Source organism: Phocoena phocoena, chromosome 10 (assembly GCF_963924675.1).
Source record: "Phocoena phocoena chromosome 10, mPhoPho1.1, whole genome shotgun sequence".
NCBI lineage: Eukaryota > Metazoa > Chordata > Mammalia > Artiodactyla > Phocoenidae > Phocoena > Phocoena phocoena.
The window spans coordinates 580,231-864,959 of record NC_089228.1 but is presented as its reverse complement, the minus strand read 5'-3'; the positions used below and the strand labels follow the sequence as shown (position 1 = coordinate 864,959).

The window sequence follows — 284,729 nt, the reverse complement described above, 5'->3', positions numbered from 1 at the left end:
CACAACAGTGAGAGGCCCGCGTACCGCAAACAAAAAAAAAAAGACCTTCCTATAGAATACATAAAGAACTTTTTATAAACACACACACTCCCAGAACACAGCCCCAACCCAAGGAAAAAGTGGTGATAGGTCGGGAACTCTCACTTCCCCGAACAGGACAGGCAAATCACCGTATGATTGGGACTTCCCTGGCAGTCCAGGGGCTAAGACTGCGCTCCCAATGCAGGGGGCCTGGTTTTGTCCCTGGTCAGGGAACGAGATCCCGCACGCATGACGCCACTAAAAGAAAGATCCCGTATGCTGCAACTAAGACCAGGCACAGCCTAAATAAATAAATAAATAAAGTTTGTTTGTTTTTTTTAATTCACCATACGATCTATCCTAACCAACCCCCCCCCCCCAAAAAAAAGCCAGGTATAAAATATACTGTTAGGGCAGCTGGGAACATTTGCGTATGTTCTGAACACTCGATACTGTCAGGTATGATGATGACAGCGGTAACGCAGGAAAATGCCTTATTTTATGGAGACACACGAGCAAGTGTCAGGCATCTGTAATTTATTTTGAAATCGCTTAACAGATTGATAGGGAGATGGTAGACTGATAGGTGGACAGATTAACAGAGATACGGGTTACATCACTTGTAAGAATATTTGCTGACTAGGGAGAGACATGAAACAAAAACTGCAAAATAGGAACGATCCATCTAGTTGGAGGGTATATGGGTATCCATTCTTCCTGTTACTCCTACCATTGAAATTCTTCAAATGCAAATAGGGGGCAGGATGGCCCTCAGCCTCCCTGCCAAGCAGCCCTACCGAGGGTCCTGTCCCAGCTGGGAGGTGACATTTGCCGTTCTTGTGCACTGTCGTGCCTGGGGTGGAATCTGGCGACACGGCGGGGCTCCCCAACCTGGTCTGAGCTGCTCCCTGGGACACTGTGGGAGGCCTGGCCTAGCAGCCCAGCCGCCGGAGGCCATGCCCACCCTCCGTCATGACCTCTAGGGGCCAGTCACGTGGGCACCTGTCCCCAGCAGTCTCAGATTTGTCCAGACTCTTGCAATCAGTGCAAAAAGAGAAAGGCATCTTCACTGTCCAAGAGAAGTCTCAGCTGAGAGGCACGTGCGCCCTCTCTGAAGAAGCGTCACCCAGAGCACGGGGCCTGGAGGGAAGATGTAAGGAACGGACGGGGCTGGTCTCCACTCTTTAGGACGAAACCACTTCCAGGTCGAGGACTGAAACCCATCACCCTCAGATGCCGGGCGCGGACGTGGGTTCCTCAAGGTTAACTCAACCTTCTAACGATCGATCATTTCAAATTCCAAAACTATACCAAGAAACCGAGCATTTTCTTTTTACTCCCTTCAAAATGTATTTTTAATGACTTCTCTCAGAATCAGTATAAGAAAATACTTCTGCTTCAGCGAGTCTGTGCAAAGCGCTGCTTGAGAAACTGTAGTTCAGGGTAGCGCACACACTATCAGTACTTGAATATTCTAAGTGAATAACGTCTGTTTTAACGTTCAAGCTGTACGATATAAATATTTTCATTTCAATTAGTACTCTATTATAACCCCGAGAGTGAACAGAACAGTAACTGGATGATTATAGAGAGATCTACAGAGACTCTTAAAACCACAAAGACGACTCTGGTTTGTCTGCAACAATAAGAAGACATTGGAAATTCACTTGATTTCCTCCTTAATAAGAACTGCTTAAAAAGACACAGAAATAAAAACAGCATGTGTTGTTTTACTATTACTGTGGAATACCTCTCAAATGGTATATTCAGAGGAAATTTTATAGCATTAAAAATTATATTAGAAAAGAATAAATGCTAAAAATGAACGGACTGAGGGCCATCTGTAAGATGTTACAAAACGCACGATAAGCTCACAATACACAGACAAGAGGAGAGTCTTCAGAAGACACGAGAGGATCAAGGAGTGAACAGTGCGTTCAGTAAACCCAAGAGACCCATGGTAAGATTTCTCCTTCTTTTAACACGTGCAATATTAGGAAAGAGAAGTGGGATACCGAAGATAATAAAAGTAGTAGGAAAGAACAGCACGAAAACCTTTTTGCTAACAAATCTGAAGATGTGAAGGAACTGTATACGTATACAAGTGAGGCTGGGCCTTAAAATAACACTAGTGAATGAAACATAGATACAATTGACAGAACAGCACCATTTATTCAAATGTAAAACACACACTCACTACCACATATCTCATAAAATGCACTGTGCACTGGTGTGTCATGGATGCCAGCAAGGACCAGGGCGAGGCGGACCCGGCCAAGGTGCCAGACGGGGACCAGCTGCCCACCCTCCCAGGGCCTGGGCAATGCCCCCAATCCTACCCGTGGGCAGGACCAGCTGCTGGAGGGGAGGCCTGAGGACATGCAGACCCCTGAGAGAGGGGAAGAGACTAGCCCCAAAGGTTGAGGGGGACCCCTTTTCCATGACTGCACAAGGGCAGGCTCTAGATGCAAAGTAAGCTCACTTCCAGAAAAACACCCAAGTGTGTACACAGGAACCTCGCAGGCTCAGCGTCCTCTACAGAATTAACATCCAAAAATGTCTACCGTTTCTCAAAAGCTGACGTGGCATGATGGGGGAGGCCATCTGTGTTTCATACCAAGACCAGAAACACAGACAAATAACATTGGCTATTTAGAAAGTAAATATCTGGTTAAAAAAATAAAAATACAATATTAGCATGTTTGAGATCCAAGGACAAAACTACAAAACTGGGCAGGGGGGGCTATTTCCAATATGGTGACAAGAGCTAAATACACGTCCCTACTGGTCAACAGTGGGAAAGTAAAAGAAACTGGCCGACAGAAACGGGAAGGAGGCACCTACAGGCCGGTCAGAACAAGTGAACGCCGGCCACTTATGCTCGAGCGTCCTGCTTCACCCGGATGTCTGAAAAATCAAAATGTATAAAGAATGGCACTCTGACTTTTATAATTAACTCGGTAAAGAATAAAGCCTATACTGGTATTTTTAAAGGGTATGCAGAGAAACACGTGCTGTTTTGTGGCTGGAGGACCGTCGCAGGTTATTCTTGGGAGGTTCAAGTTGGAAACTACGGAAATGTAGAGCGCGCGTCTCTGACCCACGAACTCCCGTCTATGACCCAGACAGAGGTGTGCTTTTCGGGCAGGCCTGGGGCTAAATCTTTCAGATTGGTGTCTTCAGGGCAGAATCTGCAGGGAAACACCTTAGTCTACCCCCTTCTCCGAGGCCCAGACCCAAGACCCCAGCTCCAGGTGGAGGCTGCGGGGGGCGGTGCAAGGAGGAATCACCCCACCGGGCACGGGGCACGGGGGTCCTCTGCTCCCAGGGCTCGGCTCCAGAGGCCGGCGGGTGCAAGTGGGGCGTGGGGAGTAGACCTCGGGGCCTGCTTAGCGGCTGAGTAAAGAGGGGATGGGGATGGGGGAGAGGGTAGGTGACAGAAGTGACCCGCCATCCACACCCCATCCCACCTGAGTCTCCTGGACTATCCCCTTCTAGCCAAGTCCCTGGAACGCTCCACGCTTAGCAGTAGTAGCTGAAATGGCCCGAAGAGGTCCTGGTTCCGAGGCTCTGCAGCCCCAGCTGGAGGCCCTGCGCCCGTGGATGCTCTGAATCTGAGGGCAGGTGGCCTCTCTTTAATAGGAATGCGTCTGGGGTGTGTGCGGGGGAGAGATCCGGCCAGTGGGCAGCCTCCCCGGGAAGTGATCACAGGAGGGTAGACAAAAGGCTCAAGGAGGGGTTGATGGGATCATCTGCTTATCCCCCCATGAAGGTGTAACTAGATTGGCTTACTGGCTAGTCTGAGCGGGGGCGGGGTGTTACCAGGGTGTGAAAAAGGCCTCCCTCTAGGATGGAGGGGTCAGGGAGGATCCCCAGAGGACGTGGCTTTTCGTTGAATCTGACGGGCCTCAGCTGTGTTGCGGGGGGAACAGAAGACGCAGAGGCCCAGAGCCCCGCAGGAAGGCGGGAGCAGAGCCCACATTTGGGGAGGTTGGAGCCAGAGGCACGAGACTTCACCTCCCAGGGCCTTGTGGGGGCTGGAGATGCGGGTCTCCATCGGGGAGCTGGCGCTGGTCCAGCCTGGACCGTCCTGAAGCTCATGTAGCCGGGACAGGAATTCAGACGCTCTGGGTGCCCGAGCTCTGTTGGGTCCAATCATGTAGGCCTACGTGTGATCATCCCCGACACGTCTAACATTTATTTAGTGAGAGCTGATTCTGTGCGCGCCTCTGTATCAACCCTTTTGACCCTCACGTTATCCTGTGAGACCCACCAGAGCGCAACCATCGACCAGCAGGAGGCAGAAAATCTAACTGCTTAAAATGTGGGGCTGCATTTTTGGGTGTGTGAGGTTAATATAGATTCCAGAAGGTCACGAGAAGCCCCAAAGTAAACAGGAAAATGTACGCAGGACGCAACTGAGGGTCCCCCGTGATGAGGAGAGGTCACTTCTTATACCCCCCTCCCCCCACGAGGACCCCATTACTCTCCCTGTTTCACAGGTGAGGCAACATCAGTAGTCGTGAGTGTAGGATTTGCACCAAGGTGATCTGCTCCAGTTTCCATGCTTCTAGGCACAGCCCCCTGTGGCTTGTGTACATACAGACGGTTTCATAAAGGCAAGCTTTTTATAAGACTTATTCAAATCCTTTACATCCTGGACAAAAAGCTGCCGCTCTTGTCAGGCGGCCTCTCTCAGAGCCGTGGCTCTGTGGGCACTGATGTCACCGCCCCTTCCTGCCCCTTCAGGCCCAGAAATGGCAAGGCCCCCGCCACTGTCCTTGCTTGGCCATCCTTTCTTGGTTTCCTCACCTCCTCCCAGGCCTCTCTGAAAATACTTCATCGTTAAACGTTAAACGTTCTCCAATGAACCGCCTGAAGGCTTCACACAGGAATCTTGACCACTACACTTCCCTTGACTCTTCAGAAACGGTTTTTGCCTTGAATTATATTTTTTTCTGATGCCACCATTATCATACATGCTTTTGTTGAGTCGTCAGTATTTATCTTTCAATAAATAATGTTATCCATTCATGTTTGTTTCCATTAAATTAGGAAATCAATAGCCATATTCTCCCTCGAAGGCGACACATTTCTTAGCACCATTTTTGTATTATCTTCCTGTAGCTCCCTAACACCCTATATTGATGTTTGGAACCTTGGCTTGGTCTTTTGAGTAATTTTTTAACTCAACATTTATTTACATTTAACAATAACTTTCACTAATGGCTCTGTTCACTGCTGCTTTATGACCTACACAATTTCTTTCTGGATGTATTCCCTTCTACATTTTTATTCTATAATTTCTATAATGTAATATATAATTCAAATAATCCTATAACTCTGTCCTATTATTCATTCTCTAAGGACCTGTACATGGTAAAGTTTGGAAAGTTTTTGTATGTGAAAACTTATCTCATTCTCACTTTTGATGGTTCGGCTGGGTATAGGATCCTAGGTCCAGAGTCACTTGGTCTTAGCACTTTGGAAACAGTGTTTAATGAACCTCTTGCTCCCACGTTTGCTGCTGGGAACTCTGATTCTTATCAGCATCTCTTTCCTCATAAGAGGTGCTCTTCTCCTGGTAACCAAGAGCACTCTTCCTTCATCCTTTCATAGTTGACGTGTCACTGGAGTATAACTATGATTTGTTTGTTCCACGGTGGCCTGCGCTGATACACACTTGGTGTGATCTTTATGTCTGAAGATTAATTTCTCCAGTTTTAAAAACCTTTAACATTTATTATGTTGATTAATGAACCCCCAGTATCACCAAAGAAAATCTATTTCTGACACTTATAGTGGGATTCAGCCAGAAATAGCCAAGATAACTTTCACAAGAATACAGATGGAGAACCTAACACTATCAGATTTTAAGAGCTACTATAAAGCTATAGCATAAAAAAGTCAGCATGGTTTTATGCAGGAGTAGACAACTAGGTCCATAAACGGAGCCATTCATGATTTGCAGCTACGTTGACAATGATTCACTATATAAGTGAAATACTTTTCAATAAATGGTGCTGGAGCACATGGATATCCATATTAAAAATAAAGATATAACCCACATGTCACACCATACACAAAATTAGTTTGAAATGGGTCACAGACCTAATTTCAAAGACAAAATAATAAAGCTTCTAAAAGAAAAAAAAAAAGAATGTTTATTTTTACTTCTGATAAAGGTATTGTGGTTCTGTAAAATATTGAATCAGAGGAAGCTAGATGAAGTGTATACGTGAGTTCTCTGCACTTAATCTTTGCAACTTTTCTGTAAATCTAAAACCAGTTTAAATTAAAAAGTTAAAATAAATAGGGCATAACTTTATAACTTTGGGATAGGCAAAAATTACTTAAGTAATAAACAAAAGTTACTAACCGAAAAAGAAAAGACTGATAAGTTTGACGCCATTAAAACTAAGAACTGTTCATCAGAAGACACCGTAAAGAGAATGAAGACGTCCTCTTGTTTGTAATACATGTATACAGCCAAGGATATGTATGCAGAATACACAAAGAACTCCTACAAATCAATACGAGAAAGACATACAGCCTAATTTAGAAACAGGTTTGACTTCACCAAGAGAATATGCCACCGGTCAGCAGGCATACAAAAATGTGTTCCACATCATTAGTCATCAGGGAAATGCAATTTAAGCCAAAATAAGATACCATTCCACGCCTCCTGGAATGGCTCACATCAAAAATACTGATTATCCAGTACTGCCAAGCATGTGGAGGAATGGGAATCCTCTAAAGTTGGTGGTGGGACTTTAATTGGAGTAGTGCTCTAGAAAACTGTTTGCCAATACTCTGTAATCCAGAAACTACACTCATAGGTTTATAGCTGAAAGATATGACTGTATGAGTCCACAAAAAATATGTATAAGAATGTTTTTAGCAACTTTATTCACAGAAGGTAAAATCAGAAACTGAAATATCAACCAACAATAAAATGTATAAATGAATTGTGACATGTTCATACAATAGAAGGATATGCAACAATAAAAATACACGTACTATTGCTACACGTACCAGAAGGACGAATCTCAGGGACATCACACTGAGCTAAGAAGTCAGACATAAAGGAGTTCATTCCACGTGGTCTCAGTTATGTGATATTCAAGACAAGGAAAAAGTTACCATACTGATAGGAGTGAGAGTAGACGTTGCCCTCAAAGTGGGGCAGAGTGGACTGGTGGAAAGGAGCACATGGGACCTTCTGGGGGCTGTGGATACTTTATATCTTAATCTGAGCTGTGGTTCCACGTGTGCCTACGTATGCAAAAAGTCATTGCCATAATGAGATCCCAGAGAGAGGGGAGAGCAAAAAAGAGCAGAAAGAATATTTGAAGAAACAACGGCTGAAAACTTCACAAATTTGATGGAAAACAATCTCCATGTCCATGAAACTTAATAAATTCCAAATAGGATAAATTCAAAGAGATCCACACCTGGACAGATTATAATCAAACTATGGAAAACCAAAGACAAAATCTTGAAAGAGGCACAAGAGATGCAACTCATCACGCATGTACAAGGGATCCTCAGTGAGATTAACATAAATCTTGGAGACAGCAGGATGAGGGATTCAAAGTTCTGGAGGGAGAAAGGACTGTCAAACAAGAATTCTGTATCCAGCAAAACTATCCTTCAAAAATAAAGAATAAATTAACACATGCCCAGATAAACAAAAACCAAGAGCTCATTGCCAGACCTGCTCTACAAGAAATACTAAGGCGGTGGGGGGTGTCCTTCAGGCTGAAATGAAAGGACATGAGACAGTCACTTGAATGCACATGGAGAAATAAAGAGCACCGTATACATAGCAAGTATATGAAAGACCGTATGAATGTGGGTTTTTTTTGTGTTGGGGGGGGCTGTGTTGGGTCTTCGTTGCTGCGCGTGGGCTTTCTCTAGTTGCGGCGAGCAGGGGCTGCTCTTCGTTGCGGTGCACGGGCTTCTCATTGCGGTGGCTCCTCTTGTTGCGGAGCACGGGCTCTAGGCACGCGGGCTTCAGTAGTTGTGGCATGCGGGCTCTAGAGCGCAGGCTCAGTAGCTGTGGCACACGGGCTTAGTTGCTCCGCAGCATGTGGGATCTTCCCAGACCAGGGCTCGAACCCGTGTCCCCTGTACTGGCAGGCGGATTCTTAACCACTGCGCCACCGGGGGAGCCCCTGAATGTAGTTTTTGTTTGTAGCTCTTTTTCTCTCCTATCCAATTTCAAAGACAACTTCAGGGCAGGGGAGCTGGGCAGGTAGCCAAGAGGGCAAGGAAGGAGGGGGCACCCGTGTGAGGGACATGTGGGGAGGGAACACCTATGGCGGCTTAACCGCTGAGCAAAGGGGAGATGGAGGGAAGGACCAGCAGCCCTCTGTCCAGGGCAGACTGACCCCCTTCTCCTGAGGCAACAGGATCCCCCACCCAACCCATCAGACAGAATCTGCTCGTCACCCATCAGAGACACCCGCAGTCCTGGGATGTCCCTCTCTGGCTCTGTGCCTAGAAAGATTGGCCTTAAATGTTGCAGGGCAGCACAGCGGGTGCTGGGGCTCCAAGTAGCAAGGGCATCCCCACAGCACTGTTGCTCTCACCTAGGGAGGGAGGGGCACAGACTCCCCAGGCGGGGGAGGTGGAGGAGTGGGGATGGGGAGGGTGGGGCTCGGACCAGGTGGGACTCTGAAGGAGAGTGTAGCATTCCCGTCAAATGACCCACCTCCCCATGACTCCGTCGTAGGAGAGAAGCTGGTTGGATTGATCCACTTATCTGTTTAACAGCCCAGAAACCAAGTTACTGACGGAGCTGTGTTGAGTGCTAGCAAGGAGAGGGGCCGGGTGTGCAGTTGACCTGGTTATCAGAGGAGGGAAAGATGATGGAGGGGCTTGGAGCAGGTCTGGAGGGGGAGAGAGACTCAGAGCCGCCGGGAGAAGGGGTCGGGGAGGGGGGGACTTGTAGGCAGAGAAAGCCCAGCTCCAGGGCTCCAGGGGGAGCAGACCCCTCCAGGCGCCCACAGGGCGCCTGTCCTGTGTGCAAGGGGGACCGTGCTTTCTCTCTTAAATGGTAGAACACTCTCGGTGCCCTCACGGATTTAGCACGGGCAGGGGTGAGCTGAGCCTTCCCCGGTCTTTGTCCTGAACGAGGACTATGTCCCCTGCTCTTAAGTTCCTTTATGAAAGTCATTTAAAGTTTTACTGTTTGATATTTTAAGCTTTCTGTTGTTATTGTGAATGGGACATCTTCCCATAGCATCCCTGTCACGTGTCGGGTTCTCCAGGAAGCCAGCTCCTGGGACCGATGCCCTGGTGGGTGGGAGAGAGGGGCAGGCGGCAGTGCTGGGCAGAGGGAGCGAGCAGCGGGGCTGGCCCTGTGGCTGTGACCCCCGTCCCCCTCGGTCATTGGATGTGTGCTGCCTTGAGAAAATGTGTCCCTGGCGGGGAAGGCTCTCGGCCCCGGTGCCATCCCCGGGGAGCTCTCTGCTGACCATGCTTCCCGCAGACGGAGCATCAGTCTTCTGTGAAGGGGGCTCGGGGGCACATAACTAGCTACTTACACTGACAGGGAAGCTGCTCACTTGGGTAGCTCAAAGAAGCCCCTTAAACGGCGGTGAACTTACCGTTGGTTCCGGCGGATGTACTCGTGCACGTTAGTGATGATTCTGTCTGCTTGTTTACAACCGTTTGCCTCTTAATTCAGTTTCGTGAGAACAGTCATACGTAGGTGGGGGTGGGGGGGCGGTGATGTTGGGGAAACGGGTGAAGGTGGCCAAAAGGTACAGACTTCCAGTTAAAAACTAAATGTGTGCTGGGGATGCGATGTACAGCCTGGGGACTGTAGTTAGTAATGCTGTGTTGCCTATTTGGCAGGGCTCTGCCTCTGTAAGGTGATGGGCGCTGACGAGACTTACCGGGCGATCACTTTGCAATGCATACAAGTGTTGAGTCATTATGCTGTACACCTGAAAACAATACAATGCTTTACGGCAATTACGCTTCAGTAAAATAGTAAATAAGTGAGACTTAAAGTAAACGGTTATACCTGAGAGCCCCATTTGACTCTTGAACGCCCAGAGAAGCTTCAGTGCTATTAGTTGTTGCCTTGAAACGCCTCTCCTCTTCGTACTAGAGCAACCCCTTGTAAGCCACACAGGGTACAGTGAACAGACGGACAGCTGGTACCCGGTGAGCAGACTGGCCTGCTCCCCTCGCATGTACCTCATGGGCGCCGTGCACTGTGGCAGACGAACCCGCTGAAATCTTCCCAGTGACCCCGTGAGCGCCTGCCGACCGGCTGCTTGTCCTCTGGCCTCAAGCTGTGCACGTCGTGCTCCATGTAGAATTGTTCCTGGGCTGACTTCCTGCAGCCCCTCCAGTCTGCCCTTGGGAAGGCGGGAAGCACGTTGCCCGTCCCGACCCTGGTGGCCCCTCTGTGTCCTCACTGGTGGGAAGGCAGGGAGAACATGGGACCTGGGAGAGGTCGTTCCAAGCCCACGATCCAGGATCAGAGGTCCTGGGATCTCTCCTGCTCTCTCCCCATCTCAGGCTCTACATCCGGGACCCAGGTAGGCCCCTCCTCCCCGGCCGAGGGTAATTCCCCCCCAGAGAGGGATGTCGGAGCCGGAGCAAACCCGGCACCCGCTGGCAGGCAGAGCCTGGCCTCCGAGCTGTGTGTCCCCCGGCTCCCGACTCCGACTCTCCCTGGGACCCTCTCCCGTTTCAGAAGGACCTGCTTCTCCATCTCCCCCGGGACTCAGATCGTGTCTCCCCAGTAACACTCGCTGACTGTTTCTTCCTGCTCAGAGCCGGCCGTGGCCTCGCGTCTGCAGACCCGGCACTGAATCAAACATCACGTCATGAGGACGTCAGGTCCCTTTGAAGTCTCTTCCAATCCTACTTGTTGCATCCCTCAGAAAGGCTCGGCTTCCCTCGAGGCTGTCTCTACCACCTAGCAAGCACGCGTTACTCTCCCTTCTGTTAGAGAGAGCGCAGGCATCCGGCCCAGGGCCTTGGCAGGAGCTGGTTGCTATTGTAGGTGTTCCTGGTGTTTGGTTTACGCTTACCTTCCAGTGACAGCAAGCGGTACTAGCTTTCCAGTGTGTTGTGCGGATCCACACACACATATGTTGAAGTTTTTTTAAAGTGCATGAGATTGGAGAGAACGTATGAAGTAAATAAAAGCACAGGTGGTCTGACGCCATGACCGAGTACACGGTGACGAATGTTTGGGCGCCTCCCAGAGCCCCAGGACACCCTGCTGACGTTTCACCGGTGGGTCGGGTCTCATGGCCACCCCCAGCTGCAAGGGGGCCTGGAAAAGGGGTGCTTTCCCAGCTGTGTGGAGAAACACACAGGCACCCCGCCCAAAATAAGGAAGAAGAGAGGAACGCACAGGGACCAGACGGCTGAGGGCATCTGTGTGGCACCCACTCTGCCGATGAAGCACTGAGGCCCCAAGACGGAGAGGACATCGTGGGGGAACCGGCATTCTAAGTGGAGCTGCCAGAACAATGCACGGCTGGCAACTCCCCGGCCCATCGGCCTCGTTCTCACTCTCCGAGGCCCGGAAACATCCAAGGAAGAAGAATTTACATCCGTTCATTCATGCATCCAGGACCCCTGCTGGCCCTGAGCTGCAGAAGGGCTTGTGCTGGGCACTGAGACCCGCCCCTAACAGCCCCGTCCAGGGGGTGAGGTGACCTGGCGCCTGGTTGTGGCCTGGAGGCCACTCGAGGCCCTGGCCCTGCCCACAGGCTGGGGTCCGGCTGGACCGGCTGCCAAGGAGCAGCAGACAGCAGTGGGAGCGGGGAGGACACTCCAGCTCTGAGTGCGGAGGTGTCTCCCCGTGAGCATTACCTCACTCAATCATCAAAGTAGCCCTGCCCTTCCACCCGCAGATGGAGAAACCGAGGCGCAGAGAGCCTAGGGATTGGCTGAGGTTACACAGCCTAGAAGTCTTGGCCCCAGGCAGCAGCCCCAAGGCCACGCCCCATCACCTGCCCAGCCTGCCTGGGTCTGCCGAAGGGTGGAGGTAGTGAGGCGCCTGTCACTGGCGGTGTGCAAAGCGGGCAGCCCCCAGCAGGGGCCGGTCCTGGGCAGGAAAACAGGCAGTGTGACTGCGGCGGCCTGGAGGGCGCGTGATCCTGGGGAGGGGGGCTGCAGCAGCAGGCCAATGGTTTATGTCTTAATTACACAGAGAGGAGTTTAGTTGATGAGTAGCTGCTGGCCCTGCCGGCCTCCTGGCTCCCTAAGCCGAGTCGCGCACACAGCCCCGGTGCCCGGGGCTACTAACAGGTCTGCAGCACTGATCGCCCTCCACACCACTTGGCGGGGCTCCGGGAAGTCTCTTGCCTCCCGGGGACTGGGCTGAATCGCTTTTCCCTCCGAGCGCCGTCCCATAAACCCCCCACAGGGGCCCGACCCGCTCGGAGGCGCCACACTCAGTCCCTTCCCACGGTTCCCCGTGGTGGGGGCAGCTGCCGCGTGGGAGGGGCCCCTCGAGCGGGGGCGGCATCGGGCCACGTAGGCGTCTCGCGGGCACTGCCTCAGCCACCCTCGCTGCCCGGGGGCTGGTCCTTCCCCTGCCGCAGAGACGGGCATCTGGGGCCCAGAGGGGCAGCTGGGCTGCGAGGGCCGCTGGGCCACGAAGCCGGGAAGCGGAGAGTCCACGCCCGCTCCCCGCGGGGCCCCAGGACCCGACTCCCGCGGAGGGATTCACACACCACGACTCAGCCGCCAGCGGTATCTGCGGAGCCCCGGCTGCGCGCCAGGCACGATTTAGGGGCTGGGGCTGCGGTCGTGAAGGAGAGGGACACAGTCCCCCCGCAGCTGACGAGGAAGCCAAGGAAGTACCAGGGTGACTACAGGTGTGGCCACTGTCGTCATAGGCAGGAGGCGGCTACGGGAGCCCCTGGGGCGGCTCTCTCGGAGGGGTGGCCAGAGGGGCCTCAGCAAGGACGGGACACTTGGACCAAACCTGCAGGAGGCGCAGGGCGCTCACGGGACACGTTGTATGTGTGCCGGGAACGGCAAGGGCAAAGGTTCTACGTCCCGGTAAAGAGGCCGCGAGGCTGGAACAGAGTGGACCAGGGCCGGCCGACAGAGGTGGGTCCCCAGAGAAGGGAACTTTGCCCTCATTCCAAGCGCCAGCCGACAGCAGACGCACCGCAAACACCCGCAAATGAGCTCCGTGAGCTCCGTGAGCTCGGCCGCCATCCTGGGCACCTTCTCACTTCCTGGCCGCCAGAGCCCCGTCCCCCTCTGCCCTCTGCCTCTTCCCGTCCGCAGCCGAGCTTGGCCCAAGCCCCAGGAAACTTCCCTTCCCAGAGCCTCCCACGAAAGCCCCTCCGAGTGGGCAGAGGGCACTCTTCCTGCCTGCTCGCTGCAGGGATCCTGTCACCCCACCGCAGACACCGAGCCAGCAAGCGGGCAGCCTCTTCCCCCAGGGCCTCCCCACGCAGCCCAGGGCCCGACACCCGGCCAGTGCCTAGGAGCCACCAGTGTGGGCACACCGTCTCACAGAACAGGACTGGGCCTGGCCGTGGCACCAGAAGTGGGGGCGGCCCTCTCCGGGCTTCACCTGATGCTGCTTCTCTGCCTGGATGGGAAGACCCTCACGTCCGCACCCACAGGGAAGGAGGGCCTCCTGAAGGCCACGTGGTGAGCGAGGCACTGCTCGCCGGGGCAGAGGCCTGCTGGGAGGGAGGTGTGTGGCCGACAGCCCGCAGCTCCAGAGCCGTCAGGATCCAGGGCAGCTTCACCTGGGGGCTGAACACTGAGCCCAGCAGGTGCTAGAGCCGCTCCTGCCCGACCCAGGGCTCCCCCGCGGGCAGTCTGGGCCCTGGGCTCTGCACCGGGCTGCCCCCAGGCTGCGCTGTCTCAGATGCCGCCCTGCAGCGGCTAAGGCTCTCCTCCTGCTTCCCTGTCTCCCTGTGAGCCTCTCACATGCCTCCTTCCATCTCCACGTCTGCTCCCTGGAGGCCAGAGCTGACGGGCTCCCGGTCCCTGGCTGCACAAGCTCGGTTCTCGGGCTCAGCTCAGTGACACCCCCTCCTGTGCCCTGTGCCCGCCCCTGCTGTCCAGGAGAGACTCACAGCGCGGCCCACCCCCACCGCGTGGCCGCCCACACTGACAGCCGGGAGGGTGTCCCTGGCAGAGCGCCTGGCTGCCCCCAGCCTGTGAACAGGAAGGTGATCTCATCCTGATGTGGTAACCATGGAAACAGGGCCAGAGCAGCTATGGCTCGCACAGTATGAGGTGCCTCAGTTCCTGCACCTAAGCAGGAACCGACCCCCAGCTCTGCAGTTTGGCAGGGATGCCCCCATGGGGGTATCCCCAGCATTGCCCAGAGAGATGGAGGAGACGCTGTCAGGTCCTCCCAAACCCCGCCCAAGTTGCAGGTCCGGTACCCCCAGGGATGGGTTTAAAATCCCCAAGTGGGGCTTCCCTGGTGACACAGTGGTTAAGAAGCCGCCTGCCAGTGCAGGGGAGCCAGGTTCGAGCCCTGGTCCGGGAAGATCCCACATGCCACGGAGCGGCTGGGCCCGTGCGCCACAACTACTGAGTCTGCGCTCTAGAGCCCTCGAGCCACAACTACTGAGCCCGTGTGCCACAGCTACTGAAGCCCGCGTGCCTAGAGCCTGTGCTCCGCAACAAAAGAAGCCACCGCAATGAGAAGCCCATGCACTGCAACGAAGAGCAGCCCCCGCTCGCCGCAAGTAGAGAAAGCCCACGCGCAGCAACGAAGACCCAACACAGCCGAAAATAATAAATAAATAAAACAAATAAATTTTAAAATAAAGTAAAATAAAATCCCCAAGTGCAAGCATGCACTCAGCACCTAGTAAGTGTAGGCATTTCACCTGGGTGACAGGTCACATACTGTCTCTTCTTACACATGAGGCTCAGAGAGGCTAAGGGACTTGTCCAAAGACACACAGCTGGAATTCAGACCACATCCTCTGACTTCAGGTCCAGGGCGCTGGGGACCACGGGGAGCTGAAAGAGTCACGTTGGTGTCTCATGGGCCTGGGTGTGGAGAGATCCCAGCGTTGCCAGAGATCAGCACACACTCCAACAGTGACTGCAAGAGTGGGGCGCTGGCTCCAAATGGAGACGTGGCTAGAGAAAGAATTCAGAGCCTTGAAACAGACCCCCTCTGAGGGGGTACAGGAGGGCTCTCCTTCACAGAACTGTCAAGACTGAACAATGCACAGGAAAAGTAATTTACAAAATGATGCTGAGATACCTGGAGGTCAATTCTGGAAAGACAAGAATCTATGCTTTACGCCACAGACTCAACGCAGGTAAACTAAAGATCTGACTGTGCACAAGCCAATCACAGTGCAGCCCTGGCAGGTATTTGGAGGCATTAACACCTGACTTGGAATCAAAGAAATTGAAGAAGAAATAACAGAATTAATAGTGTGAACGTTACCGCTTTCTGGACATCAGAAGTTTTAAAAAGATTAGAAGACATTTGCATGAGAGGGGTACAGGGTCGATATCATCTGTGGGTTACAAGTATTTGTCCAAACCTCAGATCCCATGGCTAAATGTGCACAGGGCCAGGGTCCAGGAGAACATGCAATGAGAGGCTGATGGGGGAGCTGGAAATGAAACGATGATACTTTACACCTATTGAATTAGCACAAGTTGAAAACAGAAATAAGTGCTGGCATGGCCACCAGCCAGGGTGCGCCCCACCCCCCCTGCAACCCACCGCCACGCCCGCGCTCACAGCCCGTAAACTGCATGTCCCCCTGAAGCATGGTTTGACGGCGCGTGTCCAGAGCCCGGAGAAGTGTCAAGCCCTGGGTCCGTAATCCCAGCCCTGCGGATGCACCCGCAGGAAACAAGGCAAGAGCAGAGGAAAAGCCATGAACGAGAATATATTGGCTGAAGCACTTCTCAGCATTTTCTTATGGAAAATGTCAAACCCACACAAAAGGAAAGAGGATAATGAGCCCATGTGTCATCCCCCAGCTTCAACACTTATCAGCTCACAGACAACACTGTTTCATGTCCCCACCACGCACACACACACGCTGGCGCACACACATGCTGGCGCGCACACACGTACACATGCACTTTTTTTTTTGTATTGTAGAGTGAATCCCAGACACCGTTTCACTTTGCCCATAAATACTTCAATTTGCATCCCTAGCAAATAAGGATTTTTTAAAAATCTAATCATAATATCATCATATCCAATAATAATTGTTTAGTATCTTTTTATTCATTGCCCGTGTTCAAATTTTTCCATATGTTTTCAATAACTTTAGAATCAGTTTGTCGGAAGCAGGATGCAAACAAGGGAAAGGCATTGCGTTTGGTCGCTGTGCTTTTGTCTCTTTTATTCTGTAGTGGCTCCCCGCTTCCTTCTTCACTGAGGCATTTAAGATAACGCCCCCCAAATGGGAAGCCATCAACAGGCCCAGGGCCAGGGCCACTTAGGCAGGGTGTGGTGCATCTGCCTGGGCGCCCCGGGCCCCTGCCGTCCGGCCAGCAGTGGCTGAATATAACCGGGAGCAGCTGGCCACCGGCTCCTGCCCAGCCTGGCGGCTGGCTCGCCCGGCTCTGCCACCCGCGGTGACCTGGCTGCTGGACTTGGCCGTGCTCTTAGCCACCCGCCCTCGGACCCGGCAGTGCAGCCTGGCCCTTCACTCGTGGCATGTTTGGACCTGGTCATAGTTCCGGACGTCCCTCCTCGGCTGTGGCTGACCTGCCGGACCCAGCAGCTGTAGGTAAGAAGCACCACGCGGCTGCCCTCCGTGACAGCACTCAGCCCTCTGGGAGAGGTCTGCACGGGCGCTCGTCGAAGGTCACCACCCTACCCTGCCATGGCCACACCAGGCCCACGCCCACACCCACGCCCACGCATGCTGTGGTTACAGTGGAGGAAAATGGAAATGCCCACTGAATGAATACGTAAAAGCGTGCGTTCTGATGTGGACGCGACTGCAGCCGTGTACTCTCCTTTTGATTCAGAGGAACAACGCACAACCCCCCCCCCCATCCTTCGATTCTCAGCCAAGTCCACCTGTTAGAGAACGGGATTGGCCTTGATTGCTTGGTTGCCATGGGAACGCTCTCCCACCAGGGAATCGGACAGGTATGGTGTGTGGGCGGAGGGTGGGCTCAACCCCAAGAGCCTCTCTTCCAGCCTGGAAAGCCAAGGAAGGCAGCCCGTTGGTGAAGGGGCAGGCTGCCCGGGGTGTCCTGATCTCAGTGGCTGTTTTAAATGTAGGTTTTGTTATTATTCAGGGGCCAACGGATCATAATGACTGCCATTGAAAAGATAACTTGTTACACTCACAGACCCCAAGAGGAGGGGGCACATCATGCCACGGGGGCCACACGGAGGAGCACCAGGGTTGGTCGGGGGCTGGGGTGCAGGGAGCGTGGGCACAGCCTCTACTGAGGTTTTCCCGGGAAGGAGCAGGTGAGGCAGGTGAGCAGGCTTGGGACTGGCTGGTTTGAATCATCTCAGGCCTCTGGGCCCAGGGCTGTCCCGCATTGTCTGGCACCTGGCCGTGGTGAGGGGTCATCAGGGCAGGCGGATAGTGGCCCTGTGGGTGAGAGCCCCGTGGAGGAGGTGGGATGTGTGAGCTCTGGATGAGATGATTTTTATGGAAAAAGCACGTTCAGGGATGAGTCATCTGTCCCTAGGAACTGGCTTCCCTGGGAGGGGCGGTCCCTGCAGAGCTGGCACAGCCCCAAGATGCCAGAACATTAGAAAGTAAGAGGCACAGTTAACACAGGGACTTGCGCCCAAACCTGGAGCCTTCCTTCACCCCTGTCCCTCCCCCTCCGCCTTCACCCGTCTGCTCTCATCTCTGACGCATCCACTCCTCTCCCCACGGCCCCCAGCCCGTGCCCAGCGTCCTCAGCTCTCCCCCGACAACAGCCCCCGTGTCCCCCACCCCCACCCACCATCACTCACAGCCCGGGGGCCTCGCTGTCCCCCCCAAGGCTCCTCTGCAGTTGGCTTGGCCACCCCGCCCCCATGACCCGTGGACCCCTTCTCCAACCCCTTGAAGCCAGGCGGGCTCCAGGACCGCTCTGGCCCACGGGACGTGGCAGAAGTGATGCTGGACGTGGCCCCTGGAACCCCTGTGCACTGCTGGTGGGTACGTAAAATGCTACAGCTTCGGAAAACGGTACGAAGGGTCTTCAAACCCAGCAGTTCCACTTCCAGATATTTACCCAAAGGAACTGAAAGCAGGGACTCAGATATACTTGTATGACCACACTCATTGCAGCATTATTCCCAAAAAGATGGAAGCAACCCAAGTGTCCATCAACAGGTAAATGAACAAGCAAAACATGGTCTATACAGACGATGGAAAGGGAAGAAAATTCTGACATAGGCTAAAACATGGATGAACCCTGAGGACATTACGCTCAGTGAAATAAGCCGGTCATGGAAGGACAAATACTGTGTGAACAACTTACATGAGGTCCCCAGAGGAGTCAAATATCACAGATGGGCCTCCAACCACAAAAATCAAAAATGCCAGAGAGGATATAACAGAAACAAACCCTAAAGTTCACCTGGACGTCCACAAAAGCGAACCAGACCTTTTTCTCTGGCAAACATGTAGACTTATTAGGAAACTAGAGTAATTAAAGACAGTTTGTTATCAGAGTAGTAGTTTTTCAAAAAACAATGAAATAGAACAGACAGTGCAAAAACGGCCCTGAACCTCTAAGGGAAAACTCTTACACCACGGAGGAGCCATAATAAATTGCTGGTGAAACAACAGACTAGGACATAAATGGTGCTGGGAAATGGGTTATTCACATGGGAATTATCAATGAATTCCCTGTGTCAGGCCATGTGCGAGAATACATCCCAAACGACTAAATGCCTAAATCTGAAAAGAAGCATCCCTAACATAGGGAAGAAATAAGAAAATATCTTCAATCGTTTGGGGAAGGGAAGAGCTGCTCGAACAAGGCATGAAGATTAATGAATTTTACTGAAATAAATGAAGGTTTTAGATGATAAAAGACACCATCAACAAAGCAAAGAGAAGGGAGAAGGTTTGTGCAAAGCACATAACTACTGGAGAATTCATATCTGGCTTTAAAAAGAACTCTCACAAACCAGTGGGAAAAGGACAAAAATCTGAATAGAACATGGGCAACGAATATGAACAGGCAACTCAGAGGAGAATAAACCTAAATAAATAAACATGAAAACATAATACAACAGGGCTTCCCTGGTGGCGCAGTGGTTGAGAGTCTGCCTGCCGATGCAGGGGACACGGGTTCGTGCCCCGGTCCGGGAAGATCCCACATGCCGTGGAGCGGCTGGGCCCGTGAGCCGTGGCCGCTGAGCCTGTGCGTCCGGAGCCTGTGCTCCGCAACGGGAGAGGCCACAACAGTGAGAGGCCCGTGTACCGCAAAAAACAAAAAACCAACCAAACAAAAAAACATAATACAGCTCATGAAAACTCAGGAAATGCACATGAAAACACTTACAAGATGCCCTTCCACAGGCATCACCCTAGTGGCAAATATGAAGTGTGACAATAAATCAGTGTTGGTGGCAGTGTGGAGTAACGGGGACTCCCATGCACCGTGGGGGGAGCGTAAGCTGGCACAGAGGCACTGAGAACAGCTTGGTGTTGCCTCGCAGGGTCAAGGGTGTGCACAGCTAAATGCTCATCAACAGGAAAGTGAATACACGTGTCACAAGCTGTGCACTTTCACGCAGCAGGGACAACGGATGGTGTATCACCATCCACATACCGTGAAGAACAGCGGGTGAGAAAACAAGACTTGCAGCCTGAAAATATAAAGTTTCAAAGATGCAGAACAGTTCTATACATTGTTTACAAGACACATACGCATCTGGTAAAAGTATAAAACTGAATGACTCACAGAATGAGAGAAAACATTTGCAAATCACTTTCTGATTAGAGTAATACCCAGGATGTATAGAGAACTCCTAAAACTCAACAACGAAAAAGCCTGATTCAAAACTAGGCAAAGGACTTGAATAGCCGTTTCTCCAAAGAAATACACAGATGGTTAAAAAGCACATGAAAAGATGCTCAGCATTAGGGAAATGCACATCAAAACCACAATGAGGTATCACCTCACACCCATTCGCATGGATACTATCGTAACAACTGAAAATAACAGGTGTCGGCGAGGACGTGAAGAAACTGGTACCCCAGTGCACTGCTGGTGGGAATGCGAAATGACGCAGCCACTGTGGAAAACGGTATGGAGTTTCCTCGAAAATGAAACAGAAATACCCTATGACTCAGAAATGCCACTTCTGGGTATATAACCCCAAAGAACTGAAAGCAACGTCTTGAGATATGTGTACAACCCACGTTCATAGCAGCATCGTTTTTTAAAAATTAATTAATTAATTTATTTATTTTGGGCTGCGTTGGGTCTTTGTTGCTGCATGTGGGCTTTCTCTAGTTGCAGCGAGCGGGGGCTTCTCTTTGTTGCGGAGCACGGGCTCTAGGCGCACAGGCTTCAGTGGTTGTGGCACGTGGGCTTCAGCAGTTGTGGCACATGGGCTCAGTAGTTGTGGCACACGGGCTCTAGAGTACAGGCTCAGTAGTTTTGGCGCACGGGCTTAGTTGCTCCATGGCATGTGGGATCTTCCCAGACCAGGGGTCGAACCCGTGTCCCCTGCACTGGCAGGTGGATTCTTAACCACTGCACCACCAGGGAAGTCGACAGATGCATTATTTAGATAGATAAAACATGGACTAGATAAAAACACAACGACGTGAGTGCGCTCACTACCACCGAACTGCGTACTTGAAAAATGGTTACGGTGGTAAGTTTTACGTTGTGTGCATCACATCACGGTACAAAGTGGCAAAGATAACACCACCTGCTCAGCGAGCTGTCCCACGCCACTGCCTACACGCCGTCCTTTTTTCCAGACCTCTGTAACCGTTTACTGGGCACACGCTCTGCACCAGGCACTGTGTCAAACGAGGCGGGTAAAATGCACGAGGCCCCTGCTCTGGGCCGACATCCGGAGGAGGGAGACGGGCACCAGGCTCTGCAGACGCCCCGAGGCCACTGGGAGCCAGCCTGCCTGGGTGTGTCCTCCCTGCACCTTTCACAAGCTGTGCGCCCCACCTCCCTCACCTGAACACGGAGCTGACAACACCTTCTCAGCCTAGTCCCACCTTCTCTGCTGTGCTAGTCATCCCGACAGATGCGCTGCGTCTGACGCGCTGGCTGAACACCCCGTGCAGCGGCCTCGTCCTCTCCCTCCTACAGGGTTAAGCCCGTCACCTCTCCTGCCCGGCTGCCTCACTGCAGGGATGCGGCCGGGCTGGAGCGTCCCACAGGTGAGTGCTGGCGGGCTCTCTGGGTAGACAGGAAGGAACCAGGGCTCCGCCCCAGCAGCTTTGGGGCTTTGGGGGCAGAACTGAGGCTCAGAGAACAAGACCCCTCCTGTCCCCAGCTTGTGCTTCTGCAATGGGAAGCAAAGCCGGCTCCGGAAGCGGGGCAGGAGAGGGACCAGCCCTCAGGGGGTGCGGGAGGTGGGCGCAGGGGAGAGCAGACCCCTCCTCAGGGCACGGGACCTGCCTAGATGCAGTGGGCTAAGTCAGCTTAGGACGTTCCCACAGCTCGGGGTCAAGAGGGTTCTTCCAGGGAGGGAGAGGGTGGGTCAGGGTGGGGGCTAGCTGCTCATAATTCCTCCAACAATTTGAAGTTTTCACTGTCTTACTTTGATAAAAATGTCAAATGTTTTAAAAGATTTTAGCAAATCACAATCAAGGAAGGTTGAAGGATTTAGTTTGGAGTTTTACATCTACGGAGCCCTGTCTCCCACCTGGACCCTCACCTCCTTTCTCACTCACCCCTCAGGAGTCCCAGCTGAGGGAGCAGGCGGAGGCTAGGAAGGAACCGGCTGGGACTGGCCCCAGGCAGGAAGGGAGGCCGTGCTTACCCTGGAAGGGGCCCGGCAGTTCCCGTGACGCCAGCCCCAAGGGACAGGGCCTCATGTCTCGTGCTCATGGTCCCCGGCCCTCAGAGCAGTGCATGGGTGTGTAACAGAACAAGCGGAGTGGAGGCTCGCCCATCTGAACCCTGCTGTGTTCAGGGCCCGTCCAGTCCTCCGCAGAGACGAACGTACTGACCCCGCCAGCCTGCCACGAGCTCCCTCCTCCCCACCTTCCCCCAAGCCTGCCATCAGGGCCCCACAATTTACTGCTGCAATGACAGGCTGTCTTCCCAAGTTTCCCCTGTAAAAGCCGTGCCCTCCCCAGGGAGAGCAGCATGTCTTTAGGACACAATGCTCCTCTTGTGCCTGGCACAAAGCACGAGGCCAGGACTCGGAATGGACTCGTCGACAGTGCGAGGGCATCCTCGAGGGCCCCAGGGCCGCTCGACAGGTCAGCGGCTCGACTGCTGGGTTAGCACCTGTCAGTGAGGTCTCTGCCCAGCTGCAGGACAGGGAATTTTCAGCACCGTGGAATGGACAGCTCCATGGCTGCTGCCCCCAATGCCCACCCCCTGCGTCCCACCCCCAGTCCAGGCCTGGGCAGGGGTCAGCTCGTCAGAGAGACGGACCAGGCCCCTAGCAAAGGAAACCAGGATAAAGAAAACCCAGGCTTGGGCTTCTCTGGAGGCACAGTGGTTAAGAATCCGCCTGCCAATGCAGGGGACACAGGTTCGAGCCCTGGTCTGGGAAGATCCCACATGCCGCAGAGCAACTAAGCCTGTGAGCCACAACTGCTGAGCCTGCAAGCCACAACTACTGAAGCCCGCGCACCTAGAGCCCGTGCTCTGCAACGAGAAGCCCATGCATTGCAATGGAGAGTAGCCCCCACTCGTCGCAACTGGGGAGAAAGCCTGCGTGCAGCAACAAAGACCCAACGCAGCCAAAAATAACTAAATAAATTAACTAAATAAGTAAATTTATAAAAATAAAAAAAAAAAGAAAACCCAGGTCGGGCTTCCCTGGTGGCGCAGTGGTTGAGAGTCCGCCTGCCGATGCAGGGGACGCGGGTTCGTGCCCCGGTCGGGGAAGATCCCACATGCCGCGGAGCGGCTGGGCCCGTGAGCCGTGGCCGCTGAGCCTGCGCGTCCGGAGCCTGTGCTCCGCAACGGGAGAGGCCCCAACAGTGGGAGGCCCGCGTACCGCAAAAAAAAACAACAAAAGAAAACCCAGGCCATGTTAGACTCCACTCTCAAACAGCTGTGCCCAACAGAAATAGAACTTACTAGCAGCCACATTAAAAAATGGAACATGGAACAGGTGAAATTAGTTTTAATAATATACATATATTGAAAATATTATCCTATTAACACATAGTTAGCACAAGAATTACTAATGAGCTATATACGACTTTCTTTTTATTTTTTTATTTTTTTTTTGTACTATGTCTTCAAAATCTGGTGCGTCTCTTACACTGACAGCACATCCCCGTTCAGACAAGACATGTATCAAGACATGTATCAGTGGCGGGGGCAGTGGGTGGAGCGGGCAGGAGATGGAGGTCAGCGGGCCGGGTCAGCAGGGTCTCAGGGGCCAGGGAGGGACTCCTGCCCCCACCTTGAATGAGACGGGAAACCATGACGGGTCCTGAGCACAGGGCACTGCGGCTGCTGAGTGGCCAGCACCGGGCACCGTGGCCTGGGAGGTCTGCGGCGTGATTCCCAGGACAATGGGATCTAGTCTGTGCTTTCTAAGTAAATGGTGGCCTCTTCATAGCCGCCAGACGTGCAAGGTAAAAATTCCCGTTGCAGTGATTATGACCTCAGCAAATATTTACTGAGGAACCGCTAAGTGGTTCGCCAACGTTGTTTCATGCAGCCCCGGGAGCAGCCCTGCTCTTATTCCCACGCTATGGATGAGGGGAGGGTGGGGAAGAACCTCGCCCAGGCTGCCTCAGCTGGGGCGTGCTGAGCCCCGGTGGACGGCACACCCGCACCCTCCTCTGGGCGGTCCCACGAGAAGGGAGACTGGCGTTCACACCAGTCCGCCCCCAACCTTGTGAGTGAGAAAACCGGGGTTCAGACAGAAAGGCTGCCCACTCAGGGCGCAGAGTGGGGTCTGGGGACCGGGCCCTGGCAGCCCCCACTTCTGCAGCAGTGCGCTGAGTGACCAGCCTCCCTCCGGCTCCCACCACAGCCAGCTGCAGCCTCCCGGCCCCGCCCCCTCCCCTGCCTCCAGTTCATTTTTTCCTTTTAGGGCATTGAGCACAGAAGTATTAAAAGGGATTGTTCAGGCCGGTTAATTAGCTCAGAAGAGGCCTCCTCGGCAGCCCAGGTCACAGCCGTCCCCCTCTCTTTATTAGCCGAATTGATGCAGACAGCAGGGCCCCGATGGGAATCAATTGAATCCGACGGCAAAGAGGCTCTTGTGCGAGCTATTAACAGGAGAGAGCAGGCCTCACGCTTTACTCGCCAGCTTTTTATAACCCCTTCTGCTGCTGCCGCTTGCTTCCAGACGCCCACTCTTGGAGCCCCCGTCGGGGGGAGCAGCTGGTCCCAGGAGAGCCGCACCTGTGCCCTAAAGTCCAGCCTCGGGTTGCAGGGCAGCCCCAATCTCTGAGGGACATGCTATCCGGGAGGGGGGAGGCCCCACCACAAGGCCAGAGTTCCTGGCTGCTCCCCTCACCGCCCCGCCCCAACTAAGGCTGCAGAGACCCAGAGCCCAGGGGCCCGAGTTCCCTGCCCTTGGGGGAGGGGCCCAGCTTTGGCACCTGCCCCTCACCTTGTCCTGCCAGCACCGTGCTCAGGACGCATCTCGGTCCCCACCTCCGTGATGGGCGGTAGAACTAGGGCTCTCAGGGCAAGAGGCTTGTCCAGGTGGCACAGCCGGGAAGGGCGGAGCAGGGAACCAAACGCAGCCGCCGACCTGTGCTTTCGGCCTGCCTCTTCCCTAACAGCCCGGGTCGGGGGAGCCGTCACCCCACGCTGCGGAGGGGAAAGCGCAGAGCGGGCCTTTCAGCACCTTGGACAGGGCTGGGCCTGGCCCCGCAGCGGAGACTCCACCAAGCCCAGCAGAAGCAGGCCGTCAGGAGGACAGCGGCCCACCCCACTCATATACACACTGCTCCGGCCACGTCCACCTCCTTGCTCTTCTGCAACGTGCCGGCTCCTGCCTCGGGGCCTCTGTTCTGCTGCTCCCTCTTCCCCAGGGCTTTGCCCCGCTGGCTCCTCCTTGTCACTCGGGTCTCAGCCCTCTGTCACCTCCTATGAGAAGCCCTCCCTGACTGCCTGAGAGTAGACACACAGCCCACGCTGGCTGCTGACACACTCTCCTGCTGACTTTCCCGAGTTCTCTCTGGAGCGGTCTCACCCCAGAAGGAGGGCCCCCGTCTGCCCGTTCTCGGCCATGTGCCCGGGCCCGGCAGTAGCCAGGTGGTAGTGGCCACAGTGGGAATATCGAGCACGTGGGTCTACTTCCACGTGCAAACCCTGAAGAGATTTAACCACTGAATGAACACAGGGCCTCGGGACACAGGTCCCGCTGCCGCTCTGTGGACCGGGGAGCGAGGGCTCCGCAGGGCCATGTCCCCATGCCAGCTGTCAGCCCAGAACCTGTGCCCTGGCCCCTGCTCTGTCCTCCCCCAGCTCAGACCTTCACAGGCCTGATGGCCAAAGGGGACTTCAGGCAGATGGCCTAAGAAAACATTCCCGAGATCCCAGAAAAGTTCAAGAGGGCAAACCAAGGAGTTTTATGCCCCCTGGGAAAACGGATGGTTCTCTGATTCACAGCAGGGAATCCGACTCCGGCCCCCCCAGTCCCTCCTCTCGCCTCTTCATGCTAATCCCCCAGCCCTGTGCTGTTCCTGGAAGGCATCTTGCCCTCCACGTGCTGTTCCCTCCTCCCTTTTTCTATACCGGTGAACTCCTACTCAACCTTCAAGGCCCAACTCCACCTACCCGCAGTCATCCCACCCCTTCTCCCCTGAACGCAGACTCTGCCTTCCACCATGGGGCTGGAACAAGCTGGATATTCATTTCCCAGTCTCTGTGGCAGCTGAGGCAGACACAGGCTAGTCCTGGGGGAGGAGACCCCTGGCAAGTGTGCCCTCCCCATAAAAGAGCCTCAAGGGAAGGCACGCCCCTGCACCCTGCCTATGGTTCTCGGCCGGGCACAGATGCATCTGAGTGCTGGGCTGACAGTGCCTGTGACTGTCCCACACACCTCAGCGTGAGCCGCCTGCCCCCCCCCCACTCATCCCCACAGACGCCGACGTGGGGGACTGCCCAGTGGTGGGCACTGCAAGGGGAGCTGTGCAACCTCAGAAGCCGCCAGGCATCAACGCTGTGCTGTGCACCGGGCCGGGGGCTAACTGCCCACACACTCAGCTTGCATGGGTCTCGCTCGTCCCCGAGAAGCATCTCCTCGGAGCGTTTACCAACCACCCGGAAACCAGTGACAAAGAACCCGCTCCCCACGTTTTCCAAGCAGCTTCCCACAGAAGTCAGAGCCACGGACCCAGGGCAGGCAGAGGAGAAGCTGACGCGGGGCTGGGAGGCTTTCTGCTTCCCCAAGAGGGGCGGCCGCTGCCCGGAGGACAAGAGCACCTTGATTGCCTCCATGGGGGCTGCACTGTGGATGACGGTTTGGCTGAGACAGAAAAAAGGAGCTTGCCCGGTTCAGCTGCGGAGGAGGGGCAGAGCCATAGCAGCAGGCACACGGGGGCCACTGAGCCGGGCCCGGGACACCTGCGCCCACCGGATCCCGTCACAGCCACGCTTTACAGGACGTGGCCCATGCTCAGCGCCAGGCTGCTCTGATCAAACTCAGCATCACTTGAGCACACATCTGACCCCCGCGTGTATCAGGAGGGGGGGCCGCGAGGGGGGTGGGGGAGGGGAAGCCAGGAGAGCACGGAACTGCGGGGGGTGCTTCGTCCCTCTGGCGCAGGGAACACTGGGGAACCACTTCGAACCCTGCACTCTTCTCATCCCCGTGACCCTGAAACTCATTCCCACACCCCAGAAAGTTATGTGCCCCAGAAAACGTGTGTGAGGACGCTCCCAGCAGCATTGTTCTTGAACAGAAAAAAATTCCTGGAAGCGATCCATATGTCTACTCACAACAGAGCCGACAAGGAAACAGGGCACCTTCAAACAATGGGATTCCAGACAACACTGAAAATGACGGATCTTTGGGTACACACGTCACTGTGAATGACTCTCAGAAACAATGTCACCCAAGAGAACCAGGTCACAGAAGAGTACACAGGCCCACTTCCATTTACATGAAGTTAAAAAAAAAGCAGCCAGAAAGCCTAAACAACACACTGCCTGGGTGCTCACACGGGGGTAGGCTGCATGGCGCGTGGAGGGGGTTAATGCAAACTTGACGACGGTCGTCACGGTTTGGGGGTGGGAGGCGTGATGGGGAGGGCACACGGAGGCCCCCACACACTGGAATTGTTCTGTTCATTACAGGCTCGTTTACTGATCGACAACACACACATACATTTTACACACTTTTGAACGTGTGACGTGCTCCACAATAAAATTGTTTTAAGACAAAAATGTAAAATTGGGGGGCGGTTTAAGGAAGAGAAGAGGAGACGAGACCCGCCAGGCAGACACACACACACAGACACAGCTGGCAGCCGGAGCGGCTGAGCCAGGCCCGGCCCTCTTCTCCCGCCCCGCTGCCCAAGCCCCACAGTCACCATCCCCTCCCCTGCTGCTGCCGCGGCCTGCTCCCTGACAGGGCCCTGTGTGAACTCCCGCTGTGCCCTGCACCTTCTCCGGCATGATACCCTTGAGCTGTGGATGCCCGCCCTGGCCGGGCCCGCGCCGCACTCACACCTGGCCAGCATCCCGGCGACGGTACACTCAGCAGCGTGGAAGGGACGCCTTCTGCCCTCCTCACGGCACCTTGCCGACGGCTGGTGTCACCAGAAGATGAGACAACTCTCCCGGGAGCCCCAGCAAGTCACTGGTGGTGCTTCTGAAGCCACAAGACCCACAGACGACGCACCTGGACGGGGGACTGGAGCCTCCCACGGTGCCCTCTTCAGAGTCAACCCCAGCAAGGAGGGGAGTCTTCAGAAGACCAGGCTGAAGGCGAGAGGCCCAGAGCCGCCCCCCAAGCTCAGCCAGCCACCCCGGGGCCCCCAGAACCGGGGTCACTCTCACTACTGCCCTCCCCTCTGCCCGTGCCTGCCCACGGCCCTCAGGCTGCAGGCAGAGGAGCCAGGCTGGCGAGGTCTGGGTCACTGTCACGTGCTGACATGTGGCGTGAGTGTGGCCCAGCCAGCCTCAGGCTGCCTCTGCTCTGCACCAGACCAGCATGCAGCCCAGACTGGGAGCCAGGGAACAGGCAGGAGGAGAACACTGGCTGGTGCACACCCTCAGGGAGCGGGCAGCTGCCAGCCCAAGGCATCCCGACTCCACGCGGCCGCCGGCCGCCCCCACGCAGCCCGAAGCTCCTGTGAAGGGGGCCCTGCAGGCTGGTCAGCCCGCATCCCAGGATGCCGGTCAAGGGGCCACTGGGGATTGGCCACTGGGAGGATGGCCCCTTCCAGCGCTCAGGGCCTGTGCTGCTAGGCTGGACTCGACCGTGTGGGGCAGAGCCCGTGCCCTCGCAGGGGCCGGGGGCGGCGGCTTCAGGGCAGAATCTGGGGCCTTCTGCCTCTTGCCTGCTTCCGTGAGGACCTGCCCAGCACCCAGTGACCCCGACACTTGAAAAACTACCAAACTACAACAGGCTTAAGTCCACAGACCTGAAGGCATTGCTCGAAGAGAAACGTTACGTGTGTGTCAGCCTTGTCACTGCTGCCCGGACCAACACTTCTGTGCCGTTTGCTCCAGGCATCACTCCCGCCGCTGTCTTACCTGCCTCGCGGCGCCATGTGGACGGAGTCACCCCACGTGCTCCTCCGCAGTTGTGCTCCTCTGTGTCATCTTCTGTCTGAGATGCCTCTGGGCCACGTGGAACAGCAGCTCACTCTGTCATTGCTGTGTAGACACCATCGCATTATCAGATCACAATGATCTTCCCCTTTTGCTGTTTTTGAACATCTGGGTTGCTTCCACTGGGGGGCTATTATGAGTAATGCTGCTAAGAATAATACTGTCCGTGTTATTTTGGTGAAAAAAAACCCACCCATGGGCACAGTCCTATGGGTAGATACCCCTATACGCAATTTTACAAGAAACGGTCAGTTTTCCAAAGTGGCCGCACGGTTTCACACTGTCACCAGCCATGAAAGAGCTCCGGTCACTCCTCATTCTCACCAGTACCTGTCATTCCTCGTTTTCAGGGACTGAGATGGAATTCACATACCATACAATTCACCCTTAGGAAGTACACAGTTCCCTGGTTTTCAGAATATTCACAACGTTGCACAATCACCAACATCACCATCACCGCGGCAAACATTTCCATCCCCTTCCAGAAGGAACCCCGCCCACCCCCCAGCAGTGACACCAGTTGCCTCCTTGCCCAGCCTGGTCAGCCACTCATTCCTCTGTCTCGATCCTGGATTTTTTTTTTTTTTTTCAGTACGCGGGCCTCTCACTGTTGTGGCCTCTCCCGTTGCGGAGCACAGGCTCCGGACGCGCAGGCTCAGCGGCCATGGCTCACGGGCCCAGCCGCTCCGCGGCATGTGGGATCTTCCCGGACCGGGGCACGAACCCGTGTCCCCTGCAGCGGCATGTGGGATCTTCCCGGACCGGGGCACGAACCCGCGTCCCCTGCATCGGCAGGCGGACTCTACAAGGGAAGCCCTTGATTACTGTAGCTTTGTAGTAAGTTTTGAAACTGGGAAGTGTGAGCCTTCCAACATTTTCTTTTTCAAGATTGTTTTGCCTATTACGGGTCTCTTGCATTTCCATAAGAGCTTGTGGTGGTTAATTTTATGCATCAACTTGACTAAGCTATGGTAGCCATGGTACCCAGGTTTTGGCCAAACACCAGACTAGATGTTGCTGTGAAGGTGTTTCTTAGACGTGGTTAACATTCAAATCAGTAGGTTTTGAGCGAAGCGGATGACTCTCCATAATGTGGGTGGGTCTCACCCCAGGGGTTTAAGGCCTCAAGGAAAAAAGATGGAGGGAGGTCCCCTGAGGAAGAAGGAAGTCTGTTTCCAGACGCCTCTGGACTCCACGTGCAACATCAGCTCTTCTCTGGGTCTCCAGCCTGAAGGCCTGCCCTGCGGGAGGCAGACATGCTAGCCCGCATGATTGCGTGAGCCAATTCACTAACGTAAATCTCTAGATAGACAAACAGATAGACAGGTAGCTAGCTATCCACCCTACTGTTTCTACTGCTATGGAGAACCCAGACTAATACAGAAATTTAGGACCAGCTTGTAAACTTCTTCAAAAAAGGCAGCTAGGATTTTCACAGGGACGGTGTTCAATCTGCAGAACCATTTAGGGGGGACTGACACCTGAACAATATGAAGTCTCCCAATCCATGAACATGGGATGTCTTTCCATTTCTTTTGGTCTTTTTAAATTTCTTTCAACAGCGTTTTGTAGTTCTCAGCGTACAGGACTCGCACTTCTTTAAATTTATTCCTAAGCATTTTATTCTTTTTGATGCTACTGTAAACAACGTGTTTTCCTAATTTCACTTTGCATCGCTCGCTGCTCGTGAAGCAAGATACATTCGATCTTGTATCCTGTAAGCCTGCTGAACTTCTTTTTAGCTCTAATAGTCATGTGGGGCATTCCCTGGGGTTTTCTACATGCAAGATCATGTTGTCTATGAATAGGAATGGTTTTGCTTTTTTCTTTACAAACCAGATGCCTTTTATTGTGTTCCTTGCCTAATTTCCCTGGCTAGAACCTCCAACACAAAGCTGAATAGAAGTGGTGAGAGCAGACAGATACATCCTTTTAGTTCTAACCATCCTCCTGGGGTGTGGCAGTATCTCACTAGTTTTAATTTACATTTCCTTGATGTCTATGACATTTTGTTTCACTTCCCCATCAGATAAAAACGTGGAGCGTGCACCTCAGTATATGCAACACCAGTATGTGTTCTAAGGTCTATGTAATATCTAATTTAGGTTGCTTTTTCTGAGGCAATTCCAGTGTTATCTTCCTGCACCCTCATGGCTTGTCGGGGTGCTCCCAGGGTGGATGCACCCCTCTCTGGGGCCTCTGACTGGTACTGTGCCAATGGCATGGCCCACTGGGACCCTTCCTGAGGGAGGCGGAGCTCCGGGCAGCGGAGAGGGACTGTGGAACCATCCCAACCCTGTCACGTGGGCTGCCCTCGTGAGGTGGGTGGCCGCATGGACTTGGGTTGCTCAAGCCAGGGTCCAGCCACAGCCACTCACCAGGCTCCTTAACTGGAAGGCAGGACTAAGAATGCTGCCCACCCCTGAAATGGTTCCTGCCACGCAGCTCAGCTCGGTGGGGAGGACAAAACGGGTGAGCCTGTATCAAGTGCTCAGAGTGGCACCAGGCACAGAGCAAACGCTCAGTGACAGGTGGCTTGTGATGGCCGGTGACGGAGCGGGTGACGGAAGCAGCGGCGACTTCATGCCGATTATAAGATGCGTGGCAGTTCCCTGAAATCTTTGCTTGGTCCAAGCACGAACGATGGGGTGGGCATGCAGCTCACCGTGGAAAAGGGAGGTGGGGGGGAGGGGTCTGTCAGGCCGGCCTGGGCCCCATCCTCCTGGCTGCCACCTGGCCTTCCTGCTGGGAAGGGGACGTGGACCCCAGCTCAGAGGCAACCTGCTGCCCCCCCGGCCGGCCTGGAGCATCTACAGACCGTGTCCACTCCTGCCGTCCTGTCTCTGACCCTGGCTTTGCAGGATGTGTTCAAATCTGCTGGAGCGAAGTGAGCCTCTTTGCTCTGCTTCTTCACAAGGAACGTCACTACCCGAACTACCGTAGTCTTACACGCAGATTTTAGAACAAGTTTATTAAGTTCTTTGAAATCCTGCGGCAGAAACTCCCCTGGCAATCCAGTGGTTAAGACTCCACACTCGCAACACAGGGGGCACAAGTTCGATCCCTGGTCGGGGAACTAAGACCTTGCACGTTGCATGGCGCAGCCAAAAAAAAAAAAAAAAAGTACAGCTATTATCAAAAGGACAAGAAATAAAGTTGGCGAGGATGTGAAGAAAAGGGAACGCTCACGCATGCACCGTTGGTGGGAATGTAAACTGGCACAGCCGCTGTGGAAAACAGCTTCCTCGAAAAATTAAAAATAGAACTACCATATGATCCAGCAATCCCACTTCTGAGTATTTATTCAAAGGAAACAAAACACTAATTCATAAAGATATATGCAGCCCTATGTTTACTGTAGCATTATTTACAATTGCCAAGATACGGAAACAACCCAAGTGTCCATCAATGGATGAATGGATAAGAAAGATGTGATATATATATATATAAAATCCTGAGGCAGTTCTGTAATTTTTGTTTGTTTGTTTTGGAAATTGGACCTCAGCGTGGAGGGCTGCATTAACCACCCTCCTCACTCTGTAGCTGATTAGCATGGTCGGGCCCCAGAAGGTTCCTCCCTTTCCGGCTATTAGTAATTGTCCCCTCCCCCTGCCACTCAAGGTGACCGGCCTGTGCTCGACGGGTGTGCTCTGTACGTGTGCTTTTAAAGTGAGCGCTGCTCTTCCGTGGGTATTTTAATTTATGGAAACAGTATTACGTTTGAGCCTCACGCTGTGTGTTTTTCCCCACCGACAGCTGGTTTTAGGATTGTTCCATGTTGTCAGGGGACCGGCTTGTCTGTGCGACTCTCTCCTGACCACCCCCATCCCCGCAGGACCCTGCAGGCACTTGGCTGCCCGCAGGGCGTGAGGTCTCAGGGATGGACGTGGACCAACCGGGAGTGGCTGGCTGGCTCAGGCCACGGGCGAGCGCTCGCCCCGACCAGGTGCTGTGAGAGCCCCCTCCTGGTGCTGGGCCCACCTGCTTCGCACCTGAGGTCCCTGCAGCCCCCCAGCGCACGTCACACATCCGCTGGCTCCCGTTTTTATCGGTTTAGCAGGGGAAACTGACAGGTTCTCCTGTCATCTGAACCCGTGTTCCTCTGAGTGGTGGTGAGTCTGCTTTCCTGTGGTTCCCGACTCGGCCTTTGCCTATTTTCCTCTGCTGCTCTAGTTCATTTGCAGGACTTGCCCGGCAGACACTATGCGGTCAACGCACACAGCGACCGGCACAGATCCAAGTCCCATCAGGGTAGACGTCGCAAAGATCCTCCCCAACCAGCCGCCTGTCTGCGAACCTTCTTCAGTGACCTTCAAAGCAGAGAAGCCCTTATACTGATGCCAACACACTCACACCTTTTGTTATCTTACAGCCTGTTCGTCTGCAATTATGTTCCAGAAGACACATCCAGCCCCCACTCACACAGACACTTACCCAGAAGGGTTTGAACACACAGTTTTGAGGACAACTGATACTCTTCAATGTTAGGTGACCACATCCACGCTAAAAGTCCAGATAAACGACAACCACGTTTAGCTGAAGTTACTGAAGGAATGAATGATCCTGCAGCCACCCCGTCAGAGGCCACAGGTCCTGGCCATCCGCTGCCCTGGACAGCCCCGCTGAGGCCAGGAGACCTGCACACACCCTGAGGCAGGTCCTCACACCTTTGCTCAAACAGGAGTGACGGTGTATCTTGGAGGATGTCCCCAAGGCGATGGGGACATCGTGGGGACAAGGAGCTAGCTGGGCCGTGGACGGGAGACAGTGTTTAGAAACAACACAAGGGTCATTGTAAGCTGTGCTCTGCAGGCAGACCCCGGCGTGTTCAGGAGTCTACCTGTGTGAGCAGCCTCCGACCTGCACACGTGGACGTGTGCACTTGCTACCTGTGTGTAACACCTCAATTAAATGTTTCCGAGCTCCCGCCACGAAGGGTCAGGACAGGGGACAAACCAGAGCCTTCCAGGAGACGGTGGAACAGAGACTCCTGCACGCAGAGCCAGAGACGGCCTGGGATTGCCAGCGGTTAGGGCACCCTAACCAGAGGCAGCTGACACTGGGGGTGGGGGCGTCAGGCCGCCCCGGACCCCAGACTCAGCGCTGCCACTCACGAGTGTGATCCTGGGGAAGCCGTGTAAGCCCTGGGGCCTCAGCGTCTCCATCCACAAAATGGGTGGTGCCGGCAGGCCACGCCCCTCACCGTTCCCTGGACCCGTGTCGCAGGCATCCTGGGTGACCACAGGGGACCAGCTCACAGACATGCCAAGGGCGTGAAGAAACCAAGTGTCGGCCTCACGGGGAGCACTCAATGAACGTCCGCTCTTTCTTCTTCCAGAAAAGGCCTCAGGTACACGTGCTTTACAGCAGAGTCTCACTCGCTTACCCAGGCCAGGCGTGACAGGGGAGAGCTGGCAGGTGCAGCCCCCCTCGCTGCAGCGAGGTATGGCCCCAGGTGACAGAAAGCAGCCCCCAGAACAAGAGAACCATCTTCTTTCACATATAGCTAGAATCTGGAACTTTACATGAAATCTCCATATTTTTCAATTTTGACAAGCCATTGAAATTGGTTAAAACACTGTGTGAGCCACACGAAACTCATGCCTGGGCTACCAGTCTGCCATGTCAAAACATGTCTCCACCACCCTCATGTAACAAGGGGCATACAGAGAGGCTGGTCAACTTGGCCAGGGTTACACAGTGAGCAAATTAGGCAGTGGATGTGTGGGACCTCAAAGCCATCCATCATCCAGCCATCCAGCCATCATCCTTTATCCATCATCATCCATCCATCTATCTATCCATCCATCCATCCATCCATCCATCCATCCATCCATCAATCCATCATCCCTTATCCATCATCATCCATCCATCCATCCATTATCCATCCATCCACCCACCCATTATCCATCCATCCATCCATCCATCATTCATCCATTATCCATCCATCATCCATCCAACCATCATCCATTACCCATCCATCCATCCATCATCCATCCACCCATCCATCATCCAGCCAGTATCCACCCACCCATCCATCCATCACCCATCCATCCATCCAGCAACCATTATCTATCCCATACATCATCCATACATCATCCATCCAGCCATCCATTCATCCATCCATACATCCACCCATTATCCATCCATCATCCATACATACATTATCCATCCATCCAACCATCCACCCATCCGTCCATCCATTCATTCATTCAGCAGATGTTTGTTGAGTGTCCACTGCATGCACCAAGGACGGTGCAGTGGTTAAGGGCTGGGGCTCTGCAACCAGCTGACTGTGCTCAGATCCCAGCTCTGTGCACAACGGCATGACTTGGGCACGTAACTCAACCCCAGTGCCTTGGTTGCCTTGTTTGTAAAATGGGGAAACTCGTCCCTTCGTGCTGAGTTGTCTGTAAGGATTAAAGAAGTGGATATTCAGAACAGGGCCTGGCACACAGCAAGCCAGGGCTAACTGCTGGTGTTTAATAAATACCCACGTGAATGGTGAAGGACCCTGTCGCTCCACAGAAGGCACGTGACAGTCTCGACTCGTCCTTGCCCACTTCTGAATCATGCTGGTGGGTCCTGGACCAGGTCTCCTGTCCCTTCTCCTGGGGTCCCCAGCCCAGCTCCCTCTTTGCCCCCCGCTGTGGCTGGGGCCCCCACTTCTGCTCCCTCTGCCTGTCAGCTCCCCTCTGACATCCCGTCCTCCCCTCCCATTCTCACCTCCTCCCAGGAAATGTCACTGCAACAACATTGATAAATATTCATAAAAGCAGCAAACAAGCCAATGAAAATAAGCACGTTTTAAAACGCTCTGCTTGACAGTTGGCCTCCCCCAGTCGAGGCTGCGGTTCACACATAGGCACACGCTGTACGCGCTCACATCCACTCCCAGAAGGCCAGCTCCTTGCCCAGGATGGCCCAGCAGGACAGTGGCAGGTGGGGAGCAGGCAGCGTGCCGCCCCGTGAGTGGAGGCCCCGCTTGGCCTGCGGCTGTGAGCAGAGGACAGCTGTGCGCAGGCGCACCGAAGGGCCCCGTCTGCTCTGCTCCCGCCTGAGGTCTGTCCCCCAGCCCGCGTGCTGGCGGCCTCAGCACACCTGCGGTGCCTGCGGCATCCTGGTGGGGTTTCTCAAGGAAGGACAGTTCCCATCTGGGTTCAAGGCTGGACTGTCCTTCTCCCAGGAGCTGGCAGCAGGCGCCTGTGTTTGGGGTGGGGGCCTGGGCCCTTGGAGAAGGCCTCCCACCTGGGCCTCAGCTTCCTAAGGGACCCTAAGCTAGCACTCTACCCCACAGGAAGGGGAAGCCCAGGCCCAGGCTACCCGTAACGCTCATAAGACCCCATTCTACAGAAACCCACACTGTGGCCTCCCCAGATCACCCCCAGCGGCTCACGGAGAGGCGGGGCGGGGAAAGCCTCCCGTGCGTTCGCTCCTTATTTCTTCTCTGCAACAACAGCATTGGGCTGGCTAGCAGTTTTCCTGGGAGCTGACCTCACGGGGTCTTGTGTTGGCCATTTGCTGGGGTGGGGGGGCCTCTAGAGGAGGGGAGTGAGGGAAGGGAGGGGCCAGAGAAAGACACAGAGGGACGGGTTCCAGCTCACCTGCCTCTGCCGATCCGGTAGGGGTGACGGAGCCTGAATCGCCCCACGACCGTCCCACCCTGAGGCCAGGGGACTGCAGTTTTGAACCCCGAACCCCATGTCAGTCAACCATTGGCTGCAGGCCACCCATCCCACAGGGAAGGGGGAGTCACACCCCCCAGAGGCCTCTCAGCAAGGGGGCCATCAGCCCAGAGCCATGGGAGAAGGCCCACCACTGACAGCACCACCTGCGTTCTCTGCAGCGCCCTTCCTGTGCCCGCTGCTGCCGTCCTCAGGCCCGGGCTTCCTATCAGCCCAATTAACTCGGTCCAAACCGCCGGAAGACCCCAGGCCCCAGTGGACAAAGCCTCCCAGGGACTGAGGCTGCGGAGAAGGCCTGGCCCTCCTGTCCGGGAGGCGGAGCTCCCCTCTGCGGAGCTGGGAGCCAGCCCAGGGTCGTGGAGGAAATGCCCATCAGCTGCCCCCCCATGTGCCTGGGCCTGGGCTTGGGCTGCCCCCAGGAAGCGAGGAGCCTCCCACTCCCATGACACCTCTGGCGAGAAGACGCAAAGGACACCTGGGGAGAAGACTGCGGAGTTCGACCCTCAACCCTCGCTGACAACGTGGCCCGGGGCCGGCCCAGCAGCTCATGGCCAAGCGAGTCTGACCCCTTGGGGCACCTCTCTCTCCTTCTGGACGAGGGCCATCTCCTGCCCGCCCCAGACAGGACCCAGCTTGCCTGTCCCCACACCAGGCCAGGGATGCTCCAAAGAGCCAGAGTGTGGCTGGGCCAGCACCATCAGCCAGGCATCCAGGTGCTCCCCGACCCCTCCGGCCCCAGGACCTGCCCCTGCACTGACCCCTCGGCCTCCCCCCGACAGCATCCTCCTCAACACAGCGGGAAGAGAAAAGGGGCCTCACAGAGCCCCACTAAGCCCTGCAAGGGGCCCCATCGCCTCCCGTCTCCCAAAGCCCAGCTCCCCCCATGACTCCCTTCACTGGGCCTCAGCACGTGCCGTCCCTGCTCTGGGCCCTCCCAGAAGCCTCCTGGCCCCTACGGCGCCGGGTTCCCTTGGGGGCATCCCCACGGGTGGGATTTTGTGTCTGTCTGTGTTATCTGTTTCGCGTCTGCCTTCTGCCTCTCGATGTCCCGCCGGAACACAAGCTCCAGGAGGGCAGCACCGGGGCGGGGGTGTCCCTGCGGCTCCACCAGCGCCCAGCATGCCACCTGATGTGGAGCAACTGCTCCGAAGTGAGCAAGTGGGAGGGGCGGGGGCGCCCTCCGTGGACAGAGCACCCTCCCACATCCCCTCCTGGCCACTGTGTGCAGAGGGGGAAACGGGCTCCCCAGGGGGCAAGGTGTGACCAGAGCCGCCCAGCTGGGTCAGCGTGGCCCCAGGATGGCCCCTGCGGGGTGCAGCGGGGGTCTGCGTGGGCAATCGGAACAGGTGGCTGTCCCCGATTTCTTGGGACAGTGCTGGTTGGTGCCTGTTGCCCTGTGTGGCCATCAGCGGTGCCTTCTTTCATTCACAAAAGTGGCCGAGTCCCATGGCAGGACGACCCTGTAAGAGCAGGTCCTGCAGGCCCACACGGGCACGAGGACCAGGGGCTGCCTGAAGCCCCCAGCGAAGGGTCTGCTAGGGACCCTGCCATCCAGTCTGACGGTGTCTGCAGAAACCGCGAGCACGCCCAGGGTGGAGGTGTGGGTTCGGGCTGCCAGGGACCCATGGAGGTGAGCCAGGATGAGGCCGGAGCCCAGAGAAGGGGCAGGGCAATCAGGAGGCCACGGGTGGAGCGGGCCAAGGGAGCTGGAGAGGTGCAGGCTGTCGCTGGGCTGCGGCTCCAAGGGACAGTCCCCCATCCCCATGCGGAAACGGGGCCTCTGCACTGGGGGGCGGGGGGTAAGCAAACACACACACTTCAATCACTGCTCACTAGGTATGCCTCACTCACACACACACGGTTCCAGATACACACACACGCAGATACACACACCTACAAGGCAGCAACAACACCCACGCGAGTAAGTATACACACTGGAACAGGCAGACACGTCACAGAAGCAAGTCCTGAGAGACACACAAATTCAGACACAGACACACTGACACACACAGGCACGTGCCTGCATTCACACAGAGATGCAAGAGCACACACACACGTGCAAACGCCCATGTAGAGCTCAGTCACGAGGCCAGGTGGACCCGACACACAGACCCACACCACGCGCACAGGTGTACAATCTCCCTGCATTGCTGTCTGTCTCACCACCGTCAGGAGTCTGGGCCCAGAATACAGCGCACCCCTCTCTGGCCCCTGCTCCGCTTCCCCAGTTGGCCCAGGAAGCAGGGGCTGCGGGAACAGCCAGTTCAGCCCGGGCCGGGGGGCGCCTGCAGCTGAGAAGCACCTGTCACTCCGAGGACCCTCTCAGCTGGCTGACGTCTCCGCCCCTGGCGCGGCCCAGCCACGATCGATCGCCGGAGCAGCCCCGGGGACATGGCCCTTCCCCGCTCCTCCCCACACCAGAAGCACTTGGAAGTGCATTTGTCCACCTGGCAACTATCTCCTGGGCACCTCCAACGCTGCCCTGCCGGCACTCACCAGGCCCAGGGGCGGCACCGCGGGGAGCGGACAGCCCAGCACTCGTGGAGCTGATGGTCCAGTGCGAGACACGCGCTTGGCAAACCAGCACGAAAATAATCCCCGAGCGCCACCCTGGGAGGGACACGGCCCTGTGGGAGCCCCAGGAGGGCCTCTGACCAGCTCTGGGAGCTCGGGGACCTTTCCGGGCCTGAAGCATCTTGATCTGAGTGAGGCGGGGGGAGGAGGATTCAGCAAGGGGCTAAGGCAGGTCGAAAGCCCCAGCTGGTCTGCAGGGCGTGAGACAATCCCTCCCAGACCTGCAGGTGGGGCAGGCTCTATCTGTCCCCACCAGCTCTCGGGGACCCTCGTGCTCAGGCTCACAGCTCTGGTGCTTTGAGGCCCAGGAGGCTGCATGCCAGCTCCGCAAACCGGGACGGAGATTTTGAACCGGGAGACCCACTGCAGGGATGTGGAAACTGAGGCCCAGAGACCAGCACTCAGGCACGCAGCGGCACTGCGGGAAGAAAGCGCCCAAGGAGTAGAGCCAGCTGGTCAGAGCCCCCTCAGCGAGCCCCGTGCGGAGCTGGGACAGAGACCCCGGCTGCATGGGAGGAACCGCACAGCCCCACTGTGAAGCGGCGTGCATGCAGGGCAGGGCGGGGTTTGTGGCCAGTTTTGCAATCAATCCATCCATCAATGGGCCACACTGGAGGAAACAGATGTGGAAATGAGACGGCCCCTCCAGACCTATGGCTGACGTGTGGCTGACAAGAGCCGTCTTCAGGGGATGACAAGGACAAAATGAAGCCCAGTGTTGGGGGTGGGGGGCATCTGGGAGCACAGATGTCCCAGGGGTGGGGCTGGAGGGCACCGTCTGGCCGGCTCACGTGTGCGGCGGCTGCGGTGACCTCGGCCTGGCGGTGGACGGGATGACGAGTACCGTGCCCAGTCCAGCCGCCTCCACCTCCTCCAGGGCCGTGGGGGGACCAGGGGCAGGAGGGACCCACAGGTGCAGGTGTCACTTCTCTGGAAAGCTGGCCTTGGCCAGATGCAGGCTGGTCGCGACATCAGGCCCAGCGGCCCCGGGGCCGGGACCGCAGGACGGCACTCTTGGGCCTGGCAGGAGCCAGAGGCCCAGACTCTGTGCTTCCCAGAGTGAGCGAAGTCCAGGCACCAGAGGGACACGAGTGTAGTGGACATGGCCCGAGCGGGTCCCCTTGTAGCTGCTGACCCCCTGGGGGCTAGGAGCATCGTTCGGACAGCGTGGGGCACAGGCACGGGAAGAGGCGGGGGCTGGAGGTCTGCGGGACAGAGCCCGTGCCAGCAGCCACCTGAGACCCTGGGGGCAGACGGTCCAAGGGTCCGGGGGTCAGAAGGTCAGGGAAAGGCTGAATTAAACACCAGAAATGCCCCCAAACCACTGGCAAGCTGCTCCCTGGGGTCTTGTCCACCAGGACCTCCTGGGGGCCCACATCAGGGTGTGGCCTGAGCTCTCTCCAGGTCAGTTTCCAGCTGGCTGACCTGCATGCGGAATCACCCCCTGAGGTGAGGCCGTGCACACGGGGCCTCTACCAGTTTTCTGGGTCCAAGGCGCTGAGCGGGCGCCATCCCTCAGGGCCACCACGGGTACTCCAGTGCTCCCCAGGGCCCAGCCCCTGCCAGGACAATGCCGGCCCCTGTTTCCTGCCCACACTGCTGGGCACACAGGGTCCTGGGGAAGGAAGAGGCTCAGAGGCCAACGTGAGGGTGGGGAGCTAGGGGCTGCAGCAGGCGCTGGGGAGATGAGCTTGCCGACCTCAGACCCCAGCAGGAAGAGAAAGCCTCTGGCCAGGCCATCCCTGGGGGCCGGTAAGGGTCCAAGTTCCCCCGGGAGGAGCTGCCCAGAGAACAAAGAGCTTTTGTTGGTGGCTGTACTTGTCAGGATGCCCAGGTCAGCCCTGGGTCCACCTGGACAAGCGCAGGAGGGACGTCTGTCCCGGTGCACCTCAGCTCAGCCTGTCAGGCTCAGGCGGGGACACAGCACCCAGGCACACAGCCAAGAAGTGGCTCGTGGCCCCCTGGTCCCCCCAGACCCGCCCAGAGGGGAGCAGCCCTGCCTGAGGCCACCTCCCCACGTGATGCGGTGGGAGTTTGGGAGAAAATGACAGAGTGGAAATTAGGTCAGCTTCTTAGGAACAGGAAAGAAACGAGAAACTGTGTGACGGCAGAGACACTGGTAATGGGGAAACTTTCTTCAATTACGTGAAGGCAGTGGGAGGACAGCGGATGAGCCAATGACAGACGGCGGGAGACGGGGCGCTTCATGGGTCCCCTGCCGTCAGTTACTCACGCTCGTGGCGCGGCTGACAGCGAGGGCCCCGTGCCGGCTGCTCTGCACGCCCGCCTGTGACAGCGACAGGCCCGGGCCCCGCCCAGGCCACAACTGGATCCCCGGACGGCCAACCAGAGCACTGCCCGGGCTACACGCACGCTCATACACGCACGCTCCGGCGCACAGGACCCTGGACACCCAGACCCAAAGACACGCTCACACGCTCACTCCCAGGCACTCACTAAGCACCCAGACACCAGCACACACACGCTCACAGAACACACCCAGACACGCTCGTGCACAGACACACACGCCCACGAGATGCACCCGCAGACACACATGAACACACGGGACATGTCACACACACACACACGTGCTCACAGACACACACCACTCATAAACACATGAGGACACACACACACACACAAGTCACACCGGGACACACTCCTAACAGGTCCTGCACACGTGGACATGGTGACCAGACCCCTCCCACTCGGGGCACGTCCACACAGCCACACACTATGCCCCCTGAACACAGCCCTCTTCACGGGGCCCACGATGGCCCTGCAGGGCCCCCCCGGCCCCCAGTATCCCAGCCGTGCAATGCCGCCCCTCCCTGCCCTGTCTGGGATAGACCCCATCTCACCCTGGCGGACAGGAGGACCATCCTCATGGTGGGGTGCCCTCACGCCCACCATCCTGTTCACCGAAGCTCTGCGGCCCCAGGCAGCCTCACCCGGACCCCGGGCCCCCGGCCCTGGGCCCGCCCACGTCCACTCCCCGGTCACCCGCTCAGCAACGTGTCCTGAACGTTCCAGGGCCGAGCTCCACCCAGGGTCACTCGTAAGCAGCGAGGCCAACGCCCCCTCAGGAGCCGCAGTGAGTGGAGCACACGCGTGTGGCACGTGAGAGGGGATAAAGGCCACAGAAGAGCAGAGCGGAGTGGGTGGGGGGTCAATGGTGGTCCTGAAAGGCCTCAGGGAGGAGGCGGTGGGGGCTCCGGGCAGAGAGAGTGGGGGCGGGGCAGGGGGGCAGGAAGTAAGACCCCAAAGGGGCAGACGGCCCTCAGCGCGTGGCCACTGAGGACCTGCCGGCCGAGCCCCGCAGGAGGCCGTGGCATTAACCCAGGGCAGCTGGGAGGTGGCCGGGTCCCGGTGTACCTCGGGGGGCCGTGAGATGCTGCCGATGGGCTGGTGGGAGAAGCGGAGGGGAGGGAGGGGCAGGGCTGACCTCACCACCATCCGAGATGAGGGAGACTGAAGAGTGGGCTGGTGGGACACGAGAGCTCCAGGAGGCGATTCTGCAGTATAGGGGTGGCCCATGGGGTCACGTCCTCACATGGGGGCAGCGGCTCAGACTCACAGAAGGAAACAGAGGGATCGAAGCTGCCGTGAAGAGGCGGTGGGGCTACGAGCCCAGGGAGCTGGCAAAGGCCAGGAGACAGATCCTATGGGGCCTCCGGGCACCTCGATGCTGGGAGCCTGAGCCCCAGAACTGTGAGAGCGTTCTACTGCTTGACCCACCAGGTCCGTGGGCAGCTTACCACGTGGCTAATGCAGACCCACCTGTGCAGCGGGGCTGCTGAGGGGCTGCTGTGTGCACAGGGCGGGTCCCAGGAGGAGCAGGGGACACAGACTGGGGAGCTGCGGGGCTCTGGGAGGCGTTGGAAGCCCCCGAAGGAGCCTGTGTAACAGATACAGGAAGAGGCCGCAGCCTGACCCGGGGCCCCACGTGAAGAGTCAGAGAGAGAAAGAAACCAGACAAGGCTGAGGGGGGCCTTCCTCCTGAGACCAAGTGGAGAAGGTGCTTCAAGGGGGAACGCGTGGGTCGGCGGGCCGTGGTGCGTCCACGCGGCGGAAACCGCTCAGCACACTGCGGTACGTCTCAGAACCACCTTAGCGAGAGCAGCTTACACGCGAGAACACGCTCCGACCCCACTTACCAACCCCAGGGGACGCAGAGCATCGCTGGGGACAGAGAGCAACCGCGGGGCCCGGGGACAGTCCTTTCATTCAGACCACACAGCTCGCTGCCCGGGAGACCGCCAAACACACGTGCTGGGAGCGGTCCTAACAGAACCCCCCCGTTAGTGCCTCAGCCAGACCTCCAAACAGATAATTACAAAGTAAATGTGCACGGGGCCCAAGGTGCCCGGGACCTGGCCTCGGCCGAAGCTGCCACACCCCTGGGAGCCAACGGCCCCGCTGGAAACGAAAGCAATTTCACCTGGATTTCTGTCTCTTGCAAGCGAGAAAGTCCCTAATAGTTGTCTTAAGTAGGGAAACCCCCAAAGATGCTGCGCTTGACTGTTGTCTCTGACATGTAGAAAAATAAGGGCTAAAGCATGTGTCTGAAAAGCTGAAATGAGTTCAGCTAACAACAGAACATGTGAACTTCCCCAAACCTTGACATACATAAAAAGCAAATAAAATAGCAAAAGACTCTTAAGTGGCTAAAAAGCAGAGACCAGAAAATAAGATGACAGAAGTTAGCCTGAAATTATTCATTACCACACGTGCTGAGCCCAGTGTTTCACAACAGGCATAAAGCAAACCCAGCTTCAGAGTCCACCTTCTCACACTGAGTGAAACAGAATCGAACTAGAGCCTGTTCACGGCAGACGTGTGCAAAGCGAAGTTACAACAGGTCAAAATACACCAGGATATAAAAGCAGAAGGAAAGCACGGGTCAAATACCAACTTCAGATACAGCCACATATAAGGCAAAAAGTGCTCCACAGACAAGAGTGCCAAACCGTCATGAGATGCAACGCGACAAATGACAGCACAGTCAAGTGTAGGAAGTAAAGACTCCCAGAAACTGAGAAGCCTTGGCACAAATACTCCGCTGATTGAGAGACCACACAGGCCAAAGAAAGCAACAAAGATTCTGAATAATATTAGTAATAACACTGCGTGGGGGGGGCTGTGTGAATATGGAGGGTCATCAGGGGTGGGGCAGAGGGGCGGGTGTAGAAAACTTTGAACCTTGCAAACAGAAAACTCGCCTTCCTTTGCAACACCCCTGGAATAGACTGTTCGGACCATCAAAATGCCTCAATCAATCCTGCCAAAAAAAAAAAAAAACAGAAATGGAGAAGCTGTCCAATTCTCTGTCCTCAAGGCCATACAACTGAAGAGTTCATTCTTTACTACAAAAACTCTCAGAAAGAGCCTTCAGAAAGCTCAAGGAAGAGTTGAGTACTTATCGAGACGTGCCCTCTTCCTTGCTTGGAAGGTTTAATCTTAATGTGGCATTTGTATAAATTTAACCCAAACTGACCTCTGAAGACGACACAATTCAACTCGAGATCCAGTTGGGATTTTTATCTTTCTGACTTGGAAAACATCATGGAAAAGTGGCCCGGGAAGATTCAGTTCACGGATGGACAGGGAACTGCTGAAAAGACGGCCACTGAGGAGACGCTGGGCGTCTCCGGTGTCACAGCTCCTTACGAGGCCCCGAGGACACGCGTGCTGGGGACGCTGAGCTGCAGACCCCGCTGGGGGGAACGCGGGAGGCCACGGCCCTCCACCACCTCCTGGCTGAGGAGCGCCGGTCAGGGGGGCAAGATAACGTGGTTCTGTTCCATAACGTCATCTAATCACAAGGAAATAGGCTCCAGGAAAAAAACGAAAAATGAACTTAAAAATAAGCCATAAAATACAGCTGAGTGTACGAGATGGGGAAAGCTTCCCTGAGCACAACACGAAAAGCAAAAAATCACAAAAGAGCACCAGGTATGACTACGTCAGCATCTTAAACTTCTATCAAATGGATGAAACAAACAAAATGGAAAATAAAACGAAATGAAAAAGAGAAAGATTATTGGAGGAAATAATCGTAATATATGTGTCCAGGGAAAGGGTTAATATCCTTAACATGTAAATAATCAAGGAAATATTAACAAACAAATAGAAAAATGAGCAAAGAGTATGAACAATTTCCAATAGAAGAAATACAAACACCAAAAGGCAACTGAAAACCTGTTCAGCCTAATTAGCATTCAAGCACATGCAAATTAAAACCAGCTAACGTCTTCACCTATAAAATCGGCACTTTATTATTACTATTATTGTATTCAGTGTTAGCAAGAGTGTGGGAACATGGGCGTTTATTCCTCCTTGGTGGAAGCAAAGTGGTCCAGCTTTTTAGATTGTGATTTCACCTCCCATATCCATACCCACTTTGTGTCCCTTTTGACCCACCCATGCTTCTCGTAGAAATTCGTCCTAAACGAATAATTCGCTACAAGTCTCTTTATTGAGGTCCTCTTTTGAATGGCACATAAGAAGCCTAAATCTCAACGAAGAGGCAATCGCTGGTTATATAAAATCACATTTTCACACAACGGCATTCCAAGCAGCCATTGATAATGATGTCGTATGAGCAGGTACATCAGTGTAGTATTGTTGCGTGAAAAGAACGAGAGAGAAACTAGCACGTACCCCCCACATCCATTTTTGTAAGAAAAGTAAGAAAGGCTGTATGCGATGAACATGGATTATCCACCACCGGTGAGGCTGTGGGTGATCTGTATCCTGGCTACGTGGTGGTCATTTCCATTTACAAGTGTTCCTACGATAAATATACATTATCTGTGTAATAAAAATAAATGCTTCCAGGAGGAATGGTGAATGACTAAATCACAGTCACACAGTCACACAGTCACAGCCACAGCCAGGAAAGTCTGGCCTGTAGGATTACAGTCATTGACATGAAAAGATGGTCAACAGCCATCGTTAAACGGAAACAGTCTGTTACACAACGGCGTGTGCACTATAGTCTCCTTTTGTTTAAAAATAGAAAATATGTCTATTTATACGCACACACAATGACAGGAGATTATAAAATGAAATATTGGGAATGATTATCTCTGGAGGGTGTGATGGGCTGTCTTTTTGTTTTCTTTGTGCATTTCTGCATTTTCCAAGTTTTCTGCAGCTATAGTGTATTAATTTTATAATTAGAAATTATACTTACTTCTAAGAAAATAGTTACATCCTTGCATCCCATAATTCTAGGATTTTTGTGCCGAGGAAATGACCCCTCCCCATACTAGCTTCCTTAAACCAGCCATCGTCACTCAGGAGGACGGTGTCCCCGGGAGCTGGCAATGCCTGGGAGCTTCTGGTTGTCACCCTGGGGATGGGAGTGCTCCGGCACTGACTGGCTAGATGCTGCTGAATGTCCCACGATACGCAGGATGGTCCCCACAGCAGACGATGATCTGGCGCCAACGTCAGTGCTGAGGTTGAGGCCTGCCTTCAACCATCATTTCTTCTTTTACTACTTAAAGAACAAAACATTCCCCCATGCAGCCCTGCGTCTCGCAGACGGTCACACTCAGAAAAGCCCAGAAGCTAAAGGCACTTGAAAGGGGTGTGCAAACTGGTCCTCCGTCCACGAAGAAGCCTCGACGGCTGGCTTGTAACCCGGGGACACTTCTCAGACGCACCATCCAGCAGCCTGCACGGCCAGCCCCTCCCCCGGGGCTCTCCACTCATCCCCGCAGCTCTCTGCCTAAGGGTCCCCCTTTCTCCAGCCTCTGACTCTACCCGCTTCTGCTCAGCCTCTGGACCCTGTTCCACGCAGACACACAGAGGCAGGTCAGGGAGGCAGAGACAATAGTTTTTCTGCCTGGGTGCAGGAGGGCCAAATAAAGTACCTGGAGACATATAACCTAATGAATAAGGAAGAAACTAAGCTTCGCTAATATGTATTGTATGGACTGACTTTAGAATGTACACATAACTCACACATAAATGTACCAGTTTCAGGGCTGCGGTGCTCAGAAAACAGCTTCTGGCGAGCTGTGCACACCGGTGGCTTGGAGGCGGCTGGTGTGGAGGGGCAGAGGAAGGAGGTCTCTGCTCTTTGGGGGCTGACTGGGAGAAACGGTGAGAAGACAGACGGTAATGACTCTTGACCCGTCACAACCTGGCTCTGAGCGTATGCTGCAACGCCCAGCACCTGGCATCCGCCGGCTGGACGCTGGGCTTGCTTCCTGGCGCACACGGGGCTCCGCGGGCAGCAGGGGTGCAGGGGTACTTCTTTTTTGTTTTTTGTGGTACGCGGGCCTCTCTCTGCCGTGGCCTCTCCCGTTGCGGAGCACAGGCTCCGGACACGCAGGCTCAGCGGCCATGGCTCACGGGCCCAGCCGCTCCACGGCATGTGGGATCTTCCCGGACCGGGGCACGAACCCGCGTCCCCTGCATCGGCAGGCGGACTCTCAACCACTGCGCCACCAGGGAAGTCCCAAGGGGTACTTCTTGGGGAGAACTGGCACCCCACTGCAAAGACACTGGCTCACGGGAGGTCATTCCAGGGTCTTTGAGAAAGAAAAGGCTGGTCTCTTCAGATGGGGAGAAGAGGCTGTTTTCAGACAAGGGGCCCTGTTCTCCTCCTCAGGGCTCCCCTCCTTTCCAACCAGCGCCTGGCATTTACGTAGCAGGTCTGTTGTGGCTGGTAATTCGATTTAGGCTGTAATTCTGCGACCCCACGATCAAAGCTAGAGTCTCGTTTCGGCTCTATCATCCCTGTCACTTCAAAGGAGAAGGGACTGCTTTCGAAACATGGTGGCAGCTCTCTAACTCCTTGACGTGCCTTCAGCTGAGATTTTAAAGCCCTGAGCTGTTCCACTTTTTCCTGTAAACCCCCCTGAACCATCAGAAGCAGCCAGCCGATTGGAGAGTTCCTGCCATCACTCCCCATACAGCCCGTCACTACAGCTATCTCGCCTCCCAAAGCTGGGGCATTATCCCAGGAACCGCATCCGTCTTTGGAAGGTGACACGATGGCCCACGAGTTGATGTGGGGACAGAGTGTAAGTTCCACGAGAACAGAGACCCTGCCTTCACTTCTGCCCGAAACCTGTACCAGGTACACAGTAGGCACTAAATAAGTGCAGAAACCCAACCTGAGCTGGCCCATCTGGGCTCACATAACTGGGAGGGCAGCCTGATCCAGAGACCAAGAAGCACAGGGAGCTCCCTGTGACCACCTCGCTGGCCTCTGCTACTGACACGGCGGCAGCTTGCGGGGGCCCTGGGGTCCTCCCGACAGGTGGTGAACTCGCTTCTGTATGGAAATTTCCAGAGGGACCCTGATGGGCCCGGCTTGAGCCCAAGACCCTCCGGGAGCCCACAACTTAAGTGGCACACGGGGTCGAGTCACAGGCCCACCACCTTGGAGGCCAGGGCTGGGGTCCCACAGAACCTGACGGGCTGTGACGGTGAGCAGGTCCCGAGGAGGGCCACCTGCTAAATGAGAAGGGAAGAGGAGGTACTGGGCACACACAGGCATGTGCACACACTCACCACATGTGTGCACAAGGGCACACATACACACACAGAAAGGAAGAGCTGGAAACAATGTATTCATTGATTAAGGAACGGTTAAAAACTATAGTATATTCTTAAAAAGAATGTGATAAAGGTACACAGATTTAGAGAGATCTCAGAAGCACACTGTCAACTGAAAAAATCAAATTATAGAATAATAATATAATGTGATCCCGTTTATTTTTTAAACTACAATTATATATGCATATGTATGCGCATTTTTAAAAAGGTCAGGACAAAAACAGATCCTTTAAAAGTGATCACCGCAGGGAGGGCGGTACAAAACGGCAGAGGGAGGGTTGCGAGGGTTTCCGGGCTCGCCCTAACCCTTCTCCACTGCTTGACCTGGCGCGGGGAGCAGCGTTCAGCTCTGTGTTTAAAGATGACGTGGGCTTCCAGGTGCGGGGCCCCCGCCTTCACGCCTCGGCCTCCCCCGCGGGCCTCCCGTCTCCCCATAACCCACTTCTGTCAGCCAGGATTGGCCATGCCAAGGGAGTAGGGCACGTTTCTTCTGGCACCACAGTGCTCTGGGTTTGCTATTCTTCCTGCTGAAAGCAAACCAGTGGGCCTCTTCCTGCTCTTAAGACGGACCACAACAGAAGACAGGACTGCGGCTTCTGCCGGGCGTGGCCATGGGGGCACACGCCTGGCACCTAGGACGCGCCCCTCTTATGTGCCTGCTCCGTGCAGGCGTGGCCGGGCAAGGGACGCGGCGTGGAGACGTGCAGGCTGGAGCGCAAACCTGACCCACCCCGTGGAGCGCTAGTAAGCAAGGAGGCCCAGGGCGGGGCCCAGGGCAGGTCACGGGGGTCTGACCGTCACCTGGAGGTGCAGGCGGCAGTGGGCTGCCCCCAGGGCTTTAAGCAGGAGGTGAGCTGTGTGCTTTTCCGAGATCCCTCCGGTGGGGGTGGGGGGTGTCTGAGGGGGCTTGCGGTCTGGTTCCCCCACTCCCGGGTAGCCCTGGTCCCACCCAGGAGGCCTCTCCAGCGCCCCTGGCGTGCCGTCTTCTCTTGACTTGTGTCCTTAGCTACACACTGCGCCCTGGCCCTCCTCGCTTCCCACCTGACACAGGACTAACCCAGGAGGACTTGGAAGCGTCCAGGGTCCCGAGGAGCAGACACCTGTCATCTTCACTTGCCCGGCACCCTTCCCCCTTCCTGTGGCACCAGCCCCCACTTTCCTTCAAAACCCGCTTTCCCTCCGTCAGCCGGTGGCTCAGGCGCAGCTGGCCCTCAGCGCCTCCGGCCCTCCGCTGTGCGGGAGACGCTCTCTCCCTGCTCCGTTGGAGCCTGCAGCGGCCGACGGCCAACTCAGCCAACCTGGGAGAGGATGGGCGGAGCCGAGCTGGGGGAGGGGCGTGAGACCAGCACCTTCTGAGCAGCAGAGCCTCCTCGCAGCCTGAAGCCTGACGGCATCCACCCTTGGCCTTTAAGCAACTCAGACCAACATAAAACCACTCTGTGCTCAGGCGGTTTCGTGGTGGGTTTCTGCCGCCTGCTGCCACGCGTCTCTGACAGATCGAGCTCCCGAGCAACTGCTCTGGACCGGGCTCCCGAAACCTGAAACGTCAGAGCATCCGCTCAGTCCCTGCGGTCCTGAGGATGCGCGGTCCGCCCAGATCACTTACAAGAAGAGGAGAGGGGCCTGGGCCCCCAACAGTGGGGGTTTCTATGCGGCCCAGGGACTCCACGTGGGGACTGGCTGTGGGCCAGCTGGGAGCAAGCTTCAGGGACCAGGTCACAGCAGAGGAGGAAGGAAGGCAGCGGAAAGAAGGGAAGGAGGAGTCTGCCCTTCACCAGACGAGAAGCCCAGAACGCAGGACACCCAGCTCAGCTGGGCCCCCAGCCACTGGGCTTTCTGGGCCTCTTCGGGGAGCGGAGACCAGCATCTCACCCCAGGCCCCCTGCAGTCAGATGAGAAACGTTGGGCTCAAAGGAGAGACAGGGCTTCCCAAGTCACACGGCAAGTTAGCGTCAGACCCGTGGCTGGAAGCTGGGTCCCAACCCTATACCTTTCTGTCCCCACTCCTGGCCCAAGCCCTGCCCCCCGCTCCTCCGAGGCAAGCTGAGGGCCTTCCTCCCTCTCTCTGCAAGGACTCCCGCTCCCATTCCCCACCCCTCGTCCCCTTTTCACACTGCAGACCCCATGTCCAGGGCAGCAGCTCTGGGCCCCCAGGAACACTGGGCACAGGGGCTTCACCTGGCTGCTCCCTTCTGCTCATCCAGGCTGGGTACCCAGCACCAGGTCTGGGACACAAGCGGCCACGACTGCAGACCCAGGCACAGGGGCAGGCAGGGACCCTGGGCCAGCTGGCTTTCGCGGCAGAATAAGCCACCCAAACCGAGAGGCTTGTACACGCGTAGACGGCCACTTACTGAGCTTGTGATGTGGGCTCGCCCCCTGCAGCGCCCGGCGGCCGAGGGCAGCCTGAGCAGGAAGCCCTCCCGACACAGCCTTGCTCTCCACGTGTGTCCCGTCCTCCGCAGGCCAGCCTGGCCGGTGCACGCGGCAGTGGGCGGTGCAGGAGCCGCGGTGGCAAGTACAGGCCTCCTGAGACCTGAGCTGGGAACCAGAACACCACCACATCCGCTGACCAACGCGGGTCCAGCGGCCCAGAGGCGGGGGAGGGCGGCCCTATGGGAGGGGCTGCACCACAGGGCAGGGGAGCAAGGGTGCAGGAGGGACTGGGATCTTTTTGTGAGCAGTCGACCACAAATTCCAAATACCTGGCGAGCATCAAGGGTGTGCTTTCTGCAGAGCACCTACATCAGGGCTCTAGCGAACCGTTTTCGGTTCCATTTTGCACAAAAACATGACTGAGGGCCAGATCCTGCTCAGGGCTGCCAGCTCGAGCCCTCTGCAAGACACAGCTAATGAGCGTTTTTTAGCAAAAAAAAAAAGAATGAATGAAAATGCTTCCCACTTTAAAAGATGCTTCGAGACTTCTGGTACCAGCAACTTGGCAGACTGCAAAGCCTGACAATCCCCTTCTGCAAACACACAGAAAGAGTAGATAAAATCCAACAAATATTCCTCTAAAGGCAAGAGGAACTGGTAGAAAACGGGGGATGGGGAGAGTGCCAGGATGTAGACCCAGGAGAAAAGCGAAGCAGCCACAACCACGGGGCGAGCGGCAGCCGCACGAGACCCGTCGGTGGGGAGGCGCGGCTGTGCGAGGGGCGACCTGCTCTCGCAAGAGCAGGGCTCAGATGCCAAGGCTCCTGCAGGAGAAGCCTTGGCCTTGGGCAGATGTGGGTGGAAACTGAGACCCCTCACAGGGCAGAGACTGAATATACAAACAGACCACGGCCGGACCACTTACAGAGACAGAACTCGGACCCACAGTCCGCAGCAACCAGCCCAGGGGAACGGACCACCACCTACAGACACGGGCCCAGGTGGCCAGCCAGCCACCTGCAAGTCAGACCACAATCTCCAGCAGCCAGTCCAGGAAGCCAAACAAGAGCCTGTCATAACCGGCCCCAAACAGCCAGGACTGGATCAGTCACGCACAGCTTCCCTGATCCTGTCCCTGTTTCCAACCGAGCAGCAGCCGGAGGACTTGCCTGACCCCGAGGGTGCCATCTCCAGCTTCCCGGGCCAGCAGCACGCCTGGAGCCTTCCCTTCTCCTGGGTGAAGCTCTCCCACCCCTCCGCCTGCCTCTGAGTCTCGGCCAAACTCAAGGAGGGACGGTGGCCGACTCCCCTGCTACAGAAACCTCTGTGTTAACAGCCTTTGCTTCTTCTCATTCAGACGGCCTTCATTTATTTCCACGGAAGAAAAAAACTGCCCCACAGGCTGGACCACTTCCATACAATCGTCTCCAGATATGTGACCCAAATAACTCTCTTCCAGCAATGTAAGGGTGTTCACAAGAAAAACAACTATTACCACATTTATTCTCAATAGACTAAAGGAAAAACCATAAGATCATCTTCATATATGTAGAATAAGCACTTCAATATGATTTAATGTCCGTTCACAACAAAAACTCTTAAGAAACGAGGAATAAAATAGAACTCCTAAGAGTGATACAAAGTATATACGAAAAACCCACTACAGAGTCACGATTAACGATGAAGCACTAGCAGCATGAAGCAGTAAGAGTCAGGAATGTGACAAGGACACCCACTATCACCACAGCTACTCAACAGTGCATGAAAAGTCTCAGCTTGTGCAGTAAGACAAGAAAAAGAAATTAAATGCGCAAGGATTGGAAAGGAAGCAACGAAAGCTTTCATCATGCGCAAATTACAAGATCATCTCCACTGGAAGTCCCAGGGAACCTGCAACAACCCGGTGCCGCTGATGAAGGCCACAAGGCCGAAGCACAGACACAAACCGTATCTCCAGACCGCAGCGGCCGACGGTCAGGACGTTTAACTGAAAAAGGCACCGAGAGCAGTGACACTACATTTATACGATTAGAAAGAACTCTAACAAAAGATGTGTATGATCTCCGTAAAGAAAATTGTAAGACTTTATCGAAAAACATAAAAGACCAAAGTAAATCAGGCAGATAGGCCACGTGCACGGATGACAGGACTCAGCATCGTAAAAATGACAACTCTCCCATGTTGATCTATAAATTTAATTTAATCTCAATTCTTTTATTTATTTATTTTTGGCTGTGCCGGGTCTTCATTGCTGCGTGCTGGCTTTCTCTAGCTGCGGCGAGCGGGGGCTACTCTTCGTTGCGGTGAGTGGGCTTCTCATTGCGGTGCCTTCTCTTGCTGTGGAGCACGGGCTCTAGGAGCGCGGGCTTCAGTAGTTGTGGCACACAGGCTCAGTAGTTGTGGCTCGTGGGCTCTAGAGCGCAGGCTCAGTAGTTGTGGCGCATGGGCTTAGCTGCTCTGCGGCATGTGGGATCTTCCCAGACCGGGGCACGAACCCGCGTCCCCTGCATCGGCAGGCGGACTCTCGACCACTGCGCCACCAGGGAAGCCCCTGAATATTTTTTTTCTTAACATTTTCTTAACATTACCTCGATACTTCCTAAGCCCTGAAATTCTGACTTCGGCTGTTGGGCATCCTTTGCGTAACTCTATGCAGGTAAAGGCACAGCTACTGAAAACAGATGCTCTTCAGCAACCACCCGAAGCTTCCCAGTTCCCAAGAAGCACACTCTGCAGTGATACTCCAAACCGCCGTGTGTCAGGGCAGAGCCGGGAGGAGGGCTCTGGGTGCTGCTGGACGTGGAGCCCTGCCCACTGCTCTCAGACGGCCAGCTTACCAGCCCCTCCTGGCTCCGGCCTCGCCCTCCACCCAGCCCCTTCCAGTCCCAGCTCCCCTCAGATTCGGAACTCCTCACTTGGCTCCTGTCTGCTATCTATTCCTCCAGCCCGGACCCACCCCAGGGTTTCCTAGAAGCAGAGGCTGAGCAGGGCCTCGGAGGCAGTGAGGGCCAGGAAGACACGGGCCAGAACACCGTCCCAGCAGGAGCCGCAACCCAGTGTGCTCAGGAGCGAGTGGAACCGCAGCGCACGGAGCAGTCCCCAGGCAGAGGGCTGGCCCTCTGCCCCCCGACATCCATCATCACTGGCAGTGGGGCTCCGGAGCAGGGGAGGGGGAGGAGACCCCCAACAAGCAGCTGCCATGAGGCTGAAGGCCATCTTCCCAAGGCAGGGGGCTGCCCAGAGTCATCAGGCCCTCCCAGCAGCTGACCCCCAGGCGCCTCATTACCCGCCCCACCTGGTCCCCTGCACAGCTGAGCCCACCCTCACAGAGTGCAAACAGGACCTTGGCCCAGACATCCCCCGGACACGTCCTGGACTCCAGGCCTAACATGTGGGCCGTTGAACACTAGCTTCTGTTTGCTACTGAGGACAGGCAGGCGGGGGACAAGGCCCAGACAGACAGGAGGACTCAGGACAGGCCTGGGACAGCCCAGCCTGGGCAGCAGACACTGTGGCAGCTGAGCAACTAAGTGGTTAAGGACCTGACCCTGGAAACTGGGTTTCGTCAAGTGGGGAAACCGTCATGTCAGCAGAAAGCCAGGTGGTGAAAAGCAGGAGGGCTGCAGAGATCTAGCACAGAGTTATGTGGCTTTGAGGATGGCTAAGGGCCCAGAGGAAACACTGACACCGTCCTGAGAACAGTCCAGCACCGTCCAGACCTAGCACCTGGACCCACAAGTTACCCCAACACAGGACGAGGCCGAGTGGCAAAGACCGCAGGCCCTGCCGTGCACCCCGACCGAGAGCCCTCATCCGGCCGACGTCCGTGGGGAAAGCAAAGCAAAGCATGGAACCGCAGGACCACGTACAAGACCTGAGAGTCCTGACAACGCAACTGCTAGAAAATGCGAGAAAAGTCAGCATCTCATCAGGCAGTGACTGAACCGGCTGAGTTTCGTGGAAAAAAAGGTACTTACTTTATGTGCAGGTGTTTCTGTTTCTTTCAATATTCTTCTATATTACAGTTTAGATTAAGTTGCTAAAAATTAGTCTTAATGACTGAGTTAGTCAGTGTCATTCTGGGTGCAAGTGACAAAATCCCCACTTGAACTTGCTTGGACAAAAGGATGGTTATTAGATGGAGGACATTATGCTCAGTGAAATGAGCCAGACACAAAAGACAAATACCGTGTGATCCACTAATATGAGGCTCCAAAAGCACTCAGATTCACAGAGACAGAAAGTAGATGGTGGGGGCCGGGGCCGGGGGAGGGGAGAGGAGGGGAGGGAGGGGAGAGGAGGGGAGGGGAGGGGAGGGGAGGGGAGGGGAGGGGAGGGGAGGGGAGGGGAGGGGAGGGGAGGGGAGGGAGGGGGAGGGGAGGGGAGGGGAGGGAGGGGAGGGGAGGGGAGGGAGGGGAGGGGAGGGGAGGGAGGGGGAGGGGAGGGGAGGGCAGGGCAGGGAGGGGAGGGCTGGTGTCTGATGGGGACAGCTTCAGGCTGGGAAGATGGGAAAGTTCTGGACCTGACGGCACTGAGGGCCACACAACAACGTGAACGTGCTTAAGGCCGCTGAACTGGGCACTTTAAAAACGGTAAATTTTACCACAATTTTTTTTAGCTAAAAAATAAACGTTTTTTAAAAAATAGACAAAAAAAGGATAGTTCTTAGAAAGATCCAGGTATCTCATGCACAGGGGGGTGGGAAACATCAGGAAGAGGGGGTCACCAGCCATGGGACCTGTGCCTGCCCCCACCCCGGGGATGGTCCCCTCTCCCCGGCGACCAGCTTCCTCCATGTGGACATGTGGCTGCTGAAGGACTGCCACTCCTGCTGAGTTCCAGTCCTGACACGTCCCATGGAAGCCCTCGGGTGGGCCAGGCTCAGGCTGAGGACCCACCCCTGTACCAACCACGCCCAGCATGGTGGGCGTTACAGAAAAACATGCTGCCCCCTTTACCACCATAGAGAAAGGGAAGGGACAGGCGGAGAGAGCTCAGGATGGCAGTGACAAGCCCACCAGGTCTCACGTGAACAGGCCCCCAGCCAGGACCAGCAGCTTAAGTCTTCAGAATGGAGGACACAGGAGCGTGTGTCGGATGGAGCTCGGGCTGCAGGGCTTGCCGGTCCTGACCCAGGTGAGCTCCAGCGTCTGTGGAAATCGCGTCCGTGGGCCCGGAGGGTGTGTGCATGGAGGCCGGTGCCGCAGGGGGGCGGACGACACGGCACCACTCACACCCTCCCGTCCAGTTCTCTCACCTCTTGGTCAGCAAGAAGCCCACCAGCAGGTGTCACCTCAGCTCCCCAGTAGGGATAGTGGGGCGCCACGGGCGTTAGTGAGATCGGGGCGTGACATCACCCTGCGTGGGGCCCGGTTCCTTGAAGGGCTGTGCCCGCACCGTGTGTGACCTCCCTACTAGAATATAGGCCCTGGATTTGTCCGACTCACGTCTGTGTCCAGGGCCTCCATGAGCTTGACGGATAACTGACAGATACGAACAGGCTTATTCTCGCCCCCCTCCCCCTCCACTCGGCGGCCTAATCACCATCACAGGTGAAGGGAGCCCACAAGCCTATTTTCGTATGACGCACTTAGTGTCTTATAAAAATCTGGGTAAGTTGCCAACATTTAAAAATGGGAAGTCTTTGTTTAAAAATCAGAATTACCAATTTCTTTTGAAATATCTAAAGATTTACCCCCCTGGGTAGCACTCCTGTGTGGGAACAGGTACCTGGACATGAGCATGGTCCCCATCTAGTGGGGGTGCTTCCCAGGCTGCCCCAGGCCCCACCGTTCCCTGTAGCCTCATCTCTGCCCACCTCCCCATCAGTGTTATCTACTGGCCTCTGTAGGCATCAGACAGTGTAAGTCCTGGACTCAGGTGTCATCCACGATTAGCCCAGTGTGTGCGTGCATGTATCTGTGTGCATGTGTGTGTATGTACGTGTCCCCAGAGTGACCTCCAATACTCATCTCAGGGGTCCCCTCTCCAGGAAGCCTTCCCAAGTTACCTGTTAGTTAACTGTCATCCCAGCACAGTGGACCCCCTCAAGGTGGCTGGTGTCTCTGTGACCCCGGAGTCCAGCATGAACCCTCTTAGACGGCCGCACAGCTCACCCTCGAGATCTTGCCCGGGCAACCCCACGTCGCCCACTGCTGGCCACCTCTGAGTTCGCAGAATCCTGCCAGCAGCTGAGGAGCTGTGCTGGGAGACTCAGGGTTAAGGTGGCCCTGACAGGAGGGTGGGGGTCAGGAGCGGGGAACCAGGACGAGGTGAAGACTGCATGGCAAGGCGGGGCCCCCAGGAAAGCAGCCACAGGGAGGGCCGCCCCGGGGTGATGCCAGGAGTGCAGGGCTGCTCTGTGTGCCCTCCAGGCCCTGTCCCCTTCTGTTCTTTCAGGAACCCCTGCCCCCCAACTCTCAGTGCTCATGGCCCAGGTGGAACTGACCCAGCCCAGTTCCTGCCCCACACCTACTCAGCCCATGGCCACAGTGACCAGTTGAGGGTTTCAGCACATAGCCCACTGTGAACCATCTTCAGGACTTTACAGCAACTACTGGGAATGAGACACTTTCTTTCTCAAGGAAGGCTACTGGCCTGAAGTTACCACTGGTCCCCTTGGCTACCACACAGGGAAAGCCTGCCTGAGAATGAATATGACCCAGAGGAAACCAGAACTGAGAGGCAGAGAGATGTCATTAGAGCACCTGGATCCAGCCATGCCTGAAGCCAATCATCCTGGACTTCTAGTTACATGTGCCAGTACGTTTCCATTTTTGTTAGAGCCGGTTTGAGTATTTTGTCACTTACAACCCAAAGAGCCCTGAAAGAACACAGGTTCTATTATGGGTGATTTACACGGTCCTGAAGGACTCCAGAGGGATGAAATGCTTTCAAAATTCAAAGGAATCTTAATGATGGTGTTTTAGGCATAAGGACAGGTGGTCGTTGGTATAGATCAGGGGTTGGCGAACTTTTCAGCAAAGGATCAGACAGTAAGTATTTTTGCCTTCGCAGGGAGGCCACACAGCCTCTGTCACAATTACTCAGCTCTGCCATTTACGGTCTCGTGGAAGCGGTGTGAAGGGGTGTGGCTGTGTTCCAACAACACTTCATTCACCAAAAGAGGCAGTGGCCCCTGCTCTGCAGTCTCCAACTCTGGTGGAGAGGCCTGCCCCGCCTGCTGGTTCTGGATGAGAGGTCAGTGAATGGGCATCCCCTCCTTCCCTCAGCCCCCGGGCTGCGTGGGGTGGGGGGGGCGCGAGGGCACGACCTGCTCGTGGCTTCTCCCCGTGCCACCCGTCCTTTGGAGGCTCACTGTCGCCTGGGCTTCTGTCTCTGTCGCGCTCCCAAGCTCCCAGCACAGCGCAGAGTGCGCAGGTGGACAGACCTGAATTTGAACCTCTGTCCCTCCTCTCAGGAGCTGTGTGACCTTGGCAGGTGACTTCCCCTCTCTGTGTCTCGCCCGGCAGGAAAGAATCACAGCCTCCTCCTTACTGACCCCTCAGGGTCACTGGACGAGGAACAGCGCTGCCAAGGGCAGTGGACACCTACCACTCATGGCTGCCCCCAACCTTCTGAGCTCTCTCTTATGTTCACTATCCATTCATCCATTCACCCACCATCAGCTCCCTGGAGTACATATCCAGTTTTCCAAATGGGGATTTTAAATACCCGCTTCCCAGCCTCCCTGGCTGCAGTGGTGTCAGCCGGGGTGAAGGCTCTGACACTGGCCCCACTGGTTGCTTCAGGCCACAGGCACGGCCTGGCTCCAACACCAAGAAGGGAAGGCGTTATGGAAGGCTGCGATGCGCCCAAGCCCAGCATGGGGCCAGGCTCTGAGCAACCTCCGTCCTGCTTCCAGGTCCAGGGTAAGGCGGGCACGGAACCCAGATGTGATCCCAGGCCAGCCTCCTGCAGCTGTAATCTCAGGCCGAGCGCTCACCCTTGGGAGCCCCTCCCCTTTTGTCAGACAAGGGTTCTGAGAAGCACCCCTCGGGGTTACCCTGGCGACTGAAGGATGTAAAGAGTAAAGCAGCTCATTTGAGGCTTCAGAGAAACAAGCTCTCGTAGAAAGACTGACAATACAGCAAACATTTGCTGAGCATTTACTAAGTGCCGGTGTCTGCGTGGTTTCCCAAAGCAGACCTGAGACAAGGACTTGGGTGCAGGCAGGTTCTTGGAAAATGACCCAGAAAATACAAGAGCGAGAGGCGGTGAGAGCAAGAGGGGGAACTGGCACAGGGTGTGACCGCAGGCAGGGGCCCTCCGAGAGCCCGTGGAGGGCATGCCTCAGAGTGCCCGCCATGGGGGTAACCACTCGTGTACATGGCCAGCTGGGCTTTGACGAGGGGCCAAGGCCATGCGTGGGGAAGGACTGTCTTCTCCACAACTGGTGCTGGGAAGACTGGCTGTCCACAAGGGAAAGGATGAAGCTGGGCCCATACCTCACATCATGTACAAATATTAACTCAAAATGGATCTAAGACCTAAACGGAAGAGCTGAAACTGTAAATCTCCTAGAAGAAAACACCAGGGAAAGCTTCACGACATTGGATTTGGTGACAGACTCCTAGATGTGACACCAAAAGCACAGTCAACAAAAGTAAAAATAAATAATGTGGACTGCTTCAAAATTAGAAACTTCGGCCCATCAAAGGACACAACCAGTGGCACAGTGGTTGAGAATCTGCCTACCAATGCAGGGGACACGGGTTCGAGCCCTGGTCTGGGAAGATCCCACGTGCCGCAGAGCAACTGGGCCCATGAGCCACAATTACTGAGCCTGTGCGTCTGGAGCCCGTGCTCCGCAACGAGAGGCCGCGGCAGTAAGAGGCCCGCACACCACGATGAAGAGTGGCCCCCGCTTGCCACAACTAGAGAAAGCCCTCGCACAGAAACGAAGACCCAACACAGCCATAAATAAATAACTTTTTTTAAAAAAAGTTAAAAAAAAAAGGACACAACCGAGTGAAAAGGTAAGGTAACCTACGGGACAGGAGAGAATGTTTGCATATCATATTATCTGATAAAGGGTTAATATCCCAAAGTACGTAAAGAGTGTCTACAGCTCAGCAACAAGAATAACCAACAACCTGAGTAAAAAATGGGAAAAGGACTTGAATAGATGTTTCTCCAAAGAAGACACACAAATGGCCAATGAGCAAATGAGAGATGCTCCACATCCCTCGTTATTAGAGAAATGCAAATTACGACCATAAAGAGATGTCACCTCAGAACCATTAAGGGGCCACTATCAACAAGAAAGGAAGGAAGGAGAAGAAGGAAGGGAGGGAGGGATAAAATAAACGTTGGAAAGGATTTGGAGAAATTGGAAGCTTTGCGCACTACTGATGTGGATGTAAAATGGTGCAGCCACTGTGGAAAACAGTATGAAGGGTCCTCGAAAAGTTAAACACAGAGTTACCATATGACCCAGCACTTCTGAGTGTAAACCCAGAAGACTTGATAACTGGGTTTCAGGTATCTCTACACCCAAGTTTACAGCAGCATCATTCACAAAAGCCAAGCGACCGTGGAGGGATGAATGGATCAGCAAAGGGTCCGTTCACACAACGGAGTATTATTCAGCCTTAAAAAGGAAGGACATTCTGACACACGTGACAACACGGATGAACCCTGAGTACACTGTGCTCTGTGAAACGATCCTGCCACAAAAAGGACAAATCCTGTCTGATTGCATTTACAGGAGGTCCCTAGAGGAGTCACATCCACAGAGACAGGAAGTAGACGGCGGGGCCAGGGGCTGGGGGAGGGGATGGGGAGTGACTGTTTAATGGGGACAGAGTTTCAGTTTTGCAAGATGAAGAGTTCTGGAGATCGGTTACACGATAATGTGAATGTACTTAACATTACTGAGCTGTACACTTAAAATTGGCTAGGTTTGGTAAATTTTACATTACGTGTATTTAACTACGATTAAAACTTCTAACAAGCAAATAGTAATCAGACAGTATATCCTTAATGAAATAAACCTACGAACTACATGAGGAAATAAGGAAGAACTATAGAAAAAAAATAAAAATAATAGATTTAAAAAAAGAACTGTCACAGTGGACGGCAGGGCGGGGAGCTGGGCGCTCATCTCCCACCTCCCGTCCTGCCTTGACTGAGGGCTAACCTTCCAGGCCACCGTCCCCAGGCTGTTAAGCCCCTGTGACACAGGAGCGCAGGAGCAGAGGGACGCGGGCACGTGGGCGGGTGGGACGCAGAGGGACGTAGAGGGACGCAGTCCTGGTACAGCCCAGCCCTGGGGCCGCAGAGGTGGGGCGAGGGCGCCCCCGGGGTTACCATACTGCCCATCAGTAGTCCTCGAGAGAGGCTGCCGTGCTCCTCCCACTGTTCGATGAGGACCCCTGATCAGGGAGGTTGGGTGACTTGCCCAAGGCCACACGGCCAGGAGCTCGTGGGCTCAGCCTCCGCTCTGTGGTGCCCGGTGGATAAGACTCTGGCGTTTGGGAGAAGGACCCCACTGGTGTGGCTCACAGGTGCGCCAAGGATGAAACAAAGGTGGGCCATCCACAAGGAGGTGTGTTTCCAGGAAAGGGCAGCTCCAGGGCTCATGTTTTGCTCTGTTTGCAGTCAACAGATCAGAAAATAACAACCCAGCAACTTGGCCCAAACCAGCCCCCGTGTGCCAACTGCTACCCTCTGTCCCTCAGTGTGAAGGCACAGACCCCACTACCGCCCCTGGACAGTCAGCTGGCCATCCCGTGGTGGCCGTGCCAGCCCAGCTCTGCCCACCAGTGGAAGGCAGACAGGCTGAGTGGGGCTCCTGGGAGCAGTTCTTTGTTCTTAATTAAAGCGTGCCACGGCTAGGGTGTAGCCAGGGCGGGCCAGTGCCATGGGGGCTCCTGAGCGGGCTGTAATTAAACCTCTCTCCTGCCATTTCTGGAAGCTCCTGACGAGGAGGGACCCACACAGCAGTGCTAGGAGGTGGCCTTCCTTCCACGGAGGGGGGCAGTGGCATGAGGGACAGGTAGGGTGCGGCCCAGTGTCACCCACTCCCACCCATGGTGGGGCTGAGCTGTTGGGCCCCAATACCCAGGGGAGTGGTGGTGGTTTCTGGGGTGGGAGGTGGGCATGCAAAGGGTCTGGGGGTCTGGTGGGAGGCTGAAGCCCGTGTCCCTGTCCTTTGAAATGAAAGGCTTTCACTTCAGTCTCCCAGGCCTCCTCTGGGCCTCAAAACAGCTGGCTCGAGAGTTAGTGATTAAGGAAATGTAAAGATGCAGAAACAAAGCAGAGCTGTTGGACCGGGCAACTGGGAACAATTTAGACTCGGGACCAGCCACGCAGTAGAGTCCCCAAACTCCCAGTTCCCTGAAACGTACAGACAAAGGCCCGAGACACCTTCCTAAGCTGTCATTACAGAAAGCCGACCCCCAGATGAAAGCTGCTGACCGCCAGCACGTAGACCCCAGACCCCTTCAAACCAGAAGGCTGGTGATGCTCGAAACTTCACCTGACGCCAGCCAGTCTGGGAACTGTCCACGAGCTGCTCACACACCCTGCAGCCCCCCTCACACAGCCTTTAAAAACTCTCCCCTGAAAACCACCAGGAAGTTCGGGTCTTCTGAGCAGGAGCTGCCCGATCTCCTGGTCTGTCCGTACGATAAATGCTGTACTTTCCCTTCACCACAACCTGGGGTCGGCAGATATGGTTTGGCAACAAGGGTAGACCTCAGCCTTCAGAAGCGGGGGTCTCCCCACTCCTGGCCTTAACCCAGCCAGGGACTTCCCAGAGGGAGGGCTGGGGCCTGCTATGTTGGCAGGGGGGCCGGGGGGACACACACCCCTTGGCCTTGGCCTGGGGTGTCCAGGATGGTGGTCACTGCAGTGCAGGTCAGGCTCCTGAAGTCAGAGGCCAAGTGGGCGACAGGGAGTGAGTTTAGAGATCACCATTCCCCAGTGCAGGTAGGAAGAAAGGAACCGTGCGTTTCCAGAGCCCACCTGGCTGGGTACTCGGTGCGGGGGCAGGAGGCTTTCCCAGAGGCTGGGGGTCAGGAAAAATGATAGCCACGCCAGGTGCCCGTGCCTCGTCCTCCTCAGCTCCAGGCCTCCCACCCTGGGCCCTGGACCTCCCCGTCCCGGGCCCTGGGCTTCCCCATCCTGGGCTCTGGGCCTTCCTCTCCTGGGCCCCGGGCCTCCCCGTCCTGGGCCTCCCCCAGCTCACAGAAGTATTAAGAGGCCTCTGTCCACTCAGGGTGAAGCGCTGCCGGTCTCATGCCCACAGGGCCAGCCCGCTCAACCCTGGCCAGTGTCCCAAGTGCCAAGCCAGCTGAGTGGCTCCCATGGTTCAAGGGAAGCCAGAAATCAGGATTTTTATGCAAACTACACAGTAGTCTGTTAGCCCCAAATTAACACAAACAAATCTTGGGAGGAAAGACGTGGCGTCTAGCCACCAGTTCCCAGCCCCAAGCTCAGGAAGGATAACCGTCCAGGATGGGGAGGGCTCAGAGGGTGAACCAGGGACAGCAGCCCACTGCGGGGAGGGGACCCGTGGCTCAGGGAGTCTGTCGTAAGCGGGGGGAACAGGCCCAGGCGGCTGAGCTGCAGCCCCAGCACACAGCTCTGGTGACGATCAGCACAGGCAGGTGGGGGCTGGCCCGAGTCTGAGCTGGGTGCTGGGTCGGCTCCCCACGGCGGGGAGTGCCGTCAAGGCCCATTTCACAGACTGCCCCACCTCAGTCTGCTGCTTCCTCTACAGCAGGGGAAGGGAGCCCTCGCTCCCCGAGGTGGCTGATGCTGGGGCCTATGGTGACTGGCCAGTGCCCAGGTCACCAGGTGTCACACACTGGGGCCATCTCCCTGCTCTGGCCCACAGCAGATGGTCAACTCAGGTCGGCATCCCACACACACACCCAGCCTGTGAACCCAGACTCCCTCTGCGGGTCCACCCACAGTCCTGGGCTCCCCAGGCACTGCGTCAGCATTGCCCACTTGACAAGAGGATGGCTTGGGACCCTGCAGCCCTCAGCCGGGCACAGGAGGTGCTGGCAGGGCCTTTGAGCTGGGTTTCGGATCAGAAAGCAAGCTGACGGAGGGCAGCTGCCTGTGGGCTGGTTGGTAAGGAAACCATCAGAGGAGACCTGCCAGGCCTATTGATCAGCGGAGAGGAATGGACCTGGGGGAGCTTCCTGGGTAGAACTGGGGAGGGGCGCAAGGAGAGGCTGCGCCAGAGGTGGTGGCGTTCGGGCAGCAGCAGCGTAGCTCAGGGGTGGCGTCCGTGGGGATACCGACCACACCTACCCCCGGCTGCGGTGAGGACGGCCCGAGCCAGCGATGGGAACACGCTAAGAGCGGAGCCCAAACTTGGGCGTTGGTCAAGGGCCTCACTAAGCCAGGCTGACTGCGCCCGGGGCTCCCAGGTGAGGGAGGTGCCGAATCAGCGAACAGCACTGGACCATACGCACGCGTGCGCGCAGGCAGCATCCCTGCGCAGGGTTTTCACCCCGCTTTGCAAGAGGGAGCGGGCGGGAGGCCTGGGGAGAGAATGGGCGGACCCTGCGGAGGAGGCGGGGCATCTGCACGGCTGAGCACAGAACAGGCCTCCTCTGGGCACAGGGAGCTGGGACCCGGGGCCCGATCACACCTGGACTCCTCTGCTGTCGGCCCACAGGTTTGGGGGCCCCAGGGGGGTACAAGCTTCAGGCGTGGCTCAGCAGCAACCTCGGCACCCACCTCAACCTCCCACCTCCCGGGCCAGCCTGTCCCTCCTGCCGGCTTCTCCTCGTGGCGGACGGGGCCCCTACCTGCCCCAGGCCCAGAGTCTCCAACGTCACGTGTGGAAAGAGTCCTTCGCACATCTGCCTGCCCCCCTCTGAGCCGGTCACTGCAGCCAGGAGCCACGTGTTCCGACCCGGTGCCTGGCAGACAGGGAGAACCCCAGGGCAGCCACCCCTCCCCAGGGGCATCCTGACTGCAGGCTGCAGGAGGACCTCAAGGCTTGCAGGGTCGTCAGGGCCTCAGGCTCTCGTACCTGCCGCCTGCCCCAGGGCCCGCACCTTTGCCCCTCCCCCTCCTCAAGTGCATCCCTTCTTCCTGCCGTGCACTCTCACTCAGCTTCCGTGGTCTTTGCCTGCCTGATGTGCACAGTTACTGCCCCGGCGTTCGTGGGGTCCCCCCAGCTCCCAGGCCACATGGTTTCCTGGTGCGGCCTTCATCCCCAGCTCCCAGGTGTGACCTGCCCTGGCCGGTGGGGGCGCCGCGCTTCCTTGAGTTGGCATTTGGTCACGGGCACGTGACCCTGTCAGAGCCAATCAGGCACAATCCTGGGACGTAAAGGGAAAGCTTCCCACTTTCTCTTTTTTTGCTGGAGGGGGCGAAGAGACCACAGTCAAGCCCTGGCCTGACCTGGGGGGAGCTGCCCCAGAGAAGAGCCGAACGATGGAGAGAGGCCTGGGACCCCTACAGAAGCAGTTGCTCCAGCCACCTCCAAAGGCACCCCCTTTTCTGCCCTGGGACCCCATATATGCTTTTCTTGGGCCACTCGGAGTTAGGTTACTGTCCCTACTGTCCCTGGAACCAAGAGTTCCACCCAGAGTCGTCTCCGATGCTCTGGGTCTCAGTTTTCCCACATATAAAATGGGAGGGACGGAGATCCTCTGAAGTCCTCCCCAGCTCCAATGCATGGAAGGCAGAAGACCTGAGATCCGGGTTGACTTATCAGGACCCTTTTGGTTTCAACTGGCATAAGGAGAAAAAGGAGGAACAGATTGGCTCATGAAACTGAAAAGTCCAAGGAAAAGCTTCAGGTACGGCTTGATCCAGGTGCTCACCCAGTGTCATTAGAAACTCATGTCTCTTGTCTGCATCCTCCTCAGGGTTGGCTCACATTTCAGGCAGTGCACGCCTGGCTCGGCAGCTCCAGGCTACTGTTTAACCCTGGGCTACACCAGACCCCTTGCATGCTCTGACTGGCTCTGCATGGCTCACAGAAACCAACCAACTAACACCCACCCACCCCCACCCACCCCCAGAGACGAGGATGCTCTTGGCAGCCAGCTTGGTCACATGGCCGGGTTAACAAGAAGATGGAGGCTTGAAACCCCACCAGCTGGGGTGGGGGACACTTTTGAGAAGCAAAGGTGCCCACAGACGTCCTCCACACAGGCGCCCCTCCTCCTAGGTGACCGTGAGGTCAGGATGGTGTGCAGGCCACCTGACCCGAAGTGCCACCCAGGGTGGAGTCCCTGGAGCCTCCCACCCCCACCCACGGGCTCCCAGGTTTGCAGGGCAGGATCAGAGACGCCCAGCACCGTGCTTCCTGCTTCGCAGGAGCTGCCCAGAGCTCTGTCTCCTGGGACCCCGCTAAAGAGATTACTGGCCTGTCTTTCAGTGAAACTCCGGGCCTCTGGGCTGGCTCCGCTAATCCCACAAAGGATAACAGGCCCCTAATTAATTCTCCGAATCTGATGGCAGCGCCAACGCCAGCCAGCCCACCCGCCTTAATGAGTTTAATCGACTGGACTTGATGATTTTATTTGAAACCCAGGGCCGCAAATTAAGCTCTTAAAAATGCACTTGAACTTGACTGGCAGCAGTAATCCTAACGAAGTCTGTTTAATCCTTGGGCTGCCTGGTCAGGAGCAGCCAGTACGGGACCGGGGGCTCCAGAGCGCCTGCCACGTGCACACAGGCTCCCCCTTCCTCAGCTCTAGGCTGGGTGTCCTCTGCCTTCTGACTCCAGGCTCAGGAGGGGGACCCAGGAGTCAGGAGGCCCCTGCCCCACCCTACTGTCGTCACAGGTGAACTCCTACACATGCTTCAATCCCCTGCCCAGACCTCTCCCCAGGGGTCCTCCCCACATCTTCCATCAGATCCATGTGCTCTCCCCGTTCCCAGGAGCCACGGCCGCATCGTGCCCGTCACCGTGTGCTGGGTCCTGTGCGCTGAGTGCTGGTGGTCAGCCCTGCACAGAGGGCTCGAGCACGCCTGTCCTGCTGCAAGAGATGGATCCCAGTGTGGCCGCACGGCTCCCCCGCCCTGTGTCCACAGCCTGGGCCATGTAACGGCACAGAGTGTCCATCAAGGAGTGGAGTCCACGTCTCCACCTGAGAGTCCGGCCTGTGACTCACTCTGGCCACCAGACGGGGCGGGGGGGGGGGGGGGGGGAGTGGAGATGACACCGTGCCAGTGCTAAGCCCACAGCCTCTGTCCCAGGGCCAGCCTCTGCCCGAGGACAAGCCCAGCCAGCCTGCCGTAGAGTGGGAGGTTCCGTGGAAGACAGCCAGCTGCCCCAGCAGAGCTAACCTAGACCAGCCAGCCCCAGCAGGCCTGCAACTGATCACTGGTGCTCAAGCAAGCTCAGCCCAGCCCAAGACCAGCCTAGACCAGTCCACACCGGCCCACACCAGCCTAGCTCAGCCCATCCCCCTCCACTTGGAGAAACGGTAAATGCTCCGGCTGAAAGCCCGATGTCCGGAGGTGGCCTGATAACCCGCCCCAGCAGCACACCGCCACGCCTTCCCGGCAAGCGGGTGCTGCCCCTGGCTCCAGGGAGCACCCCGCCTCAGCACACTCTCCGCCTGCCAGGGCCAAGCCAACCCCACGGCACAGCCTTAGCTGCGCCCACCTCCCCGCCCAGCCCTCACTGGGGCTGGCCCCTCGTCACGCAGACGCGCCAGCCAGGTCCCCCTAACTTATCTCGGGGAGCGGGGCTGAGGGCACGCGTTCCCTCCCCACAGAAGGCAACAGGCTCTGCGTTCACGTTAAGCCTCCTTCTGCTCCGTGACTGGCCCTGCAGATTCAGAGGTGGGCATGTTTGAGTAAGACACGCACACACGAGTGCAAGCACATACACCAACAAGGTTAAACAAGCTTGTCATCCTCCGGTCACAGGACAGCTCATCCTGCCACTGTCTGCTAAGAGAGTGGCTTGAAGAGGACAGGGAAAACCAGTTTCTTTATAGTTTTCCAAATGTGTCCCCATCAGATTGGCAAATCTCCAGGTGTTTGCAAAGCACTCTGTTGGCGAGAACACGGGAAACACACACTGCCTACACTGCTGCTGGGGGCGCCCCACGGAGCACCCTGTGTGAGGGAAGCCGGGGGATGCCATCAAACGGACCCCACGACCCCAACTCCAGATCTGCCCTGCGGACACACCTGCCCACCTGCTATGGCACCTGGGCGAAGGCGTCCCCGCAGCGTTCGTGGCAGCAAAGGAACAGGAACGGTCCAGCATGTCCACCCTTGTTTTTAAACTGTGTAAATGCATTATCTGTTTTTAAATAACAAAGAAAAAAGCTGCAGAGGACAAGAGAGTGGATGCGTGCTGTCCAGTGCCAGGGGACACCGCTGCCCACTCACTGACCCCTATTCCTGCCGACCCCGCACCTCAGCCCCGCCACTGCACATGTCTGCACACCAGGGGCTCCCCTAGCCCCCCCAGCCCGTCTGCTCCTCACGTGAGTCCTGTGAGAACCCAGAGCAGCGTCCAGTGCTAGCCAGGCAGCATGACGGCCCTAGGCCCCCCGGGGCTCCCAGCCCCGCCCTCCTGCCTGTGAGCCCAGGAAGCAAGCAGCTTTGATGAAATTTTCAAACTCCACGCATCTTTCAGGAAGAGGACCAGGATGGGGGGAGTTGGGTGTGGAGTGGGAAGCTTCGGGGACACTCCCTGCAAAGTCAGGGCATCGGCGGGGGCAGGGGGCCGGGGTAAGAGGCGCACCAGCCGAGGCAGACCAGCCCCCGACCTTCAGGCCTCCACCTGTAGTGGTCAAGGGCGCTGGCCCATGACACGGGCGGTGGGCAGGCAGAGGGCCAGCTCCCGGGTGCCTGTGTCCCGAGAGGTGCTCCCTATGTGGCCCCAGCAACAGCGACCTGCTCGCCTGCAGGCCTCAGTGCGGAACCTTCCCACCTCCTGGGGCCGGGCGCCACACACCTGCAGGCAGTTCTGCCACAGGCTCGCAGCGGGGAGCCTCTCTCACCCGGTCCTCTGTCCGTCCATCCGTCTATCCGTGACATAACCAGGACGACCCAGTGGCTGTAGTTTGGGGAGTTCCGCAGGGTCCACACTCAGAGGGAGGGGGACGGGTTGCAGGGGCGACAAGATGGCCAGGGTGGCAGCAGGGCAGGTAGAGCACTGGGCCAGAGTGGCGGGCTTTGAATGCTTCTGGAAATCCCCCCCTTTGGGGCTGTGGGCTTTTGGAGGAAGAAAATAGGATTTTACAACTTTTAATCTGTATGTCACTTTATTGATATCTGTGGTATGAACTGACCTTACTTGCATTCTTACTTAATCTGCCCTCTTCCAACTTCCTTCCTGGTTTTATTTGAGGACGGCTGGGTTGCTTTTGTGTTACGATGGTGGGTTGGGGGGGATCGTTTAAAGTATTGTTCTTTTATTGTATTTTTATGTTCATTTTCAGTCATAACAACTCAGCCCTTAATTCTCATGTTCAATCTACAGTTTCATCTACTTAGAACATCATGTCGTGGGTGGTAACTCCAACCTCATTCATCTTTGCTCCAGCACCTCGCTGGTTTCTTCCTTCATCTCTTTACCTTGAATCTCATTTTCATATCTTTTTATTTTGTGAATTTTTACGTTCTAAAGGTCTCATCTTTCCTTAAATCCCTTGTTTCAAAATCTTATGTTACACGTTATAACAAGATCCATTCTTTTACTGTTATGCTTAATTCTTTATTTTACCCTCACCAGCCTCCCTCCGAGTCACCTAATCTGCACCCCCTCTTCCCACCCTGTGCCTCTTGTGCCTCAGGGGCCTCTTCACAACCGCAGGTCCACCTGGGACCAGGACGGGACTGGCAGGGGAGCAGGGCGGTGGGCGGAGCCAGCACGGCAGGTGGGCGGGGCTGTGGGCTGCGCCAGCGCTGAGGGGCCACGGCTCCTTCCCCTCTACCGGCAGCACCTGCGGCCTGGGCCCCTCTCTCTGGGAAGAGGCCCCCATGGTTTTCTAGGACTGAGGGGCCTCCACCACCACGCCCAGAGGACACACCTGGGTGCACATCCTCAAGCCCAGGCTCGCCCGCCCATCCATCGTTCAGATGTGGCTGTGGGGCAGGGAGGCGGATGTGCCGAGTTCTTGACAGACAGCCGGTGGAAAGGAGCCTGGGCCCACGGGGGACCCGGCCCAGCCTGCCCATGCCCTGACCTCTGAGTGGATCTTCTTTCAAAGGCTCAGAGCAAGATTTTCTCAAAATGCAACATCGCCAGGCTTCATTTTTAAAGTATTTGGGTCAGTGAGACAGAAAAGGGGGGGGACACCTAAATTCCATCACTGAGCACATGCGTCCAGAGGAGGACGATGCAGCCTTGCGAAGAGCGAGGTCGGCCCACCTGAGGTAACGTGGGAAAGGTCTGCGCGTCAGTGCACAGTCGTCTTGGGTCCTTCCTTCCTCTCCTCATGGTCCTGGCGGCCAACTGCAGCACCAAGGCCAATCCTAAAAGCTGATCCCCACCCCGTGCCCCAGGCGTGCGTGTTGGTTTCCTGTTGCACACATCCAGTACGATCCCTCAGCTTCTGTGGGCCAGGTACCGGCCTGGGTTAGCTTGTCCTCTGCCCGAGGGCTTCCCAGGCAGGATCAAGGCGCTGGCCGGGTCCTCCTCCAGGTTCACTTGTTGCTGGCAAGATTCATTCCTTGCAGGTGTGGGACCGAGGTCCCGGCTCCTTGCTGGCCGTCAGTGGGGACCGCCGCAGCACAGCCCCACTTCCTCACAGCCCAGGAGAACGCTCTCCAGCTGCTAGGACGGAGCCTACCGGACTCCGCATGACCGGGGCAGTGGCCATCCTACACGCCCCTCTGCTATGCAATGTAACCCAGTCCAGGGAGCAGCTATCCCACTGAGTCACAGGCTCTGCCCATTTTCAAGGGAAGGAGATCACACAGGGTGTGTGCCCGTGGGGACAGGCATCTCGGGCCATCTCAGAATTCTGCCCGCCGCAGCCTGCAGGTGTCTCGGCATTCCTGAGGGCTTACGATCAACAGCCCTGAACTCTTCATTAATTATGAATTTTTGCCTAGCAACCATTGCCAAGCAACAACGCTTCAGAAAGAACTGCTGGAAGAATCTGGTGGTTGCTTCATGGTCGGGATGAGGAAATGAGTGTCAGCGGGTGCTGGGCCGGCCTGCATGCGGGCAGCTCTCTGGCCAGGCTGGGCTGCCCTGAGAAATGCCCATTACCGGCTCTGGAGGTCAGGTTCTCATCTGTCAAACTGGGATCACGTCTAAACTGTCTTACTTGAAAGGACGCGGGGAAGCCAAGACGGGATAAAGGCAGAGCCACGGCTGCACGTGGGAGGGGCCCCGAGGGTCCCCAAGTGCGTCAGGAGAATGACTGGTCCCAGCATGAATGTTCTTTCTTCGACACTCGCTGAGCACCCGCTCTGTGCTGGGCCCTGGGCCCCAGTGATCCCTCATTCTCTCACCTGTTCATTCAGTGACACGTGACTAAGCACCTACCCTGTGTCCGGCATTAGGGCACAGTCTCTTTTAGGGGAGGGGAAACAATGGACAAAATAAGTAATTATATAGTGTCAGTCGGTAGAGGTTCAGCGAAGATAATTAAAGCTGGAAGCGGGGAGAGGGACTTATCAGGGGGACACGGGGCTGTAATTTTCAAAAGAGTGGTCAGGGAAGGTCTCCCTCGAAGAGGGAGCTTTGAGTAAAGACCAGACAGAGAGGTGAGGGAGCAAACATGCAGTGCAGGCACCTGGAGAAACACTGTCCAGGCAGAGGGACCAGCTGGTGCAAAGGCCCTGAGGCACATGTGCCCTGCCTGATGGGCCAGAGGCAAGCAGGAGGCAGACCTGCCCGGAACACGCTGTGCTAGGGCATCCGTAGACAGAGCCCAGGAAACCCCGCAGGGAGTGAGGAGCAGTTGGCATCCTGGCCCAGGTGCACCTCCGCTTGTGAGGCAGCCTCCCCTCCCGCCGAGACAACCCCGAGTAGGATTCTGCCAAAAGGACGGCAGGTGTAGGAGGAAAGTTGTTCACTGGAAACAGAGGAGCGCCCAGAAACAGACCCACATGTCCGTGGAACCTCGTTTTATAACCCAGGTGATGCTGCAGGTCAGCAGGAAAAGACCAACTGGTCAAAACACAGGATGTGATCATGGGTGACCCACACGAAACTCAGAATAAATCAGAGCCTGCCTCACACCCTAAGCAGGAATCAGCTCCAGGTGATGAGAGGCATAAATGCAGAACTTCCAGGAGGCTGGCCAGAAGAGTGTATCATGACTTCAGGTTAGAGCCGCTCCTCCAAGGCACGGAAAACAGGAAAGACAAAGTCAACTGCATCAAAATGACAAGCTTCTGTTCACAAAACCCCATAGAAAGTGAAATCACTAGCCACAAACTAAGAGAAGATATTTGTAACATGGGCAACTGCAAAGGGTTAATATCCAAAATATATAAAAGAGGCCAGAGATCAAGAAAGAAACAGTGTAGTAGAAAAATGGGCCTTTCACACAAAGGAAATCTCTATGTCTAACCAGCCTTATTAGTAACCTTGGAAATTCACATGAAAACTAGGAGATCCATTTCACACCCATCAAACGGGTGAAAAATAGAAACTGGACAAAAACCAAGTGCTGCTGGAAGTGGAACACCGGAGGTGCTGGTGGGAGAGCAGCTGCCTCAGCCCCTGGAAGGCAGTGGTGCGCAGCGGCCACCATGCTGCGCGGAGCCCCCGTGTCGGCAGCCTGTGAGCCGAGGTGTGTGCCGGGCGTCCGCAGCAGGGAGGCGAGCGAGGCCTCTCTAGGATATGTTGTTTTGCGATGAAACTATCGATAAAAGTTGTAAACTTTCGGCACAAGTTATAGAACGGGGAGTTGCTTTGGGGGCTGGGGGCTCACAGGGCCTCTGCAGGACCGTCTCCGCCCCTGTGTTAGCCCGAGAGTGAGGCACAGGTATTTGTTCTGTTACAAATGTAGATACACATATGCGCTATACACACACTTTGATGTAACGTCACATAATTTCATAAAACGATTCAGAACAAAGATGACTGTGATGTGCGTTTGCTACTATGCAGTTTGAGAACACACAGGAGAAAAGTTTTATGATGCACTATGTCAGCCACTCACTGGTGACACCTATCAGGGCCCCTCTGCTCCTCTTCCAGAGAAAACCCGCAGCCGCTGCTGGCTGCTGAGTGGCCAGCTGGCTGCGACAGCTCCGGGCTGGCATCCTCGCTCTTGCATCGCCAGGAGGGCCGGCACGTGGCCTCGGCCCCCTGACCCGTCCTCATCTCCGGTCCTCCTATGGCACCATGAGCGGGGAGGGAGTCTGGACATCGGAGCATCGCAGAGCAGATGCAGGGAGTGTGGGCATCCCTCCCACCTCTAGCCCCTTGCTTCTTGTCGTGTGATTTTTATTTATTGAACAAGCCGTGCGCTTCGGGCATCTGTTATGGTCCATGAACCTCTGCTGGTAACCTCTGGGTATGCACGCCCACCCTACAGACAGTGTAGTCCCATCGCATCCGGTAACTTTACACACAACACCCACTAAACTAAAAGTAGGGGGGGAGGGCCGGTGCTGGACTGCTAAAGAAAACACTGTCCAGTGTCCACTCCTGGCTATGTTGGGGAGGAAAGGGAGAGTCCATGAAAGGGTCCCCAGGGACAAACCCCTGCTGGAAGGGGCGGGATGAGAAAGGGGAGCCCCCCTCCAGACACTGAGAAGAATCAGGGCTATGGGGGGGGGAGGGCGGGGCTCAGGGTCATAGGAGGCAGGGAAGGAGAGACCAGATGACCAATTTAACCGTGGGTGACCAGCATGGAAAAGGGAAAATATTTTTAAGAATCAAAATGTAAGAAATACCTGTCAAAATCCTGCAGCGACATTTGAGGAGAATAAAATTCATATTTTTAAAATTCTCTGATTTGTGTAGAAATTCAAACAGAGCTAAGAGAGCAGCGTCTTCCCCGGGGCCTCTTGGGGCGGGTTTAATGAGTGGGCAGGAGTGGCATGTAATTACCTTGTCGTTGGTTTGTGTGTAAACAGCTCTCCAGAGCCAGGCCAGCGCAGCGAGCGACAGCCCCCGTGTGCCTCCGTCCCCGGGCCGCTCCCCTCCTCCCCTCCCTCTGAGCACGAGGGCTGCTCTACGGGAGAGGGGTCCTGGGGTCTACTGTGCAGGTATCCTGAGTGAGAGGTGCTCAGAGAACACCAACACACGCACACACTGTTCGGGCTCTGGTCTGTTGTGTCGAAACATACAGATTTTAAATATCACAAGATTTTGAGTAAAAAGGAGAGAGCTCTAAAGGTTCATCCAAAAGAGAAGGGTGAAATGATTACACTATTTCTGTGCTACAAAGTACTACATGGATGTTAAAAAGGATGGGGCGGTGGGACTTCCCTGGCGGTCCAGTGGTTAAGACTCCACACGTCCACGGCAGGGGACCTGGGTTCCACCCCTGGCCAGGGAACTGAGATCCCACGGGCCTGGGAGCACAGCCCAAAATTTTAAAAAGAAAAGAAAAAGAAATAGGCAGGGACAGACCCACGTGCACTGACATGGAAATACGTCAGGGTGGGGAAAAGAGCAGGTCTGCTGGACCCCACAGGCGGCAGCTGCCAGCAGGGTGGTGCCGAGGCCTGGCGGGAGGGCCACCCGGGGACGGAAGGGCGACGCAGGGCTGGGCGGGGGCCCCCACCTCCACGCAGCCCCACAGTCCGGCCGCCCGGCGGGAGCTCCGGAGCCGAGATGGGCAGGGCCGGTAACTCCTGCTGCTGCCCCCGGCCCAGGCTCCCCAAGAAGGCACCATCTTGCCTTAGAACCAGGGAGCCCCTTCTAGAACGGGCGTCGGCGCACGTGCTGTGGTCACAGTCTGTGGGGATGTGCCCGCACAGGCGTGTTCTCTCAGTCTGTCATCACCCACGTACAACGACAAACACCGGACATGGCACATTCCTAACAGTTGACAGTGTGACATCTGGGACGTGGAAAAGCGGCAGAAGGTAGAGAGAAAATGTCACCTTTTTTCTTTTACTTTACATGCTGCTGGAATGTTTGAAGTATTTCTCTATCTACTAATTTATATTTATAAAATAATTGAGGGACTGGGGTTAAAGGTGATGAGTTTCTTTCTGCTTTCACCCAAGACCATACTAAAAGAATTTAAGAGGTTTAAAAATTTAAACCCATAAAGACATAAGAAACATCAGAGGGAACATCAGTGGCTAGAGATTTTCTCGCCCTTTGGAAGGTGTGGAAAAGGACACCTGACTTAACAGGTCAGGGAAGTCCCGACCCCAAGGGACAGTGAAGAGACCTGCTGAGACTGAGCCCGTGTCCCCACAGAGGCGCGAGAGCCCCAGCAGGAAAGGGAAGGGGCGCCAGGAAGAAAACCAAGGCTGGACTGGAGTCTCTACGCATTACAGCAAGTCCCTTGCGAGGCCCACGCCCGACACCTGGCAGACGCCGACCCCCCCCACCCCCCACCCCACACCGGGCAGGACTGCAGACTCCCTCTGTGGGTGTGCTGAACGGGGAGGTGAGTGCGTGAGGCCACAAGGATGAGGCCCAGGGCTGATGCAGAGTGGACATCCCCACCAGACTGCCCCTCCACCCCACATACAACACCAGCAGGAAGGAGGCTGCCCACCTCCTCCACCCAGCAGAAGATCAGACATCTGGCCTCCCCCCAATAAAACAGCTGCTCCTGACCACTCACCAACCAAAAAGCCCAGCCCGAGAGCGCAGAGCATCCAATTAGCTCTTGACTGTGAATGGAAAGCCAAGGATGACCAGACATATGCAGAAAGCCCCAAGATGAAGGACAGAGAACAAAATGACCATAGAAAAGAGAACTGAAGCCAACGAAGTAAGGTAGGAAACAGAAGGACACCCGCAAAGAAAGGCTAATTAGTATTGCAATGGAGACAAAAGAAATGCGGCATCCGGTCCATAAAACGACAACACTATGCTCGTTCTTTTTGTGTTTTATTTGCAGTCCGCGGGCCTCTCACTGTTGTGCCTCTTCCATTGCGGAGCACAGGCTCCGGACACGCAGGCTCAGCGGCCATGGCTCACGGGCCCAGCCGCTCCGCGGCACGTGGATCCTCCCGGACCGGGGCAGGAACCCGTGTCCCCTGCATCGGCAGGCGTACTCTCAACCACTGCGCCACCAGGGAAGCCCTATGCTCGTTTTAAAAACCACCACCACCAAAAGCTGGTGACGGTGTGGAGCACCAGGAGCGCTCACTCGCTGCTGGTGGGAGCGCACACTGCAGAGCTCTTCTGGAAGACTGGAGGTTTCTTACAAAGCTAGACATAGTCCTCCCATAGAAGCCAGCAACCACGGTTCTAGGTATCTACCCAAAGGAGTTGAAAACTCACGTCCAGACAAAACCTACTGCTATGTTTATAGCAGCTTTATTTATAATTGCCCAAAACTGGAAGCATTCAAAGTATTTGTCAACAGTTGCGTGGCTAAACAAATGTGATACATGCATACAAGAAATATTATTCAGTGGTAAAAAAGAAAGGAGTGGGCTTCCCTGGTGGCGCAGTGGTTGGGAGTCCGCCTGCCGATGCAGGGGACGCGGGTTCATGCCCCGGTCTGGGAAGATCCCACGTGCCGCGGAGCGGCTGGGCCCGTGAGCCGTGGCCGCTGAGCCTGCGCGTCCGGAGGCCGTGCTCCGCAACGGGAGAGGCCACAGCGGTGAGAGGGCCGTGTACCGCAAAAAAAAAAAAAAAAAAAAAGAAAGGAGCTATCAAGCCACAAACACAAAAGTATATATATGGAGGAACCTTAAATGCCTATTGCTAACTGAAAGATGCCAGTATGAACAGGCTACATACCACACGGATCCCAAATCTATGACATTTTGGAAAAGGCAAAACTACGGAGACAGTACAAAGGTCAGTGATTACTAAGCACGGGCATTTTTAGGGCAGTGAAACTACTCTGCATGGGACTGTAATGCTGGACACACAACTATATGCACTGTGAAAACCCACAGAATGTGCAACAGTAAGTGTGAACTATGGACTTCAGTTAACAATAATGCACTCATGTTGGTTCACTAATTGGAACACGGGCACCACGTTAATGTAAGACGCTTACAGTAAGAGAAACTAAGTGTGACAGAGGCAGATTATAAGGGAACTCTCCAAACAATTGACTCCATGTTTCTGTAAATCTAAAAGTGCTCAAAAAAAAAACCTAATAATCAACTTTTTCAGATGATAGCTGCAAAAAAAAAAAATGAACTTCAACCTCACCTGTTATATAAAAATTAACTCAAAATGGATCATGGGATTTATGTAAAAGGTAAAACCATAAAACTTTTCAGAAAATAAAACAGAAGAAAATCTTCATGCTCTAGAGCCAGTGCTTTTACCTGTCACCAAAAGCATGATCCATAAAAGGAAAAACTGATAAACTGGAATTCATCAAAATCAAACATTTCTGCTTGCAAAGGACCATATTAACACAATGAAAAGAAAGGCTACAGACTGGGCGAAATATTTGCAAACCACAAGTCCAGCAAAGGACTAGTCTCTAGAATATATAAAGAACTCTCAAAACTTAGCAGTAAAAAAACAAACAATCCAGTTAGAAAATGGGCAAAAGACATGAACAGACATTTCGCTGAGGAAGACAGACAGATGGCAAATAAGGACACAGAAAGATGTGCAACATCATCGCCATTAGGGAAATGCAAGTTAAAATTGCAACGAGATACACCTACCGCAATGGCTAAAATTTAAATAGTGAGAACACCAAACGCTGGTGACGATGCAGAGAAACTGCATTGCTTTTACATTTCTGTGAATGGGTGCAGCCTCTCAGGAAAACAGTGGCTGTTTCTCACAAAACTAAACTATCGTCAGTTGCACTCTTGGGCATTTGTCACAGAGAAATGAAAACTTACGTTCCTGCAACAGTCTGAGTATGAATATCCACGGCTTTATTTATAACAGTCAAAAACGGAACCAACTCAGATGTCCTTCAACAGGTAAATGGTTAAATAGACTGTGGTCCACCCGCACCGTGGAACCCCGCTCAGCAATAAGGGAACAGACCACGGACACACGGGACAACCAGGGTGACTCTCCAGGGGATTACGCTGAGTGGAAAAAAGCCCATCACAGAAGGCTCCACACTGTGTGATTCCATTCGCATACACTCCTGAAATGACAAAATGATAGAACCGGAGAACAGCCAAGTGACTGCCTGGGACCAGGGATGGAGGGAGAGGTGGGTGTGGCTGTAAAAGGGGAGTACAGGGATCCTGGTGGTGGAAGGTTCTGCATTGTGACCGCATTAATGTCAGTATCTTGGTTTTGATGCTTTCCTGTGTCACCGCTGGGGGAAACTGGGTAGAGAGTACATGAGATCCCTCTGTATTTCTTATAATTGCATGGGACTATCTCGAGATAAACAGTTTAATTAAAAATGTAAAGCTATGATAGCTGTTTTTTAAACATCTACGTGAGGACTGGAACATAAAGTTGAAGAAGTCTAATAGGAGGTAGAACAAAAGGAAAGGGAGATGAAAATATGAGAGAAAAAAGAAGTCTCAGAGAATCAGTCCAGATGGCCCCGCACTCACTAATCGGAGGCCCAGAAAAACAACAGAGAAGATACAGGGAGACGAACACTGTTTGGATGCCAGGACTGGGGAAGCCACGCAGAACCCACCTCACAATCAAGAGTCCCAGAAGGCTGCAAATTGGAGATGCCGGGTTCCTTGGAGACGGGTCTGGCGGCTGGATGGCACGGCTCCCCACCGACCTGTGCAGCCAGGGGACCCCCTTCCCCACCCCAAAGAAGACAGCAGCTGTACTCTCTGAAGAAGGTGAACCAGAGGCTCTCTGGGGCAGACGGGCGCCTCCTTACTGAGAAAGTGGGGAGCAGGAGAAAGTCTGCACATGGGGTCACGAGACCCCAGACCCCTGCCTGGCGCACTCACAGCACGTGCCCCAGGGGGAGGGCGTGGGGTCGCCACCAGGAGGGGCACCCATCCACAAGCCCCTCCCCAAACACACAGTTTCATTCATACGCTTTTAACAGTGTTTAAGTATAATCCATGCACGGTGATGTGCACCCATCACGTGTGTCCGGCTGGACGGATTTTCGCTAACCCAGCACACCTGTCACCAGCATCCCAGAAGCCCCTCATCCCCTGCCAGCCCCACTCTGTTTCAAAGACAACCACTGTGCTGACGTCTGGTGACACAGATTCCTTTTGCTGTTTTTATGGTTCTGTATGTTGAATCATGTGTGTGCACGGCTTCTGTTGAACATCACATTTGTGAGAATTGCCTGTATGGATGTGTGTACAGATCACTCACTCTCACTGCAACACAGTATCCGTTGTGGAATCCACGGCTTCATCCACCCTACTGTTGATGGGCACTGGGGTAACTTCCAGTTTCAGCTCTAATACTCATTATGTGTTTCATCAGCTTTTAGTGCCTCCCTTCTAAATATGAATAGACGGGCAAGGATCACCGGGAGAAAGCTTCAAACATGGAAAACAGAGAGCAAAACAGAGGGTCTCAGAGGGCCTCTGATGCAGGCACCAGAGCACAACTGCAAAGTAAAACTAAAATGAATGACTGCAGAGCAATAAGAGAAGCTCCATGAAGGAAACAGCAAAGGAAATTCAGGGAACAACCTCTGAGGAGCTCTCAGAAGTTAAATTTGTGGGAGCACAAACTTTAAAATTAAATAGGATGACTGGAAGCCAAACTTGAGGACATCTTCCAGGGAGTAAGATCAAAGGACAAAAGGGAAGAAAACATAAGAAAATCAGATAGTCGATCCAAGACGTCCAACGTCTGAATAACAGGAATTGAGGGAGACTAGAGAAAACTAAGGACAGAAAATTATCCAGAAAACAACAAAAGAGAACATTCCAGAACTGAATAACGTTAGTCTCCACATTGAGAGGCCTCGAGAAGGGCCAACGAATGAAAAAGGACCCCAACTAAGACACATCAATGCCACAGACACGTGCGTCCAGCCAGCTCAGGGCCCACAAGCTCAGGAGGCCAGGGGCGTCCACCTTCTCCGCAGCAACACGGAAGCTGGTTGATGCCCAAATACTGAGGGAAAACATACGCCCACCTGGAGTTCAGGATAAGTGGAAAATATGCATTTTAAAGAGTATGTAAAATACAGTATTTCTGGCCACCAAGGTCTCAAAAATTCTGCCTTCCCATATACACACTTATGAAGGAGCCCCCTGAGAATGCACTTGGCTACACGAGGGCACAAGCTGGGGAGGGAGAGGCATGGGGACCCCAGACCCGGGATGCACCCAGGACAGAGGCGACCACCAGGTAAGCACCCGGGGCTCTGGGGCTGTCATCCATTTAAGTTGGCGGATTACCTGACGTGTTTGAATAATAATACAACAAAAGCAAGGAGGGCCATTCCAGGGGAAAAGTGCCGAAGAAAACAATGGGGTCAGGGAGACTGTGAACACATCCACACCCAGAGCAGTAGAACCTCCGGACGTTGACTTAACCCGAAACTGTGATGTTTCAGGTTAAATGCAGGACACGAAGGGGGCGTGTGCATGAGGCAGTAGGGTATAAAAAGCAGCAACCTGATCCTATAAAGATGACCTCAGCAGACTATGCCTAACACCAAAGCTCCCAGAATCAGCAGTTCTGTCCTCGAGGCCGAGAAGGACACACATCTGAAAGGACTGCGAAGAGTTGCCGCAGGGGAGGGTCTGGGGAGGACAGGGCACAGGATTTTTTGTTCTAAGCTTGATTTTTGTTCTAAGTCTGAATTTTTAAGCTGTCCCCATTTTATTAGGTTTAAAAATAAGTACAGGAGAAGTCTCTATTCACAGTTCAATACAATCACGTAAAACCAATACAAAGGCCCTTTACCTGCAAATGTGAAAGCTCTCTCTTCAGCAACATTCGGATTAAAGAAGAAATCAAAACCCACATTTGGAATATCCAGATATACTACAAACAGTACATCGGAGCTAATGTTCCTCAGAGGAAAATTCATAGCCTTAAATATTTATGTTAATAAACAAGAAGCAATGAAAATAATTGAATTAAATATCCCTACAATTCTGATACCAATTCCAATGTATGTGTTTTGTAACACAACACCAAACAATTCTCCAACACCAGCTGGGGATCCTGCAATTCAACTCAGTTCCGACACTCTCTACCTGGAGGGAACGTCAGGTTAAGGGCTCAGCCCCATGAGATGCCCCGGGCCCCCGACCCCAAACGCAAGTCCAGGTTGTCACCTGTGCTTCTGTCCCGCCGGCTGTAGACTGGAGGTTCCCACGACCCCCTCCCCGGCTTCGGTTAATTTGCTGGCATGGCTCACAGAACTCAGAGAAACCTGTTACCCATGAGATTACGGATTTACTGCAGAAGGAGGTGACTCCGGAACAGCAGACGGAAGGGACGCACAGGGCAAGGCAAAGACAACAGGTCACCAAACTTAGACGTAACTCTAGTCTCGGCTCGCCCAGCAATGGGGTCTCAAACCAGACCACCAGCACCTGCCTGGGAGGCCCTGCCTCCCCTAAGGGGCAGCGACCTCGCCATAACCAACCTGCTTTCTGCCTGTGTAATTCCTTCTGCCTATAAAAGTCCTTCTGCCTGCTCAGCCCCTCAGCTCCTTTCCATCTGCTAATTGCACGCTGCCCGCCTCACAAAGCCACAATACAGCCAATCGACGCTTTCAAATGGACTCAGCTGAGTTCTGTTTTTTAACAGGGAGAGGGCACGGGCTTCACGACTCTCCCCAAACCCACACCTCTCCGTGAATCACCACACGCCCACCCACCAGGAAGCTCTCCGAACCCTCTCGTTGGGGGTTTAATGGAGGTCTCATGACACAGGTATGGCTCATTAAGCCATTGGCCACTGGTGAGTGGACTCCATCTCCAGCCCTCTGCCCTCCCCTCCACGGTGCGGGGCGGCGTGGGGGGGTGGGACTGAAAAAATTCCACCTCTCTCATCATCAGCCCCCACTCTTATGGGACCATGAGACTTTCCAAAAGTCACCTCGGGGGCAGAAAGACATCCTCACCCCTCTTCACTCAGGAAACTCCAAGGGTTCTAGGCCAGGCATGGGAACAAAGAGCAAACACAAACTTCTTACGATAAATCACAGTGTCACCAGCCCACTTAAGAGGTGAGGAAAGGACAAAATGACCCTGGCGGGTTTTTTTTGTCGTCCTGCCCGTGAGCAGAGCCCCCCGAACAGCGGGGCTTACCTTCCAGCCCCCGGGCGTCACGGTGCGAGCTCTCGGGGAGCTGGTGCCTCTCCACCTGGACCGAGAGCGGCCGGCAGCCCCGCGTCGGCCCCGGGATCCTGTCCGTCGGTGTCACGGCCCCGGTCATCCTTCCCGGTCGGAGCGGCCGAACTGGGTGACGACACAGGTGACTCTGGAGGCACCGGGACTTCGTCCTGGCTCTCTGGACCATCCGCTGAGTTGTAACGACACTCGAGAGGTCCCATGGGGCGGACCGGCGCTGCAGTCAGGAGCTGCCCCACCTCCGGCCACACCAGCAGTGACGCTCCGAAACGGCGCGACTCAAGAGATGTTTCCGTCTTTAGCACCCGTGGCTTGGAGTGACTGGTCGTGGCGCAGCAGATGACTGGGAAACCAGGGCCAAGGCGCACTCGCTACCGGGCCGCTGCCCCAGGCCTAGGAGTCAGCAGGGCGGGAGGCGCTGCCCCGGGCGCCCGCGGTCCACCGACAACAGGCGGCTACGCCGCAAGGCCGCAGCCCACAACACGGAGGGTCGGAGCAGCCCCCTGCGAGGACGGGCGGCGACGGCCCAGCAGCCGCGTGTCCAGCCACCAGCACCGGGCCAGCGGGGCAGGGCTGCGTGGCGCACTCGAGAAGGTTCTGTGAGCCCAGAGCCTCCCGGGGAGCTCTGGTTGCCTTTTACTCAGAGTTTGCTCCGCGGACTCTGGAAGGTTCTGGGAGCCCTGGTTCCGTTCTGTCAGGCCTTGCTCCGCGGACTCCGGAAGGTTCTGGGAGCCCTAACCCTAACCGCGAGGACAAGAGGTGTGGCCGGCGGGCAGGCGCCACACCCAGAGCCGGGGTAGGCGGCCAGGGCGGCCCATCGAGCGTCGGCCCGACTCCGGACAGGGTGACTGTACGTCCCAGCCGCGGGGACGGGGACGGGGTCGCGGGGGGGGGGGGGGGGGGGGGCGCGCGCGCTGTGCCGCGGGGGCGGGGCCGCGCGGAGGCAGCAGGAGGTCGCACGCAGCCCGGTGCGCGGCCTCCGCCTCCGGCAGCTGGGATTTCACACCGCTGCAGCTGCTTTCAGGGTCCAGCTGTCCCCACGGCATCTGGCAACCCAGCTGGGGGGGTCCTGAGGAACACGCTCATCCACTCCCCCATGGGGGGGGGCCCCAGCCTGAGCCCTCAGCACAGACGTAGATTCGGTTTAGCAGAACCTTCCAAGCGTGAGCAGAAATCGGCCTCTTCAATTTACTGGCACAGAACTGGCCACTTAGCAGTTTGCTCTTCAAGGCTGAGAACTAACGGTGCAGCCGCCCGGGCTCGCAGACCCAGCCTCGACTGCGAGGGGGTGATCCTTGGGGTGGAGCAGGGGACGCAGAGGGGAGATGCGGCGGACCATGCCCGCCCCTGAGAAGGCAGCCCCACAGCTCAGTCAGCTACTGCCTCTGCGTCAGCTGGGTGGTCGTTACAAATACCACACAAGGGGCGGCTTAAGCAGCAGACGTTTATTTCTCTCAGTCCTGGAGGCTGGATGTCTGAGATCCAGGTGTCAGCAGGGCTCGTTCCTCCTGAGCCCTCTCTCCTTGGTGTGTAGATGGTCTTCTCCCTGTGTCCTCACACGGGCCACCCTGTGTGCGTGTCTGTGTCCCGATCTCCTCTCATAAGGACACCAACCAGACTGGATTAGGGTCCACACTGATTAACTTATTTTAAGTTAATCATCTCTTCAAAGCCCAGTCTCCAAATACACTCCCATTCTAAAGTACAGGGGATTAGGGCTTTAACGTATGAATTTCGGGGGGAGACACAGTTCAGTCCATAACACTGCTGTTTAACTAGGGGTGCCAGATTTAGCAAATAAGAACACCACGACACCCAGTTAAATGTGAATTTCAGATAAGCAACCCATGTCTAGTTTACCTGGGATTCAAATTTAACTAAGTGTCCTGTGTTTTACCTGGCAACCTATGCCTAACAAACCACTCCAAACTCTGTGGCTTAAAAATCACAAGCACTAATTATTGTTCACAGGCCGGCAGGCCAACTGCCTGGGGTCAGCTGGCTGTAGGCTGGTCCTGGCTGGCCTCTGCCTGGGCAGCCAGCCTCTCCTCCACATGGTCTGTCATCCGCTAGCAGGCTGGCCCACGTTTGTTCCCGTGAACCAGGAGACAGTGACCGCTGAAGGCCCTTGAGGCCTGCCTTCAGAACTGGCACACCAACACTCAGCCACATTTTCTGGGTCAGAACAAGTCACGGGGCCAGCCCAGACTCCAGGGGTGGGGGGATGGACCCTGCATCCTCGAGGGAGGGGCAGCCTAGCATGTAACAGGGAGGACTAAGGATGGGGGACCCTTTTTTCTTTTTTCCATTTTATTGAAGTAGAGTTGATTTAGAACGTTGTGTTCATTCCTGTGGCACGGCAAAGTGACTCAGTTATACATACATACATACATATACATACATACATACACTCTCCTTTATGTTCTTTTCCACTGTGGTTTATCCCTGTGCTATACAGTAAGACCTTGTTGTTTATCCATCTAAATATAACAGCTTGCATCTGCTAACCCCAAACTCCCAATCCATCCCTCCCCCACCCCCTGCTTGGCAAGGCAACCACAAGTCTGTTCTCTGTGTCTGAGTCTGTTTCACAGATATGTTCATCCGTGTCATATTTCATGTTCCAAATATAAGCAATATATGATATTTTTGTCTGACTTACTTCACTTAGTATGATGGTCTCTAGGTCCCTCCATGTTGCTGCAAATGGCATTATTTCATTCTTTTTTATGGCTGAGTAATATTCCACCGTGTACATATAACACATCTTCTCTGTCCATCCGTCGATGGACATTCAGGTTGCTTCCATGTCTCGGCTACTGTAAATAATGCTGCTATAAATGCATGTATCTTTTTCAATTAGAGTTTTCTATGGATATATGCCCAGGAGTGGGATTGCTGGATTATATGGTGGCTCTATTTCTAGCTTTCTGAGGAACCTCCATACTGTTTTCCATAGTGGCTGCACCAATTTACATTCCCACTAACAGTGTAGGAGGGTTCCCTTTTCTCCACATCCTCTCCAGCATGTTATTTGTAGATTTTTTTGTGTGTGTGTGTGTGTTTTTTTTTTTTTGTGTGTGTAGATTTTTAATGATGGCCATTCTGACCGGTATGAGGTGCTACCTCATTGTAGTTTTGATTTGCATTTCTCTAATAATTAGTGATGTTGAGCATCTTTTCATGTGCCTATTGGCCACCTGTATGTCTCTTTGGAGAAATGTCTATCTAGGTCTTCTGCCCATTTTTTGATTGGGTTGTTTGTTATTAAGTTGTGTGAGCTGTTTGTATATTTTGGCAATTAAGCCCTTGTCAGCCACTTTGTTTGCAAGTATTTTCTCCCAGTCTGTAGGTTGTCTTTTCGTTTTGTTTATGGTTTCCTTTGCTGTGCAAAAGCTTGTAAGCCTGATTAGGTCCCATTTGTTTATTTTTTGCTTTTATTTCTATTGCCTTGGAGGACTGACCTAAGAAAATCTGGGTATGATTTATGTCAGAGAATGTTTTGCCGTGATTGCTTCTGGGGGCTTTATGATGTCCTATCTTTAAGTCTTTAAGCCATTCTGAATTTATTTTTGTGTATAGTGTAAGGGAGTGCTCTAACTTCATTGATTTACATGTGGTTGTCCAACTTTCCCAACACCACCTGCTGAAGGGACTCCTTTCCCCATTGCATATTTTTGCCTCTTTTGTTGAAGATTAATTGACAGTAGGTGTGCGGGTTTATTTCTGGGCTCTCTGTCCTGCTCTGTTGATCCATATGTCCGTTTTGTGTCAATACCACACTGTTTTGATTACCATGCTTTGTAGTATTGTCTGAAGTCTGGGAGGGTTGTGCCTCCTGCTTTGTTCTTTTTCCTCAGGATTGCTTTGGCAATTCTGGGTCCTTTGTGGTTCCATGTAAATTTTAGGATTATTTGTTCTAGTTCTGTGAAAAATGTCATGGGTAATTTGGTAGGGATCACATTCGATCTCTACACTGCTTTGGGCAGTATGGCCATTTTAACAATATTAATTCTTCCAATCCAAGGGCATGGGATATCTTTCCATTTCTTTGAATTATCTTCAGTTTCCTTTATTAATATTTTGCAGTTCTCAGCGTGTATGTCTTTCACCTCCGTGGTGAGGTTTATTCCTAAGCACTTTTCTGATGTAATTTTAAAAGGGATTGTTTGCTTACATTCCCCTTCTGATATTTCATTGTTAATGTAAAGAAATGCAACCCATTTTTGTATTTTAATTGTGCATCCTGCTACCTTGCTGAGTTCATTTATCAGTTCTAGTAATTTTTGTGTGGAGTCTTCAGGGTTTTCTATATATAGTATCATGTCATCTGCGTATAACGACAATTTTACCTCTTCCCTACCAATTTGAATACCTTTCTTCTTTTTCTTGTCTGATTGCTGTAGCTAGGACTTCCAAGACTATGTTGAATAGAAGTGGTGGGAGTGGGCATCCTTGTCTTGTTCCAGATTTTAGTGGGAAGGCTTTCACCATTGAGTATTATATCAGCTGTTGGTTTGTTATAAATAGCTTTTACTATGTTGAGATGTGTTCCCTCTTTACCCACTTTTATAAGGGTTTTTATCATGAATGGATGTTGAAATGTATCCAATGCCCTCTCTGCATCTATTGAGATGATCACGTGGTTTTTAACCTCTTCTTTTGTTGACGTGGTGTATCACACTGATTGACGCGTGTACGCTGAACCATCCTTGTAACCCTGGATGAATCCAAACTGGTCACAGTGTATCATTTTTTTTATGTGTTGTTGGATTCAGTTTGCTAATATTTCATTGAGAATTCTTACATCTATATTCATCAAAGATATTGGTCTGTAATTTTTCTTTTTTGGTAATGTCTTTGGTTTTGGTATCAGGGTGATTGATGGTGGCTTCATAGAACGTCTTTGGGAGTAAAACAGGGACACTCCTGCACTCAATCTACCCTGGCAGCCTTGGAGCCACCCGAACTGACTCCATGGTGACTTCCACGTGGGATGGTGGAGTTCGGACACAGAGCGAAGTGGGAGCCATAGTCACGGGGTTGGGGGGAAATGGTCCTCAGTGTAGGAGGGCACATGATTTTTCCAAAGCCCAGAGGTTCTGCTCTGAGATGGGAAGTTATCAATCACAATTAATAACAGGCATACCTTGGCGCTATTCCAAGTTTGGTTTCAGACCACCTCAATATAGCGAATATCTCAATAAATCAAGTTGCGTGCATTTTTTGGTTTCCCAGTGCATATGAAAGTTACGTTTACACTATACTACAGTCTACTAAGTGTGCAATAGCATTATGTCTAAAGAAATGTACTGGCCTGAATTAAGACACACTTTCTTACTACAAAATGCTAGCCATCATCTGAGCCTTCAGTGTTTTGTAATTCTTTTGCTGGTGGAGACTTTGAAACATTGCAAGAATTACCAAAATGTGACACAGAGGCTCCAAGTGAGCAAATGCTGTTGGAAAAATGGCACTGGTAGACTTGCTCCAGGCAGGGTTGCCACAAACCTTATTTGTAAAAAGCACAATATCTGAGGAGCACAGTAAAACAAGGTCTGCCTGTACGGGGCCCTGCACAACCATGGGAGCAGGCTGTGGAAACAGATAATCCTGGCTCTGAATGGGTGACATCTCTGCTCACCTGCAGGAGAAACGGATGCCAACGCACTGGCTGAAGACGGGTGAGGAGTCCACATGGAAGTGCAGCCGTGCATGTGCAGAGACTGGGCATCCCCGCGTCACTCATTCCACGGACATTTCCTGAGGGCCTACTGTGTGCCAGGCACTGTTCTAGGTACAGAAGACCCAGCAGGGACCAAGACAGACAAAGCCCCTGCCTCACAGGGCAGTCAACAAGACAAAGAAAATGATGATGACCTATGCTTGGGAGACAGAGCAGAGCAGAGGCTGAGACAGCTCTGGGGTTACGGTTGGTCAGAGGTCTCGCTAGAAGGTGGCACCTGATTAAACGGATGGAGAATTCAGATTCACAAACCTTAGAATAACTAGACTTGATGCTTGTTCAGCTTCTAGAATCCAGCGGTCGTAACCCGGGACCCCGCGCCAGGGCAACAGCCCATCTGCTCATCACGCCGGCCATCCCAGTGGGTCTGTGAGCCCCTGTGCACGGAGCCGGGGACATTCCTTCTCCTGACTCCAAACCAGCCTCCCTGCAGGAGGGGTTCTGAGAGTCAGTTGCTATGGAACTATTTCAGCTGGCAGGAATCTGAAAGTCAAGAGCAGCTGCCTGTCCGCCTTCAAGGGCCCCCACCCGGGAGATTTAGTGGGCTTAATCAGGCATGCTGGGAGCTCGCCCCTGCAGTGGAGTGGCTCTGAGGCTTAGCAGCTGCTCCCTAACCCAGAACTGCCTGCCATAGGTAGTGCCGAGGCTTCACAGCCTTCTCAGTGATGTCCAAGCAGGATCCCCAGCTGTCCGCTGACCTCAGTGGATGGAGGCAGAGGGGACAGTCTCACCCAGGGGGGAGTTCAGCTGCGGAGCACTCCAACTTCTCAGCTGCTCGTGGCCACGGCGGCTCTGGACAGATGCCCCTGACACCACACACGTATGGGCCAGGGGCTGCAGGCAGAGAAGGGACTGCTGGAAAAGACTCTCCGATTTCAAGAAAGGCCAGGGTGGAGCCCGGGTGGTTTATAAGGAACTGTCAGAGGCTGGGGCTGGGCAGTGACACTCCTGGACAACATTCTGTGCCTTGGTGAAGCTCACCCGGAGAAATAATGGTGATCTGTGGGGTGGCCAACAGGGAGCCCCCTGGCCTCCCCCACCGTGCTGCATGAGTAGGCGGGTTAGTAGGAACAAGGGGAGGAGAGAACTGGAAGCACATGGGGGATGCAGGCTCCCCAACCCCCACCTAGGAACCATAAGCCCCGCCCCCCACGACCTTCCTCAGAGGCACTGGGGTCAGAGCTGGTGCAACTCAAAGGAGGGGCAAAGTGTAGCTCAGGGGGGTGTGGTCACGGGTGAGGCCCCACGGCCATGAGGGCCCCTCACACAAAACACACACTCCAGCAATGCCGTGAGAAAGCTGTTGAATGACGGGAACAAAGTCCCAGCACCATGGCTGGAAAGGCCAAGAAACGGCCTCTGGATGGCCCCCCCCACTGGAAGTGCCGATATCCAGAACATTCTGCCATAGCTGTGGTGTGACGATCAGGCAGACATGGGATGGAAAGTGCAGGACACCAAAGATGGAAAGCAGACACTAGAGTAGCCAGTAAAGAAGATCACCTTCAAGGAACGACAGCCAACTTCTTGAGAGGAATGATGGAGGCCATGACAATGGCAGAAAAGAACAGAATTGTGTACCTGGTAAAACTATCTTTCAAAGGAAAGGATGAAATGAAATTAAGATAATTTCAGAGAAAATAAAACAGTTTTTTCTTTGCACAGGCAACAAAAGAAAAAACAGACAAACTGGACCGCATGAAAATTAAAAATTTTTCTGCATCAAAAGACAGTATCAACAGAGTAACAGGCAACTCACAGAATGGGAGAAAATACTGACAAATCACTGATAAAGGATGAATATCCATAATACAGAGGGAACTCCTGAAACTCAACAACAAAAGTCCCACTGAGAAATGAGCAAAGGACATGAACAGGTCCTAAGCGGATACGCACATGGTAATACGCAAATGGAAAGATGCTCAACATCACTAATCATTGGGGAAACGCACACCAAAACCATAACGAGACACCACCTGGTTACAAAGGCGACCATCAGGAGGAAAACAACCACACAGAAAACAACAAGTGTTCACAGGGAGGCGGAGAAATCAGCACCCCAGCACGTTGCTCATGGGGACGTAAAGTGGTGCAGCCGCCGTGGACACCATTAGAGCAGTTCCTCAAACAATGAAACACAGAACCACCATATGACCCAGCAATTCTGCTTCTGGGCGGGTACCCCAAAGAACTGAGAGCTGGGTCTCAAAAGAAGTATTTGCTCTCTCATGGCATTATTCGTAACAGCTAAAAGGTAAAAAGTACCCCGCGTGTCCATCCTCAGATGAAGGGAGAAACAAAATATGGTCCATACACACAATGGAATATTAGTCAGACTTAAGGAAAGAAATTCTGGCTCATGTGACAACATGGATGAACCTTGAGGACGTTATGCTCAGTGATATGAGCCAGTCACAGAAGGACAAATACTGTGTGATCCACTTAGATGAGATCCCTAGAGGAGTCAAATTCACAGAAACAGAAGGTAGATGGTGGGGGCCGGGGCCGGGGCTGGGGAGGGGAGGGGAGGGGAGGGTTAGCGTCTGATGGGGACAGAGCTTCAGGTTGGGAAGATGGGAAAGCTCTGGACCTGACGGCGCCGATGGCCGCACAACGGTGAACGTGCTTAAGGCCACTGAACTACACACTTAAAAATGGTTAAGATGGTAAGTCTTCTTACATGTATTTTACAATTTTAAAAAAATGAAAAGAAACAGAGTTTCTCACGAAGTGGCAGGTTTGAAGGCCTCAGGGTCCTGTTTTTCTGACTTCATTCTCCTGTCTTTCCCAGGCACCACTCTGCCTGCTTGCTCTAATCTGCTTCCTGGCTTCCCTCCTTCCTCCCTGAACCCAACATCAGATTTCCCATTCTTCTATTAAAAGTTAAGCATTTAAAACACATCAAGAAAGTGGAAAAAATTTAAAAATAGAAAGTGAAAAGAGGGAATTCCCCGGTAGTCTAGTGGTCAGAACTCAGCATTTCCCTGCCGTGGTCCTGGTTCAGTCCCTGGTCTGGGAACTAAGATCCTGCAAACAAACTGTGTGGCACAGCCAAAAAAAAAAAAGAAAGAAAAGAAAACTCAGAATCGGAGAAAAAATTTTGCACATCATGTATCTGATAATGAACTCGTATCTCTAATATATAGAGAACTCTTACAATTGAATAATGAAAGGACAGATAACCAAACTTAAAAATGGGCAAAGGATCTGAGTAGATATTTCTCTGAAGAAAATATATAGCCAGTAAGTGGCCAATAAGCACATGAAAAGATGCTCAGTGTCACCAGCCAGCAGGGAAATGCAAATCAAAACCACAATGATACACGACTTCACACCCACTAGGCTGGCAATGGTCAAAAAGGCAGACGATCACTAGCGTCGGTGAGACTCTGGAGGCATGGGGACCCTCGTGCACTAACGGTGGGCATGTAAAATGGTGCAGACACGGTGGAAACTAGTCTGGCAGTTCCTTAAATAACTCAACACAGAGTTACCATATGATCCAGCAATTCCACTCCTAGGTACAGGCCTAAGAGAATGAACATATATCCACGTGAAAACGTGTACACAGATGTGCAGAGCAGCACTGTTCGTAAGTCAAGAACTGGGAACAACTCAAAGGCCCTTCAACTGATGAATGGATGAGCAGTGTGTGGGCCATCCATGCAACGGAATGTTATGCATCCATGAAAAGGAACGAAGCACTGACACAGGCTACCGCAGGGATGAACCTTGAAAATAGTACGCTAAGGGAAAGAAACCAGACACAAAAGGCCACATGTCGTGCGACTGCATTTATATGAAGAGTCCAGAACAGGCAGATGGATGGAGACAGAGAGCAGAGGAGTGGGGCAGGGGCTGGGGGTGGGGAGAAAGGGAGGAAGTGGAACCTAAGGAGTATGGGGCCCTTCTGGGGCAACGACCGGTTCTAAAAGGGCTTCCAGTGGTCACACAGCTGTGTGACCATGAAGCACTGAGTTGTACACTCTGAATGGTGAACTGTGTGGTATGTGACATGCAGCTCAGCAAAGCTGTTTAGGAACAAAAATGAGCATTTCCTCTCTTGCCCAGTTCTCTCCCCAAACTTGCTGAGATCCACCACAGCCCAGGAGACCAAGAACCCCTCTGGTTAGCAGAACTCAACTCTCCGAAGAAGCAGTAGTTAAGACGGACACCTACACACACACGCACACGCACACGCACACACACACACCATGCTCTTTCATCCCTAGAATCCCTAGAAAACTGGTCTAGTCCTACTCTGTACAGTGGAAACAGAACACAAGCCAGAATGTAATTTTAAATTTTCTTGTGGCCATATTTGAAAAGTTAACAGAAACAAGTAAAACTTGATTTAATATCATCTTATTTAAGTCTGCCTCTCCAACAGACTGTCATTCCAACACGTCAGCAACATAAACAACTTGCGGAGCTATTTTACACTGGGCGTGCACCCGCAGCGCGTCTCAGGCCAGGCGGCCAGTCTAACTCTCCCCAACGACCAGCGGCAGAGCATCAGGCAGCGCGGGGCTCGTTCCCTACAGCCCACGTGACAGATCCATTTGGGCAAGGCCATAAAAAAGAACGTATTGGCTAATGTAACTGAAGGCCACGCAGATCTTGTCTACAGGTGGGGCTGGGTCCAGGAGGTTTCTCTCTCTCTCCCTCATCCCTTGGGTCCACGTTTTTGAGTCGGTGCCACTCTTAGGCAAGTTCGTGAATTCTGCCCCCCGTGCCCCCAGAACACCCCACATTAAGGAGTATTCTCCCTTTTTAGCAGTCTCAGGGAAAAACGCCATTCCTATCAGGTGACATGCTGAGCCTGTCCAGAAGGGATGCTCTTACTGGCCAGTCAGGGTCATGTGCCCATCTGAGGCATGGCAGCCCCACTGGAGCACGCCCCCAGGTGAGAGGCGAGGAGCAGCTCCCAAGACCAGGGACTCAGGCCACAGGCAGAGCCCAACACCCGCGCCCTGAATCGCAGCCCAGTGCAGCCTCTGGGGTTGAAAACGCACACAGCCCTGCTGCTGTTTTGTTAATGTAACTTCTTAATTGTCCGTAACTTATCTAATCTCGCTCCCAAGCTTCTGCCCTACTGAGAAGCAGAAACAAACCTTAAACGTTCAAATATCCCAATCTGTGGTATTTAAACGGTGTCTCTTGGGAAAATGGCAAGTCCGGGTCACAGTTCAACTCCCTAACAGGGCCTCCGTCCTTTTTGCTTCTTCCCAGGAGAGTGGTGGGGTCTGAGGCAAAGCTGACACGGCTTCCTGACACTAGGAAGGGGGGGTCTGTTCCTCTGCCGGCCTCCAGCGCCAGTGCCTCACGCACTCAGGGCCTCCCTGTACAGCTGCACACGTTGTGCACTGCACAACTCCACGGGTAACCGTCAGCTCAGACTACAGGGCACAGAGCTCTTCCTGTAAGCGTGTGGGCAGCAGCCCTGATCCCACTCACCTCTGGCCCTCGGCCTCAGTCCTCACTGAACACCGCGGCCCGCGGGCAGGTGCTCCTCTGGAGTGGCTCCAGATGCGGCTCTGGTCCCCGCCCCCGCCCAGCAGCTTCCTCTTGCCGACTGCAGGCGCCTTCCTGCTGCTCTGGGCCCCTCAGCACCTCTGCGACCCAGGCCGCTGTCCCTCAGACCTTCATCCTACCCTCTCCTCACCGGGTGGCGCAGGGGCCTCAGTCGGCCGGCCCCCAGGCCCGCGCCTGCGGCAGGGACCCTGAGTCCTCTGCACACGGAAACTCTGCTTGTGGCACGTGAGGAGGCCGACGGGGTTTAGGGCCCCTCCCTTCAGGCTGCGGCAGAGCGAGGAGGGGATTCCTTGGCTCGAGACGGCCTCCACCCAACAGGGTAACGACTCGAACCTTCGGCCCGCAGGGTCTGCTAGAGCTGTTCTCCCCCTTTACCGACCAGGAGGCTGAGGCCGAGACACACACCTGCCCGCGGTCGCACGGCACTCAGTGGGAGACCCGGATTCCAAGCCAGGAGGGCGGACTGGTCATTTTAGAGGAATGTGTGTCTGAGAAACTCTATTTGAGAAATTCATTCAAGGAAAAGAGGCTCTTTCTTGCCCTAAAAGCTGCTCCGTGCCCTCCGCCGCGTCCCCTCCGCGGTGTCACACCTGTGTGTGTGATGTCGCAGGAGAGACCAGCCCACAGGGAGATACAGGCAAGGGGCGAGCCCTGGGGGCTTCCGGGCCCGGGGACGGGATGGACGAGGCAGGAAAGGCCCTTGGGCCGCGGGGCGGACGCCTGAGGGTGGCGGGGAGGGGGTTGCAGGGGGCTTCGGGGCACCGACCTGCCATCCACGAAGCTGCGCCGTCCTCCTGCCGGGAAGGAGAGGCCGGATGGCCGTGGCGCAGAACCTGACCGGAAGCGGAAGTGCAGGGTGGGAACTCGGGGGCGGGGCGGAGGAGGGCGGGGCCGGCACGTGGTAACTTCCCGCAGACAGCTGCTGGTTGTTAGAATTTCATATTAGTTTCACTTTCATCGTATTATTTTTATGGCCATTTTCTATCGATGGCAGGCGATACCGGTCATCCAGTGATGAGAGCGCCATAAAGTTTCCGTTTAAAAAATGTCTTCGAGTTAAAACGGGACACGTGTGTTTAGAGGAGGCGGTTTGAAGGACCCGCGAAGGGAGAGGCCGCCAGGGGTGAGGGCGGGGCCGCCAGCCGAGGCCTCGAGGGCCAAGGAGGGCGGTAACCGGAGCCTCGGACCCAGGGACTTAGACGAGGAGGACACAAAGCCAAGGGGCCTCATTCAGCAAACCACCTGGGAAAGCTCAGTTTTGAGACAATTGAGGAGATTCAAATATGCAAATACTAATTTTGACAATGTCACGGGGTTATATAAGGAAAAAGTGTTTATCCACTAAAAGTAAACAGGGCAAGGAACACGTGCTGGGGGGTGGGGGGATCTTCAGCTGGGCGCAGCAATGATGCCTGAATAGCCGATTTCTAAAACTAGTTAGACCCCAAGCAAGCTGGTGGACAGACAGCTCTGTCCCCAGGTCCTCCTGTGTCCTGAATGCTACCAGCTTATAATAGTCGGTGTGGTCTGGGCTGTGCTGCAAAAACAACAGTTCTCCAAATGTCTATGTCCTGCACAAGCTCACGCCATTCCCCCAATGCATGCTGGCTGGCGGCCCTGCTCTCTGGAACCCTCACTCCAGGAGAGAGGTGTCCAGCGCAGATGTGACCCGAGCATCTTCCACTGACACCCCCATGGTCAGAACGAGTCCCAAGGCCCCACCCAACCATTTTCAGAAACGCCACACATGCCATGAAGCAACATCACCTGACAGGCTACGGGGTCTCCAGGAGGGCCCAGAGGGGTGCAGCAGGGCCAAGGCCCCCGGAGACACACAGCCTCCAGATGCGAATCAGAGCCTGCCCTCCTCGCTTCCCAAGGAGCCTAGAACAGCCTCTGCTCCTCTTGGGCCTGAGGCCCCCTCTCAGCGTGGACGATCCTCGGCCTTGCACGCTGCCCCCCCCCCCCCCCCCCGCCCAGGCTCTGCTCCCTGATGGAGCATGCCTGGGTCGCCCCCGCCCAGGGGACAGCGTTCCCTCTCAGGTCTCCACGCTACTGCCCCTCCCCAGATGGCTCTCTCCCGGTCTGTCCAGCTGGCTGCCACCACATGCCCCCTCTGCAGTCACCTGGGTGCTACCTAGCCTTGCCTATTATTTTATCCCTGCTCAGAGTCCCTGCTCCGCCAGCCACCCCACCACCAGGGCTTAGCGCAGAGCTTGGCACCCAGAAGGGCTCAGCCCGACATGCTGGACCGTCAGCCAGCCTCACCGCTGCCGCCCGGACACTCCCACCCCGTGCCCTGCCCAGAGCGGCTGACAGCCGATGGCTAACAGCCGGGAGGAGCCCACGTGCACGGCAATCAGAAGGCGCCACCCGCCCTGCCGCGTTGCGCTCCCTGCATAATCACACTTGATCACCGTGAGTGCTGATTGCGCCCAGAGACGGCGCCTGCTCTCAGGCTGGTGGGGCTGGGGCCCTCGGCAGCCTAATGAGGGTAATTGAGGCAGGGCTGATTGTGCCGGAAAGCCGGAGGGGACAGAGCTGTGGGGGCAGGCTGCGTCACACCCCAAACAGGTCCATGTTTGCTAAATTTGCTTCCTATGCAATTTCATGCCGATTACACTGATTTCTTCAGTAATTGAGCCTGGTGCTGAGCTCACCGCCTGCAGCCCATCCTGAATGGGCCCGTCTTGGAGCAGGAGGTACTGATGATGATTTATGGTCCACTGTCAGAGCTCTTGGGTCGGAGATACTGCAGGAAGGCAGGCTGGAGTGCCGCTGGGCTTCTCTGGGGACCTCTCTCCTGTGAGGTGGTGGTGGCCGGCTTCCAGTCCCGCGAGGCCACTCCCCACCATGCCCCTCAGCTTCCTGTCTGTCTGGGTCACTGTGAGGTCCACACAAGTTCACCGGCTACAACAGTGGCTGAACCACGAGTGGGCCGTCGGCCTCATCACTGTAGCTGCCTGTGTCCGCCTGCAGATCAGCACAAGCAAACGTGCAGGTCGCCCTTTGGGATCCATCACGCTCACCCCGTCCACACCCAGGCCTGCCTCTCCCAGTTGTCACCTCTGATAGCCACGCCCCCCCCCCGAGGCAGGAACGGCTGTCCCTATTGGGCCCTGGAGGAAACAGCCAGGGACAGATGGGGCGCTGCCCAGAGCCACACGCCGGGAGAGCCTGCACCGACACCTTCTCCGTCAGGGCAGGAAACCACCTACCAGAACCTTCATGGGACGGATCGATGGGCCTGTGCTGGGAGGGCCAGCGTTGCCCAAACTGGGCCCCTCAGCTGCAAGGCTCCGAGTGGGGTGCTCCTAGCTGAGAAAATCTGGCACGTGCAGCTCCAACGCTGCTGCGCAGGGTGGGGACCCAGGCCAATGTCCAGGCTTCCCCAGGCCCTCTGGACTTTAACACTGTCTCCAGGGACCGACTGCTCTGAGCCGAGGCAGAACACCCAGGGGACCTGAGAACACACTGTGTGGGCCCAGGTCAACAGGACCCCCTGGGTGGGGCTCGGGCCCTGTGTTTTCAGTCTCAGCTGATGCTTCCCCGGTGGTCCGGGGGCCCGGAGCACAGGAGCTCTGTGATGCCAGGCCCCCTGAAACACAGCTGGCGGAGGATCTGCACCTGTGGTCCTGGGGAGGCCCTGCTGCACTGGCCGCGCCCTGAGGGCAGGAGTCCCGGCATCTCGGGCAATGCTGCCGCCGGGTGGGGGTGGGGGGGGCGGCGCGGGCTGTGCCTGCAGCTCTGCTGGCCGCGCGGCCCCAGCCCAGGACCCTCCCCCTCCCCCACCCCTGAGTAAGGAGAGCCCAGAGCCACGCGTTTTAGCAAAAATGTTTATTCTCTCCTTAATGTGTGTGTCTTTACAAGTACTAAATCTGAGACAGTAAACTAGGAAACGGCCGTGTATTTACACAGCCTGCGAGCCACACCGCCCCCGGGAGAGGCAGCGGCAGAGGGGCCGCTCAGGCTGCCGAGCGATCGCTCTTCTTTTGGGTGGGGGTTTGCGGCGTCAAAGGACAGCTAATCGTGGGCTTCGTCTTAAAAATATCTCTCTCTCTCTAAATATATCTATTCTAGCTTGTGTAGCACCAACGGCGTGAGCCCTCAGCTCCAGCACTGGCGGGAGAGCCAGGCGGGGCTCGCTCAGCAAGGGCAAAGCGGGGAGGGCGGGGGGACCTCTCCCGTGGGCCTGGGGCCTGGGGCCCGGGTCGGGGAGTGCGGGCAAGCTCGAGGTATATGGAGAGGCCAGGCTCCCGACCGAGGCCGAGCTGTCCCTGGCGCTCCTGAGACGCGTGTGAGCGAGGGCGGGAGGGGGCCCGGGGCGGCGGGCAGTAGCAGCAGTGTCGGGGCGGGCAGGCATCCTGGCACACCGCCCCACACCACAGTCCAGACCCCCGGCCCTGGGGCTGCAGAGGGGCCTTGGGGGCCACCCACCTGCACAGAGCAGCGCTCCCATGCCACACTCCAGCCCCCCTCAGGCCAGAGCCGGAGCTTGGGGCCCGAGTGCCCGGCAGGAGGACGGGGTTGTGACGGCAGGCGCCTGGGCCCAGTGCCGAAGGCGCGGTGGAGCCAGCAGGACCCTGGAGACGAGCCAGGAGGAGGACTTGGCCCGATTCCAGCCCCGGGAGAGGAAGGTGCGGCCGTACTGCGGGGTGGACTGCAGGCGTAGGTCAGCGATCGGCTCATGTGTAAACAGACGGCGCCAAAGTGCTTGCGCACGCACTCCACGAGGCCTCGCGCCCGCAGGGCCGGCTCCCCTCCTGCGTCACCACCGCCCAGCCCGCCGCCCGTGGGGCAAGCATGGGGCCGGGGAGGCCCGAGGAAGGGGGGCTGGGACTGGATTCTGAAGACGGCGGCGCAGCGGCCGAGGAGCCCCCTGACCCGAGCGGGGCTGGAAGAACGGGGGCTTCGATCAGAAGCAGCTTCAGGGAAGACTCGGGGGGAGCGAGACCCGCACCCGGACGGAACCCGGCCCCGGCCAGCGCCCGCCCGGCCTGAGCTCCCGCTGGACACCCGCCACGCGGGGGGCCCGAGCCCTGCTCAGTGCCCACGGGGCCCAGGGACCCCTGCACCCCGGTTCCAGGACCTTCCTGAGTCAGGAGGGGGCGGATTTCACCCCTCCTCCCGCGAGGGAGCAGCTCCTCAGCTGACGGAGGTGTGCGGTCTGGCTCACGCTGCTTGGGGGGGGGTACCCAAGACGGGCGGCCGGGGGCGCGGGGCCGGCCACAGCTAGCTGTCCCTTAAAGTCCGCGGGAATCTGTAGTACCGTCGAAAAAGTGAATTGAAAAGGGGACAGGCCACTGCCTTCACAAGTGACTGATTAATTAAAAAACATGAAAAAAGGGCCTAACCACCTCTAGTATTCAACACTTGCAGTTTTAAAAAGATCAAGTCAGACTAAACGCTAGCACAGTCATGCAGGAATCCACGGCCCGCGTCCGGGAAGCTCTCGGCCCGAGAAGTCCTCTCCTTTTCACGTCAAAACGAAAACAGGACGACCCGCAGGTCGAGGGTGGAGGCCTCGGGGGTGCTGCAGCGGGGAAGCTCTGGCCACTTTCTCCATGACCATTTGGTATTGCTTTCCCGCTACCTTAATTCTCTTATTCTAAAGTGTAAAATTTCTCCTCCTCCAGGTAACTATACAGGACCCCACTGGGGCTGGAGACAGGCTAGAGCCACATATATATATATATATATATATATGGATATATATGTACAGATTTTTTAATTAAAAACGCGCTGTTTTGCTCGCTGAGAGCAGGACGGGCAGACCGCGGCGCTCTGCAGCCCCCCCCCCGGTCACTGCGTCCTGCTCCCGGCCAGGCCAGTGGGTGTGGTCCGAGGCCCCCGTGGTCCCGCTGCCCAAGCAGAGCGCAGCAGGACCCCCCTGCTCCCCTAACAGACGAGCAACAGCCCTCAGATATCCCTCCACTCCGAGGGACCAGCACGCTGCTGAGGGGCCAGACTGACGCCGCTGGGAGGCGGGTGGGGGCTGGGGAGGGGGGAGGAGGGTGCTCGGGGCTGCTCCCGGGACCTCCACAGCCGAGAGCTCAGCCCGGGACGGGGCCGGGCGCGGTGGGGGGAATAAATAAGGGGAACGTGCACGCATGACCCGGAGCCCCAGGCCCCAGCGGCTCCCAGAGGCACAGCCCTGAGGACGGAACGGGATCCGAGTCCTTCTGGAAGTCACTTGGGCCCCGCGTGGAGCCGTCCTGCAGCCCCTCCATAGGAGGGAGCCGGGGGCCTCTCTCTGGGCGAGGTCGACGTGGCGCTCTGGCCTCGGCCGCGGAGAGCACGCGGTGAATCGGAGGATGGCGGCGGCGGTGCACTGGTGAGTGTGGTGTTGCCGGAACGTGGCAGGTGGGTGGTGACGCCTGGACCGACTTCAGCTCGCCGTGGCTGGGCCCTGGGCATTCAGCCTCCCCGCCCGGCCGCCAGCCATGCCCCAGCCCTCAGACTCTGCCTAGGGAGCCGGGCACAGCTGACCCCCTCCCAGCCCCTGGGCTTGGCCCTCCTGGCCTCGGCAGCCCAACCTCTCCCTACGGGAGGACTCCTGCCTCACCCCCGGGGCCTCAGCAGCGGTCACCCACTGTCCTGAGAAGGCCCCCGGCCACGCCACACCTGGGCTCCCCAGCCCCACGGCGAGCAGCTCTGGGCGTGGAGGGTGCTGCAGGGCACCGTCTCACCAACACCAATTAAGAACCGGGACCCCCGCAGGCGGGAAGGGGACAGGGGCGGCGAGGGGGGCCAGGACTGCACACCCGGCCCCCAGCGCAGGGCACCTGGCATGGTTGGGGCGAGGCTGCCTCCGTGGACCTCCCAGCTCCGGCTGCTGCACGGGGGCCGCCCCCGAGGGCCCTCTCACTCTCCTGCCGGCCGGGCAGTCATGGCCGATGGCTCAGCTGCTCAGGGCCATGGTGTCCACCACCTGCTCCAACCTGCTCCGGAGCCGCTGCCGCCGCGCCTGCTCGTCCTTCTCCAGGGCCGTCAGGATCTGTGCAGGTGGGCGGGGGGCATCGGGGTAGCACGCAGCGGCTGGGTCCACAGTGGGCTCCAGGCTGAGAGCACACAGCGGCTGGGCCCAGAGTGGGCTCCAGGCTGAGGCCACTTTGTCCCACCCACTCTCAGCTGAGGGACCTGGGCCCGGAGCCGGGACCCCCAGACCCCGCGACCCCGGGGTCTCCATCCGCCCCTCATCCCCCAAAACCACCCGAACAGGGCTCAGGTCCCTGCCGGCCCTCCAGGTCCCCGAGCCCCAGGGCCTGCCCCCTGCACCCGCGGGTCCTGCTGGGCTCTGTGCTCACACCCCAGTCTCTCGCGGCGGCCAGTCAGCCCCCAGCACGTGGCCGTGCTGCCGTCTCCCTCCACAGCCCCATCGCCCCACGTCTCTGCACCCCTCATAGCACAGCCCCTCGGGAAGAACCGCAGGCTGCCACCCCCATGCTCTGACCTGCCGCCAGGTCTCCTGCGCTCACTGCCCCGTCCTCTCAAACCCACACAAAAGTTGGAGCTGGCGCCTGAGCCCTCCGGCTCCTGATGTGGTCCCTGCAGCTGGGCAGCCCGCCCACAGCCCCTGCTCCCCCGCTCCCCGCACCTGGCAGTCAGGCTCCATCTCTGAACCCCAAAGGCTGTCTCCCTCGGGAGCAGCCCAAGACCCTACAGCCTGCACACCCGGCGACGGCCCCGCCTCCCCCTCCTCCCAGGACATTCTGATTCAGCCTGGCCTCAGGGCCTGGGCTCTGGCCGGGCCCGCCCTGCCCCTCCGGCCCTGCGCTCCGTCCATCCAGTGCAGCCCACGAGTCGGTCGTCCGTCCCGACGTCTCAGGGAGGCCCAGCTCCGCGCGCACCCGGCTCCAGAAGCAGATCGGGTGCCGAGGTAGAGGATGGCCTGTGCCCTGCCCTGGAGACGCGCCCAGACCCGTCAGGCAGCCCGGGCTGGGGCGGGAGCGAGCTCACCGAGGCTGGCGGGCTCACCTCGTCCTTGTACTTGCTGATGTAGGAGTAGATCTCGTGCAGGGCACTCATGCTGTTGAACTGGCTCAGGTGCAGCCGCGACTGCTCAGCCAGGTACGCGCTCATGTCCTGGTCGCTGATGGCGGGCATCTTGGCGATGTCCGCATAGTACCTGCGGCGGGCGGGCGGGCGGGCGCGTGAGCTGGGTCCCGGCCCCTCCCCCACCCGGCCCCGGGCCCGCGCCCCCACCTCTCCACCCAGCTCTTGTAGTTGGGGATGTCCTTGGCGTAGAGCAGCTTGTTGGAGGGCGAGTCCTTGCCCAGCTTGTGCTCGGACGTTGAGCAGGAGTCCATGAAGGTCTGGGCCACCACCGACAGGCAGGCGTCCGTGATGCTGCTCTTGTGGATGTCGAAGACGAACTGCGGGTTCTTGATCACGTTCACCCAGAAGCGCAGGGGCAGGCTGCGGGAGGCGGGCGCACGGTCGGACGGGCCGGCGGGGGGCAGGGGCTGACCTGTGGCCTCACCGTCCTCCCGGCTCTGGCCTTCACGGTGACCGTGGATTTCCATGCAGCCGGGGAGACAGGTCCAGAGAGCTGGGCCGTGAGCGAGGGCTGCTCCTGCTGGCCAGCCCCTCCCCACGGTCCCAGGGGAGGGCGTGCATACCACAGGCTCTCTCGCCCTTGGGCACCCACTGTGCCCGGCTGCAGTCCTCCAGGCCTGAGTGCCTGCTCACGGCTGGGCCGGCTCCCCACGGGTCTTGGTGACAAGACCAGGAAGGGGGCCAGCAGACGCAGCCCCACTACAGCTGACCCCGACCCAGAAGGCCACCTCTACGACAGCCCTCGGCTGGGCTAGCAACAGCCTCTAGCCACGTGTCGCCGTTTAAATTTAAATAAAGTTAAAGATTCAGGGGCTCGGCTGTACCAGTTACATCAAATAGCCCTAGTCACACGTGGCCACGTGCGTGGCACAAACCTAGAACTTTCTATCATCCCAGAAAGGTCCGCTGGACAGTGCTGACCTACACTGCCTCCCCTTGGTGCCCGGTGGACCCCCTCAAGGGCCACGGGCAGCGTAGGTGGAGCTGGAGGCCCGGGGTGGGTTCGCTTGGAGAGGACCTGGGCTGCATCCCAGGCTTGGGGGGAAGCAGTGCACAGGGCGGGGTCAGGGCACGGGGAGGAAGAGGCCAGAGACACAAAGCTTGTGAGGACCAGGCAGGCCCTGCCAGGGACCCGGGCAGCTCTGGAGGCAAAAGCCAGACCGGCAGCGAGGGGGCGACGGGACTGAGAGCCCCAGGAGTGTTTGCTGTCACTGTCACCCTCATGGCTGTAGCCAGCATGGGACGGGCCTGTCCCACTGAGCCCGTTTCTCACGCAGAAGCCTACACACCTGCATGCAGCCGCGCACGCCCAGAGACACGCACAGATACACGTGTGCACACACACACCCCCCACCACCCACATCCGGTCCCACAGGTCAGCAGATGCCCCCGATGGCTGAGTCAGAGAGGCCCAGATGGAGAGGGACTAGCCGTAACACAGGGCAGTGGACGGGGCCTGCCTCCTGGCACTGCAGCCCCCAGCCGAGCCGGGCTGCCCCCAGGTCCCAGGCTTCCTGCTCCAGCTGGGACCTCGGCCTCGGCCCCGCCCCCGCCCCGCCCCCACCCCAGGCCCGTACCAGTTGCTCTTCCAGGTGTGGCGCACATCCGCGTCGTGGATCTGGTGCTGGTCGGCCTGCTCGTCCAGGAAGTCGAACATGTACTTGATGGCCAGCGGCAGGGCCGAGCCCCGGTGCGCCGTGCTGAAGATGGTCTCGAAGAGGTCGTCCACGAACTTCTGCAGTGTGCCCTGTGGGGGGCGGGGCACAGCTCCAACGGCTGCCCGGCCCGCGTGGCCCGCCCGGGCCCCCTCCCTCCGCCCACCTTGGTGGCCAGCAGCCGCGTCAGGTAGATCTCGGAAACCATCTTGCTGCCACGGTCGCCCTCACGCTGGTCCAGGTGGTCGTGGTTCTTGACCAGGTGCCACAGCTTGGTGCCGCTCTCCAGGTCGGGCGTGATCATGGGCGTGCGCGAGCGCAGGCTGTCGGGGCTGCTGGCGGTGCGCAGCATGCTCTCTGCGGGCACCACGCCGTCAGCTGCTGCGTCCCGCCCCCCCCGCCCGCCTGCCACCTTGTTGGGCAGGCAGCTCCCCTGTGTGAGCCTCAGCTCCCCCCAACAGCTGGGGTCATCCGCCCCCACCTCCCTGGGTTTCAGGGGACGGTGCCGCCCGGGGAAAGGCCGAGGGTCCCCGGGACAGGCTGTAACCAAGCCGTCCCAGGCTGCCGTCCCAGGCTGCCGTCCCAGGCTGCCGCAGCGGCGCCCAGAGCGGCATTCTGTCCAGGTCGGTGGTCTGCCCGTTGCCCCCGCCGGCGCTCACCGTATCTGCTGAGGGACTTGGTGAAGGTGGATGAGTTGGAGATATTGTAGGCAGACGTCTGCTTGGGCACCAGGGCCACCGAGGACCCATCCGTCACCTACGGGCAGGGGGCCGGGTGACGCGTGACCCACCGCCCATGGCTGGTCTCTCACCTGGGCCTCAGCCTGCCCCCCAACCCTGGACGACCCCCACGTGTGACCGTGCCCTCTCCTCCTGGAGCGTGGCCCCCAGCCCTGAGCCCCGTCGTGGAAAAGAGGCCCGAGCCGTGGCCGCAGGCTGGGGGTCACCTGGTAGTGCGCCAGCGTGTTCAGCCTCTTCCAGTCGTTATCGATCTTGGTGGTGACGTCCTCATCCTGCAGGATGATGCGGGCCATGCGGCCCTGGCGCCACTCTGCAGTGGAGGGGAACGCTGGAGGGGCAGGGCGGCCCGCAGGTGCCGCCCTGCTCCTTGCTCCCTCCATCTGGACAGGCCCGGGGGGCAGGGTCCCAGGGGCCCTGAGTGAAGGCTGGGCAGCAGAGGGACAGGCCCAGCCCAGAGCAGAAGCCCTGCACCCCTGCTGCTGCCCAGCCCCTCTGGCAGCCCCCCGCCCGCCCAACCCTGGGCGGTCCAGCCCCACGTGGTGTGCCCCGCTTCCGGAGCTCCTAGCCTGGCACTCAAGGCCTCCCTCCGTCACGGCCCCAGCCTCATCCACCAAGGGACCAGCCCGGTCCAGCCCGGCTCTGCTCCCCAGGCCCTTCCTACTTAGCAGGTGCCCCTGCCCACGCCCCGCTCGTGAGCCATCTTGAGAGCCCCCAACCAGCTCCAAGGGCCCACCTGCTTCCTAGAGCACATGGGGACCCCACCCCTGCCCCCACCAGCAGGGGCGCAGCCCTCTCAGCGCCACCCTGCTTCCACCACCCCGGGGAGCAGCCTACAGACCCGGCCTGGGTCACGCACCCCTTCCCTCCAACCCTCCGGGCCAGCGCCCGGTGCTTGGACGATGCGATAGAGCCCCTGCCGGTCTCACCCAGGTCCATGTCCCCGGCCTTGGGCCGCTGGGAGTAGGGCACGCCCTTGTACACGGCGTCCAGCAGCTTCTCCTTGACCTGCGTCACCGTGTCGCAGTTCAGTCCCTTCACCGGCACCTCGGGCGTGTTCTCGTTCTCGGGGTTCACGCAGTTCAGGGTCTGCAGGTGGGCGTGCAGGGCGTCAGCCCCCTCCTCCTCCCTGGCGGGCGGGGAGGGGCGGGCGGGCGGCGCTCACCAGCGTCTTGTAGTCGATCTGCTGGCGGATGAGCTTGTCCTCGCTCAGGGAGTAGCGCGCCTCGCCTGTGATGGCGTCGATGGGGCCCTTCTCCATCTGCTGCTTGATGGCGCAGTACAGCATGAAGAGCGGCTCCCCGGCGCACTCCTGTGGGCAGGTAGGCGGCGTCAGGAGGTGCGGGACCCCCGGGCTCCGCCCCAGCCACTGCCCTGGCTCCCCCCCCCATGGAGAAAGGGCAACATGGCCAAATACGAGGACCTTGGTTCCAAAGTCCAAGGAAGACCATCCCCCACGAAGACGGGCATGAAAATCCCGGAAAACCACCTCAGCAAAGGGGCCAAGCGGGGAGGACCAAGGCCAGTCAACCCCGGCCGAAGCCTCGCCCGGTTCAGGCCTCGGCAGGACCAGTGCCCCAGCGCCACGCTCTGCCCAAAGCAGCCCGTGTTGCATGTGGTTGAGGCGCAGGCTCCGGTGCCACCCCCACGGCCCAGTGGACTACAACAGGTGTGACCATCATCCATCAGGTGGGGGGGGCCCCCTCAGCTGGGACTCGCCTGCAGGAGAGGGCCGCCCCTCCCGCCAGAGCACGTGGCCGACGCAATCACAGGTGCAAACGCACCGACCCAGGGCAGGAGGCCGGCAGGGCGGCTGTCCGGGCACTCGGGGAAGGTCTGCGCTGCCCATCTCCGACCACGTGCCGCCCCCCGCCCCCACTGGGCGTGTCCCCACCTCAGGGCCTTTGCACCTGCTCCCCCTACAACCAGAACTCTCCCCCTCAGGTCTTCACTGCCCCTTCCAGACCCCACCCGCCGTCCCTTGGTCAGAAAGGCTCTCCCGGGCCCTGGGCCGAGCCCGCTGGCCCTCACTGCCATCACGCAGAGCCAGCCCTCTTCAATGGTCTTGTTTGCTTCCCTGCCATTTCCCCTCTGGAGTGGAAGCTGCCTGCCGCAGCCCAGGGCGTGCCTGGCCCCTCCCGCTACATCCCCAGTGCCCAGCACGGAGCGGGCGCGTGGGGGGCTCTACGGACGCTGCTGGACAACAAACACAGTTAACAAACAGCTGCGGAAGGAGGGCTCCCGTCCCGCCCCCGCCAGAGGGCTGCCCCGACTGCAGTGACCAAGCTGCTGCGTGCCCTGCACAGCTGAGTCCCCACCTCAGCCGGACACAGGCCCCTCTCGTCTCGCCCCCCCAACGGAGCTGGGAGTGAGTGTGGCCCTAGCAGACAGCTGCCGGCCTGCTCCCTGGCCCACCAAGAGCGGCCCTGCCCGGAACCAGATGCTCCAGGCAGCTTGTTAGCATCTGCGGTGATTAAAGAGACAGCTGCCAAGGAGTGGCAGTGAGCACAGGTCATCCGGAGACCCTCCAGCAACACGCCCATCTCTGAAATCGTTTCATCTGCAAACTTGGCTGCATTACATCAGCTAGGACAGAGGCCCAGCCGTTAACAGCTGCCTCTCCCTGCAGACGCCACGAGACTTACTCCTCTCAGAAGAAAAGGGGCACCTCAGGAGGTCAGAGGGTGAGGCTACACAGCAAATCACGAGAAGCCAGGATTGGAACCCAGACAGTCTACCGCTAAAGCAGCTGGTCCTTAAAAGCCAAGCGTCCTTACAGAACATGCAGGCTGAGCAGGGTGTTCACTCTCAGGCTGGCAGGCTCTGACCCACTCCCACAGGCCCACCCAGATGCTGGAAAGCAGGAACCAAGGAGCAGAAAGGCTCTGAGACTGGGAAGGCCCAGAACCCAGCCCTTCCCTGCTGGGCCCACTTCCTGCACAGGGAGGAGGGCGACCTCGGTGACTCTCAGGCCCAGCCGGAAGAGACGTGCAGAAACTACCAGTGAGTCTCCAAGTGAAAAGGTGACACGAGGACAGGCTGTTCGATAAATGTTAGAACAAGCCCTTCTCCAGTCGGGAAAGAAAATTGAGTGAGATCCCTGCCTCACACCACATACTAACAGAAAACATTCCTCGGCGTCACACGAGAGCTGTAAATGACAGAAAAGTTCAACATTCTCTTGGGACTTCCCTGGCGGTCCAGTGGTTAAGACTTCACCTTCCAATGCAGGGGGTGCGGGTTCGATCCCTGGTCGGGGAGCTAAGATCCCACATGCCCCAAGGCCAAAAAACCAAAACATACAACAGAAACAATTCTGTAACAAATTCAACGACTTAAAAAAAATTCTCGTAAAAAATTTTCTTTTAAACTTCTTTTTTCAAAGAAAGCGGGCCTCCTCTGAACCCCCTAATCCAGGTTCCCAGAGACGACTTAATGAGCACGTGACCAAGTCACGCGGTCTGCAAACAGGCGCGCTTTGCAGGAAAGGCACGGCTCTGTTACTGCCACCTGTCCTGCGTGACAACAACGTCCTCGTACCCTGGGCATCACTGGGCCACCACCCACCGGGCGAGCCCCTCCCAGCCCGACCCCCTCCCCTCTGGACCTCGCGCCCACCTCAGGGCCTTTGGTCCCCGTCTGGCCACCTCCTGCCCCTCCTCATGCTCACATCTCACCACCCCATCCACGCTGTCACGGCCCTGTGGACACCCCGCCCCTTTCCCCATCTGCGCCCCTCAGCCCAGCCAGGACTGTCCTGAGCGCTCTGCGTGCAGCAGCCGGGCTCAGCACGTCCTCCACGGAGGACGGAAAGCCCCACCGCCACCCCCGCCTCGGGACACTGCAGCGAGCGGAGCCTGCAGAGCCACACGGAGAGCAGACCCCGGCCGCGGGCGTCACGAGGCTCCATGGCCCGCTCCCTCGTCCACCGTGGAGCGCTAAGCAGGGGCCACCATGCGAGGACCGGGCCCGGCTGCCAAGCCTTCGGGTTTTTCAAGGGAAGCCAGACAGACACCTGGGTCTGATGACCTCCCAGTTCTAAAATGCAGGCGACCCATCTAGCTGCTCACGGCCCTGACAAAGTCCACCTGGACCCACGTCTAGCCGGCCTGCAGGCTGTACCCGTTCCGAGAACAGCCTGGCTCCCCAGGGTCTGCCTCGGGGTAGGGGCTCTCCCAGCCCGAGAGGGAATTGTCTGGGCAACGACAGTGGAAGCCCAGGCAGCTGCCCGCCTCCTCACAGCAGGGTCAACAGGACCCACCGCCCCCGGGCGCCTCCTTAGGCTGGCCCAGGGCCAGGAGCTGGACACACACACGCCCCTGCCCGGGAGCTCCCTCCGACCTCAGGTCTGGGCCACGGGCACTGCATGAGCCCCACCGGAGCCTGGACGCACGCCCCAGCTCAGTCACATGCAGCTGCGGGACCCACGTCGGACCCCGGCGGCTGAGTGAGGACAGGACAGCCTCCAGGAGGAGCAGGGAAGACGCTAAGGGACAGATGCGAGCCGGGGACGGTCCTGCCGAGGCCCTGGCCCCTTGGTGTCTCTCGGCTGAGAGCCCCCCAGTCACCCCTGGCCTCCCACCCCCACCTGGGGCCCCCCGCGGCCCACCCACCTTGAGGAATTTGTACAGAAGGAAGGTGAACCAATTGGTCAGCATCTTCTCCGCCACCGACTCAGTCCTGGGAACAGAACACACGCAGGGGCGGCCTCAGTCCTACCGCCAGGCCCGCTCACACCACCACCTCGCCACCCCACCCTCCCCGGGGCCGAAGGTCAGGCCTTGGCCTTGCGCCGAGGGGTCCCAGACAAGGCAAGCCCCGGAGTGGGTCCCCGGGACTGCAGCGGCGGCGCCTGGGCTGCGCCAGTGGGCGCGCTGCCGCGGGGGCAGGCACGGGGCACAGACTCACCGCCGCAGCAGCAGCTTCGGGTGGTTCTTGCTTTCCAGGTTCTTCTCGATGAGGTCGGACAGCAGCTGCTTGAGCACGCCCGTGGCGTACTCCATCTCGCCCTGCAGGGCCGTCATGACGAGCGAGGCCACGTTGCCGCGGTCCCGCATGGAGAAGCTGCGCTGGGCCTCCAGCGTACGGATGAAGGTCAGCAGGAAGTGCTTCTTGGTCAGCAGCTGCCCGAACAGTGTCAGAGACTTCTCCACGTTAGCCTGCACCTGGGGGGCCGCGGGCCTGCTCAGACCTCAGAGAGCACCGGCCCCTGCTGGCCGAGGGCCCGTCTAGGCCCCGGTACAAAGGGCGGGTCCCTGAGCTGCAACTGTCCTAGCAGAATGGACGGGGCCTGGCAGCTGCGTGAGAAGCTGCAGCAGGCAGAGGCCCGGGGCACGGCAGCGTGCGGGTGCAGGACGGAGGCCTGCTCCAGCCACCCTCCGTGTGGCCCAGCTCGTCCACCGGGCACCAGGAGTGCCCGACAGTCCCTCCCAGCCGGCACCAGTGCAGAAACCACCGTCCCCCTTCACAGAGGACACTCAAGTCCAGAGAGGGGAGCCGCGTGTTGCAGCCACACAGCATGGAGGTGGGAAAGGGCCGACGGAACGCCAGGTACGGCTGGTTCCAGGTCCCTGCTCACCCTCAGCTTCCCCGAGGCCTGTCATAGCATGACACAAGGCTCCCAGCCCACGCAAGACAGGTGACAGGTACCAGAGAGGACACACAGTCACAGCTAAGAGAACAATCAGACCAGCCCAGCAGACGACAACGCCGGGAGAGACACCCGATGGCAGATGGGGAACCCCCAGCATGGCAAACACCCTGGCCAACAAGCAGGCAGTGAGCGGCCCAGGGCGTCCTGGGCCCGAGCCAGCGCGACAGGAAGGCCCGCTGAGGTGCAGCTTGAGAGGGCACGTCCCACCAACACAGCCCCGTGAGGGGGCTGGCTCCCCAACATCCGAGGGGTGCAGGACGCGACACACACGCCCCCCGTAGAGCGCAACAGAGCAGACTGGCTGAGCCCCTGCCCGTTCCGAGCTGGGGGCCCTGGGCGTCTGGCCGGCTGCTGGGCAGCCCAGGAGGACGTGGGTGCCCGGCGGCTTCCCCTCGGCAGGCTCGGGGGCCGCGTCGGCCGCGCAGAGCCCAGCCGAGCGCCCGCACCTCCCGACACTCATGGAAGCAGCCCCCCTGGCCCAGTGAAGCTCGGCACCCGGGCCCACCCAGGAGCCAGGCCGGACGAGCTGCAGGTGGTACACAGCAGGCTAGGGGCCCAACGACACAGAGCAGGGCCCTGGGGAGCCCAGGCTAAGGGTGGTTTGCTGGGGCGAGGCCCCCCCACACCCGGCCCCCCTCCCAGCAGTCTCAAGCCCACCCCCAGGACCCTGCCGCCCCAGAACCCAAGGAGCCCCCGCAGGCAGAGGCAGCGGTGAACCCCAGCCAGCAGCCCACCTCCATCTCCTTGAGCACTGGGTGGTCCTCGATGCCGGGGAAGAGGACCCGCATGGCGTACGTGCGATAGTCAAGGAACGGGATGCCGGCACCGTCCAGGTCGTTGGTCAGCTCGTGGATGTCCGTCTGCAGCTCCGCAAAGGCTGCGGCCAGACGAGGTGTCACGGCAGCTGCCCCGGCCCCCGCAGCAACCCCCACTCTGCCCCAACACACTCAGGGTCGAGCCAGCCCCTGACTCTGCCACTCGCCAGTTGGGTGAACTTGAGCAAGTTCCTGTGCCTCCGTTTCCCCAGTCCTGACAGGCTGAGCCCTCCACCCCTGACCTGCTGCAGAATTCACCAAGACGAGAGCAGAGGCAGTGCCAGGATGGGGCTGGAAGGGGCCTCCGCGTCCCGATGGGGCAGCAGGGGCCAGGGCAACTGTGGCCCCATGGCTCCAGCCACAGGAGAAGAGCGGGGATGAGGCCGTCTGGGAAGGGGCAGAGCCCTGCGTGCCAACAAGCAAGCCCTCCCGGCTCAGGCCAGGGGCCCCTGACACGCCCGCCCGCTCGCTCAGGGAGGCTCCGCTGCTTTCAGAACATTCCTGAGCCGTGAGGTGTGAGCCCTGCGGCAGCCCGAGGATGCGCTGTCTGGTCAGGAGCCGGCCCTCCCCCCCGCACTGCTGCCTGGAGTCTGGTCCCCTCCACCTGGCTGGCCTTGGGGGCCCGCACACACGCTGCCAGACACGGGCATCACAGGTCAGTCCAGACAGGACAGGCAGACGGTCGTCCTTGTCCCAGGAAGGCCCAGGCCGCCGCCTCCCACCCAAGCCCCCAACACGTGCTGGAGCCCCTCAGGGCGGCAGTCTGCCGGGACTGAGGGGGCGCTGGGACACGCGCCTTTGTCTTAAGACGGGCCAGGGTCCCGGGCAGACCGGACACCCCAGGCCAGTGGAATTAGTGACCACCCAGAATGAGGCCTGTTAGGCATGAGGCCCCCCAGGCGGGGCTTCCGACCCTGCCCAGCCCCCTGTCCTCATCCCCGGGCGGGACGACGCCTGTCGTCTGCCCCAGGGCTGCCAGCGTTCACTCACGGACCCTGCAGGACGCTCAAGCCCTCCCCTACCCCGGCACCTGACACGCGAGAGACCGCCAGGCACCACCCGCGCCGCCCTGTTCACCCCTCGTGACAGCCCTGGACCCTGACGGGGCTCCCAGAGGCACAAGTGAGCTGGGGTCAACTAGAGCCCCCCGCCTCCAGCTGGCTGGGGGCACCCAGCCCTGAGGCCCATCTCATGCCAGCCAGAAAGGCCAGCGGGGCTCGACAGAGACCAGCACGGGCGCAGGCTGCTGCCTGGAGCCCACACGGGCACACAGGAGCTGAACCCCGCAGGGCCCCCGCGGCCCCGGCCTGGCTGCCCACCACTCAGTGCCTACCCGCTGGCCTCCCAGCAGCCGCGACCCCAGTACTCGGCACCGGCGGGTATGGCAGCACCTGCTCCGTGGGGACCAGCCCTGGGCCTGCTGGTCTCCCGGACACATCGGTCCCCGGGACCAGTTCTGTTCCAGCTGGAGGCCACCATCCTTGGCCCTTCCCGCCGACCCGCCGGCCCACCGTTCAGATTTCCGACGCCGCCTGCGGCCCCTGCCCTTCTCACTCCCTGGGCCGCCCCCACCTGCCCTTGGGGTCCGCCTCTCAGTCGGGAGCTCCCAGGGGAGCAGGCTTTGGGGAAGGGGGCATGTGACCAGGTGTGGGGATGCCGAGCCTGTCCCCGTGGCCGTCCTAGCACCACGGGGAGGAGGAGCCGCAGAGGAAGGGGGTCCTGAGAGCGGAGTGAGGGCCTGGCTGGGCCCCAGACCCCGGTGAAGCCTCCCCGCCAAAGTGGCCTGAGCTGGTTTGTGTCACGTGCACCCCAGGGTGAGACAGACACACGCCCGAGCAAGCACCCCGAGGGCAGAGGCAGCCCAGGCCCGGGTCTGGGTGCGCACAGTGGGGCTGAAGACAGGGCCCCTCCCTCAGTGCCCCCCACCGGCCGCCGGAGGGAACCAGCCGCGCCAGCACGTGGACGAGCACGGCCCACAGCACCCAGGGAGACGGTCCCCCGCCCGGAGCGGGCAGGCGCCTGGTGGTACGTGCGTCCTACAGAGGAGACTGAGGCGCAGAAACGCCGTGTGCCCATCTGGGGTCCCACGGACAGGCTGGGACGCAAAGGGGGCTCTCTGGACAGAGCCTGCGTTTCAAGCAACGCCCCGTGACTGCGCCCAGTCAGGCCCCGGCCCAGCCCCCGGCCCGAGCCCGGCACAGCGAGCTCCGCCCCCCCCGGCGCCCCCAGCCCGCACCCCTCCCCGCGGCCCCACCCACCTTCCTTGCACTCGAGGGCCACGCGGGACTCCAGGTTGTCCATCTGCAGCTGCAGGCGCTTGAGGGTGCGGTCGGCGTCCCGCGACTTGCGCTTGTAGGCGATGAGCACGGCCACGATGACGAGCAGCAGGAGGCCCCCGCCCCCGCCGATGCCCACGATGGCGGGCAGCGTCAGCAGGCTGTCCGAGTACACCTGCAGCACCCCCGGCGAGAACTCGAAGCCGCCGGCCCGGACCTGGGGGTGCAGGCCGCTCAGGGGGCGCCAGGGCAGACGCTGGGCCCGCCAGGGGCACCAGGGAGGGGCTCCCTCTGGGTGGGAGGCAAGTCTGGGGCTTGCTCAGAGCGGGGCTGCCCCGCGTGGGGCCCAGGAGGCCGGAGCTGCCAGGACCCGTGGACGCACCGTGACCTTGTGCTGCCCGGTGAGGTTGGGCGACTCGCAGAGCAGCTGCGTCTCTGACACGGTGAGGGCGCAGGGTGTGGAGCCGATGAGCACCGTGTAGTTGAGTCGAGAGTTGCCGGGCGCTGGCGGCAGGAGGTTGCGGCCCTGCGGGGCAGCACGGGGTGAGCGGGGGCTTCGCTGGCCCCCCGGGCCGGCCCCCGCGCGAGCCCCGCCCCGCCGAGCAGCCCACCTTGAGGATGAGGGGCGAGCTGGGCTTCAGCTCCAGGAGGCCGGTGGGGCTGAGCGGCTCCAGCACAGGGTCCGGGTAGTAGAGGAAGGTCGAGGTGTTGAGCACCAGCAGGGCCCGGACGTCGTCCATGACGAAGCCCAGCTCGTCCGGCCGCTCGCCCAGCTCGGGTGGGCTGCGGGCAGGGTTGTCCACCGACGGGGCCCGGCACACCATGGTGGTGTCGTTGTACACTTGGCAGCTCTGGGGATGCAAGACAGGGACGCTGGGCTGGCTGACCCGTGCCAATCCAGGCTGTGACACCGCGGGGCTGCGGCCACACCCGCACACGGTCCCCACCCCTCCCAGGGCCTCCAAGTGCAGCTGGGATGGCAGGAGCTGCGGGGGGCAGGGCCCAGGGGGGACTCACGTTCTCCCTCTCGACGCCTCCGTACTTGGCCCGGATGCGGGGTTCCCGGACGGTGGCCAGGTTGGTGCCCGTGACCGTTAGCAGGGTCCCTCCGCTAAAAGATGAGGGAGATGGACGTCAGGGGTGGAAGTTCCGGGGCCCTCTGCCCCGGCCCGGCACAAACGGGAGGGACCAGACACACCCCCCGGCTCGCCGCAAGACAGCGAGCGCGTGAGTCTCTCGGCACCACATTTGGCGGCAGGGCCACAGGAGGGGGAGCGGAGGGCCTGGTGCGGGAGCCCCACGCCTGGTGCTGGCCTTTGGTGGGCGGGACAGGGTTCGGGGGGCGCTCAGGAAACCTCGGAGGGGGGTCGTGGCGGGCACCCACCTGCTGATGCTCCACTCGGGGTCGATCCTCAGGATGGTGGGGTCCTCGGTGTAGTTGTATCTGACCTCGGGGTTGGTGAGCTGAGCGCGGTTGATGTTGATGACAATGGGGGCACTGCCGGGGCTCTGCCCGGGGGGCGTCAGGCATCGGATCTCCCGGGAATTCCTCCTGAGGACGCAGGTGCTGGAGCTCACCTCCGACGCCGCCGAGCGTCCAGGCTCCACCACCAACAGGCTGAGCGCGAGTCACCAGCCCGCCCGCTGCATCTGCCTACCTATGGCACAGGCCACAGCGGGCCTGTCTCCAGGCTGGGCCCCCTTCCCGTCAGCCCCTGCGAGGGGCCGGGTGCTGTCTGTGCCTACCTGGGCCGCAGCCTGGCCCTCTCCCCCGATGCTGCCCTGCGTGGGCGGGAGGCTGTCCTAGGCTCAGCGTGGCCGCCTCCCAGGCTGAGGGGCGGGTCCTGCCTCACCAGCTTGCTGTCCAGGTGGCCCCACCCCCAGCTCCGCCTCCTTGGCAGCGTCAACCGGCAAGCCTGCCCGTGCCCCAGCTTGCGAGAGCCTGGCCCACGCGCGCCGAGAGCAGGCCTGCCGGGCGGGAAAGGGCTCGCGGGGCCTCACAGCAGCCCCGCAGCGGCCCCATCAGTCACCCGGGCAGCCGCAGGGCCCCTCCACGGGCGGGGCTCCTCCACGGGCGGGGCCCACGGCTTCAACGTCCTGGGAGGGCTGGAGTACCACGCTCAGCGCCAACTGCCGCTCCGCGGAGGGACGCACACGACACACGCACCCCCCGCCCCCATCATCCCTGATCTGAAAACAGGCTAATCGTGGGCCTGGGCCGTGAGTGGGTGAAACGAGCTGGCGGGGCTGGGGGCGCTGGGTCCCCCCCAGGGCAGCGGCCAGTCACCGCCGGCACCTGCCCCATCCCCTCAGTGCCTTCACCACAGCCGCCAGGCCCGCGCACAGCAGGCTGCAAACACCAATAATTAGTCTGATAACAGGTAATTACCGCAGGAAAATATTTAAAGGCCCGCTCCATTATCATCCCTAATCTAAAATTATCCACTTCAGGGCTCCGAGCTTTTGTTAAGTTTTCCTTTTTCCCTCTTAAAAATTTTTCTAAACGCCCTTCGCACATTCCACAGGACCCCCCCACAACCCAGGACAGAGCGGCTGTGCCCGCCCCTCAGACCCAGGCCCCACCCACCACCCTGCCCTCCCTGCTCCGGGGTAGCCTGCCTGTCTCCATGGTAACCTTCTCCGCCTCTAGGTTTCCATAGTGATCACCCTAGCCCAGCTCTCCACAGCCCTCCAGCTTCCCAGGCAATGGGAGGGGGCACCAGCCATCTGAACCCACGACCACAAGGGGAAGGCAGCCCGTGCCTGGGGTCCCCACTGCCCGTCCGTCCACACCCCGTACCAGGAGAAGGAGCAGGGCCGGCCGCCGACAGACACAGCCACATCGCTGCCTGCGTTCAGGTGGCTACCCTCGATGCCGATCCAGGTGCCCCCGGAAAGGGGCCCGCGCGCAGGGCTCACACGGTAGAAGGTCGGCGTCTAGGGGGAAGAAGGGACCTGCTGGAGCTCCAGGGAAGCGCCCGCATCTCCAGCCAGGCCCAGGCCCGCGCTCACTGGGTGTGAGACATCGCCCGTAGGCCGGGCCCATAGCGCACGGGGCGGGGGGTGGGGGGGGGGGGGCCCAGCATCAGGCCTGGTGGCGAGGGGGGAGGGGGGAGGGCCCATCACTCGAGGCTGCCTGTGGCCCGGGCCAGCCCCACAAGCGAGCCCTCAGGGCCCCCGTGGCCGCGGGAGCAGAGGGCCAGGCGGGTGGGCTTACCACAAAGGTGAAGCGCTTGGGCGACAGGGCGCGGTAGTGGGGGGAGCAGTCCCGCACGCACACCTCCACCAAGGCATCGTGGGCCCGCAGCACGCTGGCGTCCCCGATCTCGCAGACGATCCTGCGGGCACAGGGGGCCTCAGCAGCCGTGGGCGCCAGGCCACTGCCAGCGCCCCCCCCCGCCGCTCCGCCGGCCGCACTCACTGCTCGGCGCTGATGTACTCGCTCTCCACGGGGCTGCACAGCACCTTGCCCACGCGCACGCCCAGCCGCACGTCCTCAAAGCGCAACCCCAGGTTCTCGCCCGTGATGGTGAGCCGCGTGCCTCCCTGCCGCGGGCCCGTCTCAGGGGACAGCTGTGGAGGCAGAGGCTGGGATGCGGGCTGGGCGTTCGGAGCGCCCCCCAACACCCCCCAGGCCCGGTAGCCTGCCCACCTTGAGGATCTTGGGGTCGGCGCAGCGGCTGCTGCCGTGGCGGGCGTGCATCCAGGCGGCGGGCGAGTCCGCGGGGCAGTGGGGGCGCAGGGAACAGCGGCGCTCGGCCACACACCAGCCACACTCGAAGCGAGGGTCGGCCTTGAGGCAGAGACCGCAGCTCTCCCGCAGGGCCGGGCACTTGTACAGGTGGGCTGCAGGGAGGGGCTGGGCGTCAGCGGCCACCCTCGGCCCCGCCCCCCAGCCACCCCACCCAGCTTACCCTGGATGTTCTGCGGGTTGTCGATGACGAAGTGGCCGTTCCACACCACGGACAGGTTCACGGGCAGGTCACTGACGTCGTTGCCCTCGTAGGAGTACTGCGGCAGCAGGAGGAGGGGTCAGGCCACACGGGCCAAGCCCGGGCTGCTGTGTGTCCCTTGTGGCCACCTGCGGGACTGGCCGCTGGGGGCCCGGGCTCAGCAGGGCGGGTTCTGGGGGCCAGTCTGGAGGCAGGCTCCCCACAGCGCTGCCCGCCTGTGGGCCCGCGGAGGGGGCCCCACCCGGGTCCCCCTCTGCACGAGGACGGCCACGGCCCTCAACCTCCAGCAGCTACTGGGGCACAGCCTCCAGGGTGAGCCCCCGCCAGGAAGCCAGGACTCCCCGCACCCCTTGGACACACGTCAGGGTTGCTCTGTGAACCTCGGCTTCATCTCCAAACGGGCTCAACGAACCCTCCTCCAGGACTGCCCTGAGGTGTGAGACGTGTGTCCCCTGTGCCCTGGCACCCCCGACCCCAGGCTGGGCTGGGCTCAGGGTCTCAGCCCTCCCTCCCCGGAGAGCCCAGGCCCGGACGCCCAGCTGTGTCCCACTTTCTGCAGTTGAAGACTTGCGCTCCACCCCAGGGCAATTTATCATCATCTTATCTGTACGAATGTAATTGGATCCTATCAAACTCTCTGACGCTCCCTTTTCCCTTTACACAAGGGCTGCAAGAAAGATAAATGTGGGCCTGGGGGGGGGGGCGGGGGCACAGGGACAGAGGTGACAGAGGCTCGGGGATGTGGGAGAAACTGAGAGACAGCTGGCCTCGGGGACGCGCAGAAAGGAAGGAGAGGGTGCAGGCAGCCGGGCCAGGGGAGCCAGAGGGAGGCGCAGGCGGAGGGTGCAGTGGAGAGGAGGCAGGACTGGACAGGCCGGCAGGCTCGGGGAGCCTCGGGCCCGGCCAAGGGGCCGACCTGTGCTGGGAGACTGTGGCGACCGCTGGACCCCAGCCGCCCCGCCAGCACAGAGCTGGTGGGCCAAGGGTCCACTGCCTCTGGAATGGAGCCTGACCTCTAACCTTATGCCCCTCCCCAGGGTTCTGGGGGCCTTGCAGGTGGCCCAGAGGTACCCACTCCCCACTCAGGGCCTTGGCTAGCCCCGGGAAACCCACTGCTCTCCTGGACAGATGGGCAGACTGAGGCCTGCTGGCAGTCACAGGGCGAGCCGGGGGAGCGAGACACAAGCCGGCCTCAGGACCACTAACTGGGCCCTCTCCCCTCGCCCACCAGGAGGTTCTGGCCCTGCAAAGACCACCATCCCTAATTCGTGGGACGAATCAGATTTGAGGCTCCGAAGGTGACTGCCTCTTGGCACGTCTGGGTTGGGGGAACGTACCCGCCACCATGCACGGCTTCTGTGTCCGGACACAGTACGCCTTAAAGGAGCCGGTGCTGTCACCCTGACCTCGGCCCCCAGGGTCACTCCCCCACGCCCTCAACCCCAGCCCCCTCACCCAGGTCCCCAAGACGGCACGCAGAGCCACGTCTGAGACACGCTCCCTCCAAACGCTGGCGTGGCTCTGGGCGTGGCCCCTGCAGCCTGCTCACCGGGCCGGCTGAGGGGCTGGCATGGCCTGGGGGCCCGAGGTGCCCCCTGAACAGGGCGTGGCAGACCTGACTACGCGCAGCCCTTCTGCTAAAGCAGAAACACGGCGCTCGGGGTGCTGGCGGCCCCGCCTGCGCCGAGCGGACCCACCGAGGAGTTCTGGCACTGCAGGCTGGAGCTGTTGAAGCGCAGAGCGGCGACGCGGGCCGGGCCCCCCGGGAGGTGGAACAGGCACTCATAGCCCCGCTGGCCCGACTGCGGCTGCGGCAGGTTCCGGGCGGCCAGGGTGATGGGCTTCACCACACCCACCGGCACGTAGATCTGGGTGGAGGGCAGGATCTGCGGGCAGTCCTGGGGGACAAGGCTTCAGCTGAGCCGGGGTGGAGGCTGGCGGGCGGGCTGCGCGGAGCCCGAGCTCCTCCGAGACAAGAGCCCCGCGCCCATTTTACACACCGGCACACTGAGGACGTCGATGACGGCCAGCCGGGCCCGGGTTCCAGGCTGCACACTGTGAGCTGGGCAGGCCCGCCCCGGGGCCCGAGTGCCCTGCCCCAGGGTCCTAGGACCCCACCAGAGGGGCCCCATCTGGAAGCAGCCGAGCGGCCCCGAGGCAGAAGCAGGAGTAAGTGCTCAGCTGGGGGCCCGGGGAGTAGGTAAAAATAGCCGGAGCGAGCACAGAAACAGCCCGGCCCCCGGGACCAGCGCCTCAGCAACGCCGACTGATGCAACGGCCCGGCTTCCCTGCAGCAGGGCTGCAGCGACCGTGGAGGAGCCGGCCCGCGGGAACCGCGAAAGGTGCTTTAAATAGAGATGCTGAAAACAGACTGCGATCCCCACGCCCCACGGCAGCTCCCGAGGCACCACGGGCCGGCTCTGCAGAGGTTCTGGGGGCCCCTGGGGGCACTGGGGGAGCAGAGCTAGCAGGGCAGGACTGGCAGGCTGACTGCTGACCACCGGGTCTGCGGCTGCCCTGTCGGCCACCTGCACACGGGGCACTGACCGGCACGTGGGCCGCGTTTGGAGCTCAGGCTGCAGCCCTGTGGGAGCTGCCGGTGTGCACAGTGGCCACCTGAAAGGGCACCCGTGCCAGCCCCCAGCCCAGGGACGCCCCTGCTGCCCCTCCACATCCCTCAGCAGCCCCAGCTCGTCCTGGCCACCAGGCCCCGCTCCCACTGTCCCCCAACCTCGCACCTTCCCTCTCCAGTGACACCAGCTCTGCTGCCGGGAGGCCAGCACCACTGTCTGTCCCCCTGTGGGTCTCGGGGTGCAGGCTCCACGCCCCTGTCAGGCCATAGCCTCCCTGTGGCTGGGCCTCGGCACCTCACGATCCCAGCCATGGACGGGCGTCAGCCCGGGCCTGGCCCCAACCTCCTTGAGTGGCCTGAGACCAGGCTGAGCCAGAGGCAGCAGGGAGCTGATAAGCAGGGTGGACGCAGAGGCTCCGCCATCCAAGGAATTTGGGGCCTACGAGTGAATGAGGGACCGCGACTCTGTTTTCATGACTCCAAGTTAGGTTCTCCTAACCTAGAAGCCCTCCTCTCACACAAATCAACGAAGTGTCTAGAAGACTGACCTCCATTCCGCTCGCAGGGGCACCGGCCTCAGGCCCAGAGCCTCCTGGTGACAAGGCTGCCGGGGGGAGCACACGACCCACTCACTCCTCATCCTGGGGAGGCCGGGTCTGGGTGCAGGCCACCTCCCGGGGCTGCTCTGCTCTGGGGGTGCTCCACGTGCGACCCCTGCCGGGCCACCCCATCCCCACCATGCTCTCTGGTGGCCGCCCCAGCCGAAGCCGACCAGGCAGACGCGGGAGCACAGGGACCCCGTCCCATCCCGGGCGGGAAGCAGAGAAACGCTGGGACTGGGACCCTGCGGCCTGAGCACGAGATGGGGAGGGGTCGCCCCGAGGACCAAACCTGAACCAGGGATGGGGGGACGTGGAAACGTCACGCTCCTTAGGGGTATCCCCACACAACCTGGGACTGGCTGAGGAGGGACCGTCCGTGAAGTCCATCCCCAGACAGCCCCCCTTGACCCCGACCAGCTCCCCAGCCCCGCCTGGCGCAGGCGAGCTCCTGAGCAGGGTCTACCCCCCTGCCACTCCCCGGGACGCCCACGTCAGCCCTCCCTGAGGGTCCCGCCGGGTGGCCTGCTCCGCTGGAACAGCTCGAATGGGCACAGAGCTCAGAGACGGCCAGGGAAGACCGGGCCCCCACCTCACACGTCCATTCTGCTGCCCCCCCCCAGCTGGCTCAGCCCCCAGCTTCCTGCTGCCCCCCAGCCCCTGCCCCACCCCCAGGACCCCTGGGCCAGCTCCTCAAGCAGGCCGCACACCTGGGAAGCCCACCTGCCCACCCCATGTCCCCGCCCGCTCTTGGCCCGCCCCCGCTTTCGCTGTCTTGTCCTGTATATCTGTCCTGTACATCGTCACCAGGGAGTGGAAAAACCAAGGCCCGAGGGAAGGGGGCGGGGCAGCCAGGGCAGGTTCTGTGACGGGCAGGTCCAGCCCAGATGCAGCCCCCAAGCTCCCCATGGCGGGTGGGACTACCACCCTCCCACCCCATCCAGCCAACAGACACGCTATCTACCTCAGCGGCAAGGCCTGGCCTCAAGCCCTGGCTCCGCGGCCCTGCCCCCACCCGCTGCCGGGCAGGCCCGGGCCAGGCCTGGTGCTCAGCCCCACTGCTCGTGATAAAGTCAGCGCCTCGCTCGGCCCCGAAGCAACTGCTACCTGAGGGCTACTGACGACCACGCAGCCCTGCAAGCGACTCCGGGAAAGACCAGCCGCCTGCACCTCGCCCAGCCAGCTCCGTCCACGTGGACCCAGCCAGACACGCTCCCAGCTAGCTCCCAGCGCACTGGGAGGACGGTCCCTGCCCCCATCGTCCCCGGACGTGCCCTGGGTGTGGGGTCCCCAGGCTGATACAGCCCCGAAGGGCATCCCCCTATACCTTCCGGCCAGCATCCCCACCACCCCAGGCGGCACCCAACTCCTCCACACCTCCAAACCCAGCCCACGGGACGCCTTACCTCGGACGCGTTGACGCGGCCCTCCAGGAAGGCACAATCGGCGGCGTTGTGTGTGCACACGTGGCGGTACTTGCACCAGTGGCAGGGGAAGGAGCCGCTGACGCAGGACAGGCAGCTGCAGGCAGAGGGCGCGTGGTGAGGCCGCAGCCTGGGCCCCCACCTTGCTGCTGATCAGGGAGCCGCCCCAGGGCCTTTGCACAGGCCGCTCCTCACTGCTCAGAGCTGGTCTGCTTCTGCCTGCCGGGGCTCCCCTCCCTCCTCCCTCCATTGCCTGACAGTCCACCCCGGCGCCAGCCAACAGAACCTCTCAGAGACACGTGTGTGTAAAGCCGGTGCCAGGCCACGCAAGACCATCAGCACTGGAAACGCATTAGTGCAGCCAAGGAGCATGTTTTAAAGTCCACGTTGTTCTAATTCGCTAAGATTTAAACGTAGGTGTTGAGTGGCAGCTGCAGGCTGGACGGCCGTGGTAGACGTCACCTCCCCGACCAGAAAGCAGGCTCGCCTGGCAAGGGCCTGATTCGTTCCAACGTGTCTCCAGGGCCTGGACGGGCCGCACAGCCCGCACCTCACCTCACCTCACCGTCCCTGTAGCTCCACATAACCCACCGCCCTGCCTCTACAGAGACCCTCGAGCCCTCCAAGCCTCGGAGCACAGCCCCTGCCCCAAGGATTCCAGCCCGCCCAGCATGGGGAGGCTGGACGCCAGTGCCAACAACACCCAGGCCCATGGTGGGCGCCCCACGAACAGCCAGGAGGGCATTAGCCTGCAAGTCGGTTGACAAACGAAAACACGATTGAAAAATTAAGCGCCTCGGCTCGAGGCCGACCCCCTCCCGGCCCAGGGCTCTGGCAGCTGCGGGACGCGCAAGGGGCCCTCAGCAATTCCTGCTCTTCCTCTGAGGCTGGTGCGCTCGCAGAAGACCAGAGGCCCAGGGAGAGCGCCCACACCCAGCTGTCCGTGCCCCAGGGGCTGCCCGACCCAGAGGGGACCCGGACCCCTCCTGCCCCAGAGCGGCAGGTATCCAATGCCCGAGCCCCGGCTGGCCGTGCCCTGCCTGGACGACGCAGCAGCGCCCCCAGCTCCCTGCCTTGCTCTGGTGCCCGCGGCCCACTCCCCACTCGAGGGCAATCAGCACATGTCACACCCCAGCTGCTGCTCCCGCCACCCGGCCTCAGGCCTCCCCCTCGAGGCCCCGTCCTGGCTCCTGCGACCCAACCAAGCGCTGCCCCGCAGGACTCTGTGCAGGAGGCCAGAGACACTCACGACTGGTGGACGCTGCAGTTGTAGAAGACGAAGTCCACGGACGCGAACTTCTTGCCCGTCTCCTTGGACTTCAGGTAGAGCTTGACCACCCGCTGGTCTCCTGTAACAGCGGCACAGGTTCCGTCACCAGGGCCCCGGGGCCACCGAACCCAGGAGCCCCGCGCAGAAAAAAGGCCTCACCGAGGACCCTCCCCACGGCCAAGGGCACCGCCCCCACCCCGCAGCCCTGCAGTGCCTTCCCCTGACGCCCTCCGCGGTCACCACGGGACGCCCACCCACTGTCCCAGTGACCGTCTACCCCCGACAGGAGGCCCCCGCGCTGCCCAGGCCGGCCCACTCGGCCTCACCCTGGCCCCGCGTGATGGGCGCCACCTCCCGCGCGGAGGGGGAGTGGCAGTGAATCCGGCCATCCTCCAGGACGCCCTCAGACTCGGTGAAGTCCTCAAAGGAGCAGTTGACGCCCGCCGAGAGGTCGGGCACGTTCCAGGCCTGCAGCACGAGCTGGGCGGCAGGGGAAAAGGGTCACTGGCCAATCCCCCCGCGCCCCCGCGCTGCCCCACCCCGGCCCCAGCGGCCGCGCTCACCGGAACCTGAAACGTGGTCACAGACACGTTGCGGGGCTGCACCGTCAGCTGTACGCACTGCAGCAGGTCCGCGGCGAAGCGCTGGGGCTCAGCCGCCCGCTCGCAGGCGTCCCGGCGGGAGCAGCTGTGGGCAGAGGCGTGGGGCGGGCTCGGGCGGGAGGCCAGCAGAGCCCCTGGCCCACCCTGCACCCCATCCAGACCCGGGAAGCTGGGCTCCTGTCACACAGCGGGTCACGGGAGCCGGGAGCCCAGGCTCCCAGAGAGGTCGCCGGGCCCCCTGCCACCCCCACGGCCTGCGCGGACTCACGTGCTGTGCAGGACACACCAGCCGCAGTGGGGGTCCCGTGACCCCAGACACAGCTCACACGACGTGTATTGCACACAGCTCTCCACGGGCACCCGAGTCACCTGGCAGGAGGGGCCTCGGCGTCAGGTCCTCTCGGGCCTGTCCCTGTTCCCCACACACCAGGGAGCCCCGTCTCAGGCCTTCCTCATGCTTTGTCTATCCAAGGGCCAGTCCCGGGTGACCCTGACCCGGCCGAGCCAGGCCAAGCAGACCGGGCCAGTCTCCAGGGAGCGAGTCAGTGCGGGCGACAGCTCTGGCCAGTCCCTCTCGCTCTGCCGCACCCCGAGCTTCCCAGGGGAGCCGTGGGCTCTCCAGCCCCAGTCCTGAGCCCGGAGGCCGGCAGGACACCGCTCACCCCAACCTCGCCGGCTTGGCCCGAGACACAGAGAGACCAAGTAATAACCCGATGGCGGGAGGGGGCAAAGGGGAAGAGAGCCACCAGGACGGAAGGGAGGCCCGGCCCCACCTGCACCCCTCCGGCAGCCACGGGGTCACCAGGTGGAGCAGAAGGGCAGAGGCTGGCTCCAGGCAGGCTGGACCAGAAACACAGTACGCGACCTTGACGAGCCGGCCAGGCCAGAGACCGGGAACTCGGGGGCCCCAACGGACACCCCAAACCCCCCAACACCACTACCCTGAGAACGCTCTCGCTGGGCACCTGCTCCCGTGGGTGTGCAGTCGTCCAGGGACGAGGGGCAAGCGGAGGCCGGCTGCACAGTGACGGCCCCGCCCCGCTCCCCGGGGCACCCACCTGCTTCTCCGTCATGGCGTACAGGTACTGGCGGTCGGGGCTGAGGACCAGGTCACGCAGGATGGGGCTGCCCTCTTGGGCCACCACGCTCTCGTAGGCCAGGGCCGGCCAGACGCCAGGATTCGTCAGGTCCACCAGCATCTGCGGCAGCGAGAGTCACGTGGTGCCGCCTCAGTGCCTTCCAGCTGCTGTCCACCCCCAGCCCGGGTGTGGGGTCGGGAGCGCCCCAAGCAACCCCCCCCCAAGCCCTTGAAGAATAAGGCCGAGGCCCCCCCCCACCACGCTCAGGAGCCGGTGCAGGACCGACTGCAGCTGGCAGGCTGGTCCCGGCCCAGCCCCTTCGCCGGGCGTGGGGGTCTCGGGGCTGCAGAAAACCACAGCCCTCCAGCTACCACCCGTCCCGAGCCGCACAGCCACGTCCAGGGCAGAGGCGGCAGGAGCCCGGGGCGGCCTTCCCTGGGGCCAGGCTGGGCATCCCCATCACCGAGGGAGGGCTGTTTGTGCAGAGGGGAGGGGGCACGAGGGGCGGCGGGCCCGCAGGGACGTCCAGTGCAACTGAGGAGAGAGACCAGGATTCTCCCAAGTGGGAGGCGGGTGCCGGGGCCGAGAGAGGGGGCACCGCCGGCACGAAGGCGGGAGGGGGGCAGACGGTGCAGGCATGAGGAAATACACGGTCTACGTCCCAGACACGCGGGGGCTCACTCAGCCAGCTCTCGCCCGCTGCGCGCCACGCTGCAAGTATCTTTAGCTGCTTTTACCAAACAAAAGTATTTAATTAGCAGCGAGTGGGGGGCGGGCGGGCTTTCCAGAGACGGAACTCGCGGGGCGGCCGGCTCAGCCCGCAGGCAGGCTCCCGGGGCCGCCGGCCCACCTCCACCTCGGCCCAGCGCCCCTCCCTGGCGTCTCACGCTGACTGGACAGGGCAGGGCAGGCCTGACCGGCCAGGCGAACACCCCCGGCTCGGGCCAGCTCCATGGCGGCTGGGAGAGGGCGGCCGGCCGGGGAGGCCAGGGGGAGGGGGAGGGGAGGGCCGCATTCCTGAGCGCCCGCGGCCACCCCCCCACTTCCGCTCAGCTGCCGCCCCGCCGGGCAGGCAGGCTTAAGTCAAACCAGACCCGGAAGAGCCGAGTCCAGCGCCTGCCGGCAGGGGAGGCAGCCAGGACTGGGCCGGGAGGGAGAAGGGGGGCAGCCTCAGCCCCCGCGGGTAGGGCCTGGAGGGGTGTGCCCGTCCAGTTGTCCATCCGCCACGCACCCAGCCTGCACCCCCCAACCCCAGAGCCTGCTGCCCTGCTCTCACAGGGAGCTGACTGGGCCCTGGCCACGGAGGCCGGGAGGCCGGGAGGCTGGCCTCTGCACCCACACCACCTGGGCCCAAGCCCTGTTCAGGCGCGTCCTGGCTGCGGGGCCTCCCTCTGCCTCAGGGTCCCCCACACACCCCGGGCGACGGGAGCCTCCCCCAACACCAGAGCCACTCCGGGGACTAAATGACCCAGCAGAGGGTGCCCGGGGGGCCAGGCCCCGAGGCAACCCCCAAAACCCAAGGGCCGGCCACAGAGGCGCAGCAAGGCCAGGCTGGACCACAGCCAGGGAGCAGGGGACTGGACGGCCAGAGGGCAGGGCAGGGCACCAGTGGGGACCCAGAGCTCCAGACTCATCTCAACACAAATGGCCCAAACCAGGGTCCTTTACGCCTCTTCCCTGCAGGCGCCTCCACCCGCTGCAGCCCCCCTGGAGCCCAGACCTGACACTGCCGGCCCCTGGGACTCCTGGGATGACCACACCCCTGGCCCTCATGCAGGGGGCGCTGAACTGGGACACTGCCGGGCCCCAGCCTCTCCCACCCAGACCCCCGGGGCCCGACCCCTCCCCGCTCAGGGCCGAGGGTGCAGGCTGGGGCATGGACGTCGCATCAGGGGTGCCCCCACCACCCCGTAGGGGACAAGGGGGACAGTTCAGGGAAGGGGGGCACCCAGGGGAAGGCACAGTCCCGGGCAAGGTGGGAGGGCGGCCAGCCCGTCTCTAGAGTGCCCCCGCCCCCAGGCCCGCCAAGTGCCGCGACTCGACAGGTGGCTCCCAACAGCTGCGGCAGGAGTGTGCTCCTCCAGCTGTCCGTCGGCCACGCACCTGCCCTCCGCTGGGCGGCCCCAGCCCTTAAACTCGCAAGGCTCCCGTTTCTGGAGGGCACAGAACAAGGAGGGGGCGGGGAGGCACGGCCCACAGGCCAGTGGGTGGACATGCCCCATTCTGTGCGCCGGGCAGCCCCGTCCAGGCTCCGCCGGAGCCCCGCACACACACGTGACAGAGCGGCTTTCGGCCAGTCCTCGGGACACACCTGCCACGGAGCCTGGTTTTCAGGCTGCAGGGCCCAGGCAGCACCGAGGTAAACGAAGGCCCACAAGGACCTGCCAGAGAAACCCCGGGCTCCAGACCGCCCGCTGCAGCTGGGGACGCGGAGTCTGCTCCAAAAGCGGGAGGAGGGATGCGGCAGGCCACCAGGAGGGCACTCCGGGGAGAAGGGGCGCGCGGGGCGGGTACGGGGCCCAGCAGCTGGCAGGACAGCGGGACGCACACCACTGGCAGCGCGTGTGCTGACACCACACCCCTGCCCACAGCGGTCACTCGAGGGCCACCCACCTGGGGCGGCCCACCCTGGGCAGGAGACTCCTCATCCCCTGGTGTTCTCCCTGACCTCCAGCTGTCACCTCTGTGCTCTGTAAACCTTCCCCCCACGACCACCAGAACTCTCCACTACCAGCTGAGAGCTCTCCTTTCCCAAACCCAGCTTGGTCCCCCTGGCTTGAGCGGAGCCGTCCAGCTGCCCTGGCTCGCCTGCCGGCCCAGAAACCCACCGAGCCTGGCTCTGACCCAGACCCTTGGACCCTGCTCACTTCTCCACCGGGGTCATCCCTATCCCTCTGTACAAGGGGAAGGCCCCTGGATTCTGAGCAGAGGCACAAGGGCTGTCAGTGCCCCCACGAAGGGTTTGGGCCCCAGCAGCCTCTGGGAGCCAGGGCCAGGCAAGGCGCTGACCACGGGCTGTGCACCTACCGCCACCACGGGCCCACCGCACCCCCCAGACAGGCCAGGGAATGGGTTCACCTCGGCATCCCCAGGCCAGCAGGACCCTGGGGCCCAGGGCCCAACAGACAGGAAGTCCTGCACAGGGGCCCCTGGCCCTGGAGGCCCCAGCCCTAGGCTGGGCCAGCTGGCTGACCCATACCCATCACTGCGAAGCCCTGGCCAACGGCTGCGGGCAGGCAGCTGACGGCCCGGCCAGGTCAGCTGTCTGTCCAGCCCAGAGCCAACAAAGGGCCCATTCTCTGGGCCGAGGGCGGGTGTGGGCACCAGGGAGGATGTCTGGGCCGTCCAGGCTGCGTGCCAAGGCCGGCACGCGCCCTAGCCCCCGGAGGCAGGGGGCTGCCCAGCTCGGCCCCTACCGGGAAGGGCAAGTTCCCTGTCCTGCCCACCCCTGTCCATCCGCAAAGTGGGGCTGCCCTGGCTGAGTGAGGTTCCTGGTCTCCGGGCGAGGGTGAGGGGAGGAGGACAGGCCCTCGGGTGGGGGGACAGGCAGAGAACGGGCAGTGGCCGGCAGGCCACCGCAGTGCTGGGACTTCACGGGCACCCCCTCCTCCTGTAGATGCAGCGGCCAAACCTGCTCCCAGCCCCCAGGAGGCAGGGTGGTCCGGGGAGGGGCTACAAGGGACAGGAGCCCCTGCCACCCCTTCCTTCCCGGACAGCTCCCGACCCCTCCCCACCCCCTCACAGGCCACCACAGCATGCCCCCTTCTCTGACTGGGGGCAGGTTCCAGGCCCCTTCCTGGGTCCGTTCTCAGAAAGGCCAGGAAGAATTTGATACTGGAAAAGCAATTAGCAATTTCCTCTTGGCAGTAATTAGGTAATTAAAACATGATTTGCAGGAGGGCTGATGGTTGTAATTGGGCCAGATACACCTGGTAAGGTTGGGGCGTGGGGGCCCAGGAATCTCATCCTTCCTATTCTCAACGCTCAACACGCAGACGGGAGAGCAGGGACCAACCAATGCAAGCAGTGGTCCTCCCTGACTCTCGGTTTCCTCATTTGCCCACAGACACCCCACTCACAGAGCTGTGAGAATTAAGAAACGCACGGCTCCTAAACGCGGAGAGGCCAGCCCAGTCGGGAGGTGCTTGGAGGGGGGTCCCCACGGCTGAGCCCTGCCAGGCGGAGGAGGGGACAGCTGTCCTGGGGAGTCTGTCCCCCTGCTTCTGGAGGCTGCAGAAAGTGGGGCCGGGAGGCAGCAGCAATCGTACAGCCTTCTGTCACACGGCAGTGACACGGTCAGGGTGCCGCCGCGGCTTGAGACGCAAGTGGCCGGCCACGGGTGCCGCAGCAGGCAGCAGTGACCACCCGGCCAGATGTCCCTGTCTCAAACCCGAGACCCCCCCCATCCACTCTACCCCACCTGCACCAGCGGTTGACGCACCTCCTCCACTTTCCCAAAACCACCACTGCCCTCCAGCTCCGTCCCCAGGCCTGACCTCTGCAGCCTCTGAGGACCACTGCAGGGTCACCAGTGACATGTCCACCACACCCAGAACACCCTTCCCGCGCACTGCACAGCTCCTTGGCCTGTTCCGGCCTCCGTACCCATCTCCTGGGCTGCCAGGGGCTCCCACACCCCACTGCAGATGGGCCCTGGAGGGCAGAGCCCTGTCTGCCCAGGGGGCAGGGGTCCTGCACTTTGTGGGTGGTAACCTTGGGCCATGTGAGGCCACCCCCACCAGGCTGGCCCTGAGCCTGGGCACTCGGGGGACCGGGCATAGGAAGGCCACTGCCGGCCTGCACCCAAGGGCACCGTTCTTTCCAAAGGTGCCCCGGTGCTGACGCCGGGCCTAAGCCTGACCAGCCAGACCCTGCAGGGAGGTGGACCTGGGGCAAGACCCCTGTGGGCAACCCCACTGGCCGTCACTGCATGTGCCCTGGTGCAACACTGGCTCTGGGGTGAGGGCTGAGCTGGGTCGGACAGACCCACAGGGTGACCAACAGGTCCCTGTGCCCGCTGGCTCAGCCCGCCGCAGCCAGCCAGCCTCGAGAGCCAGAGACCACATCACGTCCCCCAGGACACAGCAACATCGCGAGGCACCGTGCGACATCTCCCGCAGGGTCCGGGGACCCCCGCCCTGGGTGCACCCACGGGGCCCCACGGGCACAGCAGCTGAGACACGCAGCAAGCAGGCGCTGAAGCCCCTCCACTCCCCACTGACGACTCCTCGGGCAGGAAGCACCGCAGGGACCCAAAAACCGTCGACGAGGTGGGCTGCGTGCTGACCGCTGACCCACCCACCGCCGGGTGCTGGAAACGGCAACACGGACAAAAACAGCGTCACGTCCACCCAGAAGGAGGGGACGTTGTCAAGAGTGTCTGGAGCACAGGACGCCCCCACGGCACAGGACTGACCGCACAGCACAGGTGAGTCTCACAGGGTGCTGAGCAGAGGAAGACAGACGTCCCGGGGGACTCGGGCCACAGCCAGGCCCAGGGACGGATGGTCAGGCCTTGAGGGGACCCACGGGAAGGGCAGCGCCCGAGTAGGCGCCCGCCGTGCTCTCCTGTGACACCTCCCGGGACGGGTGCTTTCCTGAGGGTGAGTGACCTTCAGAGTGGATGCTGGAAATCTACGCGTCCTCCAGACTCCCGAGACGAGCCCCAAGGGGGTGCAGGCAGCAGGCCGGGGATGCGGCCCAGCCAGGCCCTACCAACATCTCTCAACAGGTCAGCGTCCCCAGCGCCACGGGGCCTCCCTCACCCCCCCACCGGCCTGGGCTTTGGGGAGCAGGGTTCTCCACGGATGCACCAAGCAGGACGTCGGCCCGGGATGGGGGCGCGCAGCAGGGACCCTGCGGACAGGCCGCCCTGACCGCCCTCATGCGGAGACCTACCCACAGCCACTCGACTTCCAGGGCCTCTGAGTTTCAGAATCCTGGGGCGGGGGTGGGGGGGGGTGCATGAAGGGAGGGGCTGCCATCTTTCAGAGGCAGCTTCTAAGACCACGATCTCTGGAGGGTAAGGGACGTTCCCCTCCCGGCAACCCAGGCCCAGAGCGCTGCACTCGGCAGGCACGCGGAGCACTGATGCCCGAGGGGCCGGAGCCCAGGCCAGCCCAGGCCCGCTGTGGGGACAGAGCACTGAGACCGCAGCCCGTGGTCTCTCCTCCCTACGGGATCACCGCACAGGCGGCAAGCGGTGTGACCCCACTGGTGGGCCCAGCCTGGGAGTCCAGCTGCGCGGCCCCGGGGCCCACGCCGAGGCCCGGTGCCCCATGGGCCCGTGATGCACCCCCGCCGCTCAGGATGGCCCACGATGCTTTCTCAAAACGTAGATTAGCTGCCGACACTTATCAATCGAGAGACGTCACACAAAACACAGATTTTCAGGTTCTCTCGGAAAACCGGCTACTCAGGGGGACGGGGCCACGTTCCTGCCTGGTACGGCCACCAAGCGGCAGGGCCAGCTGCGTCCCCAGCGCAGTCCGGCCCTGCAGCAGTGGCAGGACAACCGCCCTCACCAGGCCCATGCCGCCAGCTGTGGAGTCGCAGGGCAGGCACCCCTGGCAGGAGTCCACAGGCTGTTCTCCAACCCCCCCCACTCCCCCGCGGGCACCCAAGGACCCGGAGGCCACCGGGCAGGGGAGGCGCAGGAGGGGACAGGCAGGGCGGCGGTCTGGGGGTGTCAGCGCAGGACGATGACGGCCTCGGTTGGGGTCGGAGGGGCAGGTGGCGGGCGGGGCCTCTGGCAAAGGGCAGCGGACTCAGGGGGCACCCCAGCCAGCCCTCAGCGGCTCAAGCGGGCAGCACTGAAATTAATCAGCTGCAATTTCACACAACACCGTTTGGGCATGGCCCAGAGCCAGCCACGTCCCTAGGGCTGCCCAGTCGCTTTTTAAAGCCCGGGAAAGACCGGACGTGGGGAGGATGGGGTGTGTCAGTGCAGCGGGCCTGTCCCTGGGTGCAGGCGAGCCCTCAGGCCCAGGCTCCCGCTCGGGGCAGACAAAGGACACGAGACAGGGAGCCAGGGCTCGCGGCTCACGTGGTGGGGCCAGGCCCGGGCAGGAAGGGCCTGGATTTCAACCCCGGAGACAGAGCCGAGGGCCCAGCCCGCCCCAGGCTCGGAGGAGGCAGCCAGGCGGGCCAGCAGGGAGGGGGCACCATGCCGGATGCAGCGCCCCCTGCCCCGGCTCCGGCCCCCGGACCACGGCCGCACCCACCCCCGGGCTGGGTCAGGATGACGCGAGAGGGACGAGGCAGGGGCGGGAATTCTGCTGCCGAAGGCCAGGCCCGGCCGGCGAGACGTGGGCGCCCGCAGGGAGCAGCGTCCTTCAAGCGGGCCAAGGCCAGAGGCCTCGCCTGGGGACCTCAGGAGGTCCAGGAACTGGTGGGCCGAGGGGAAGGGAGCCCAGGCCTACGGGCAGAGAGGGGACACCCCTCCCCCCGGCCCTCACAGCGCCCCAGGCCCCAGCACGGGACAGGGAGGCCCAGAGAGAAGAGGACTGGGCCACCCACGAGACCTGGTGCCCACGGGGCAGGGGCGCGCAGGGAGGAGGGGTGCAGGGGGCCGGTCTGCGGGCGAGGGGGCAGAGCCTCAAGCCAGCGCCGCCCCTGGGCGTGGCCGACCCCACACACCCGAAAAGGGCGCCGTCCACTCACACGGTGTGTGGTGCCCAGCTGGATGCACCAGGGTGGACGGTGCCCTGGTAGGCAGGTGTGGGGGAGGTGCGGAGGGGCGAGGGGACCGCAGCCATGGCTTCCTCACTCCCGAAGCAGCCTCTTCTCACAGGCGGGCCCAGGCCACCCCCGTGGTCCACTCTCGGGGCCTCAGTTTCCCCTCGGTGGGACTGGGGCAGGGAGCGAGACCGGCAGGCAGCAGAGGGAGGCTGCGCTGGACTCACGCCTTCCCCCAGCCTCACAGGGTGGCTGGCTACCGTGGGACAAGATGGTGCCCGGCCAGCTGCCCGCCAGCCCACCAGCCATCAAGAGGGCCCCTCCCAGCCCCTGGAGTCCGGCCTGCGGCTAGGGGACAGGCTCTAGGGCCCTGCAGGAAGGTCTCCAAGTGTTTCACCTGCAGCCAAACCCCACGGGGGCTCCTGCCGCAGTGGGGCAGGCCCCGCCAGGTACAGCACACCAGCGCACACCCACGGGGGTCCATGGTGCCTCTCCTCTGCTCCCCCAGCCCTGGGGCGGCAGCAGCGAGCTGTGAGCTGGGTGAGGCCCCACCCCTAGGAAGGGAGAGTGCCCTCCAGCCACGGCGCAGGCAGGATCCGACAACGGGGGGCACAGGGGCTGGCCGGGAGGGCGGCAGGGGCCCGAGCTGGGCTGCCACCACCCCAGGGGCCCCCAATCCGGTGAGCAGAACTCCGCAGCACCCGGCCCGGGGGGCCCTCGGTCAGCACGGCCCCCACTGCCCGAAGCCCTTGCTTCAGGCTTGCTTCACAGATGGGGAAGCTGAGGCCGGGGGCAGGGCCCTTCCCAGACGCCATAGAGCCAGCTGGCGGTGGGACGTGATTCCCAGAGCACCCAGCATGGCAGGGACAGGAGACACCCCACCCCGCACGCTCTGGGAGCAGGCAAGGCTCTGGCTGGCCCCGGGCCCAGGCCCCACCCCCGGGCGCACGCCGGCTGGGGAGCTGTGTCAGCAGCAGCCTCCGCAGGGCTGTTATTTCATGCACGAGGCCCCGCCCCTGCGCTGATCCTTGGGGCTCCCAGGCACCCCCACCCCGCTGTGCCCCAGGAACTTCCTCCACAGCAGGGCGGCCCTCCCCTGGCCTGGTCCCTAACCACCCACCAGGTCGCAGCTGAGCCGTGGGGGGCTGCTGCCCCAGGAAGCCCGCCCCTGCCCAGCTCAGCACCAGCTCCGCTCAGCCCAGCACCTGCCGGCGGGGACAGAGACCTGGAAGCCAGGGGCCCACGGAGGAGCCCAGGAGCCGACCCCCACTCCAGAGCACCCCAACACTGGCGCTCCAGCGGGGGCGGGGCACCCCCTTGCCCTGCCCTTGGCCTTGCCGTCTCCCTGCAGGATGGGGCCTCCCTCCAGGGCAGAGTGCTGGCTCAGCAGACACCGGATCCGGGAGGGGAGGGGGCCCCACAGGCCTGCCCCGCCCCCGCCCCCGCCGCCCACACCCGTGGGGAGCGAGGCCAGCAGCTCCGGTGTCCCAGCCAGGGCCTCGGGCCGGACGCGGAAGCAGCCCACAGGGAGCGCGAAGGGACGGACCCGTGAGCCCCTGGAGGTCCCGCCCCCTGTCCACCGGCACACAGAGCGAGGCCGCTCGCGCTCTGCCGGCCCAGGCTGACCTTGCGGATGCGGCCACTGCGCGTGCCCACGAACACCACGGTGCGGCCCCGGTAGTCGTAGGCGGCCACAGCGGTCAGGCCGTCGTCCTTGTCCACGAACAGGGGTGTCCCCTCGATGGTGACCGTGCCGCCCAGCGGCTGGTTGAAGTCCTGCCCGCAGAAGTCGTCGTCGATCTGGAGGGGCTGCGGGAGCGGGGGAGGGTCGGGGGTGAGGCCAGGCGCCTTGGGCCCTGCGGGGCGACGCAGCCAGCACCGGCCGGCTCCCCTCACCAGGCTGGGGCGGGGGCTCAGGGGCCGCTCTCCAAGGCTTGCACAGGCCACACGTGGGGCAGCGGCCTGGGCGGGGTGGGGGGGGGGCAGGGGTCAGGGATTCCTGGACCCACTTGACAGATGGGGAAACTGAGGCCCTGGAAGCCGCTCGAGGCCCAGGAGCAGGCGCCGGGGGTGGGCACCTCTCACACACACCAGGCACAGGCCCTGCATCCAGCGCTGAGCGGGGAGCAGGCAAGAGGCAGCCTTGGGTGTGGGCAGGGAGGGGCCCGGCCTGCTGCGCAGTGAGGCCGCACAGGCGGTGGCCGGGGACGGGTGGGGCACTAGGACGGCTTATTCAAGACAGGACACAGCGTTGCACCTAAAAGGCAAAGGGAGGGGCTGGCTGAGAGGAGACGGCTACGGTCAGAGAGGAAACAATCGATAGCGTGAGGTTCCGGAGAAGGGCCTGGGAGGGCAGGGCGGACGCCGGGGCCTGGGGGAGGGAGTCTGCGCGGTTCCCCTGCAGCAGGCTGGGGGTCTGAGGTTTGCAGTGCGCGAGGTCACCAATGCAGAAGGAGCACAGGAGGCGGGGTCAGGGCTGGGCGAGGAGAAGAGGGTCCGGGAGAGATGCGGGGGGCAGTGGGGACCGTGTCCAGGCAGGGGGGACCAGCCATGGCACAGGGCGCGCAGAGCACACGGTGATCTTGGCAAGCGCTGGCCCTCCAAGCCTCGGTCTCTCCACCTATACAATGGAGATCAAACACCTTCCTCGAGAGGCCGAGGGGAGGATGGGTGATGCACCAGCCTTGTGCACCCGAGGCCGAGGTCTGGAGGGCAGCCCTGCTACGATGGGGCCCCGCCACACACAGCAACAGATGTGAGAAAGAAGGGCCAACCCACACTGCTCTGAAGACAAACCAGGACGGAAACGGGAAAACTGAGGCCAGGGAGGGGCCGGGCTTTCCCTAGGCCACCAGCATGTCCCAGGCAGCGGCATCAGAGGGTCTAAGGCCTGGCACTGGAGGTCCTCTACCCAGCGACCCGGAACAGGTCCCTTACCCCCTCTGAGCCTGGGACCTTACTCAGAGAAACGATGGGTCCTACTGCCTGGGGGTGTGCAAGAGACACCCCTCAAAAAGCAGCTGGCCCCTAGAGGACCCCGTCAGGGCCTAGAGATGGGACTGCCGGCTCCTGAGCGCCCAGCCCCCGGGCATCCGGGCCGCTCCCAGGTCAGGTGCATGGCCAGGCGCCCAGGGCAAGAGTCAGAAGAGCCTATCAACAGGACCCAGAGGGAGGACGGTGTCTGGTGTCCCCCTGACCCCGGTGTGGCCCCAGCTCGCCCCTTACTGGCCGTGTACCCTGGGCAAGTCACCCCGCCCCGGGCAACCCTGTCTCTGAAACGGAGACAAGATGGGGCCCGCAAAAGCTCCCACGACAGCACCAGGCGCGTGGTCAGAGGGGCTCCGTCCAACGGCCGCGGGGGCTCGTGGACTCGTGCACGCGGTCACGCCACCCCGTCTTCTAACGGGCAGGACAGCCGCAGCCCAGGTGCAGCCCTGACCCTGGGAGACGGGCCAACCGCGGCCCCCAGCGCAGGGTGGGCGCCACGCGACGAGCGGTCGCGCCTCGTTCCGGGACCGCGGGACGCTCACCGAGTTGATGCAGCCCAGCTCTTTGTTGAGCAGCCAGGGCAGTGAGAGCTTGCCCTCGCCGCGGTAGCAGGACTGGATGCGCTCCTTGATCTTCTCCTTGATGGCCCTGAGGGTGAACAGGCACAGCACCGACTCCCGGGGCGGCTTCACGCGGTTCTTCTGGCCCTGGGCAAACACGGTGAACAGCACATCCTCGTCCTCGGTCAGGCCCAGCTGGCGGGCCAGGGCGCGGCCAGGCCGGCTCAGGTAGGCGTCCTGCACCAGGCGGTACTCCACGCCCGCCTGCTCGCAGCCGATGGGGAACTCGACGTAGGAGTAGAACTTGGGGTCGTCCGCGCACAGCCGCACAATCTTGGACGTGAAGAAGTGCTCGCCGGCGGCGTCGGGCGAGCTCAGCTGCGTGTCCAGCTGCAGGGTGAGGTAGTAGACGAAGTGCTCGCTGCGGAAGCTGTACACGTAGTAGATGTCGAAGGCCGGGAACTTGGACAGCGTGTCCGAGGGGATCTTCAGCTGCGAGGACACGAACTCGTCCTGGTACACGAAACCGAACATCTCGGCATCCTCCTCGTTGGCCATGAGCCGGCGGCTGGACAGTGTGGGGAAGTACTCGGACTTGCCGTCGATGGGCGTGCCCACGAAGAGCTTGGCCTGCGCCTGGCCGGGAGGCCCGGCGATCAGCACGCCCGCCATGCTGCCCGCCTCGCGCACGCCCGACAGGTAGTGCTCCTTGCGGTGGTGCGGCTCGCCCAGCTTGAAGAGGTCGTCCAGCCGCAGGAATTGGCAGATGCCCTGCGAGGCGCTGCCACAGGCCAGCAGGCGGTTGGCGGCCTGGTCCAGCAGCAGCAGCTTATTGACGTTGTCGGTGCTGCCCAAGCCGTGCGGGCAGGACTGCACGCTGGGCGGAGGGTAGCACTTCTCGTTGTCTTCCACGGGGCCCGTCACGTGCGCCCGCAGCAGCGTCAGGTTCCCCGACAGCTTGTAGATGCGGTTCACGGCGCCCACGTACACCTCGCCCGTCTGCTCGTGGACCACCAGGTGGGTGAGGGCCCATTCACCGGCCGTGAAGTTGCGGAAAGGGGGCTGTGGACCCCCGCCCGCCCGGGGCGCGGCCCCCAGCAGCAGCAGCAGCGGCAGCAAAAGCAGTGGCGGCGGCAGCGCCCGTGGGCTCAGATGTGGCAGCAGCATGACGGGCTGCGGCCTCGGGCTGCGGCGCTCAGGTCCTGCAGGGATGCGTATCACGGGGCCGGGAGCCTCAGCCCTGCGGGGAGAACGGGGGACAAAGTGTGTAAGCGCTAGCAGCCCTCACGTGCCCCCCCCCCCCACACACACACGTGCCGTCACCGAGCTCCACGCGCCCGTCCTCCCCTGGGACATCCCACTTCTGGGGCGTGACCTACCCCTCCAGGAAAAGCCCGAGGTGCAGGAAGCACACCTCCCCGCCCGGAACCCTGCAAGCGGCTACACCAAGCCTAGGACCTGCGGGCAGCACGGGCCACACACGCTCCATCGCTGCCTGGGCCACCGCGGCCGGGTGGAGGAGAAAAGTGAACCCAGAACAAGAAGACGGGTGACAAGGGTTCAGGGTCTAGATCGGGAGCCCCACCGACACCCAAACCTGGGGCCCATCACCCCCTGACTCCAGCCTCCCCATGCCTTAGGGAACAAGACCCCCAGCTCCAAGCTCCCAAGGTGGGTGACCACCTCTCTGCCCAAGGCCCTGGGCAGTCCTACTCTCAGCTAGACAAGGACGCTCGGGCGGGCCAGTCACACTGACCCCAGGGCCGCTCCCTGCTGACCCTGGCCCAGCCCCCAGCCCTGCACCTCCCACCCATCATCCCCACCCCCAGCCCACCGGTGCCCCCGCCCCGTGCGTGAGGCCCCCGAATCCTGCCCTGGCCTTACTTCCTCTCGGAAAGTCTCAGCTCCCCGCAGCCCGGAAGTTGGCAGTCGGGCAGCAGGTTAAACCTAGACCCTGTTGCTCTGCAGCCACGTGGCCCCGGTGGGGGCCACTCCTGTCTGCCAGGCTCGGTCTCCCGATCCGTGCAGCGGTAATGACGACAGCTCCTCTCCCGGAGGAGGGGGGGTGCCCTCTCAGGGCCAGCAGGGATCCCGCCCTGGCTCTGGGGGGCCTCACCCCGCTCCTGGACGGAAGCCGACCACAGCAACGCCGGGTCCCCACTGCAGGCAGGCGCTGGTGCGCGCAGCACGTGCTCTTTGCCCCCAGACGACGCCTCTCGTTTTACAGGCGGGGAAGCCGAGGCCCAAAGGATAGGTGCCTTCTGCCAAGTCCAGGCTGGGAAGTGGCCCCAGAGCCTGTGGGTCTCTGGGCCCCCACGTCTGCCCCTGCAGCACAGGGCTCCTCTGGCCTCCTGCCCCCCTCCTGGGGTGCTCTTCCCTCCCTGCCCACAGCCCGCGACCTGCTGGCCGAAGGCAGCAGCCGCTCCCTCTCAGTCACCCAGTTTAACCTGTGGCACGGCGCTTGCTAACGGCTTTGTTACGTATTGTTCCCCGATGCTATCCCCACCAGAGTGGCAGCTCCACGAGAGCAGGGCCTGGCTCTGTGGTTTCCCACTGAACCCCAGAGGCCGCCGGCCCAGGACCCAGCACTTGTGAATGAAAGAGCGAATGACTGGCTCCGTCCCTGTGTCCTTCCTCCCCACTCACCGGCTCCACTGAAAACCTACACCTCTGCTCAGGTGGTGGGGAGGGGGCATGCTGAGGCTTAGGAAATGCGGGCCTTTGGCCAGGCTCCCGCAGTAAGGGGACAGGGGACAGGGCCGTGCTGCCCGCAGGGGCCCCCCAGCAGGCTGTCAGCTGCCTTCCTGCAGCTCTCCGCCCAGACACCCCAGGAACTATGGCCGCCCGGAACCTCGCAGGCGGCCCCTGCCCCCAGCTCAGGAGCCCAGGGCAGAGAAAGCATGAATCACTCTCCGTTTATCAGTTCAAAGAAGGCCTGCAATTACCAAGGGCTGGGCTCTCCCCTCCTCCGGGATAATTATACGCGTCTTAACGCATTTCCCGACCCTACTTTTTATATTAAGCGGGAGGGACCCAGCTGAAGGAACACCATCCAGACTCCGGCCCGGCCGGCCGGGGGCCTGCTGCCCCTCCCCCAACAGAGCTGCCCGAAAGGACCAGCCAGAGGCAGGGGCTGCAGCCAGGAAAGGGGCACCAGGCCTGGGGCTGAGTCCTCCCGGCCACCACCTCCCAGGGGCCACTGAAGACTTGGGGTGACTGCCCCTACCCAAGAGGGACGGACCGCAGCTCGGATACACCCAAGGTCACCCAGCTAGTTCTCGGCACTCCTGCAGGGACCTGGACTCCCACAGGCCTCCGGTCTGCCCAGGAGAAAATGCATTCACTCCATGCTGGGCTGGGGGAGGGGAGCGGCAACAGATGCACGCTCTGGGCTGGGGTGGGGAGGGGGGGTGAAGCAGCAGCAGCGCTGGGGTCTGGGGAGCCCCTTCCACCTGCCCCAGAAGGACCAGGCCCCAGAGCTGGCGGGGGAGGGGCATCCTGGGCACAGAGGAGCCAGAGCCAAGGCCGGGGGCGGAACCTGCTGGACCACGCAGAGGGTGGTGAGAGTGACCGCAGCAACCGGCACAGGAAGCAGGCTGGGCCTGGCCAGTGAGAAGCAGACCGGGAAGGAGAAGCGGCCTGGTGCCGGGTGTGCCGACTGGAGGTGCGCAGGCAGGGAAAGGCCAGACGGGCCGGCACAGTGGCCTCCACTCCTGCACAGGACAGGCTCAGCTGCCCAGCAGAGCGTGGAGCGAGCGTCATCCCCTGCTCTCTCCCGGGCCCAGCGGCCACCACCACTCCTCACCCTGAGAAACAAAGGCCCTCAGAGGCCTCTTCACGGAGGGGCGGCCCCAATCTTGCACCCCCCCCGCCCCCCGCCCCACCAGATCTGGATTCTTCTGGGGCACGGACAGGTTGCGGTGTGGGGGACCGAGAAGACACAGCCCTCCTACCCAAAGGTACCTTGTCAGCAACTGGGACCAAGAGCTGCCCCGTCACTCCACCTCCCCCAACAGAGGCCCCGGGAGGTGGTCCCCAGGCGCCCGCTCCCCCTCCAGGCCTGCCCTATGGGACCAGCATCCACAGGACCAGGATCCAGGGCCACTGGAGTCCTGCTTCTCAGAAAAAGCACCTGCCCTCGGGCTTCCCTGAGGGGTCCTCTCCTCCTGACGCCATACTCTAGACACTGGGATCTTCAGGGGTGCGGGGGAGCTTAAAACACACAAGCCACAGCCAGGAGCCAGCAAAGGGCTGTCTGCTTTGTCCAGAGCCCTCATCCGCTCCCACCCCCAAGCACACACCTCAGCCACACCGGGGCGGGCCAGGCCTCAGCAGAGCTGTCTCCCCTGCCTGAAATGCCCTTCTGGGGACTCCAGGGCCCCCTCCCAGGCCCACTTGCTGCCCGGCCCTGAAGGGAATCACTGGCTTCCAAGTCCGCCTCTGGCACAGGACCGGGCATGCTCTGGGCTGCCTGGCGCAGCACCTGGTCTCTCCTGCAGACCCCAAACCAGCGGGGCGCCAGGGGACCTGCCTGGGGTGAGCTCCAGAGGGCCCAGGGCCTCCAGAGGGCCGGAGGAGCAAAGGCTGAGCCCACCCCCGCGCAGACCCAGAGAACCGGCCTCAGCTCGGAAGGAGGTGGAGCAGCGCGGAGGGCCGCGCTACCGGAGTCCAGGCTCACGGGCAGAGGCTCGGTCCACGTCCCCCAACACACACCCCTCTTTCTTTCAAGGGGCGTGGCCCCAGCACCCCACAGATGAGCCAGGGGCAGCTCCCGGCTCTAGGCAGCCACCGGAGCCCCTCTGGCCCTCTCGCCCCCTTCCCGGGATCCCCTAGGGTCTCGGAACGGGCGGGGGTACCCGGAGCCGCAATCCCCACCCCGAGGCCGCTCGATCGCGCCCCGTCGCCGCCAGCCCCGCCGCCCACCAGGCCCGGGGCTGCGCAGCAGCCCTCGGAGCGGCCGCGGGAAGCGGCTGACCCTGGAGAGGCCCCGCACGGGGCGGTGAGGAGGCCGGGCGCGCGGCTGGCGCACCGCCCCTCCCAGCCGGCGCGGGCCTGCGGGCCTGGGCGGACCGGCGCCCACTCCGGCCGCGCGGGCCTGCCGGCGCCGGAGATCCAGCGCACTCCGCCGGCCCGGTCCGGCCGCAGAGCCCTCCCGGCGGCGCCGCCTCGAACTTTCTCCCTTCCCGGCCCGGAGGAGGCGGCGCGGCCCCGCGAGCGCGGCGGGCAGGGTCCCATCCCGGCCCGGCGGGAACGCGCGGGCTCGGCGCCGCGGCCGCGCCCGGACACGCGTGAACCGGGCCAGAGACGCAGGGACACGCGGGGCGCGGACACGCGGGGGCGCGGACACGCGCGCCGCCGCCCCCCGCGCGACCCCCGCCCGCCCGCAACCTCGCGGAGGCCGCCCCGCGCCCGGACCCCGGCTCGAGGCCGCCTCGCGCCCAGACCACCGTGGGACCCCCGCCGGACCCCCGCCCGCCCCGCTGCGGGGAAAGTTGCACCCCTACTCACGGGCTGCCCCGGGGCGCGCCCGCCGCCGGCCATCGCCGCCCGCCGTCCGCACCGCCGTCCGCCCCGCCCCGCCGCGGGGCCTCCGAAGCCTCGCAGGCCACCCAGGCCGAGGCCGCCGCGCCCGGGATCCACTGCGTGGCCGCCGCCGCTGCCCAGCATGAATGGGGCGCCAGCCGCGCGGATGCGGACCGGCCTCGCTCTCACCGCCCGCGGAGCGTCGCGCGCATGCGCCGCCCGGGCGGGCCGGGCCGGGGCGGGGCCTGCTCAGGGGCGGGGCCTGCTCGGGGCGGGGCTCTAGGCGGCCTCCAGGGGGCGCTCGATCCCCGCCGACCGCCCTAGCCCACCGCTCGCTTCAAAGGGCAACGCCGCTGCCAGGAGCTGCCGGAACCTGGTCCAGATGCGGCCGAGGACGGCGGTTACGGCTCGGGGTCCTCAGGGAGCGGCGGGACGTGGGGCGCGCGGTCCGGGACGAGGCCGGCGGGCTGGGCACGGGGCCGTGGGGCCGGGCGACGCGGGGCGGAGAGTGGGTCCGGGGGGCGCGGGTCCGAGCTCGCCTGGGCGGCTGGGCAGACGCGATCCCCGTGGCCGCGCTCCCGCAGCGGTTCGCGCGCCCCAGAGCCGCCCGAAGGTGAGGCCACAGGGGCACCTGGCCGAGGGCAGGCGGGGCGGCCGGAGCCATAGAAACAACCAAAGGGCCGGGGGCCCGTGCGGGAGGACGAGCTGGGGCGCAGCGAGGGCCGCGGGGGTGGCCACGAGCCGGGAGGTCACCCCTTAGGAGAGGGACCCCCGCAGGCCCGGGTGAGCCCCCGCCCCTCCCCGCCTCACGCAGCCGCGTCCCGGTTTCTGAGCTGGTCGTTCTCCATTTCCTGTGGGTCCGGCGTGGCTGGCTTGTCGGGACGTCGCGCTCGTCTGGGGACGTGGGGACGCGGCCGAGTGGCCGACGGGCAGGCGGCCCGTTCGCTCTGCTCTGCGGCGTCCCCCGAAGGTGCGGGGATCCCAGCGTGGCTGGTTAAGCACAGCAGTCCCACCGGTTCTCAGAGCCTCCGCCGGGCCCCGCACCCGCCAGCTCCAGCCCCAGGAGTGTCTCTGAAGACGTCCCAGGTTACACGGCTTCCTCCACCCCTGCTCCTCACCTGTGGTCCGCTCCCCAGAGGAGACCTGATGAGGCAAGGCTCAGCACCACGCAGCACTATGAATCCAGGTGGGCCCCGGAAAGGCACTCCAGACAGTGGAGCAGACTGTGTTCGTGACCCTGGGCCAGGGGAAGGAGTTCTTCAACCCCAGATCAGAAATATATAAAGGAGAATACGGGTCAATTTGACTACCTTAATATTGGTTATTTTTGTTCATTAAAAGTTAGGAAAGGAAATATCAAGATAAGCCAGGACTCAGGAAAACACGTCTGCAACACAAGTACACTTGACAAAAGCTGCGTATCCAGAATTTATGAGAAATTCCCAAGAATCGACAAGGAAAGCCCACAGTCCAACAGGGACACAGGGCTGAGACCCCAGCACCGCAGTTTGTTGGAGCAAAGATGGCAAATTGTTGCTCCTAAAAGCCTTGCACAGTGGGTCCCTGCCCCTGAGGAGGCCGGCCGGGTGCAGATGGAGGGGGAACCACAGCGGGGGCTCATGGGGGGTGGGGACTGCAGCTCAGGCGCGCCCCCCCCATCCCACCTCACAAGGAGGGAAATGAGTCAGCGGGCGCTGGGCTCTTCCTCCTTGGGTTTCCTGTGTGGGTTTTGCTTCTGTCACCCTTCAGGAGGGCAGGCAGTGTGTGGCGAGGCAGGGAGAACAATTCCTAGAACCAGAAACAGATGGGGGGGGCGGGGGAGGAGGGCCTTTCCGAACCTCTAGTGTTCCTGCCTCTGGAGCCATGCCAGGGCCGTTTCTGCGTTTCTGTGACTCAGAGCTTTGTGCAGAAGTAGACTTGGGGGGCCTCTCCCCTTCCCGAGGCAGAACCCCACCGCTGATGTGGCAGGAGGAAGAGGCTCGGGGTAGCAGAGAGGGCCGGACACCTCAGCCCCTTGGGGGTGGCCACTGATTCCCAGCCACCGGGCCCAAAGCCAGAGTGGCCCTGACTCCTGCCTGGCCTTCACCCCCACCTGTCACCTCCTGCCCCGAAGATGCGCCAGCTCCCGCCCGCCCCTCCCCATGAAGCTTTCCACGCAGACGGATGGAGAGGGATGCGGCTGGAGGAGGGTCTGAGAGGAGGGAGGACGCAGGGTGGGACCCTCCCTGGGCAGACCCTCCAGGGGCTTGCTTCACACACGGAGCCCGCCACCCTGCACCCATGGCGTGTGCACGCACGGACACGTGCACATGTGTGAATGCACACCCGGGGCTGGCCCTGAGTGTGCAGCGCCCTGGGTCCCCGTGGCCTACCCTCTCCCACCCCGTGGGGTGGGTGCCGCCAGCCTCAGCCCCCTGGCAGCTGCTGTGCACACGGGGCGGCCGCAGTCACTGCCGCATTCTGGGAAGCCCACGCTGGCCGCTGGGTGGAGACGGGAGCGGGGGTCTGTCGGGGGCCGGCGTCGCAGTGAGGCCGATGGAGGGATGTGCACAGAGCGGTCCCTTAGAGCAGGATGGGGCTCAGCCCGGAGGCGCATCACCACCCACCCCGCCCTCCCCAGCGGGTGCTGTGGTCCAGGAGACAAGCCTCACCTGGGCCCGAGCTCCCAGGGCCGCCAGGTGAGCAGCAGGGAAGCGTGGTCATGGTGCTGCCTCCCCATCTGTGGGCTCTGTAGGCCCCCCCCCCAGTCTCTGTGCCCAGTGGCCTTTGTAGCTCCAGGTGCTTCTTTCCAATAGGTCCAGAATATTCCCAGAATGGACCCTCATGAAGTGGGCTGGATCACAGGGCCCCCCTGAACCAGTCACCTTGGCTGGGGCTAGAACCTGACGGTGGGCTGGCTGGCACAGGGAGCTCTCCAGTGCCAGGGGTGGTCCCCCAGAGAAAGTCCAGGTGCAGGTGTTAAAACAAGTAGGCCCAAAGCAGGACAGGCAGGGCACCCAGGACCCCGTGGTGCCAGCGGACCACTGCCTGCCTACCTTCTCCCCCACGTGCCCAGCGTTCTTGCTCCAAAGATGCCTTCACGCCTCAGGCCTGTGCCCATGCTGTGCCCATGCTGTGCCCTTGACCAGGAGTGCCCCCATTGCAACCTTTCATCTCTCAAGGCCCAAGTTCCCTCCCCCACTCCTCCAGGAAGCCTCCCTGACTACAGCTCTCTCCCCACCCGTGAGCCCTCTTTGGGCTTTCTGCCCCACTCAGTACCAGCAGTGACCAGCCTGGGCTGAGAGTCCCGACCTTGGGGACAGAGCCAGGTCACTGTCAGCACTACACTGTATAGAAGACAGTAGCAAAGCTCCTACCCACCACTACACGGAGCCCTGGAGGCCTCAGCATCACCTTGTCCTGGGGCTGCAAACTGAGATGACTTCAGGGGCCAATCAGGTGAGGGATGTAAACAGTGAGACAGGCTGGACGGAGGGGCTGGCTGGAGGGCACCTGCCCCGCGGAGAGCAGCGTGGACGTGCTATCAGGCAGGGCGGAGGGAACAAGATGCACCAGCGGGAAGAGCCCGGCCAGGGGTCTGTAGTTGGTGCAGTGCACGCCACGCCCAGGAGGTCCAGAGTGGGTGCTTGTCGCCTTGGGGCTCCCAGTCAGGTCACAGATGTTCCCAAGGATGGATGCCCTCAGCAGGGCCGTGGCCTCTGGAAAAGCCACCCCTCCACCCTCTCTGGGACACAGTGGCCCTTGCAACCCGCAGCCCCAAGAGTGAGAACCTGGGGACGGGGAAGCAGCCCAGGCCTTCTCACTCTGCGAAACACCGTGGGCTGAAGCGGGAAGCTGGACTCCCACAAAAAGTAACGGGCAGCCCCCAGTCTGCCCACCCACGCAGGGTCAGAGGAGGCCAGCTACGAACCCCAGATGGAGATGCAGCTGAGGAGCTCAGCACACGGCCCCCAAATGTGCGGGACCCCATCCAGAGTCACCGTCAGAGCAAGCACCATGGAGCCTGCCTGGGGGCGCAGGACCGACAGATGCCAACACGCAGGTGACACAGAGGGAATGGCTGGCAGGAGCCCTCCCCCCAGAAAGCAACGGGGGAGAGGGTCGGAGAACCGGGGCTGCGCTGAAGCCGCCGCCACTCCCGCCATCGGAGGTCTCAGCGCAGAAGACGGCGCACCTGGGACAGCTGCGACGTGGGCGCAGACGTGCAGACGGGAATAGGGAAAGGCTGTGCGCGGGACTGGGCCCCTCTCCTGCAGAGCGGAGCCTACAGCCCACAGCTACCGCTGAGCATCAGACACGCGCTGACCTACGTGCCACCCTGCACGCGCTCCAGCCGCGGGAGGCAGCAAACAACACAGATGAGAGGGCAGAGTCGACCCCAACGCTTCACAACCCACCCTTTTGGAACATCTCTGAAACGACAGACTGGTGGTGCTCAACAGATTCGTGGCTTGGGGGGCGGGGAAGGCTGGTTCTGTATCTCCTTCGCGGTGACCATTCCAGGAGTCCACTTGTGATGAGGGACCCAGAGCTCACACACACCCGGTGTGGACGTCGGCGTCCTGGTTTCCACATTGTACGACAGCCTCCTGAGACGTGAATCCTGGAGGCCAGGAGAGGGTATGGCCTCCGCACTACCTCCCCAGCTTCCCGTGAAGCTACTGTCACTGTAGATGATGACGATATCACAATCAGAAGGTAAGAGGGTACCCTGCTGCTGCTCTGACCCAGGCCCAGCTCTGCTGCCGCCACCGCCTCCGAAAGCAGAGCTGGCCCCGTGGACGAGCAGGTTAGACGGCAGATGTCCCACCGGCAGAGGCCCCGCAGGTGTCCTGGGGCTGCCCTGCCGCACCCCCCCCCCTCCAGCCGCCCTCGTCTCCTGGTCTCCAGGCTCAGAGCTCATGTCACCTCCTCAGGGACACTACCGGCTCCCTGTAGGCTGGCCCCACCCACTCAGTCACGACAGCACCAGCGCCCTGGTATTTCCATCGTGGGGTGGGGCGGGGAGATCCCGGGAAGCCAGGGCTTCATCTCAGGGTGGGGACACAAGGTACCGGTCTGCGTATTCATTCCGCCGCACGACAGATCACCCTGAATCCAGTAGCTTCAAACAGCACCGTGTACTGCCTCTGAGGGTCTCTGCGGGGACGTGGGGATGCAGCGGGGCAGGCCCGGCCCTCCAGTCGGCTGGACAGAGCCTCCCCAGCATTCGAGCACAGACCCGCCTCCTGCCCCGTCCCACGTACCCCTCGGTGGCTGCCTGCCCCGTGGGCACAGTCGGCCTCAGGGTGAGCACAGCAATGGAGAGGTAAGTTGGAATTTCTGGGGAGGCTTTGAAACCACCCACGGTCCCCTCGGTGTCACCCCTTCTGGCAAAACCCTCCCCTGGAGGACGTCCCTGTGCCACTAGGGCCCCATTCAGAAGAGCACAGGCTTCGGGGGCAGAAACACGGGCTCCGCTCCCATCACGTGCCCACCCCTCGGTGCGTTTTCTGGGTCACGGGGCAGATGGCATCACCCCCAGGGTCGCTGTGAGAACCACAGAAACACGGGGCAGGGAGCTCTCCCGACAGCTCTTCCATCCCCAGCCCAACCCGCCGGCCAGGGAGGGGCTGTTACCGTCCCTTTTCACAGCGAGGAACCTAGGCACAGGAACCCGTGCCCAGGGGACATGCTGAGCCTGCTGGGCACCCCCTTCCTGCACCCGCCCCGCTTTGTCACAGATGGAATCTCTGTGATTTCCCTAATCTACCACGAGCTCTGCATGTGATGCTGTTCCTCTGTGCCCACGAGGTCACCCTGCTGACCTGGCCCGTGGCCCCGGGGCAGCTCCTCCTCTCCAGGGAAGCCTTCCTGAAGCACCAGCCCACCGCCCGGTCAGCAGCTGCCCTGGGCTCGTGGGCTCTGGACCTCAGCGTGGACATCACCATCTGTTTCTGGGCCGGGGTCTCCTCCACAGAGAGCCGTCACAGGGTCCCTGGCAGGGAGTGTGACAGAGCCAGCCCGTATCTTCTGTGTCCTTGGTGGGGAGGGCAACAGTCAGCCGTGCTGCTTCCCCATCCTGGGCACAGGCCTTGCAAGGAGCAGGGGGCGGCAGAGAGGGGCCGGTCAGGGGCTGGGCCCTGAACAAATAAGCTGGCTCACTGGAAACCCCCTCCAGGGCCGGCAGGGCTGTTTTGGGACAAACTCCAGAGGTGACATTCAAAATGTTTAACAGCCAGAGTGGACACCAGACATAGACAAAGGACAGGACGAGCCTTGATCAAAACCTAGCTTTGCTTCATCCAGCCACACAGTCACTGACTTGCTTCTCTGAAAGGTCCAAGGAGGTCTGAGCTTCAGGCATGGCACAGGCCCAGACGTGTCACCGGGCATCTCTCGCAGCTCTGCCTGCCTCTGCAATTCTCAGGTGTGGTCTCCCTACCTGTTGGCCAAGACAACCCTGGCAGCTCACTGGATCTACTGGAGTCGTGTGACTGAACCCCCCTCCCCCTTGCTCACTGTAACGTTAGGGTCAGGAAGGGGCGGCCCCTCTGGTGGGACAGCTGCTCCAGAATCCTTTACCTTCCAAGAGGTCTGGCCTTTGGGGGTTTTTTAACAATTAAAACAGGCCTTTCAATTATTATGCTCATGGTAAAAAGAAAAATCCAAGTGGTGCACAAAAGGACCCCTAGTGAAAAGGTATGTCCCCCTGCTGGGCCCCCAGGTCACCTCCTGGGAGTGAAAATTGTCCCCAGTTTCCTGCGTCCTGGCAGCAACACACACAAGGATATTCTCGCCTCTCTGTCTGCTGAAAGATGCACCTGTACGCCTGCTCCGAACCACCTCTGCACGTCTTCTTTTCTCACTAACAGGGTTTGGAGGCCATCCCACAAGAGCTGCCTCAGGACCCCTCCCTCTCCCTCTCGGAGGTCACACAAGCGGAAGCACCCAGTTCCGAGGCAGACACGCCAGGTGCCCCGTGAGTCACTCTGCTGTGTGACTCTGATAGGACAGCAGAGGTGGAGGATACTGCTGGACTCCCGTAGGTCTCCAGGAGGCTCCGCCGCTGGCCCTGCTGCGGGAGGGGAGCCCACCTGGCCACAGCCTGACGGCAGCCTTGTGGGACGCTGAGCGGGGGACCTGCTGGGCTGTACCCAGGCCCTGGCCACAGAGACGTGGCTGCGAGCTGCCAGGGTCAGGCGGGAAGTCCTCTCCGCCCGGCTTCTCGTGCTGACCGGATGCCTAAGGCGCGTCCAGGCGGTTCCGGGAGCTCCCGTGGAAGCATGGACCTCAGGGCACCCATCGCTGGCCCTGGACACCTGGGTGGTTCCAACGCCGAGGCTGCCGCCGTGCCAACAAGCCTACACCGCCCTCAAGGCGACATACGCACTCATCTCGGGGTGTCGACCCAGCAGAAGCATCCACAGCTGCGCTGTCTGGCCTCCAACTCCAGCCATCGCATGGGTATTTCTCTGCAATTCCCTGATGCATCAAGGCTGTGGGGCACTTTTTCATGCTTCCTGGGCTCCCCAGAGGTTTCTGACATTCCTGTGTCAGCTCGAGGGCAGTTTGTTGTCTGCCCATAACCCCCAAGCCGGACCTAGAGGGAAAGAGAAACTCTTCGTAAGGCAAGAGTCCCTGGGCCCTTCCTGGAGCCCGAGGATGAGGGCGGAGAGCAGGGCTGAGGTGGAAGGAGACCGGCCGGATCCTGACGCCTCTGTCTAGGCTCCTTGATCCAGCTATGCCTGAAACGTCCTCTGGGCTCTTCTGTCACACAAGCCAGCACTCTTCTCGCTTGTCAAGTCAAGTAGGGGTTTGTCCCTCGTGCTGCAGGGTCCTGGCTCGTGCAGGGCAGGAGTCGGCGCCCGTCCGGGTCCACCCTGCCCGGACTCCTGTGCTCCAGGAGCCTGGAGTGTCATTCCAGGGTGACGTTCTGGGGGCCCACCAAGCCCTGGGGAGGAGGTGGATTGCGGTGGGGAGCCTCCGAGTCCCAGGGCTCCACCAGCCCTCCCTGCTGTGGTCTGCACCCTCCTCATGGCCGCGTGTGTTTTGAGGCTGAATAACCATGTAATTGGTTTATCCGTTCCATAGCCAAACCTCAGCAAATACGTTTTTCCTAATTAGTTGATGTTTATTTAACGGGAACAACCAGTCCATTAAATTTAATGAGGCAGGTTGTCAGGTACGAAGCCGAAGTGTCTTCCTTAAGCGCGACCCGGACTTGGCAGGGCTGGGGCCCGGGCCCGGGCCCGGGCCGCGCGGAGCTCCTGGTCTGGGTGCAGGCAGACAGGCAGTGGCGTGGGTGTGTGCGGGCAGCCCTCGCTCCTGGCCCCCCGGCCGCACGTCTTCTCCACTGCGTGACACCCTCTAGCCTGGATTTCATCCGGTCCGTCTCCCCAGCGACCTCCGGGCCCCCGGGGGCTCAGCACCGCACCTCCCGTGCCAGGGCCGTGACTGCCAGAGTGGACGTTCGCCGCCAACGCTCGTCTGAGTAGCTTCAAGACCCCTCCTGCCGCCTCGGTTCCCCGGCCCCCCCAACCCCGACGTAGCCTGGACCCTGCCTGGTCTCCCCACGTCCCTCCGGCAGGCTTCACGCCCCCACTGCCCGCTTAGCGGGCGGGAAGCTCTTTGCTCAGGGAGATCCAGGCTCTGCTGAGGGGTCGCCCCTGGGCCCGACAGCCGGCGGGAAGCGAGGGCCGGCACCCTGGACCCACGCCCAGGCGCGAGGCTGCACCCTCCACCTGCCTTCGGAGGCTTCGGGCCGGTGGGGCGGGGCGGGGGGCGGTGGTGTTAGAACGGCGTTCTGGTCCGTGTGGAACCGCAGAAAATATAGTGAATTACGTAAGCCCTAACAAAACACACCGTAATCCTAACCCCCCGAGAAAAGCACGGGAACGTCTTGGTGGGCACGCCCTGGCCTGGCTCCTTATTTCCACGTGTGTACAGGTGGTGTTTGTTCCTCCAGACAGCGGGCTCACGCAGCTTCCACGACTGAATTTGGAAATGGACTCACGCTCCAGGCTGAATCACCATCGTCAGTGGCCACAGAGCTGGCGGGCGGAGCACGTTTTATTTAACACGTCCTCTGCTGCCAGGCACCTGGTTATTTCCAGCGTGTTGCCGATGTCACTGACACTATGATACACCCAGCGGGGCCCAGCTCCCCAGAGAAGCCCCCTCCGGCCACTGCCCAGGCCTCTCCCGAGGGCCTCGCCAACTGACGTCTGAGGTCGGCTCTCCTGCTGCACCAAGGCCTGGGGCACCGACCAGGTGTCAACGTTGCTTCCCAGCACCCGGATGTGGTGAGGACGGCAGGGTCAGCTCCTTGGGCCTCCCAGGCAGAGAGGAGCCTGCCTGCAGGACTTCCATGAGGGACTGACCTTGGGGTCGGCACCTGCCCATCAGGGGAGGGAGCAGAGGGCGGAGGCACAGCTGGGCTGCTCTGGGACGCGGCGCGGCAGCCCGGCCTTCGTGCCGCTCCCCCAGGCAGTCGCTGGATGCAGCTCTGGCCCTCCAGTGTGACTCTGGCCAGGTGGTTCCTGAGCACAGCGACTTCCCCGAGGGAGCGGACTCAGGTCAAAGGCTGGACGCCGGCAGGGTTCTGGGTGGCGGGCCCTCTGCTCTCACACTTGCTAAGCACTGACCATGGGCCACTTGTCACACAGTCCCGGGAGAAGCGCCTGTGAAGGCTGCAGGGCGGGAGGAGGGGGGGCCGTGGGCCGCGGCCACATCCCTTGTGGTTCCAGCTCCCTGAGCCAGCTTCCACTGGGTGACCTGTGCCCTCCCTTTGTCCCTCCGGCCCTGGGTGACGGGAGCTTTATGCTACTGCTAAGTTCTGGGTTATCACAGCATCCCATCTGAGGTTTTAGTTCCTCTACCTCTTCTGGGGCCAACACCCTGGACTCAACTCCTCTGTTTAAAGAATCAGTGCTTTCTGGCTCCTGGTTGGACCCTGGATGTCACAGCCAACGTCATGACGTTTAATCCCCAGCCCCAGGGTAGGATGGGTATAACTCCCCAACAGTCCCACAGCCAGGGCCTGGGCCCAGAATGCCTGCCTCGAGGTCCACACCCACTGGACACAGCCTCACCTGTGCCACTCTCTCTCAGGCCCCACTTCCTGCCACGTACGGCCACGTGCAGGGGCTGGAGCCACGGGCCCACACGCAGGCATGTCGTGCACAAAGGCCCACACACGTACACACAGAGCCCGCACCCTGGGCACACGCAACCCCCCACCAAAGTGACGCTCGGACACACAGCCCTACGGCCACAGTAGGGGAGGCCACAGAAGCTTGGCTCCGGCGCCAGGGGAGTCCGGGGAACGAGCTGAGGTCCAGGAGGGAGCCAGGGGCACAAGCACGTGGACAGCACGGCTGGCTGCCTGTGAGAGACACAGGCACAAGTGCACACATCTGCTCACACACAGGCACAGCTGGCCAGGTGCAGACAAACCGGTGCACACGCAGGCGCTCCGAGGCTGCCTCCTGGGTGGGAGAACAGGGTCTGAGACTAGGAAGCTGGACGCGGCCCTGGACGCCACGGGCTTCTTCTGACCGAGTCTCAGAAGGGCCTCCGCAGCTTCCAGCTGCAGGGTGGCTCTGATGTCACTTAGGGTCAATGAGCCGGTGACCTCGCAGAGGGCCCCTCGCTGGGCGCCCTGCCACCTGCCGGGCTGCTGTGTGTTTCTGACTGTTACCCGGTGTGCTGGGGAAGCTGACCAGGACCTCTGGGTGGGCATCTCCTTGGCCAACGTGCAGCTGGGCTGACTAGGCTGTGGGGCAGCTTGCCCAGCCCCCTGGACACCGACAAGCCCCGCGGACCTCCAGCTCCACACGTGAGAACTGAGGGATGCGCCGGGGCTGCAAAGCCGGCATCAGGACCGCTGGCTCTCAGCTCCAGAGAACTGCGGCAGGAAATCAGGCTCACCAGCCGAGCGTCCCCCTCCTGCCGCCCACACAGCGCTGGGCTGGCAGGTGCAGCCGTGCGGTCAGGGCGCCTCAGCGGGGGTCCTGCCGAGGGTCAAGGACTGGCAGGTGGGTGCTGACCAAGCAGAGTGCACACCCCAGCCCAGCCGTCACCTGCCCTTCTCGACCCGCATCCCGTGCTCAGTCGGCAGAATCACCAGCGCCCAAGCCAAACATCCAGAAACTGCCCAGGTCCTCCCCTTGCCCAGTGAAGTCCAGTCCTGCCAGTTCCAGCGCCTGAGGCTCGGCCTGCTCTGTCCCCGGACCCACCGCCGGACCCCCTGAGGGTCACTCATGACCCCAGGTGTCTGCAAGGCTCTCCACTTGAGCCCACCTCCCCCCAAGGCCAAGGTGACACCCCTCAGAGGGACTGGACTGCGCTGGTCCCTCAGGAGCACCTCCTCCCGGCCTGGCACCCACCCCCCGGCCCTGCGCCCCAGCTGTACTCTCTGTGCACAGTCTGTGCCCCGCCCCCGGCCCCCATCTGTGCTCCCTCTCTCCCAGCCTCTGGCTGCCCGGGAGCCCTCCACCCGGCGCTGGACTCAAGCTCCGCCTGTCAGGAAGCTGGCCCGCTCCCCTGCTGCGTCCCGACGAGGAGCTGCTCCCCTCGCGCACCTCCCCCTGCTCTGGGCACGGCCAGGCCCGCACCCGCCTGCCCCACTGGCGCCGGCGGGTGCCCGTCCTCCAGCCTGACCTGGGGCCGTGCTCCAGGCACTGAGGCGGCAGCAGGCCCGCCTGGCAGCCCAGACACGACTGAAGACGAGGACGCCTGCTTTATTTGTCTGCGGACAGGGGCACACACGCTACTTCTCCAGCACGGGGGCATCGGCGGTGCCAGCAGAGGTGCCGGCGCCTGCGGTCTCTGGACTGTGGTCCCACAGCGGGTCCCCTCTTCAGGCTCCAAGTCACTGCCAGGCCCGGAGTGGGCCTGCGTCAACCCTACAAAGGAGAACAGAGTTCAGGCCCACCAGGAGCGTGCGTGTCCCCCAGGCTCTGCTCCACGAGGGCCCGTTTCACGGAGAGGGTCCTACCCCGTGGGTCCCCAGGCCTGGACGCGGCCTCCTCACCTCCATGCCCGGTGCCCACACAGCACGTGCCCGTGGCCCCCCATCTGCACCCTGTGCACACGGTCTTGCCCGGAGACGCAGCTCTCCTTCGCCCCTCGAGGTCTCCCCTCTGTTCTCTTCTCAGCTCGGAGTGAAACCGCCTGGAGAGCCCTCACACCCAGGCGCTGGCCCGTGGGACACAGCACCTCGTGGGGCTGGAGCTCGCCCCGCAGCCCTGGGGAGGAGCCTTGCGTCTAAGACCTGCTCCCTCCCTGCTGCCCGGCAGCTCCCAGGAGCAAAGTGCTCTCGGGGACCCTTTAAAGCCGGAGGCTCCTGAGGTGAGACTGGCGGGGCCTGGGACCTTGGGGAGCTGGCAGGGAGGGTCAGGAAGGAGGTCCATGCCTCAGGGCAGGGCCTCTAGGACAGCCTGCAGTGCCCCCAACGTGGGGCGGGGGAGCGTGTGGCACCCGGACCACCATGACCACCTCCACTCACCAAAGGCCGGGCCCCGTCAGGCCAGCCCGTCAGGAGTGGCTGCCCTCTGCCCCCTCAGCTCTCCCCCTTCCACAGGGCAGCCCGGCCCTTTCCACGACCCCTACCCTGCACCCTGGCCTCTCCACCCCCCGCTGCGCAGAGGTCAGGACAGGTGGCCCCCCTGGACAGCAGGGCCTGACTTGACCAGTGCTGACCTTGGACATGGCCTAGCGGCGCCCGCAGACCCCTCCCTGCCCACCGCCACGGAGCCCAAGGCGGCGGGAGGCCGCAGCTGACGCCTACCTTGTGCGCTGAGCTGACGCAGTGCTGGTAGGCCTTGGCCAGGTCCGCACACAGCAGCACCTCCTGCAGGTGCTCGCGGTAGCAGCGCAGGATCTGGGCCTGCAGCCCCGAGCACACGGGCTCCACCCTGCGGGGCCTGCGGAGAGGAGGAGGCAGTCTGGGGCAGCACCACGGGCCAGGCATGGGGGCCGCGGCGTCCGGTCGCCCTCCAGAGAGGGGCCGAGGTGGCCCTCGGGGGACCCCCCCCCCGCCCAAGGCCTCCAGGGCGCCTCCCGCCCGGGTGTGGGCCACCATCGTCTCCCCCAAAGCTGTTTTTCTGATTTCAAAACTAATACATGCACGATGAGGAAAACTGGAAAAACACAAAATGTTTAAAAAAAAAACTAAGGTGTTCAGACTCTCACTTCCTAGAGAATATCACTGCAGCATTTTAGAGGAATTTACTGTTTTTTCTTTCTTTGTTCATCAAGGTAGGTTTAGAACCTAAAGCTAGACTCTAAACGTATTCATCTGAAGAATGATTTTATGTTCTCTTCTTAAAAATACGAAACAAAGATGAAAAAGGGAAATAAAGCTTATTCTCATCGGTCGCCATGGTCTTCTTCCTGACGCCTCGCCCGCTGCCCCTCCCGCCCTCCCCTCTCTCTGGACCTCACACATGCTCCCCTGTACACGCACCCTCTCACACTCACACGCGTGCACACATACACACGCACATGCACTCACCGCCCCCCCCCCACCACGCCGAGCTCCTGCGTTCGCGGGCTCAGGCTCCTGCTCCCCGCGGCTCTGGGCGGGGTTGCCATCTCTCACCACCCGCCCCGACCCCAAACCAGGCAGCAGAGGGCGAGGAGGCATGTGGCTGGCCCAGGTCCCACACTAGGATGCAGGGGCGCCGGGACACACACTCACAGGGTTTCCATGGTTTCTGGTAGGTCCACCAGGAACCTCGGAGCCGCGGCTAAGCCTGGGCCCCGTGTTGCCCTCCCGGGCTCGGGCGCTGGGGAGGCCTCGGCAGCGGAAGGACCCCTGCTCCTGTCACCCGGGGCCTGCAGGTCGACAGCTCCCCGGCCCCGGATCTACTTTCAAAAGTCCAGCCTTGCAGCAGGTGCTGGGCTAGAATGCTGGTTTTAACACAGCTCAGCCTCCCACATCCATCCGTTAAGACCAGGAACAGAGGGCTCAGCGGCTCTCGTTACCCAGCTGCGGCTGACACGCCCAGTGCCACCATCCCGGCAGCGATGCCCAGGGGACTCCGGACCCCGCGTGTGGGCTTGGTCCTCAGGCCTGCTGACCACACACTGCAGCCCCCTCCCTTCCCACCGCTGCCCCCCACGCCCAGACAATCCCTGACGAGGGAGTGACCGTGATCAGTCAAGATCCATGGCTTGGACGGAACTGAGGGTTTACAAGTTGAACAGGCAGGAGGCAGGGTGGGGAGCAGCCACCACGCCCACGCTCAGGTCCACGGCTCCAAAGGTCAAGGCTGTGCTGGGAGAAACGGCCCCCTTTCCCGGGAAGGCCCTGCCCACCACCCAGGATTCCACTGGGCCCTGAGGGCGCAGCCAGGGGACGCAACGGCCCTACAGCGCCACACGGCCCTGCTCCTGTCTGCACAGTGCACATGGGCTTGGAGGCTTCCTACCTGAGGAGGACACGTGTCTCTCCTGGGCGCTGACCTTCGCACAGGAGAACAGACGGGCTCCCAGGCTCACCCTCTCCTCCCGGGCCCTGGGGTCCCCTCACTGGGTTCCGTCTGCCACTGTAGTGGGGTGACCGCCTGGCTGCCCAGTGCTTGCAGGATGCCCCTCCCTCCGCGTTGAAAACCCTTCTGCCACGGACACGTCCAATGGTGGGCCTTCTAAATGCCTCCGGACGGGCATCTCCTCTCTGCTGCCCTCGCCTGGAAATAGCTCCCTCTGCATTTCCCTCCGGGCTCCTCCGTCCCACCTGCCCTTGGCGGGGAGTCCCCGAGGCCGCATCTTTCGGGCTCCGTCCTGGCACCCGCCGGCCGTCCTCCCACACAGACCTCCTGCTCGCCTGGCCCTGCGGCCCCTGGAGCAGCAGCTCCCATCCAGCCCCGCTCCCGACGAACAGCCCCCCACCCATGGCCCTTGAGGGTGCGGCCAGCAGAGCTATCAGAGCCGCAGGTCTCATGGAAAGAGGCGTCCGGGGGCAGGACGGCCGGCAGCCTGGCCAGTGATGTGGGGCTCGTCCTGGAGCCGCACCCTCTCCAGACCGATGGCGGAAGCGACTCACCCGCTGGCTGTAAGTGGGCAGAGCAGTGGCTTCTTAACTCTGCCCCCCACCTTCTGTCTTCAGGTCCCTGGACCAGGGCCCCTGTGCGTTCTGAGGGCAAACCTCTCAGAGCACCCAGGGGGCTCCCAGTTCAGGAGAAACAGAGGGAGGGGCCGAGCAGAATCCAGCCCCTCACACCAGGGTCACCCATGGGCCTGCGGACGCCTCTGCGCTGGCGTTTGTCAGCCACAACACGAGGAGACAGGGTGTCAGGAAAACGTCAATCGCGAGAAATTTCACCTGTCTGCCTGCAAACGGGCCGTGAACGGCACGGGGCAGGGAGCAGGTGAGGCTGGGTCACACAGCTGGGGCCGCGGCAAGCCCGTCCACTGCATGCAGAACGGCTCAAGCTTCATCAGCTGCCTGGAAGGTACCCAGGGCAGTGACCTCTCCAGGGAGGGAGAGAAACCCTGCCCCGCCCCCGCCCCCCGCAGCTGAGGGACATGTTAGGATTCCCGGCTGGGAGGCTCTGGGGGGTGAACGCTGGCCCACTCAGAGGTCAGCTCCCCTTGCTTGCCAGCCTCTCCTCCTCTGCACGAGGGGCTGATATGCCAGACACGAGCCTGCAGGGTGCGGGGGTGGGGGGGCGGAGAGCGGGGCAGGCATTTGGCAGAGAAGAGCAACGACGGGAGGCTTTGGGGCTGGGCCCAGGTGTGGTGCTTCACAGCTCACGGCTCACCCAGGCCCGATGGTGCTCCTTTCCCAGGAACCTTAAGGCACCCATCATGGGGTCCCTTCTCCAAGGAGCCAAGAGACCCCAAGCAGGTGCCCTGGGGGCCAGTGGGGGGCACACAGGTTTTGGGGGCTTTGCCACGTGCTGCTACGAGTTCAGGGTCGGGGGTGAGGAGGGCCCACTGTGCACCGCAGACCAGCACCGGCTTGTGGGGTCAGTTCTCAACACCCACACGGCCGCCATCTGACGGTGTCACAGGTACTCAGGGACCCAGCTTCCGGCCCTCCTCTCCGACGGCCCTCAGGGCTGCACAGTGACAGGCACGGAGACCACCAGGCGCTGTGGGGAGTGAGGGTCTCACACGGGCCAGCTGGCCTCGGCACCGTGGCCACCTCTGGGAATGGAAACCATGACCCCAGTGCCACCTGTGAACCGAGCTCTACCCGCTGGTGGAAGTGACACGTTTCCAGAAGGAGAGTTGTGATAAAAGGCTCACACGAGCCAGGAATCAACCCTCTCCTCCCTCTGTCCAGGAACCAACACTGCCCAGCAATCAGGCAGAGGGAAGAGCTGGCCTGGGCGCTCCGGACCACTGCCCGCTGCCCCTGCCAGCTTCGGGAGACCGGCCGTGTCGCTCTCACTGACAGGCACCCCGCGCTGGGAACCCGGCCCCCCCAACCTGCGTGGGCACAGAGGGCCCTCCTCCCTTTCCTTTGTCCCAAACACCCTAAACTTCTCCCCCCAGGGCCAACCCCAGCCGATCCCAACAACACACACCCCAAACTCCAACGCTTGGACCCCCCCCACTCCCGGTTCCCTGGAGACTTCCAGCCTAGCACGTCACCCCCAACCCGCCAATTCCTCACCACGTTCACCAGCAAGCGCCAGGGAACCCACTTCCCGCCTAGTTTCCATCTTGGTGAGTGGAGTCCCTGTCACCCCAGTGACCTACCTAGTCAGAAACCGGGAGCTGCTCTAGACGCCTCCCCTCCCCCCCCACAGATGCCTCCCTCTTACCTTCTAACTATAATGTGCCTGCTTCTCTGCAATCTAACGGAAAAGCGCAGATACAGCCACTGCAACTCCCAAACAGCGGTCACCCTCTCTCTCCCTGGGCCTGACCCACCCCACCTGGGTGGCTCTAGAGGCCACTGCTCGTCCTCCCGCCTCCCGCTCCTGCGTCCCCCCTCCCCGAGGCCTTCAGTCCCCGCGGACGCTTGCTCGCTCCTCTTGGCCCCTGGCTCAGGCCTGCGGAGGCCAAACCCGCCCGTGTCCTGCCTCCTCTGCACCCCCTGCCGGCTGCAGCTCTGCGTGGTTCCCAGAGCGCCACCCCCGGGCCACAGTGACCCTTCCAGAAGGGCCCCCTCCCCCTCTGGTGCTCAGGCCTTTGGGGCCCAGCTCTCCTGAGCTCTCCGTGCCACTCCCCACTCAGTCTGGGGTCTGCTTCCTCGTCCCCCTGCCCCCCAAGGGCCACCAGCACCCTAAGGGCACAGACACCCCTCCTCGGCATCCCAGCCTCACTACCCCTGCCTCCTACCTAGAGGAGCGGTCCTTCTGCAGGGCCAAGGGCACCCCCATCAGCCACCCCTTCTCTCCCCCAGCACCTGGGTGGTCTGTCCCAGTGGCCCTTCTCTCTCGTACCTTCGCTATTCCACTCTCTGCTGAAGACACACTCATCTCTGCAGAGTCTAGGAACCCGGCAAACCCAAACCACTTCTACTCATGGCCCTCCCACCCCCAGCCCGCTCTCCTCTCCCAGAAGCTCTGCCCGGGGCTCTGCTCCCACCGCCCGGTCCAGCCTCACAGGTTCTTCCTGCTCAGGGGCCCATCGCAGCCCACCTGTCCCTGGAGGCTGGAGGTCTCGTCCTGACTCTGCTCCGCTAGCGCTCTCCCACCACGCATGCCCCCGGGCCCCACGTGGGGCCCCCGCTATTCCCACAGTTCTGCGCCAGACTCACGGCCGGTGTGGTCACTGCGGGACGAGCGGCCCAGTGGGTGCCCACAGGGACCCGACACCCTCATCCTCCTGCACCTCGTACACTGGGCACGTTGTCCCCGACATCCCCATAGCCCACCCTCTCCACTGCGAGCACTGATTGTCCTAGAACGTAAAGCTTTCTGCAACTCCAAGGAGGGTAACAAACCCATTTCTGGGCTGATTACAGCTCGCTGGACCCTGTGCTAAGCAATCCCTCCTGGCCGCGTCTGTCCCTTCTCCCCGGCCCTGCTCTCCCCCTCCTGAACTCGGGAGGTCCCCTGTCCGCGGCCGGTCTGCCCCCACAAGGGTGCAGGGCCCGGGGCGGCTCGGAGCTGCAGGGGAGCCCATGATGGGCGTGGCCTGGAGGACCACCCTGCCACCTTGCCGCGAGGGCACCAGGACGGAGGGGGACACAGCTTCGTGGAAGAGCAACTGCGCATGCTCCCCCATCGTTCTCCCGAGTCACACAGCAAGGCCACCAAGGCCACTGGGGAGGGACCTGCCCTCTGCAGCCCCCGGGGGTGGGGGAGCCCAGTGAAAGGGACAGGGCTGAAACCACACCCCCGCAGGGAAGACACGGCCATGGCCCTGGCCCCAGGGAATTGGACCCTCACACCGTCTGAAGTTCTCGGTCCGCGGCTGGGAACTGCTCTCAGCTCTCCTGTGGCAGAGCTGAGACGCTCGGCTGTGCCGGCCCAGAAGGGGCGTCTGCGGCAAGGTGTGGAGACAAGGCCCTGGGAACCCGCTGTGCACGTGAAGGCCAGCGGGTAGGGGCACCTCCCCCAAAACACGCCCTTCCTGGAGCCTCAGAAAGTGACCTTGATTGGAGATGGGGTCCTGGCAGGTACCGTTAGTCAGCATGGGGTCACGGTCGGGCAGGGAGGCCCCTGATCCCACGTGGCTGGTGTCCTCCTAAGAGGAGGAGAGACACTGACCACGGACACAGACCAGAGGAGAAGCCACGTGACGCCGGAGGCAGAGGCTGCAGTGATGCGCCTACAGGCCAAGGACACCAAGCCTCCCGGCAACACCAGAAGCTGAGCAAACGCCCGGGAGCCCTCCAGCTTTAGAGAGAGCCGGCTGTGGGCCACAGCAGCCCCAGGAAACAGGCAGCCGGTCATGCAGGAAAGCGCTGAGTGCTGACGGGCAGAAGTCAGTGGGAGGCAGACGGCTCACCAGGCACCTTCTGACAGACAGAAACACGCATCTTGTGTGACAGAGGCTCCGCGGTAAATGGCTCAGGTGGGAGGCCTTTCGTCCCAGGTTGCATCTCAGGCCGGGCCTGAGGTCCAGGTCATTCTGAGGACCAGTCCCTGCCAGGTCCTAACCCGGCACAGCAGCCCATCCTGCAGGTGGGGACACCAGTGTCAGAGGGGTTAGGTGACTTGCCCAAGGCCACACAGCGAGACACAGAGCCAGCATAAGAGCCCGGTTATCTGGCTCCACGCTGCGTCCATTTAACTCCACGCCAAGTATGGAAAATTCCCCCAAAATTCCAAGGAAAAAAGAACCAAGGGTACAGAAAAGAAGCAAAAGACACATGGGATTCAGGCTCCCAGGGGAGCCAGAAGTTTGCCAACTGGAAGGGCCGACACCGGCCAGCGCGGCCGCAGGGGCGCCCGTGCCAGCGCGGGGCCGGGCCCCCTCCGAGCTCACACAAGCCCGGCTGCGCACAGGCCCGAGTGCGACGTCAAGCACGTCCCTCTGTGGGCCCTGCTTCACTGACCGACATCTCATCACCTCAGCCTTCTCCCATTACCACCGCTGGTGTGGAACTGGGCCATTAGACATCTTCCTGACACTTCATTTCAGAGATGCGCTGGCGGGGGTGAACGCACAGAGCAGGCTTTCTATCACGGCTCGGAGGCGAGGTGCGCGGGTGCCACGGAGCTGCACATCCATCTCTGCCAGGACCAGCTGAGCCGTGGGGCAGGCTCCGCGGCGGCCTGGCCAGGGCCCAGGGGCTGACGAGACCAGCTGCTCGCTGAGGACCCGCTTCGCTGGCCGCTGCCGACCGCGTGCCACTCAGCCCAGGCGGGTGGGGCCCAGAGACACGCCGATGCCAGAGGCCACACGGGACCCCCCCGGGGGGGCAGCTATTCTGGGAGCCCAGGCCTAGCAGAGCTCTGCTCCTGAGGAAACGAAGCGCAAACTGGCCCCCATGGCTGCTTAGCCAGTGACAGGATTCCTCCCTGGGACTGTCACTGCACGCACACATGCACACGTGCACGGAACAGGGAGGCTGCTCCTGGCTTTGGTCCTTTGTGAAAAAGCCACAGGGGAAGCACACGTCCCCCCCGAGGAGCCTCCCGATTCACCAGACGTGTGGGGTAGACGCAGCCCAAGGAGGCGTGGGTCGCGGGGGTCTTGGGGGTCCACACCAGGACCCTCACGGTCCCTCAGCGGCCAGGGGGCTGGAGGCTCCAGGGAAGGGAGCAGCAGCCGCAGCGCCTGAGGACCCCCAGGACCCCGTCTGCCGGCATCCTCTGGTTTCCCTTCCCCGAGGCCTCCCTGTCCCCTGGGCAACGGCACCTGCTGGCGGGTGTCCCCCCCACCTCCTTGTGACACACCTGGGGGGCCTCTCCAAGCCCTGCTGTGCCCCCTCCTCCCCGTGCAGGCCCGGCCACTTGCCTGCTGCCCAGGGACGGGCCGGCACCTCCTGCTCTCATGTAAGTTCTCACCGAGGCCCAGACCCCGCAGGGACCGCGGCCCACATCCCTCTGCTGCAGAGCCCTGGCCCCAGGAAGAGCATGGTGCCACAAACACTGGCTCAGGCCTCCTGCCTGTCCACGCCTGCCTGTCGGTCCACAGTACACGGAGCAGCCGAGGCCACACTGAGGCTTCGCCTGCGGTGGGGGTGACACGGCAGGGGTGACTCCCCAGGCTGCTCCTTGGCTCCCAAGCCCCCGGGATGTGGCCGCCTTTGAAGGCACCACACAGGGCCACTTCTTGGGCGGGTGCTGGCTGGTGTCCTGGCGGCAGGCTGCCATCAACGGCACCGTGTGAGCCGAGGTCCTGCGTGCACTCCCTGCCAGCCTCCGTCCTCCCGGCCCCTCTGACTGGAGCCAAGTGTCCCCGATCGACTGTGTCACCTCTGCTCACCCACGAGGGGCTGGCACGGCTCACACCCACAAGGGCGCCCGGCGGCTGGGGCCAAACCTGCGCGGAGCGGCCCCATTGGACTGGGAGTGCCCCGCGGGCAGGGACCAGCTTACTACCTCTGCGTCCAGGGTCCCCGCCGACGCCGAGCTCAGCAGATGACCCAGCCCAGGGAGACCGTGTCCCCCTGACCGTCCAGATGTCTGCCTGGTCCAGCCTGTTGCCTCTGTGGCCTGTGGGTGGGCCCTGGGCCTGCTCTCCAGCTGCCTCTGGACTCCACTTCCTGGGGGAGCCTCCCCGTGCCCAGCCCCGGGGGTGGGACCCTCGCAGCAGCCAGAAGCTCAGTGTCGACTGGAAACCAACAAACCAAGGAGCTTCCCTCTGGGCTGGGCCGGACCACACAGCCCTCCACACGCGGCAGAGTTAGGTCGGCAGAGAGCGTAAGCCTCAGTGCAGGACGGCCAGCATTTCCCAGCCCCCGAAGAGGTTTGCGGTGTGGTGTGGTGTGCTCTGGTGACAGGGGACACAGGGACAGAGGCAGGAACTAACTTCCGACGCCGTCGGGTGAGACTCAGGCAGAAACACCCCCTGGTGACGTAAGCAGGCACAGCTGCTCCTCCCTGGGCCTTCCCTGCAGTGACTCTGAGGCTGGGCTGCCCCTCGTCCCTGCTGTGATGGGACCGAAGCCGAAGCCTGGAGCCCCTGGGCACCCCCCACCCCTGGTCCTGCCCGGCCCTTGCGTCCGGCCCCCACAGGCCTCCTCCCACCCGGCCCCTGCGTCCACTGACTCAGACCCTTCCCGAAGTCCTGCCCGCCGCCGGCCCAGCAGACCTTATCCCTCCACCCGCCACGCAGCTTCCCCCCCTCAGCCTGCAGAAACGTGTCCTCAGCTGAAACCTGACACATAATCTCAGTGAAGAAACAGATTAGTGCAGAGCTGGCGCGGTGGGGTCTTCGCAGGTCCGTCCCCCGCTCTACGGTTTCCCAGCACATTTGGAAACCGCAGGGGCCTCTTCCTGGCTGACCCGGGGTGTTCTGAGGGGCGTCTCTGGACGCTGGGGCTGATTCGCTCTGTGGGCCACACCCCCGTCCACTGTCGCCGACGCAGGAGGTGCAAAGGGCCTCAGGGCGTCACCCATCCACGCACCTCACACGTCGCCGAGGGCGGGGAGGGGCCGGAGTCTCCACGCAGGAAGCACCGGGACCGTCAGCCCCCTCCTGACCCCCATCTGCGCTCTGAACCACAGCTGACCCTCAGCAGCATCAGAGTCGCTTGCGGTCCCCGGAGTCCAGCAAGACCCTGGCGCCACCAGATCCGAGGAGAGGGAGACAAAGCCAGGAGGCAGTGGACGCGGCCCCCAGCCGTGCAGTGCTGGGCTGGCTGTGCTGCCCGTCAGCCTGGAGTCACCGAGCACAAAGCACGAGGGTGGGCGCCCTCCTGCCCTCCTGCCGGAGGGGCCGCAGGGAGTGGGTGGTGCGGCCCAGGGCGGGGAAGCGGCCAGAGCAGTGGAAGTGAGGGTGAAGCACGTGGAGGACAAGGGAGCCAGGCCCGTTGAGGAGGGAGCTCCACGCGTGGGGCAGCCGCAAGAACCCTGGTGCCGGAACCCGGGGAAGCCGTGTGGGCTTCACGTGCTCAGACACACGTACACGTGAGTGTGCGGAAACGCACACACGTAAACGTGCGTGCCTGTGTGGGAGCACCTGGGAGCACTGACAGCCCAGCAGCAGCAAGCACGCCCGGCGCCCGGACCTTGGTTTCTAAGCACCACTCCGCAGTAAACAAAACAGAGTGGAGACGCGGCTGATCCCGGGGCTGGGGCCGGAACACCTGTGCCAGAGAGGGAAGGCCGCTCAGAGCGTGAAGCCACACGTCGAAAGGACAGAAGAGTCTGTCTGACGGCAGAATCCTGGGCCACGTGAACAACAACATAAACGAGGTAATTTATTACAACCCAACAAGGCACTGTGACTCCCTGACTCTTTCCTAACATAAACAAACACACCAACACCTCAGTGGGGGAGAAGGGAAACTCTCCTTTTAATTCAATTCATAAACGTAGAGGAAACGATGGAAGTAAACAACCGCCATGGGCCACCCCGACTGTGCTGGCTGGTTCAGGGGACAGTAGTCCCTGGAGGCCGAGGCTGAGGCATCAGGATCTGGACACACCCTGGAGAAGCTCCCACAGAGCAGGGATCAAGCACAAGGGGACACAGCCTGTGCAGAGAGACCAGGCAGGCCCACCGTGACCGGCTCACGGTCCACATCCCTCGTGGACGGATGGGACCCACCAGGAAGGGCACGGCACCATTTGGGGGGCCTTCCTGCCAGGAACGCACGGCCTGAGGCTGGCCATGAGGAAACATCGGGCGGACCCAGGCTGGGGTCACCCTTCAGAAGTAGAGGCCTGTACCCTTTTAGACTGTCAAGGTCACGAGAGACAGAGAAAGACCAAGGAACTGTCCCCACTGGAGACTGATGGTCACGGAGGTGCAACAAACTCCTGGGCCAGAAAGGAAAGGGCTGCGGTGGGCAGCTGGGGGTGTGCCTGTGGCCTGCGGCTGAGTCAGCGAGGGTTTCCTGACTGGTAGAGCTGTGTGTGGTCACAGAGCACGGTTCTGGGAGGTACACGGGTCTAGAATACTTAGCGGCAACCGGTCACCATGTCAGGAAGACAGTGTTTTTGCCTAGAGGGAGGCAGTGAAGACGCGGCAGGCTCTAGTGTGGCCGATCGGGTACCTGGCTTAAGGCAAGTGTTCTTATTCTTGTGACCTTTCTAGCGGTTTGAAATTATTTCAAAGTAAGGATGGCAGTTTGAGAGGACTTAATGTATTCAAAAGGATGTATTTATCCCAAAAAAGAGCCCACCAGGTTTTCCTTTTTTTTTCCAGCTGGGAGCGGGAGAGGGAAAGTTTGACAAAGTGATTCTAAATTCATTTGAAAAAGCAAGTTGGAAAATGATCACCAAGGTAGAAGAACTTGCTCTGATGGATATTTAATATTTTAAATTAGTGTAGCTGCGTAATATGTCTTATACACATCTAAAACGTGCAGGCTTGGCCCCAGAAGAGAGTCCGGAAACAGGCCCGAGGAGTTAGCACAGGATTCGGTGGACTTTCACATCACTGCTGATGGGACAGAGGGCTCCCCATTTGGGAGAGAACCAAGGTGGACCTGTACGTCACACCCCACACCTAAGAAACCACAGTGGGGTCATGTGGTACACGCCTTAGTGGGGAGTAACTCATAGCGGTACTCATCCTAAAAATATGGGTATGGTGGGAAGGAGGGCCTTTGTGACATAACCTAAGTCACAAACAGAAACATTAACAACAACAAAAATGCACTGGGTCCCTATCCCCCCATCAACTTCCAAAGGGCAAAAATTAAACTCAAAAAAGAGTCACAACAGAAATAAAAGGTTAATAACACTGTTACACAGAGACCTTTTAAAAAGAATTAATAAGGAAAAAAGGGCGAAGGCCATAAGTAAGTAATTCACAAAAGAAGAAATGCAAACAGCTAGTAATTTCTGGAAGGGTTTAACCTCACTGATCCTGGAAGAAATGAGGAAGTTTAAAAAAGAGAGGTTTTGGGGCTTCCCCGGTGGCACAGTGGTTGAGAGTCCGCCTGCCGATGCAGGGGACACGTGTTCGTGCCCTGGTCCGGGAAGATCCCACATGCCGCGGAGCGGCTGGGCCCATGAGCCATGACCGCTGAGCCTGCGCGTCCGGAGCTTGTGCTTCGCAACGGGAGAGGACACAACAGCGAGAGGCCCGCGTACCGCAAAAAAAAAAAAAAAAAAAAAACAGAGGTTTTGTTTGTTTGGTTTTGGTTGTGAGATTGGCAAAGATGTTTTTGAGAAATATTGTTAAAATCCTGTGCTTGGGGAAACGGACACCGTCCAGCATCACTGTTCAAAGTGAAAGTTGGTACAGGACCTCCACTGTTCTGGACAGCGAGTAAGTAGAATGTAAACACATAAATATACACGTATAAATACACTGTGCGTGTGTCTGTGTGTGTGTTCTCCGACCCAACAATTCCCTCCACAAGCATTGAAGTAAGTGCACGATGACAGATAAACCTATTTGTTGCAGTTATCGTTACATTGGTAAAAAAAGATCAGAAAACTCCCCAGGATTCATCAGTAAGTGATCGATTACATAAATCCTGACCCTCCAGAATAACAATGTGGTATTAAAAGTGAACATGTAAATGCACATTTACCGACATGGACACAGGCCCACAGAATGCGGACGAGGGAGGTGACGTGTGTCTCCACGAGCCCTCTTAGGTCCAACTGTGTGTGTACTCAGCTCACAGTGACGTCACCACAACTCAGGCAGGGCGAAATTGGGGCTTTTTTAACTCTTTAATACTTTTCTGCATCGTTTGATTTTTTACAATATTCATGTCTCGTTTTTCTAAGCAGAAGACAACACTATTTTTCATTTTGAAAAACTGTAAAGAGACATAATCATCTGGACATTTTCATCACTGATGACTTCAAGATGCTCCAGTAAATAGCAAATCAAACAACGTCCAGACACCACATCCACACGTTATAGATCTGGATGGACTCTACAAGTGCACTGCGAGTTACCACGTATATCTGAACACACACACACATAATCAGAGGGGACGAAGACAGGTGGGTGTGGAGGGCAAAGCAAAGGGGTACGTGCACAAAGGAGGAGCTAAATCTTTGCTGAATTAGGAGCAAATAAAGAAATGCTTCTCTCTGAAAAGTCTGAAACAGAAATCAAGATGCTCACAGCGTCAAACGAATGCACGCCTATCCTGGTGGATCTGCTATGGGACCAACCGTAGGGCTCCGGCACCCCACCTGTCCCGTCGCTGCTCAGGAATGGGAAGGATGGGACCCTTGCCTTCCCCGTGGTCACAGGCACCCTCTCTCCTTGCCCCTGGCGCATGCACCCGCCCCGCCGTGCACACGCAAGCACACACACTGAGAGACAGGCTGGTACGACAGGCTGAAACGAGCGTGAATCAGGGCAGAGACACTCGGCTGCAACAGCAATTGGCCACACAAGGACAGGACGGCAGCCTGGGCTCGGCTCACTTCATCTGCCACCGCTAGAGCCATCATCCTGAAACACGTCCACTCCCATCAGTTCAGAGCCTCCCAAGCCTTCAGAAAGGGCCCAGACCCCGGCACTCACGCCCTCTCCCCTCGGGTGGACTCAGCGGACGCGGGAGGCTGGCAGGACCAGCCTGGGCAACGGGCCTCTCCTGACCACTGACGCTGTCCCCTTTGCAAGCCCGTTCGCGGCACGACTGCCCGTGATCCTGTCCGCTGAACGAGTGAGGTGACATCGTCCAGGTGCCTGGGCCACAGGCAGCATCCGCTGAGTGCCAGGGCCTCCCTCCCGTCTGCCTCGCAAGCCCACAGGAGCTGCGGCCCCCGCTCTGGCTGGGCTCACCGTGCGAGGTGTCGTGTGTGACCCACTCTGCACAGGCCAAGCACACACACACCGCACGGGGGAGGGGGCAGGCCTTCCTGATGTGGGATCTACGTGGGCTCCTGGGCCTAAGCACCGGCAACTTCCTGCCACATCGGCCCCAAGCGAAAGCCGGGGCCCAGCTGTCCCCACCCGACCCAGCACTGTTTGGCCCTCTCTGGAATGCATTTCACCTCCCGAACAGTCACCCTTCGTAACTTTTCTTACTTCCTCAAGATGCATCCTGCTACCTTTGAAGAAATAAACGCAGCTTCCCTGCTCATTTTTACCATATGGGAAGTGTCATAAATTCTATATGCAAGACGAATGGCAAGCTGTGTACCAGAAAAGCCCTATGTCTCCTGTTACGGCTCCAGCCAGACTCTCGGCCTTTGCGCAAGTGGGCATGTGGGCTGGGCTGTACATGGTTCCGAGCTGATACACAGAAGCTACAGCAGCAAACCCTGAGAGCAAAGAGCCTTTTGTCACCGTCGTTCCCACCCTACACCCTGCAGCCAGGCCCCAGACGTGGCCACACCTTGTTTCACCCGCGGTGCTGCCCTCCCTCGGGGATCTCAGTTACCCTGTAGGCCAGTGTCTGGAGGACTTGACATCGTGAGGCTGGGTCAGGGCGGATGGGGCTGCCTGCCCGGGAGTGCTCAAACCTGGCTCAAGATCACCCGGTGGTCGGCGTGGCACAGGCTGTGCCGGGCCTCAATGCCCGGTGCCTGGACGGAGGGGGGCTCTGAAGAGTGAGAGGCACAGAGGAACGGGCATCACAGGGAGACCAGGGCCCCCTCTGCTTCACGCCAACACTGCCGTCCTGCCACCAGAAACCAAGATCCAGGCGGAAACAGCGCCGACGGCTGCGGCTGGCATCCTGCATCACCCAAGACACAGCGGGGGACATGCAGTCACCTGGGAACGCCAGAGCCACGTTCAAGATACACGCTCTTCCCAAAACGACTCCCAGATCTGAGCAGTCGTGTCCTTAAAACAAGGAACCATGCGTCATAAACACATTTTTCTCATCTAGGACCGAGGTGACCGTATTTTTTACTTTTAAACCATTTTATATTTCTAACCCATATTTAGAAATTCGTACCTGCCTGAGGTCGAAGCTCGTTCACCTGACGAAGGAGACAATGTCAAAGGAAAGAAAGGGGCAGCACACTCCCTCAGCGCAGCTCTGACAAAAGCAGGGCTGTGACAGTGACGCCCTAGGGGACGGTGCCAGCCCTGCTGGGGCCAAGGACCCCGAGGTGACTGCTATGAGCCAATTCACCGGTCAGGCCACTTGCAGGACAGGTGGGGAGGGAAATCATGTGTCCGCTCAAGCGAAACTCCGGGGCAGTGGGACAACTGTCCTCACGAGACGCCTGAAAGGCGGTCCATCCACCACGGGAAACTCACAGAAGACTGGGAGAGCCAGAGTCAGAGCGCCACGACCCCGCTAGGAGCGTCTCGCAGGAGCTGGGGGTCGGTCTGCCGGAAGCGCTGCGTGGACGGTCAGTGGGGTCCAGCTGACCAGGCGGTGGCAGCGAGCTAGGACGGTGCTGCGGCCAGCGAGGGGCTGCCCACGGGCCCTGTGGTTTTGGGGGTGCCTCCACACGGTGGCTCACGGCCTCCCCTCATTTGTGCGTGTGTTGGGTGGGGGCAGGGGGCAACAGCGGGAGTGACGGGCTGGGGACACTTTAAAGAGTTCCTAGGAATCACGGCCCAGGGTCTGCACCCTCAGCTTCCCGGAGACTGGACTGTGGAGAAGCCTTGGAGTAGTGGCTCTCGGTTCTCTGCGGTCTGGCCACACCAGGAACACAGGGCCTGTCCTGGACGATACAACCAGGGTCCACTCCAGCCTGGACCCACAGCCGTGCAGTGAGGGCAAGGGAAGCCCCAGGGTGGCACGTGGGCAGCCCGTACCACACACACCGCTGCTCTGGAGGTGGACCCTCAGGACAGAGAGCTCCTGGGTGGGGTGGGTGGAGCCCCCGACCCTTCAGAGCCTGCAGCCTTTCCCGCAGGGGTCTGGAGGCTGCCGGGATGCTAACACGTAACCACGAACCTCTCACGGACGTGCTGGCAGAGGCTGCAGAGATCACCCTTCCTGGGGCCCCCGCCCTGGCCCTGCAGCACCTGGCACCTGGAGACGGTGCGGCGTCCCGGGAGGTCAGCAGAGCCCTGCCCTTGTCGCCGCCGAGGGACGGGAGCCTGGTCCACGGGGCCCGGATCTGAGGGGCTCTGAGACCTACACAATAACCGCTCGACTGTCCCGCGCCCTCAGCAGGGCTGCCTCTCGGGAGGCGGAACAGGGAGGCAACAGACTTGGAAGAATAAGCCCTAGGATGACGCCGCTCAGTGGTAACCCCTTCACTGACTGAAAAGGGAAGATTCCTCCACTGTAACAGCATCTAATCCCCAGAAGCTGATCTAAAATGTGACACTCCAAGAAAACCGAACGTGGCACAAAGAACGGAGCCTTTCGGGACGGTGGCTTTACTGCCGAAGCGAGTCATTAACAGAGCTGGGATGCAGGGCCGTCTCGTCTTTGTCGAGGGGAGGGATTAACAGACTGTCGTCTCTGAGCCCAGTTTCCTGAGTCACAGGTGTCTGTGGGCTGCGGCCACGTGGGGTGGGGCCAGCCGGGGACCTCACATCCCGCAGGGCGGCTCTGAGCCCACCACCTGCGGTCCCTGCCCCTCCTGGCTGGGGGCCCCCAGACGCTCTCCCCGGTCAGGAGCCTCCCTCCTTCCTGCTGGACCCTGGCCTCCCACGTGGCGCCCTAGCCTGGGGGTTTGCACGGCCCCTTCTCATCTCTCGGCTCTGCTCCGGAGTCAGGGACAGTCCCCAGAGTCTCAGCCACCCTCCGCCCGCTGTCCTACTGTATCCCCCTCGCAACGCGTTGCATAACTGACCGTTTGCGGGCCGGGGGCCCAGCTCATGTGCAGGGGCCTCGTGTGTCTGCCAAGAGGGAGAGTCACCGGCTGGCGGTGCCAAAGCGGGTCCCACGTGGGCTCCCCACCTCCACCTCAGCACTGGCGCCATCTCAGCCTCTCCCAGATGCTGCCAGGCATCTTTCTAAAACACGAATCCCTTACAAGCTTTCTCACGGCTTGCCGCTGCCTGCAGGACGCATTCCAATTCTCTCACACGCACGGAAGGCCCTTCACACCTGCGACCAGGCCGCCCTTTCAGCTGCCCCCGAGCCTCAGGCCCACCCCTCGACACCTGCTTCCCCCCACGCAGGTCCCTGCTTTCTCCGGCACCGCGCCCGGGTCTCTGCCCACACGGCCCTGACGGCAGAGCCAAATCAGCCGGGAGGCCCCGCGGCCTCTGCCCGGGAGGGCGTCATTCACGCGGTGGTAAAGCAATGATCACACCAGATATACCACGCGGGTGCTCCGGTCCGGGGCCCGGGACACAAAGCGGCCAACACGGCTCCTGCCTGCAGAAGCCTGAGGGCCAGTGGAGCACGGTGCGCGGACAGAAGGGGCGCCCAGCAGGGGTCTCAGCCCCAGGTCCACCCCGGCGAGCCCAGAGGGTGGTGCCGCCTGGGGAGATGTGTCCGTGCGCCCTGACACGTGGCGCCAACCATGAGAGAGGGCCCAGATCACCGCCACCTAGTCCTGTCTGCAGAGAGAAGGGACGACGGAGAGCCCTACGGGGGCAGCGAATCATATGGCAAACACACCCAGCCGTCTCTGTGGACGTGGCCCGGGCCGGGGCAGGCCACGGGGAGAGTCCCTGAAGGGGAAGCCTCCCCGCTCGAGGCCAGTCACGAGCAGATCACAAGGGGGCTCTGCCCAGAGAAACCTGGTGGCCACTGTCCGCGGGCCATGGGAGCCAGTCAGCCTGCCAGCCTGCAGCGACGTCTCTGCCGGACGTCTGTGAGTGGGCACCGCGGCCCAGGAGGAAGGAGCAGGTCTGGGCCCCATCGGACCTGGTTCGGATCCCGCGCTACCCCTGCCGTGGGTCCTGAGCACCCGTGGGGACCACTCGGCCCTCGCAGGAGCCTGAGCAAAAGAGGCACCATCCCCGCCCCGTTTCACAGTCCAGGAAGCGAGCCCGCAAGGCGCCGGACGCGGCTTCGGCCCCTGCCACACGCTTCACACCAGGAGACCCTGAACCACATAGGCTCCAGCACGGCCGCCGCACGTGATATCCTTAAGGAAACGGATTACCTGCACTTTGGCTTGTGAATGAATTATTCAATGGGTTTTGATTTGTCGACCTCTCGAAGAGCCAGGTACACCCGTTGAAACCACGTGTTTTGGTAAATTTCTAAATAGAAAACGCTCCTTTTAACAGGTTAGGTAAGGGAGTCAGACAGAAACATCCTCTGGATTCAGGCTAATACAGCAGCACCTGGACTAGAGGATGTTTGAACCTGTCTCATTCAGGATTCAAGCCCACAAGCACCGTCTCCATAGACAATCACCGTTCCATCATTAGGTCCCTGACAGATGCAGACGGGGAAGCTCACACACCTGAACACCAGCCCCTCCCTCAGCTGGGCCTGCGTCAGGCAGGAGCCCGGCCCAGGTGAGGTGGGCAGCCCAGCAGCCGTGTCCTTGCGGACCAGACCTCTCTGGTCGCAGTCCCTGCAGCACGGTGGCTCGGTCCCAGGAAACAGTTAATAGCCTGTCTTTCGGCTCCCCTGTGCTGGCCTCTTTGAGGGCCGCCCGCTGTGGGGCCGGGGGCCATACGAGTTTCCTGCCAGGGGTGAGCCGAGAGCAGCCCTGGACGACTCCCCCAGGAAGAGGACAGAGGTTATCGTAAAAACTAGACGTGACAATAAATGCAGTATGTTCCCCGGGGTCTTCATCTCTTCCTTCAGGAAACCTGAGCAATTCCGCCTTCCGTGCTGTTGTGAGGTAGAGGGTATGTGCGTGCGTGCGTGTGTGCGTGCACGCGTCCTGGGTTACTTGCTTCTGCCCCAACGATGGAATCCTTCCGAAGCCAGAGCCCCAGCCTGTGGTGTTGGCCTCGCCGCCCATATGCTCTTCCTAAGGCCAAGTGCTTGCTGACCCCTGAGGGTACACTGGGCCTGGCAGCCTCAGGAAAGCTCGAGAGGCCAGCGTGAAGTTGGGAGGGTCACCGTCCGTCAGCGTCTAACACGGCCAATGTGACCCACGGTGCTGTTTTCTGCTTGGCAAACTCTAACCCCTTCCTCCCCCAGCCACGGGGGAGTAGCTGGTGGAAGAACTACGCTCTCCTCCAGGAGAAAAAATTTAAAGTTGGAATTTAAACATCTGTGTGAAGGCTTCTAAGGACAAGACGAAGCAGGACTCGATGGCCAAGGCTATGAGGAGAAGGGAACCTGGAGGTGAGTGTTCATTCCTGGAGCTGCCTCCCCGCCAACCCCCTGAGTTTTTGCCAATTCTTGGTGTTGGGCAAACAGCTTCTGCTAAAAGGCAGAGAAGCCAGCAGGGTCTCTGGAGCTCTCTCGGGACGGTAGAGGCACAGCATGGCTGGGACTCAAGGCATCGGGACTCCAGGGAGAAGGGAGGCACACTCAGGGGTCTTCCTCCTTTAAAGCATTCTTCAGATCCTTGAGCTCAAGAAGCCTCATGGCAGGAAACTCAGAACCTAAGTAAAAAGCCACTGAAGGGCAGAGTAGAATTCTCAGAAGTTTCACAGAGTTGAGGAGGCAAACATAGGGCTTTCGAGCTCGCCAAGAACAAGGAGCCCTGGACAGCCAGACCCTAGGGGCAGGGGTCAGTCAAGAAGCCTGAGCTCCACCAGGACTGCAGGCAGGACCCAGTCAGCTCGGCCCATCAGGGTTGACGTGATCTGCCTTGACACTGGCCCATCCAGGAAGGGGGTGAGCACCTCTGGGGAGGCCTCTGTACCTTCTCTATAATGCCTGGCATTCAATCAAGAATTACCAGGCACACGGAGAAACAGAACCACGAGGAAAAAACAGGCAACAGAAACAGACCTGCAGATGACTTCAAGATAGCTACAATTAATACGTTCAAGAATTCATAGTTCAAATGCATATATCGGGAGAGAGAGCAGGCTGGACCTGGCTACAACGTCCGGGGCTCTGGCTTCTGCCCAGTCCCCGCATCCACTCCTCCAGCAGCCCACCGTCAAGGCCTTGAACATGCTAATCGCTTCCTGCCCGGGGCCTCCGCACCTGCTGACCTTCTTTTGAGAAGCCCTCTCTCCCTCCTTGCTTGCTCTGGCCCACATCTCGGGTCCTGAGGAGTCAGTTTAAGTGTAGGACACCCCCACCCCACGCCCGCCCGGGTCTGGGGTCTGGGTCGGGGCCTCAGACTGGGCTTCTTCACTCACTGTCTTCAACGGCTCATCACTGTCACCAGCCATTGTTTGGGCAAATGGCTTTTGTACAGTTAGTTTTTTGTTCTGTTTTGTTTTTTTTAAATGAATTTATTTACTTTTGGCTGTGTCGGGTCTTCATTTCTGTGTGAGGGCTTTCTCTAGTTGTGGTGAGCGGGGGCCACTCTTCATCGCGGTGCGTGGGCCTCTCGCTGTTGTGGCCTCTCCCGTTGCGGAGCACAGGCTCCAGACGCACAGGCCCAGCGGCCATGGCTCACGGGCCCAGCCGCTCCGCGGCATGTGGGATCTTCCCGGACCGGGGCATGAACCCACGTCCCCCGCATCGGCAGGCGGACTCCCAACCACTGCGCCGCCAGGGAAGCCCACAACAGCTTTTTTAGTGAATTCAATTTACATATTAAATCTGTTCCACACCATGCCATGCTAGGTGTGGTGAAAGGACGACTGAATAAACGACCACCATCACTAACCACTGTCACGCCGGCACGGCAGCAGACGCTGATGGCCCACTGTAGACCTGGGCCCACCCCCAGGTCCACCATCCACAGGGGTCTCACCTGCAGACAGGAAACCCAGCAGGAGGCAGGGCCGAGGTCTGAGTCCAGGTCTGTCCACAGGGGCCTCCACGGGACAGCAAAGCCGCTGAGACAAACAGTGAGGCCCAGAGGCCCCGAAGCTGTCCAAGCTGGGCTTGGCCCCCGCACGTCCAGGCGCAGCTGTGGGCAGGTGAGGGAGCCGCCCGACAGCAGACGAGGGGCACTGACCCTTCAGGCACACGCTCTACAGGGAGCGTCGCCCAGGATGCCGTGAACAGACAGAGTCCCCCCTGCACCACACACGCCACCCGCCTCTGCCTTCAGAGGGCACGAGAATGAAAAAGGAGGCGACAGTCAAATCCACCCGAGTCCCCCCTCAGGATGGGGCCACATGGTGGGTGACAAAAACGCGGCAGCACTGACGGCAGAGCCCTGGCAGCTCTCCAGCTCCTTCCCCTGCAGGTAGGTCGAGATCCAAGGAAAGAGGGCGGGCGCTGCCCACTTCTGGGGGATCACATTCCTGGGTGGCTGTCACCCAACCTCTCCCTGTCACCCACTGCCTGTGATTCCGGTGAGCCAGAATCTCACCTGGGAGAGGTGGGGACCCCACCGGGGCAGCGAGAATGCTCCGTCCTCGGGGTCCCCAGGTCTCCATCGCTCCCCGGGGGAGTGGGAGGGTCCCGCTCCCCAGCTCCCGTCACTGCCCCAGGGCTGAACTGCAAGAGAAGATTCTCCTCCCCACACCCTCCCTTCAGTCAGCTCGACCAGGACCCGCAGCACCTCCCCGGCTTCGGGGGTCCCTGCGGCGCCAGGTCTGGACGGGACGTGCCCCCTCCGGGCACCCCCACGGCTTTCAGCAGCGGCCTCTCACCCCTGGTCCCCCAAACCTCCATACACCGTCACCTCGAGGTGGCAGATCCAAGCTGGTCCCCCCTGCACTGGGCCTGGGGGGGGAGGGGCAGGCACGGGGGCCCCAGCTGACTGACGAAGGTCGACGGGTCCCCAGGGACACCTGCACACAAGGGACCGGCCCTCCCTTCCCCACGGGGGCCCCTGCAGACCTTCCTGGACCTGCACCCGAAGCAACAGGCGCGTCTGCAGCGGACAGGCCGCCACACCCCTGCTCCTGACGCTCGGCTCCCAGGCCCCCAGCGCAGGAGCAGGACAGGCGGACAGAACACTGGTGCTCAGCCCTGTGCCGCCCGACCCTGTCCTTCCGGAGGCAAGACAGCCCCCTGACCGAGTGTCACGCAGAGGCTCGAGGCTCAGGGCCAGGCCACTCCGGAACCCGCCCAGGGGCGGGGGGGCCAGCAGCACCCCTTCTTGACTCCCTCAGGGGCCTGGGCGCGGCGCCCAGCCCAGCTCACAGGACACGCAGGACCAGGTCCTGGAGTGGCTGGCTCTGCCCCGACCCCAGGCGCGGGGATCTGAGCCCCTCGAGAAGCTTGCCATCAGGCCTCGGGGCAGGGAGATTTTACAGACGCAGGCGGAGTTCAGGAGGAGGAAGCGCTTACTTGATCGCACCCTCCATCTTCGAGGCTGCCTTGTGGAACTGCTGTGAAGACAGTCTGTACGTCTCGACATTCTGCAACGAGAAAATGGACCCGACGGGTTACCAGATGGAAGCTTCTCTCCGGCCGCAACCCCACCCACAGCCGTGCTGAGTCCACACATGCCGACTTCCTGACCAGAATCACAGGGAGGGCCCAGCTCCTCATGGACCAGCCGCGGCCGCCAGGACACATGGAGCCCCTGGCTCAGGGGTCACACCCCCGCCACGAGCGAGGCCCGGCCCGGCCTGCCCCACCGTGTAAATAAAGCTTTACGGGCACACGGCCATACCCACGATTTGTGACCACACGGCTGTGGCTGCTCCTGGGCTACGACAGTGTCCACAGAGGCAGCGAGGCCCACACAGCCTAAGACAGTCACTATCTTAAAGAAAGAGTTTGCCGTTCCTTCGTCTGGTCCAACCCCATCTTTACGTGGACTCTGCTGCCCAGAGATGTGAAGCAACTTGCCCGAAGCCACACAGCAGGCAGCGGTGCCGGGACCACAGCCCAGGACCCCCGCACTCACCAGCACTGCCAGGCAGTCCCAGAGGCACGTGCTGCCCTCCTTCCGAGGGCACCCCGTGTGTGCTCAGGGCCGGCAGTGTGGGGCCGGCAGCAGGACAGAGCTGGGCTGGAGCCTGGGGCCACCGCGGCATCCTTCCGGTCAGTCACGCCACTTCTCTGTGCCCCAAGGAGAGTGGCTTCAGGCCACCCAGGCCCAGCACCCCGCGTGCCACGTCTCCAGAGAAGACCAACGTAAACACAGCTGCCCCCCAACACCAGATCCTGGCCGAGCCCCGTGAGGCTCACGGGTGGACCCAACATCTCCAAGGACGCAGCCTCGAGAACGAAACCACCCAGAGGAAGCCCGACACGGGGCTGGCGTCGGACGCCCCAGCAAGATGCTCTGTGGAGCTGCTGGGCCCGCACAAGCCTGGGGTAGCCCCTTCCCACCACAGACGGGCAAAAGCAGCTTCAGGGCTCCCGCGGGGGCCGGTCAGTCAGGTCCTGCAAGCAGCCAGTGAGGCAGGTGAAGGGACCCGCAGAAGTGGAGACCCCACGGCCTGTCGGCCTCCAAGCCCGGCTCTCCCACTCCACCTCCACTGAGTACACAGGGAGCCTGGCCCAAAAGGAACGAACCAGTCGGACCAGAACAGGTGACAGGTGCCCAGATCAGAGCCGTGCGGGGCAAGCGCCGTACCCCATGGGCCCCATCCTCCACCTGCAGGGAAGGTAACCACGGCAGGCGCGGGGAGCACGTCCCCGAAGTACCTGCAGGGCATCGAAGGCGGAGTCTGTACCCGGGGTGGGGGACGGAACCAGGCCAGCAGCCCTAGCCTGGTACCACGGCCTCTGGGAAGGGCCAGCTGGGAAGGACGCGGAAGGGTGTTCCGAAACGCAGCTCAGCCCACGAAGGGCAGGGGTTCTGCTCTGGGCTGTGCTGGGGCGAGCCTGCTGCCAGACCGCCACCCCCAGCTGCAGACTGAGGCCACCCCGCCGCTCCCTGGCATGTTCCCCACCCCTGAACCAGGGAGACAGCCGAGGCCCCTCTGATGGTCAATGGGAGCTGCGAACACCCAGCGCACAACAGGCATGAAATAAACGGGGGCTCTCCCCACCCAGCCCGGCTGCCCCCCTCCACAGGGACGTGCTGACGCCCAGCCGTCCAGCCCTGATGATCCAGCCAAGAGATTCCAACTCCACCTCAACCAGTGGCCGGTCAACCAACACTGACCCTGGGGAGGGAGTAAGGACACAGGTGAATCAGGCCAGGCCCTCTCCACTGAGCAGATGCTCTCCTGGGATGTCCATGTTTTAACGCGCTCTGCACACGGCGTCTGCTCTTTGGGTCACTTCCTCCCTCGAACCCTGTCTCCTAGCCGTCAAGCAGGCAGCCCTCCCCGCGGGGCGCCAAGAGGGGCGGGCTCACGGGACGAGCGTACCACCCACACGCCACCACTGCCTCTTCTGAAGTCACAAGCCCCCAGCCACGCTGCCCGTCCCCTCCTGCAGACAGCCTCGCGGCTGAGGCCTGCCCTCCTGGGAGAGCAGCTGAGCAGTCCCTTCCCAGGGGAGCACCTGCAGCCCAGATGGGACCCTGCACCTCCACGCACCGCCCGGCTGGGGAGACCTGCGTCAGTGGCTGCACTGACTGCGACCTCAGCTTGAACCTGTGGTCGGTGAGGCTAGTCGCAGGAAGTGCCCGCGGGCCAAGAAGTGGTGATAACCCCAGCGCAGCTTCCTCTACAGCCTCAGGATGGCTCAGAGGACGGGCCCCTGCTGCGCCCTCTGCCCATCTAACTGGCCTGAGCAGGTCAGGCACTGCCAGCGACCCCCTGCCCCCCAACGCCCCGCGCACGCGCCCTGAGGGAGCAGCTCCGTGCCCACCCGGCATCCTGGGGCCGCTGGAAGCCGTGCAGTCTGAGGCCTCAGCCAGCGAGAGCAGGGCCCTCGCAGACTCCACCAGGGGGCTTCTGGAAAGACCGGGCCCCCCCCCCGCCACCAAGACCCTGCTGAGCGCTGAAGGTCCCACGGCAGCCCGGCCGCAGGCAATGGGGCCGAGCAAGGCTCCACTCCTCAGGGTGTGCGGAGTGGTGGGGCGGCCGCGTGGACGACACAGCGACCCCCGCAGCCCCGCTGCCCCCTGCTCCCCGCGACTGGTGATCTCTCCTTCCCTAGATTCAGACCCCACGATTTCAGGGGCCCTCCTCCCCCTCCAGCTGCTGCGAGTGAGTCTGAAACCAGAAGACCCGATCTCGATTAATTAAGCCTGCCATTAAAAATTAAATAACGTGAGCGAGAAGGTGTGAGCCTTATCTCAACAGGCTTCAAGAGTCCCAGTGTTTCTTCAATTACTTCCCAGCAGTTTTCATATTTCATACTGTCTGATTTCTCCAAGGGCCTGGATTCTGGAGATCAAAAGAGAGGGCAGGGGGAGGAGGGAGGCTGGGGACCGAGGGGGGCTGTCCGTCCCCACCACAGCCAGGACGGGGGGCCCCTAAGGCAGAGCTCCGTCTGCCGGCCTGGAGGGGAGCCCCAGGAACGGTGAGAGGCCGCCGGGCCATGAGGGTGGGTGCAGGCCGCGGTGGGGCGTCTGGCTCCCTGGCTTCTGTGTGAAATAGACGGTCCCAGAGCGTCCTCCATACAGCGTCGTGGGAATTGCTACAAAATGCCGCTGAGGTGGCACATATAAAACGCTTAGAGCTGGGGGGGGCCTGGCACAGAGGAAACAAAAAATGTCTTAAAAACTTAACACCCAAATGCGTGTCAGCCAAGGGAAAGAGAGGGGCATCTCCTGGAGGAGGCGAGCTCCACCAGGGGAGGGGTTTTCAGCCCCCTTGCCTGACCGATCCCCAGAGCCGCCGGCAGTGCCGGCACAGAGCGGCCCCACCAGGGGTGGCTGCAAAGTGGGGGCAGGCGCAGCTCCACTAGGGCAGATCAAAAGCGTCATCAGGACGCAGCGTCTGTCTGGTCAATGGAAGTCTCTGAGCTGCCGCTCCGTGGACGCAGCCCCACCAGGAGCTCGCAGACCGGGCGGGGACGAAGAGCAGGCTGGGGGCCAGGCCCAGAGAGGCCGCAGGGGCCACGTGAGGATCGCGAGCTTGGACCCCTCCCCCAAGTGAGAGCAGCTCAGCAAACACTTCGGGAGAGTGTGAGAGAGACAGTCACTGGTCGTGCTCTGTGACCGTGAGCACTGAACCATCAACCAGGGACACAGGGCCCACGGGGTTCAAGTGGACCCCCATGCCAGGCGCTGTGGCTGGGACCAGTCACCAGACTGGCCCTTTACACCCAGAGCTATGCTTCCGGTAGGAATGCCTATCCCTCTGCCGGGTGCAGACAGATGGTCAGAGGCAGTCGATCCCGCCCAGGGGCCAGAACCTCGAGGGAAAGAGGCAGGCCCCGGAGCCGATCCATCAGCTTCCCATACACGCATGCCTCCAGCAAGGGATCCAGCGTACCTAGGGCCACGCAGACTGGGCTCAGAGCAGACACACGGTTGTGCCTAGAGGCACCTGAAGGCCCAGAGCCGGGAGAGTTCCAGCAAAATCAGTGCAGCTGTCGGAGCTGGGGCCGGGGCTCAAGGAAGCACCAGAACCTGCAGGGAGCAGAGTGAGGATGGGAGACCCCAGACCCTGCGGTGCTTCAACACGTCCAGGCAGTCATCAGGGGTACGGGACTCACCAGCCTAGTTACCAAAGGCTCGCCAAGCGCACGGGAACGCAAGGGCACGTGGAGAGTTGTAAGAGGTCCGAACAGTCAACGTAAAGCTTTGAAAGCTGCTGGGCGTGCAGCCGGTGACACAGTAGGTGAAGGGACAGAAATTCCGTTTTGTTGAGGGACTGAACAGCTGGCTCTTTGTGAAGCCGGTTCAGCATCTTTGCCCCTCCCGTGCGTTGGTGCCGGCCCCCTCCCCAGTCGCCAGACCCCACCCCGACCCCACTCCTCCCTCGCTCTGCTCCTTCCCCCGAGCCCCTGGCGCTGCCCTTTCAGCCACTGTTATTGCTAAAAATGACCAAGTGAAGCTGGCCGGCTTCGCCCTACTCGGCTGAATGGAGAAGACACCCCTCTCCAGACTTGCTCCGGCACTTACCCAGGATGGGTAAGGGCCAATCCTGTCCCCACTGCCTACCCTCAGGGATGCCCACTGAGATCCTTTCAACCCCCGGGGTCCCTTCCCTCCACCGTTTCCTCATCCCCAGGCACACGGTCCAAACTCACCCATGGCCACCTTCCTCAGGGCCACACCCAGGGCTTCCCACCCTCCAGGAGAGCCTTACCTAGGATCCCAACGGCAACCTGACAGCCCTACCTAGGATCCTCAAGCATCCCCAGGACAGTCCCGCCTGTGACCCCCCTCTACCCCACCCCCCCGGAAGGCCCCACGTGGCACACCTGCCCTCTAACCCCACTGACCACGCCTTTACCCTCCACCCCTCCCACACCCTCCTGTCCTCACTTCCGCTCCCTCCCTGGTCCCCTGCTTTGCCCTCCCTGGGCCCTGCTTCCAGCCCCTCCCATCACACCCTGCGACCCTCAGCTCTCACCCAGGTACCTCTGCACCTGGTCACACTCCAGGCCTGGCTGATCCAACCCACCTGCCGTGTCCGCCCCTAGGCCCAGGAGACCCCACAACGAATTTCGGCTCCAACCTCAGGTGAACCTTCCCCACAGCCTGTAATTCTTGAAATTCCAGGACAGCTGTCCCCACCAGGCCTGTCTCCCAGCCTGAGTTCCTGCCGTGGGCAGATGGCCGCTTCTCGACCCCAGAGACGTCGGAGGCTGCAGCCAGGCACAAACAGGAGCGTCTCCCCAGGGCCGGGGTGCCTCTGCCTTCGCCCACCCCCGCCGGGCCCCGGGTCCCTCGGGCAGCGATGGGCCATCTCTGGGGCTCCGAGGAGGCAGTGACCAGCAGGCCGGGGCTCCTCTGCTTCTTCCCCTCATTTATGAGTGCCTACCGTTTACAGCAGTAAACGAGAGAGGTGCGGCCCTGGCCTTCGCAGAGCTAGCCGTCAGGTTCCGGCAAAACAACAATTCTACTCAGGAACCAGTGCCAAAAAGACACGGCAGGGTAGGGGTAAGGCACAGCCAGGAAGGCCGCGCCGCGGACAGCGTGGGTGGATACCTGAAGGACGTGAAGAGGGAAACGAGGTTCGGGGGAGGCTTAGGCTGGGACCGCCGCGGTGCGCTCTTGGAAAAGCAGGGGAGTGTGGCTGGAAGTCGGTCAGCTGATGGCTGGACCGGGGCCCGGCCACCTCACACAGGGCCTGCTTCAGGGCTGGCAGGAAGCCGGGGGCTGGACAGGGGACAATGCAGTCTGATCTCCATTCTGGAGGGACCACTGACTGCGCCCTCAGAGTCAGGGGGTCAGGACCAGGGTTAGCTCCTGGGGGGGTGGGGGAGGGGGGGCTGCGGAGAGCGCAGAGGAAGGGGCCAGGCGGGCAGTACAGCCCTCACAAGGCAGCCAGCCAGGCCTTGTGCGCTGGTTAGCTGGTGTTTACTCTTCCAGACACACGTTTGGCTACTTGAATATCTAAAGAGTGTGAAAACAAGATACAGAGCACAATAGAAAATAAAAAGGAATTTTAAAAATGAAGGGACATGAATTTTAACTCCACCTTTGTGACTTACTGGTAACCCGATCCCGAGCAAAGGGCCCCAGAGTCAAGGTCTCAGGACCGCCCCCCGCGGGCAGTGACTCAGGCCACAGGGGTGTTGACCAGGCGCCCTGGGAGGCAGGCTCCACACGCACAGGTCCTCAGCACTGAGACTCGGCCCTGGGACCAGAGGGTGCTCCCAGAGGAAGCTACAGGCTGGACGCCCTGCTTCCCAGAACCACGTCCCCCACCCCCGCCCCCGAAAGCTGAAAGCCTCCCCGCCCTCTGGCCAGTTGGGCGTGCGGCCCACGCGGCCCGGCCCATCCGGGGAAGGTCGGGGACCCGCGGCAGCAGCATCGCCGGCTCGTCCGGAACGGGCGGACGGCTCCAGGCCTCACCGGTGCCACCGAGCACGAGGTCCCGGGGGACCCGAGTGCCTGGGACACCTGGGGGGCGCAAGTGCACAGAAGCAGGGCCCCCACGGGCACCACAGCCGTTTCCTAAAATCCCGGCGCCCTTGGCGGCGCCCCGCCCTCCGCGGCTCCCGCTGTCCTCACCCGTCCCCAAGGCCTCGCACCCGCGGGCAGCTCGCTGTGGCCCTCAACCCTGGAGCCACGGGGCTGCCTGAGCCCAGCACATAGGCTGCTGGGTGGTCTGGGATGGGGCCCCAGCATGGGTGTTTAAGGAAGATCCGGGGGTTCCCTGGGCACCAAGGTGGGAAACGCTGCTCCAGGTCCCGGAAACCCTGAGGCTAAGCCTGCTTTGTCACTGACCAGCCTGTGCCTCCGCCTGTGGCCCCTGCTCCACAAAGAGCTCCATCCTCTGGGAAATCTTTTATTTCAAAATTAGAAACTACAGTGGGACACTAAAATGTGGTCTTTTGTATTAAGTTTCCTAGCTGCTTGATATTTTGTGGTTTGAGAAGTTTTCAAAGAAAATCAAAGGAGGAAAGAGGGCTGAAAAAAAGGAAGAGGAAAAGGGGAAGTCTGGCGACCTTCGTGCCCCCGTCTCATGGGCCCCCTTGGCTTCCAAAGTAATTGGAAACACGTTTGGCCCCGTCGTCAGTCCTGCGGAATCGCCAGACCTTTTGCTTCTCCTAAACACAGGTGACTTTTCTTCATGGTTGTCACCTCCTCTGATTCCAACTTCTAATTTTAGAACAGTTTCAAAATGTTGGTAGACAGCAGGCTTTGCGGGGATAATATAGCTCAATGTATATGAGGTACAAATTACCTAAGTTAAAAATAATTCTCTTCTTTATTGCAAAAATGACTAACTCAACTCAAGTACCGTAAAGGTTCTTGCTAAGTGTTTACTAAAGGTTCTAAGAGACTCTGGGAAAAGATTTCTTTTCTTTCTGACTTCACCTGCAGGAGAGGGAATTCGCCTGTGACGAGCACCTACTGCATGCCAGTCCCCAAGTGCTGTTACACAGTTCACGTTGTTTGTTCTGCAGGCAGAGTCTGAGGCTGGGAGCTGGACCCACCAGGCGTGTCTGCCCAGAGCCTCCTCCGTGGAAGGATTAGTCCAGGCGCTTGACACAAAGAGACGAACAGATGCAAATGAGGGTTTTGGTCCTTCTCAGAACGAATTCCTTGATGAGCTGAGACATGAACGAACACACACCTGAACCACCGGTACGTGTCTGCTCTCCGGGCTGTGCAAATGCAAACAGGAAATGTCACAGCACCGAAGAAATCCGCACAGGTTCTCACGGAAGCCTAAAGTTTGGGGGCTGCAAAAGGGTATTTTTTAAAAGGTCCTATTCTCATACCCGCAAATAGAGCCCAACAGCTTATGGGCTGTAGAGACAGCTCGTAAGCACGAGCTCCTAAATGAAACAGGCTTGGAGTCGGGTGGTGCTGGGCTGTGCTCAGAGGAGTGGGAGAAGACCAAGAATAGACGAATAAGTACACCAGAAATAAGTAAGGTGCATTTAAAAAGATCGTCCTCTGGCCTGAGCCGCACGTGGCCGCCGCCCTCGGGGGTCAGGGGGCCGTCTGCACGACGAGGGACAGAGGCCAGCACGGCTACTGGGGACATTTGCTGCTGGTGGGGGGGGAGGGACACCCCCTCACAACCACCGGGGGAGACGATTCCTGACGTGTCACCCTCGGGGGCAGCAGTCAGCGCTGAAGGAACGGGAGCTGCCGTGACCACTATTATTACCAACAAGTGATCTGTTGAGGAAATTAACCTACCGGCTTCTGGAACCACGGATCGGGAGCAAAGGGGGGTAGGTGTTCACGGCGGCGGGACCCCAAGGCTGCAGGACCCCAAGGCGGCGGCAGCTGATGGGGGGCTCCAGGACCTGGACCCCCAGGCGCTCTGTTCTCCCAGGGAGCTGAGTCCACCGGCCACAGCCCGGGGGCCGGCAGCTCCCGGCACGAGCTCCGGGCGCAGAGGGTAGAACGGCCCCAGGCCAGCGGCTGGCAGGCGGCAGGGGTGGCTCCTGTCCCCCCACCAACCCCAAGCCTCGGACTGGGGTGGCCAAGCCAGGTCACGTCCCTTCACGCCACCCACAGGCACCGTGGGGGGAGCAGGGGGGCATGGGGCCCAGGGCAGGTCCCACTGCCCTCCTTCTCTGCTCTGACTCAGCACTGATGCCCGGCCTCCGGGGCCATGCCCAGGGCCCTTCGGTCCAGTCTGATGCCCTCTGCTTCCCCCAGGACCGCCACTCCTCCCCGCCCGCTGATCCCGCCCAGGCCGCTCTGCTGAAAGGGTGAAGTTTTGCACCTGAAGGAACCTCGACCCCCCTGCAAAGAGCAGCCCTGCAGCTGCCTTTTCTTCCCCTTCTTCCTTTAACTTCCATCCTCCTGGAAGGCTTACTTCTGCTGCCCAGGGGGAGAGTGTGGTGCAGGCGTATTCCAGCCCTGCATTCAAGTCTCGCGCCTTGGAGAAGAGTGTGACGGTCAGCCGGTGCGCATCACCTGGACTCACTGCTCACTGGGGCTCTGCCCATCCACCCACTCACACGCTCTTTCTGGCTGAAGCCACTTGACTTATCGACATTTTAGTCGTCATGACCTTTTGCCCCCAAACACTTCAGCTGCATCTCCCAAGAGCAAATTAACTCTGATACTCTGAGTAAACACTAAACAACTACCACAGTCGGGACCCTTCACATCAACAGGATAATTTTCTAATATATAACCTGCATCTGACTGTTTCCAACTGCCCCAGGAAACGCCCCCAATCCGGGACGCAGGCGAGGGTCACAGGTCGTGCCCGGCCGACATGGCCCTGCCCGCCCTTCAGTCTAACCTGCTCCCACCCTCGCTTGGCCTTTCAGGACATTGATATATTTCACGAAGCCAGGACAGTTGTTTCAGAGAATGTCCCTCAGTTCGAACACTTGTTTTGTCATGATTAGATTCAGGTTAAAATTCCTGGCGGAGAAACGGCAGAGGTGAGGCAGCCGTGCAGCCGTGTCCCCCATCGACACGTCAGTGTATGAGGTCACGGGACACTCCTCCCCTGACCCTGGTGGAACTTTGTGGCTGCTTCAAAGTGACATCACATGGCTTTGGAGGTGGGATCGTGAACACCTGGCACACCGGTGCCTCGCTCTCTGGGAGGAAGCCTGGAACGGCCCACCCGGAAGGGACACGTAAATGATTCGGCCAACAGTCCAGTGAAGCCCCAGCACGGCCACATCAACTGCCAGGGGTTGGGGGGAGAAGGTTCCAGATGGTTCCAGCCCCCAGCCACCATATGGCCCCGGCAAGGCCCCTGACTTCAGGAAACAGAGCCGAGCCACTCCCGGGTCCTGTCTGAGCCCCCGGCGCTCAGAGCCCGTGACCCTAACCAACGGCCGCTTGACGCCTCTGAGTTTCGAGGTGATTTGCTATGTAGGAACGTAGCCCTGCGACCACACCCTTTCCCTCGACAACAAACACGTGACCTGAAGAGCGACGCTGTAAAAGCGCGATGGCCCTACTTCCCAACGGTCGTGGTTTTTGCTGAATCGATTACTATTACAACAGTGGCAAATGGGTGACTGCCTATCGTTCTCTCCACATTTATTAGTTGTTGTTCCTTCGTAAAGACAGTTTTCCTCTCCTTTCCTCCTTTTGATCCTGTATGTGTTTATGTCAGTTTGGACTTAGATTCTCTTTTTAAAATCCAACGTGTTATAATCCATTTCTGTCATCACTTTTGTGTCGCGCAGACAAGGTGTCCGAACCCGGCTCGTGGGACCTCTTTCAGGCCGTCTCCTGGGTCCCGTATAGATGCACATGCCCTCACCATGTTCTGAACACTCCTCACTTTTTCACAAGATAAGATGTTAGCCACCCCAGTAGGTACGCAGCGATGTCTAACTGCAGGTCTAATTTGCATATCCAATAGCTAATGATGGTGAATGTCTTCTCATGTGCTTATTTGCCACCTGTATATCCCCTTGGTGGATTTTTCTAATTGGATTGTTGGTTTTTACTTATTTATGTTTTGCTGGTGCATTGTGACAGTATTTTCTATGTTCTAGACACTAGTCCTTTGCTTGGTGTGTGGTTTGTAGATATTTCTTTCCCCGTCTGTAGCTCCTCTTTTCATCTTCCTCACAGGGCCTTCCACAGAACGAAAGTCTTTAATTTTGATGAGGTCCATTGTAACATTTTTTCCTTTTATGGATCTTGCTTTTGGTGCTTTTAATCTCAGTACCAGATGTTGTTAGTACATAGCAATCTGTAATGCAGTTGATTTTCGTGTGTGGGTCTTGTGTCTGGTGACCTTGCTAAAAGCCTTTATTAGTCCTAGGGTTTCCTTTGCTTTTTTCTTGGATTCCTTAGGTCATCTATGCAGATGATCGTATCATATGCAAACAGGGACGGTTTTATTTCTTCCTTTCTAATCCACAGCCCTTAATTTCTCTTTCTTCTCTTACTGCAGAGGCTAGTGTCTCACCGGTGGCGTAACTCTAACCCTGCCACCTTGTTGCCGTGGTGGGGCGGGGGGCGTTCAGAATCTCATCCGTATCTCGGGTGTCAGCTGGTGCTTTTGGTACGTGCTCTTTAACAAGTTAAGGTAGTTCCCTTCTATTCCTGTTTTTCCAAGAGTGTTTATCATGAATGGGAGTAGATTTCTGTCAAATACGTCTCTGTATCAATTAGTATGATCATGTTTTTTCCCTTAGCATGTTGATATAACAGATTTTCAGACACTGACCCAGCCTTGCACACCCAGAATAAACCCCACTTTGCATAACATGGTGTATACGCACATAGTGTATAATTCTTTTCATACATTGCTGAATTTGGTTTGCAAATATTTTGTTGAGGATTTTTGTGTCTAACTTCACGAGAGACATTGTAGTTTTCTCTTGTCTTTGGTTTGGTAACACTGCTTGTCTGACAAAGTACTGAATAATACTGGCCTCATAAAATGAGTTGGGAAGTTTCCCCCGCGCTTCTATTTTCTAGAAGAGATTGCGTAAAATTGGTTTTAATTCTTCTTTAGCTGTTTGGTTGAAATCTCCAGAGATACCATTTGGGCCTCGAGATTTCTTCTCCTGGAGTCTTAAAGTCATGAAGTCCATTTCTTCAGTAGTTACAGGACTATTCTGTTTATCAGTTTCATCTTGGCTGAGTTTTAGCAGTTTGTGGTTTTCGAAGAATTGGTCCATTTCTTCTATGCTGTGGAATTTATGAGCATAAAGTGGTGTTACTTCATTCCCTCCCAGTGGCCATGGAATCTGTGGGGATACCACCTGCTTCACTGTGGTGGGGGTGACCTGCGTCTTCCCTATACCTTTGTCAGTCTTGCTGGAGGTTTATCAATTTTATCAAATTGTTCCGAGAACCAGCATTTTGTTTCATTAATTCTCTTCAGTGTTTTCCTATTATATTTTCTGTTCTTATCTTTTATTATTTCCTTCCTTCTGCTGGCTTTGGGTTTATTTTGCTGTTCTTTTTCTAATTTCTTGAGCTTTTAATTTGAAACCTTTCCTCTTTTCTAATTTAGGGATTCACTGGTGTAAATTTCGCATTCAACCCTGCTTAAGCTATAGCCCATATATTTTGATATGTGGTTTCCATTCTTTCAAATTTGTTAAGGTTCGTTTTAGGGCCCAGGATATAGACTATCTTGGTCCCACAGGTGCTTAAAAAATATATGCATTTTGCTATTGTCGGAGTATCCTTTTTATGTCAGTTAGATCCTGCTGGTTGGTGGTGTCATTTAGACCCTTTATATCCTCGACAACCTTCTGTCTAGCCCTTCTATCAGTTGCTGAGAAAAGGGGATATTGAGGTCCCCAAACTATTATTTTAGGTTTGTGTGTTTCTTTCTGCCCCATCAGTTTTGGCTTCACGTGTTTTAAGCCTCTCTTCTTCGGTGCAGACACATTTAGGGTTACTATGCCTTCCTGGTAGACTGATCCTTTTATCATCATAGAACACCCTTCTTTGTGTGTAGTAATTTTCTTTGCTCTGAAGTACTTTATCTGATATTAATGACCACTCCTATGTTTTTCTGGATCGATGTTCACGTGACACTTTTTTTTTTTTTTTTTTTTTTGCGGTACCCAGGCGTCTCACTGTCGTGGCCTCTCCCGTTGCGGAGCACAGGCTCCGGACACGCAGGTTCAGCGGCCATGGCTCACGGGCCCAGCCGCTCTGCGGCATGTGGGATCTTCCAGGACCGGGACACGAACCCGTGTCGCCTGCATCGGCAGGCGGACTCTCAACCACTGCGCCACCAGGGAAGCCCGACACATCTTTTTTTCACCCTTTTACTTTCCATCTATGTCACCGTATTTGAATTTTCTTATAGACAGCAGAGTTGTGTGTGTGCGTGTTTGTGTGGCAACCTCGGCCTTCTCACTGGTGTATTTAGACCATTTACCTTTAAGGTGATTACTGACAGTTAGAGCTTAAGTCTTCCATCTTATTACATGCTTTCTGTTTGCTCCCTCTGTTCCTCCTCCATTTCTCTTTTCTTGTCTTCCTGCCAGTTAAACATTTCATCAGATTCCATGCTGATTTATTAACGGTGTGTCTGAGTCACTGCTTCGCCTAACTTTCTCAGTGGCTGCACTGAGCATTACAATACACACATAATATACGACCTGCTGCTGCTGGCGCTCTATCGCTCAGGGTCAAGTCTGCAAGCCTCACTTCCACTCAGGTTCCTCCAGCCTCTCCACTTTTTAAAGTCTACTTTGAGCAATTTTTGCACATGCATTTGCCTCACATCATACGATGTTATATTTTTTGTTTCAACAATCAAATATGATTTTAAAAATTCATGTGAAGAAGGATAATCTGTTGTATCTATCTGCATTTTTTATTTCTCCTTTGTTCTTTCTTTCTTGTTCGTATTCCCAAATTATTTCTTTTATCATTTCCTTCTGTCTGAATAACTTACTTTGCCATTCCTTACGGGTACACTGGGCAGCCACAAATTCTCTTAGCTCTCTGTAATCCGAGAACATCTTCATTTCCTCTTCATTCCTAAAGGATAGTTTTGCTGGGTGTAGAATTCTTGGTTAACAGAGTTTTTCTTTCAGGACTCAGGAAATATGCCACTTCCTCTGGCCTCCGTGATTTTAGATGAGATTCCAGCATCGATAAAATCGGCATCACCGCGTACGTAACACTGGTTTTCTCTGACGGCTTTCCAGTTTTGTCTTCAGTTTTCAGAAGTTTCATGATTGTGAGTCTAAGTGTGGCTTTCTTTGGGTTTACCTCTGGGAGTGGCTCAGCATCAGCATTCAGAGCCTTTACTGCACTGTCGTGCCCACTTGGTTCCTCCAAGGCACTGGGGCTCCTGCTGACCCTGCGGGGTTGCCTGCAGAGCAGGAAGTGCTTCCCCAGCCTGTGCTCCCCCGCCAGCCACTTGTTGGGGAGGGGTCCCCCTGCCACTGTCAGGCATCTCTTGCCTACAGGACCCAAGGAGCACTGCCCCAGCCACTTGTGGGCAGGACATCTCCTGCCGGCCAGCAGCTCACCAATGATCTGGGTGGGAGCAAGGACCCTCTGGTCCACAGGACAAAGTGTTCTTCCCAGGCCAGTGCTCCCTGGCTGCCCCCAGCCCTGCTGTGGCAGGATCCCCCTGGTGTGCTGTCGAGCCATATGGGGTCTCGGAGGAAGGAGGGAGTCTCTGGCCCCAGTGATGAAGAACACTTGTTGGGGGTGCATGCCAGGGGCTCTCACCTGACCCCCAGTGTGGCTGGGGGGGGGGGGGCTCCGTCTCAATCTGGAGGACTCTCAGCTGACCTGCGAAGCCGTCTGCCACCAGGCTGGGGCCAAAGACACTGGCCCTGTTTGCCTTCTGTCACCGGGAAGGGGTCGTGAGCACGTGGGCCACCGCGCTGTTCCTCCATCCCAGGGTCCCTCGCCAGCTCTCCCTCTCCCTTCCTTTCAGAGACCTGTGGTGCCTCTCAACTTATTCCAGGGTTCCCAGCTGTGCTTGGTGGGGAGAGCAGGGAGAGGGGAGCCCAGACGTCTTCCCTCTGGAAGTCCCTCTCTGTGGGGCGGTATCTGTCTGATAGATGGCTGGATTCATTTATTTCTGCTTGTATTAATTTTTAACACCATCTCTGTCGATTTACTTTTCGAATAAGCAAAACATTAACACGGTTCCAGAGTCAAACTATTTATAAAGAACATACTCAGAGATGTCCCACACCCTCCCTGTCTTGCCAGCCCATGCCCACTCCCAGTTGTAGGTAAAAATCTCATTAGTTTCTGGTTTATCCTTCTTGAGGTTCATTTTGAAAACTAAGGAGATTCGTACACTTCTGTCTTTTTTTCTCATTTCAACAGAGGCATGATTTTGGCCTCAGAACCTCAGTCAGCAGTTAACCATTCAGAGCCCAGCAGCTTAAAGTCTTCGGAATCTCTGTGCTTCCCTTTCAAACCCCCTTCAGATGCCTCTCTGATTCCATGTAAACCCCCTCCCTCCGTTCTGCTCCACTCCTCCAGCTGTTGAGTCATTTGTCTACTTTCCCTCTTCATATTTTACTGATCCACTTTCCTCCAGACTTTCCTCCTAGCTCTCATTCTTTCTTCCCTCATTAACACATCTGAGAGGCGATCTCAAAGAAGCAAGGCGCTGCCTTGATGGGAGTTCGAATCCTGTTCCGCAGGAAGCCCCTCCCCTTGGGCGCCCTGGGGAAGGGAACTCACAGGACAGTATCAAGAGCAGCCTGGACAGAGCCGCCTGTGTGCTCAAGGTCACGTGTTCAGGGCAGAGAGGTGTTGTTGGCAACGCGGCTGATGAAACGGAACGTTCGCGACCGCACGTCAGCTGGCGGGGGCCCCGCTGCCTCACAGAGCCCCACAGCCCCGGCAGGTCAGCTCAGCGGCTTCTCACCAAACTCGCGCTTCACACCAACTCTCCCCCAAGCACCTACTGCTGCTTCGTATCGCTAGAGCCCCCCAGGCCCCTCCCAAGAGCCCCAGCCACAAGGTCAGCAACGCCGCTCCTGGCTCCAGGGGTTACCGGAAACCTGATGGGAAGGGGCTCCACTCGGGACCACTGGCAGCGCCCTCCGATCGGCTTCTCAGCCAGACGCCACGTGTTCCTGGGCGTCGGCAGGGAAGTGGGCCGTGGGAGCAGGTGCCACAGGGACGCCCAGGGCAGGTGTCCGCAGGTACCGCTGTTCTAGGCAAAGCTACCAGCTGGTAACCAACAACCAGGTGCCGCAACGTCGTCTGTTTGTTTCAGTGACGCCTGGCATTCTCGACAGAGGCCGTGAGCACGTCCACAACACTTGCCAAGTGTGACCCTCTGAACAAGAGATGGGACGGCCTGTGCTCCTCCTGGGACGATGGCAGGAACCCGGCTCCACGGAGTCCACACGGACAGTGATGGGCCGGAATCTTTACGTCCCAAAGCATTTCAAGTAAGACATGAAGTCCTTTCTTGAGCCATTTAACTCGGGTAAATAACCTAACCTCCCTCTGCTTGAGTTTGGAGGCTGGTATTGTGAGACCCTAAGAGCGCCAAGACCCCTCCAAACTGACTTTGGTGTATTTAAGAAGGCACCAGGTAAGAGGCCACCAAGAGCCCCAGAATCTTTACATTCCACACCCTTCCTACATGATCCCCGGGTTCCGAGTGCCCGGGATGGCCCCGGCCTGGCTGCCCTGCAGTGGGAGCTGCGCCTGCCCAGCCCCACGTTCTCCGTGTCTGGCGATGGGCCAGAGTTGCCGCTGACGGAGGTGGGAAGGCCTTCGCTCTGCAGGGACCTGCGGGCTGGCTTCGGGTGGGTAGGCACACAGGCCACAGCCCCAGGACCTGTGCTGGGCGTGTGTCCACAGAGGACCCTTCCCTCCCCCACTTTCTCTGCTCTGGATTTGCAGGTTTGCTGCTGCATGTGTAAGAATCACTTCCCGACCTGGAGCTCAAGCTGGGGCAAGAGGCCGACCCCCATCAGAGGCTGGGGACGCTGAGCTGGGCCAGCAGATGGTGGAGTGGAGTCTGAAGGGCGTGCAGGGCCCGACCAGGTGACGTTCAGGGCCGGGTGAGGAAGCACAGTGCAGACACGGCAACGAGAAATCTGGACGGGACAGAGGGACGGCCACTGAGGCCTGGAGACCATCAAGGACGGTGCCCTCACGTGGGTGACAGATGACGGAGACGCGGATGCAGAGGAGGGGACACTTAACTATCGGGAAGTGTGGGGACAGAGGGACGGCCACTAAGGCCTGGAGACCATCAGGGACGATGCCCTCACGTGGGTGACAGATGACGGAGACGTGGATGCACAGGAGGGGAAGTGTGGGGACGGATGGAGGGTAGGAAACACACAGACAGGGAGAGGAAGGAGCCCAGAAGACCTTGGCTTTCCCAGCTGGGGGGCGAGCTCACAGGAAGACGGTCCACGTGGAAACGTAAGCCCTGCACACAGAGCCGCTGTGGTGGCCTCGCGTGGCCCTCACACCCACCACCGCCTCGTGTGCCTGGCCATCCTATGCGCTCCGCCACTGCACCGTCCCTGCCACTCAGCTCTGCGACCGCTTCCCCCTGACTCAGTGACCACGCTCCTTCCTAAGGCTCCCCCCAGCTCGACTGCACTGTGACCACCATCACTGACCCTGAGGGAAGGACGACGTGCAGGCAGACCCTCTACTGTAGCAGGTGTAACACCAACCTGGGCACTTAGCGCCACGGGCTGCCTTGAGGGGACAGCTCCTTGGACAGTCACCTCCAAGTGCAGGACGTGGCATCAGACTGTCCAGGAGGACGCAGTCTGGATGCAGAATAGGCAGGGCCACGTGGCCATTTCCTTTCTGGAGCATATCTGCCTGCCCATTAAAAAGATAAATCCCAGCGTGAACAGGGCGCCCGGACCAGGATTCTGAAGTCAGCCAGCCCCAGACGTACATCCCACGTCCACCACTTAGGAGGCCGTGGCGCCGCGTGCAAGCTGCACGTGGTCCCTGAGACGCAGCAGGAAGGGCCACGTCCACACACGGGGCCTGCAGGAGACAGACAAAGCCTTTGGAGGTGCCTGCCCCCCGGGCACAGGTAGCAGCTGTGCGTGGGCACTGAAAAGCCAGGGTGAGAGCAGTGCCAGCGGCTGGGGACCGACTGCAGCGGCCGGCGAGGACGCCAGACACCTCCACGGCAGGAGGACAGCTTCAGCGGTAAGGTCTTTAAAAACACTCTTCCGAGAGATACAGTCACAACCGATCCTGATATGAGACCCGGGATGCAGAGCCAGCCTCAGCCCAGTGCACCCGTGCAGGCGATCTCCCGGGAAGGGCACAAAGGTGACCTCTGCCCTGTGCTCCCGACAGGGCACAGGGGCCACGAGACGGATGGCCAGGGCCGGGGAGTAGGGCCAGGAGGGCTGAGACCCCAGCAGGCTGAGCTGCTGGAAAACGCCGAGCACAAAGCCAGGGCTTTAAAATTTCATTAGGAGAGACGGGGACCAGGAGGACAGGCCCGCGCTGCTGAGGACGTGTGCAGTCAGCACAGGGCGCACAGAAAGAGCCCCTGAACTCCCAGCCTCCACCCAGGAGACGGAAAAGAGTGGATCCAACACGGATACCTGGGGTCGGCCGCAGGCAGCGTCGGCATGCGAGATGAATTCACGTCCCCACCCAGGCGAGTCCCGCCAGCTCTGAATTCCCTGACGGAGACTCTTGTTGCTCTGGCAACTCAGAATTCAGAGAAAATGGGAAGATACCAGATAAGACCATGTCCACTTTAGCAAAGGGAGAAAAGGTGGATTGGGGGAAACCTAAGGTTGCTGACCAGTCACACCCCCGACGGGATTCTATCCTCTGAGTCCTTAGAAACAGAAGTGCTGGCAACCAGGGTGGCCACAGATGGAGCACAAGTCAGGTTGACCCACTTCCCCACGTCTGTCTTAAGCGCCAGGGACACGGCCCAGGTCCTTCTAGGTCTAAGAGCACGGCACTCACCGCTGTACCAGTTGACTCTCAAACCACTGAGCTGCCTTAGGGCCGCTTTCCTACACGTGAAAAGAATCGGATTGGATCAAGGGTCCTCCTGTCTCGCCTTATCGGAGGCAGTGGTCCCACGAGCCCAGGTATAAGCAGCCCATTCTTGCTAAGAAAGGCCGAGCCTCAGGGCAGAGCTGTGCTCAGCTCCAGGGTCCCTGGGTGACAGCTTCCCAAGGCGGCCTGGCCAGGCGGCCCCCTGGGAACACAGGCTGAACCCCCATCCTTGGTACCCATCCTCCCCACGGTGGCCACTCCACTGAGTGTGTGACAGGGTCGCCTTGGGCTGTAACTCGTTTCCCCGAAGCGTGAGGCTGGGCCCTCTTCCTGCACCCCTGAGCAGCAGCCACCTTGTCTTGTGAAGTGGACTTCCCTCTGTTTTTCTGGAGAGGCTCAGGGACTCCAGGCGGGGCTGCTTCGTGCCGCACTGGGAAGGCTGCAGGCGTGGCAGGGTCACAGCACGGCCGCTCCTCAGGAAAAGAGGAAAAGCAAAGCCCAGACAGAGAACACGGAAGCCAGGAGAAGCGTCACCTGCTCGCAGGCAGGGGCTGGGACGGCGGGGACTGGGGGACCCTCTAGGGGAGGGAGCCCGGAATCCAGGAGGAACACACGTTTCCAAGGTCCTCCCTTTCTCCCTGCCTCACTCTTTGAAACTATACCCCAAAAGTGTCCTCTCCGCTTGCAGCTCCTGGGTCTGGAAAAGTAAGACCATACTGATGGAGCCGGCAGGCCCACGGGTCACAGGACGGTCTCAGGCGTCCCTCGTCTGGGGCCCTAGCCCTCAGCATCCCCTCCCCTCCCACCCTGGACTGTGGGCTCCGTGTGGCAGGAAGCACCACTGCCCGGCGCTGAACACAGCCAAACTAACGTGGGATGAACGGGTGGGTCCTCCAGGCGCTCCGGGGGCTGCTTTACGCAAAAACCACGCATCCCCCAGACAGCTGGCAGCTCGGGTTTGAAATTCCCGTTTCAAAGACGGGGAAACGGAGGCTCCGGAATTTAGACAACTTGCTCCAAGTCCCAGGCTGCTGTGCTTCTGAGCCCTGCTGGACCCCAGAGATGCCCGCCCCACCCGCCTGGCCCTGGGCCCAGCGAGGCCTGGAGAAGAGCCCATCCCTGGAGATGAGACTGCCTCAGACACACCCGCTGCTGCGGGAGCGCTGCCTGCAGCCTGCAGGGGAGAGAACACGGAGAGGACGGCGGAGCCGGTGTCCAGCCACCCACCGTCAGTGCACGCCGCCCTCTGCCTGCCGCCTGAATGGACATCACGCCAGCCTTGCTTCCTGGGCCAAGACCCTGGCAAGGCCGCTGTGCACGCGGCAGCTCACCCCTCTCCACGGGAAAAGGAGAACCCTCCTCGCTCCAGCCTGGCGACCTGGGCACCGGGAACAACTGCTCAGAAAGATCACGAGGCACAGGCGCCCCACCAAAAATGCTCCCCTCACTCAGGAATAACCGTCACGGGCACAGAAGGGTCACGAAGTCCCCGACCCTGAACACTGGTCTGGACTCCGCGGGCCCTCCTGCCCGTCAACGCCGATCACACGGCCGGGTCCAGACGGCGTCCTCCGGGCAACGGGCCTCTGCGCCTCCCACCCCGACCTTCCCCACCCCGACTGGCTCCCCGCTGCTGAGGGGTCGAGGATGATCCAGCCGCTGTTCCAAGTCTGCCCCGAACAGCTTTCCACCATCAATTTCCAAGCGTAAAAGGAAACCAAAAAAAAAAAAAAGAAGCCTGATGATTGGAAGGTGCAGAAGCTGAAAATGTCAAAGTCTGAGCATTCAAAAACGGAGGCAGAATTTATATAAAAATACAATAGCAACAGCAGCTGGAGAAGATTCTCCGTGGTCCCAGCAATTACAGGAGCAGATCTGTCCCCGGAGAAGGCCCACTGGGCCGGCCCAGCCTCTCTCCCCCTCCGCCCCACCTCCCTCCAGGGACCCAGCTCCTGTTTTGCAAGATGCTAGTGTTTAAGCGTCTGCACACCTCTTCTGGAAGCTTTCAGTAATGCTCACAAGCACGCAGGCAAACCTCACTTAAAAGAAGGGGCCCATCTGCCTATGTGAGGAGTCTGGACCTGACCCAGGACGAGCGGGAGGGCGGTGGGAAAGAAGCAGAGCACGGCCGTAAGGCGGAGAACCAGAGGAGAGTCACCCTCCGTGCTGCATGCCTCACACGCCTGGCGTCCCCCAGACACCAACGGGTGACCCCCTTCTGTCCCCACGGGCAGGCTCCAGCGCACGTGCCTGCCATCAAGCCTGCAAGACACCGCCAACCTCAAAGCTCCAAACCGACACAAGGGACTCCAGGACCCGCAGGGACAGCAGGCACTCGGTGGCTTGGCCAGGGTCTCAGGCATAGGGAGAGCCAGCGTTAACCTGCCAACCATCGCCTCCCACGTTTTCAGGGTCTTTTTTTTTTTTTTTTTTGCGGTACGCGGGCCTCTCACTGCCGTGGCCTCTCCCGTTGCGGGAGACGCACAGGCCCAGCGGCCACGGCTCACGGGCCCAGCCGCTCCACGACAGGTGGGCCCTCTGATCCCTGACCCCCAGGAGAAAATCAGTAACAGCGCTCGTATATTGGTACTGCGATGGTCACACTATCACTACCTCTTCCCAGCGCACGGGGTCAGTTTCCTGAGCCTGCCCGGAGCTCGGGGCCCGGCCGCCCTCCCGCCGGACCACTCACCTGCCTCTCCAGGCGCCCGAGCTGCTCCTTGTATAAGGCGTCGCGGCGTCTCAGCTCCGCCTCTCGGCTCTCCAGCTCCCCGGCCTGCGAGGAGAGCAGAGTCCAGTCAGCCGTCGGCGAACTATAAATGGAAGCCCACGCAGTGCCACGTCGCTACCGCCGTTAAGGGGGAGCCCTGCAGCACTGGCCAGGGCAAGCGTGTGCACATGTGCCCCATGGTCCCCAAAGGCAGGCAGGATGACAAGGGCCCCATCACAACGCAGAAACAGGGCGGCTTAGGTGACGGCCCGAAGCTCAAAGCCACGAGCGGAGCTGGGGTCGAGCCTGGGCAGAGAAGGGCCTGGACGGAAGCTGTGCAGCCTCAAGGCGCGCAGGCAGGAAGCACTGCGCCGTCCCCATAGCACACGTGCCGCCGACTCACTCCCTGAGCTCTGAGAGGCAGGCACGCCCAGATGTCCTCCTTCTGCTGAGCAGACCACCTGTCTCCAAGGGCCAGGGAGCTGAAAGGTGAGCAGCCTTGGAACCCAGGATCCTAGGCCTCGCGGGACAGCTGCCCCTCGGCCTCCTGACGGGAGCACACGGCCGAGGACCCCCACAAGGTCACAGCAGGCTACCCGGGCCAGCCCCCTCCCCACCCTCAACCAGCCGGGGGTCCTTCAACAAGTCCCTGACCCCAAGCGCCAGCTCACGCATGTGTGACACATAAACCCGGAATGGCTCCCCCCACGGGCTGTGCAGGGGTCAAAGGAAACCCCAACGGCAAGGCCAGGGTCACGTTAGGCCCACGCACAATGAGGCTGCACCAGACGAAGCGGGAATTCACGTCCTCCTGACGGCGAGGCCCGTGTCCCCGGAGCCCTCGGAACCTCCCTGAGTCAGGGCCCCTGGCCTGCCTCGGCCTGAGAAAAACGAGGGCTGGCCTGGCGCAGGGGCCGTAGAAAGTGCATGTAGCGCAAACGCCCGGTGCTGGCGCCTGGACCAGAGGCTGTGCCGGTGACACAGGTTTGGCGGACGGAGGTGCCCACTCTGCAGAGCAGCCACCGTCCGGCCCTTGCCTGGCGCATGGCAGGCAGGTGGCCCTCAGGTCAGAGCCAGACATTGGCGGGTGTTGCCACGTGACACACACACCTGTAAGGGGGCTGGGGCACTGGGGGTGAGGGGGAGCTCCTGTCCTCATGGAGCTTAGATCCCAGCAGAAGAGACAGAAAAATAGGACAACTGCAGATGGACACGGGCTGGGGAACCACAGGCAGACAGCTTGCAGGGTAGCGACCGTCGTTCTCCCTAAGACATTTCCCAGTCGGCCTTCTGGGGAAAAACACTGCATAAAGCACACTGTCTCCGACACAAAGGTAAAATGTCACCATTACGCATGCCCGCTCTGGGGTCACAGTCTCTGAAGGGGGAAGTGAAGGGAACTGTCAGATGAGCACGCTCAGTGCACCTGCCCTGCTCCAAACGCAAGGCGGATAACAAGATGCAAACGTCCAACAGAACAGACGGGCACAGAGGCAGGTGAGGCCAAAGCCACAGCCTTGGGCAGAGGCGGGCGTGGGGCCAGCTTCGCCCCCGGAGCCCAGGGTTCCCCCAGAATAAGAAGCCAACCTGAGAATCCTGAGGACCCCACGTCGGGCCGTGGTTCTCGATCTGCCGGAAGCTGGGTTCAGCCCAGAGGCCACAGCTCCAGCGCCGTGAACCCCAGGCCACAGCTGGGTGGCGCGGGGACTGGCTGGTACTTGGGGCAGCCGTAGGCTGCCACGAAAATGCTCGGCAGGGAGACAGGAAATAGGAGGGAAACAAAGCCAACAAGACCAAAACCAAAACTTGTGCTCAAAACAAGCCTGCAAACCAAAGACGGCGAGGAAGCATAAGCTTAGAACGGCTGCCCGTCAAAGCAGCAGCCGATGCGAATTCGCTCCAGACGAGATTCACACGATGGGACGTTACGACACGGCTTTTTAAACTTTTTATTATGCAAAATTGTATTACTGTACTAAAATAATACTAAATAAACCCGGATATTATAATATTAAAATACATATTAAATGATGTGAAATAAATATAAATTTATGATAAAATTTAAAAAAAAAACCAGATAGCCATCACTAAGCTTCAAAATGATAAACTAGGGACTTCCCTGGTGGTCCAGCAGTTAAGAATCCGCCTTCTAATGCAGGGGACATGGGTTCGATCCCTGGTTGGGGAACTAAGGTCCCACGTGCCACAGGGCAACTAAGCCCGCACGCTGCAACTACGGAGCCTGTGCACCACAGCTAGAGAGAGAAGTCCACGCACCACAGTGAAAGATCCCACCTGCCACAACGAAGATCCTGCAACACCGCAACTAGGACCCGCTGTAGCCAAAAACAGTTAATTCATTAACTTTAAAAAAAGGAAATATTAAAAAATGATTAACGGGAATCCTGTTTCACCTCCAGCGCCCACCCCTCCCTCCCCCCAGATTCCTTATAGCAGGTCATTTCATCTGCACATACTTCAATATAGTCCTCTAAAAGATAGAGACTTTTATTTTCCTGATCAGAACCAGTAGCATTGCATACCAAAAAACATGAAGTCCCTAACACCATCAAATATTCAGCCAGTGCTCCAATTTCCAATTGATAAAGGATTTTAAACATGTAAGTTTAAGGTGCTCAAAAAGATAAATGAACTTCTGATTAAAAAAGAAGCAATGAACCTGAAACAGGCAAGCCCCCAAGTAGGTAAATATTATAAATGTAAATTTCTTCAAGGAACAAGGAATCAAATGCATGAGATAAGCCCCAAGCTGAGGGCGGTCAGGGGGAAATTAGGAAATGGGGACGCAGTAGAGAGATTTGGTCCTGCAACGGGGACAAGGACGCACAGCAACAGAGGAGCCAGAAAACTCGAGGGCAGAGCACGGGCCGGAGTCCAACTGCCTTGTGGCTGCTCGGGGGACAGGGATGCATAGGGAGGGCAGGGGGAGGAGGGGGAGGTCCGAGCGGAGGAGGCAGGGGCCGGAGGAGAATGAGGGGAGGAGAGGACGGAACAGAAAAGACCAGGCAAGGTTGCGGGAATCAGTATAAGTAATCAGGGATCACAGCTTTTGAGATGGTCCCCCGGGATCCCACGTCTCCGGGCTCGGGCCCTGGAGTGACACCCAAATCCTGATGAGCAGCTATGACTGGAGCGAGAGGGGGCAGTACCAGGGGCAAAGGTCGTGCTTTCGGTCTGGAGCCAGCTTCCCTGGTGTTGTGGGCTGCCCTCCAGAGATGCCCCTGTGGCACGGAGCTGAGGGGCCTCAGTCCAATCGCCCGAGAGCCTTGGGACGGGACCGCAGCCATGAGAAGACAGGGGCAGAGGCCCAGCCAAGCCCAGTCCCAGCCCCAAGCACCCGTGAGGTGTCCAGCGTGAGGTGTCCGCGGACACCGTGAGGTCATACGTGGTTACTGCTTTAAACCACTAGATGCGTAACTTGTTATTTAGCAACAGATAATGAATATAGACCACAAAGGAAATAACCTCAGCCTTAAAGGAAAAAGATTACCACTTTGGGTAAAAGGAAGAAAAAGGAAATCCAACTGCATGCCACTCACAAGGGACCCAGTCCCCGCACTAAGGGTCTCACAGAACAAAGGAAAACCCTCCCTGGCACAAATAGATACTGCAGTGCCCATTGTTCTGTTTTGTTTACCCAAAAGGTTCAGCATTCAATCAAACATTTAAACACACACACACACACACACACACACACACACACACACACACACACAAGAAAATAAAGATGTACCATAGAGAGGAAATACTCGATAGAGCCAGATGCAACAAAGGCCCGGAGTTAGCCCAGAGGGACTTCAAAGTCACCAGGGTTAACACGGCAGAGACGCTAGCAGGAAAGGGTGGGCACCGCATGGGAAGTCGTGGAGACTTCCTACATTACTCCTGAGGAGACGCCAGCCGCTAGGCTCACAGAGAGTCCCTTGCATGTGATGAGTGGCTTCTCCTGCTGGTTTCAAGATTCTCTCTTTGACTGTGGCCTCTGACAGTCTGGCTGCGACGCGTCTCAGTGTGGGTGTCCGGAGATCTCCCCGTGCACAGCCCTAGCCAGAATGCGGGCTCCAGCTTCCCAGCAGAACGCCGGAGCCTTTCAAAGCCTCCCACATTCCTCTTTCCTGTAGCTCTGCTTGCCTAGCGTTCGGGTTACCCCACTGTTTGTACCCAACTGTCCTCCACCCATTCAACAATGGCCTCTGATGGTTTACGGCAAACGACCCCAGGGCATCCCTGAGTCACGTGAAATGAAGTCAGCCTTGTGAGTGGGGTCCTCCAGGGAACCCCTAGACGGGAAGAAGGAAGACGACCTCTGGGAACGGGGCTTTGAAGGACTCCAATCCTTTTCCACCCCGTGCACTGGTCGCCAGGCTGCTGGGTTTTACCAAGACTGTGTCTGCTGGCTTTCAAGGTTACTGCTTAGGTTGGGAAAAGGAGGATGGGAATAAGGACAATCTGAAATGCCACAAACCTCACTCTCCTTACTGAGATTCACCCATTTTTCCTGAACAAATGCCCCTGGATGGCCACAAGTCTTTGGTTAACTTTCAGTTCTGAAAAAATAGGCTCTGTCCGTTTTCATTGCTTTTATGGAAGAGAGGGTCTTCAGAGGCCCCTCCTCCACCTTCACTGACACCACCCAAACTAGAACAGAACCAAACAAAAACGCAAGGAATCGTGGGCTCCTTAGCAAACGGGACAGAGCAGAGGAAAGAGGCAATGCACCTGGAAACAAATGATTAGAGATTACTCACACTGAAACCCAAGCAGACGAAGCATGAAAAATAGAATGAAACAGGGTCCCCAAGACCTACGGGACAATATTAAACGACAGAGCATACCTTTAACTGAAGCCCTAGTAGGAAAAGAGAAAGATGGGGCAAGAAAAGGGAAGAGATAAAGGCCAAGAATATTCCAAAATTAATTAAAGACCACAAATAGATCTGAGAAGCTCGGAAAACTCCCAAGCAGGGTGCTTTTGTGAAGTTCTTAAATAATTCCTGAAGTAACAGAATCCTTCTTGAGCATAGATTTTTTTTAAAGTAATTTCCAGAATAACTACTAAAAATGTAACCAAAGAAAGCACAAGTAAAGAGTCAGTAGAGGAGATAAAACGAAATGCTAAAATGTACTGATTCGTCTCCACCCTCTCCCTCAAAAAACATCTACAAGAAAGCAGCAACAGAGGAACAAAGAACAGACGGAACAAACAAATAACAAACGGTCAATTTAAATGCGCTCACACCAACAAGGATATTGAATAGAAACAGACTTACCCCTGTATTAGTTCCCTCTTGCTGTTGTAAGAACTTACCAAAAACTTAGTGGCTTAAAATACTACACATTTATTCTCTTACAGTTCTAGAGGTCAGAAGTCTCGAATGGGTCTTCTTTGGCTACAGGCGTGGGGTCAGCAGGGCTGTGTCCTTCTGGAAGCTCTGGAGAAGAACCCGTTTCCTCGCCCTTCCCAGCGTCTAGGGGTCGCCTGCATTTATCGGCTCACGGCCCCACGTCGCCCTGACCTCTGCTACTGTCATCACGTCTCCTTCTCTGACTCTCCTGTCTCCCTCTCTCCCTGATCGTTCCCTGCCTTCCCTTTCTCCTAATCCCCTGACACTTGAGATCACACTGGGCATCCTTGGATAATACAGGATAGTCTCCCCACCACACATTCTTAAATTAGTGACACCTGAAGAGCCCTGTTTACCATGCAAGAGAGTACCTTCACAGGTCCTGCGGCTTGGGAGGTGGACGTCTCTGGGGGGCCGTTATTCTGCTTACCATACACACCAATGCAAAGACAAAACCCCAGCTATATGTTATTGATAAAAAATAATACAAACAGGTTTTAAACAATGGGAAAAGGTGTATCCTGCACACCAAGCGCGGTAAGTCCCCGACACACGACCCTTCGAGCTGCGAACTTTCAAGGATGCGAACGTGCGTTCCACAACGTCAGGCGTGAGTGAAACTGCAGCCTGCCCTCTGCCTCCTATCGCCAGCAATCCTTCAGCTCTGCCATCTTCCACCTCCTCTCCCTCCTCCAGTCAGTAACTTTTCTTGCCTGTTCACTTGATGCCAGCCCCTGTGTGCCACCTGTCGTACTGCACTGCTGTACTTTTCAAGGTACTGCAAGGTTAAAAATGTTTTCTTTACTTTTTGTGTTTTTTTATGTATTATTTGTGTGAAAAGTATTATAAACCTATTACAGTACATCATTATGTAGCCGATTGTGTTAGTTGGGTACCTAACTAACTAAGGCTAACGTTGTTGGACTTATGAACAAATTGGACTTACGAATGCGCTCTCGGAACAGAACTCATTTGTATGCGGTGAACTTGCTGTATAAGAAAGCTGGTACAGCTATATTAATATCAGATAAAGGAGAATTCAAGACAAAAAAAATATTACCAGATATAAAGAAGGGCAGTTCACAGTCATAAAAGAGACAATTAGTCAAGAAGAGATAACAATTATAAACGTGTATGCACCTGATAACAAAAATCCCAAATACATAGAACAAATTTGACAGATTAAAGAAGAACATAAATAGATCCACGATCATAGTCAAGGAATTTAACGTCTCTCAAGATACTGACAGAACAACTAAACAGGGAGGGCTCACAGGGCAGGGGGGTTCCAAGGCAGCAGAGTAAGAAGAGAACGTGACCAGGAAAAGGCGCGTCCGCCGCGTCTGATCCGTCGGCCCCGCGCTCTGCACCCTCGCCTCCTCTCAGCAGCACCCAGGTGCTGGGCGGAAGGCGCCACCTCGACTGTAACAGAAGCAGGGGTCAGAGACGACTCCTGGACGACAGGGCCGAGCCAGGAAGAACCGCAGTGACCACGTGGCCACGGTTTATAAACAATGACGCAAGTGCTCCTTCAACTCACCCAACCGTCCGGCGAGGAGGGAACCATTAAACCCACTTAAAAGGCAAGAAAACTGATGCACAGGGTGATGCAGTCACCCAGAGCCACACAGTGAGGTCACGCAGAGCTGAGGTGCTGAAGTCGAAGACTTTAGGTGTCCCCAGAGGGACAGAGTCCCAGCACGTGTGGGTCTCCACGCAAACCATCCTGGAAGGTGCTCCCATCCCCGAGGTTTCTAGGAGGGCTCCGGCCCGGGAGGGTAAAGGTCAGGAAACTAAATGTAACCACGCACACAACTCCGCTTACGGTGGCTGCCTAGGGGGCCGGGGAGAGCGACAGGCCGCGTGGGGCTCCTGCTGGGGAAAGCCCGGGACTGCCCAGCCTCCTCCGGGAAGGCCACCCAGCGGGGGCCACTGGGTCACAGTCCTGACCTCTCCACGCGGCACGGAGGACGGGACTGAAGCTGTGAAGTCAGCGAGGGTCACTGCTGAGAGGATGAAAGATGGGAGGGAGGGAGGGAAGGAAGGAGAGGCCCGCTCACGGCCATGAACTGCCCGGTCCTCCTCTGGTCTACTGGGTGGTGTTGGTTTGGTTTGGTTTTCAATTGAATTGGTCACCAGCGTTTACCAAACTGGGATTTTTACAGAAAAACATCTGGACTTCCCTACGAGAAACTGGAAAACGGGTCATGAACCCAGCGTGGACAGCAGTTCTGCCCGGGGCCGTGCGTCCTCCTTCCCAGAGCCAAGTGCTGGGCCCGTCTGCAGGTGCCCTCCCCTCCCCGGCACTGCACGACCCTCTCCGGCCTTGCTTCTCGCCACACCAAGGCCCCGCTGCTTCCCAGTCTCTGCCTGTTCAGACTATCAGCCACCACAGCGTCCCGGCGGCTCGTGTGTCCGGAGCCCTCCCGGAGCGAGGCACACACCAGGGGGACGGCAGGCTGAGGACATGCCGATGAGCGGCTAGGATGCCGGACGGACGTGGGGAAGGGCTGTGAGGACGGGGGCAGCCAGAGAGGGGGGTGGTGACCACTCAGGCCTCTGAGGAGGCGACAAAAACGCGAAGGCTTCCCGGGGGAACAGGCTGCTGCGCTCGGGCCCGGGGAGAGGAGAGAGGTCAGCTGTGCTGAAAGGAAGGGGGCACCCAAGAGCTCTAAGCAGGAGACCGATACGATCTGACATTTACTTTTTAAACCCAGTTCATAAAAGCCGAACCGGAAGGCTGCTGCCCAGGAAGACGTCCTGATTCCCTCTTGTCACGCGTGGTGACTCACGGGCAGGTGCACAGAGCGTCCCCTGTGGCTGTGTCAGCTGTCGCCACACAAGGGCAGTGAGGAGAGGCTCACAGAGGAAATAATAGGCAATCTTCTAGCCGAACACCTTTTAGAAAGTAATGATGGAGAATAAACCCCCGCCTGGGAGCGAGGCAGGGGCTGTCTTTCAGCGCAGGGTAACAACACGCCGCTTGAAATAAGCCGGTCGGGCAGAGGAGTGACTGCGCTCAGATCTGCAGGCTGAAAAGACTGGCGGGGGGAGGGGCCGCATTCGCCGCCCCACACGACTGCAGGTATCGGGGCTCAGAGACACGGCTTCAACACAGCGGTGCCTGGGCCACGGCTCTCGCGCAGAACCAGGCCACGGGCAGAGCCGGCCACTGTGAGTGGGGGCTCCCCCCACCCCACCCCGTGCCGAGGTGTCCAGAGCATCCTCCCGGCCTGATGTGAACTGAAGACGTGCTCAGAGGTGACCGGGCCGGGGGGTGGGGGGCAGCCCCTGACTCACCAGGAACGGGTGGCCAGGGGCCTGGTCACACCCCGAGCACACAGCTGTCAGCAGGCAGGCGGGCCAAACTTCGGACCCGCCAGAGGGATCCAGGCTCCGGGCAGCACTGTCCCACCAGCCCCGCTGGCTCCCACGGCCTGGGCTGAGGCCACAAGGACCCGAGAACTTGGAAGAGCCGCCCCAGCGCTGGCGTGGGGCCACCGTGGCACAGCCCAGAGGCCAGGCTACAGGGGACGGCGGCGGCCACCCAGATGGCCTTCAAGACGCACGATGGCTCGGGGCCAACCCGAAGTCTGCTCAGACCCCGCAGGCCCGCCCACAGCCTCTGCCAGGCCACGTCGTGGACGACGGGGAGGCGGCACTGAAGGACCACTCTTCTCTGACCTCGACTCGACCACCTGCAAGCACCGCCCCCTCCACGGGCGCCAGGCTTTCCACGGCTCTGCTCTTGCCCCACTGTTCTGTACCAGAAACGCCTCTTTCTGCGTCCTGCCTGCCAGCCTGGCCGATTCTCCGGGCTCTGCCCACATGCTCTCTCTTCTTGGACTCTTCAGCCCCCCGCAAACTCCCGCCGTGGGGTGTGTGGGCAGGGGTGTGCCGTCCTACTTCTATGTGGGGCAGGTGTGCTGGGGATGACTCGTCGGGGCGGGCACCTGGCTTGGGCCTCGACAGTCACCGTCCCCTGAATCCCGGCCCCCAGCCTCCCTCCCTGCTCACAACAGCGGGGCTGGTTTCTGTGGCTGCAGTCAAGATCTGACCGTCATATCTTCTCTTCCCTCGGCATCCAAACACACCGGCTTCTCCCATCTGTGCTCCCGGGGCACTTAAATAGATTGTATAGTTATTCTCACTATCGTTACGCCAAGCGATCTACTGACCCCCTGCAAACATCCGTGCTGTGTGGGGGAAGCCGCAAGCCCCTTCTGTCCATCCGGCAGCGCACCTAGCACGTAGGCACTGGCCATTCGTCCTCAGAACTGAACTTACACGTTCGCATTATCAGAAGCGTAACTCAGGCCCTTACACGAGGGCCAAACCTTCAAGAATCTCCTGGGAGGTTATCTACTTGCTGTCCAACAAACAGCTCGTCCCATGATTGCCACTGTCCACGCGTGGATGCCGCCGGCAGGGCTGGCCCGGAGCTCAGGGCCTCTGGTCGGGCAGCCACACTCTGCGCCTCCGTAAGAGAGGCACCGAGTTTCTGGGAAGAGCCAGAAGGTTTCGGTACCGGGGCCAAGGACGGAGGTGAGCTGTCCCAAGGCGGGGGCAGAAGGTTTCGGTACCGGGGCCAAGGACGGAGGTGAGCTGTCCCAAGGTGGGGGCAGAAGGTTTCGGTACCGGGGCCAAGGACGGAGGTGAGCTGTCCCAAGGCGGGGGCAGACCCAGCCACAGAGTGTGCAGTGGGCACCCCGACCCCAGGGGGAACCTCCCTGCTCCGGGGGCAAGTGCGGGGTTTCCGCCCCGCTGAGTGCTGAAGGGGTGCGGGTGTGTGTACACACATACACGCGTGTACATCTGTGTGCGTGAGCCTCCCGTCACACCCCCAGCCCCCCCATGGGGGCTGTGTCTCTGGGCCTCCTCTGTCCCACTAACCTCTAAGCCCGGGAAAGCGTGACTCGAGGGCTGGGTCTGTAAGCTGCTCGACCCACAGCGACGACGTGGGGCCCCCCACCCGGCCCATCATCCTCTCACGGGCCTGCGGTGGCTCTGCTTATCTGGTCCCATACCAGCCCCCCTACCGGGTCAGGCTGCCGCTCGAGTCCTGTTCCCAGGGACCCGGGAAACAGAGGGAACAAGCCAGTGCCCTTATGGGGAGCTCAGCAACTCCAGGAGCCGGAGACCCTCAGTCGTCCTGTTCCCTCCTCTCAGCGAAGGAGCAGCAGGGGGAGGGGAAGGAGGGACCAGGAATGGGGCCCAAGGGGCCCCGCCCGCGCCATGGTGAGGGTCTCAGCAATGGGGAGGCACTGAGAGTTTCAACAAGGGACATTAATATTCAGAATCGCCCGTTGCAAAGGCCAGTCTCCGGCGATGCTGGAAGCCGATCGCAAAGAAGAGGAAAACCCTGTGGCCAACATCCTGTTTAGTCAACCAGTGAGGAGGCCGGGACCCAGGATGTGTCCCTGACCTGGCCTCCGTGAGAAAAGACTACAGACAGGGAAGGACAGGTCTCATCCAGGGGCCGCGAGGGGCGGGGAGGGCCCGGCGTGCGGCCTCCAGGTCGCTGGGGCGATGGCCCCTGCACAAAAATGGAGATGGGGGTTCAGCTCCTAGGAGCAGCTGTCGGGGGGGCCCGACTGAAGCTGCCCACACGCCTGTCTTGGCAGGCCCCCTTCCAGTCCCCACCTGCGGCGGGAGCCCTACGGCGTCTATGGACACAGACGGCCCGCGGCCCACGTGGCAGAACTGCTCCTCCCGGACCAAGCGTCCTGACAAGCTCTGGACCAAACAGAAGAGGCAACCGTCTGAAGGGCCTGGAGAAGAGCAAGCACAGCCAGGAGGTTGCTGCTGAAATTCAGCCTCTGTGCACCAGTGCCAGACAGAAACGTGGAGACAGAGTTCTGGGTGAAGGAGCAAAGCGGGCCACAGCGGGCTAATGCCCTCAAGACTGCGTGTCCCTCCTGGAGCGGGAGAGAGGAGCAGGGCGTGCTCAGCTCGTGGACAGCCCTGGGATCGGCTGGCATCAAGGTGAAGTTTCACCTTGATGAAGCATCAAGCAACATCAACCTTCTGCTTTCAACACGTCTGGGGGTCTACGTGCTTGTGGTCAGCAGCTTTCATCTGGTGGGTCAGCTTCCCGCAAAAACAACTTAGGAACGTGCGTCAGGCCTTTGTCTGCATCCGTCAGGGAACTGGGAGTTCGGTGATTCTGTGATGTGGCAGAATTGTAGTCTCAGCTGTTCCCAGTTCCCCAGCCCAACAGCTACTCTTTGTTTCTCCATTTTCACATTTCCCATCATTCACTCCTCAGTCAGCATTTACTTCAACAGACAAGGACACGAGGGCCTGGACACTGTTTCATGTGGGAGGAGGGTCGTTGTCATGTGGGAGGAGGACACGGCAGGAGGGGCCGCCATTCCCACGAGTTTTCAAGAACTGGTCCCATTTGGTGCCACACTGGGAGCCGAGAAACGAAAGAGAAAACGAGAAATCTGAGTTCGGGGCCACGCTAGAGAGTGAGGAGAGCCCCGAGCCCTGCACATGAACTCTGCCCGACCTCAGGCTGACCCTGACCTGCCCGTGCTGTTCAGTGAACGCTCATTAGAGGGAACTTGAGGTTTAAACACCTATTTCAGCAAAGAGGGACCGAAATGTCCACGGTCCACTGTCCAGCCCACAAAGCTGGAAAACAAACACGAACCAGCTAATTAGACCCAACGTAAGTAGAAGAGAGGAGATAAGAGAACACGAGTGGAAATCGAGGAAACAGAAAGCAAACAGTAGAGAAAATCAACCAAGTCAAGAGTGGGTTTTGGGAAAAGATCAATAAAACTGGTAAGTTCCTGGCTGGAACGCGAGAAGCGGGCGTGTGGTGACAGGTCCCTGGGACCCAGGAGGGCGTCGCCAAGGGTGCAGAGCAGGCCGGCGGACCCCCACCGGCTCCCCCCAAGACTCAACACTCCCTCTTCTCGGAAGGACCACACATGGCCCGGCGGGGACCACCCTGAGCAGAGGCCCCAAAGGAGAAGACGCTGGTGTCACGTCCCATACAGGCTCCAGACTGACAGGTCCGGGGCTACCATACCCTTTCAACACACATCCTTTTATTTAGGCCAGAGCTGTTCTCCAACCAAAGAATCCTGGCTGTTACCAGGGCCACAGGTACCCAGTTAGGACACAGGGGATGACACGGCAGCCAGGGGACAGGGACCAGCAACTCCGACAGGAGGAGGGACACCAGGAGCTGATGCCAGAGGCGGCCCTGACGCGGTGGCACCTGCGCCCCAACTCAGACCAGTCCTTCCCCTCAGCCCCACAGGCCCCCAGAGCCCAGGCGTCCGCCTTCCCCTCAGCCCCACAGGCCCCCAGAGCCCAGGCGTCCGCCTTCCCCTCAGCCCCACAGGCCCCCAGAGCCCAGGCGTCCGGAGAGGCGGGCAGGCCAGAGCCAGAAATGACAGGCGAGGCGGCAACAAGAAATCTCTTGGGCCAAGGCGCTGCCCGGAGGTTCTGGGCTGGACACGGCAACCCTTCCTGGCAAGGAGATGCTCTCCCAAAAGGAGCATGTGGGGAGGCGAGCGCTCCCGCCTTTGCCCATCCCCAGGCGGCCTGGGGAACCGAGGGCCTCACGGGAGCCAGCACAGGCAGCCTCAGCTTCAAGGGGAGGGCAGACCCGACTCCTGGCTCAGCAGCCTCCGTGCCTTCTCCTCTGCAGGCTCTAAGCCGGTGCTCTGCGCTTAAACCACACCCCTGCTCACAAGCCCGCAGTTTAGCTACGAGAACAGTGGATCTCTCATCATCAGGCAGGCAGAGGGCGGCAGGAAGTTCGAGCCCAGCCTGGGTGCCATCCTCCCCTGATCCCCTGAGCCCAGGATTCCTTCCCTATGGACTCCCAAGAGCTCCAGGATTCCCCCACGGTGACTCACTGACTGGATCCCATCTGGGCTTTTCCGTACAAACTGGCCCCAGGGTGGGAGCAGAAGCTGGGCCACGCCCTGCAGGGGCGTCACAGAGCTGGACAGCAAGGACAGAGGTTACTGTATGTAAATTATACCTCAATAATCTCTCCTTTAAAACGATCAATTATAATTCACCACATTAATGGAACAAAGGGGGAAAACACATGGGCCTGAGCAGATTCAGAAAAGTATTTCATAAAATTCAACACATACTCATGATAAACTCAGCAACTTAGCCCAGAAATCTGACAAAGAGTATCTATAAAACCTGCACTAACACTAGACTTAACGGTGAAATACTGATCATCTCCCCCCATGTCCACAACTAAGAGAACAGCACCCAGATAATAATTTCTATCCTAAATTGTACTGGAGGTCCAGCCAGTGCAACAAGGTAAGAAAATAAATGAAATTTTTAAAAATTCCCATCCTTGAACTGGAAAGGAAAAAGTAGAATTGCCATGACACTCAGATGACATGACTGTATGTAGAAAAACCTAAGGAAACTACACAACAATACGTGGACTAATAAGTAAATGTATCAAAGTCGCAGGATACAATGTCATAAAAATTAAATAAAAATGAATCACATTTCTATATACTAGTAATAACTAAAAATAATTAAAATGAAAAGCAACACCATTTTCATTAGCATCCATAAATATAAAACACCCAGGAGTAAATCTAACAAAAGAGAATCTAAGATCACTGCACAGAAATCTATGAAGCATTGCTGAGAAGGCCTAAACACAGAGAGAGAGAGAGAGAGAGAGAGAGATGGTGGGGGGGAGAAACTGAAGACTCGAGAATGTTAAGATTTCAACTCTCTCAAAATTAATCTACAGATGTTAATCTGACAAACTGATTCTAAAATTGATATAGAAATGCAAGGAACCTAGAAAAGCCAAATAATCTTGAAAACAACAAAACTGTAGGACTAATACACAAGATAATCAGACCTACTATAAAAGGAAAGACACCGATTGAACTGAACAGAGTCCAGAAACAGCCATCACACAGAAAGGTAACTGATGAACAACAGAGGTTTCTCCTGCAATCCAGGGAGGGAAGAGTCACCTTTGTAATAAATGTATATCCCTACCTGTACCTTATACAAACTTTAATTCACACTGGATTAGAGACCTAAATGAGAAAGATTTTTAAAAATTGAAAGGTAGCATCAGTACAATCCCTATCAAAATCTCAGCTGACTTTTTTCTTTTGCAGAAACATAAAAATACATCCTAAAATTCATACAGAATCTCAAGGGACCCTGAACAGTTGCAGAAACATAAAAATCCATCCTAAAATTCATACAGAATCTCAGGGGACCCTGAACAGTCCAAAGAATCAGGAAAAAGAACAAAGGTAGAGGATTCACTCCTCTTGATTTCAAAACTTACCACAAAGCTCAGTAATAAGACAGTGTGCTACTGACATGAGGATAGATGAGTAAATTAATGGGAGGAATTCAGAGGCCAGAAATAAACCCTTATATTTACAGTCAACTGATTTCAATGAGGGTGCCAAGTCCATACAATGGAGAAATAACAGTCCTTCAACAGATGATGCTAACACAACAGGACATCCACATGCAAAAGAAAGAAGCTGGACTCCTACCTCACACCGTACAGAAAAACTTAAAATGGATCAGAGACCTACATTTAAGAGGTGAAACTTTATACTCTTAGAAGAAAATATAGGGATAAATCTTCAGGACTTTGAATTTGGCAACAGATTCTTAGATATGACAGCAAAAACACAAATAACTAAAGAAAAAGTAGATCAGTTGAGCTTCATCAAAATTTAAAGCTTTTGTGTTTCAAAGGACATCATCAAGAAAGTGAAGATACCCATAGAATGGGTGGAAATATTTGCAAATCATTTATCTCACAAGTGGCTTGTACACAGAACTCTTACAACTCAAAAATACGAAGGCAAATAACCTAACTTAAAAAGGGCAAAGGATCTGAACAGACATTTCTTCAAAGAAGATATACAAATGGCCAATAAGCACATGAAAGGATGCTCAAAATCATTAGGGAAATACAGAGAGCTGCCAGTCGCACCCACTAGAACAGCTCTAGGCAAAAGGACAGACAATAGCAAGTGTTGACAAGGATGGAGCATGTGCTGCTGGGGATGTAAAATGGTGCAGCCACTTCGGAAAACAGTCTGGTAGAACCTCAAAAGGATAAAGGTAAGAGTCACCATATACGTGAATAATTCTACCAAGTAATAACAATACAAGAGAACTGAAAACTTATGTCTAATAAGAACTTACTTATGAACGTTTTTATAAGCATTATTTATAATAACCAGACAGTGGAAACAACCCAAATGTCATCGACTGATGCACAGAGAAATAAAATGTGGCCCATCGATACAATGGAGTATTATTTGGTCATAAAAGAGGAATAAAACACTGATACATGCTACGACATAGATGAACCTTGAAACTATTATGCCCAGTTTAAGAAGCCAGACATAAAGGCCATATATTATATAATTCTATTTCATGAAATGCCCAGAATAGGGAAATCCATAGGTACAGAAAATAGATTAATGGTTTCCAGGGGACAGGGCTGGGGAAATAGGGAATTACTGCTAATGGTAATGGTTTGGGGGGATGGTGTGAAATGCTCTAGAATTAGTGGTGATTACTGCAATATTCAATGAATATGCTAAAAACAATAACTTGTATGCCTTAAAAGGGTAAATTTTATGATATGTGAATGATATCTACAATAAGCTGTCATTTTCTTAAGTGCTTCTAGAAGAAAACAGTAAACAATGAAAAATATCTTCATGACCACCGTATAAGCAAAGACGTCCTAAACAGGAAACAAAAAGAATTAAATGTAAAAGAAACGTGTGACAGGGCCTTCCCTGGTGGCGCAGTGGTTGAGAGTCCGCCTGCCGATGCAGGGCACGCGGGTTCGTGCCCCGGTCCGGGAGGATCCCACGTGCCACGGAGCGGCTGGGCCCGTGAGCCATGGCCACTGAGCCTGCACGTCCGGAGCCTGTGCTCCGCAACGGGAGAGGCCACAGCGGTGAGAGGCCCACGTATTGCAAAAAAAAAAAAGTGTGACAAATGGGACTTCACAAAAGAGATTATTAAGAAAGTGAAGAGGCAGGCCCCAGATTGGGAGAAGATATATGCACATTATATATTTTCAACAAAGGACTAGATTCAAAATATATAAAGAACTCCTACAAACTGATAGAAAAAAAAACCAATTTTTTAAAAAATAAGTAAAAGATATGAACTGACATTTCACAAAAGAGGCTACCTAAATGGCTAATAAACATTTTAAAAGGTACTCAACTTCCACAATCGTCGGGAAATGCAAGTCACAACCACCGCTTCTCCACCAGCATAGTTCAAACTAAAACAACTGACAGCAAGAAAGGGGGGTGGGGACCGGAGCCCCGGAACTCTCACGCGCTGTTGGAGGGAACGGAAATCCATAGAAGCACTTGAGAAAACTGCGTGGCAGCTCCACTACACTTAAAGACTCAACAGAAACGAGTGCCTATGTCCACAAAGCACACGTACGAAAATGCATCGCTCATCGGGGTCCCAAACTGGAAACAACTAAATGTCCACATGCAGCCTGGTCAGTGAGCTGTGGTTTCCACAGACAAATGCTACCCAGCCACGGAACAGGGAAAGCACAGCTGAGCACAGCAGACGGGGAGAAAGGGCACCCAGCGAGGGAGGGCAGACCAACCCATGGTGGCCGAGGCTGGCCAGTGTCATCTGTGGGGAGAGCTGACCGGGAGGGGGCCAAGGGGCTGTCTGTGATACAGAAGTGAGCCGGATCTTCATGCAGGTGCTATCACACCTGGGGAGAAACGTGTGCTGACTTAAGGTCGCTGCATTTCTTACTGTACCTCAATAAAAAATATATATATTTTTTAAATACCCTGACCAAGTAAGAAGGAGGCCCGCTCATTAGAAGTAAGAGCTTCCAGCAGAGGAAGGGCGGCTCCCTGGAGAAGGGGTCCCGGGCACAGACAGGACAGTGGTGCCGCCAGGGTTGCCCACCACCCCAAGAACACTGCCGGCAAGTGGCAGGGCCGGGACTGGAACCCAGGCCGGCCTCCAAGCTGGCTCTTTCCACTAAGTCACATGGCCTCTCGTAACGAAGGAAGGCCAGGAGCCGGCCTAGAAAGGCTCCTTCCGTTGGCTTTTCCTAGGCGGGGAGTCCTCCCCCAGAGCCAGGCCCTTACGCCCCTCAGGGACACGGCCGGGGTCCGGGCCTGAGGGGCTCCCTGTGTGGGGCTCTGGGGCTGCTGGGGCGCACATGCCCCGTGCACACACTCACAGGCGAGCAGCCTCCGACACGCACGCGGGCGTCCGTTTAGACACCTGTCTGCCCCAAGAGGCCTCAATCAGGGGTGGCCACTGTGATCTCAGGACACTCGGAGGCGAGGGCTGAGGAACACAGACGGCCAGCCGGCCTCCATGCGACCATGCCATTCACTGCCTGGCTACGGGCTACAGGCTGCAGCCTGGGCGGGGGCACAGGGGCAGGCGAGCCCGTGTCGCTGCTGCCTGCGTGGCCTCTTCACGGGACAGACCTGAGGGGCGAGCATGTCTTGTTCTCTGCTGGAACCGCCCTCAGGCAGCACACAGAGCCTGGCCCTTTGGCCTCAGACAGTGGACCAGGGAAGCCAAGCTGCCCAGGAATAGGCCTGGCCTGTTCTCAGACAATGGCTCAGAGATCACCCTCTGGGCAGCTGTCAAAGCCCAGGCCCACGTCCCCACACCTGATCTCAATGTGTGCTGGAAAAAGAGCCTAAACCCGGAGCCTGCAAGCCCACCTTCCCATTATGATGTGGTGGGGCAGGGTGGGGGGATGGGGTGTGGCTCAGAGGACAGGCGGGCTTTACAGAACGGGCTGAGCCAGCGAAAACGGAGGCTGAGAGAGACAGCAGAGCTACCTGGACCACACCAGCAGCTGCAAGCTGACCTACCAAACTGAACCTTAAAAATCCATCCTCGCACCTGCCCGGCCTCCCCAGGGGCCTGGGAGCAGACACACCACAGCCGCAAGGCCAGCATCCCAGTCTGCACTCACAGAGGCCTCCTCAGACCCACTGGCGATGCCGAGCCCGCTGCAGGAGGGCCAGGCTGTCACAGAGAACGGATTCAGACAACAGGTAGGCACGGGGGATGGTGGGGCCAGGCCTCCGTCTGCTGCCCTCCCTCCCCGTCCAGGAAGCTCCAGGTCATAAGGCCTGCCGGCACGGAGCACTGAACAACAATGGCCAATCTGCTCACATCTGCAGGCAGGAGAGTTCATCTTCCTAACTGGTGAGACGTGAAGGCCACCAGGTTGCCATGGTGACTTGCATCCGAGAACACTGGGCCCACATGGATAGGCTATCACTTCATATGTGTTCGTTTTTTTCCTCTTAGAAACTACATTCAATACAGAGTCACAACCAGTACAGGTAATAAACAGAGTGGAAGGCAGGCCGGCCGTGTCCAAGGGTACCGGTCACCTGTGCAAGAGCGACGTGAGTCTCCAGGGACGCGCACGCCCTGGGCAGGCATCCACGGAGCCCGAGAGGGGCCGGCGTCAAACGCCCCAGAGCACCTATTCGCGGACAGGAGAAACTCGTCCGTGATCCCCATGGCAAAGGGCCTCCCACATGCACACAACTCCAGGGGAGAAGGTCCCTGAGTCAGGAGGGTCAGGAAAGGGCTCCATGGAAAACAAGAGGAGCACAAGCTGGAACCCCGCCCTCTGCCAGCCGGGCTCCCCAGGCCGGCCCACCCACGCTGACATGGGTTAGGGCTGGCACCGGGCTCCGCAGGCCACCTGCTGGGCAGGGGAAGCCCCGCTAGGAGGCAAACGGCCCAGGGACAGAGCCCAGGCCTGGATGACCAACCTCAGCGTGCGCCACGGCCGCCTGGCGGCACTGACCCGGCCCAGGGGAGGGGGCGTGCAGGGCGGGAGGGGCTGCACGCGGCCAGGCCGGGAGGCTCTCCTCCTCTGCGAGCAGCACAGATGTGGAATCGCAGTCAGCTGACGGGGAGAGGAAGCCTGGGCCTTTTTTGGTAATTCTCAATGCCCTAGAAGTGGCTTTCCGACATCTGCCTGGAAAACTGTTCATTAAAAAAAAAAAAGCCAGAGGAAAATCTATCTGGCAAAACCCCAAGGTACAGGATTGCAAAGAGAAAAGAGAACTGCTCTCCACGGGCTCTGCCGCTTCTGGCTTTCGCCCACTGACCCGGCAGATGAGGGGGCGCACGGTCCACCCCGGGGCTGCACGCAGCCGAGGCCACATGCCACCCGTCTGCTCCCAGGACAGAACTCAGGACCCAATCCCTTGGGCCCAGGAGGCCTCACGCCTGCTTGCCACTCACCCTGTCAGGCTGAGAACCATTATTCATCCCTCAAGGGACTCAAGTCCCCTCCCCTCCGCCCTCAAGATAAGATGACTTCAAACCAAAGAACCCCCAACCTCTGCCTGAAAGAGGACACTGCTTTCCCAAAGCTAAAGCAGAATGAAACCTCCCAACACTGGACTCCCGAACGAGCTGGATCTTCAAGGCTTTGCCATTCTCCCCTGCCTCTGTACGCAACCACTCCAGAAAGGGCCTGAAGAGACGAGCACATCTGATACGCCCGACCCTTAAACCAGCCGGGGGAAAGGTCTCCAGCTTCCTGAAACATGAGTGGAAAAGACGAAGATTCACGGAGTGCCGAGTACACATCAAGTGCTTCCTACATGCTTTCCTGGCTAACGCTTTCATCGGGGATGGCGCCGCACAGACGGCAGAACCGGGGCTCACACCCAGGTCCTCCTGTGCTGCAGTAATTCCCGTGCAGGCCCCGCCGGACTGTGAGCTCCCAGTGGGCAGGACACACAGCCAAGGGTCACTGTGGGGGCCACAGCCCTCGGCCCCTCAGGATGGGCACACGGCTCTGGAGCTAAACATGACTGGAATATTTTCCGTTGAAAAATAATAAGACCAGAGGACCAAATACATTGGCTGACGTGCCTCTCCTGACTTACCTGTTCTCCACATTTCAACCCAGTCAGACTCGCTGATGTCTAATTCACCAAGCACTGCGATAGGGACCAGATGTATGGAGGTTAACAGGACAACGCCTCTTCCACGACACTGCAGTTGGGAAACCAAAGGTGAGCACAGCTAGCCTAAAACAAGTTTGTTGTGGAAAGTACAACAGTAGGAAGCATAAGAGCTGTCAGATCTCACTGGTGATTCCAGAAGACAGAGGAGAAACAGTTTCACAGCATATATATGTGTGTGGGTGCCGTGCGTGTATATATATATACAAATTATTCATATACGTTTACACTATCTATTAAAGAATCACTACCATTTTTCCCCATTTATTTCTTATTGGGTTCATTACTAATTTTGCTGGAATGCTTCCTCAAGTAATTCTTTTTTTTTTTTTAATTTTATTTATTTATTTATTCTAGGCTGCAGCGGGTCTCCGTCGCTGCACGCGGGCCCCCCTCTGGTTGCGACAAGCGCGGGCCGCTCCTCGCCGCGGCGCACGGGCCCCTCGCCGCGGTGGGCCCCCCCGCCGCGGACCACAGGCCCCAGGCACGCGGGCTCAGCAGTTGTGGCCCACGGGCTCTAGAGCGAAGGCTCAGCAGTTGTGGCCCGCGGACCCAGCTGCTCCGCGGCACGCGGGACCCTCCCGGGCCAGGGCTCAAACCCACGCCCCCTGCACTGGCAGGCGGACCCCCAACCACTGCGCCACCAGGGAAGCCCCTCAAGTAATTCTTTCAGGAAAAGTCTGGATGCTATAAACTTTATCCTTTCAAGTCTTTCACATGAAAAAGTTTTAAAATTATAACTTTTAAAAGTATGGTTTAGAGTAAAAATTGGGAAAAAACCACACAAAACACAAAAAACCATTAGAGTCCAAGAAAGAAAGGAGCAAACTTGTGATTCAGAAAAATATTTGCAGAAATAATGGTTAAAAACTTGCCAAAGTTTGTGGGAAAAAACCTATAGATTCAAGAAGCTGAGTGAATCCCAAACAGGGTGAACCTAAAAAAATCCCCTCCAAGATAAATCATAACCAAATTTTTGAAGACTGACGACAAAGAAAGAAATCTTGAAAGTAGCCACAGATAAATGACGTTACCTACAGGAGAATGATTCAAGCAACAGTGGGTTTCTCACCGGAGACGGTGGGGGCCAGAAAGAAGTGGCATATTTTCCAAATGCTGAGAGAAAAGAAGCTGTTAACCCAAAAGTCCACATCAAAATAACTTCTGAGTAAAGGAAAAACAGACCTAATCAGTAAAGAAAAACGAAAAGAATCTGTTCCCAGCACATCTGCTCTAATTGTTAAAGGAAGTTTTTCAAAAGGAAAAGAAATAATTTTGAAAGAAAGAGAGAAAGGGAAAGGGAGTGAGGGCGGAAGGGAGGAAAAGTTGGGAGAAACTTGGAACTTCAGGAATGAAGAAAGAGTAATGGAAAAGTAAACAGGACAGGGATGCTTCTCCTCTTATGTTTGACATTTGAGAGTAAAAAACTGTAACACTGAAGTGGTTCTCAGTATACACAAAAGCAATATTTAAGACAACCATTTCATTAAAGGGGGAGGGAGAAGAGACATAAATGTGGTAATGCCTCTACATCCCACTTGAAGTGCTACAATGTTGATACCAGTAGACAGACTGTGGCAAGGAGTCTATGGAATCCATAGAGCAGTCACTAAAAAAAAAAAAAGGAAAAAGATATACTCAAAACTGCTTTAGACGAATTAAAATGAGGTACTATAAAATGTTCAGGTAACCTACAAGAAGACAGGAAAGGAAAAACATGGAAATGAAACACGGTGGATACAGACAAAAAATGATAAACTTAAATCCTGATATATCATTAATTATATTAAATTTAAATGATCTAAACACACCAATTAAAATGAGAGAATTCAGAACAGCTTTAAAAATGACCAAACTACATGCTAGCAAAGAATTATGTGTAGGTAGATTAAAAGTTCAAGTACAGGGGCTTCCTTGGTGGCTCAGTGGTTAAGAATTCGCCTGCCAATGCAGGGGGACACGGGTTCGAGCCCTGCTCCGTGAAGATCCCACATGCCGTGGAGCAACTAAGCCCGTGCGCCACAGCTAGTGAGCCTGTGCTCTGGAGCCTGCGAACCACAACTACTGAGCCCATGTGCCACAACTACTGAAGCCCGGGCACCTAGAGCCCGTGCTCCGCAACAAGAGAAGCCACCGCAATGAGACACCCGCGCACCGCAACAGAGAGTAGCCCCTGCTCGCCGCAACTAGAGAAAGCCTGTGCGCAGCAACGAAGACCAAACGCAGCCAAAAATAAATAAATTTACTAAAAAAAGAGCAATGAAAAAAACTATATATTAAAGAAAAAGATCAAGCATGAAAAAGATGTATCATGCAAATAGTAATCCAAAAAAGCTAAACAGGCTATATTAATATTGAACAAAGAGATTTCAGAGCAAAGAACATTACCAGAGAAAAAGTGGTTATTACATAATGATAAAAGGGTCAATTCATTAAGAAGGCATAACAATCCTAAGTGTGTACACAAAAGAGAGCTCCAGAACACATGAAGCAGATATAACAGAACTGAATACAGAAACAGCCGATTCTGGAATTACAGTCAGGGACTTCAACACAACTCTCTAAGAAACTGAAAGCAACCACTAGGCAGAAAATGAGCAACAATACAGAAGAGTCAACAACACCACAAACCAACAGGACCCATCTAAAATGTACAGAACACTTCACCTAACAAAAGAATAAACACTAGTTTCAAGAATACGTGGAGCCTTCACCTTTAGATCATAAAACAGAGCTTAACAAATTCAAATTAACTGATATCATACAAAATATGTTCTCTGACCATAATATATTACATCAGATTTCAATAATAGAAGATAGCAGGGAAATCTTCAAAAACTTGAAAATTAAGCACCACACTTCTAAAAAACCATGGGACACAAAAAAATTTTTTAATGATGCAGTGTTTATACAGAACCTAAGAAAAACAAAATGACAACACATCAAAATCTGTAGGCTACATGAAGATGTTAGAACTCTTGAGCATTTCTGGTGAGAACGAAAAATGGTATAACTGCTGTGGAAAACAGCCTTGCGGTTTCTCAAAAGCTTAAACATAAAACTACCGTATGATTCAGCAATTTCACTTCTAGATATACTCCCAAAAGATCTGAAAGCAGGGACTGAGACACTTTCACACAAATGCTCCTAACAGCATTACAGTAGCCGAAAGACAGAAACAACCCACATGTCCACCAACACCAGGATGGATAAATGAAATGTGTTCAATACATACAATGGAGTATCATTCAGCCTTTAAAAAAAAAATGAAACTCTGACACCTGCTACAACATGGACAAACTTTGAAAACATTATGTTTAGTGAAACAAGTCAGATAAAAAAGGACAGATATTGTATGATTCCATCTTTATAAGGTGTCTAGAATATGCAAATTCATAGAGACAGAAAGTAGAATAGAGGTTACCAGGGGCTGGGGGAGGAGGAATGGAGAGTTACTATTTGATGGGAACAGAGTTTCTGTTTGGGGTGATGAGAAGATCTGGAAATGGACACTGGTGATCGTTGTACCACACGGTAAACATACTTAATGCCATTGAATTACACAATCAAAAATGGTTAACCAGGGCTTCCCTGGTGGCACAGTGGTTAAGAATCCACCTGCCAATGCAGGGGACACAGGTTTGAGCCCTGGTCTGGGAAGATCCCACATGCCGCGGAGCAACCAAGCCCGTGCGCCACAACTACTGAGTCTGCGCTCTAGAGCCCACGTGCCACAACTACTGAGCCCATGTGCCACAACTACTGAAGCCCGTTGCGCCGTGGTCCGCAACAAGAGAAGCCACCACAATGAGAAGCCCGTGCACCGCAAAGAAGAGTAGCCCCCGCTCCCTGCAACTAGAGAAAGCCCATGCGCAGCAACGAAGACCCAACACAGCCAAAAACAATAAATGAATAAAATTTAAAAATAAATTTCTTAAAAAAATGGTGAACACGGTAAATGTACATTTTACCGTATTTTTTAAAACTCTGTGGGCTGCAGCTAAAGTAGAGCTCGGGGAGAAAGCTACATCCTCTGCGACAGGCAGCACCCAGTGACCCCTGTCTTACGATATTCACAGCATCGTGTAAGGCCCTCCCCTCACTAGACAGGGGCTGGACTGAGTGGCGTGCTTCTCATGAAGAGCACACAACAAAAGTGACGAGTGTTACTTTCCTGATTAGGTTACAAGAGCTGTGACTCACTCTGGCTCTTCTCTCTCGCTCGCTCTCCTGAAGCAAGCTGCCATGTTGTCACCACCCCAGTGGAGAGGCCACGTGCCAGGAAACTGAGGGCAGCTTCTGGCCAGCAGCCACCAAGGCACTGACTCCTGCATGAGTGAGCCTGCAAGTGGGTCCTCCTAAGCTAGTCTTGGGATGCCTACAGCCCTAGCCAACACCCTAAATGCAGCCTTGGGAGAAATCCTGAAGCAAAGGACCCAGCTAAACTACATCAAGTTTCTTGACCACAGAAACTGAAATAGTAAATGTCATTTTAATCCATTAAGTTTGGGGATAATTTGTAACTAACACAGCACTAAATGCTTATATTGAAATAGAGGAATGGTCTCAAGTCAATACTCTATACTCTAATTTCAAAAAGTAGAAAAAAAAGACAAAAAACGCTCAAAGTAAGCGGACAGAAAGAAACAGACTAAAAACAGCAATCAGTGGAATTGAAAACTGAGAAACCATCAAGCCAAAAGCTGGTTGTTTGAAAAGATTAATAAAATTGATAAACTTCTAACAAAACTACAAAGGAAAAAAAGAGAAGAACAAATTACCAATATGAAGAACAAAGAGGAGAAATCACAACAGACCCCTGAGACATTAAGAGGATAAAATAATACAATAACAGCTCTATACATATAAATTCAACAACTTAGATGAAATGGACCAATTCTTCAAAAACTACAAACAACCAAAATTCATCCAAGATGATACAGATAATCTCAATAGTCCAGGAACTATTAAAGAATTGAACTCATAGTCAACCTTTTGAAAAATAAATCTCAGGCCTGAATAGTTTCACTGGCAAATTCTTCCAAGCATTGAAAAAAATAAACATCACCAATTCTATAAATTCTTTTCCAGAAAATAGGAGCCAGACTTCCTAAATCATTTTATGAGGTCAGCATTACCCTGATACTAAAACCAGATTAAAATTTACAAAGAAAGAAAGAAAAGAAGAAAGAAAAGAAAGAAAGGCTACCAATAATTAATAACAATGAAAACAGATGTAAAAATCCTCAACAAAATATTAGCATATCAAATTCAGCACACGTGTGTACATAGATATATGTGTACACACACACACACACACACACACACACACACACACACACACACACGGCATGACCAAGTGGGGTTTATTCTAGAAATGCAATACGGGTTCAATAATCACAAAAATCAGTGTAAACAACCACATTAAAAGTCTAAAGGAGGGCTTCCCTGGTGGCGCAGTGGTTGAGAGTCCGCCTGCCAATGCAGGCGACGCAGGTTCGTGCCCCGGTCTGGGAAGATCCCACATGCCGCAGAGCGGCTGGGCCCGTGAGCCATGGCCACTGAGCCTGCGCGTCCAGAGCCTGTGCTCCACAACGGGAGAGGCCACAACAGTGAGAGGCCCACATACCACAAAAAAAAAAAAAAGTCTAAAGGAAAAAAACCACATGATCATATCAATTGATGAAAAAGCATTTGACAAAATTCAATACCCCTTCATCATAAAAACTCTCAGCAAACTAGGAATAAAAGGGAACTTCCTCAATCTAATGAATAGCATCTATAAAAAATCTTCAGCTAAAGTCATAATGAAAAGACTGAATGCTTTCCCCTAAAGATCAGGAACAAGGCAAGGGGGTCCACCATTCTCACCACCCCTATTCATCATAGCACTGGAAGCTTTAACCAATGCAATAAGGCAAGAAAAATTAAAAGCAAATAGATTGTTAAAAGAAGAAATAACAAGCTATGCCTATTTGCAGATATGCCCATCTAAGCAGAAAAACCTAAGGACTTAACAGAACAACTCCTGGGTTAGCAAGGTCACAGGATAACATACAAGGCCGTCACATAAAAATCAATCTTATTTGAGACTTCCCTGGTGGTCCAGTGGTAAAGAATCCACCTTCTAATGCAGGGGACACCCAGTTCTACACCTGGTTGGGGAACTAAGACCTCACGTGCCGTGGGGCAACTAAGCCCGCGTGCCACAACTACTGAGCTCATGTGCCTCAACTAGAGAGCCCAAGTGCCGCAACTAGAGAGCCCACGTGCTCTGGAGTCTCTGTGCCACAACTAGAGAGAAGCCCAAACGCCGCAACTAGAGAGAGGTCCACACACTGCAACTAGAGAGAAGCCTGCACGCCACAACAAAGAGCCCGTGCTACAATGAAACATCCCACACGCCTCAACGAAGATCCCACATGCTGCAACTAAGACCCGACACAGCCAAAAAAACAAAGAAAAAAAAAATCGATCTTATTTCCAAATACTAGCAATGAACAACTGGAGACCAAAATTTCAAACTCAGTACCAGTTACAACAGCTCCCCCTTCCCGCAACAGACACACACACACACACACCCCACACACAAAATGCATGTGGATGTGTATGCTGAAAACCTTAAGGCACTGATAAACATCAAACATGATTTTAAAATTTAAAGAGATATTCTGTGTTCATGATTGGAAGACCTAACATTATAAAGATCCCAACTCTCCCCAAAATTATCTATAAGTTTAACGCAATTCCTACCAAAGTCTCAGTAGAACTTTTTGCAGATATAGACAAATTCTAAAATGTCTATGGAAAGGCAAAGCAAATCAAAGAGCTAAAGTAATTTTGAAAAAGAACAATAAAGTTGAATCAAAGTATCCAAGTTTAAGATTCACCACATAGCTAAAGTGATCAAGACAGTGTCGTATAGGCACACGAATAAACAGAGATCAATAGAACTGAAGAAACAGCTGAAGCAAATATGATCAACTGACTTTTGATTAAGGTTCAAAAACAATTTGATAAAGAAAGAATAGTCTTTTCAACAGCGTTAGAACAAAGAAATGAAACTCAAATTAAACCATTCATTATACAAAAATGAACTCAAAACAGATTATAGATCTAAATGTAAAACGTAAAACCATAAACCTTTTAAATGAAGATATAGGAGAAAAATCTTCATGGCCTAGAGTTAGACGAAGAGCTCTTAAATATGACATCAAAAGCATGATCCATAGAAGAAAATAACTGATGAACTGAACTTCCTCAAAGTTAAAAACTTTATTCTGCAAAGACACTGGTGAGAGAATGAAAAGGTGAGGCATAGACTGCGAGGAAATATTTGCAAATCACATATCTGATAAGGGACAATATACAGAGGACTCTGTAAACTGAACAGTGAGGAAACAAACCATCCAATTAGGAAACAGACAAAAGACTTGAAAACACACCTTACCAAAGAGGATCTACAAATGCTAAAGGAGCACATGAAAAACTACACAAGGTCATTAGCGATTAGAGAAGTGCCAATTAAAGCACAGTGAGCTACTCCTTCACATCGACTAGAATAGCTAATTATTTTATTTACTGACATTTTTTATTTTAAATACTGCCGGTACCAAACATGGGAAAGATATATGGAGACTGGCTCACTCACACACAGCTGTTAGGAATGTAAGATAGGACGGCCACTCCGCAAAAGAGTCTGGCCGTGTTTTATAATGTTAAACATACACTCACCAAATGACCCAGCGATCCCCCTCCTGCGTATTTATGGCAGAGAAGTGAAAGTCAGGTTTACACAAAAGCCTGGGCATGTATATACATAGATGGTGGCTTCATCTGTAACAGTCAAAAACTGGAGACAACTCAGATGGCTTTCAAACAGGTGAACAGGTACACAATCTGATATATCCATACAATGGAACACTACCCGGCAACAAAACGGACCACGTTACTGATGCACGACAACAACTTGGATGGATCTCAGAGGCGTTATGAGTGAAATAACTCATGAGTGAAATAAAAACTCATGAGTGAAATAAAAAGCCAATCTCAAAAGGTGACACATATATAATTCCACTTACATAACAGCCTCAAAATGACAAAAGTATGCTCACAGAGAAGAGACAAAGGTTGCTAGGTCAGGGTTGAAGGAAGGGGGATTTTGTGGGGTTGATGGGACAGCTCTGTGTCCTTGACTGTGGGGGTGGTTACGTGAAAAAATATATGTGTGTATGCGTGTATGTATATGATAAAAATTTATGATAAAATCTGACAGCTCTACACACCAAAAGAACAGTAATACTGGTAAACAATGAGTACATATGAAAGGTGATGATTCCGAAGGAGGTCTGCGGTTAGCTGAGGTTTTACTGCCGCTGTAACTTCCCGGCTGTGATCTCTGCGCTATGGCAGTATCCAGCGGGTGGGCCCATCAATGATGTCTACACCCTAATCCCCAGACTGTGAATGAGATGAGATTATCCTGGATTATCCAGTGGGCCCAGTGTCACCACACGAGACACTGCTTTCAGGAAAAGCAGACAACTTTTACCAGCTGGTGGTAGAAAAGAGGATCGGAGATCAAAGCACGAGAAGAAGTGGATGTCTGCTGCTGGCTTGAGAAGAACGGGCCTTGTGGGGAGGAGCTGGATTCTGCCAACAACCAGAGTAGCTTGGGAGCATTTTCCTTCCCCAGAGCCTCCAGCGAGCACCAAGGCTCCGGATGACACCTTGGTTTTGGCCCAGTGGACTCAAAGCAGAGAATCTGGCCACCACGTCGGACTTCTGACCAACAGAGCAGCAATGCTGTTTCCAGCCAGGAAGTGAGTGGTGACTTTTGAGAACAGTAACAGAAAACTCAATACAGAGATTTTCAACTGGGATGCTTTGGGGACTTTTGGTAACATCCAGAGACAATTCTGTTTGTCACACCTTGTGGGGGCGCCACTGGCACCTAGTAGAAGCCAGCGGTCCTGCTAAACATCACACAGGGCACAGAACAGACCCCCTCCCCAACAAAGGCACGTCCAGTCCCAAGTGTCACTGTGCTGAGGTTGACCGACCCTGTACTGTGATGCATGTAAGGTGTCATCACTGGGGGAGGGTACATGGGGATCTCTGCACAGTTTCTGCAACTTCTGTGTGAGCCTAAAATTGTTGCAAAATTTTAAATTTTTTAAATTAAATATAGACATAATCACAAGGACAATAGAAGGAGGCACAGCTTCCACACCACTGGAAGTAGGTAAAAAAAAATAAAGTGCTTTGGGAATCTTGGGCAAATATAAGCTAAGGGGAAGGAGTCAACAGAGAGGAAAAAATTAAAAACATAAGCAAGACACTAATGAAAGAAACTGAAGACCACACAAACAGATGGAGAGATACACCATGTTCTTGGGTTGGAAGAATCAATATTATTAAAATGACCATACTGCCCAAGGCAATCTACAGATTCAATGTAATCCCTATCGATATACCAATGGCATTTTTCACAGAACTAGAACAAATAATTTTAAAATTTGTATAAAAACACAAAAGACCCTGAACAACCAAAACAATCTTAAGGAAGAAGAATGGAGCTGAAGGAATCATGCTCCTTGACTTCAAACTATACTACAAAGCTACAGTAATCAAAACAGTGTGGTACTGGCACAAAAACAGACATATAGATCAATGGAACAGGATAGAAAGCCCAGAAATAAACCCATGCACTCATGGTCAGTTAATCTACCACAAAGGGGGCAAGAATAAACAATGGAGAAAAGACAGTCTCTTCAATAAGTGGTGCTGGGAAAACTGGACAGGTACATGTCAAAGAATGAAATTAGAACATTCTCTAACACCAAACACAAAAATAAACTCAAAATGGATTAGAGACCTAAATATAAGACCAGATACTCTAAAACTCCTAGAGGAAAACATAGGCAGAACACTCTTGGACATAAATTGAAGCAATATTTTTTTGGATCTGTTTCCTAAAGGAAATAAAAGCAAAAATAAACAAATGGGACCTAATTAAACTTAAAATCTTTTGCACAGCAAAGGGAACCATCGACAAAATGACAAAACAAAAAGACAACCTATTGAACGGGAGAAGATATCTGCAAGTGATACGACCAGTAAGGAATTAATATCCAACACATATAACCAGCGCATACAACTCAACAACAAAAAACAAACAACCTGGTTTCAAAAGAGGCGGAACTCGACAGACAGTTTTCCAAAGAGGAAATGCGGATGGCCAACAGGCATGTGAAAAGATGCTCAGCATCGCTAATCATCAGGGAAATGCAAATCAAAATGACAACGAGCTATCACCGCACACTGGTCAGAATGGCCATCATTAAAAGGAACACGAATGACAAATGTTGGAGGGGGGTGTGGAGAAAGGGAAAACCTTGTACACTGTTGATGGGAATGTACTGGTGCATCCACTGTGGAAAACAGTATGGAGGCTTCTCAAAAAACTAAAAATAGAACTTCCATATGATCCAGCAATCCCACTCACAGGTGTGTGTGTGTGTGTGTGTGTGTGTGTGTGTGTGTGTGTGTGTGTATAAGATGCTGATTTGAAAAGATACACACATCCCATGTTCACAGCAGCATTATTTACAACTGCCAGATACGGAAGCAACCCAAGTGTCCATCGACAGATGGCGGCTAAAGAAGATGTGGTATATATCTGATAGAATACTACTCAGCCATAAAACAGAACAAAAGTTTTCCATTTGCAGCAACATGGATGGACTTGGAGGGCACTGTGCTAAGTGAAATAAATCAGACAGAGAAAGACAAATACTGTATGATCTCACACGTGGAATCTAAAAAATACAACAAACTAGTGAATAAGACAAAAAAGCAGCAGACTCACAGATCCAGACAACAAACTAGCGGTTACTGGTGGTGAGGGGGAGGGGCAGTATAGGGTGGGGAGGCTGAGGCACAAAGTATTGGGTGTAGGACAGGCTCAAGGACGTGCTGTACAACAGGGGACTAGAGCCAACATTTCATAATAACTGTAAATGGAAAGTAACCTTTAAAAATTGAATTAAAAATTCAAAAATATATATATATAAGCAAGAATAAGGACACTGGCGGATGAAAGTCCCAGGAGAGACCTTCCCTAAGAGCTCATCAAGATCACAGGTCAAGGGGCCGTCTGAGTGCAGGGTCACAGGCAGCGTGTGAAGGGAGGGAACGCGAGCGCTGAGTCACGGGGCCCCGCCCTCCGCGAACCACAAACCCAGATTCGGTTCCTCAACGACAAAGCCAAGCTTGTGAATTTGACCCCAGTGTGTACCCAAGAGGCCGGCCAGCACAGCTGACGGGGGCCCCGGCCTGCACCCCAGCCCCCCAATATCTCATACGTGACAGTTGTTGACCAAAAGGAAGCTGTGGCTCCACACCGCGCACCTTCACTGGAAGAGCCGAACCAACAGGACGTGGGATTGTCCTGGGGGCAGGGGTGTTGGAGGTGCACACCCGGTCTAAGGGTTTCTTACAACACAAGGTCTTTCTGACACTCCTCGTCCAAAATGCAATGAGCCCGCCCAGGAGCGCCAAATGCTGCGAACGGCGTGACGTAACGGGACACCCAGGAGCAGCCAGTGTCAGGGACGCGGAGCCTGCAAAGCCCCACACGGACATGCACGGTGGTTTCTGTGAGGACGGAGGCCAGAGGCCGGAGGGGCAGACACGCGGTGCCCGCTCGGGCACTCCCTGCTGTGACAGCCCAGGGCTGAGGACGGGCCTCTACTGCACGGGCCTGCCCAGCTCCCGCCCTGGGTAAGAGCTGGCGGATGAGGACGGGGGAGGAGGGGACACAGTCAGCCCAAGGCGCCGCCCTCCGCTGCCGAGGGTGCCACTGGCTCAGAATGTGAGCTGCTGGAACGTGAGGGGGCAGCCTGGCCAGGCGGGCGCAGAGCCCCTGCCCGCGTCTCATAGGACTAACCGCCTGACGGTGCCCCGCCCGCCCCGGGTCCACTCTCTTCTTTCAGGCCTCCCCCTTCTTCAGCTTTCCCTTTGCCTCCGTGAGCCTCCCAAAACCCTTCCAGGATCCTTCCAGTAAAGTCAGGCTCTTGCCGCAGTTAGCCAAGGCAGCCTTCTGTTGCTGGAAGAGGACTTAGTCAAAAGCAGCGTCGGGCTGGAGTCGGAAATGGCTGGTGTCCCCGTCTCCAGAGCAGGTGACGCCGCCAAGGAAAGGTGAGGCCAGCAGCCCGCAGTCAGAAGGCAGAAGCGGCACCAGGTCTCCAGGGGAGTGGGCACCATCCAAAGACCAGGAGAGACGGAGGGCCCGGCGTCACCGCAGGCAAGGGCAGGAACAGCACAGCAAGCAGGCAGCCCCTTCATTATTCAATTACGCACTCTGTGGATCGAGAATTAATGTTCACGGGTTCTGGTGAGTGACATAATTACAGTTTAAAAAGGGCAATTAATCACCGGCTTGTTCCCTGCCTCGCCGGGAGCCGCTGGCTCGTGGGCACTGGCACAGCCATGGGAGAACCAACACGCAGATGAGCATGGCCCGGCTGGCCTCCCCGGCCCCTCCCGGCAGCCCCAGCCAGACCAGGCGGGGTCTCCACACCTGCCTCCCGAGTCCCCCTCCCCCTCCGCCGCCCCATCCCCGTGCAGACAAAAGCACGCCCTTTCCCAGCCTGCACGCAGCGATCTAAGGGGCCAGGGTAGGCGTGGGCAGAGCAGCGGATGGGGGCAAGGACGGAAGGCAGGGGGAGCACCGGGCAGGGGGCACCTGCTGTCCACCCGAGTCACCCTGGCCGCCCCAACCCTCCATGGTGCCCAGACGCTCAGGCAGACTCCACAGACCCGGACAGAGGCATTTCTGCTTTCTTCTCACGGGCAGACTGGGACATGGAGTTCTCCCGAAGGACGCACTCCTGGGGGAAGAATCTTTGAAGCAAAAGCCCCAGGGATCCAGCTCTACTGCACGGAACTTGTGTCTGAAGCGACCTCTGCCTGCCTCGGGCCACATCAGAACTTACTGTTTCCCGTCCCTGAGCTCAGAGGTGGCCACGCCAGCTGGAAACGTCTCAGAGCATGAATACCTGCCCCAGCTTCAGCCCCCACGTCCCGGCAAAGGCCCGCAGCTGATCTCAGGAAAGGCAAGCCCTCTGTCAGCCTTGGAGACACCTGTGATGACCTCAACCAGCCATGGTCACCCACTGTCCCCTGCCAGTGATGGTCTGAGGGGGTCCCAGGTCCAGCCAAGGAGATACGTGCGTAAATCGACGGACAGCTGTCCTGCCAGAATCAAGAGACAGATCGATGCCCCTGCCCCGTCCTGCTTGAGACAGTGGCGTGAGGACTCGCGCCCCATGTGACGGCGGGGGTGCCACGGCCTACAGCCGTGGAGAAGCTGCCCCATCTTCTGTGCGGGACGACAACACGCGCCTGGGCCGCCCAGTCTCCCGCAGTCACCTGTCCCCTGCAGCCAGCAGCAGCCTGACTGCACGACTGCGCCCCGGAGCACAGCCTCCCCACGTGCCTAACGAGCCCAGAAGGGCTGAAATGTCCGCACAGATACAGGACAGTCAAGGGCTCCGGCACGTGAGGCCACCGCACGTCTAGACTGCCAGTCTGGGTCGAGGACGACCCTCCAGCGCGAGAAGGAGCCAGGCAAAAGGTAGGGGACCACTGGTGCTTTTTCCTGTATACTAGTCAATGACCCCACAAGAAATCAGTACGTTTTACCCAAGACGGGGGACCAGGCGGCCAGAGGAATGGCTGAAGGGGCCTTTTGTACTTTTTGACTTTAGAGCTATGTCACTGTATTATCTATTCAAAAATAAAATTATAGGTGAAAAAATGAATAGAAAAAATAAAAGCCCCCCCCCCCCAACTGTTTCCCTAACTCTCGTCATTCAAGCGTTCCCTGGTGGTTCCTGCAACGTCTGCGCAGCACCTCATTTCGTGCTCTTCTTAAAATCTACCTCCGATTTTTCGCTTACGTTGGTTTTAAAACTTTATGTAACTAGCAAAAATGGGAAATCACGATCACTCGCCCTGGACGGAAGCCATAGCGCAGACAGAATGAGGAGACATCCTTGGGTTCTCGGGCCTGACACACACACCGTGAAAAGGGGCACCTGTGTACCAACACGAGCGGCATATCAAGATTTTGTTTTTTAAATAATCAGACGTTAAAATAAAAGTGAAAAGGAAAATCCCAGCCTCTACGTGGCTGTCTGACTGCAGCCTCAGCGCCGCGGGCTCTGGCGGGACCGGGCCGCACAGGGAGGAATGTTCCCTTGCACTCTCATTATCAGGCCCTTACCGCCTGCACCCCTCCCATGGGAGTCCAGCATACATACCCGGATGTGGATGTGGAAGGAATCAAAGATAAAGAAGATGTGACTTCTTGCCCTGAGGAGTTCATAACCTAGTGGGGCAGAGATAAGATAAACGTAGAAGTGCTTCATACCCACATTTATCTAGTATGAAATCAACTGTACATGCCCAGCAAAAACTAAGTCGTTTTATTTTCAGCAAGATGCCAGGACACTTCAACAAGGGAAAGAATACTCTTTTCAACCAACGGTTGAAAAAAGGTCTGGGACAACTGGACACCCAGACTTCTGTCTAGGAAGAGTGGAGTTAGACCCATTCCTCACCCAAGTGGATCACAGACCTAAATGTAAGAACTCAAATTATAAAACTCTTAGAAGAAACACTGGTGTGAATATTCGGGACTTTGGATTAGGCAGTGGGGTTTCTTAGATGTGACATCAAAAGCAATGAAGAAAAAAATAGACAAACTGGACTTCATCAAAATTTAAAACTACTGTGCTTCAAAGGACTCCATCAACTAAGTGAAATGACATCCACAGAATGGGAGAAAAATTCTGAAGATCGTATATCTCATAAAAGATCACTATTCAGAATATACACAGAACTCCTACAATTGGACAACAGAAAACAAATAGCCCAATTTAAAATGGGCAGAGGATCTGAATAGGCATTTCTCCAAAGAAGACACACAAATAGCCAATAAGCATGTGAAAAGATATTCAACACCATTAGCCATTAAGAAAATGCAAATCAAAACCACAATGAGATACGAGTTCACACCCACCAGGACGGCTGTACTCAAAACAACATGACAACAAGTATTGCTGAGGATGTGCAGAAACTGGAACCCTCCGACACGGCTGGGAGATGTAACACGGTGCAGGAGGCCGCTTCGGAAGACAGTCTGGCCGGTCCCGAAAAGGTTCAACACAGAGTTACCCTTTGACTCAGCAATTCCAGCCCTAGGTACACACCCAAGAGACATGAAAACACGTCCACAGAAGAACTTGTCCACAAATGTACGTTACTCCTAACGTTACTCCTGTACGTTACAGCTAAGCAAGAAGCTAAGAAACAACCCAGATGTCCAGTAACTGATTAATGGACACATAAAATGTGGCATAACCACAAGCAGAATATTTTTTAGCAATAAGAAGGAATGAAGTACCGACACGTGCCTCGGCATACGTGAACCCTGAAACCAAGGCAGACATTATGCCCACATCCTGACATGCCCAGAACAGGAAGACCCCACGGACAGGAAGCAGGAAGTGACTGCTAATGGAAAGAGATTCTTTAGGGGCTGATGAAAATGTTCTGAAATTGACTGTGGCGGTGGTTACCCAACTCTAGGAACATACTAAAAATCACAGAATTGGACACTTTAAGAGAGAATTGTATGGCATGGGAGTCGCATCTCAACAAGGTGTTGAGATCGCCACTCTCCCCAGCACACAACCGCCTGGGAGAGGAGCCAGGCGAGCCTGCTGTGGGGCCGCCACATCTGCTACACGGCTGAGCCCTGCCGTGGACACCAGCTGTGGGGTAGCCCTGTGTAAGCAGAAGACGTACCTCCCTCAGGCCACCTCAGTTGCCATGTGTCTCTTGGAGGATGACTGTCTCATTACGCTCACAAATGCAAGTCTAGGGTTGAAGGTCAGTATCCTTCCGACAACAAGACCCCAAAACCCAAGCCACCATTTCACCTGGTGCGGAGCTAAAGAACAGCGATTCGCCTCACGTGGCAGGAGACCCAAGTGCAACCCCACGCCCAGCCCAGGCCGCCCTCCTCACGGGTGTACGCAGGGATTTTTGACCACGTGTGGTTTTTACCCCATGAGCTGAGTTGGAGTCTAGACTGGAAAATGCAGCTCCACTAAATGGAAGTCATAGACATTCCTCAGCTGACCTGCGAGGGGCCTGGGCAGGAGAAGGCCAGCCGGCCCGCGGAGCCTGCTCCAGACCAGGCAGGGGGGTGGCGGGGAGGCTCAGAGAGGAAGGACCAGGAGGGGCCAGGACCGTGGGCTACAGCCAGGCTCCCAAGCCCAGCCTCCTGGAGCCCCAGCTTCCTGATCCATAAAATGGGAATAATACCAGATTTAACTGAACCTAAAACACCTGCAACTGTAAGATGAACCATATTCTATTATCGCCAAGAAAAAAGATGAGTGCTAAGGTATCACTGATGATAACATGCATCCCCAATTCAGAGATGAAATGTGAAACAAATTTTCACCTCAGAATTGATGACAGATGGTAATGATAACTTCTCACAGAGTTGATACGAGATTTAATGAGTAATTATATATAAAAGAAATACTGCTGCTGCTGCTATCAACATTAACTTAACACAAATTACTGAGCCACTGCTAAGTGCCTCAGCCCTGTGGGTAACCAACGTGGTCCAGTCCTTACAAATTCACAATCTACCCAAGTAGGAGGCACGGACGTGGGGACAGGAGACGTGTGTGCCCGCTCCAGCCACGGGGGTCTCGGTCTGACCGGAACATAAAGTCTCGCCCTCCAGGACTGGGAGGTGACGGGGAGACAGGTCCTAAAGCAAAGGGAGAAGCAAACGGGATTAAAATTACCCTTGAAAACCTCTTTCATCCCCTGTGAGATGCATACGTGTCTTCACATCTGATCCTGTATGACAGCACACGTGTAGCACACGCACGGCACACAGTACAGCATTCATATGCAAAAACTGAGCGGGGGCCACACCACACCAAAACATGTTAACACCAAAATTCGTCACTATCGCAACATGTTCGAACTACAGACGGAGCAGAAGGACTGAGACGGTGGGCACAGCAGAGCCGGGTCTTCCACCCACACTCAGCAGAGGCCCCGCCCACAGGGGTCTCAGGTCCCAGCCCACCCTCCCACCCGCCTCTGATGCTAGGCCTGGCCAGCTGCCCGCTGTGCGCGTCTCCATCGGGGGACACCGGGAGGAGGCTGCGTGGAAGGACGGAGGGGAGGGCGCGCCCCGTGCTCTGCTCTCCCCTGCCCTGCCCCTCCCCCATCACTGTGCCCCTTCGCCAGCAGCACAGCACCTCCTACAGCAGCAGCTGACGCTGGTCTGCAGCTTTCCCCAAGCCTGCAGGACAGACTTCCCGCACCCCCTCCGCCGGACACAGAAGCCCCAGCCGAGCAGCACCCTCCCCGAAACGCTGGGTTCTCGCGGGGCCCCGTTTTGGCGACAGAGGCCTCTCCCCGACCCCAGCCCAAGCGGCAGGAGCTGCCTCCTTACACCTCCATGTTCCTGTCACACCCTTTCAATAACCTAGACACCAATTCTTGATATACATTCTCTGTTCAAATGAGGCCTGTGGTTTCCGTCTCCTGGCTGGACCGTGACCAACACAGCAGCTGATCACCCACTCAGTTTTCAGTTCTCTCTCGCTCAGAAGACATGAAGAGGCAAATCACGAGAGAAGAAAGACTTAGGCCAACAAACGTGAAGAACATTCAGTCTCCACTTGAAACCAAAGAAACGAAAAATAACACTACAGGACACCAATTTCTGCGTCTCAGCGCAACACGTGTTACGCGGGCCAATAATCCCCAGGGCTGGCACGTGACCCTCCCACACTGCGGGCAGGATGCAGACGGGCATCACCACCCTGTGGACAGGAGTTCACAGCAGGTGTCAAGAATTTTTACCATCGGAAGCTTAAAAAATAAGACACTGCAGGAGGAGACAGGGTTCTTCCTCTTCCTTCTGGTAAGACAGCTAAGGACTCTGAACATTCCACACAAAACAAACATGACAGGACCCTGAGAGGTGGAGAGAAGGGGGCGTGTGGCTGGGGCCTCAGGACACTCACACGCAGCCAGCAGTGCGTTTCCCGTGTCCTTTTTTTTTTTGTTTTTGTGGTACGCGGGCCTCTCACTGTCGTGGCCTCTCCCGTTGCGGAGCACAGGCTCCGGACGCGCAGGCTCAGCGGCCATGGCTCACGGGCCCAGCCGCTCCGCGGTATGTGGGATCTTCGCGGACCGGGGCACGAACCCGTGTCCCCTGCATCGGCAGGCGGACTCTCAACCACTGCACCACCAGGGAAGCCCTCCTGTGTCCTTTCTGCCCCACATATCCTGGACTGGTGCTCAAGGGGATGCCAGTGGGAGTGACCGAAAGCCCCCAGGAAAGCCTGTTCTTTCTACCAAAGGACCAGGAAAGCAGCAGCCAGGCAAGACAGAAACTTTCCGCCGGTAACTGCCCAGTTCCAGCCCCACCCTCGCCAGGCTGGGCCCCCCCACCTTCCAGCTGCGGGAGGTGCAGGGGGAGGCGATCAGAGAAGACCAGGTGGGGAGGCTGATCTCCACACACCCCCACCCTGCCAGCTGTCACAGAGACCTGGCAGGAATCCAGATAAAATGACACAGAACTACACTTACACAATGTATCCGCTTCCCAGTGTTGATACCGCACTACAGCTACACAAGATGTAATCTTCGGGGAAAACTCCATGAAGGGTACATGGGGAACCTCCCCATTATCTGTGCAACTTCCTGTGAATCTATAATTACTTCAAAATAAATGGTGAAAACAAAAAAGCATGGGAGAACTTTCTGGGGAAAAGGACACGTCCTACAAGATGACTGAGGTGACTGTTAGGTGGTTGTTACATGTTACGTTTGCCAAGGTCATCAAGCTGATACTTAAAGTGTATGGGCTTTACTGTATATAAATTACACCTCACTAAAGTTACCTAAAATAATGAGCTATCTAAATATCTAAATCCCTATCAATACTAATAAAATAAACAGAAGAGACAGAAAATAAAGCTCTCTTTCTAGAACAATGCCAACTAATAAATGTAGAGGAAATTGTAGAAATACAAAATGACAATTTTGCAACCACCAGCATATTGATTCAGACAAGAATCGTCAATGGCGAGGACAGTGGTGGAGTAAGCAACTCCAAGCTCTCATCTTCCCACAAAAACTCTGAAAAATACGCAGAAACTCTCAGAACCAGCTTTGTCAGAACTCTGAAAAACAGCCAAAGGTTGACAGCAACCAAGTGAACGCTGAATCAAGAAAAAGACAATGTGAAAACAGTAGCAAAGCTCTGTGGCATTCTCAAGTGCCCTTCCCTGCCCCTCCCGGGGCAGGTATAGCAGCCCACATTTCCAACATGGGGCCCTGGACCCAGGTTCCAGAGGGAGCTGATCTTATTTGTAAACTATTGGGTACATTTGTTCTAACCCTGTCTGGGGCTGCCTGAAGGGCTGATGGGAGACACATCTCTCTTCGCCTAACTCAGAACTCAGGCTGGAAAGGGAAAGGCGTTGCTGGGGAAAAGAGTACAGTTCAGACAGACAGCAACCACCTGGGAGGAAGACTTGGAGGAGAGTCTTTGAAACATTAGGACGTTTAAAAGCAACCATGTGCACAGAAATATCTGGGCCAGCGACAAGACACATGCTCAGGAAAGACTTGAGAAGCCTCTAACCTTCTACCTTGGGCTGATCTCTAGGCTCAGTACAAGTTGGTTATCTGCTGAAAGGGTTCCCCAGCACAGAGCCAATCTGCAAAGAGTGGGAAAGGGCTTAGGTTTTGTTTTCCTTTTCTTTTTTTCTGGTGTATTTTGTTTCTGTTTTAATCCCTTGTCATAAAAGGAAATTTCTATCAAAACATTTGCTCAACACAAGCTAAAGGAATAAAGGTTTCAGTGATTACACACAAGGATACAGTCTTCCAAAAATAATTTAGAAAAGTCACTAAACAAATAGATTACTATGGCCTTAAAAAAAATCAAAAAAATAATGCAAACCCCAGGAAAGAGGAAGAATCTGATTTCCAGAGTTACGAGATTAACATATTCAAATGTCCAAAAAAAAAGTCAAAAGGCATACAAAGAAATAAGAAAGTATAGCCCATTCAAAGGAAAAAAATTAACTGACAGAAACCATCCCCAAGAAAACCCAGACATCAGACTTATTAAACAAAAATCATTTAAATATGTTCAAAGAGATAAAGGAAAACATGGACGTCTAAAAGAGGAAATCAGGAAGATGATATATAAACAAAATGAGAATATCAATAAAAGATACAGGAACTATAAAAAAGAACCAACCAAAAACTCTGGGGCTGAAATGAAATTCATGAGAAGGGTTCAACAGCAGGTCTGAGCAAGTAGAAGAAAGAATCAGCAAATGTAAAGATAGGACAAATGAAAGTACTGAGTTTGGGAAGCAGGAAGAAAAAAGAAGGAAGAAAAGTAAATAAAATCTGAGGAGCCTGTTGAATGCTAACATCTACATTATGTGAGTCTCAGTAGGAAAAGAAACAGACAAAGGGGCAGAAAGAATATTTGAAAAAGTAACGGCTAAAACACCCCAAAATTGATGAAAGACACGAATCTACAAATCCAAAAAGCTCCAAGTATGATAAACTCAAAGACACCCACACCAAGTTACATTATAACAAAACTACTGAAGAAACAAAGAGAAAATCTTGAAAGCAGCAAAAGAGAAGAGACTTGTTATACACAAGGGATCCTCAGAAAGATTCACAGCTAATTTTTATCAGAAACCATAAAGGCCAAAAGACAATGTGAAACACACATTCAAAGTATTGGGGGGGGGGGGAAGCTTTCAACCAAGAGTTCTATATCCATCAAAACTGTCCTTCAAAAATGAAGGAGAAATTAAGACATTCTTAGATTAACAAAATCTGAGCCAGTTCATTATCACTAGGCTTACCCTACAAGAAATGCTGCAGGGAGCCCTTCAGGTTACAATGAGGGACACTAGAGGGTAACTTGAAGCTGTATGAAGAAATAAGACCTCCAATTAAGGTAAATACATGGGTGAATATAAAAGCCAGTACTATCATGTTTCTGGTTTGTAATTCCATTTCCTAAGTGATTTAAAAAGCAAATGTCTTTAAAAATTATTATAAGTCTGTTATTGGGTATAGAACGTATAAAAATATAAATGTGAAAACAATAATATAAAGGGGGGACAGAGCTGTATAGGAGCAGTTTTTTTAAACTATTTTACTGCAATAAAATATACATAATATTTAACCTTTAACCAGATTTAAGTGCACAATTTCAGGGGCAGTAAGTACATTCAAAATGGTGTACAACTATCACCCTATCCATTTCCAGAACTTTTTCATCATCCCAAAGAAAAGCTCTATATTGATTAAGTGATAACTCCTCCTCTTCCATTCCCCCAGGCCTTGGTAACCTCTATTCTACTTTCCATCTCTATGAGTAGGAGCAGAGTTTTTATATGCTATTGAAGTTAAGTTGGCATCAATTCAATTAGACTGTTATAAATTTAGGATGTTAAATGCAATCTCCATGGAAACAACAAAGAAAATATCTAAAGAATAAACATAAAAAGAAATGAGAAAGAAATCAAAATGGCTCACTACATAAAAAAATCAATAAACTGCAAAAAAGGCAATAATGGAAGAAATGGGGATCAAAAACAGCAATAAATCATACAGAAGACAAATAGCAAAGTGGCAGAATTAACTTCTTCCTTCTCAGTAATTACCTTACATGTAAATGTACACTCCAGTCGAAAGGCAGAGACTGGCAAAATAGATGAAAAACACGATCCAACGATACACTGTATACAAGAGGATTACTTTAAATCCAAAGACACATGGGTTGAAACTGAAAGAATGAAAAAAGATACAACATGCAAAAGTAAGAAACTGGATGGCTATAATAATATCAGAAATAAATAGACTTTGAGTCAAAAATAGTCACAAGAAACAAAGAAGGATATAAATAATGGACCCTTATTGATAAAAGGGTCAATCCATCAAGAATAGATAGCAATTATAAACATATACGCATCAAATAACAAAAGCCCAAAGTATATGAAGCAAATATCAACAAAATAAAAGGGAAAAATACAAAGATCTATAATAATAGTTGGAGATTTCAACACCTCACTTTCAATAACAAATGGAACATTTAGACAGCACATCAATAAGACAACAGACGGTTTGAACAACACTGTAAAACAATTAGACCTTATAGACATATGTAGAACACTCTACTGCAGACCTTATATTAGGCCACAAAACAAATCTCAACAAATTCTGAAAGACTGAAATCATAGAAAGTATCTTCTCTGACCACAATGGAATGAAGCCAGAAATCTATAAGAGAAGGAAAACTGAAAAAATGCCCAAATATGTGGAAATTAAAAACACACTCTTAACCAATGGGTCAAAGAAGAAAAAAGAAGGGAAATTAGAAAATACTTTGATATGAATGAAAATAAAAACACAACACACCAAAACTTATGGAATGTAGTGAAGGTACTGCTCAGAGAGAGATTTATAGCATACATGCTTACGTTAATGAAGAAGAAAGGTCTCAAATCAATAATCCAAGTTTACACCTTGAGGAACTAGAAATAGGAGAGCAAACTAAACCCAAAGCTAACAGGAGGAAGGAACCAGTAAAGGTTAGAAGGAGAGGTAAACACTACTATGATCTAGAAATCCCACTCCTGGGCATATATCTGGAGAAAACTATAATTCAAAAGAGATACAGGCATGGGACTTCCCTGGTGGTGCAGTGGTTAAGAATCCACTTGCCAATGCAGGGGACATGGGTTCGAGCCCTGGTCCGGGAAGATCCCACATGCCACGGAGCAACTAAGCCCATGAGCCACAACTACTGAGCCTGCGCCCTAGAGCTCGCGAACCACAACTACTCAGCCCACGTGCCACAACTACTGAAGCCCACGTGCCTAGAGCCCGTGCTCCACAACGAGAGAAGCCACCACAATGAGAAGCCAGTGCACTGCAAAGAAGAGTAGCCCCCCGCTCGCTGTAACTAGAGAAGCCCGCACACAGCAACGAAGATCCAATGCAGCCATAAATAAATAAAAATAAAGTTATAAAAAAAAAGATACATGCAGCCAATGTTCATTAAAGAACTATTTACAATAGCCAAGACATGCAGGCAACTAAAATGTCCATCAACAGTTGAATGGATAAAGAAAATGTGGGGTGTATATATATATGTATATAATATATATATAATGGAATATTATTCAGCCATAAAAAGGAAGTAAGCCAAAGCCAAAGCCAAATATGATAAGATATTGTTTATATGTAGAATCTGGAAAAGAAGACACAAATGAACTTATTTACAAAACAGAAATAGACCCACAGACACAGAAAATAAACTTATGGTTACCAAAGGGGAAGAGGGGGGAGGGATAAATTAGGAAGATGGGATTAACATATACACACTACTATACATAAGACAGATAACCAACAAGGACCTACTGTGTAGCACAGGGAACTATATCCAATATTTTGTAATAATGTATAACGGAAAAAACCTGAAAAAGATTCTCTCTCTCTCTCTCTCTCTCCCCCCCCTCTCTATATGTGTTTATATCTATCTATCTATCTGTCTATCTATCTATATACACATATACACATATATATATACAGACACACACACACACACATATATTAAAGGAATTATAAGAACGTGTTATAAACGACTGTATGCCAACAACTCAGATAACCTAGAGGAAATGGACAAATTCCTAGAAACACACAAATTGCTTAAACTGAGTCAGAAAGAAATAGAAAATCTCAAAAGACCTATCACAAGAGAGAGATTCTGTCAGTAATCAAAAACTTCCCAACATAGAAAGGCCAGGACCAGACAGCTTCACAGGTGAATTCTACCAAACATTGAAAGAATTAACTCCAATCCTTCTCAAACTCTTCTAAAAAACTGAAGAGGAAGAAACACTTCCTAACTCATTCTATGAGGCCAGCATAACTCTGACACCAAAGCCAGATAACAACATCACAAAAAAAGATATAGGCTAGCGGAGCAGCTGCGCCCGTGAGCCATGGCTGCTGGACCTGCAGGTCCGGAGCCTGTGCTCCGCAACGGGAGAGGCCACAACAGTGAGAGGTCCGTGTACCACACACACACAAAAAGATATAGGCTAATATCCCTTATGAACACAGAGGCAAAATCCTCAACAAAACACTAGCAAGCCAAACCCAACGTCACAGTCTAAGGATTATACACCATGATCAAATGGATTTATACCAGAAATGCAAGGATGGTTCAACATGAGAAAAATCAATCAATATAATACATCATGATAATAGAACAAAAGGGAAAAACACATGTAATCGTCTCAATTGATGCAGAAAAGGCATCTGACAAAATCCAACAGTTTTTATTACGAAAAGGTATTTTTCATAATAAAAACTCTCAGAACCCTAAGTTAGGAATAGAAGGACACTTCCATTTGCTAGTAGTTCCAATAGCTAAAGCTATTATTAGTTCTAAAGCTATTAAAACTAATAAAATGATTTCAGCAGAATTGTAGGGTACAGGACCAACACTCAAATATCATCTGTATTTCTCTACACCAGGAATGAACAATCCAAAAATAAAATTGAGAGCAATTTCATTTACAAGAGCATATAAAAGAATAAAATACCTAGGAATAAATTGAACAAGAATATGAAAGAATTATACACTGAAAACTACAAAACACTGCTGAAATTTAAATGACTTCAATAAATGGAAAAGCACCTCATGTTCATGGTTAGAAAAAATTAATATCATTATGATGTCAATACCAGGACTTCCCTGGCGGTCCAGTGCTTGGGACTTTGGCTTCCAATGTGTATGTATGTGTGTGTGGGCGGCGGGGGGGGGTCAATCCCTGGTCGGGGAGCTGGGATCCCGTATGCCTCGCAGCTAAAAAAGCAAAACATGGAACAGAGGCAGTGTTGTAACAAATTTAATAAAGACTTTAAAAGAATGGTCCACATCAAAAAAATCAAGAAAAAGAAAAAGATATCAATACTAACAATTTAATAGTATCCTCCTAAAATTCACATTCACCGAAACTTTAGAATGCAGCCTTACTTGGAAAGATGTAATTAGTTATGATGAAGTCACAATGGATCAGGGTGGGACCTAAATCCAGTATGAGTGGTGTCCTTACAAGAAGAGAGAAATATGGGCATAGAGACAGAGACACAGAGGGAAGACTGTCATGTGAAGAGAGAGACAGGGATTGAAGTTATGCAGCTGCAAGCCACGGAACATTAAGGATTTCCAGCAAACACCAGAAGGCAAGAGAAAGGCACGGAACAGATTCCTCCGGAGTTCTTTCAGACACAGCCTGGCCCTGAGAATTCCTTTATTTGTTTTTTAAGCCATCCCAGTTTGTGGTACTTTGTTACGGCAGCATTAGGAAACTAATAAACAACCCAAAGCAATCTTCAGATTCAATGCGATCCCTACCAAAATTCTAACATCTTTTATTCCCTATTAATGGAAAATCAATCCTTCAATTCACATGGAATTGCAGTGGGGACTGAATAGCCAAAACAATCTTGAAAAAGAAGAACAACATAAAAAGACTCACACTTTGCAATTTCAAAACCTCCTACAAAGCTACTGCAATCAAAAGAGTGTGGTAGTGGCATAAGGATAGATGGTAGGCCAACGGAAGAGAACTGAGAGTCCAGAAATAAACCCATATACGTGTGGCCATTGATGTTGGGCAAGGGTGCAAAGACCATCCAATGGAGAAAGAATGGTCCCTTCAACAGATGGTGCTGGGCCAGCTGGATGTCCACCTGCAAAAGGATGAAGTTGGACCCCTACCTCACACCATATAAAAAACTAACTCAAAATGGACCAAGGATCAAGACCATAAAATTTTTAGAAGAAAACACAGGGGTAACACTTCATGACCTTTTAAGTGGAAATAGATTTAGATGTAACACTAAAGGCATGAGCAACAAAAGAAAAAATGATTAAGTTGAACTTTCTTGAAATTAAAAACTTTCTGTATCAAAGGACATTATCAAGAAGCTGTCAAACAAAAAACAAAAAATGTTTGCAAATCATATATCTGATTAGGAACTTGTATCTAGAATATATAAAGAACTCCTACAACCCAATAATAATAAAAAAAAACCCAATTTAAAAATGGGCAAAAGAATCTAAAGAGATATTCCTCCAAAGAAAATATATAAATGCCCAAGAAGTATATTAAAAGATGCTCAACATCATTAGTTATCAGAGAAATGCAACTCAAAACCACGACGAGATACCACTTCACACCTACTAGGATGGCTATAAAAAAACAAAACAAAACAGAAACGGCAAAGAATAAATGTTGGTGAGGAAGCGGAGAAATTGGAACCCTTATACATTGCTGGTAAGAATGGAAAATGATGCAGCTGCTATAGAAAACAGCATGGCAGTTCCATGCTCAAAATACTAAAAATAGAATTCCCATATGATCCAGCAATTCCACTTCTGGGTATATACCAAAAGAACTGAAAGCAGAGTCTGGAAGAGAGATCTGTACACCCACGTTCACAGCAGCGTTATTCACAACAGCCGAAAGGTGGAAGCGACCAGGTGCCTGTGACAGGTGGATGAATAAACAAAATGTGGTCTACACGTGCAATGGAATATGATTCTGCCTTTAAAAGGGAGACAATCTGACACCTGCTACCACATGGATGAACCTTGAGGACATTACGCCACATGAAGCGAGCCAGTCACAAAAGGACAGATCCTGTGTGATTCCACTCACTGAGGCCCCTCGAGCGGTGAGATCCATAGACACAGGACGTGGAGTGGGAGTTGCCAGGGGCTGGGGGAGGGACTGGGGAGCAGTTGTTTCATGGGGACAGAGTTTCTGTTTAGAAAGATGAAAAAGTTCCTCAAACGTATGGTGGTGACAGTTGTATAGTACTGTGAATAAGATTAATGTCACTGAATCGTACACTTAAAATGGTTACGACGGCAAATTTTATGTTATGTATACGTCACCAAAGGAAAAGAATGATTTAAAAATGTGAAGGATGTTATGAATAGAATGGATAGAAAATCGCTGGGTAAAAGGCTGGAAGCAGCATATTCCAGAGTCCCAAAGCGTGACTCCCAAGACTGCTAGCTCACCTCAGGGGAGAAGGTGCTGTGAGACAGAGAGATCTGGTCCACCCATCTCAACCAACAATCACACTTAACATCACCCGCACGCTGAGGCGAGGTGGCATCGCGTGCCCCTGAGCTGACTCGCCAAGAGGAACGCGAGCTCTGACCTGAACGCAATCGTGAGGCAATGACCAGCTGCACCAAGTTCAGGGACGCGCTAGAAAACCACGGCTTGGATGCCTCGGCACTGCCAGCGTCACAGTGCCTGGAGGCCGTTCTACAGATGGAGGGACACCGCGGAGGCACAGGCACACGTAGCGCAGGCCCCTTGACCCGACCCTGGGTTTTAGGAGCCAGTCTTCAAGGACGTGACTGGGCTGCCCAGGAAACCTGCCCCCCACTTCCGTGTCAGGTACGAAGCACGGTCACCTTGCTGCCGTTGGGGAGAAGAATGTTCTCATTCTCGGGAGATGAGGTCCCTGATGATACGGATGAGAGGCCAGTACCTGCAAGGACCTCACAGGACGCAGCGGTCAGCTCAGCCATCAGCACAGCGGTGCAGGGAGACCCAGCACCAGCCCGGCAGGAAGAGAATCGTGTTGTGAGACACGGCCCCCGAGAGGATCACCGCAGGGAGCGGCCAGAATCAAAGCCCTGGCCCAGGGAGAAGCAGGGTGCGGAGCCGGCAGCAGGGCTGGGCTGCGGGACGGAGGAGCTAAGCGGCTGCAGAGCTAAGAAAGAGAGCTCGCTCTTCTTCTTTTTACATCTTTATTGGGGTATGATTGCCTTACGATGGTGTGTTAGTTTCTGCTGTATAACAAAGCGAATCAGCTATACATATACATACGTTCCCATATCTCCTCCCTCTTGCGTCTCCCTCCCTCCCACCCTCCCTATCCCACCCCTCTCGGTGGTCACAAAGCACCGAGCTGATCTCCCTGTGCTGTGCGGCTGCTTCCCACTAGCCATCTACCTTACGTTTGGTAGTGTACATATGTCCATGCCTCTCTCTCGCTTCGTCCCAGCTCACCCTTGCCCCTCCCCGTGTCCTCAAGTCCGTTCTCCAGTAGGTCTGTGTCTTTGTTTCTGTCTTGCTCCTTCTTCTTTACTGAAGACCCACCACAAGAAAAGGAGCTTGAATTCCAATGTCGGTGACTCAGGCCAGACAGACGGTGGCCTTGCCGGGAGAAGGCGCCCGGCCTCAACCTGAGCCAGGGTCAGAGCGGGCTCCCTCGGGGGCCTCCAGAGGACAGCGTGCCAGCTGCCCTCCACAGACAGCCACCTCCTCGCCCAGACACCACCTTGCACAGCGGCTGGAGAATTAAAGCCAAGTGAAGTAAATATGTCTGCCAGGAGCTGGCCTAACAGAGACACGAAACGCACACCTTGAGTTAAGAGAGGAAAGTCACCATCAGAGCAATCCTGCATCCATCCCATGAGGCCCTTCCCCACACACCACCCTCTTCCCGACTTGTTTCCCGAGCAGAAAGCCGCCGCCCTGCCCTGTGCCTACTTCCAGGCGGGATGGATGATCAACAAGACACGGTGGAACGTGCTTTGATTTGCTCTGAGAGATGAGATGTAGTTCAACACCACAGTGATTTGTGATGCCATTTACATAATTAAACATACAGTGGCCCGGGGAGGTGAGTATGGTTTAACGGAGTTACAGAAGAGCTAAAAATAGCAGACGGCTGCAGGCTGGAGGGGACCCCGGGCGGCGCCGCTGACGGGCACGGACGGCCGCAGGAAGATCCGTCAACTCGCCGAGGGTCTCCTCTATCTAACTGCGCCTTTTAATCAACGTTAGAAGGCTCCTGGTGGACGTGAAGCAGCAGCTGCTGGCGGCCTGTTTTACTGATGGCAAACTTCAGGCTACAGCGGGGCCACGGACAGCGTTTAGAAGAGTCCACCTGGTCCTGCACTGCAGCTCCTCAACTTACTGACAGCCTGTCTTCCCCCGAAAGACCTGATGGGAGGCTCATCCAAACCGGAGGGCCTTTGGAAGTCAGAGGGCCTTGGACCATAATCAGCCTCTAGGCTGGTCCTGTTTATACCACAGTTTCTTTCTCCTCCAACTCCTTCCTCTTCTCTTTTTCAGTTTGAATACTTGCTGACATTTAAAAGTTCCCATAAGCCCCGCATCTCCAGCTCGGCACCCCTGGGCCCACACTCGGGGCAGCGGGCGGCTGGGAGGGGCCCTGGGAGTCCTCACCGCACCCTGCTGTGTCCCGTTGCCAATTCTCACTGGTTTCTGCAGCCTGCTCAGCCACTTCTGATCTAAACTTTCCTTAAAATTGGCTTAGGTTTCTGGCGTGTGCCACCTCATGGTTTCCCCCCCAAGATGCCCTGTGCTCAGTAAGACCAGCATTTCCCATTCCATCTTGGAGAAACCCCTCCTGGCCCTGGTCTGAGTTTGGTGAAGGAGTCCGTGCGTTGTAAACAACGCAGCCTTGGCCTGCCGGGGCACAGGGGCCCCACTGTCAGCACTGTCCCCAGAGAAGCCCTGCTTCCTTCTCACCCCTGCTTTACTAAGTTAGGTCTCTTTCCCTGGATCTTCTCCAGATAGGTCATATCTCTTTTTTCTTGAGGCAATGCCCTCAAGAAAAGTAGAACTGCAATTTTATCAAGGAAATCTTAAATACTGTTTGATGTTTTTTTAGATTTTTATCCATGAGGAAACAAATGGGAGGAAGAAGTAGAGATGTGTAACCACTAGCCAGTCTGCAGGAGCAGAAGGACACAAACGAAACACACGTCACGCCTTCTTGCCTCGCTTAACAGGATACATGCAGGTAACCAGACTGAGATAAACAAGGAGCTATGATGGGACACCCAGCGGGGCAGCCGGGGAGGGCGCAGCACCCACTGAGTGCCTGCAGCAGGCCCACCCACCCCGCCTCCAGTGCCCCCTCCCCCTGCTCGGTGCCCAGCTCCTGGCCTCCTGGTGAGGCCTCTGAGTCCCCAGAGCAGCTCCGCCCCACTCGCAGTCCCCTCCACCGGGCAAGCTCTGCCCCAGGTGCTCCCCGGTGGCTTCCTCGCTTCGTGCCCGCCCCTGCTCATAGGCTACGTCCCATAGGAAACAGCACACCCAAGAGCCGCGCAAGGGTGACGGAAATGTTCTGCAACTACGTAGAGGGGATGGTCGCACAAGAATGTGAAGGCAGCAAATGCAGTGAATTAACTTTAAAATGTGTGACCTGAAGAGAGAAAAGCACACCTGTCCTCCACTCTCCAACCCAACCCCCTGCATTCCTTCTTTGTGACACGGCCAGGGGGATGTCGCCTAGAGCCCAGCCCTGCTGCAGGGCTCTGGGCAAGGGGCCCTTGAGCCTTGGAGCATCTGCAGAGCCTGTCCCTACCCCGGCAACAGGAGGCTCTGCACACACACCCGCCGGGACGCACCACAGCACCCAGCACCTGAGCAGATCACAGCAACAAGGGACTAGAGAGGCTACGTTTCCACTTCATACGCGTAATGACAGCAAATTCTAATACACTGAGTTTACGAATAAAAGGAACGACCGGTATTCTTGTTTTAGACTAATGGAATGTTCCATTTTTTTTTTCCAAGCCACACAAATATATCTGCGTTTAATGAGACAGTTGTACCTACCTGTCAGGTCTAAATAATCAGGCTGCCAAAAAAAAGAGCTACAGTGACTCAAATACAGATATACTGCAGAATTCTTGGGGAGCTCAGGGAAACTACCAGACTTCAAGGAACGGTGTGAGAGACACTTCCTGAGGCCACGCGTGCAGCCAGCCTCAGAGATGACCCCAGCTGGCGTGGCCAGCCCAGAGCCCAAGACACAGGCCAGGGGCTTTCAGACACGGGCACCAGCTCAGGTCCTTGGACAGGATCGACACCTCATCTGGGCCTCAGTCCCCTACCCAGTGACAGGCTGGGAACCTGCTCCCAGCTCCGATGGTCTGCAGTTGCACACCCCTCCCCGCCGAGGTCCATCCGCCGTGAGCCAGCCAGGGCGACCGTGCGGAGAGCTGGAGTTTCCTGTACCCTTCCCCTCCTCAGTCCCCTCCTGGTGCCCTCTGCGCCTGACGTCCGCCCTGCGCTTGCCCTGGCTCCCTCTTTGGCAGGGTATTGTACGTCTGCTCAGGGGCTCCGACTTTCCTGCAGGCTCCCTTCCCCAGGAGTCTAGAAGATGACCACTTGTCAGACCCAGGAAGGCTGGCCACAGACTCACTTCCTCCCGGTGGCCATCTGCTCGTCCACCGTCAGCTTCTCTCCTGGGACCCTTTTAAGGGACAGCCTCCAAGATCAATTGGCAGAAGGTACCTACCCTCATCTCTCCTAAACGCGTCCTTCTAGAAAAGTGGAGGATGGATGCTGCGGTGGCTTAAAACAAAATTCATCTGGAGGTACGTAGTCCCTAAGGAGAGAGGCATCGGGGCTCCAGCAGCAGCGACACAGGCAAAAATCAATCTCCCCTGAACACCAATTAGGGAGAGCACACAGGATTGTCATCTGGCAGCTGAGCCACTCGAAGCTGCCCGCTCTGGAGAGGAAACGCCAGGAAGAATGTTCCTGGACGGGCTGGCCTCCTGCCCCAGCTCCCTCCTCCGCCAACAGCCAGCACCTCGGAAGGAGCTCAGCCCAGGGGGGCCACGGGGTGTTCCGGCACAACGTGCACGGGGTCTGAACACCCTCCACGGGCCGCGCGCGGGCGCAGGGGCTGAAGGAGACGCTGCGCGGGCCTGGCCCTGAGCCGGCTGCTGGCACGTCTCCTGAGGGAGGCTCTGAAGGGGCACCCTGCCCCGGCACAGGTGGAGACACTGACGCCCGCAGACACGGCACCAAGGCCGCACAACTGGTCTGAGTAACACAGGTGGACGTTCTGGGCTTTTCTATGACTCAGCACCCCCCTCTCCGGTCCGTGCAGACTATGGCTCAGAGACCTGTCGCTGTGTCAGCTGTGATTCTTTTACGGACTGACATGGCCTAGGTCCCTGTCTTCGTGTCCCTGTAAATGGAGATTAAAGCCCAGGGCCACAGGGACGTCTGTGCTGCCAGGAACTCTCCACCCAGAACGGGGACACCATCCCCCAGCCCCAGGGAAGACGCCCCGCTGGGTCTCTCGGGTGGCCCCAGGTCTGGGGGCTCAGACTCGAGACGCACGCTGGAGTGCTGTGGCCCACGGGGGAGAGAGAAGAAAGCCCAAAGGCCCTGATTCCCCGCCGGTGTGGAAGGCGGCCCACGAAGGCTCTGGGCAGAGCGCCTGCCTGCTGGGGGGAAGGGGAGGAGGGAGAGAGGCAGGAGCTGCTGGTCTCCAGGCCCGACAAGGCCCCGACTCACAAGCTCTGCAGTGTTTGCCCAGGACCCACCCCGGCGGCCAGTGGCCTGGAAGGAGCTACGGCAGGTGAGCAGGGGCCGCAGCCCCCCAGCTGAGCGCCTGCAGACCCCTCCTCTTCGGCCTCTGGGAAAGGGCGGTAGAAGCCACCAGGATCTTGGTTTCAGCAGGAAAGTGGGCGTTCAGAGGCCAGCTGGAGGGTCCTGAAACCCAACAGCTATTCGCCGTGGGAAGTTCCAGTCGCTGCTGTTAGCTGACTTCCCTGGGCCTTGAAAAATCCCAGGGCTGCCAAAACCACAGCATCTGTCCACCCACAGCAAAGTCAGAATCTGCTCATTTTGCAAAAGGGAGCTGAGAAGAAGGCACGTGCGGTGGCCTGGCCCCGCAGGAGGCGCTTGTGGATGGAGCCCCACGTCGCCCCCGAATGCCGGTGGGAAGAGCACCGGGACGAGGACCGCAGACTCTTCTCCGGCCCCAACCTCAGTATGTGGCCAGGAAAGCAGTGACTCAGCTGCTCCAGGAGCAAAGCGGCGGGCAGCTGCGAGCCGGAGCACAGCTCAGCCCAGCGGGAAACCCCAACACTTCCCATCCCTCATCTGGTTCCCACTATCCCTCCTCTACAGGACGCCAGCGACTTTCTGGGTGAGAATACAGCAGGAGAAGAGGGGAGCCCTCCCCCGGGCAGCCCCACTGGGAGGGAAGACAGGTTGCACCCCTGTCCCTCTGGGCAGCCCCACTGGGGGATCGGGACCGACCCCCAGAGCAGCACAACAAAGGGAGGCCCGGGGACGGACAGAGGCCAAGGCCTAGCTCTCCTGGCAGAAGGTGAAGGGGGCAGGGGAAGGTCAGGCAGGACGAGGGGCCTTTCAAGCCCCTCAGCTAGATCCAGGCCCTCCCCCTGCCCAGGCCTGCTCCCCGCAGCCGTCCTCCCAGCCAGCGCGGCCCAGGACTGCCACCTCGTGGGCTGAACACGCACGACAGGAAGAGGCTCCAGCACTCGGCCTCAGGCTCCCATCACCAAGGGCACTAGGATGCTGGCTGTGGTAACAACCACAGTCATTCCGCCTGCTCCAGCGATGGATGAGAAGCAGAATGGGGTCGCTGGGTTCTTCCCCACCTTCCCAAACCCGCACAAGCAGCGCCGACCTGAACGCCCAGCCCCGGGAGCACAGGCAATGCAACGGCAGGTACCAGGTACCAGGTACCAGATCTGTCTGGTCCAAAGCCTGCCGTGAACTCTTCAGAACAGAAACCCCTTTCCGGGGCCTCAAAGGAGAGAGCTTCATGAGGCGTGACGGGCGCATCTGGGGCAGGGGGGACAGCAGGACTCACGCGCCCCCACCCCTGGCCCCACTGAGCCGCGCGAGAACAACGTTCCGTCTGCCGTGTGCCAAGTACCCCCCAGCACCTTCCGTGCATTATCTCGAGACTCTGCAGAAAACCTAGGGGCTGACCAGGCACGAGCACTGCCCCCTATAAGAGAAGGGACACGCGCGATTAAGTGACGACCAAGGAGCACAGCCAGGACGCAGGACTTGTCCCAGGCAGTCCGGCGCCTGAGCCCAGGCTAGGCCACAGCCTCCAACGTCGGCTGCTGGACGTGACCAAACAATTAAAAATTCTCCACACTAAGATCCTAGACACTCAGGACTGTTCTGGCCAGAGAGCCCAGCAAAGGAGCAGAATCCCCAGCGCCCCCAAGGGAGCAGACAGGAATCAAGTCAGGGCAACACAGGCAAATTCTTCGCAGGGAGAAAGAGCAAGGGAGTGCCAGGACAGGCCGGGGGCAAACACCAGCCCCACGGGGCCGCAGGGTGGACGAAAGGGAGACCCACGATCCCTCCTGCAGTCCTGGGGGCTCCAGGGAAAACCAGAGGGCAAGAAAGACGAGGCCACCCTCCATGTCCACCTCTCTCTGCCAGCCTTCCAGAGCCTCTGGAGGTCAAGAGGGCTGTGCTGGGGTCAGCAGAGCAGCAGCCACCCTCAGTCGGCTGCGTCTTCCTGGGAGGAGGGGGAAGGCTGGGCCTGGACACTGCCGCCAGAGCCTGAGTGAGCATGGGAGGGGGCTGAGCACCTGCCACAGGGCTTTCCGCTTGTGGCGACAGGCGGGGCAGCGCTAACCGGGACGCACGAGGCTCAGGCTAGGGCAGGAGAGTTAGCACGAAAGCCCGTGGCTCTACTCGCTCAGGGGAGGGCCTGGGAGGGAACGCGGGCCTGAGCCAGGGCCTCACACTGCAGGGGCTGCCATCCTCAGCCAGGCCAGCTCGGACGCGACCTCAGTCCCGCCCCTCGCATCCCGCTCCAGCCCAGGAGGACTTCCCCTGTCTGACTCCACCTGACCTGCTGGAAATCACCGTTCCTCTTTGAGACCTGGCCAGGGCCCAACTGTGGGCAGGTGGCCCGGGAAGAGCCGCGGGCCGCAGCACACTCCCGACAGGGCCTCTTCACAACAACAGGCCCGAGTTTGAGGCCTCTGCAGAAGCCCCCAGGCCAGCTGCCTGGACGGCCAATGGCCACTGGGAAGGGACAGCCAAAAACAGTGCGCTCTTCGGGGACACCTCTGCTCCCGCACAGCCGTGTGGAGTCCGGGCGGAGCTGGGGGTGCGGCGCCTGCCGCAGGCGCTGCCGGACGTGCAGACCAGAGTGCTGTCACAGCAGCAGTGACAGCGAGTGACCGAGGGCCCAGGGCCAGGGCGAAGACGGCTGCTCTGCACACGCTCTGCTGGAGGGCTCCGTCTGGGCAGTACCCACAGCCGTTAGGCCCTGAGCAGAGGGCAGGGCACAAGCAGATGAGGGGCGGCTCTGTGGGGACCCCAGAGAAGGTCTCCCGCTGTCCCCAGCCTGCAGCTAGGCACGGCCACGCGGCCACCTTGGGCAACAAGGCTCGTCCAGGAGGGTGCCTGGATCTGGCCCTCAAACTACTGAGTGGGCACTTGCACTATGGTCCCTTCCCCTTCTTGGGACAAGGAACCGCCAGACCACCCCCCACCCTGCACTGTTACCAGGAGGAGCGCATGCCCCTGGGGGCCTCCTCCTCACGTACCTGCTCTCTGCCCTCCTGCACACCGGGACCCCCCTGGACAGCTCGCCTATTTGGGAATGGGGACAGGCAGGAGGCCAGAGAGGGCACACTCCCCAGGCCCCCCTGGTGGCACTGAGACCCCCCGCACAAGCCTTCCTTCTTCCTCTCCCTCCCCCACCTGTCCACTCCTCCCCCCCGATTCCTCCCACCCACTGGCCGCCGTCCGTTGTCCAGGCCGCCATGGCCTCTCAGCAGGACTGTTCTCCATACAGCAGCACCTTGTGAAAACCCTCCTGGGGGCCCCTACTGCACCCAAGCTGCACGCCCCCCAGGCCCACAAGCCCCTCCACGGTGGCCCGTCCCCGTCCCCACACTGCGTTGGCAGTGCCCCAGCTCACCGAACCCCAGCCCCAGGCCCCGGGCCCCACCCCTCCTGTTCCTCCAGGCCTTGACTCCCAGGCCCGCCCCCCAGAGAAGCCCTCGCTGACCCCACGGAGGAAACGTGAAGGAGAGTCACCAGATCTGTTGTTTCTGAGAACGAAGTGTCAATGGCCGTGAAAAGCAAACTTCAAGGAGTTTGAGAAGCAAACTCTGATCTCAAGACACTGCAGCAGAGGGCAGGGGCACTTCAGACAGCAGGCGGAGGGGACAGAGCAGCTCCAAGGGGAAGAGAGGGAGGCGAGGCCAGGACGAAGAAAGCCCAGCCAGGACTGGGCCAGCAGGTGCAGACAGGGCTCGGCACAGCGCCGGGTAGGGGGGCGCAGGGGCCCCTGGAACAGGGTGAAGAGAGGGGAGAGACAGCAGCAGTGACGGAGTCAGAGCCCAAGACCCTCCGGCCCAGCGTGACCCCCTGCGGTGGCCCTGGGAGCCCAGGCGCAGGTGCACAGGAAGCGGGTGTGGGGCCAGACAGGAGGACAAAGGGAAGGAGGGGCCGAACCCTTCCGGGTGGGCAGACGCCTGGGGTGAAGGTCAAGGTCAGGAGAGCCACGAGACAGCAGAGCAGTAACAAGGGCCGGGGAGCTGCGGAGCATGAGCCTCACACCTATGGCGAGGAAGGCTTTCAGCTCACGCCTGGCTGAGAAACGGCCAGGTGCGGTTTTTGCTGAGGACCGACTAAGCACGGACATCTTCCTAGAGGCTAAAATACACCTCGTTTAACCCCCACTACACCTCTGAGCTGCGGGCATCCTCACCACCACCGTATGGGGGGGAAACTGAGGTGCAGGAAGACCCCACACGCAGAGCAGAGGAGCACGCAGCCGACCCAAGCCTCCAGCGATTACTGCAGGACCACCCCTGACCAGAGCAAGACCCAGACCTTCCGGTGAGTCATCTGCTCCCGGGCTTCAGACCCCAGTCATGAAACCCGGGGCAGCACCAGCTGGTCTCAAGGAGAAGAAGGAGACAAGGTGAAAGCAAAAAAAGAAAACGGCTCCGGAAGCTTAGAGCACCTTAGAAGAGGAGCCAGCGGTCCCAGTGGCCCCCTGCAGTCATGAAGGGGCTTCCACTCGGACTGGGACCAGGGCCAGAAACTGGGCCAAGCGACCCAGCCTGAGGTGAGGCTCTCGGGTAGGTACCTGGCCCCTGGCGGCCCCCAGGCCAGCCCAGCCCCAGTTGAGGGGCCCAGCAGCGGCTGGGGCTGGGAACCCTGAGGTGCAAAGCCCTCCGCTCTGGAGCGAACACCAAGGCAGCCCCGCAGACAGTCTAAGGGACAAAGGAAGACGGGGCACCCACCACAGACCAGCTACTCCAGGCTCAGGAACCCTCCCCGAGGAGGGTAAGCACACGATGGGCTCCCGTGCCAGCCCGCAGCTGCTTGACATTCCCCAGGGTGCCCACAGTGTGCTTCTGTTTATGGCCAGCGTGGCAGTGGGAAGACAAGGGCGGCCCTGAGTCCACCGGCCAGCCACAAACAGCTGTGCCGCACACCGTCTGACACCCAGAGCGCATCCGTGCCGTCGTCTGTGGCTGCACACCGACAGCCCGGGGACAGGAGGGGGAGGACGGAGCGGCCATGGGGCAAGGGTGCAGGCCTGTGGGCAGACGCCGCCAGGTGCGTTAGGGGAGGACCCAGAGGGCAGAGTTAGCAGGAGCAAAGGGACATGGGGCCAAGCCCAGGCTAGAGGGCGGCAGGACTGGGTGGCCCAGGGGCATCATGGAAAGGCCTCACACAGTAGCCACCCCCCCCCCGGCCCCCCGGTCCTAGCAAAGCACAGGGCGCCAGAATCCTCCCTTAGAAAGCCAACCGACCCGTCCAGCAGTGGGAGACACTGCCTGCCGTGGGGAAGAACGCAGGCAGCGGGCTCCCTCAGCTGCTCGAGAGCCTGGGGCCCAGGAAGCACTCCCACCTGGGCTTCGATGAGAGCACGGCCCCTCCACCCCACACCCTTGGGAGTCAGGAGAGCACAGGGCCCCGTGGGAGCCTAGGTCGGCTTCAGAACAAAGGAGCCCAGGTAAGGGGTGCCGGCTCCTCGGGAAGGAGGACGGGACCTCAGCCCCCGTGCAGCATCCCCTCCACGCAGAATCACCCCCACTGCTGCCTCCAGACACAGCTCCTCCTCCCCTCATCCTGGGGGAGGCGGGCCGGACGCAGAGGGTGCAGGCACCCCTGCCCCCACCAGCCAGATGGCAAGCTGGACGCTGCGCCTGCTCTCAGCAGCTCCAGACGCTCCCACTGGACACGCGAGGAAATGAGGCTGGCGCAGGCTCTGCCGTGTCCATAGAGACTCTGCACCCAGGCCCCCAGGTCCCGCAGCAGGGAGCCTTCCAGCCCACCACCCGACCAGCGCCCAGCCCCTTCCTTGATCTGGGGGTGTCAAATGTCCACCTAAAATCGCCACCACCGCTCCGCTTCCAGCCAGAGGTGGCCCTAGGACCCCGTTCTGCCGAGGAGGGCCCTAGGGAGGCTGCCCCTCCCCCATAAAACAACAAAACCTCACTAGGAAAGGCTTTGGGCCCTTCCTTCTTCCCAACTGGGAAACTGCCGTGATGCCTGGAGGTGCAGCAGCCACCCTGCAGCCCTGAGGAGGTCGCCGGATCAAGAGGGAAGGAGGACAGGGACCCTGCTCCGAGCCACAGTGCCTGCCAGGCCTTCTGCCCAACGACTTGTCCTTGAAATAAACACACCCCCACAGTTGAAGCCACCGCACCCGGGCTTCTGTTACAGCCAAACTTGTCCCGATGGGCGCACATGCCGTGCTGACCCAGACACTCACACAAGACGGGGACCTGGCTTGGCCACTGAGCAGACATGGGGGGTAGTGAAGACCTGAGACTCTCCCCTGTCCCACTGCTGGGTTTGTCAGCCAAATAACCTCTTTCCCATTCTTGACCCTGCCAGTAGCCAGCAATGGCATCTACCCGCGAGGCAAACACGGTCTGCTAATTGACAAATCTGAAACAGGAAGGAGCAGGCAGAATGGTAGCTCCCCAAAGACTATGTGAAAAAACCACAACAGACTGAAGATAACCCATGGCCTTCCCCTCTTCCCAGCCTGCTGGCATCCTGGAGCAGGCACAGAAGCAGGCAGGTGCCGGCCCAGCTCCTCCCCAGGGGCAGAAAAGGGAAACAGGCTGCTGCCAAGACGGGCCAGGTGGAGGGCCGGCCCCTCAGGACCCACGGGGCCAGGCAGACGGACGGCCCCTCAGGACCCACAGGCCAGGCGGACGGACGGACGGCCCCTCAGGACCCACGGGCACGAAGTGCACGCAGGGGTGCCGGGTCTCCCCCGCTGTCAGGCTCGCCCAGGCGGCAAGAGACCCACTCAAAACAGGAAGGCCCCAGACTCTCAGCCAGGCCCTGGGCCTCACGAGGGACGAAGCGGGAGGCCAGTAAGTTGCCACCTCAGCCCCGGTGCCCGTCAGATGGCCCAGGTCAGCCTCCGCGGCTGCATTTCCCCAAGGGAGGCTGCGTCCCGGGCCCTGGGGGCCCATCAGGCACGCAGGTGCCCAGGAGCCTGGCTGAGGCCAGCAGCCGAGTCCCTGGAGAGGCCTAGGAGGGAAGGCTGCCCTCAGCGCCCTGGATCCAGCCCACCATTGGCTCGGTGCTCATCCCCGGCACTAACGCACGTGCCCGGTGATGTGTGCCCTGCTACTAAGAAGCAGTGGCACCAGGAAGGCACCGCGTCGGCCATCTGCCCCACGAGGTCAGCACTAAGGAGGGTCTCCAGCCTCTGGCGTTACCAGCAGAGGCCCCTCAGACCCGGTAGATGGCAGGGCTGTGAAGCCCCTGGAGCCCCAGCCTCTCACACAAAGGCACCGAAGGCACCTTGCTGGGCACCCAGAGCGTCGGCCCCACTTCAGAGGGAAGGGCCACCCGCTGTCCACTCGCCACAGGTGCCCCCCCTCCCTGCTCGTGCCCCACCCGCTACCTCGCCTTCCAGGTGGTGAAAATGTGCCCAACAGCTGAGGGAAAACAGGACTTTTCCATCTAAGGACGCACCACGGTGCCCTTGTGGGCTGGACAGCTAGACAGGAAACAAGAGCCCAACGAGCTTCCCGGGTGACGCCGCTGGCCTGCCCTCAACTCTGCGGGGCCCACGGGGCTCCCGGCGATGGGGAGGCGCCTAGACGGGCAGCAGCCTCCACGCTCGGGCCGGACAGTGAGTCCAACGTGCCTGGACGGGGTTTCCTTCCGCTCCCGCCACGTGCCTCCAACCTCACACGGCCAGGCCCCAGGGTCTGGCTGCACACAAGCCAGGTCCCTGTGGGGGTCGAGGGTGCACCTGGCCATCCCTGCCCTGCTCCAGCCACAGTCTACCCTCGCCCGCCCCCCAGCGCCGAGCCCTGCTCGCCCGGCTCCTCCAGGCCTGGCTCCAGCACAGAGCGGGCTCTCTTTCCTTGCTCTCCTCAGCGAGAGGCTCCTGCTTCCCTTTGAGGCCGAGAAGTCTGACCAAGGCGTCCATCTGGGCAGGAGCTGCATCAGGCCCGGTCACCTGGAGCTCGTGTCACACAGCACAGCCCCTGCCCTCTAGGACCACGGGAGCCGCATCACCCGTGGGACACAACACATCTTGCGGGGCACAGCAGCAAAAAGGGCCGAGAACTAGGGGGGCCCCGGGCTCCCAACGCCAGTCCAGGAGCCGGCTCTGGGCCTGCTGCACCAGCACCACGGAGGCTGTTAGCAATGTGGATTCCGGCGTCAAATCCACTGTTTCCAGACCAAGATCCAAGTACGTATATTTTTACTGAGTCTCCAGGTGGTCCTGGTGCACAGCATTGGGCGGCCGGGCCAAAGGCACAGAGAACAGAGGGTGCGGGTGGGAGTCTCCCAAGGCCAGGCTGAGCCGGGGGGCCCTTGTTCCGCGTCCCGCCCACCATGCCCACACCACCTGTGCGGAAGGCCCGAGGCATCTGCCCCCAAATAAATGGATGTACGGAGGCAGGAACTGCGCAGATTTGTCCTAAGGTCAGTTCCGTGGACTCCGTGTCCTGGTCCCCGGGTGGAGGTGAAGCAGAGAAGAATAAATTGTAACTTTTCCAGCAACACACAGAGTGCCCGGGGATCCGGGGAGCGCAGTGACGGGCCCCCACTCGTGCCAGGCTCCCTCCTCGGTCCCCGCGACCCCTGCAGCGTCATGACACAGGCCTGATGCGCCGAGGCCCAGCCGTGGACGTGGCGCCAGCTCTTAGCCCGCGTCTGGGCTCACGCCCTCCCTCCACCCCCAGTTTGTATAAAGTATATGAGAAATAAAACCAAAGGGTTTTTTTTTTGGTGTGTAACCAGCTTAAAATATGGTTGAACCAGTTTTCACACGAGCCTACCTATAGTTTTTCTTTCTCTAAAATTTGTCATATCCTTTAACCACAGGCCGAGTGATTTTAACTTTGACCTGAACAAGGAAAGTAGGGACCCAGGAGGCCTCACGCTACCCCTTCTAACTGACTGCTCCAATTCCCTAAAAGAATGAAGTGCACCGCCACCCCCCACCCCCCTACCCCCGACCAGCTCCGCCACTGCCCTCTGAGCAGACGTGACTGTGGGAGGGGCACGGGTGGCCAGGCGCAGGGCGGGGCGGCCCTTACACCAGGCCTGTGGAGGCCCCGCCTGCCTGCGGAGGGACGGCCCTGAACACCAGGAGCCCCCTGGGCCTGGGCAGATTCCTTTTGGTTTGACCTCAGCAGCAGCCTTTCTTTCTACTTCTCCCCTCCTGCACCTCTGTGCGTCTTGTTCCTTAGATGATCAACTCCCGAAGGGGAGGCGCTGTGCTGGGATCACGTGGTCTTCTGTGCGGCCACTCGTGACAACACTGAACTCCCCTAAGCACAGAGCCTCTCGGGGACAGCAGCTGTATCAATAAACTAACCCAATGCCTGACATACGACAGGCACCCAGAGAACATATATATAACGTCATAAAAGAATCGCTCACTGGAAAAGAAAAGAGATGGAAGGTTTTACTTTCTGTCAGGTGTACTGGAGTTTCACACCCCTAATAATACGCGTCAGGAATCCAACAGGCAGGGTCGCAAATCTCAATCTCCCTAAAGGAAGGCTCTGCCAGGCCTTCACTGCTCCATCCCCTGGGTTTGTAAAGCTCTCGCACCAGAAGACTGAGAGCAAGAAACCGCTCTGTTCTTTCATATTCCTCTCTGGAACGTGGGATCTGGGCTCCAAACTTCGTCCCCGATTCAGAGGGAAGCACACGTCACACAGGCCCCGCTGACGCCCAGGCCTCCACCCCAACTACACCTGAGGCTCCGCAGCCCTCGTGTTACCGAGCAGGACCCTACGGGGCTTTCCCAGGGCAGGCCCTTCCCTTGCTCTGCTCTAGTTCCTCGCAGAAGCACCCAGAAAACAGTATCTATTGCACAGTCCTGAGTTGTTTGACAGATGTGAAAATCCCCACCAAATGGAACATGGTAACTACTTGAAGACGAGCAGCCCCCAGGCCTCCTGGAGCCTGAGGACTGATATTAGATTAGATGATACTAGACCCCACCCTGCTACCCCACCATCAGCCAGTGTTCCATCAGAGAACCGCGCACCCGCTGATCACACACCCTGCGACTCCCCTCCCTCCCCTGGCCTTGAAAAATACTTTGCTGAAACCCTTGGGAGAGTTCAGGAGATTGGGGCTTGAGCCATCTGTCTGCTTGCAAGAAACCTTTCTCTGCTCCAAGCTCCGATGTTTGTTCGGCCTCACTGTGCTCGGGTACAGGAACTTGGGGTCAGACACACGCAAGTGCAGGAACACGCATCAACACCCGGCAGCTCACCGCAGCGCCGCTGGGCAGGCAATGGGAACACTTCCGTCCTCAGAAGTAGGTTATAAAAATTATTACCTTTCCTTGTTATTAGTTCTATGAACTCTTCCCAGTAATGAGCTCAATTATTCCCTCGTGCAGAAGAGGACTGAAAAGTCCATACTGTAAACGTCAGAGTAAAGAGCGCGCTAAATGTTAGCGCACTCAGCACCCTCTAGGCGAGGCTGCAGGTGCAGGGTCGGGGCAGGAGCCCGGGGCCCAGGCTGGATCCAGCCTCAGCACTCCCCCCAGCAGGCTCCCTCGGCCCGCCTGGTGGGCACTCGGGGGAGGAGGGAAAAGCCTCTGCTCCCCTCAGGTTCTTCTTCTCCCCGTCTTTCTGCTCTTACTTTAAACCCTCCAAAGCACAGTTCTGAGGCTACCTCCACTAAAGAAGCTGTGACCATGCCGACCAAGTGAAGGTGACGGCGGCGGCCTCGCTCACCTCTGCCCCGGCAACGCGCAGAGCAGGCCCGATTGGCCTCACCTCGCCTTCCACACCAGCCACGTGTCTGTCTGTGTCTGTTCAGCCCACGCCCAGGGCACGTGGAGGTGCGGGGCGCGGTCCTCCCGATCAGCGGCCTCCCACTCAACCAGCACTGCAGGTCCTGGGCCAGGGCGCAACTGGCTGCCTGGGCCACGTGCCCAGACCCTGCCTGGACCAGAGCAGGGAAAGAGGCCGCTGCAATCCCACCCAGGGACACACGACAGGAAGCAGGGGAGTTCCTAAAATGGAATGGCAGCGCCAACTGCAAGAGCAAGTGGGCACTGATCAAAAGCAGGGCTCCAACCAGGAGTCATGGACACCTGCAACGTGAAGGCAGCCACAGGCCCCGCGGGTCCTCAGAGCTCTGGCAGAGGACACCGTCCCCCCAGACGTCCAGGCGAATCCTGGCAGGATGTGTCTTCTTCCCTCTAAAGATACCCTTCCTACCAAGAAACCCACACCTGGACCAGAGGCAGGAGGGAGGGAGGCTGTGAATCCCTTTCGCTGTGGTGACCACATTCCAGGTGACAGTCCACCCCTGCAGGCTGCCGTGCCTACTGGGTAACTGTCCCAGGTGCCAACGCTTTTGCTCCATCCACATCGATTAACCCTGCACGTCCCCGGCCAGGGTCCTTCCCACCAGGTTGTCGGGCTGCCTGCCTGTCCTCACCAGGGGTCTCCCTGCGTCACGATTCTCCATCAGACGGCCGCGGGTCAGAGCACAGCACCCATCCCTACAGCTCCTGGGGCTCCGTCTCGGTTTCGGCGTCGCTCGTCAGGCCCCTGGTCCACGGCCTCCTGCAGTGCGTGCACACGGCTCGCTCATCCTCACCACGTCCAGTGCCGCCTCCCGCCCGCCCGGTCAGCCCAGCTGCTCCCTCGGCCGACACCATGGCCTCTGCGTCCCAGGCACATTCTCTTTGCCTCTGTCTCACGTTCACTGTAACAGTTTGGCTGTTTTCAGTTTCGGTTCTAGTCTGTCTTCCCACTAGACTGGAAGCTTCCCAGGGGCGAGGATCCCACATGGTTGCTATTTCCCGAGGGCCCAGTTCAACCTGCGTGTCTCACATGCTTGCTGCACTATCTGCCCATCTGGGTAGAGGCCCTCCCTCCCGGGAGGGGGCGTCCAAGCGGGGCCCTCACACCACCCAGCTCCCTTCTGTGGAGCTCGGTGAGCTCCTGGTGTCCCGGCCGTGGCCTCTGGAGCACGTGGTGTCAGACGCTGCTACAGCTGTTCCCCACCCCATTCCTGACATGACGTCACGGTTTATAACAAGAAAGACGTATTTGGTCTTTGCCCACTGTTCCTGGCACGGAGCTCCCAAAACCCTTGGAATTTCCTCCGCTAAGAGGGATGAAGGTGTCGTTCCTTATGTTAATGAGCTGACTCTGGGAAACCACCCAAGGATGGGGCTGGATGCCAGTGGAGCCACCGTGTGATCAGAGGCCTGGAACGTGGGTCCCAGCCCCTGACCTTCCGGGAGGGCAGGGGGGCTGGAGGCGGAATCAGTCACCAGTGGCCGTGATGTAGTCAATCACGGCCGCGTAAGGAACCCTCCATAGAAACCCGGACGGAGCGGGTTCAGAGAGCGCCCAGGCTGGGAAGGTGTGGAGGCTTGGGGGGGGGGGGGGATGCGGGGAGGGGCGTGGAAGCTCGGGGCCCTTCCCCACACCCTCCCCGGAGCGTCTCTTCCATCTGGCTGCTCCTGAGCCACGCCTCTTATCAGAAGCCTACGATCTAGTAAGTCAAGTGTTGCTCTGAGTTCTCTGAGCTGCTCTAGCAAGTTAATCCAACCTGAGGAGGGGGCCGTGGGAACCTCTCATCTACAGCCGGTGGGTCAGAAGCACACGTGACAACCTGGCTTCAACTGGCATCTGAAGTTGGGAGAGAGGTCGGGGGGGGGGGGGGGGACAGCCCGGTGGGACCAAGCCCTTAACCTGGGGATCTGATGCCACCGCGGGTAGACAGTGTCACAACTGAGCTGAACTGTAGGACACGCGGCTGGTGTGGAGAATTCCTTGGACGTGTGGGAACACCCCACACTCCACCACTGAGAGAATTAATACTTCCCGACAGTCCTAGCTCTCTCCGGACGCCCACCCCCACCTCCCCGCAAACGTGATTAGAAAAGAGCCCCAGCTCCAGCCAGCGGAGCGCTCCCGGTTCCCTGTGCCGAGGGCTGGCCCGGCCACAGCCCCTGGTGCCGTCCGGGCAGAGGGATGTCAGAGGACCTGCGCTGGGGCTTCCGGAACATCCTCCTCCCGCTGCCGACTGTGACTGGGTCCGCAGGAGAGGGTACCCGGGCCGTGATGACGTGGTGGCCCCTGGGGCACTGTGACCTCTCTTGCTGTGACACGCAGCCTGCACCCACAGCAGAAAGACCCTGATGGTACCTCCCATCGGTTAAATGTACCCAGAATGGCAACAGCCAACGTGGTGTGCTTCCGCGATCTGCCAGCACTGCTGGGCCCGGACTCACCACCTCCTCTCGAGCCACGCGCAAGCCCGAGTGTGACCACCAGGACAGTCCGAGACGCTCCCTGGGGCCGGAGGATGCACCCCAGCCAGTGGGCAGACAGCTTGGCTCCGCACCCAGGGTGACTTCTCCTTCTGTTTCTGGCTTGTTGCAAGGCCCCAAGCCCACGGTACTCTCCCTCTGCACCCTCCTGGAATACATGTCCTCACAGCACTTACACCTATGAGGTTCCGGGACCCAGCACCCAATGATCCAGCTCTCACTGTGCAGACCTGAGGCCACAGGCCACAAAGCAAATCAATGACAGAGCCGGGGCTATAAGAACCCCCCCCCCCCAACGACTCCTGGTCCCTAGAAAGACACCCTTTCCACAGAGGAGAAGCTGGGACTTCGGACCCATCAGGTTCCAGGGCCAACCTCTGCTTCCCAGAGCCACTGAGCCAGGAGGCCAGCCAGGGACCCACACTCACCAGCTGGGCGGACCGATGCGTCTCCGGGTCCATGCCGCCCTCCCCCTGCCGCAGGGACGCGCTCCGGGGCTTGGCAGCCGCCTCTGTGTCCCTCGTCACCACCTGGAGCAGCTCGTCCTGGACCACGGCCTGCCCTCTGTCACATCTGGGCCAGGGAGAGACAGGAGACGCGGATGCAGACGCAGCTCGCGTCATCTGCCAGGGGCCAGGGACGTGAAGGCTGGTGGAGCGCTGCGGTGCCAGAGAGGGTCAGGCACCAGTGACAGTCCCCTGGGAGTGGCGTGTGCAGGGACAGTGTGACACTTTCTCAGCCAGAACACTACAGATTGGGAGCAGAAGGCCTGACAACCAGGTGAGGAATCAGACAGCCAAACGCCAAATGAGAGATCCTCGGGGCACGGGATCAACCCTCACTCGAGCCGCTCCTTTAGAGGGGCGGGGCGAGGGGGGAGCCCACCTCCCCTACCTGCGGGCAGGAAGGTTCAGAAGCAGCAGCCTTGCTTTTGAACATTCAACTCTCCATCCTGAACGCGTCCCTATCCTTGGACCTGTTTCCTAATAAAATCTTCCTAGAGAGAGAAAAAAGTTACTGGCCCTGAGATGTTCTCAGGAGTGTTATTTATTAGGGTGTAGAAAACGCACACAGTGAAGAGGCCGCAGCAGGTCGGCCTGGGGGCACGTGACAGACGCGAAGCCCTCAGCACCACACTGCCCACCGTGCCATGCGCGGCTTTAAAACTGAGCACCCACCTACGGCGCCTTCAGCAATAAAAACGCTTACGACGAGGTGCAACAAATGGAAGATAATTAGAAGACTGGTAAAAACAGCAAGATACAAAATTTTACATGAGTTTGAAAAAATAACCCTAAACTAGAGGAAAGAAGACATCTGAAAGAAATAGTCCAAAATACTAACAAGGGATGATGAATCTATGGGAGGTTTTTTCCTTTCATATAAATTATCCTAAGTTTTCCATTAGCGTGTGTTACTTCAACATTTTTTAAATGTTTAAAAGCATTTTTTTAAAAAGGTTCTGGTTATTTATTTTTGGGAGGCCTCTTGGGATTAAGGACTGGAAATTCTCAGAAGGTGGGGTCTTGACCCCTGACCACGGAACAGCCATGGCTGGGCTGACCTGCAGAGGGAGCCGTCCAGCCGTGGTTGACCGGGGGCCCCTAAGCTAACTCTGAGTCCCTGTTACAGAGGCCACGGCTTGGAGGCTGCAGACGAGGTCCCTCAGTACCAGCCGACAGCTCACTGAGTCAGTGCTGTGACAACTCCACGCCGGGCCCCGCGGACCACACCCCAGGGAGAGGAGCGCTCAGCTCTGCCTTCCCCGAGGCCTGGAGTCTCACGGTGCACTCTGGGGACCTCTGGGCCCGGCCACTGGCCTACCAGCCCCCAGGCAGGGAAGCTTTTGGGCTGTGGCCTGTGCTGGGAGAGGCCACCCACACCCTGGAGCCAGTCCATGGAGGCAGCTCCTGCAAACACAGCGGCACGCACCAGGCTAGCAATGCGGCCACTCGCCATTTAGTCCTGGCCCTCCCACACCCGGGAATGTCTTCATCTGAACACTGGGACTAGTGCCACCTAGATCACAGGCTTGGCATCCCACCTAAATAAGATGGCATTTGTGACGCAAACAAACACTCCGGCCTTTAGGAGGAGAAGGTACCCGGTGAGGAAGGCGCATTGGGCCGGGGCGCAGGGCCGGGGTGAGTGGGCCCTCGGCTTACCTCTTGAGGAGATCCACCTCCGCCCCCGAGGGCCGCCGGCCACCGCCACTCTCCGGCCTGCGCGATTTAGACTCTGCAAAGGGGGAGAAGAGAAGGTCAGTCCATCAGCAGCAACCCACGGACGGACAGAGGCACAGTGTCACCCAGGAAAGGGCCCAGGACGTCACCCCATGGACGGATGTGCCCCAGGCAGACACAGAACACAGCCTTACTCTGTGGTTAGGAGAGGGGTGACCCGAAGGCCCCTCTGCCCGTCTCCTGCATAGGACGGCTTGGTCGCTGGGTCAGCGTGGACACCTGAGTGCGGTGATCCAAATTCCCCTTCCTCCCTCTGCGGCCACTGGGAATCCAGGTCACCTTCCCCAGAGGCCAGACCGGCTGAGGGAAGCTCTGCTCTGTCCGAGCTGAGAGCACAGCCCCGGGGTGTCGGCTGGCTTGGCAGGGCGGGGGCCATGGGGGGAGACTCCTCGTGCCTGGTTTCTCTCAGATCCCTTTCTGTAGGGTTCCGATCCTGAATGTGGCCAACGCCCCACTTAAGGACATCTATGTCACCTTTCACCTGCTTCACCTCTAGTGTCACTGGGCCCTTCAAGCTGTCGCAGTAGGTCTACCTTCCCATGGCCAAGAACGTGGGGATCTCCGAGCAAACCCAATTCACTCTCCTCTCCCACCGCACAGTGACACTGAGAGGTTCTGTTCCTCCCCACTGCCCCAGGCTTCAGCGTCCCCACTCCGCTGAGGCCTTGGTCACATGCCCTCCACCCCATCGCAGGCCTCCACACTCAGCCTCTCGGGCCACACGAGACCCGGCCGGGGAACCAGGCTTTGGGAGGCAGACGGGAGGGGGTGCTTCTCCCAAGACCTTTTCAGCTACTGACTTCGGAGGCTGGGGGGCTCAGCCCCTCCAGAAGGGCCCTCGCCGCGCGCAGCACCCCGGGACTCACCCAGGCCCACGCCTCTCCCGGAAGGCCGGGCAGTCGCGCTGGGCCGGGGAGGGCAGCCCTCGGGGCCGCGCCAGGTCCTCGGCCGGGAGCGTGCAGGAGGCACCGCTGCCTGGTGTGGATGTGATGTGAACGCTCCCTGGGCTTAGGGCCTGACTTACAACAACTCTAGTGACGTAAGGTCTATCACGTTTATTTCTGCTTTCTATACAGTTTTCCTTTTTCACGACTACAAAAGTAACGCGTGCACCCACCGCAGAGCCTGTGGCCGGACCCCCGCGCCCACGCTCCGCGGCAGCCTGCAGGTTCAAGTGTGTCAACCCTCCATGGAGCTGGCTCTCGTCACCTCTCTGACCGTTTGGACACATTCTCCATGCAGCCGTCAGAGGGCTTCAAGGACTCTTTACATACGAACACTGCTCCCTCCCTGTCAGTTCTACTTCCCTAGTTCGTCACTCTTTGTTCATTCATTTCTTCTAAACTGTCTCCAATCGTTCAGTCACAGCCCCCACTCCTCCTCTTCATTTAAGGTCTCTTTGCCTGACATGGGATTAAGAGGCCGCCTGCCGCTCTAGCTGTATGACTGCACCTCTCCCAGTTCAACTTGTGACTTCCTCTGACATGCATTTGGCGTATGGTTTGGCACAAGGGTTTAATTTTAACTTCTTTTTCTATCTTGTTCTATCACTAAAGTAAAAGCAGACACTGGATTTTAAATGTAAAAGTATTTTAAAATTCATCCACTTCAGGGCATTCCGCCCATGCTGACAAATCCAGCCCTCAGAACCTCCAAACTCACTCACCCTCAAACAGCAAAATACTTTGTTAAACCAAAACCGAATGAAAGATGAACCACTCTTCTTGCTTTTTAAACTGCTCAAACGTAGCAAGACTGAAACAAATGCTTCTTTTCTCTTCCAAGGCTGAACCTGACGTGGCCTGACATATTTCAGCCATCTTCGCCCTCTGCCTCTTGCCTTCCTACAGCTCACTCACGCACGTGAGGCCTCTTCAACCCTCTCTCCAGCCGGCCGCAGAGACGGTGAGGATGACCCCCCGGAAAAGGACGAGGGCGTCTTCTGTGGGCTTCTGCTGCGTGTCGCACTGGCGCGTGACACTGTAAGCCACAGGCTTGCGCACGCGGCTCCTGACGGGAGCTGGGCTGCCCTGGGCCACGTGGCCTGCGTGTGCCAGCGCGCGCCTCGTGACCGCATCCCTGGCCGGCACTCAGCACGTGCCGGGTGGACAAGGAGGGTGCGGCCTCCTACGCGCTTGGACCCGAACGGGGCCGATGGGCAGAGAAAACAGCTCCAACGTGAGGCCGCAGTCACTCACTGTGGGTCGGGACAGCATCCATGCCCCGCACGGCCAGGCCCCTCCAGCCCGTCAGCGTACAACTCACACCTCAGGTTACAGCAGGGGGACCCAGATTCTCATCAACGAGCTCTTCTCCTTAATCAGCTGCCACGAGGACTTTTCTTGTTTGTAGTATCTTAATATTTCTGCACCATACGTTCTCCACTCAAACGCTAGTGTCCCTTTGTGTTTGTTAACAGGAGTCACTTGGAGAAAAGCACAGGTTTCTTCACCTGTGACGGACACCACAGTGGGGAGCAAAAGCACTTCCAGGCCGGCTCAGGCAGCAGCTCCACAGCAAGCTGGGGAAGGAGCCGGGGGCACGGGGTGGCGACCCTCCTGGAAGCCCCACGAGCACCGTCCCAGGAGCTGGGCCAGGACCCCGGAGCGTGAGGGCAGGTCAGAGCTCTGGGGCTGGCGCCAAGGTCACCCACTCACTGCTTACGTGCGGAGAAGCTGGAACAGTAGGGAACTTCCGGCCCTGGTCATGGTCACGGAGGCTCTGACTACATGGCGCTGTAGTCTTTGAACAGGACAGCACCCGGTTTGGGGGCCACTCTCTCGTGGGAAGCGCTCACGTCAATGCACCGCCCGCGGGCTCAGCCGGCAGCTCATCTCCAGGAGGAGCGCCCACTCCGTCCCCGCGCAGAACTGCCACCCCGGCCTACCTTTCTCCCGGCCTTCAGAGGAGACAAGGGCGGCAGCTGCAGGGGTCAGCGGCCCCACTCTGGAAGGCTGGCCGGGATCTTTCATGCGGTTGACCACGTTTTCAGACAACTGTGGGAAGGATTGAGGGGAACAGTTAAATGAAAGACCTTCTGGAAGTGAAGACTCCCCTCTACCCACGCCCCAGATTTCTGAGCAGACTAATTCTGCAAGACCAACTCTAATAACGTAAGGAATTCCACAAAGAAACCTCTCGTGCTGGCCTGGCACCCGCCAGGTCAATGCCACGCCCAGCCTGGACCCCACGGGCCACAGCGTGTCCCCCACTGGCTTCCCGGCTGCACCTTCTGCTCCCACACACTCAGGGGACCCCGAGTTCCCCTTCTTCTCTCCTGCCCTGAATCCGTTCGGCTGAGAACCACTGCAGCCCCACCCTGTAGAGAGGGTGGATGCCTCCAGCTGTGCAAACCTCACCCTTCCCTGTGGGCGTCCCAGGGTCCCTCTACGGTGGGCTCTTCCAGACAGCACCCAAGTTAAGGACCATTTCTCCCAATCCTTTCCCTGTTACAACAGGTGCACCTCTTAGGAAGTGCCTCACATTCTACCGGCCTCATCTAATGGTCTGTAAATACCCTGAGGGCCGGGGCCACCTCTCCCTCCCGTCAGAGTCCCACCAGGGCCACCGTCACAGCAGAAAATCCAGCACGGCCTGGCTCATTTCACCCTGGCTCCCCCAGTGACGACCGGATGATCAAATCTTTCCCTCATTGTAGAGGAAGTGAAATGGGTACGAGGGTGTCATAAAACACTTGACTGAAATGAAACAGCCAGCAAGGGATGAATCCAGAATAAAAGCCCCTAAGAGTTGACATCAATAAATATTTATTAAGTGCCCAGTATGTGCAAGGCATCGCAAAGCACAGCGAGGGAAGACGTTAAGATGACTTGAGGACCGAGTCCACCATCCGCAGCTCCACTTCAGGGATCCAGGCGAGGAAAGTGCTCCCACGTGTGCACAGCAGCGCTGGACTCGCACAGGAAAAGGAAACAACATGATAGCAACGACAGGCAGTGGTGAGAGAAATGATGCGCCCCTCCTATGAAACACCGCGGAATTGTCGAGAAAGGACGGGTAAGACATGTGCCTGCCACGGAAGGATGCCACCGCTGACCCGGGACTCAGAGGACACTTTGTATCTCGACTTTGTAAAACAGATACACAGTTATAAAGACGCAGACCTGCGATATATACACGTTGACCTTGGCACACACACATTCCCCATGTACGCATCCACTCGGGGCACACACCAGACGTCCTGGGGCGTGTCCTGCACACGGGACAGGAGCGGCCGGGCCAGGACGTTCACTTTCGGCACTTCTGTGTTTCATTTTTTTACCATGAACATTTCTTATAGCAAGTAAAGATTATAATAATAATTTAAACTGAGTCCCTCTAGTATTTAAGACAGATACAAATCACATAGCTAATTAATGATTATAGAACAAGAGAAGACCAAGCGCACACAGCAGTGGAAGAGAATTGAGAACCCACAAATAAACCTATACATCTGTGCTCAACTGACTGGCAAGGGTGCCAGGACCATTTCATGGGGAAAGAATAGCCTCTTCAGCAAAGGGTGCTGGGAGAGCTGGACATCCATGTGCAGAAGGATGAAGGTAGACCCCTACTTCACACCATATACAAAATCTGACTCAAAAGGGATCGGAGACCTAAATGCAGGAGTTAAAACAATGAAACTCTTGGAAGAACACACAGGCGTAAATCTTTTTGACCTTGGCTTTGGCACTGAATGTATAGACATGCCACCAACAGCATGAGCGATCAAAGAGAAAACATACACTGAACTTCATCAAAATGAGAGTTTTGTTTTTCAAAAGACACAATCAAGTAAGCTGAAAAGACAACCCACAGAATCTGCAAATCATATATCTGACAAGGGACATGTATCTAGAATATACAAAGAACTCCCACAACTCAATAATACAAAGAAAAACAACCGAATTTAAAAATGGGCAAAGAATCAGAATAGTCATTTCTCCAAGGAAGATACACAAATGGCCCATAAGCAAATGAAAAGATGCTCAATATCCTTAGTCATGAGAGAAATGCAAATTCAAACCACAATGAGACCACTTCACACCCACTAGAATGTCTATAATCAAGAAGTCAGATAGTGACAACTGCTGGCAGGAACATGGAGAAGCTGGAACCCTAATACACTGCTGGTGGCAAATAAATGGTGCAGCCACAGTGGAGAACAGTCTGGGAGTTCCTCAAAAGTTCAACACAGAGTCACCATTAGGCCCAGCAATCCCACCCCCGGGTACCCACTCAAGACGAATGCAACACAGAGTCACCATTAGGCCCAGCAATCCCACTCCCGGGTACCCACTCAAGACAAATGCAAATACACGTTCACAGCAAGTTGCACATTCAAGTCAGCATTATCTGTGACGCCAAAGGTGGAAACAACCCAATATCCATCAACTGACGGGCAGGTGAATAAAAATAATGGAATATTAGCCATAGAAAGGGATGAACTACTAACACAGGCCACACCATCGTGCTCAGCGAAGGAAGCCAGACACAAAAGGCCGCACACATGTGTGAAACGTCCAGAACAGGCAAATCTCTCGAGACAGACGCTAGATTGGCTGCCTGGGGTTTGGGGGAGGGGGGAAACGGGGACTAACGGCAAAGGGTGAGAGGTGGATTTCTCCACCTATCAATATTACAGGGGATCTCTATTTCAAAAATATGTGTCTTTAAAATCTGTGAAGCATGTTGGTGGTTAAGCGCTGGGAAAGAATGAAATACAGTCCGGCAGGGCCGGGTGCACATGGGATGGCAGGAAGACCCCTCAGAGGAGATGGCACTAACGGGAGACCACCGCCCTGGAGGGAGGAGGCCCCGCCACAATCCCACCTTGAGATCCAAGAAAAAAGGATCTAGTTCCGAGCAGAGGGGAGGATGAGTGCAAAGCCTCTGAGAGGGGCCGAGTCTGGCCTGTCCGAGGGCCTGACAAAGGCATGTGTGAGAGGGAGGCTGGACCAGGTGACCAGGCCGGAGAGGCACACCGAGATCCCAAGCCCAAACGTGACCCAAGGGCGAGGGAAGGCGCTGGCCCAAGTCAGCAGCCAGCTACCCTCCACGGCCACCACTGCGGCCACTCACGCGCTGCCTTCCGAGGCTCGCGCTTCCTGGCCCACGGCTCCCCCGCGCAGGCTGGGCACCGGCACCGGCACGTTCCAGACGGCTGGGTCTGTCAGCGGCCCCTGGGGCCCAGACACCTGACCCCGGAGAGGCGCTGCCCTCCTGTGACTCTAAGAAGATTCCTCTGCTTTGCCCGCGGCTGTTGCTGTGGAGATTTTGTTGGCTAGTCCTCCAGTTTTCTGTGAGCTGCAATTAGATCCACAGATTTAAATCCGAGTATCTGGACGAGAAGAGCCCTGGAGGCCCCCCCAGAAAGGTGGCAACCACCGACGCCCACGGGGCCAGGCAGGTGACAAAAACAAATGAGGCGGGCCTGGCAGCAAAGCGGGAGTGCCAGGACAACGTGGCGAGGACAGGAGACAGCACAGCCCCGGAGAGGGTGGCTACTTCATAGCTCCAGCCAAGGGGCGCCACCTGGAAATGTGGACCAGACTTTCAATTCTTTCCCCCAAAAAAACCGAAAATTGAATTGATGTAACGCCTCCAAGTTTTAAATGTCGTCGATTAATACCACAAAGTTTCTGGGCTGATGGTTCCATCCAAGAAATATGGAGCCAGTAGCTTAAACCTCTGCCCAGCGAGGATCTTGCTGACTTGAGCCCGGTTCCGGGTCACATGCTGGGGCCACAGACCAGGAGACGAGGTCCTGCTCACGGGGCAGAGCTCCCCCCACCCAGGACGGTGACCAGCGACAGCACAGAGGGAACCCCTGAACTGGTCGCAAGGCCAAGGAGGAATTTAGCCAAGGAAGAGAGAGAGCCCTGCAGACAGAGGAGCACAGCTCGAAACAGCACGGCAGCACGTGTCCTCCCCGAGGGACGGGCGGCGACAGGAGAAGGTGGCACCAGAACACAGAGGGCCTCGGGAGCCAGGCCCAGGAATCTGCATTGAACCTGGAGACGGCGGGAAGCACGTATGGGTGGGAAGTAAGCGGGTCGCCCCTCAGCTTTAACCCTGAATGATCACTGACACCACCAGCTGGGGGCGCCGTCTCTGAGAGCGAAGCCGCTGGGCCTGGAAGGGAGGGACCTCCACTGGGACTGTCTGGATTTTATCCCCACTGCCTGAGAGCTGCTCAAAAGTAAAACGTACCTTTTAAAAACACATTACCCTGCTAGCGCCAGGAAGTACAGATTTGTGGCAGGCAAGCCTGCTGGGAGAAAGAACAACTTGTCATATGGGCAAGGGGAAGGTGGGGCGGGCCTGGCTGAGATCAAGAGTTCCTGAGGGTAAAAAGGAGAGGATGAAACAGAAGCAGCTGGAAGGGAAGACACAAGAGTTGACATTAGATGCAGAGAAAAAGGGCACGTGGGATCAGCTTCCTGCGTGGGGACCAGCTGGATGGACCTTCACACGTCAGGAACAGTGAGAGTGGGAGAGGCAGTGGGGGGGATGCAGTGAATCACAGGCGCCCAGGAGACTTGCAGTGGGACATGGCCAGCAGCATGGGGACACCTATGGTCTGGGTGTTTAAAACCCGGAGGTCAACAGCTCACAAATGAGGACAAAAGAGATGACCGGGGTGGAGTGCAGGAGGGCAAGAGGGTGGAACCAGGCAACGCTCTGCAGAGACGGCAGGTGGGATCCTGGAGACCAGGGCTGCTGTGGAAGACATGCAGTGACCTCTCTCCAGGGTGGAACCCACCGGGTCCAAGACCCTTATGTTTATGATCAACTGATGTTCACCAAGGTCCCAAGGTAATTCAAATGGGGAAAGGACAGTCTTTTCAACAAATGTAGTTTGAGAAAATTAAATATTTCAAACAAAAAAGATGTATTTAGAGCAGACTTCAACAAGCTCGAGTGCTCGAGCCAAATCCAACTCAACACTTGATTTTATAAATAAAGTTTTACTGGAACATAGCCACACCCATTCGTTTACATATTGTATACGGCTGCTTTCACCCTAAAATGGCAGAGTGATTTGCCAACCCGATTTAGAGCCTTACTTCACATCATACACAAAAATTAACTAAAAATGGATACAGACTTAAGTATAAAAGCCAAAACTCTTAGATGAAAACAAACGAGAAAATTTCTATAACCTTGGGTTAGGCAAAGATTACTGGGATATGATGCCAAAGCCCAACCACTAAAAGAAAAAAAATAAGTTAAACATCATCAAAATTACAAATGTTTGCACTTCAAAGACACCACTAAGAAAATGAAAAGACAAGCCACAGATTGGGAGAAAATATCTGCAAGTCGTGATATGATAAAGGGCTTATAACTCAATAAAAAGGACAAACAACCCCATCAAAAGCTACTAAAAGTGGGCAAAAGACTTGAATACACATTTCACCAAAAAACAAATATATCTGGGCAGCAAATAAGCACATGGAAAAACATTCAACATGAATAGTTATTAGGGAAACACAAATTCAAACCACAATGAGGTACCACTTCACACTCACTGGAATTGCTGTAGTCAAAAAGATGATAACAAGTGTTGGTGAGGGTATGGAGAAACTGGAACCCTCATATCCTGCTGAGGGGGATGTAAAATGGTACAGCCACTTCAGAAAACAGTTTGGCAGTGCCTCAAAAAGTTAAACCTAATTAAGTCACCAAAGTCATAAACAGAATGACCCATCAATTCTACTCTTACGTTACCTATCCAAGAGAAATGAAAACAAATGACCACAAAAAAAACCTTATGTACAAATGTTCACAGCAGCATTATTCATAATAGTCAAGAACTGGAAACAACTCGAATATCCATACAATGAGATGGTATTGGGCAATAAAAAGGAACTCCTAATACATACCACAAAGTCCAGGAGCCAACGCCAAGAACATTGTGCTAAGTGAAGGGAAATGGACATGAAAGATGCACGATGTATTTCCATGAAATGTCCAGAAAAGGCAAACAACACAGAGGCAGAAGGCTTAGCGGTTACCTGGGGCTGGGAGTGGGAGTGGGGAGTGACTGCAAATAGGTACAAGGGAACTTTTTAGGCCTCGTGAATGTTCTAAAATCCCACTGTGCTCAACTCTGTAAATCTGCTTTTAAAAATTTAAAGCAACTCTGTAAATTTGCTTTAAAAAAATCCCTGAAATGGTGAATTTTACATGTAAAATACATTTCAATAAAGCCATTTTTTTAAAAGTCACTATCATCAGATAAAATCTTTCCAAAGCTCCAACCCTGAATAGAGAACCACAACGTTGCCTCCAGAGAAACGTGTGAACAGCCCTGCATCACCAGTCTAGCCTCATCACCTGGCCAGCTTCCTCCACCATCCCAACCACTGTGCGGCTGCCAAGCACACAGCCTATGGAGCCGGAAAGTTTGAGCTTCCTGCTCTACCACCAACTCACTGTGACCGGGGGTTCCTTCACCTCCTTGAACCTGCTTCCTCATCTCTGCATTGGGATGAAATCTCCCAAGGTCAGCCTGGGGACCAGGTGACACAGTGCCCTGAAACCACTCAGCCCAGAGCAGAGAAGCCTTTCCCCGCTGGCCCAGGCCCGTCGTCACCGTCACCTCATCCAAACAGCACTGTCTGACCAGCCCACCTGAGCAGGAAGCCCCATCACTCTTCGCATCCCTTTTGTTTTCTTCTTGGCACTTGCAATTCTTTTTTCTTCTTCTGCCTCTTCTTTCTTTCTCTTGGTCAGTTCCCCCTCCTGGGATGAGGTTTCCATGAGGCAGGGCCCTGTGCATTGTCCCCTGTAGTCTCTGCCAGGCCAGGCCCAGTTCACAGTGAGCACTTGCTGAGGTGGCAGTGAAGCGGTACCCACACGTCGGGGACACCTGGCCTCTCTGGTGTGGGCACACGGGGAGCTGTCCCTTGCGTCCCTCGACCTCCTCCGAGATCTTCCCTTCAGCAGTGGTCCCGACTTGCCTCCCGTGGCAATGAATGATGGTAAAGGTGGTATAGCCCTGAGGGTGAAACGAGCCTGGGGACACAGCCAGAGCAGCAGCCTCGGGAAGTGACCTGGGAAGGGGAGCGGGAACCGAGTGGATGGAAGAGGCAAAGGCTGGAGAGCAGCCAGGGGTCTGCATGTTGACATGCAGCCAACTTCAGCTGAGTCTCCAAAGATGGCTGTGCAGGGGCAGAGGGGACAGTCACACACGGGATGTTGCGGCTATGTGTGTACCTCCTCTTACTGGAGGATGAGATGAAACACACTGGGTGAAATGAAATCTTCATGTATTTCACACATGCTTGCTCTGAAAAACAGAGGTGAATATAATTGCAGCTTTTTGCATTAATTAAATTTCTTTTACCTTCCTCGGAATTAGGGCTTGAACTCTCTATGTAAACTTAGGTAAATGAGTGTGCAAACTAGCAAGGTCCTGGCATTTCATTTTAAGGAAACTAGAATGCTTTCCAGGACCAGGTCGGGGGGGTTAAATACAAGAGGTCTTTAAGAATATTTAACTTTCGGACTTCCCTGGTGGCACAGTGGTTAAGAATCCTTCTGCCAATGCAGGGGTCACAGGTTCGATCCCTGGTCCGGGAAGATCCCACATGCCGTGGAGCAACTAAGCCCGTGCGCCACAACTACTGAGCCTGTGCTCTAGAGCCCACGAGCCACAACTACCGAAGCCAGGGCGCCTAGAGCCCATGCTCTGCATCAAGAGAAGCCACCACAATGAGAAGTCCATGTACCGCAATGAAGAATAGCCCCCGCTCTCCACAACTAGAGAAAGCCCGTACGCAGTAACAAAGACCCAACGCAGCCATAAATAAATAAATTTATTTTTTAAAAATAAAAAAGAATATTTAACTTTCTCTGAAGGAGCAGGCAGATGTTCTTCTTTGGCACACACCTCCTATACCTTCTATTAAATTAACTTCTCGTTTGGTTCAACCAATTATCTTTTCTAGTGATTTTCACTCACCTGCTTAAAGACAAGGTGGACTTCCCAACCCTCGAGTCACTTTGCTAGCAGGAAAAACCTTACGCCAAACACTGCACTGCCATCACCTCCTTTCTCTGGTCTCCCTCTCTCAAAACAGGCACACGAGTGGATGGAAAGAAGGATGGAAGGATGGAAAGAAGGAAGGAAGGAAGGGGTCTCAGAACATGGGGCGGTGCCCCCAACTCTATGCCTTATTTTCTGAGTTTGCCCAAAGCTCCCTCTAGTTTTAACAATCTCTGGTAGAACTAAGCATGGCACCAGCACCCTGTCAGGACAGCTAGAGGCTGTCACAGAATTTTCACACTGCCTTGCATGTCACTGGGAGCATGCAGGGTAGGTTGGAGCCATGAGAAAAGGCTATTTCTTGTACCCAAAAAGATCTGGGTTACAGTCCCAGAAGTAACACCTTGGGCAAACTCCTTAACCTCTCTAAGCCTGATTCTCCATTTTTAAAGAGAATTTATACTTTGCAGAACTGCTGAGAGAACTAGAAAGAAAACGTGGCTGTCTGATATAAAACCCAAAAGAGATGATGCTCCCCTGTCCACTTAGAAGACGTTCCCACCACTGTAAAGCAATTATACCCTAATAAAGATGTTAAAAAAAAAAAAAAGACGACGTTCCCTTAGGAGACCCTGACTGACTGAACTTTCCAACACTCTCCAGAGCAGGTGACAACAGTGGGAGAGCGCCCACACAGAGCTTGGGGCATCTTTCTAAATTCTGATTCGGCTACGGCCTCTCACCTTCCAACGTGAGCGGAGCCGTCTTCTCTCCATTTTGACTTTGCCCCAAGCCAGGTCAAGACTGGATAGCACCTAGCAAGTACCAAATATGCTACGTAGGCATGCTAAGACTAGAGGCTACAAAACACTCTGTACTTTTTCTAAACACGTGCACACACATCACCTTATCCAAGGCAGCACCTAGGATTATCACAGCCTGCCCCCGTTTTTCAAAAGATGTGGTGATTGAGACTCAGCAGATGAGTTGTTCACCCCAGGTCACACAGCTAATGAGCAACTATCTAGAAGTCACACCTCCTGATGTCCATTTCTTTTTTTTTTTCTTTTTGGCCACACCACATGGCATGTGGAACTTCCCCAAGCAGGGATCGAACCCTTGCCCCCTGCAGTGGAAGCACAGAGTCTTAACCACTGGACCGCCAGGGAAGTGCCCTGATGTCCTTTTCTGAGCCAGCTCCCTAATTAACTAATTCACCTATGCCCGGCTCTGTGCATCCCATGGACACCTGGTGCCTGCTTCACTGGGGTTCGTCCATTTAATCGCTCAGCAATGGTTTACAAAGCACCCACTACGTGCAAGGCAGAGGTGCAGGAGCAAGCAGAGCACTCAATGAACAGTCCCTGGAGTCCCGCTGAGCGCAATCCCAGCTCGCCGGCTTGTTACCTAGGTGACCCTGGGTAAGTACCTCATGTCTCAGTGCCCCGCCTGTCCTCCATCCATAAAATGGGCGAACAGAATCCGACCTCTCGGAGAGCTGTTGAGAATTAAACGACAGGGCACCCGTCAAGGGTTTAGCACAACCCATGGCCCCCACTAAGCACTCAAGCGTGAGTTGCTTTTATTCTTCCTCTAGAGCCTGGGGATACAGTCTGCAGTCACACAAGAGCCTTGGCCTCAAGCAGCTTACACTGCGGTCGGAAACACACAAAGAAGTAAAGCATCAACAGAAGTTTCAAATGGAGATGAGCGAGCGCTAGGACAAAAACCAGTGTGCGACCGCGGGGATGGGCAGGCACTCTGAACTGAATGGTCAGGAAAGGACCCTCACGTGAGACCTGAACTACAAGAACGCAAGAGCGGATATAAGGCAAACTGGGGGCGCGAACACAACCCGTGCGGAGATCGCGAGCCGAGCAGGCCGGCACCTCGAGGGGCAAGGAGGTCCTGAGGCCAGCGAAGAGGGAGCGGGGGCTTGGGGGGACTGGCACGGGAGGTGGTCAGTCAGGTCAGCAGCGCGGCTCCGGAACCCAAGGAGGGGCGGCTCGTTGTCCTCGTACACGCTTGGGCGTCCGCGGGCGGCGAGGGCACAGGATCAAACGTCCAAGGCGCACCCGGGCAGGGGTCCAGGTAACGAGGCCCCGCCCCCCGGTCTCCGTCCGTCCTCCCACCCTGAGGAGGCCAGGCCTGCGGCGCCTTCCGAACTCGCGGCCCTCTCGCGGCAAGCGCCGGCAGACGCCTCCACGCCCGCCCGCCGGCCGCCCGCTCACCCGGATGCCCTGGAGCACCCGGACCCGCTCCTCCTGGTCCATTCCGAGGGACGCCCTTCGGCCCTCGCGGCTCTCGGTGATGCCCATGGCGGGAGGGGGCTCCGGTGCGCCGGTGTTTACGGGACCGGCGCCACCTGCCAACAAGGCCGCGTCCTATTGGCCGAAGCTCGAGGCTCAGCCAATCGCGGCGCGGGCCGCGCGGCATTGTGGGGGCTGTAGTCTCGCGGTGGCCGCCCTCTGGACCAGGAGCACGAGGCGCAGCGCCCAGACGGCGCGTGGCCAGATGGCTGGCCGAGGAGCGTAGCCGCGGTGACCGGGACACCACCACCGAGGAGGCCGCGCTGGGCGGGCGGAGGCGCTGCAGGTTTGCGGTGAAAAGACGGAGAGCGTGAAGGCGCTGAGGAAGACAGCGACGTCGCGGTGCCAGGAGAGAAGCTGGCGGGAGGCGCCCCTCTGTGGGGGAGGCGGTGGAGGAAGAACTTCGTGCAAAGGCCCTGAGGCAGGAGGAGAGCGAGGGCCCAGCGCGGGCCCCGAGTGCGGGAGGGTGCAGAGCAGACCCGGAGGCGGGCTGAAGGTCAGAGTGGAGAGGGCTTTGTCGGCGGGGCCAGAGCTTGTTCTAAAGGCCCGGGGAGGACAGTGAACGGCCCTCGGCGTTGAGGAGACACGCACCGCGTATCCAGCGTCGTGTTCACGCCTGTCTCGCGGGCTCACACGTGTGATGGACGCGGTGACTGCGGCTTACAGCTTCGGCCACCTGAACCCAGCCACCTTTTGTTCTCTGAGCTGCTGGCTCGCGTTGATCTGCCCCAGTAGGCCCGGAGCAGAGTTTGGGATCGGGAACTGGGGAACCCCCGACTGCTCCATGAAATAGTAAGGGTCATTTGGAGGCTTTTCGAACCTGGAAGGGAAGCGGGGAGGAGCAGAGGGTGGAAGAGAAAGTGCGATGCTCTGAGATGAGAGCAGCTTGGGTGAAGAAGAAGGTGGACATTGGGGAGGGAGGGGGGGACGGCAGGGGGAGCGCTAGAGGATTTTTATCCTCTAGGATAACAAGAACATCTGCCAGATTCCTTCAAAATACTTTGATTTGGAGATCTTCCTCCATCTCTTCCCTATAAGTAGAGCCTGAGTAGGGGATTCTGGTGCAAATGGTTTACTGGGGGAGTGCCTCAGGAGAAAGCTGAGATGCCGTCAGAGCTGGGCTCTGGAGCACAAATTATGTCCAGAGTTGGCCCGGCTCGAAGGCAAGGGGACTGGCCTTCTGTTCCCCACAGCATTCTGTCATTGGCAGCCCAGTGAAGCGGGCATCTGAGAGCTCTCAGCAGTCCACACCCACAGCAGCCAGGGGATGGCCTCACGAGCTGGACGGGGCAATTTTAGCATCTACTTCATGTTCCTCACGTTTTTCAAGGTCTCCCGAATACCCTGTGACTGTGGAAGGGGTTATAAAAATTGAGAAAAGGGATGGATTTCACTTCTGAGTTGATGAAATAATTAACCACTGCACTAATTCATCAAAACAAGAGTCAGGGCCACAGGTGACTATGAGACTGTGTGTGGTCTCCCCTGCTCCCACCATGTGCAAACTCCTGGGAGAGAATTGGAATCCCACAAGACTGAGAGTGGGGTTACACTGACACCAGCATAGCTAAGCCTCGTGACAACCCAGCAAGTCGTGTATCCCTACTTCCCTGAAAAGAAAACCGAAGTGCCAAAGGGTGAGGATAGTGACGTTATAAATCCAAAGAAGGGTGAGGATTTTAATAAAAGCAGTGGCAGAGGAAAGAAAGGGAAGAGAAGTTAATGGTTTTTGAGCACCTTCGTGGCACCAGGCTCTGTGATGCAGGCACACATGCTTTGCATGTAGTTAATCCATGACCAACTCATTTAGTCCTGGAAACCATCCTGAGAGAGTATTACCCCAGTCTAAGGCCCAGGAAATGGAGACTTTGGGGAGGTAAGGTGTTATGACAGGCCCACTATTTGCTGCCCAGTACCCATTCTCTCCTTCCTTATGACAGAACCCAACTCCCTTAGGTGTAACAATGTGTCTGGTTAGAAAAATTGGTGCCTAAGTTCCCACTGGCCAAACTTGGGACAACTTGAGCATTATAGCAATTTGACAGTTTGAACCTATAACATATTTAACTTTTTTTAAAAATGCAATAGTCCATGCGTTAAAAGACAGGGGATGTAAAAAAGGGGGGCAGGTCTTCTTTACAAAAGAATGCCAGCAAATCAGTGTGAGATTTAAAAATTGCCTTTTTGTGACCCTCAGTGAATTAACTGAATCATGCAGAAATCATCGGTGGATCCTAAAGCTGTTGAGTGACAACTCCCAAGCCTCACCACAGATTTCTGAACAATCATAAAGAGAAAACTATTACATTGATGAGACCTGGAGGTCACTTCCTTAACCAAATGGCTGAATTTAGCGTCACAGAGAGTGGGACAACATGATGTGATGCCCCTCCCCAGGAGATGTAAGGGACACACAGTGTCCCCTTTGGAGTGTTGTGGCCGAGAATGCGTGACCTGAATCCAATCGTGAGGAAACAATCAGACGAATCCAGAATGTGAGATCCTACAAGACAGCTGTCCTGGACTCTTCCAGAAAGCTAACGTCATGAAAAAACAAGCTTCAAAACATGAAGCATAACAAGGAGACACAGCCGTGAATCTTGATTATATCGTGGATTAAAATGACAGTAACAGCAACAAAGCTATAAAAAGGTACTTGGAACAATTGGGAAAGTTTTATATATGGAATAGTGTCCTAGGTGACGTTATTGAATTAAAGTTAATTTTCTTGTTTTAGGGAGATGCATTTGGAAGTATTGGGGGAGTGTCATAGTGTCTACAACCTGCACTCAGATGGTTCAGGGAAAAATGTTAACAATAGGTGAATCTAGGTGAAATATGTATATTGGAATCCATTATATCTTCCACTGTTTCTATGGGTTTGAAATTTTTCAGAATAATAATCAGGAAATAAAATTCTGCACTTGGGGAAATAAAAAATACTTCCCTCTCTGGACTCCCTTCTCCTTTGTAGCTGGAGGTGACCGTGTGACCTAGATCTGGTCAGATGGCTCTTGAGCAGTGTGGTACCCAGAGAACAGTGCAGTCAGTGCTAAAGAGAGCAGTGAGACGGGATGCAAGGCTGAGCTCTGCCTCCTGCTAGACCTGTGCCCCTCAGTTTCCTGTTATAAGAGTGGTGCTACCATTACATGGAGTGCTTGCCCAGAGCTTGGACTTAGTGAACTCATTCAGCAATAGCTATTATTATTGAGAGTTGTCTTTTTTTTTTTTTTAAGTAACTTGGCAACCAGTATAGGGCGTGGGGGAGGGGGAGTTGTGTGAGCTGGCGTCTCTTAAATTGGATTCTCCAGAAGCAGAGAAGAAGAAATGGGCTGATAGAGTAGAAAAGTCAGAAAAGGAATTTGCTTTGTCCATGTTAAAAGCTAAAAGGAAGCTTTTCCTATAAGATCGAGAAAGAGACAAGGATGTCTGCTTTCACGACTTCTATTCAACACTGCACAAGAAAATGAAATAAAAGATTGGAAAGGAAGAAGTAAAATGATCTCTATTTGTGGAAGACATCATCTTGTATATAAAAATCCTAAGGAATTCACACACGTGCACACACACACACGCTCAACAGAGCTAGTAAGCAAATTCAGCAAGGTTGTAAGAACAATATACAAAAATCAGTTCTATTTCTCTATACTCACAATCCAAAAACGAAATTAAGAAAACAATTCCACTTACAATAGCACCAAAAACAATAGAACACAGGAATAGATTTAGCCAAAGAAGTACAAAGCTTGTATCCTGGAAACTAAAAAACACCGTTGTCTAGGAAGGGGGCTGGAAATGGACAGGAAAATAAAACTTGGAATAGTGGCTACATGGTTTATACATTTGTCAGTACTCACTAAGCCACGCACCTAACATCTAAGCATTTTACAATATGTATATTATACCTAAGTAGAAGTTGAAAATGTTTGAGGAGGTTTAACCTAACGTTTATTTCTCACTCAGGCAAAACGTGGTTGTGTGGGACATGGCATTCCCGGCCACCAGAGAAGGCTCTCTACCTGCACGTCTGGAACATGTGGCTTCCTCGGCTGACTCAGCAGGACGAGTGAGCCTCAGAGCCTAGAGAACGGAGCCCCGGCTTTCCCTGCCTCGGCAACTGTCACCCCCATTGACATCCACCGGCCATTCAGGCCCACTGCCCCTCCCACCCTCCCACCTGCAAGAGTGGGGAAGTGCTGTCTTCTGTGAGTAGAAGGAGAAAGGAAACATCCAAACACTAGACCATCAGGCACAAGTGGTGAATGAACAGCTCACTGACCCCTTACTGCCTCCTGAGAAGGTCCACGTAAGAAAGATGTACTGATAATAAGCGAGAAATTCCAGCCGCTGAAAGATCGCATTGAGACAACATCACAATCCATTCTGTGCACAGGTGTCATGATGACAGCATACCCACGCCTTCTGCCGCACAGTAACCGTGTTCCATGGATCTTCTGTCTTACGAAGGTGTTTCCTGGGTGCTACGATCGTGACCCAGCGACGCGGGCGTGTTTGTACCTTTGAAAGCAAGTTGTTGCTGCTCGTCACTTGCCTGACTTTCCCTTTTGCTGTGTGCTGACACACGCTTCCTCTGGGCTAAAGTTTGGAGACCACTGGGGAGGAGTGGAGCCCCGATGAGAAGGGGGCTGGAGTGACGGATACTCTCACGCAGGAGGCTCGGGTGGGCCCACGGTCTGGGAGCCACCCAGAGGAGTCACTGAGGGAGTGGGGCCCCGTTGCTGGGGAGCATCTCCGAGTTTTCTGTGACTCTCCACCTCTGTACCTCAGGCTCTTCATCTGTAGGATGGGGGTGATTCAGGCCCTGGTAACCACCCCTTACAGACCTGGGAAACGAGAGTGGCTGGATGCGGGGCCGTCTGTAGCGTTCAGGACGTTTGGGCTCGCGCCGAGGCTTTTGCTGAGCGTACTGTGAGCTGGATGGCTCCTGAGAGGTGGAGGATAGGGGCAGAGCCAGCTCCGTTGAAGGAGAGTGGGGTTTGGAGTGAAGCAAGGAAGGCAGAAACCTGGTTGAAGAGGAAACTTGGGAAAGGCGGTTATGATTCCAAGTGGCAGATGGATAGATGTTGTTCAGTAATAGATGGCAGGACCCTCTCTTTCTTTCCATGTAATTCATTTTCACTAAAGTTTGCCTCAGTCAGCAGTGCCTTTAAATTGGATTAGGTAGTTTCGTGCAAAGAGTTTGTGTCTGGCCCCGAGCAGGCTCAACGAACCTCCCCCAAATCCATCCTCGGACCATCAGTAAGAACCCTTTAGAGGACAGTTGGCCAACGGTGGCCCTAGGGAAGGAAGTGGCAGGGCCCTGAGTAGGAGGAGAATGGGCTGTGGCGGGGAAAACTCCGGAAAGGCTGGTTGGATCTTGAGGACAGAGGCCTTGAATGCTGGGTATGTCCTTCTACCCTGAGGCATGGCAGTGGAAGACTCTTGACGTGGGGGCTGTGCTTTGGGAAGCTCTCTGCAACCCCTCAGTGGAGGACCTCTTCGCAGTAGCTGTGGAGGTAGATGGCTGATGACAGGGCCCACCCCTGAAGCACAGCCTGCCCTTCACCACCATCTGAGTTTGAGGGAGACTGCAGGACCCTCCCCACTGCCCCGCCCTGGCAGACACTGGTGGTCCGGGAACCTCCTCTCTCCCGCCTTGTGCTTCCACAGGGAGGGACAGGCATTAGCGTGACACTCGGGTAGAAGTTCCTGCGGGGATTCGGCATGTGACACCGTGGCAGCTCTCTCCTCTCCTCTCTGAGGTCTGCCTGCCTGCTTGGAGCGTGTGCTTCTCCATGTGGGGGACTCAGTGCAGACAGTCCGGGTCCGTGGAGGATGGAGGCTCTTCCCATCTGCCTGCCCAGCAGGTTGGCCGCATCTCCCCTCGCGGTGTCGGTGTGGAGATGCCAGCCTGGGCTCGGAGCATCACACCTGCCCACCTCTGTCCGCCCAGCCGGAGGGAGCAGCTGCGGAAGGGCG

At 57.3% G+C, this 284,729-nt stretch overlaps 2 protein-coding genes across 2 annotated transcripts; both read right to left on the bottom strand.

Annotated features, from left to right (window-relative positions):
- Window positions 1-100,555: 100,555 nt before the first annotated feature.
- Window positions 100,556-136,739, bottom strand: PLXNA1 (plexin A1). The gene is made up of 31 exons (XM_065885045.1): window positions 135,555-136,739; window positions 133,651-133,833; window positions 124,327-124,467; window positions 123,537-123,637; window positions 123,230-123,353; window positions 122,993-123,146; window positions 122,646-122,745; window positions 121,379-121,493; window positions 118,499-118,699; window positions 116,763-116,859; window positions 116,501-116,694; window positions 116,270-116,421; window positions 116,066-116,186; window positions 115,649-115,785; window positions 114,233-114,400; window positions 113,866-113,959; window positions 113,460-113,699; window positions 113,231-113,374; window positions 112,831-113,065; window positions 110,492-110,634; window positions 109,013-109,269; window positions 108,718-108,784; window positions 105,270-105,416; window positions 105,034-105,193; window positions 104,314-104,417; window positions 104,027-104,123; window positions 103,534-103,724; window positions 103,290-103,459; window positions 101,860-102,072; window positions 101,632-101,782; window positions 100,556-100,651 (listed from the first exon to the last, which is right to left on the bottom strand). The coding sequence occupies exons 1-31, from the start codon at window positions 136,737-136,739 to the stop codon at window positions 100,556-100,558; spliced, it is 5,682 nt and encodes a 1,893-aa protein (XP_065741117.1).
- A 15,861-nt stretch (window positions 136,740-152,600) lies between these two features.
- Window positions 152,601-278,759, bottom strand: CHCHD6 (coiled-coil-helix-coiled-coil-helix domain containing 6). The gene is made up of 9 exons (XM_065885043.1): window positions 278,673-278,759; window positions 268,333-268,441; window positions 265,368-265,440; window positions 263,631-263,775; window positions 196,977-197,060; window positions 175,735-175,805; window positions 153,780-154,003; window positions 153,131-153,325; window positions 152,601-152,983 (listed from the first exon to the last, which is right to left on the bottom strand). The coding sequence occupies exons 1-9, from the start codon at window positions 278,757-278,759 to the stop codon at window positions 152,601-152,603; spliced, it is 1,371 nt and encodes a 456-aa protein (XP_065741115.1).
- Window positions 278,760-284,729: the final 5,970 nt, after the last annotated feature.

Coding starts and splice junctions, on each gene's coding strand:
- PLXNA1 (XM_065885045.1), bottom strand. CDS start 136,739: ATGCTGCTGCCACATCTGAGCCCACGGGCGCTGCCGCCGCCACTGCTT. Junction 123,638..124,326: donor ACGCCATGACGGAGAAGCAG/GTGGGTGCCCCG, acceptor CCCTCCTGCCAG/GTGACTCGGGTGCCCGTGGA. Junction 105,194..105,269: donor AGATCGACTACAAGACGCTG/GTGAGCGCCGCC, acceptor GCCCACCTGCAG/ACCCTGAACTGCGTGAACCC.
- CHCHD6 (XM_065885043.1), bottom strand. CDS start 278,759: ATGGGCATCACCGAGAGCCGCGAGGGCCGAAGGGCGTCCCTCGGAATG. Junction 197,061..263,630: donor CGCATCGGTCCGCCCAGCTG/GTGAGTGTGGGT, acceptor CTCTCCTCGCAG/GCCGGGGAGCTGGAGAGCCG. Junction 154,004..175,734: donor AAGATGGAGGGTGCGATCAA/GTAAGCGCTTCC, acceptor TCCTCTCCGCAG/GCCCCGCAGGGTGGAGCCCG.